Genomic DNA, 263,083 nt, shown 5'->3' on the forward strand with positions numbered 1-263,083 from the left:
GCATTGATATTCAGACCTGAACTATACCCCTTCCAGTGACCTGGGATGAGTCCCTTAATAATTCTGAGGCTCATTTTTTTTTTTACCAGATGACAATGTCACAAGTCCCCTCCACAGGACTTTAATTGTGAGGCTATTCTGACAAGCTAGTTCAAGGACCTTACAATAAGGCACCTTGACTCTTATGCGGAGAGAGTGGGGGGTAGTCTTGAGATCGGTGACACAGGAAAGGGCTTCTGGACAGAACACTAACAGCACAGGCATTAAGATTAACAACTAATAAGTGGGTTTTCATGAACCAAAGTGCTTCTATATAGAAAAAAAGGCACCATTATTCAATAAAAAGATGGCCTGCAAAGTGGAAAAAAATCTTTACCAGGTATCCATCTGACAGAAGGTTGATATCTAGAATATACAAAGAACTCAAAAAATTAAACATCAAGACAACAAACCAGTTTTAAAACGGAGCACAGATCTAAAGCCTTCTCAAACGGTGAGATCCAATGAGTGAGTGACACTTTTACATTCCAGACACCCAAAGCCATAAAATAAAATTAAAAATTAAAAATCTCAACATCTTTGCCCATCACAGAAATTAACATTGAAACTGTTTTGAGGTTCTACCTCAGTCAGAAGAGTCAGGACCAAAGAAACAAATGACAGCAGATGCTGCGTGGATGTGGGAAAGGGGGGCACTTCTCTCCTGCCGGTGAGAACGCAAACTGGAGGAACCACTGTGGAACTCAGTCAGGAGGTTCCTGCAAATGAATCAACCACAAGATCCAGCTATCCCTGGAACATATAACCAAAACTCAGCATCCGGCTACAGAGACACTTGTCCATCCTTGTTCACGTACCCATTGGTACAATAGTGGTACAAACGTAATAGGTAGCCAACCACTTTCTGATTGGGTCTGGCATTGCTAGAAGAGCCAGGAACCTGAGGATAAATGGGTCACCAGCACTAGGGGAGAATCCGGTGTTATTAATCTGCTAAGTGGACACAGTAGTAAAATGACTCCTAATGACTTACTGCTACCCACAGATCACAGCCTCTCTCAACCCTCATCAGTGAAGCTTCTATTTGCAGTAAGTGGCAATTAACACTGAGCCCCTCAACCAGTCAGTGCACAGAGAAGAAAAGACTGTGGAGCGCTCAGCCCTGAATGAGACCTACTTACCGCATCCCTACCCCTCCCCACCCCCAGGTCTCAGGGATCTTCAAGGAAGAGAAGGCAGAAAGACAGTGAGAGCCAAAGATGGCAGGCAACATCAAGGAAATAATGTCTTCTAGACACAACAGGGCAGATGAACATATAAACTCATAAAGACTGTGACATCATGCAAAAGACCTACACAAGCTCTGACCAGTCAAGGTCCCAGCATAAGGGGAAAGGTAGGCATAAAATTCACCCCTAACCAAGGAGCTATGAACCAGGTGGTAGCTACTGGGAGAGGGAGAATCTAAAGACAACTTAAAATATTAAATAAAACTAATGATCTGACACCTAGTAGGTCCACCACACTCCAGGCAAGGCTCCATTCCTAAGACTTGTTGGGCAGTACAAACTAGAGTCAATGTGGAGGAAAGGTGAAAGGAACATGACAAGAGGAGCTGGGTGGGGGGTATGAATATGTTCAAAATACATTGTAGGAAATTCTCAAGGAACTAACCTTTAAAAACCTCTAAAAATTAATCTAAGGAAGTTCTTAAAACAATACCTGCCATATAATAACTGCTCAATAAATGCTAACATCTTATCCTTGTTAGATTGGCTGAGCATCTGGCCATGGAAGGGCCCTGAAGTTAACTCAGTCCTCTTAGACTCCTGGACCACATTCTTGCCCACTCCTCTCTGTCCTTCTTTGATAGAACAGCAAACGTCTCCATAGTGAGGCACCAACAGAACCCAGGACACTCTCGGAGGCCCAGCCACCTCAACCGCTTGTTCACTGGGCAGCCTGTAAGTTGGGCAGTGGGTTTATGCTCTATGTTAAAACACAAACACATGTTCATCTACCTTCCCAGCTACTGAAGTCATCGGTCAGTCACTTGAGTATGAACAAGGTCCGTATCCTTTTGTAAAAGCCATTCTTCACTGGGAAGGTAGTCAAGGGAGCTTGCTGAGCGTCTGAGAGGAAGACAAGGAGAAGCCAAAGGGAACAACAACACTGGGGCATGTAATCTTGAATGTCGTGTGTGGCCCTCTACCAATTCCACTGGGTGACATTTGACATTAACACAGTGACACTCTCTTCTAGCCCAGAGAAGACAGCATCGCTGTGACCTCTATTTCCAGAGGCATAGAGATGCCACGTGACTTCTCTAAGGTGGATCAGGTGCTGAAGATGGTCTCTCCAGCTCTCCCAGGTACCTACCCTCATCCTGCCTGTGGCTCAGACCTGTCTGTCACCAGCCAGGGTACTGTGTGGCCCAGTTCCCTCCCTTCCACAGCCACACAGGTGGAGTTAGGCAGGCCTCATACTCGGCTTCTCTGTCTGAGTCTGTTCACTGAAGCACCCACAGCGGCCCCAGATGTGTCAAAATAGAGAGGGAAAGGAAGAAAGGTCATTGTTCCCAACCATTTGCAAGAATATCTGAGTTAAAAATGGAAGATTTGTCATTTGCACAGTGAAGGGGGTTGTGGGGGGAGGGAGCATTGTTAGGTGTTGGTAATGTAAAAAACGCAAGTATGCTGTTATTTATGTAATTAGTTATTGCTTTCATTATGGGTGCAGTCTTAATGGTTATAGTATTTATGTATAATTACCTTAATATTCACTGAAATTTCCAAGTAGCTCCCTAATTAACTGTCTCAAATATATAATTACATCGCATCTTTACGCAAGACTTGCCTAATTAATGTAGTTACACCACTTCTTTTGTGATGCACATTATCAAATGCTCTTTGCATCCTTCTTCTGACTTCTTGTAATTCACGCTTTACAAAAATTAAGACCTCGAATTAGAAGCCTTCAGAAGCAGCTCGGTCCTGCAGCAGAGCAGAGGCTCAGGCTTTGCAGAGGCCTCATTAGGACCCTCCTTCACAGCCAGCCTACCTGGAGGTGAGAGAAGCTGGGCTGGGTCACATGCTCATTAGAACAGGCAGCTGGAACCTGGCCCTCAGGCTCAACTCTCTTCCCTATTTCTGGCCACTTTCCTCCCAAGGCAAGACCACCCTGTATCCCAGGGGCTCTGTGTGATGGAGGGCTCAATCCTGTATCTTCTTCTACTAAGGACCTCTGAAGCCAGCTCTCGGAGCCTTGGCTTTCTAATACAAAAATAGAGCACAGCTCCTCAAGAAAATTCTACAAGGATTAAAGTTAAGCAAGGCAGAACATGGCTCTCTGGTAAAAGTGCTTACCTTGTAAGTACAAGGACCTGAGTTTGAACCCAAAAATCCACATTTTAAAAAAGGCAGGTTTGACATCACACTTGTAATCCCAGCTCTGGGGGTGCTGGGGGTGGGCGATGCTTCCACGGAGCTCACTGGCTACCCAGCCAAGCCTTCATGATAAACTCCAGGGGTGGTCCTGAGGAGCTGAAGCTGACCTCTGTCCCCCACATGTGTGCACACTCCCTTGCACACGTGGACACAGACTCACATCCATGTAAAATAAGACTTGAAGAGCAAGTAAGCATGAAGAACTCTGAACATGCCAAGTACAGAACTGAGGGTTATTTCTAGAACTTTACTTTGCCTCTCCACCAGAGCAGTCTTAGAGCACATGCCAGCAAGCTCACCACCCCATACCAGGGGCTTAGAACAAGCCTCGTGTCTATGGCCACACCATCCCGAACATTGAAAAGCTAAGTGGATGAGGGCCCAGCTACTGCACACATGGGAAACTATCCCCTTAATGTTAGCTTCTAGCTGTGTGGATTACTAATCGGGCCAGGCTCTGCTGAGCAAACTTTCTGGCTGGAGTCCACTCAACGAGGAATAGTCAAGATTTTTTTCATGAAGCCTCTCAGAATTTTGTACCAGGCTAGCCCTTGTAGGGCTTGTCAATTGGAGGCCTTTCCAGCCTAAGGTCAACAGCTACTAGGCTCCTAGACCAAAATGTGTACAATGTCACTTTCAGAGCCCAGATTCAAGGACCAGGGAACAGACACCATCTTCACAGGAGGAATCTATGCTGTTGTTTATAACTCACCTCAAGGCCTACCTCCAATCTGTTCACATGTAAGTAGTGTGTCTTATTCATGTGTGCCAGTGGGTACATATGTATCCAGGTGCACATGCATGTGCGTTTTACATGTACTCATGTTACAGCTGTGTTTGTGTCTATACACATGCATGGGTACACATGTATGAATGTGCAAGGCATTTATATACATGAATATGGATACAAGTATATCTGGGGGCATGTGTGTGTGTTTATGTATGTATGAGAGAGAGAGAAAGGGACGGAGAGAGGAAAGGAGGGAGAGGGAGAGAGAAAACTCAGGTGTCATTCCTCAGGCACAAATCACTCTTACATTTTTGAGACAAGGTCTCTCATTAACCTACGTTTCAGCAATTTAGGCTGACCCGGCTAGCCAGGGATCCTTAGGGTCCTCCTGCCTCCACCCATTCAGTGCCGATTACAAATGTGCCTCACTGGCTCTTAATCATGGGTCTGAAGATTGAATTTAGATCCTCGTATTTGAAAATGGAGGATTTTACCAACTGAGCCATCTCCTCAGATACTCCAATCTATTCTGTGGAGATGAAAATAACTCTTTGACTAGTCAATGACCAAGAGCTCACTGAGCAACTGCTATGGTCTTGTTACTGTGGGAGAGTCCCACAGAGACTCCAGATGCTGAAGACACAGTGCCAGTTTTGGTGGAGGACACAGCCAGTGCAGATGAATGAGAAATAAGGCCAGCGGAAGCTCTGAGCGCCATGCTCTAAGCATAATGCTAATATCCAGAAGTAAGAGGTCAGTGCGGTAGAAAAGAAAGCTAAAGAAGTAGGCAGGAGTGGAGGGACCAGCAAGGCCAGAATAATATCCTGTGTGGGAAGCTGCAAGCATAGAGGAGACGATCATATGGGCCATGCTGAAAGACTCAGTGAAGACTTGATTCAGGAGACAGCAGAAAGGCAAAGGACTCAGAAGAGACTATGCCCAAGACCCACTCATAATTACTTTTCTACTATTGAGCATAAAGTTCCTTTTCCAAGAGTCTAGGAACTCAGTCCTTCCCTGGACAAAGTTCAGTCTTGTAAATTCATACCTGCTTCTTGGAGAGGCTTTCCCAGCAGCTCCATATGTGTGTGCACACACACGTGTCACACACTCAGACGTGCACACATGCACCTCCACCTCAACCCCTTCCTGTACCTCACTGGTCTCAGAGACATACGTGTCCACTGCCTTGTGTAGCAGAACGTGCTTCACTCTGCATTTCCCCCACAGAGGACTGCAAGCTGCTTAAGGAAGCGCTGGATCCATTTTGTATGGCCATGTGCCATCCCCAATTGCTTGACAATGGCTGACACACAGCAGCCCCTCAGTAAGTACCTGTTGGACTGGGTGACTGAGGAATTAGATGCACATCTCATGCCAGGAACCAATCATTGGGATCTGGTCAACACCAACACAACACTAAACTCGGAAACCAGAATAATCATGAAAGCTGGGAGAAGTGGCGCTGTATTTAATGATAATTCAGCAAGACCACTGCCATGGAGGCCAAATCAGCTCATCCGAGAGCTTGGTCCCTCCCACCTCCCAACCACCCAGAAGCTGATGAGAAGGTGCCCAAGGGCTGTCATCTATCAATCTGCTCTTAGAGGAGTGCTCTGTTTCTTATGGCCAGAGGAGAACGAGGACTTACCTAAGACAAAAGGCTTGCTGATGACAAACACAAGGCTCAAACCTGTGCCTTCCAGCCTCAGATCCAGCCTCAGCTCCCACCACACTCATTGCTATGATACACAGCCTTATTGATAAACTCTTGAGTCCTACTGTGAATTAAGATTTATCTCCTGTCTCTTTCCAAGCCCCGAGGTAGCTGGAGAGACTAAAGGAATACAGATGAAGTTGTCAGAAGACCTGAAAGTCCATGGTCATACAGTGCAGCTTGTGGAACGGCAGCACTTGGGACCCTGTCTGTGAGCTTGAGGTACCGAGAAAAACACCTTCCCCCCAGGACTCCCGGTAAAGGGGCAATCATCACCCACTGTAGCATGCCAAGAAGTCATGCACATGCTAGTTACACATAAAGACCAGACCAGGACTCCACAGAATGCAGTGGGATGGGCCCCCTAGGGTCATGCAACGGAGGCTAAGACTGAGGAACTGTGGGAAGAACTTAGCAAGCCCTGTGATAGCCAAGGACGAAAAGTCTGGATTTGGATCCAGCAAACACGAATTCAAATTCATTTCCGGATCCTCGACTCACTTGTCCCGTGTTCTTGGTATGTCACCCAAGTCCCTGAAACTCAGGTTGCTCATCCACAACACGGGTAAGAGTGGTCTCTGCTCTAATTATCTAAAGTGTTGAGCATTTTTTTTACAACACTTTGTAAATGCAGAGAGAGGGGGTGGGAAGCGAATGGCAGGCAGTGCTATTCCTTCGCACCATGTATGGACTCCATGGTAATCAGGGTGTCTTTCCTGTGTGTCCATGAGTTCCTACAAATGTAAGTGCACCATGTGTGTGCCTGGGGACTGCAGAAGTTAGAAGATAGCATCAAATCTGCCAGAACTGAAGTTACAGGAGGCTGTGAGCCATCACATGGCTGCCGGAAACTAAACCTCCACAAGAGCAGCGAGCATAACCACTGAGCTGTCTCTCCAGCCTCACCTCCGCCTTCATTTGACTCACTCCATCACGAAGCTAAGGCCTTTCTCATCAATAATTTATTTTTTGAGTAGCATCTCTGTGCCCAATGGTCTCCCTGGCAACAGATACAATAATCACTTGGTATCTACCACAACAGTGCAAACAGCCCATACATATTAATCCCCAACCTTGATTTCAGTCTCATTCTGCCACAGTTTATCTTGGGGTGCCGACAAAATCAACATACCGCTTTATGCAGCAAGGATCTTGGTTTGAAGAGGTTCTGAAAACACTGGACTTCTTTATTGAATGTAAACTTCAAGGTGTTTGTCAACCAGTAAAAACACATCCTTAAGTAGACCATACACCAAGTGTAGGCGTATGAGATAGTTTTGATACTTAGCTCTAATTAAGCGAGATGGCGCAGAGGGGAAAGGTGCTTGCTGCTAAGTCTGTCAACCTGAACTCAATCCTTGGAAATCATATGGTGGAAGGAAAAAGCTAAAGTCCTGCAAGTTGTTCTCTGACCTCCACACAGGCACTATGGCACATGTATACACACACACACACACACACACACACACACACACACACAAAACCAATACATACATAAATGAGATAAAAGTACAAATAAATAATTTTTAAATTAGAAAATGAACCTTCAACTTAGGGAGTTGACTTTAATTATACAAATAATTATTATTCAAATAAGTATTCAAATAGTTGAATTTAATTATACATTGTTATATCCTACATATTGAGGTCTCACCAATGAGATTTATTGATAAACTGAATCAGAGCTGAGAATATGTCTCATAAGTTAAGAGTTGTTGTTGCTCTTGCAGAAAAACGAGGTTTATATTCCTAGCACCCACATGGTGGCCCACAACAATCCCTAACTTTAGATCCAAGGGATCTGATGGCTGCCTCTGACCTCTAAGGGCACCAGGCATCTACCTGGTACACATACCACATACCTACTGCAGGCAAAACCCTCATACACATAAAATTTTAAATGCATATTTTTCAAATAAAGTGTATACATTGTTCACCTGAATAATCTCTAGAGTCATCCCACACTGAAACGCCTTCAATTCTGTGTGGACAGAGAACAGAAGGCCTGCTCTCAACGTGACACAAAAGGCATCACGATGAAATCCGCCCAATTATTCTAGCTACCTATTTAATTAGCTCTACTATTTTCTCACAGTGTTCTCTGCACACATGGTTACTCAGATTTAAAACTTCATTTCCCAGCCTCCATTGCAGCTTGTGGTCACATGACCATAGATTGTGGCCCACAGATTAAATATAGAGGTAGAAATTATAAATGTTTGTTTGTGTGTGTGTGTGTGTGTGTGTGTGTGTGTGTGTGTGTGTGTGTGACAGAAAGAGAGGGGGAGAGAGAGAAAGAGAGAGAGCTTTGAATGAGTATACTTTAAAAGAAGCCTGGTTTCCTTCTGTCCTCACCCACCTGATGGCTGGAATACAGTCAGCCACTTTGGGCTGCGAAGTAAAAGTTACAGAACAACGGAGGACCTTAGCCTGAGATAGGCAAATTCTCTTCTGACTTAAATCACTGCTACTTAGGAATTTTTTCAGCTCACAGTCAAAGCTCATCCTAAAACAAGAAGCCACCATCCTGTGCTCTCATTCCCCATGGAGCTGTAAGCATTCGCCACCTCTCCTCTTGAGAACACAGCAAGACCTTCAATTGCATTTTGTCAAGGCCATCAGTAGTTCACAAGTGTGAAATGCCCATCATGGTTGGTTCTTCCTCTGGGCATTTCTCTGGGACTCAGTCATACATGTGCAAAGTAAGAATAATTTAACTCTCACCTGACAGGACCCTTGTAGGTAGCTGCACCACAGGAAGTCATGCCTGTCAATGTCAAGGTCACAGAAGTTTTCCCATTATCTCCTAGGGAATTGTCACACCAATACCCAAGAGGACCGGCACACATACACAATCACCTCCCTTTTGTTTTACTTCCATGGCTGTGATAAAACACCCTGACTGTCTTAGTTAGAGTTTTACTGCTGTGAACAGACACCATGACCAAGGCAATTCTTATAAGAATAACATGTAATTGGGGCTGCTTACAGGTTCAGAGGTTCAGTCCATTATCATCAAGGTGGGAGCATGGCAACATCCAGGCAGGCATGGTGCAGGAGGAGCTGAGAGTTCTACATTTTCATCTGAAGGCTGCTAGCAGAATACTGACTTCCAGGCAGCTAGGATGAGAGTCTTAAAGCCCACACTCACAGTGACACACTAACTACAACAAGGCCATACCTTCTAATAGTGCCACTCCCTGGGCCAAGTATATACAAACCATCACAGTGACTAAAAAGCAACTTGGGGGAAGGGATTTTATCTCAGCTTATGACTCTAGGTCACAGTCCATTGTTGGAGGGAAGTCAAGGCAGGAACTCAAACATCCACAATCAAGATGTACTCTTGGTGGCTGCTGGATACAAACTTTCTGTACTCTTATATACTTCAGGATGCCCTGCCTAGAGAATGGTGTCACCCACAATGGACTGTTCTTCCTATCTCACTACAATCAACACAATTCCCCATAGATGTGTCCATAAGCCAACTTGATCTACATAATTCCTCATTAAGACTCTCATCCTAAGTAATTCTAGGTTATGGCAAGTTAACATTAAAAGTGGTCATCATACCTTTAGATTTCTAGCCTGTTCTCACATAATACATATACATTTCATGTGTGTAATGTGTGTGTGTGTGTGTGTGTGTGTGTGTGTGTGTGTGTGTGTGTGTGTATGTTTTATAACCAGGAACAAACTTGTTATAAATTAATGGGCATAAGCAACAGCTTACAAATAAACTTTCTAAGGTCCTTAGAGACTCTTGAAGTGTTCATGTGTGTGTTTATAAACTACAGAAGCTAGCTCCCTTTATCCTAAGTCCTAAGTGGTTAGGACCTCTGACCTTTCTCCCTGAATATGGAGCAGGAATAAACTGCTGTGGTATTTATGGAATCCTTCTTAGGGAAAGCTGAGTTGTCTATACATGTAGCTCTGTCTGGAGGGCTGTATGTGTGTGGTTTACCATCCCTGGCCTTGATGTCAAGTAGACTCTTGAGTAGAGATGACTACCTGGAGTACTCCTAATATAATCCGTTCAAAGTATTTAAAAACAGCTCGTTTCAGGCTAATGGTGTGTTTCTGTTGGTAGTGTGTGTAGCACATACACAGGCCCTAGGTTCCATCCCCAGCACGGCGTAAACCAGGTGTGGCAGCCTGTAATCCCAGCACTCTGGGGCATGAGAAGTTGAAGATCATCTTCAGCTATATAGTGAGTTTAGGCCAGCCTGGGCTATGCAAGACTCTCTCACAACACAAAAATGAAAATCAACTTAAATAATCGCTAAAACCCAGGAGAGTTATTCCTCAGTGGGGCATAGTGGCACATGTCTGTAGCCTTAGCATTTGGGAGGTTGAGACAGAAAGTCAAAATTTAGGGGCCTATGACCCTGCCTCTAAAAAAAAAGGTTAATAAACTGTTTATCTAAATGTGTAAATATTCAGCTTGCAACTTGTGGTGGAACAGAGAGAAGCTGATCTGAGAGGCAGCTGGGAAGAAGGTTTGGGAAGCTCGCCACAGAGGAAGAGGAGTCTGGTTGCTGAACCGGAAGAGCCCTGAATCCGAGGCACACACCCTGATTCCCAGCCCACTGTTGCACTCTGTGTCAAAGCTCACTCTTCCAGCTTCAGTTTCTGTCTAACTATGTCCCATGTCCTCCATCTCAGCCACAGAGTAAAGACCAGGAGCTTGCCTCTTCTCTGTACATTCTTACATACCAATAGTTAGGTCCTAGCCCTGCCTGCCAGTGCCATCTGAAGCCAGCCTTCAGATAACAGTGTGGCCCACAGTCCAGCAGAGAGAAGGGACTCCCATGGCCCAGCTTTGCCATCACCACAGGTACCCACAGAGTGGCTGACTAAATTATGTCGGAGGGAGCAGTTTACTTATCTGCAGGAGCTGGCCCACACAGCATTGACTAACGAGGCTCTTGCTATAGGCATCACTCAGGCCCAATTCCTGGGCATCATCATCACCTCTGCCAGGGATCTATTAGAGTCCCATCGGAGCAGCATATGTCTTCTGTGGCATCTTTCATTCCTATGTACAGAGGAATATGATCTCTACTGCCACGGCTAGATCGCTGTATTGGTGAGGCATTTTAAAACAAAGACATGTAGCAGAGAAAAGGTAGGTATTAATAATAATGCCCACACCTAAGGATCGCCCACTGCAGGGTCCAGAGCTGAAACCTTTAAGAGCTTGTGCTCTGGAGAAAGAGATCGTAGTTGGGATAGTGGCTGTTGTCCCTAAGATTTTTGTCTGGTGGCATGTGTGTGCACATGTGTTCAAATGTACATTATGTGTTTGCACATGTATATAAAAGCCAGATTATCAGCCCTGGGTGTCGTTTCTCAGGAAACTGTTCACCTTGAGTTTTAAGACAGGGGGCTCCTCACTTTGACCTGGAACTTGCTGATGGGGGATGGCTGGCCAGACACTCTTGCTATCCTCCAGCCGTCTCCTCTCCAGTCCTGGGATGGTAAGAACTCACAGCAAGACCCGTATTTTTATGTGAGTTCTGGGAACCAAACTTGGGTCCTCGTGAGCACTTTTCTGACTGAGCCATCTCCCCAGCCCAAGTTGGGAACATTTTAATTAAAGTTACTATGTCTCACTTGGCTGTCTGAGTCAGTGTGTGACAACATTCAATCCATGTCTCTGGCCCAATATCCAGCCTGGAAAACATATATGGAATTTTCCTTCCCCCAGTATAGGATTTTTCCATTGTCTTCCACCCCCACCCCGACTCCACCTTCCCAGATCTTGTGAGACCCAGATAGTTACCAAAATAACCAATAGCTACAACATCTGGAAACCCAAACAGACACAGGAAAGGTACAGCAGGAGGGAAGAGCCACAAAAACAGGAAACACAGAGAGGAGAATGAAAAAAAAGTCAAAAAACAAGGTGGCCTGGCCCTGCGGCCAGAGAGGAGGTCAGAGCGAGGGGTCACGAGCTCATCACCCCAAGTTCCTCAGAGCCAACAGAGAATCACCAATGACTTGGTCCCGTGATTACACAAAGGAACCACCGCATGTTCACATCTGCTTCACAAAGACAACTTACAGCCTTCCCCCAACCCAGGTAACAGCAGCATCAGCAGGGAATGACAGTCACACTGTATGGTCACCTGCACCCAGCCTGGTCCCAGAGGCCTCCAGATCCCTATCCATCCCCACCGTCTCCATATTCCAAGGCACTGCCAATACCATTGTGCTCGGTTAGGGATGCAGTTAGCAAATGACCAATCTGGACTAAAAATGGTTGGCTGGACGGTTCCATTCATAAGGTCACTTACCACCAAGCCTGACAATCTGAGTTCAATCCCTGGACCCAGATGAAGGTAGAAAACTTACCCCTGTATGATGTCCTCTGACCTCCATATATGCACAGGGATGTACAAACATACATACATACATACATACATACATACATACATACATACATACATGAGAAAAGCTTTAAGAATAACTCTGACCATACCACCCAACACTCATTCCCTGCCCCAGGTTTCCAGCTCAATTCAGGATAAGTACCCACAGCTGAGAGGAGCAGCACCCAGGTGCTCTCCCAAGCAGAGTAAAATCTCAGGTGAGCCAGTGCCCTCAATGGCTGCCGAGGTGTTGGTACTACAGATTTCAGAGGCAGGAAGCATCTCTCTTTTGGAATGCAACGAAGCAGAGAGAATTTATGTCTGAGAAGACTGGGCCTCTAGGACCCCTCTCGCTCTGAACGTTCTGCCTGCCTGGCAGGGAGCCATGCGTTGTGTGGTTCACCACCCTGCACAAGTGGAATATAGGGAGCTCTTTCTGGCTCAAGTGGTCACCAGCTTGGTTTTGCCAACAGCTCCTCTTCCTTTGAGTCCACGATGGGTGAGGCCATTTCCCAGCATCACTGGAAGTGTCCCAGCCCATGGGTCTTTGGGAGAAGGGCCCATTCAAGAGACATCTTCTCCCTGGAATGTCAGGTAGACGCTTCAGAAAGCGACAGAACCTCCAACATCCATCTCACACATACTGAGTTCATGGCTCACGTCTTCCCTCCTTACCAGATGGCACTGGACAGTGGCTCCATTGTCTGACTTTCCCAGGGCTCAGCCATTAAGTGCATGCTTGGGTAAAGAAGCACAAAACCCTAAGATGAACCCAAGAGCCAGTTGGATAAGGCGTTTGCCAGTAAGAGTCTTGAGCGGACTTGGGGGCGAGGGGAGGTGAGGCAAAGCCTCTGAAAGCAGAGTGCGAAAGATTTCTGCTATATCCCATGGGAATCTCTCTCTCTTCGGGCTGTTTGAAGTAAGGTCTAAGGAGCCAGGGTGGACACAATGCCCAGTGTGGGAGGCTTCCCTTCCCGGGGACCCCAGGGAGGCCCTCAGCCAGGCTGGGAAGGAGGTCTGGGGGAGCTTTCGGCACGACGCCACCTCCCTCTTGAACTCTCCTCCCCGCCCCCTCCCAGGTTTCTTTGAGAGGGTGCCAGGGTTTCACATGCGGGCTTAGGAGCAGCTCCTTCCTCATGAAAGGCCAAGCAGGAGGAGTTTTTGTTGCTGGCACTGCTGGGAGGGGCAGGGGCCCAACGGTGAGACCCCCATGGAGGAAGGATCTCAGACAGCTGTCTGCCAAGGCACAGAGGCACGGCTTTCTTATTTTATGAGAAAGAAAACAAACAAACAAACAAAAAGATCTAAGGAACGGGGAAGAAAGGTATCCACGGAGACCATTCTAAGGAGCCCAAGACGGCCAACGCCGCCAGCCGGCAGTGGGACACTCCGCTTTGTTCTAGTGGAAGATCCGAGGCTTACTTGGACCAGAAAAAAACAAAACCACCAACTGAATAATCAGATGGCCCTGGACTGGCTATAGAAGACTCTATCTAGCGCCGCCCATACTGCTTGCTGGCTTCCTACAGAGATGAGAACCTCCCCCAAGACTGCCATTCTCCAAAAGTCGAGTTCTTGGCATGGAGCTCGGACCCTGGCAATAAGGGATTAGAGGGTCTGAGGCCTGCTCTGGTCTTCTTCCTGCCAGTTCTACATGGAACAAAATACCTATTGCTGAATGGCTCACTGGGAACCCCTCCCCCAACCCCACTCTCCACTACCATCATGCCTGTGTGTGCAAGGGTCCCCCCAAAGTTTGAGAATAAGATGGAGCCTATTGGAAGAAGTCGCACTAAGTTTCCTGGGGAAAAAAAAAAAAAAATGTCATTGCAACTGAAAGACCTGGAAAGAATAAACTACCCAAAGGCAGGGCTAACTCAGCAGTACCTCATTTGCCCGGCATATAGAAGGCTCTAGGTCTGAGCCCCAGACACACACACACACACACAAACACACACACACACTCACACACACACACACACACACACACACACACACTTCATCTCAGTTACAATAAATTCCAGGGGGAAAAAAAAGAAAAAACAAACAAACAAACAACCTGTGTCCTGTTGTTTGTTTTGTTTCATTTGGCCCAAGTGACAGTCTGCCTGACAAAAAGGGCCCTGTCACTTTCCCCCCCAAAAAGATGCAATTTTTACCTGTCCTGAATTGGGGCCTGGAGCTGGGACAGGGAACACTCATCTCCTAAAAGCTTCTGCTATGAAATGCACATTAAAAAGGAGAGATCAAAACAGGAAGGGACCTTTTTCTCTGTGACTCTCTTGGCTTACCCTGCTTCTGAAATTAGAAGTTAGGCTAGACTCATGTTTCCTCAGACCAAACTGGTATTTTTCTTCCTTTTCAGTCCATGTGGGAATCCATGTGCAATCTCAACATTTGCAATTGGACAGTAGGTGGCATAGGACAGTACAAGGAAACATAGAAAGGGCATTGAATATACACATGTATACATGTACATACACCAATGTACACATAAATGCATACATGTACACACCTTCATGTACATGCCCATGCAAACATATATATAAGCATGCATGTGCATTTTTACATATGCATGCACACATGTGCATACACATGTACGCATATACATTTATGCATATGCATTTCCATGTATACATGCACACATATGCACACACGTACATTCATATACATCTATGCATGCATGTGCATACCCACATATACATGCCCACATATACACACACATATACATGAACACATGTGTATACACATGCACTCATATATATATATGCATGTGCATACCCACATATACATGCACACATATACACACACATATACACGAACACATGTGTATACACATGCACTCATACATATACGCATGTGCATACCCACATATGCATGCACACATGTGCCTACATATGCACTCATACTGCTTCTAGAATATCTTTCCCCCAATTGAGGGCTTGGGGTTGACTCTAATATCTGTCTCTACGTTTCTCTCCTGACTCCTCCCCATTTCCACACACTGCAGAGCCCAGCTAGCTGTTCCCTGTCATCCTCATTAGAGGATGACACAGAACCACGAGGATGGCAAACACATACTTTAGTAAGTTAATACAACAAAAACGAATAGCTCAAGGAGAAGGAAAGGGCAGCGGTTGCTGGTAGCTCTGGCTGGACAGAGGTTGCTGGTAGCTCTGGCTGGACAGAGGTTGCTGGTAGCTCTGGCTGGAAAGGTGATTGGCAGCTAGGTGATGTAAGTTCCAAAGATAACTTTTTTTTCAAAATCGCAGATGTAACTCAGTCGGTAGAGCATTTGTCCACCATGTGTGAGATTCTGAGTTCAATTCCCAGCACTGCAGAAACCTAGCAAGGTAGGCGTACTCCTGCAACCCCAGTACTTGGTAGAAGGGAGCAAGTGGGTCGGGAGTACAGGGTGAGCTTCAGCCACATAGGCCGGCCTGGGCTACATGAGACCCAATCTTACAAAAATAAGATCAGTCACTGGTTTAAACAAGTATTTATCGCATATAAAGGCCAGTTCTAGGTCTAGACTCGGGGAAATGAGGCTGACAGAGACATTGCCTCTGCCTTGCTGAGAGGGATGACAGACAAGATCTGCTGAGTGAAATAAAACAATACTTAAGATTTAGGTCTCACACAGCGGTTAGGAGCTGCAAAGGAGATAGTGACTCAGTAAAGAGACCAGTGAAGGGGAAGTGTGGTCACTCTCCGGTCTCTGCAGGCAGAGCTGCCTCAATTGAGGGCTTGGGATTGACTCAAGATCCACTAGATGAGGGACACCAAGGCTTCGGAAGAGCCTGGGAGGAGACTGGCAGGCAGGAGCAGCAGAAGGAGCAGAGGCAAATGGAGGAGAGAAGTGTGGGAAAGACCTGGTGAATCAGCTCGGTCAAGCCCTTTCCAGGGCACCAGCAAAGCCCCCGCATCTGAGGAAAGGCGTTCAGATGTAATGCAAGCATAATTCCTTCCCTGCCTGAGCCTCATGTTTTCTTCCAGCCCCTGACTCGATTTCCTCTGCTTCCCAGGAGAGCGTACACACAGGCACACAGCTAAAGGGGCTTCCCAAAGAAAATGAAGTCTTTTCTTCAAGATCTTAGGACCACCCGTAAGCTGGGCACATGACCAAAAACCCTGAGTGGAATGTGAGTCAGAGGCCCAGTGGCTGGGTGGACATGCCACCAAGCCACAGAACAGAGGAGGTGTCTGAGGATGGCTCTGTCTTGCTTTATTCTCTCTCTCCTCATTCTGTATGAACTGTACTGGTTCATAATGTGCTGGGTTGGTTTTTTTTTTTTAAATAGATGAAGAGGTGAGAAACATATCCCAGTAGCTGGCACATAGCATGACTTTTTTCTTTCTTTGCTCTCCGCTGTCAGCAACGCCTTCCTCCTCCTCCTCCATCCAAGCCGCCGCCAACCAGCGCGGTCTTCCTTTTCCTGAATGTTGCTCGAACATTCAAAAGTTGGACAACAAGGCTTTAATTCAACTTGATCATCTTCTCAAAAGGAAAAATTAGAAGGGAATTTTTTGTAAAGAGTAAAAAAGAACGGGGGGGGGCGGTGGAGAACAAAAGTTGGGAGAGGCCAGACTCAATGGATATGATCTGAATGCATATTTGTGTTACAACCAATACAACCGGCATCAGAGAGGGACCAAGATCAAATAAACGGAGGAACCTGACAAAGAGAAGAATAGATGGTATTGCAGCCATCTGTTCTGGAGGACACCCAAATCTGTCTGAATCTGTGAGGCCAAGCTACCAGCTATTCTAAGACGCCCCATTCCAAGAGTGGCCCGATGCGGAGCCACACAATCACTTTCTCCCACCATCACTTTGGCTGCAAGTTTTTTGTGCAATTAAGTAATTTATTCCTTTCTTCAGCCTCCTGATTCTAATGAAGCCGAGCCACAAACAAGCCTCAGTTGTTCCTATTCAAGGAGTCTGATTGCATCTGGCCATGATTGCTGAAAACCCTGAAGAGGAAGCAGAGGAGGGAAGCGTGTTGTTTGGGGGGCATAGGTGAGGACCTGCCTCTCTTGACCTATAATACATTAGTGTCACTGAACATTTGGCAGCCTTCAGATGATTAGCAATGAAGATGAATCAAGCAAAAGAGGGGTAGGAATCTGCCTCATCTGAATCACCAGCACTGCATACATTTGCATGCTGATTAGCTGTTCTTTTGTCTGTGTTCCTAATTATTGTGACACATTATGTCTTCATCATGAGGATTCTGATCTGTCTTGTTCAAAATGCATGTAGAAAAAAGTGCTGTTTATTGATTCAACATGTAACTTTTATTTCTATGTTTGCTTTAATTAAATACATATTTGATTGCCTCTGCCTGCTGTCTTTTTTTTTTCTTTCTATTTTTTTTTTTTTTTGCTCTTATTTATTTCTTCTTGTTGACAAACACGCAGGTAACCTTCCCTTATCAGGCTCTGATCAGTTGGTACGCATCTCCTCTCCTGCTCAGTCTCCCCTTCTCCATCTCAGAGGTGCTAGTTTCCTTGAAAAGAAAGGGAGGAAGGTGAAGAAGCCAATGTCCTGGTGACTTCATGCAGGAGTGTGGAGGAGACTGCCTTCCACAGGCTTGCATCCCCCAGGCTGTCCAACCTTAACAAGAGCAGGCAAACACTCACCACTCCAGAGAAATGATTTCCAGTGAACACATATGGCAGAAGAGGATTAAATATTACAGGGTCCTGTGAAGACAGGAGGTTCTTCGTCTTCCTGGTTTATTGTGTCTTCAGACTTTATTGCAGATGGGGGGGGGGGGTCTGTGAACTAGGGTACCACATGCCTGTGGCTGGGGTCAGGCCTGCTGATCTCTGCTGGAAATCCAGGTAGACAGGGAGGCTGTTTCCCCCGATGCTGGCCTTACACCTACTTAGCCCCTCTTTCTATAAGGGAGGTGGCAGGGGGAACACACCCAACCTCACACATCCCCAAGCAACAAGATCAGAAAATCAGCATCTCTAGAGAATGGGCTAGAGACAAAGAACTCTGAAAGGATGAGCATGGGGGAGCATTACCCCCACTGTCTGCTGGGGCTGGACCCTCCAAAAGATAGGATTCTTCCTTTTCAAGGAAGGGGAAAGGGAAGGACAGAACAGAAAGGTGTTTATTTCTTGTTGCAGCCACTCCTGGTCCTGATGTCCTCCCACCTTCCAGTCTGGAACATGCTACACAGCTGTAAGGAGCACAAAGCTCGTTGGTGAATCCAATCAGGACCCTTAGAGAGGAGAAGAGTCCCACAGAGGAGGAGCGGATGCGAGTGTAATTGAGAGCCAAGGGCCCATGCATGCCCAGAAAGCAGGCCCAGCCCACCAGAATGCAAATGGCTCCTTGCTGAAGAGGCATAATGCCCACGCTCTTCCTCTTAATGGGCGATGATTGGCTAGAAATGTAATCAACGGCTCTGCCCCCAATATCTATCCCTACAGGGAGGGATGATGGGATCCATATTCATGAGAACACGGGCCTGCAATGTGTGCTGGGTGCTGGGGGGCGGGGGGAGGCATGGATGGCCTGGATGAGCTCAAGGCCCTTGGAGAGCAATAATGAGACCCCGAGTGCAGAGCACAGGTGCTGTCAGAGCCCTTGGTCTGCCCAGGCCTTCCCTTCCAAATCAGCACCCTACATGGTCATGCATCCCTGAACCGGGGGCCAAAGAGAACTTGTATGCTGTGAGTCCATTCTCTGTGCATGTCTGTGTGGGTGCCCCTCCTCCCTGAATCCTCCTGGAAGTGCTTGTACCAGCTCTGTCCCATCCACACGTGGCGCAGTCAACAGGAGCAGTCACAGAGAAAACGGTGTCCAAGAGCCCAGGTGTCACAGCGAGCCTTTGAAATTAATCTTAGAACCAAACTGCTCCCTCTTCAAAGGCGGCAGGCTCAACCCTGCTAGGCTGTCACTAGTTTGCTGATGTTGCCAGTCTCACCCCACGCTTGCAGAGGTTGGACATCTAAGATCAAGGATTCTCCTCATTCTAAGATCCTGCCCTCGTTGTAGCTTAAATGCTTAAATGCCCGGGCCTTAAGGAAATGACAGTAGAAGAGAGGGAAAGAGTTTTCCTAGTGTCCATTCTTCACAACGTTGAAAGCCAGAAATCCTCTGGTCTGTTTAACAAACGAAAATCCATGACATGTAAACTTCCTCCATGAGCGTCACCACATGCCCCGCCCCCTTTGCACTGAGTACAGTTCTTCTGTTTGACTTTTCACATGTGATTGTCTTCCAGCTCCTTCCAAACATATGCATGTTCCCAAGGGAAAAGACCACACACACACACACACACACACACACACACACACTATAATTGTATCAAATGTGAGGTTTTAGACATTTTAGGCAGGCAGCCATATTGAACTTGAGTCCTGAGCCCCAGAACTGAGGCTCTTCCATAAGAAGGCAGGTCTATTCAAACCCAAGGTCCCAAAATGCTAAATAAGGGATATAAGAATCATCAGATAAAGTTGACTCAGACTATCTCATGGGGAATTCTCAAAGTGAGAAAAATACTCCTTATGATACTACAGTACTGGGGATGACTTCCATTGGCTCAAACCTATAGAATGTACAATGCCGAGAGCCATCCCCAACATAGACAATTCACCTGGAGGACTCAAAATATGTCCATAGTTCTACTGAAATAAGCCTACCACCCTGGAAGGAAACTGCTTACATGGAGAAGCAATGTACAACGGGGGAGAGGCCATATGGGAAAATCCTTCCTCTCAGTGAACTTAAAACTACCCTTGAAACAAGACAAGTCAAGACAAGACAAAACAAAACATCATTTAAAAACAATGCTAAAGCCAACAAGTTCTTAGGACCCAGAACAAAAAGAGAATCAGAAAGAGGCAGTGGACAGGTAGCTCATGTGGTTCAGGCCCCATCACAGGCAGACGTCTGTGGTTCCTTGTACAGGAAACAGACCCTAAGTCAGCTGAAGTGATTATGGATACCTATCCCATGGTGTGCAAGTAGCCTTGGAAGCTGGGAAGAGTATTGTGGAAATGGATTCAACTCCAGAAGATCTCAACCTGTTGACAGTGTGATTTTTTTAGACTCTGATTGCCAGGACTATAAAATAATAAATTTGTGGGCTTTAAGCCACTAAGTTTGTACCAAATTGTTAAACCAATACCAGAGCTAATTCATCTCTGGCCTAAGGGCCTTTATACAACTGCTCTTACTCTGGGAGGCTCCATCCCTCAGCAGCTCTCTGCCCTCTTACTTTGACAAAAAGCAACCCTGGGAAGAAAGAGGTATATTTGACTTACACTTCTGTCACAGCCCACCACTGAGGGAAGCCAGGAAGGCTCTCAAGCAGAAACTGAAGCAGAGACCATGGAGGAGCATGGCTCGCTGGGTTGCTCTCAGGCTCACATCCTTCTGCCTTCCTTTGCAGCCCAGGCCCACTTGCCGAGGAAAAGCATCACATGTCCAGGGTGGGTTGAACCTTCTTAGATCAACTAGCAGTCAAGAAAATGCCCCATGGCCATTCCCACCAGCCAGTCTGATGGAGGCCAATCTGATGGAGGCAAGTCTTCAACTGAGCTTCCCCTCTTGCCAGGTATCTCAAGTTGACAACCAGCAGCCATGATTCCTACTGCCTTTGTGTCTTTGGCACGTCCTTTGAGTGGCTTTTCTGCAGAATGTGTTTAAAACTGTAATCCAGGACTGAAGAGACGGCTCAGTGGTTAAAGGCATTTTCTGCTTGTGGTGGTTTGAATAGGTATGGCCCCATAGACTCATGTGTTTCAATACTTGGCCACATGGAGTGGCACTATTAGGAGGTGTGGCCTTGTTGGAGGAAGTGTGTCACTGTGGTTGTGGTCTTTGAGGTTATATATGCTCAAGCTATGTCCAGTCTTCCAGTCTCCTTCTGGTGCCTTCAGATCAAGATGTAGAACTCTCAGCTCCTTCTTCAGCACCAAGTCTACCTGGATTCCAGCACGCTTCCCATCAAGATGATAACGGACTAAACCTCTGAAACTGTAAGCCAGCCCCAATAAATGTTTGCCTTTATAAGAGTTGCTGTGGTCCTGGTGTCTGTTCGCAGCAATACAACCCTAAGTAAGACCGCTCTTCCAGAGGATCTGAGTTCAGTTTCCAGCACCCATGTCAGGCTCTGCCTGTGACTCCAGCTCTGGGGGAATCTGACACCTATACCTGCTGCTGGTCTCTGGGGGTACCCACACACTCAATAACATATGGACAAAAAATGCATAATAAATAATCTTTATAGTAAAATAAAGCTGGAATTTTCTTCTGCTGGGTCCTCCTTCCCTGGTCTTCTGGCTTTCAACTTGCCTGGCATGTCCACTTATTTCTGTGTCCTCACTACAACCAAGGCTTGCCTGTTTTACCCAACGCCCCAAGCCCACATCTAGTGCATACAGTGTTCGACAGAGATTTTTCAGGCGGATGACTGCCCCAGCACTCTCCTGCACGGTGACATTGGTGTCTCTCCTATGCAGGACTCACAGCTGCAGTCCCAGGAGTGGGACATGACAGGCGGGAACAGAGACGAAAAGCCTAGCACGGAAGATGTGCTGACTCAGCTGGCCACAGAGGTTCCTCACTCATGTCCCTCCGGGGGACTCTCAGAGGGACAAGGTGAGCGGTGCTGATTTCTTATCAAGGTCACAGCTTATTGAGAACAGGAGGAGAGTATTTACCAGGGATGGCAAGCTGTGACACTTCCAAGAGTGACAGTGACACTTGACCCATCACCCTTGGCAAGTGCCCAAGGCATCAAAAGCAGTAGTCAGGAGTGTGTGTGTGTGTGTGTGTGTGTGTGTGTGTGTGTGTGTTGGGTGGTGTCCATCTTTATAAGCACCTGTGTTATGGGCCTGAGGGAGTCTGTCCCCCTTAGGTATCATTCTTTGGGAGTCATCTACTTTGTTTTTGAGGCAAGCTCTCTTCCCTGGAACCTGAGGTTCATCTATTAGGCTAGGCTGACTGGCCAGTGAGTCCTAGCAATGCTGCTGGTTCGACCTCCCCAGGGCTGGGGTTGCAGGCATGGGACACCATACTCAGCATTTTATGTGGGAACCCAGAGATTAAACTCACTCAGGTCTTCATGTTTGCACAGCTAGCACTTTACAGACAGAGCTGTCTTTTCACAGACACCAGATTTTTAACAACCATAATAACAAACCCACTATAACCAACTTTGAGATGGGCAAAGAGGTCAGGAGTTTGGAAATATGGGAAACTTCATAAAACTCTTAGCCGTCTACTTGGGAGCCCAGCCTCTGGTCTCGCTCTCTTCCTCGTGTTAGAGTCCCAAGCAGCATGGAGCAGGTGGCAAGAATCTGTTTTCACACCTCGCTGGGTCTTCTCCTTCTTCTGCAGGTGGCAGAGCAATGAAGGGGCCACAGGCAAAGGGATTGGTCAGGAGCAACAAAAGGGGGTGTGTCCAACCTCCAGCTCCCTGAAGACCCACTCATGGAGAGCTGAGATGCAGTGGCACTGGCTCTCCAGGAGAAATGCAATCGCTATCATGGATCTCCTAGGAAGGATAGTTTCTAAGACATCCTTTGATTGTCTTGTGGGAGCCTGAAGTCCCTGAGGGGAAGCAAAGGAAGCCCTTGAAGGCGGTGTGACAGGCAGACTTCCTTTGTTTGCAACTGCATTCTCAGTAGTAGAGGTAGTCGATAAACAAACACAGGAGAAGACCCAGCGAGGTGTGAAAACAGATTCGTGCAGGGCAGACAACTGCACATTCCGTTTATTTACCTCTTCTAACAAACCGATACCTGGGGTGACATTTATTAATAAGCGGCGTTACCAGGTGCCTGATATGTGGCTCATGGAAATTAATTACCCAGCCCATGGTAAAACCCTAACAAGCCCACAGCTCTGTAACATTTGTGCTAATTGAAAACGAGATAAGTGCTGTGGGTACGATCTGCATTCAATGCAGAATATTAATTATCTTTACTTCATGATACATACACCTGACTGAATCACTCTCCTTATTTACCTGCTAATCAAGTCGTAAGTGGATTCCCTTGGGTCCCAGGGTTGTGGGCAAGATGGAAACCTCAGCTCTTCCTGGTCCCTCCACCAAGTTAACCCAGGTTCCCCTTTCCTTACAGCATCCCTGGAAAAGTAGAGACAGGATTCCGTCATGTCACTGAACCCCAGCCTCCACAGCAGAATCCTTTCTCTCCTACCAGGCCAATTGTTCTAGAAGCTCAGAGAACATTATGTTAGGAGGGACATATGAGACCATTATATATCTTAACCCAAGCAATAACTCTAGAGTTCACGGAGTCTGATGCCGCTGCCCCGGCACCGCCCCACACTCACTCAATGGAAAGGAGACTGAAGGAGGGGGCAGTCTCCATTTTTAAATCTTAGGGACTCACAACAGATTCATGCCTGAAGAGAGAGGGCTCCACTGACAGCTCCAATATGAGATACAGTCCTAGGGCCCTCAGGACCACCTGGAAGGAAAGGCCTAGATTCAAGATGGAAGGATGGAGACATGGGAGTCACTATGAGCCAGAGTTCCCCAGGCCTGTGGTTCCGGGTTCCTACAACACATCCATCATTCCTTCAGCTTCCTGGAAGTGTGTTCTCCTCAATGTCACACACCAGGCAGCAAAGGCAGTCAGGGAGACATGGTGCTAGTAAGAACAGCCAGGGTTCAACAGACTGAGAATTCAGTTTGCTGTGGCTGTCTGGCTGCAGCTAAGGGGCCTCACCCACAGCCTGCACATTAACTGTCTTCTCAGCTGACTTCCTTGCTCAAGATCCTCTCTGTCTTGGTTTCTGTCACTTGGCCATGACCAAAAGCAGCTTGTGGAGAAAAGGATTGATTTCACGTGCTCTTCCCAACCGTAGTCCATTACTGAAGGAAGTCGGGGCAGGAACCTGAAGGCAGGAATGGATGCAGAGGCCATGGAGGGGTGCTGCTTACTAACTTACTCATCATGGCTTGCTCTGCCTGCTTTCTGATAGAACACAGGCCCACCATCCCAGGGATGGCACCACCCAAATCAAACCACTAATTTAAAACATACCCTATAGGCTTGTCTTACAATCTCACAAAAGCATTTTGTCAATTGAGGCTCCGTCCTCTCTGATGATTCTAACTTGTGTCAAGTTGACATAAAACACCCTCTTTCCCCAGCTCACACAGCCTCTTCCAGACCACGACGGGCCCATGCTTGCGTCTAACCTGACATCGGTCCCAACCCCTGGTCAGCTCTCTTGGCCGTATACTTCAGGAACAGTATGGCTTCCCCCTGGCTGGCAGTAAGCCCGTGAGTGCAGAGACTTGCCTGTCTCTTTTGCCCAGCCATGCTCCTGGGACAGAGTCCCAGACTCAGTATTTGTAAATTGTTACAGTTTGTGACCCCTGGGGAAAGACCATAGACTCAATCCAGTTGTAATTAAAGGATTTATTGATTAACCGCTAGCGGGACTCCAGCCCTTAAGAACAATCTCAGGCATGTGGTGAAGCAGGGGAATGGGGATAAAGGGGGAAGCCACAAGAGGACCTTCAACATCTATTCAAGCAGCTTAGAACTGTTCCCTCTTACAGCCCTTCATAATAAAGTGAACCGCGGTAAAAATCACCTGTGGTGACCCACAGGCTGTGGTCCCTACTCTCAGATTGAACTCTGCTGGAGCATGCCACAGGCTCAGTTCCACCCACACCAGACATCACATGGCCACAACCACCAACTGTACATACCACCAATTCTCCTACCAGGTTATGCTTCCATGTGACAAACGATGGTAATCCCTGCTCTCTCCCTAAGGCTAAAACACGAGTCTGTTCTTTATTCTGGCAAAAAGAACAGAACTTCTAATCTACAACTTCCAACAAAAACTGAGTATTTTGTACACCATCCAAATTCATATGGTAAAGCTCCAGACCCAAAGCTAAACATACTCGGAGACAGAGACTTTAGGGAGTGAATTCAGGTTAAATGAGGTCCTGACCCACCAGAACTGGTGTTCTTAGAAAAGCCATGAGAGAGTGTTTTGCATCCCTCTGTTGTGAAAAGATACTCAAAGGAAGTTGCCAGTGCCAGACAGACAGACAGACAGACAGACAGAGCTCAGAATGATAGGTCATCTTGAGCTTGGCTTTCCAGCTTCCGGATTGTGAGAGGCAAATTTTCATTATTTAAGCTACACAGTCACGGACATTTTGTTACACAGCCTAGGATAACCAAGACTGTCTTTAGCATCATGGCATTTCATTGCCCTGGGAAATGAATTGCTCCAAAAGATGTGTGTATAACAGCTCAGGTGAGTCGGGGCCAGAGGATGGAGACAAAAGATGAGAAACAGGTCGGAACATTGTTGCAGTGCTGGGAGATGCTGGGAGATGCTGGGAGATGCTGGGTGCAGCATCTGCCGGAATGTTAGGGACAGAGCTTAAGGCTCCGTGTTTAGCTCTCATAATAACCATTTAAAGCGCGTGTTATTAACGCCATTTTACAGGTGAGAAGATGGAGGCTCTTAGAACAAGTCATTAGCACAAGACCACAGGGATAGAAAGGTGCAAGGAGGCAGGTCAGGGTTTCAGCCCAGGTCTGTCTCCTTACACATTCATGCTCCTCACTCAAATGCTGACACAGACATGAAAAACAAGAAAACCAAATACACATAAATTAAACAAATGCTTCCTATTCTAAGTGAACTTGCAGAGTGGGGGATGGGAGTGAGTGGGGGTGTAGAATGCTTGCCCCAAATGCCAAGAACCCTAGGGTAAGCTCCTAGCACTGCATAAAACCAGGCATCAAGGAACACGCCTCCTGTAATTCCTCCTATAATTCGGAAGTGAAGGCATAACAATCAGAAGTTCAAGGTCTTCTTCAGCTACATAGCAAGTTCAAGGCCAGTTTAAACTAGATGAGACTGCCTGAGGAAGGCAGTTGTGTGGGGTGGGGGTTTGAGGGTTGGGGGTGATTATATCTTGTAAATCTTTTTTGTTTAATATTTACTTATTTTATGTATATGAGTACACCATTGCTCTCTTCAGACACACCAGAAGAGGGCATCAGATCCCATTACAGATGATTGTGAGCCACCATGTGGTTGCTGAAAATTGACCTCTGGAAGAGCAGTCAGTGTTCTTAACTACTGAGCCGTCTCTCCAGCCCATATCTTGTAAATCTTAACAATAATAATAATATTAATAATAATAGTAATAATAACAATAATGATGATGCCTTTCATATACATATCCCTCTTATGTATCTGTTTCTAAAAACACTTGGCTTTCTGATAATGTGTGTGATATTTTGCTAAGAAACTGACTTTCTGTATAAGTTATTTTCTCATCCATGTGATAAAATACCAGACAGTTAAAACTTAAGGGGAGAGAGGACTAGAGGACACACACACATAGCCCACCACAGTGAGGAGGCACGGGGACTGGAGTGGATCTATCTATGGGGGCAGGAACTTTTGGTGTCTCATCTGGATCTTGGTGGAAGAGGAAGCCGAGACAGTGCTGGGAGCAGGGACAGGCTTTAACTTCAGACTCACCTCCACTGCTTGACCTCATGGCAAACCTCAGGCAGCCATGCCTCCTGTCCCAAAGAAGGCACCAGAAGCTGCTTAAGTGTTCAAAGTTAAGGGATTAAGTGTTCAAAGACATGGCTCTGCAGAGGACACTTCACACTCAAACCAAGGCTCTTCTTAAATGAGAGCTGCTCGTGACAAATAGGCTTTACCTCCCCAAATCAAGCCAGTGGACAAACTCGCCATCAGGAGTCTGCTAAAAAAGCCCACCAAAGATTAAACTTTTACCAGAAAGACACATGGCGATACATGGGGTAAAAATGAAGATTTATTGTTGTTGAAAATTATCATCATTACGTTCTTTGAAAAACAAACAGAAAATCACGTTCTCCCCAGCAGCTCAGCATGTTATCCCGTCATTTAAAATCATTGTGATTGAAAGCAGAGAATAGCGAAAGGGCTCTCCGACTCTGCCGAGGCTCCTGGCTGAATTGCTGGACTCACACAGCAATTACCCACCGTCCATTTTAAGATCCATACTTGTTCCTCACCTCATAAGGGTGGTGGAGGAGGCTGAGCATGGGGCCCTGGGCTGTTCCATCCGGCTCTTGACGAAATTTGAGTATCACTCCTAACCGAGTCTTTAAAAAAAACCCTCTCTATCTCTTGGCACCCATTTTGAGCTATTCAACCCAAAAAGCACAGGGCTGAAGGTCACATTATTTCACTCACTTCATTTGGGGCATTGATATGGCAGGCGCAGCCATCGCTGGGTCTTGCATCCCACCCCCCCACCCCCCAGGCTGTTAATAGAGAAAATCCGGTGTAATACAAAAATGTTTTAAAGTTTCTACAGTCAAAAAAAAAAAATTGGTAAAATACGTTTTGGTGGGTTAGGTAAGATCCCGTTGCTAAAGACGCCACAAACTTTTTAGTTGTAAGATGGAGATGGAGCTCAAACTGAACTAAAATTCCCACCCTGCCCACCCCCACCCAGCCCCATCCCGCCCCACCCCCACTGACAGCCACCAGTCATCAATTTCACGCAGATGGAAAACGCAAGGCAGGGTTCTGGGGGAAAGAGACATCAACCTGAATATGAGTGATGGATCAGCTCAGCGTGGATCCTGCAAGCTATGCTGCTGACCCCCCAGGCAAGGTGTGCCCACTGGTACAATAGTGGCAGGGTGTTACGAAGGTAACCAACTGCTTCATGACTGGATTCCAGGCCTGCCGCACACTAGCAAATCCATACCTGGTCTCACAAACCTGATCAAAAGTCTATGGATCAGGAAGCCATAGGCCCATCAAAGTGCCTTCTATCTAATTATATTTATCTTCATAGAGTTGCGTGGCTGTCAGCTTTAGTCAGAGGAGGTGCCCTTTGCAATGGTCTGCGGCCACTGCGACAGCTCCCAACTGGTCAAAGTGCTGAGTGTCAGTGCTGTTTAATCCTCAGCTCTACATGGAACATCGCCTCCCAGATAAAGGCCAAGGGACCATTGCAGAGAAGGGGGAAAATTAAGAGTCAGGAGAAAGAGCTTTGAATGCTCTCACCCTGGCATGACACTGTAGGATTCACAACTGTGATGCCCACACATGACTAAGTGTTCCAACACTCTGTCATGAACAGAGGATTATGAGGCCCCACCTCTTCCCTGGGGTTTATAGGCAAACTAATGGTTGCTGGGGGAGAGGGGAAGAGACATGTTTAGTGATGCAGTCACTGGTAAGGTGTCTACATTCTAGCAAATGACCCAGCACTCATATTCCTGTAAGCAACCTTAATTAAATGTGTGGCCCTCATTTTATGTCACACCCACACACACATACAGACAAACAGACACACACGCACACACATACACTTTCACACACACATGCACACATACACACAAATAGACACAGATACATACACATACACACTCACACACATGCACACGTACACACAAATATAACATATATACACATATGCACATTTTATGTTCCTACATATCAGTTAAAATATGTTGAGGGTTTTTTGAGACAAGGTTTCACTGTATAGCCCTGGGTGGCCTGCAACTAGTTATATAGACCAGATTGGACTTGACTTCACAGAGATCTCCGTTTCCAAATAGTGGGACCAAAGGTGTGTGCTACCACACCCAGCCTAATTTACCACTTTTTTTAAAAAGAGAGACCCTGGGCTGGAAATATGGCTGAGGGGTTAAAGTGACAAACAAAGGTCATGACGAGAGTTCACCAGAACCCACATAAATGCAGGTCAAAACTCAGAAGGTGGGGATGAAGGATCCCAGAGCAAGCTGGCTAGCCCACTGGTCATACTGCTGACTGAGCTCTGTATTCAACTGAGAGACCATGCCTCAAAGAATAAGGTGGAACAGAAGGAAGACTCCTGATGTCAACCTTGGGTCCTCCATACCCATGCACACACATGTTCAAGTGCACTTGCACACACACACACACACACACACCTTTGTACACAAAACATCCATATATGTACATGTGTGCATACCACATACATATACGTAGAAGAAAGAGAAAGAAACTCATTAGAAGGCATCTTAACTCAGGTCAGGACAGACACCATGCAACATACTCACACACACACACACACACACACACACACACAGAGAGAGAGAGAGAGAGAGAGAGAGAGAGAGAGAGAGAGAGAGAGAGATGGCATCCTGAACAATACAAGCAACATGTCTGATGGGAGGAAGTGGTTAGAAGGAAGTGTCAAAGACAGGCACAGGGCTTGAGAAAAGAGTTCTCTAGTCTCTGAGGTGGCCAGATACAGCTTCGAAAAGGAAGGTGGGGGGTCAGTGAGGCAAAGAGAAAAGACTTTTCCTTGCTGTGATAAAACACTGTGACCAAAAGCAACTTGCAGAAGGGTTTATTTGGGATTATGGTTCCAGAGGGTTAAAGTGCACCATGGCTGGGAGACATGGTAGCAAGCAGCAGGCATGGTGGCCAGAGCAGGATGCTGAGGGCTCTCCTCTTGAAACTGAGCATTGAAGGAGAGCTTTTACTCTCAAAGCCCACCCCTAGTGATGTACTCCTCCATCAAGGCCACGCCTCGTACAACTTATCAAACTGCACCACCAAGTGGGACAAAGTACCAAAAGCCTGAGACCATGAAGGCCATTTCCCATCCCAACTTCCACAAAGAGCACTCTAGACTTGTTAGTCTGCAGTGCACAGAGCTCGGCTGGGCTAGAGGAGATGCATACCTCTGAAACCTTTCTCCCTGTGACATTCAAAAGTTCTCTGCCTTGAAGGACCAGTATGGCCCATGGATCTCTCAACAAATGGCCTAAATCAGCTTTCAAAATACAAGTCTTTTCTATTTCCATGAGTGTCGGGTTCTGGAGCTGCTTGCCCATCAGGAAAACGCCATCTGGACGGGAATAGCTAAACAATTAATAATTTGAAGTCAGGCCATTTACACCCTCTTCCTGGTCCCAGAGAAAATCTAAGGATAGGAAAGATCTCTCTGAAACTTTGGAGTAGGAAATCTCCACTGAACAGAATGGTGGATGGTTTCTGTGGGGGAAGGGCGGGAATCGGGAACACCTTAACTTTTAGTGTGCAATACGCCTGTTAAATAGAGCCACTAATGGTGTTATTGCGGCTAAAAACAGTGACTTGAAAATGTTGTGTACATTATTACTGTCATTATCCGCCAACTGTAAGAATGCTATGTTAAAACTAACTCAAAACACCTCGGGAAAGGTAATTGCTACTAATGGATCTGAAGTGTGCAAAATTGGACGTCATTACCCCCCTCCCATGGAGGGGCTGGGAGCTGCTGGAGATGATGGGGTGGGGGGGCTCACTCTTCTTTCAATCAGGATGTGGCTTGAGCGGAGGAACCCGGCTTTCACACTGCAGAGTCTGAAGCCTCCTTCTCCTCCTAGTTGCTCTGCTGTGGAAGAAGTGCCTGGAGCCGGAATGGAGGGCCCTGCTGGGGAATCTCCTCCAGCTGCCAGTATCTCAGATCAGTTGCTGCCAAATGGTGAAGGCTCACTGACCCTGAAATTCAAGGAAATAACCCAGAATCAGAGGCTTATGAAAGGCAAGTGGGTCACCTCAAGCAATCTGTGAGCAGATATCTACGCCCCTGAGAAGGGGGACTTGGCATCTTCCCTGAGTTTCAGCTGCTTCCAGTAACCCGGCTCCCAGCCTGGCTTGGGATGTAGGGTCAGCACTCATGAAGCTGGCATCGTTTGCCTGGCTACCCTGCCCCTGGCTATATTGAACTTCATCTCTTTGCCTGATAAAACCCAAAGATTCCTCCCCTGATCCCAGCCAATAAGATTTTAAAATCCTTAGTCCTTGATTGTCTTCCAAATTTCAAAGGGAATGCCCTTTTGATGTTGAAGTGTGAACCCTTCAACATCAGAGTGTCGCTCTCCCACCCAACTCTCTAGTAAATCACATGGTCTGCACATTGCATATGTACAATACACACACTGCACCTCTCAGACACTGCACCTCATCACACACACTGCATTCACATCACACACACTACTTACACATCACACATACTGCAGTCACACACACTACATATCACACACTGCACATCACACACACTGCACACCATACACACTACATTCACATCACACACTGCATAAACATCACACACGTGGCACATCATACATACTGCAGTCACACACACTGCATATCACATACATGCCGCATCACATACACTACATATCACACTGCACATCACATGTACTGCACATCACACTCACTGCATGCACATCACACACACGGCACATCACACACAATGCACATCACACACACTGCATATCACACACTCTGCACATCACACTGCACACCACACACACTGCACACCACACACACTGCACACCACACACACTGCACATCACACACACTGCACATCACACTGCACACCACACACACTGCACACCACACACACTGCACACCACACACACTGCACACCACACACACTGCACATCACACACACTGCACATCACATACACTGCACATCACACTGCACACCACATGCACTGTACATCATATGTACTGCACATCACACACACTGCATGCACATCACACATACTGCATGCATATCACACACTCTGCACATCACACACACTGCACATCACACACACTGCATATCACACACTCTGCACATCACACACACTGCACATCACACTGCACACCACACACACTGCACACCACACACACTGCACACCACACACACTGCACATCACACTGCACACCACACTGCACACCACATGCACTGTACATCATATGTACTGCACATCACACACACACTGCATGCATATCACACACACACACACACTTTTACATCATACACATACATCATATCTCATACATATTGCACATCACATACACACTTCATCACATACACACTTCACACATGCACTGCACATCACATGTTCACCACATATCATACGTGCACTGCATCATACATGCACTACACATTACACATACACACACACTTCATCACACATGCATTGTCCATCATGAAAGCTGATTCTGATTGGGAATTTCATTTCCTTTTTGTATTGCAAGTCCAACACTTAGGCAAGTTTTCCTCCTCCTCTGGTCACAAAATAGGAGAGAAAAAAAAAAAAAAAAAAGACATTGAGGCCCAAAGCCCAGGAATAACCTAAGTCGGTTCTGAGAAAGAGCCCAGCCTAAATTCTAAAGATTTAAGAAAGTTTAAATTTTGAGAGTTTAAAAGAGAAAATTCCAAGTCAAGAGTGGTGGCACACCTGGGATTCCAGCATCAGCACCTAAGTAAGGGGGTGGGGGTGGGGGCAGCAGTTCCAGGCTAGCCTGACCTACAAATAGATGTTTCCTCTCCACACAATGGCTTAGGAGGGAGGCACACAGCACTCATGGAGATCTGGGACCCGAAAAGCAGCACTGGCCAGGAGGAGACACTTTTCATGGGGGCCAGAACCCTGGAGATGGACCACCTACAAAATGCCGTACATGGTAATGTAGACCAGACTGATGCAGAACTCCCTACCCAGCCCAGCTGACCTGGAACTTGACCCCCTCCTGCCTCCTCCACTCCTGAGCGCTAAGCTAGAAGGCATGCACTACTCAACCACCTGGGCCTTTAAAGCACACCCTTATAGGAAGCCTCAGTACAGAGCCTGTAATTTATTCCTTTCTTTCTTAATGTCCTTACTTCTTTTTGTGAGTGGGACTCGGGCTTGCAAACAGAAAAAGGTATAGCCGCTGGCAAACAGCAAACGTAGAAACCACCAGGATCGCAGGAAGCCAGATAAACACACAAGTCCACCTAAGATTAAGTAAGTCTGGACCAAAGTTTTTTCATATGAAGAAAAATTAAGTATAAAAAATGATGATAGGGTAGGATGCCCCTTTCAAATAGGTGCTTGGGGATATGGCAAGTGTGAGTTCTCTGGGAAGTCAAGGAGGAAATGCAAAGAGAGGAACAGGGAGCCTTAGGGCTTGAGGGAGGTTTGTAAGGAGGAGAGAATGGATGACCCCCAAGGAGGAGGAACCAGCCAGCCCCCCAGGAGGAGGGACTGAACAGCCCCCAAGCTGAATTAGGCACATGACTCGGTTGGGCCTCCTAACCTCAGTGAGGTCTTGTATGTCTTTGCTTTTTTAATTGTTTTAGACATCCTATTAGCATATATTAATATTAAAACAATGGATTTTATTGTGACATTTCCATACCTCTACATAAGATTCTTTGGTCATGGCCTTGATTACTCTTTTGGCAACCCTCTGTGGTGCTCCCTTTTCTCTTCCACATAGTCCTCTTTTTACTAAAGAAAAATCTGGATTCCACAGGCGAGTGAAAATACCTAGCCCGGTATGTCTGTCTTATTTTGCTTACCACGCAGTCTCCAGGTTCAGCCATTTTTCTGTGAACAGTATTATTTTATTCTTTATGCATATTCCAATGCCCTTACTCGCCCATCTGGACAGGGTAGAATCCTATGACCTGATCGAGCCCATACATAGTGCAACTGTAACAAATATAGTGCAACTGTAACAGATACGTGTGCACAGTTGTCAATGTCTAGTGTGTTGGGATCCCTGGATAGGATCGCAGTAATCAGGACACAGGGGATGCAGAGCAACTACGAACCACTGAATACTTTATTGAATTCTCCAGCATCTTTTATAGGCAAGCAGAATAAAGATTTCTCACAGCTTCTAATTCTCAACAGCTTCTGTTTCTCCAGCAATAGTTTATCTGGGTTCAAGGTGACCCAAACCTCCTTGCAGACTGAGAAATCTGTCAGTAGTCCACCTTTGTCTAAGTGTTGTTTAGTTTAATTAAGACAAAATAAGTTTCTCATGAGAAGATGATCGTGAAGGCCACTTCCTCAGGCATGCAGCTTACTTGGTGAACATCAGGATTCTCTGCTGAGAAAGTATGCTTTTCAGTGTCCCAGTGTGCTGGGATTCACAGATATCCTTAAGATATCTCGCAGCTAGCAGGCTGGGCACAGTCACCTCATGCCATTTCTCTACACAGGCAATCTTATTCTCAGGAATGGAAGACACAGGAGATTCAGAGATGGAAGATGCTTCAGATCTATTTATGAGGGGTATCAGTAACAGCCACATAGAGGGGACTCTGTGGGAGCCTGGCTAGACCATCACTGTGGCAACCCAGGAATGGGATGCAGGAGGAAGGGTGAGACTCAAACAGGATCATAAGGGTTCTCTGAAAGAAGCCCAAGGGATTTGCTGCTGGGTACAGGGTGGGGTTAAGAAGAAGGCAAAGCATGACTCTAAGAGATGGGCGGGCTCTGGTCCTGCCCATCACAGCAACAAGATCCCATGCAAGGCATTTGCCATTTTTCTTTTTGTGCTTCATCCCCAAAGAGACAGTGGGGCTAGAAGACTTAGAATGCTCCCGGGAGCTCTTCTGCCTTTCCCTCCATTTTTGACAAGGGAAAAGTCTGTAGCAAATCACTTTTTAAATATCCAGCTACCACTCCAGAGTTCTTACAGCTCAAATATGACCTTTGGCAGTTTATTGTGTCAACTTGGTGGGATTTAAAATCATCGTGGAAGAAAATCTCTGGGCCTGTCTGTGAACTAGGTGAGTCAAGATGGGAAGACCCACCCTACCCCTGGACTGCAACACACTATGTGCTGGCGCTCCCTGGGCTGAATGAAAAGAGAAAGGAAGCTGAGTAGCAGCATCCCTGCTTACTGTGCAGGCGGTGTGTGCTGTATCTGCCTCAAGCTCCTCCCACCTGACTCACAGGACTCCTGGACTCTGCCTCAAGCTCCTCCCACCTGACTCACAGGACTCCTGGACTCTGCCTCAAGCTCCTCCCATATGGGTACACAGAACTCTTGAACTCTGAGCCAAAATAAAATGTCCACTCTCAAGTTAGGATATTTGCTTTTGTTAGGCAATTCATTAGAGATGGGAAAATGACTAAGACGGAACCCTAAGGGATCGCTGCTCAGGTCCATAGTCCCTCATTCTGCCGTGTAGGTTCTAGGGACGGAACTCAGACCAAGTGTCTTTACCCACTGAGCCATCTTGCCAGCTCCTGTGTCCTCTCTTTGATTTCTTGTTGACTCTAGTCTGCCAGACTTTGGGGGCTCAGTCTTTGTCTGTGACTGGAGTAGTTAGGTCATCATTACGAACAACTTTATGGGAGCTCGGTCTCCTGCAGAATTTTCTTAGATTTTGTAATCCACTCAGATTCTACTTTCCTGAATCCTAACGTTAGCTGAGAGATGGACCAAGAACAAAAGACGCTAAGGATGCTGGCCATGCACGTGGTTCAGACTCCAGCGTGGAGCAAGGAGAAAGAATGGCTTTATAAGCAATCATGCTGTCACTGAATGGTTTCCATCCTTCTGCAACTGGAGACTGGGGTGATGAACACTGAAGAGAAAGAACAGAAGGATCCTCGTGCCATGAGCAGCCAGCTTCATTAAGTCTCCGAGGACAGGCCTGAAATGTCATTTAGCAGGAAAACATGGTTTCCCAGCATCCATTGGTGTATCTGATTATATATATATATAATGATAACACCTGAGGCTCAGTGGGTTCCCTGAGATAAAACATTTTATATAACCTGTCGCTGCATATTTACTAGACAGATGCAGGAAAAACAAGAGGGAAGTGCAGTTATTGTTTTGTTTTTTTTTTAATTTGTTTTTCCTCATTCTTTTTAACTTTAACTACATCCCCACATCTGGTGTGATCCTTCATGTGCTACCCTCTGCAGACCTTGTAAAAGCTCTAAGTCAGGGGTCCTTGGCCTGTGGGGCTTGACCCCTTTGGCAAACCTCTATCTCCAAAAATATTTGCAGTACAATTCATAACAGTAGCGAAATTACAGTTATGAGGAAGCAACAAAAATAATGTTATGGTCAGGGGTCACCACCACATTTGTTTTGTTTTGGTTTTTTTCGAGACAGGGTTTCTCTGTGTAGTCCTGGCTATCCTGGAACTCACTCTGTAGACCAGGCTGGCCTCGAACTCAGAAATCCGCCTGCCTCTGCCTCCCAAGTGCTGGGATTAAAGGCGTGGGCCACCACCGCCCAGCTTGGGTCACCACCACGTGAGGAACTGCATATAAGGGTCCCAGCATCAGGAGGGTTGAGAACACTGGTCTAAGCACATGTTGGACACACAGGAACTAGAGCATCAGGGGAGCCAGGAAGACTAGGAAGACAGAGGTGGCAAGCCAGCAGTGTGCATCCTACAGAGACTCAGTCTGCAACTGCCCGAGCGCACAGGACACATCGTCTATGGAGAAGCCAACCTTGGATTTTGGCTGAGAGTGGGTCAATTTGCAGAGTCTTCCGGTCTTTCCGATATTTCTCCTGAAAGAACTGAAGAACAAAGTTGACCTGAGGTGGGTTTTTTAAAGCAAGCAAGCAAGCAAGCAAGCAAGCAAACAAACAAACAAACAAAACCGTTTTAAACTGGAAAGATCGCTCAGCAGTTAAAGAAGATATTTTGTTCCCAATGCGTACTGAAACTCCAGCCCTGGGGGGAATCTTATCCTCTTACAGCCTCTCTGGGCACCTGGACACATACACATGTGTGCACTCACACACAATCAAAACTAAAGTAAACTCTTCACTGCTGTTTTAAGCATGTTTAGAGAAGCAGAAGAGCACTGCTGCCATCCCTATGGGGAAACACCAGAGGAGACAGGACTTGTCACACCTCCAGCTTTCTGCAGAACGCTACTTTGGAGAGGAAGCAGTTCGTTCCTTAGAAGAAATCCACTGTAATAAAGAAAGCATTTCAAACCCACATCTTTCCCATGGGACTGGCAGCCTGTAGGTGTCCTCAGAGCCTGAGCTAACTGCCACTGCAGGATGTCCTAGGCTCAGGGAGACAAAGGGGGAATGGTCCTCTGCTGTCTTCATCAACCACGCACAGGTCCACATCCTATGGCAGGTGCCAATGACCAATACTGATGCCACCATTTCCACCAAGCCTGGAGCACTAAAATGTAGTGCAGCACCCACTGTTCTGTTCAATGGAGGGACCACTACACTAAATGCGCTGTGGAATGTCTGTCCAGCAGCAAAACTCCTGGCCACCCATTTATCAGGCACAAAAAATTGAAAGCGCTGTGCTACCCTTTCACAGCCAGCTAAAATCCTAACACTCTCCCTTCGAGGGAGGCACTTCACATCTGACAACGAAGATGGATTCCACACATCATCCCGAGCATTCCCAACTCCCTGGCAACAGCAGGTTAATCTCGTGTAGTTGTTTTCATCGTTCAGGGAACGGCTTCCTGTATTTGTAAACAACAAATTCTGTCTGAAACACCCAGCCTGTATAATGGATGCTCCTGACTCACTATTTGCCAATACTGTTTGCACATCGTTAATAATGGTGTTTTTCTCTAATTACTGTGTTTGGAGTATGTTTTAAGACATTTTTTTTTTTTTTTTTTTAAATTCAGGTAGGCACGATTGTCATCAGTATGTCCAGGTCTCCCTCTGGAACACACAAAACATCTACTACCTGACCCTTGGCACTGTGGATGGGGCCACAGACCTAACCTTAAAGGGAAGCTCTAACTGCTGGTCGCCTACAAAAGCACAACTTGGGCTCTATGCACACCACCTACCAAGATGCAATAGCTTAGATCTGGGGTCCAGCCCACGTTAAAGGCTGGGTCCTCAGTTGCTGCCATTGGTTGGTAGAAGTAATGTCACGAGTTACAGCCTCATAGAAAAAAATTAAAGTTGTTGAAAATGTTGCCTTGAAAAAGATATAGGGACCCTGTTCTCTTTTCTTCTCTTCCACATGCAAATCATACTGCTTCATCCTAGTCAATGTGGAATGTACAAACAGAAGGGAAAAACCTCTCTTTTCAGACGGGGTCTCCCTGTGTAGTCCAGGTTACCTAATTCCTAATGTTCCTGCACCAGCCCCAAGTTGGGACAACATTAGTGTGTTCATCTCTATGCTAGGACAAATGTGTCTAAACAGTTGTCCCCAGAATCTCGCATGTTGAAATTGACTGAAAATTTCAACGTCAAAAATCTAGTTCTTTCAGCACCTAATCTCCCAGAAACCTAATCTCTGTAAAGTAGCTGTTGCCAGCTACTTTAGCTACAGGTATTGATCTTTACAGAAGTATACATCTTGGAAGGACATTATCAGGTAACACTGAGTAAAAACACTTCCATGAACTTCTACGTCATCATGTACCTGCATGATACACTTTCATTCTGGCAGAGATCTGTGACTCGGGTTCCCTGGGAGCTTTTCAGAAGCCAAAGCTAAGAACTGAGATGTCTTCCAAAGAACATCAACTCAAACAGCAGGCCTGACCTGACCTGTGTGTCTCTGGCCTCACAGAGACACCCCAGATCACAGAGCCTCTGAGCTCCAGCTTGCACCCCAGATCACAGCAACTCCGAGCTCCAGCTTGCACCCCAGATCACAGTGCTTCCCTAACAGTTGTGCTCATACCCTCAGCTGTCTCCTCATCCTTCATATAATCATCTTTTCCTTTCTGAGGCTTTGTTAATATTCTTAAAAATCCTTACCTCTAATCCCATTCCTCTATAAACCAGAGATTAGAATGTGGTAAATGGAGTGGTTGAGAATGCTTCAGGCAGGCTCACCGCTCGCACGCCTCTCCTTGGGTTGAGGTTGAAATGTGATGACTGACCTCAGGTGTTACCAGCTGTCTTCTGATCATTCTGGTACCCACACCATAGTCATCATCTTGGTTTCTCCAGTCAGGAATGCTTCTGCAGACACTCTCTCAGGAATGATGGAAGTTCTACTACAAAGGCAAAAGTGACTGGCAACTCTGGTAGCCAGTGAATGTTAGCCAGAAACTAAACCATGGGGAGATTTATGTCATTTGGATGAGTGAACAGATCTACAAATGATCAGATGTTGAGACTTGGTATTTCTGGTGACCAAGGGACTGAAAACATGCTGCTGTGCTCCTGTGCGGCTCGCCTTCTCAAGGTTTCTCCCAGACTGCCGGAACAACCCCAGACTCTCTAGCCAGTAATGGTGTTGTGTCACTTTTTCCGGAGAAACATAAAGAAATATTTCTTCCCAATATGGGGCAGAAATAGACCAACCCAGTCTGGTGAACCTGTGAGTTTACTGGAGTGGAGTTACTTACAGCAGCTGCATCTCCAGGTCTCCCTCATCACAATCAGGACATCCCACCACCATCAGGATACCCTCCACCATCAGGACACTCCCTAACATCAGAATACCCACCACCACTATCAGGACACACCCCACCATCAGGATACCCCCTACCAGGACACCCTCCACCATCAGGACACCCCTAACATCAGGATACCCACCACCACTATCAGGATACCCCCCACCATCAGGACACCCCCATCACCAGGACACCCACCACCATCAGGATACCCCCTACCAGGACACCCCCCCACCATCAGGACACCCACCACCATCAGGACATCCCCAACATCAGGATACCCACCACCATTATCAGGACATTCCCCATCATCAAGACACCCTCAACATCAGGATACTCACTACCACTATCAGGACACCCCCCCCAGCATCAGGACACCCCTCACCACCAGGATACCCACCACCACCGTCACACTTGACTCACAGCAGCGACATCACTCAACAGTCTCACTCCCAGTAAATTACCTCAGATATAATCTTAAGGAGAAGAGCCACATGAGGACCCTATGAAGACCTTGTAATTCCTGTGAGCCTTGTGACCTTCTCTTTTCCCTCCAAGCAGCAATGTTATTAGAGCCCTGACTCACTGACGGTCTTCTTAGGGTGAGCATGGTTGTTCTGCCTCTAGAGACCAATGGTCACACAGTCATGGAGGAAACACCTACACTTCCTTGTGATAAGCCAATGACAATGAACTTGTGTCTTCAAGGACTATCTTGGGCCACCTAGAACCAAACCAGCAGAGCCTCCCTGGCTTTTCTTGCTGTAGCATGTAAAAGCATTGCCCTTCCTCAATGCAGACCTCTCTCAGGGCCCGCCTGCATCACCCCACCACTGTGGATGAAACAGAATGCATCACCGCACCACTGTGAATGACATACAGAATGTTTCTTCTTTGGCTTCCTTCTACCCTTGCCGTTGCTCGCTGCTTAGCAACTCTGTGCCCCTTACAGACAAACAGCACAAAGGGAATTATGAAAGTATAAATCCAACATTGCATTCTGGTGGGGAGTTATTGTGGTTAAGCCTTCTATTTCCCCAGTTTTCTCTAAGGTGCTTATATGATCTTGAGGAATCGTTATCTCGTAATGAAAAGCCAGCCATGTCTTTCTTGGTCCAATATGATTATAACTAAATTCTCCTAAGAGAGATTTCTAAGAACATCTTTTTAAAAATCTGCTATTTTCCAAGAAAATACCCAAGTCTTTAAGTCTTCTGGGGTGTGTGCTACTTTAAACTTTTTCTTTAAAAAAAAAAGAAAGAAAGAAAAAGTCTGTTTCTCTAGCAGACATGCATGTGGCTTAGAAATGACCAGGGACTGAAAAGCTTTCGTTTTCTCTTCCAAAATTCTACATAATCGGCATCTGGTCCTACCGAAGTGAGGCTCCCACATCGTGTGTCTTTATAATGGGGGTAGGCAGAGAGCGGGAAGCAGGGGTAATTTTTTCCCAATATGTTTGCCATTATTATAGGTTATATATACAGAAGGAAAGTTAATTAAGCTTTTTTAAAAAAATCCATCACACATCAATGGCTGCATTTTAATGAGTACAAAAAGTTGAGGTGTTTACTACCAATTAAAGTGGTTTTTAAATAAGCATTAATTAACACAGAAATTCAGAAGAAAGTTATACCTTGTCAAAGAAAGGCCAGCGCAGGCTGTGCCCACTTCTGCTCCCTTCCGTATTCAGATGGTAATTACCACCAACCCTATATTTTCCATAATAATGAGGAGATGCTGTCCTGTCCATCAAACAACAACACACACAAAAGTGGTGGAATTAGAAATTCTCAACCTGAGTAAACTTTTCAAATGTTCTCCTTCTGTATCCCCCCTCATCCGTGTCAGAGTTACTCAAAGAAGAGGCTAGCCTGATTCCAAGGGTGAGCGGCTTCTTTTTTTTTTTTTTCTCTGTTTGTAGAGAACATGGCAAGGGAGCCCTCATTGGCTCATTGGTCAGGGGGGAGTTGCTTAAGTCCACATCAGCAAATCAGACTGAGCTCCCATCCACTTGCAGAGGCTGCAGGCCTTTCTTTGTTTCTGTCTAATCCTGTGCTTGGCTTGGATCGGGCTGTCTCTCCTAGGAGGCTAAGGGGGTTGTATTGGTTACTTTCCTCTTTGCTGTGATAAAATAACCAAAACAATTTTAGGGAAGGTTTATCTGGGCTCACAGTTCAAGGGTCCAGACTGTCACAGTGGGAGGCACATGGTGGCTGGAGTGTGACCCGGCCTGCCACGTGGCATCTGCAGTCAGGAAGCAGAGGGCGACAGAAGGTGCTGATGCTCAGCTCACTCTTTCGTTTGTTCAGTCTGGGACCCCAGGCCATGGAATATCAGCAGCTACCTTCATAGTGTGTCTTCTCATCTCAACCAGACCAACCTAGACAAGCCCTCAAGGGCATGCTTAGTGGTTTGTTCCCTAGGTGGTTCTAAATCCTGACAAGCTGACAGGTGACAAGAAGGATCAGAGGATGAAAAATACCAAACCTTTCAAACCAGGTCACTAGTGGGTAGTCTCAGCATGGAAGGTGACAGGGACTATGAAGATGCTGTGGGTGGCAGGACAGAAAAGAGCTTCTGTAGCATCTCAGACAAGCTCCACACTGCCCTCCACCTTCTCAGGCAGAGGCTGAGGGTCTTAATGATGAGCCTTTTCTAACCAAGTTCACAGGAAACTGATAGACACAGTAGCATCATGATGTCCAAGGAAATAATGAAGGCACTTCTCCTTGCGGTCAAATCACTCTGACCCACAAGACTCCAAATTTCCGTCAGATGGGACAACGGAGGTCAAGAGGTCAATATACACTATATTCCAGTATGACACGTTATCACTATTCTAATATAAAATGCCAACAGAATAAAGGGATCTCAATACTCAAGTATTATCCATGTGACCTAAAATGTATATGTTAATTAGCTAGATTTTTGTTGCTCTACAATGTATGGACACTTCAGAACATCTTATCATACACAGTAAATGCACTCAATTTTATCTGCCAATCAAGAGTTCTAAACGTGAGTCACTAAGTAGCTGGACACAGAACAGCCAGGTATGGTGGTAAATACCTACAACCCTAGTACTCAGGAGTCAGAGGCAGGAGGAGGATTGCATATTTGAGACCAATTTTGGTCATCTAGTGAATTGTAGCCAGTTAAGACTACATGCTAAGCCAGCCCTTCCTCCCTAAACTAACAAGTAACCTACATTTGTTATATCTACAAACAAGGCTCCTGGGTATTTGGGTAGTATCGGTAGAGTACTTTGGTCTCTTTGGGCCCCATTTCAGTGTTGATTCCTCTTGACCATGGCTGCCTAATGCAAAGGGATGCTCACTGCACAGGATGGCCCTTCTATTGTAATTTAACTGTTCAAGTTCTCGGCAAGCCAAAGACTCTTTAGAGTCAAAGTTTTCAATCACGGTTGAACACTAAACAAGAAAAGGGCGCTAGGGACCTTCATAAGAAATACTTAAATAATCAAGTTGATGTAGTGATAGTTCCTTGAAGAAACCATCAGCACTTCCCAGAGAGGAGTGGCTTCCCCCTAGGATATGAAGCCAAAAAGATACAGGATGCTTCTAGTCACCCCAGAAGAGTATGCATTGAAGGCAGGAGGAATCTGCTCTTCTCAGCCTGAGTATTAGCTAAACATGAATAACGGAGTTGGTTGAGGGATCAGGTGTGGTAGTTCATACCTGTAACTCTAGCACTTGAGAGGCTGAGGCAGGAAGGTTGGGAGTTCCAAGCCAGCCTAGGCAACATAGCCAGAACTGTCTCAAACCAAACCAAACCAAGACAGCTAGGGATGGAGATATGATTTAGCTACTAGAATATATTTAGGATTCTGGCAACCTTGTGGTAGCTTCCAAAGTCCTATTCAGCGGCTGTCATGGGTGGTCTCCGTGGAAGGGCCTAAAGAGTTTTTTTGGGCCCATCAGATGGCTCATAGGTTAAAGGTGCCTGCCACCAAGCCTAGAGACCTGAATATGACCTCAGGACAAACACGGAGGTAGGGAACAAATGGCTGCAAGTTGTCCTCTGACAACATGGGCTATGGCATACATGCAAAAACACGTAGCCACATAGACTCAATAAATGAATACGTATACATGTACTTTAGTTTAAATAAAAAATTTTCATATGTTAGAAGATTTTGCTCTGGTCAGGATTCATGGCACAGACCTGAACAGAGCTGTAGACTTGTGAGTTCAAGGCAAGGCTTTGTCCTAAAGAAACAGATGACAACAAAGAACTGTTTCTGGAAGCCACATTTGCAAGCAAATCTCCCCCTTTTACTTGCACTAAATGTTTCCTGGAGTATCCTGGGGTCGCTGCTACAGGAGTGGAGGAGGTAAAGCTTGGTCATTTGTTGTGGGATCAGTGGGCAAGGGGGTAGCCTGGGACTCATCTGTCACAGTGTCTAGCAGAGGAATGAGACGCAGGTGTTTAGATGTGAATGACCAATGGGCCTGCTCCCCTGACAACCCAGCAGTCACTTTCCGTCTGTGCCTAGTGACTTCCCTTAATTTGAGCCAACTGACTTGACATTCACCCTGTTACAATGAAACCTAGCAGGAGACTGAGAATGGACCAACCCAAATCTCTCAAAATCAAACAAAAACCTAAGAATATGATCTCATCTAGAAAGCCATGAGCCAGGCTGACAGCAGCAGAGAAAAATCTCTGCACCTATGTGAGAGACACACTTCCCCATGGAGCAGACATGGACGTCCTGCCACCCAGACTGCACACACATTTCACCCAGCCACCCCCACTCACCCTCACCGGAGCCCAGTCTGGATGCGTGGTTGGCTTTAGTTTGTTTTGGAAAAGTGCATTTTCCCTACAGAGTAAGCGTAGGGAACAGGCCACCTTGGTCATGTCTGGCAAAGTGAAAGGTTCTTTTTTTTTTAATCCCTCAGATATGTTACACCCATTGTCTTGCTTTATTAAAATGGAAAGAACTCTGCCTTACGTGTGCCCCATCCTGCCATTTCTCGGGGACGGGGTAGACTGTGCCTTTCCACTCACTTTAGACAATGAAAGGACTTTCATTTTTATTTATGGGCTTCCTAAATCCGTTTCACTTGCTGCCTTTCACGCCCCACTTCCACGCTGTTGTGTTGGGATTTCCCTCCCTGCCAGGCAATTAAACCAAAAACTCATGGAAGAAATTTTTTCTTTACAAAATTCTTCTAAATTCAAAATATACATAAATCATCTCCATTTTGGGTCCCATCCATGTAAGGGATGGGGCTTTGAGGCCTTTTGGGGCTTCCAACTTGCCAGGTTAACTCTGCTGTCAGTAAGCTCACATTTGAGAGCTGAAGGTTTGTTCAGAATTTTAGATGTTTCCAGGCCTGGTTCTAGGACATGAGAAGATGATCAGGTGGCCCTGTGGCCGAGAGGCTCTGAGAGCTGTGAGGGGCTTGCAAAACATCATGGTCTGAGCCCAGAGCAGGGCCAAGAAACCCCAGAGCAGTGACAGCACTGGGCCTATTCTGCCTCTAAAGATAAAGATTAAAGACAGACAACCCAACAACCCAACAGACAGACATACAGACAGACCACACTGGGCAGTCCTCACCAGTGAGGGAGAGGAAGGACTCAGACTCTCTCAGGACTCTGTAACTCTCACAAGAAGTTTCTACGATTTCTCTAAACACAGAAGAGCCTTCCATCTGATAAGGCTAGACCAAGCAGGACTCTGTAGTGCTGGACATAAGCAGTAAAATTCATGGACTAGACTCAGCACAGTTCTGTCTTGTACAACAACTGGGGGTGGGGGGAGAGGAGTCAAACCTTTAGATAATGTGGTGGTTTGAATGAGAAATGTCTCCCATAATCTTGGGCATTTGAACCCTTAATCCCAGTTGGTGGCACTGTTTGGGAAGGTTTAGGAGGCGTGGCCTTGCTGGAGGAATAGGTCAGAGATGGACTTGGAGAGGAAACATTTCTCACCACTTTCATTTCTCATCTGCTTCATGCCCACCGTAAAGGATGCGAGCTTTCAGATTCCTGTGCATGCCATTATGCCTTTTCCCTTTGGGGTTGTCAGGCAAGTGAACTCTTTCTTCTGTAAGTTGCCTTGGTCATGGTGTTTTATCACAGCAACAGAAAAGGCAGGGTCTCATGAGGTCTAACCTCAACCTTGCCATGTAGTCAAGGATGATCCTGACTCACCTCCCTCAGCCTTTTCGGTACTGGGATTACAGGCTCAAGGCAGTACACCTGGTCTGGATTTCCTTTTGATGCTTTCTCTGATTCATTCACATCATCCTTCTTTCCTTGCCACGCCTCCCCCCCCCCCCACACACACACACACTATACTTGGGATTGGACCTGGTACTTACGCATTGTAGTTAAGTATTCTACATTAGGCTACATCTTGCGCCATGTTTAAAACCCACCTGCCTACCAAGCTCCTTCTCCTCTTCTTTGTACTGGAAATTGAGCCTAGTCTCTCTCTCTCTCTCTCTCTCTCTCTCTCTCTCTCTCTCTCAATGAGCCTAATGAACAGCTTGTGGAAAGCACAGGAGACATTCAAATGTGCCCCTGGAGTGTGTTGAGCCCCCCTGGATCAGTCTCCATTTCAGATCCTCCTGGTACCCACTGTGCAGAAGAAGGAGCCCACTGTTGGTCTTATTGCTCTGGGATTCTCTGCATGGGGGGGGGGGGAGCTGCTGCTTCCTCCTGCAAGTCACAAATTACTGGGTTGATCTTGTCTCTCAGGCTTCCTAGAGGAAGTTGCTCCCTTCCTTCTCTTTGTGGAGCCTGGGAACATGAGCAAGTGAGTGAGCAGGCATCTGTAGGTGTGTGTGCCACGTGACATGGTTGACAAGTGCTTTGGTCCAGCTGGCAGGCATCTTCCTGGAGCAGAGATGGGTGGCCCAGAGTCTGGTGAAAATGTCAGAGATGATTAGGACCAGCCACCTCCCTGTCTCACAGTTTCTTGCCGGGTAGAAGGGGTAGAGCTGGTGGTGGTACCCTCTGGGGCATCACTACTTGTGATTCCCATCAAAAACTAGTAGACTTTCATTGTGATTTGAACCTTTACTACCATGGACCTATCCCCTACCCCCTAATCTGAGTTATGGTGATTCAAATTCCAGAGGCCAAGATGAAACCCAGAGCCCAAACTGTGCCAGCCACAGAAGGACACGGTGCCATAGAACTTTCTGCCTCAGCTGCCAGGCAGCCCCTCCATTCCCAACGCTGTGTAACATCTCAGGAAAGTACTTAATTCTACCTCAGGGATGCTGAACACTGCCATGAACGAGAGAAATATTAGGTACCATAGCACTGCCTAGCTCCTGCCAGATCACACAATGCACTGAAGTAAAATTCTTCAAAGAACAAAATCATGTTGGAAAAAGCATCTCTGTCCTTAATAACACTGAATGAAGACAGGCATGGACCAATGTGAAGATGCAAGGCCATTTCATAAAACCATGTGGGTTGTGTCCTGGACAAGAACATCATCAAAGAGGCGCCTTTCACTTCACAGACACTATAGGGTTTTCTGTTCACTGGCCAATGGCAGAAAATGCCTGGAGAAGAGGACGTCTTTTTCTAAATTGCAGATACTCCAATAAAAGACATAGTCCTGTAGAACTGGGAAAGGGACAAGGTAGCAAATATCTACTCTATACACACAGACACACATATGCACAGGCAAGCACACACATATGCACATACATGCATTCATGTACACACATGCACACATTCTTGTACACATAGATACATATGCAGGCACATATGCAACAAGTACATACAAATACACACTTGTGTACACACAGATATACACTAGTCACACATGTATACACACAGGTGCACATACATGAACACCCAGAGATGCACACACTACAAAGGCACATACACTCACCAACACATGAACACATGAACACATACACACATGAGTGCACACAAATACATGCATGCACAGGTCTACACACACATACATACATGCACACATATGTAAGTACCCCAAAAGTTTTTACACATGCTCCTCAATCAACCCCTCTTCCTCCAATGTTAACAATTATTTTGTGACACTGCCTTCCTGGACACTAGTCTCACCTCTCTCAAACATTTTAGGGCCTCTCTGTCCTATCAGTGTAAGCCACAGGCTTCTCTTCACAAAGGACATGCTGAAGAACCAGACTCCTTGCCCTGAGATTCCCTGTGTTGATGCTGTGGACTGCAGACACACAGCAGAGTTCAACCTGTGCCCCTGTGTTATATTCTTTGCAAGCTGGAGCCCTCTTGATTGGCTACAAGTAGTGACTGAAACTCTCTGGGAGGCATGCAGGCCCCTGGCTTTCTTTGGGGATCCTGGAGGCTTTGGTTACTTAATGTCTGGATCCAACACTGGGAACTTTTGGGGTGCTTACACATGTGTGTGCATGTGTGTACATGTACATATGTATAGACAGTGTATGCTCTAACCCCACACTTCTCTTTCATCCTACGGACATTCTGTGTGCACAGTGCCAGTTGATGTGAAAATAAAGATGAGTACCCCTTTTCTTCTCTTTTCTAACTTTCAGGATGATGAATTTGTCCCTGGAATCCTCCTTGGGTGACCAACTCAGCTTTTACCATTTTCAAGTCCTGCATATAAACATATAAAGGTCGGATTGTTTCCTCTTTGGCCAGTAGAAGGTTCTGAGGACTTTTGATAAGACTTGAAATTGTCTAAAGACTAGACTCTAGAAGTTTCTGTTCTGTCTGCTGCAAGATGTTCCCACTCAGCCTGGTCAACCTCCTAGCAAGACTCAGAGGGCAGAGGGCAGGCTGCAGCTCTCTGCTGAGTTGCGATTGCCTCTAGGGCTTTGCACTGGGGCAAACAGGAAATATTGCTGATTAGAAAACTTAGGATTTTCATCTGTATGTTTAAGTATAAAACAAAAATTGAAGCTGGGTGGTGATGGCACACACCTTTAATCTCACCACTCAGGAGGCAGAGGCAGGATCTCTGAGTTTGAAGCCACCCTGGTCTACAGAGTGAGTTCCAGGACAGCCAGGACTACACACAAAAAAATCCTATCTTATAAAAACAAAATAACGAAACAATAAATTTAAACTGAATTTTTTAAAAAAAAGCAATATATGAAAGGCCAGTGTGATGGATAAAGGCTTGCTACCAAGCCAAACAACGTGAAATTGATCCCTAGAATTCACCTGATCTCTACACATATGTCATAACATATATACACATAAATGATAGATAGGTGGATAGATAATAGATAGATAGATAGATAGATAGATAGATAGATAGATAGATAGGCAGACAGACAGATGGCAGATAAAATATTTTGGGGGATATAGATTAAGGAGGGTGAATTCTCAAGGTTACCCTCAGCTACACTGCAAGTTCAAAGCCAGCCTAAGCTACGAGACCCTAGCTTTAAAAAAAAAATACACAAACAGATACATATCAAAGGTAACAACACATCACAAATTTATTTAGAGACTGGCCATAACCAGTTCTCTCCAACCTCAGACCCTCCTTTCTCCCACACTGAGAGCCCTGGTCCCTGAAGCAGAGGGAATGGAGAGCTTGAACCTCCTGTATTAACATCACTGTTTTATCCCACACATCCTGGTCTGTTCCTCCTATTCTATATTGAGTAGTTTACACACAGCAAGCACCGCTTTCAGTTCAGTGGCTGGGACTGAAGGCTTGCCCTTTGCTTCCTCATGTGGCGGGAAAGGTGTATCTCTGTTATAAAGACAACAATCCCCTGAGGCTTGTTCACATCCACAAAGGTCTTTTAACACTATCTCACTGGACATGGAGTGACAACACGGAAATCTTGTAGTCATGTTTGGAGTGCTGGTGTCCCCACACCTTCCGTCCTCCTGTAGTCACAGGTCTACATTCTGAATGTGTGCATGTAGCCGCTGCCTCCCCCTGCACTCTAGCTGTCTATGATGCATCTTCCACTCAGTTCCTTAGGAGGAGGTCATGGGCACTAGCATGGATTGCTTGGTCCTTCCAGAGTTCACGGTGAACCCTAGCTCAGCTTGTGACGGTAGGGATGAGGTCATAAGGATGGGGCCCTCAGGAAGGGGATCAGTGCCTTACAGGGATCACAAGAGAGCATGCTTCCTCTCTCTGACTCTCAGGACAGAAGACAGCATCTGCGAACAAAGAAGAAGGCTCTTGCCAGACCTATCATGGGCCCTGGTCTCATAACTCCTAACCCCCCAAACAGGTAAAACTCAATCTCTGATATCGTGAGCCATCACTGTGTGGGTCCCTGTTTTGGAAGAATGACGAGGAGAGAAGCCCCCCTGAGTCCCCACACATTACTAACTACAGGTGCCTTTTCTACTGAGGTTTTGCTGGACACAGAAGATTCTCCTGTGTTTTCCTCTCCACCAACTGATGCTATTGGTAAGTGGAGTGAGGCAGTCGCCCTGTGTGGAACATCTGCTCCTTTTCCTCCAGGTGCTCAGAGCACCCCTCATGCTTTCCTTGAAGTCACGCTGTTGGCAGTCCCAGTTTGTGATGTGTTCAATCCACAGGGAATTTCATGGCTTACTTTCAAAAGTGTCTTCTTGGGTCTGACTGGGTCAGCTCAGCTCCCTCCTTCCTTCATTCTTGTTTGATCTTATGTGTTATGATTGTATGTGCCATCTTTGATCAGCTCGGTATTTGGTGCTTTCGCTTCCATCCTTATTTTGTTATTGTCAGTATTAATACCACCACCATCACTATCTACTGCTGCTCCTATAAAGATACTGTTTGTTTCTTATTTTTTTTTTTTTTATTCTTTTGGTCATTCTATTTTCATTTCTCTAAATTTTCTTTTTATTCCCAATTCTTTCCTGAATCAGTTTCTCATTCTGGAGCACATCTTTCTAGAATCTGTTCCTTGTGTACCAGGACTTAATTCTAGCTCCATCATTTTTCTTTTATGTGTGTATGTGTAACAGACAGAGACGGGGGGGGGGGGGAAGCACTTAAGACCCAGCGAGCACGTAAGACCCATAGACCATAGAGCCCAGGCTCCTGCCTCAGCTTGCTGGGTGTACACAGTGCAGCACCATACTGCCATCTTCCTCCTCAACTTCTTTCCTGTGGGCTTGCCCTCCTAATCTGTGGGAATAAATCAGGTTGTTCTGGCTCCCTCTTCTGTTGTCTGGGTGAAGTGTTGAAACATGTCTGACACCTCACTCACTGAGACTGCTTGACCCTCTCCTCTGCTGTGAGCCTTTTCCTGCCTCTGTCTTGCTCAAGCTTTCACCTTGGCGTGGGGCCTTGAACTAGTCAGCAGCTCTGAAGGTGAATGTTCCATTCCCAAGCTCTGTGCACTTACAAGTGCTAGAATAGCACTTCTATGCTAGTCTATGTGCAGCTGCTGGCCCCAGGCAGCCCAGAGCCTCATTGGCCCAAAGACTCATGGGAAGACTGGCCCAGAGCCTCATGGGAAGGCTGGCCCAGAGCCTCATGGGAAGGCTGGCCCAGAGCCTCATGGGAAGACTGGTCCAAAGCCTCATGGGAAGATTGGCCTAAAGACTCATGGCAAGACTGGCTGTGCCGTAGGCTGCAGACAGAAACTATTCCATGGATCCTTTACCCTCCAGACAGCATAACCTAATGGCTGCCAGGACTTCCTTTTCAACTGTTGGCATCTAGGGTATGTGGTCAACTCATTGTGGAGTGGAGAATGTTGTCTGTGAGTTCCCCTTTGTTCCTGAGTTGCTCTAGAAGAGGGTGAAGGTAGTTATCTCTGAATTCACGCTAGTCTTTGCCTCCTCTTGGCTCCTTCCTTCAGCTGGTCTTGGCCCTCAGCATTGCAAAGAACCCTTGTTTTACAGTGTGTTGGGAAGGCAGTCCATAGAGAGGGTCCCCACCTGCTGGGGACCAAGCCTTCAACACATGAACCTCGGTGGTACTTCAGACCACTGTGTGTTACTGAATGAGGCAGGTTGGCAACACTGCACAGTCTCCACCCTTAGTTTAGAACTAAGAACCCAACCCCTGAGCACAGGGACTCTAACTGCTGGTTTGAAGAGCCAGCTCCTTTGTGCTTGCCACTCAATGAGACTAGATCCTCTTCCCGGGACTTTCAGGTCTCTACTTGCTAAACAGATCACTCCTCTGGCCACAAAAACATGTGAATGGTACCGTAGACTGTGGGGAGTGAGGCCACAGAAACACCTGATTCCTGGGCACCACAGCCTGCATCCTTGAAGGCAGAGCTCTACATTCCTCAACATGCTTCCCCCCTCCACACCCTGGACAGCAAGTGTCTGACACACTCTGAACCGGAGCCTTCACCTTGAAAGGGGGACTGAGAGCCCTACCATATGATCATTAATTTAAAAGGCCCCCGAGCCTCATCAATGGTGACAAGGGTTAATGTGTCCATGGTTGAGGGCTAGCCTCAAAAAAAGACCCTTCACATAGAAGAAATGGCCTTCACTTCAAACATCAACCACCAGAAGACATGGAGGGGCTGAGTTTTTTAAAAATGCATTTTTTATTATTCAGCCTTCAGCAGAAATGTCACCTTTCTAAGGCAAGCTGTTATCATGCGCTCCCCGTGCCAAAAGGGTGCCTCTGAGGAGCGGGATTTGATCTCAGCATTTTTAGTGATTTGTGTTTCTCTTTCAAGGAGCTCCATGCCTTAAGGCACCTGCGACACTCACAGAGCAAGAAGGTAAGTTTACAGGAGAAGCCAGCTCTGAAGCATAAAGTAGGAGCTCTGCTGAACAGGCCAGGAGCGCCATCAAAGCCAGAGCCCACAGTCCCCCTGCCCAGTAATCCAGGTCCCCTCCATGCAGTGCATTGTTTTCTGGTGGGCACCATAGTTGAAACCATATTCTCAAAGAAACTGTTTTGTCACAAGGCCCCCATCCACAGGCTCAGCCACATGACAGGCCCAGAAGCAGCCAGCACAACTGCCGGCGATGCTTGCCAACAAGCCAGATGCTGCTGCACACTGGCATCTGGGTCCTGGAATAGCAAGCATGTTCTCAGTCTGGCTAGGGATTCTGACCCCAGCTTCGGAAGGAGACAAAAACAGGGAAGAAAGAGTGGGGGATGAGGGGAGGGAGGTCGGCTGGGGAAGACTCTCTTGGTAATTTCCCGATGGTGGATTTAGAGCTAACAAAAGTCTCCTTGGAAAGCTGCTCTAGGAGCCGCAGTGGTAGAAGTCATAGGGATGGGGAGAGCTGTCCTGGCACCTGGGAAGTGGGGGTGGCTGCTTCTAAAGGAGACAGCTGCAGCAGGCAGCTTCTCTCCCTCCTGTCCTCCAGCCATGATGGCCCACGGTGGTGCTAAGCTTTGTGGGACATGGCTGCGATTTGCAGCAGGGGGACAGAGAAACGGTATCCATGGCTGCTGAGCCTGCTCTCCAGGTGCCAAGGCTCACCACTGCCAGCCAGGCCAACTGAGTGGCGAGAGCCAAATCCAGACCCCATTCAGAAGGGATCCTTACGATCAGAAAAGGTGCAGTCAGTGGGTTCTGGCCTCAGATACGGGGTGAGGGAGAAAGGAGGCCTCCAGTACTGTGGGGTCACAGAGACAAGAGGCTGAGCCCAGAGGAGGCCAAAGCTCAGAGTAGGGTGGGAAGTAAAACAGGAAAAGAAAGAGCAAGCAGCAGTTCTTTCCTAAAACAGCAAATTCTATCCAGCATCCCCTTGGTTCCATTTCCATGCCTGAACCCCTAAGAGCATCCTGTGTTCAGAAGGGTCCTGCTCCTGCAGCTGCAGAGCTGTGGGCTGTCCCCTGTGTGACAGAGCATCTGTCTGGGACTGGGTACCACACAGCCTCTACCCAGACTCTTGATGCTCCTCTGGCCATTATGGGTAAAACTGTACAATACTTCCTCCCTATGGTCTTAGGCAACAGTGTCATTTAGAAAGACCAGTGTTACCAGTGCCATAGCCGCGTCAGCACAACATAGACACAGAAGCAACTGCTCACGTGGACATCTCTCCTGGCTGCTGCATATGCAGTTTTTGCTTTCATAAGACACGGTCTCATGTGACACGGGACTGGCCTGGAGCTGCTCATGCTCCTGCCACAGCTTTCCTACTGCAAACACAATTATCTGAACATTTTATAGGTGTTTTCCACATAGTCAAATGAATATGCGCCTTATAGCTAATCTCAGCTAATGTATTCTTAATATTTTATAAAAATATCCTTCTGGTAAAAAAAAATTTCAATTGGATCCTCTATATTCCCCCACTTCCACACTTGCATACATAACCTTGGGGCTAAGGAGATGGCTTATTCATAAAATGCTTCCTGTTCAAGCATGAGAACTTGAGTTTGGACCCCCAGACCTGTGTTAGGCCCAGTATGGTGGCACAGGCCATGTAACTAGAGCCCTGTGAAGCAGGTGCAGGAAATCTCTGAGGCTTGCTGACCTGTCAGCCTAGCCTAAATTCCAGGTTCAGTAAGAGACCCTGTCACAAAAAAAGATGGAGAAGTCTGGTAGGATGGCTCAGTGAGTAGAACACTTGCAAAGCAACTCTGGCAATTTGAATTCCAGCCCAGAACCGACATAAAGGGAAAGAGAGAAAACCAATTCCACAAAGATGACCTCTGACCTCCACACACAGCACAGTCACCCCCCACCCCATGCACAATAACCAATACAATAAAAGGGTAGACGTCACCCAACATTAAATTATGTCCTCTACATGTATGTGCATACAGATACATGTGCATCTGTACACACATCTGTGTATGCATACAGGAACAAGAACACACACACACACACAAATTTAAAAAGCATGAGCCTCACTTTCTTGACGTGAAATTCAATGCCCCTTTCAAAATGTAAAATGAGCTGACCCTGGAAGTTCCCCCAGCTGAGGCTTGCCAGAGAAACCTCACAGCAGCAATGTGACACTCAAATGACTTACTTTGAAGTCTGTGGTGGTCTGAATGACAGTGGTACCCATAGACTTATAGGGAGTGGCATTATTGGAGGTGTGGCTTTTTTGGAGTAGGTGTGGTCTTGTTGATGTCACTGGGGTGGGCTTTGAGCTTTCAGATCCTCAAGCCAGGCCCAGTGTTACTCTCTCTTCCTGCTGCCTGCCGATCCAGATGTAGAACTCTCAGCTCCTTCTCCAGCACCATGTCTGCATGCATGCCACCATGCTTTCCACCTCTAAACTGTAAGCCAGACACAGTTAAATGTTGTTCTTTATAAGAGTTGCTGTGGCCATGGTATCTCTTCACAGCAAAAAGAACCCTAACAAAGACAGAGCTTTTGCATTGTCTTGAACAAGATGGAGAATAGATGCTGAATTTCAACTGTAGATCCCCTAAGAAAGAACATGAAATCTAATCTATCCTAGGAATCAAAACTCGAGACCTCTAATATCTGTACCATGGACTGCAACAGTGACCTGGGGGAACAGGAGCGGTCTGTCAAAAAAAAAAAAAAAAAAAAAAAAAAAAAACTGTAGTGAAGTGGCTGATCTCTTTGGGGACACAGATACTTTCTGGCAAATGCTCCTCTTGAAGACATAAGCCACAGGGCCCTCTCTCTTGTCATCCTTTCCCACGGATATGAAGACTGGGTGACTTCCATGGAAACCTCACGATGTCTTCTAACTTAGAGGATGTTCCCAGGGTGAATAAATGTCTCCCATATCCTAGGCAGGAGGGAGCAGACCATCCTATAAAGGTGCTGCCGTGGACCAGCAGGGTGGGGACCAGAACCTGCTTTCTAGCTATGCCCCATCCTGTTTTCCTAAAGCTTTACATAGGTGTAATTTCAAACTCAAAGCAGAGTTGCAAGAAGATTCACCAAGTCCCTTGACCCAGAATGGAGGCCATTCTTGAGAACCACGGAGTAAACCAAGTTTCATCAAAGGTCTGGGACAAAGAGAGAAGGCATACTGAAAAAAATGTCAGGATACTCCCGAAACAGAAAACAAACCATCTACATAAAAGTAAATGGTGAGGCTGGGTTGGGCCGCGGGGCTTTGGGCTCTGGGCTCTGAGTGGTGGAGCATCATTATTAACTACAAATACACCTGCTTGGTTTTCTCTGAGGACATTCTAGACTTGGGAGGAGCAGGAATGGGATTATAGCTCTCCATATCCTCCCATCACTCAGGAGTCTAGCTCCAGCCCAAATTTCTGTACTGAACCCTAACGACACTCCTGCCTCTAGTCTCTTTCCCTCCAACTACTCTCTACTCTCACCCTAAAATTATCTCTCCAAAGAAGTCATACATACCAGCTACCTGAGAACCTTTACTGGTTGCCCACAATCTAGAGTCCACATGTCATGTTCCAGCATGGCCTTTAACCCAGACCCTCTCAGCCCCATTCACCTGGCCTTCTGCAGTACACGGCAGATTCCCATTCACTCATTCTCATTCATTTGTTCATTCGGTCACTTTTTCTCTCTTTCCTCTCTCTCCTTCTCTTCCTTCTCCACCCCCACCCCCTGCAACCCACTTCCTGTGTGTCTCCTGGAAACTTTCCTCTCCTCAAACAAAATACAAGGGGTTGGGAATACCTGTGTTTAAAAGTCCTGGGTGGGACTGGAGAGATGGCTCAGTGGTTAAGAGCATTTGCTGCTCCTGTAGAGGGCCTGGGTTCAGTTCCCAGAACCCACATGGTGGCTCACAACAATCTGTAGCTCCAATTTCAGTTCTAATGACCTCTTTTGAACTCTGTAAGCATGCAGTGCAAACACACATACAGGCAAAACACCCATACACATAAAAAAAAAAACTTTAAGATCCTTTATAAACTCTACACTGCACAGCACGTGCTCACCACATGCCATCACTCTGAGGATGCATCTTCTTTACCCATTTTTCTTTTTTTTTTTTTTTCTAAGTCCTTGAAGTAGGTGCTCTGTCTCTAGTTCAGAGAGGGACAGATGCCAAGGGGATGAAGACAAACGGAGAAGCAGCAAGAAATCAGAAGGAACACATGGTGGGGTGGGAGGTTTCCATTTCTTCATCATTCAGAATTTTTGTGCAAAAATCATCCAGCTAATAATCTCTTTCTAGACCAAAATGCTAGGGAACTAACATGGTGTTTAATTTCCTTAATGTTCTTCTAACTCTAGACCTACTTTTCTCTGTCAGCAGCTTTTGTGCATATCTCCCTGGTGACCAGGGAAACACAAGTCAGTCCCTGTGCTGCCACTGAAATTGGTTTGTGTCCTTCAGTTTCCCTCTCCTGTTTACCTGTTTCAGTGGGGGATCCAACGTAAGCCCTACAACCTCCCAACCTTACCAAGTAGCCGAGCTCCTGGCAAGCTCTCATCAGCAGGGGTCCCAGGGAGCTGACCTGCTGCTGATTTTCCTCGCTGAGATTTCCAAGAACGGGCTTCAGCAGCTCTAAGTACAGTCAGCTGCTGTTCTTACCATGGCCAGCAAGCTTTCCCTCCTGAAAGAAACCACAGCAGCTCACTGCAGATGCTGGTCTTGCCTTCACACCACGCCAGCTGCTATCAGCAAGGGACAAAGCCAAAGGGAAGCATGGCATTCTGTCCACCAAAGGTGGGCCAGCCATTTACAAGCCAAGGCATGAGGAGCAGTTTTGGTGTTTGCCTAACTCTTCCTAAGGAAGAACAAAGAATTGCTTTCATTTTTTTTTTTATCAGCATCTGTGTGTGTGTGTGTGTGTGTGTGTGTGTGTGTGTGTGTGTGTGTGTGTGTGAATGAATGCCACATGGGTGCAGATGCCCACAGAATCCAAAAAAGAATTCCAGATTCCTGTTAGAGATGGCTGTGAGGTGCTGATACAGAAGGAATCATACTTGGGTTCTCCTCAGGAGCACAAGCAAAGCGGTTTCCACCTGAGCCATCTCTGCAGCCCCTCTTTCATGGTCCTCTTAGCTGGGTGACCACCAATGGATGTGCTAGTGAGTTGGAATATGGCAGCAACCCAAACTTTAGGAATAGCAGGAAAATAATCACAAGAAACCGGCAAGCACCGATTCAAGGTTTTTGTTAACCTTGCCTTCTATAGTGTGAAATTATTATACTAGTTCATGGTAGAAAACAGAACCCCATGGCACTCTTGTACAGTGCAGCGCTTGGTCCCTTCTCACTTTGCAGTAAGAACACACAGCAGTGCCATCTGATTGAGACTAAAGGTCAATTAGTCAGAGGCACAGCCAGGATGCCACTCTAAGATGCTCTACTGTGTGCAATAATCCTCAAGGAAATAACTTGGAATGCCAAGCTCCATCACCCACAGTACTGTGAAGCAGAACCAAGTCCTCAGAAGAAAAAAAAAAAAAGGGTTGTGTGTATGAGTTTAGGCAGAACAGTGAGAGGGGCCCTCAGAAGGCAAGGCACTTCTTGGCACTGCAGTCAGACTGCTTAAGCACTGGCAACTTATGGGGCAAGTGAATCCAACCATGACATGCTGTGGGGGCCTGGTGTACATGGGTGGCATGAGAGAAAATCCATCCTTGGTTCTCACTGACCTAAAGTGCATGCAAACAGGAAAAGGTTGAGGGGAAAACCCGATAGGGTTGCAGCTATTTAAAAAGTTGGTGTAATGCTGGGGGGATGATTCAGTGGGTGAAGGGCTTGCCACACACGAGTAAGGACCTGCATTCAGACCCCCCCAGGACCCACATAAAGCCAGGCCCAGAAGAGAGAGTGCAGCTGCCCCTCAGGCCTCCTGTGGTGAGAAGGAAAGCTCAATCAGAATCCACAGCAGCCTTCAGGCCAGCCTGGTGGACACAGCTACTAAGAGCCCTGTCCCAAATAAGGCGCAGGGTGAGGAACACTCTTACTTCCACAACCCACACATATGCACATATAGTCTGCAAACCAAACAAGGCAGTCTGAACAGATTACCAAGATCCCAGTGAGCCCCTGAAAAGAACAGCAGCCACCAGAGGGAGGTGCTGGCCCAAGGAACCCCACAACGTGATGATGCTCCAGGATAATTCATATTCAAAGCTCCAGAAAAGAGGAGAACGTTCTCATGCAAAGACAACAAAAGTACTTGTGGGAATGTGTGTTCATAAGTTCCACAATATCCACACGTATCCAAACATTACATCATGCCCAATAAATGCACAATTGCCATCCCATTAAAACCTGAAAGAGTTCCACTGTTACTGTTAAGAAGTCAGTTGAAAGTATCTGTCTCAAATAATACAAACTCACCTCACAATGTCTGCAAGATTCTACCATGAGGACGTTCTCAGATGGTGTTCTCTTTGCTTTTAGGGGTGAAGTCCGTGATGTTCATATCACAGTGTGAGCACTGGCCACCTGTCTGAAAAAGCCCTCCAGAAGAGCAGAGAAAACGACTTGGGGATTCCAAGTAAAAATATAAAGTCATAGGGCAAAGAACACTCTGGTACCCACACGTCCAAGTTCAGGATGCCATCACTCACAACAGCTCAGTGGTGAGACCGTGTGAACAGATGCACAGCCCAGCCAGATGTGATAAACTGTCAACACGGCATGATTAGCACAGGGACGGTGGGCCAGCCTGGGCAAGCAGGTCACCTGGATCAGAGCTCAGTCAAGATGGCAGCTTCTCTTTAGGATTGGATTTCACTCACCAGGTGAGTCACTTAAGCAAACGTGATACAAACTCAAAGGAGTACAGTCAGTCTTAACAGGAGACGGGCACTATCTACAGCATGGATTAGCTAGAAATGACACACTAAGGAAATCAGACACACGGAAACACAGTATTCTATTCCGCTTGCATAAAGTACCTACCATAGAGAAACCATGCAGACCAGGAGCTGGGGAGAGGACAGACAGGCAGTAACCATGGAGCAGGGATGGTTTCTTCTCAGGATGATAAATGGTTCTGAAGAGAGTTAGCGGTGATGGCTGCACAAAGGTTAAGCATGTTAAACGCCGCTTCTGCACTGTCTGCTAAAACTGGCTGAAGTGGGGCTAGGACATGGCTCAGTGGGCCAAGGGCCTGCTTTACCAACAGGGAGGTTCCAAGTTCAGGCCACACAGGCAGTGTAGATCTGTGGTCCCAGCACCAGGGAGGAGGCAGGAGCCCAGTGTCTCTGCCAGTCTAGCCAAAACCAGTCTAGGTTCAGTAAGAAATACTGCCTCAAAAGTACAATGGAGAGGAAATGAGGAAGATGCTGTGCTGGTTTATGCCAGCTTGACACAGCTGAAGTCACCTGAGGGAGCCTCAACCAAGAAAATGCCTCCATGAGATCAGGCTGTAGGCAAGCCTCTAAGGCAGTTTTTTTTTTTTTTTTTTTTAAATTAGTGATTGATGGGGAGGGCACAGCTCACTGTGGACAGGGCCGTCCCTGGGAGGGCAGTCCTGGGTTCTATAAGAAAGCAGGCTGAGCAAGCCATGATGAGCAAGCCAGTGAGCAGCACCCCTCCATGGTCTCTGCATCAGCTCCTGCCTCCAGGTCCCTGCCCTGACATCCTTTGATGATGAATGGTGATACGAAGTATAAGCCAAATGAGTCCTTTCCTTCCCAAGTGCCTTTTGGCCATGGTGTTTCATCACAGAAATAGAAACCTCCAGTCAGATACCTAGTATTGACTTCTGACACCCCCCCCACACACACACACGTAGACAAACGAGCACACACACATTCAAAATGCCACTAAAATGGCAAAACTTACTTTTACTCTAGTTTAAAAAAAAAAGATGAGACATTTCTTTTGTGATTTTGACCCATATTCTACTCCTCTACTTGAGCCAATGAGATGTGAGCTATAACAGAAGCCAGTCCCCACCATCAGAGCTTCAACCACGAAGCTGGCCATTATCTCGTTTATTTCTAAAATAATTTGTGTTCAATACGAGTGGTGTGTTTCCACTAAGTACATGCTCCAATCAAACATGTACAAAGAGAAATGACAGCTGTGGGGTTGCTATGGCAACCATTTGTTTATGTTACTGTCCTTTCGAGCAGGGCCTTCACCTTAGCTGTGCTGTCCTGCTTCCATGTCACAGGGCACTTCTGAAAGGAAGTTCTGACTGCTCACAGACTTCCTACCGAAACACGCAGGAAGTGCTTCTGTGTCTCACCTGCATGAGTTCCTGTCCAGGCCAGGGGGTGGTGAGCCAGAGCCAGTTCCATGGACTGACATCATCTGGACTGAGGGCTGATCTTGGTGACCTGCTACATCCCAACCTGGTGTTGTCACAGCCCTTCTCCTGCGTTTCAGGTTATAAGGGGACCAAACAGGGAAAGGGGAGTCAAATGACAGAAGAAGGGGAAAGCCTGCATACTTCCTGTGTTTCAATAAGCATCTCTGTTTCTGCTTATCTTGATGGGAGACTTGGCAGTCCGCAGACAGGTGCTGAGATGCTCTTGGGGCCGGAGTGTCCTCTCACACAGACTCTCAAGCACATAGATTAGAACAGAAAAACTCAGGGGCTGGAGCAAAGCCCAATAGGACAGCACTTGCCTAGCATGCAGGCACAAGGCTCTGAGTCTAATCTCTGATACAACAAACACAAACAAACCCCATGAACAACTGTGAAAGAGCAGAAGTGTCAGGAACTGCTGGTGGCCTCTCACTGATAAGCAGTAACTCTGTAATCTCTCAATGACGTTTGACAAACATACGCTACCATTTGTAAAGCACCTGTAATTTTTGGCAAACAACTTGGTGGCAGCCACCCTACCTCAGCAAGATGAAGAAGTGGCATCAGCAAACACTGGAGACAGGTGAATGCCTGGTTCTTTTCCAGAAGAGCAGGAGTCCAGCTCTGTGGCTCATCAGACAGGACACAGGACATCACTCGGCGTAGATGTTAGAGCATGGCTCTAGGGACACCAGCCCAAAGGAAAACAGAACACACCAAGATGCCACAGGAGAAACTGTTCACTTCTCACAAGAGAAAGAACAGGAAAAAAAAACCCTTCAAAGCAAACCTTCAGATCTTAAGCTAGTAAATGAGGAAGCCATACAAGGTTTAACCACATTTATTTGACACCATGATTTCTTAGTCTTGTTAACCTGGCAGTTTGGGGGAAATAAATACCCCTTCCCTTTCTCACTGCATGTGTGTTGACAGAAGTAGAAAAGGCAGAAGCCAAGAGAAGAAGCAGAGGATGCAGGAAATGAAGTAGGGGAGAGAGGAGCTGGAGGGCAGACTTGTTCCCACAAGCCCCTCAGTTAGCAGCATCGACCAGCAAGTTCAAAGCTGGCAGAGTGTTTTTCTCGGGGATAACTGGCCTGCTCAGCACTGGGCACTCAGTTTTGTTTTGCCAGCCCACTGGTGACACTGTTCACAGACACATTTAGTGTGTAACTCAGCAAACACTGACTGTCGTGTAAACCAATCTTGTTTAGCAGAAGCACCATTAGCTGCCACCAAAGGTCCTTGACTCACATCAATCTTCCTTCTGCACTTCCAGCCTCCTGGCAGAGGCGATACACTGAGTAAGTTACGTCTCAACTTGGGAAGGTGTGTACGTCGCAGCTGCTGGCAAGGCTAGCTAGTCTCGTGTCCAGACAGCAAGTGTAAGTGAATCTGTTAGCCTCCTGCCCCATCACATCCTCTAAGGTCCTTGTCACAAGGCGCTGGTACACTAGCTGCAGGGCACCTGGAGCCCAGCCACTCCTGGAGCTCTGTCACAAGGGCATCTGTCTCGTAAGGACACTCCATGTGGTGTTCATCTTGTCAGTTCTGCCCAATCCACAGGGGTGAAGAACGGGTGAGATTTGATATCTTCAACACCAGCCACTCCGGCACCCAAACGCTCCATAGGGTTGAACTGCAGGAGCTGAAACACAAAATTCTGTGAGTGGCAATGAGAAAAGACGGGGTCTGCAGAAGGGAACCACGTGATAAAGAGGCCATCCACAGCCCACCAGCTGTCTGGCTGTGGGCTGGTGGAGCATCCCAACTGAGTGACAAGCTCTTTCAGGTCTGCAGGCATAGCCATGCGTAGTTCACTAAGTTTCCCTCATCCTCAAACAGGGTAATGGGAGCGAAGGAGACAGCTGCCTTCTTCATGACTCGGAAGTCTGGGAGTCCCACAAAATCCCTCCTTAACTACAACACATTAGGACTGCATGTGCTCAAATCTGAACAAGCAAATCTCTGTCCTCCAGACCACTTTCTCTGCAGTGGGTGATGCGTTTGATGAGGTCATTTGATCCAGTGAATGACATCGTTTCAGAATTAGGAATTATGTATAAAATAAGCAAATAATGTCATAGGCAATCAGACCTTTAGTAATGAAAACCAGAGGCAATTGTGTATGACCATACGAAGGCCCTGGGCATGCCAGAGAGTGTGTCCGAGACACTCCCACATCCTCAAATCATATGTCAGCACTATACTAAGGTACACTTTATATACTATATAAACATCTACTGCAAGTTACAAGGGAACAGTCTGTGATCAATGTAGACTCCTGTCAGATCCAGTCCGGCTCTAGACCCCTCTGAAGAGCCTCGCAGTCTGCTCTGTGACATTAGTGCTACCCTCACTACCTTGGCCCAAGGCAGCCACTGACTATAAATCTGTCCTTTTCAGGCCATTCTGTTGGGTACAGTACTAAGTAAGCGTTTGCACTGAGCACAGTGCCTGGGGATTCAACCATCTGGAAGTAGGCACTGGTCTTCGTTCTGATCAATATTCCATAATGACTCTACTTCATGCTATTAATCTGTTCACTCACTAACAGGCCTTCACGTTTCCAGTTCTGGACCAATGTACTGTTAGGAGTCACACATGTCTTCAGCTGAGTTCAATCCTAGGATCAGAACTGCTGGGCTGCTGGGCCACAGAACAGGTTTGTTTTTAACTTACTGAGAAACCACCAAACTTTCCCTAAGTGGCTATCCCTGTCTACACTCCCATCAGCAGGGAGCAGGGGCTCAGGATTTTCTACCTCAGCTCTGGAGGGTACGTGGCATCCTGTGGTGGTTTAGTCACACTCCCTGGTGACTGACGAGCATGCTTGTATGCCCTGGCAGCCACTCACAGTCTGCTCAAATAGCTCACCCTCCACCTATTTCCAAACTAAGTTGTCGGTCTTGCTGGGTGATGAATGTCTATTCCTTCTGAACACAAGTACAGACAAGCGGTTTGCAAACAGTGTCTTGTTCTCACTTTCTTCCCATCTTTGAAGCACTCACATTTTTAATTTTAATGAAGTCTACTTTATCAATGGCCCTTTTATGGATCACGCTTTTGGTGTCAGATCTAATTGGCTCTGCGTAGCCCAAGGCCATGAGTGTTTTCTCGTGTTTTCTTTTATGGGTTTTACAGTTTTAGCTCTTCCCTAGGGTCTGTGAGCTATTTTGAGTTAATTTTTACATATGGTATGAAGCAAGGGCCTGGCTCACCGTGGCTTGGCAGGTGACTGCTTACTAATTCCCAAACTCTGTAGAAGGCACACTGCTGCCTTGATGATCGAGGCACCAGGTTAGCCAGTGCAGAACTGTGGATGGCTGAGGCACCTCTGCCTCTTCCTGAACATCACAGTGGGAGTTTCCGTTCCTTGGTGACCCCTTTTATGTGCTTTTGTTTTTCCCTCTCTGGTTGCTGCTTTTTCAGTTGACTTTGAGTTTACTTTATTTGGATAGTTCCTTTTTGTATGTATTAATTTTTTTTTTTTTTTTTTTAAGTAAAGACATTCTAGAGCTCTGACTGGCCTTGAACTCCTGGCAATCCTCCTGTCTCAGCTTGCCAAGTGCTGGTATCATGGGTGTGCACCCCATGCCCAGTTCTTTCTGGTGTTTTAGGGTGCAAGCTGAGACTGTGCTAACTGATGCAGTTCACTCTATGAGACCTGGACCCTGCTGTTTCCACTTCTGTTCTGTTACTGCTGTGTTGCAACTTTCCTTAAGATTTCTTCTTTCACCCCAAGTTATACAGAAGTAAGCATGTTGTTTAATCCCCAAATATCTGTGGATTTAGCCTATTGTTTCAGGGCTGTGGGGTGGGCTTTTTGTTTTGCATTGTTTTTTGAGACAGGCTCTCCTGCAGCCCAGCCTGGCCTAGAACTTGCCTGTGAAGCCAAAGATGACCTTCAGGTTTGTCTGAACACAGCACATGGTTACCCAGGAGGAGCTTCCAGTGCCTGAGGTGACCGTGCACACTCCACAGTCATTGTAGAGCCTTCTACCTGTGTCCTCTGTAGCTGTCTGGTTTCTATAACTACCAAGGTATGGAGGACTCCATTTGTTTTGTTGAATTGTTTTTCCCTTCAATTCAGCCTTTTAAGTACTTTGGGGCTATTATTCATTACCCTTTCCTGGGTTGGCCCTTATCCTTCTGAGGAGCATCAGCCCCTGCCACAATGCCCTCCAAGCTGATTCTTCCACTGCTCCAGCCCTTAGGGTCACCGCATGGTTTACCTTTCCCTAACCTTTTTCCTTAACCTACTAGTATCTAAACTCAAAGTTGTCTCAGGGTCTTTTTCCAGGCACTTTAATGACTTTTTGTACGGTGTGTGCAGATATTCACTTAGAATGTTCCCAGGGTTCTTTTTGTAGTTACTGTAGAAACCACACCACTTAATTTATTGCAATCTACTTCAGAATAGTTCTAATGCAGTAATAGGCAAAATTTTTCTCCCACCATGATCCAGTTCTGTCCCTCTACTTTTGCTGGGCAGTCAGCCTTTGGTATCTAAGGGGTCCTGGTTGTAGAGCCTGTGTGAACATCAAGACCCATGGAGGCTCGAGTCCTGAGGATATTTAAGCAAATGTATCAGCATCTCCTCTCATACACTCAGAGCATCTCTGATGTCTTTAACTCACAACACAGTCTAACCAATATGCACAAAGCTCCTGCACGGCACTGTACAAAGAGAGGTGACAGGAAAATCATGCACATCACTTTCCTTTTTTGAAGCAATGTCTCGTACTGTGATTCAGATTGGCCTGAAATGACTCAATATGTAGCCCAGGCTGGCCTTGAATTCATGGTAGTCCTCCTGTCTCGATATTCCACATGCTGGGATGTGGTGTGTGAACTGCCAAGCCCAGACAGCCTAGAATTTAAATATATACATATTTTGTTTGTTGTTTGAATTTGTGGATGAAGAATGGACTTACAACAAAGATATATATGTATATGTGTGTGTGCGTCTGTGCATGTGTGTATGTGCATGTGTGTGTGATAAATCCAACAGTGCTGTCTCATAATTATTACTGCACATTCTGTATCTTTTATAAGAGGTAGGGAAGATGAATGGGAAAAATACACTTAGACTTTCTTATGAACTTGTCTCTTACTGCACTGTTCACAGCATCCTTAGACCCGAGTCCCACCACTCCCTACACCCTGAGAGAGTCCCTAGCTCCTGATGTGCACATCCCTGCCTGGGAGTTACTGAGTCATTCTTTTTCTGGTAGAGTCTTTATTTTACCTTTTATGAAAAAATATTTTTTCTGAATTACTGGCTGACTGCCATTCTCTTCCAAACCACGAACGCTACTCTAGTGCCCTCCACTCTCTGCTGGTTTGATGAGGAACCAAGCATTACTGCACCTCCCGTGGGAGGTGGGAGGAGTTTCTCCCTTCCTGGCTCTACATTTTCCCTGTTTCCGCCTTCCATCTATCTGCAGCGGTGTGCCTGCATGTGGCTCTCATTCTTCTCTGTGGAGTCTGCTAAGTTTCTTCCATTGTTGCCAGGAACGTTTTCTGTCGCTATTCCTTCAAGTACTTCTGTGACTTTTCCCAGCTCCATTTTCTTCTAGAGTCTTGTTTTAAGTACAATCAGCACATTTAAAAGGAAAATATTGCCTCGAAGACTCTCTGGTCCTGTCCACTGCTCTTCACATATCTAGTCTGTCTCAGATTGGGCCACTCCCCCTGACTGATGCTCCTGAGTCTGTCTGGATGTGCATTCCTCGGGGACTTCCTTCACTCAATGAACTTCTCAAACTAAACCCCCAACCTGCTTTCCCTTAAGCTTTCAGTTTGAAACCTACTTAGTTGTGACACTTTCTCTGACAATATTCATAGTAACTTGGGAGTCTTGGTAAGCTCCACATCTGGGGTCACCCAAGACGACACCCATCGTTGGTGCTTTTCTCTGCATCCACTGCTTCAGCTAGGTTTTATATCATATTTCCCTAAAGTTTCTTCTCCCAACAAACTATCATGGCCGCTGGTCTGTTTCTTTGTCTGGTAACCCACTTCAGCCAGCTCTGAAAGTCTGCTGAAAACACAAACACACACACACACACACACACACACACACACACACACACACACACACACTGAACTATCTGCAATGCACTTCTGACATCTATGGTTGTTGGTTCTGATTTTTAAGCTGAGCCTCCATGTCTCTATAGCTTGGCTGTCATCTAGTCAAGCTTCTGCCCACAGGTAGGAGACTGGCTGTATAACACGGTTAACTTAGGGACTGACTGTAACTCTATGGTCAGTTATCCTCCATTCCTTTCATAAAGAGAAAAACAGAGGCTTCAAGAAATTAGTAACTTGCTTAAGATTATACAGGCAGTAAGCTGCCAAGCAAGAATCTTAATTCAAGCACACTGACTCCAGAACCCATACCACACACACAGCATACAGAGCCCCCAATGTGTAATCACGAAGTCTGAGAACCTATGCCTAATCCTCTCACTCAGGCAGAAGAGACAGTAGGACTACTGTAAGTTCAAAGCCAGCCTGGTTATACAGCTTTGGGTCAGCCAGAGCTACATGGTAAGACCCTGTTTCAAAAGTAAATAAATAAACAAGCAAAATACTAATAAATGTTTACCTGAAATTATTTTGCCTAGCATTGTAAATCAATATAGAACTGTTAATTAAAGCTAATTATTCAAAGAACTCTTAGATTAGAAGTGTGTTTTTAGATTGTTTTATTTGATGTGTATGATTAACTATTTTGCATGTTTCCATGTGTACCACATGCGTGCCGGCTGTCCACACAGGTCAGAAAAGGGTGCCAGATCCACTGGAATTGCAGTTATAGGTGGCTGTGAGCTGGCATGTGGCAAAGGGTGGCCAGTGCTCCTAAGCACTGCCACCTCTCCAGCCCACAAAGATGTCCTTTTAAGGCTATTATTATAAACATAATGGGAATATCCTAACTGTATTAAACTCATTTCAGATCAGCTCCTATCTGCTGATTGAAAGACACCAATATTTTAATAAGTTGAGCATCAGAGACTATGGCTGTGGAGCACACACACTACCTCAGGGAGGATCTCCACAGGCAAGTTCTTTCTCTTTAGATGGATTCCTACCCTCTCGGTCTAAAACATAGCTTCAAATGTGAAATTCCTACAGTTTGCACTTAATGTTTGCTGACATCAATTTACTCAGTCTGGAGATTCTTCTGCGGCTCTGCAAGGGTCACTGTCAGCTTGTAACTCCTTTCCTTACTGTCTGCTCACTCTGCCATCTCACGTGCCACCAAAGGGTCAAGAGAGGTCAAAGGTCGCGCTGCTTAGGAGAACATGTCCGCCAGCAGAGGCCACACAAGGAACTCAGCACTGTCCACCAGCTCCTTGACCCGGTGACAGTGTCACTCAGGGAGACGCAGGGACCTTATCTGAAGGACTTTCTCATAGGTGGTACCCCCACTGATGAAGGGCTGAGTCCTCCGGTGCTGAGTCTTTGCAAACACTGGCTCCTGGACTTAGTCAAATGTCAGTACTTACCTCAGTACTGCTCACATTACTAAGACTCAAGCAAGAAGCAGACAGAGCAGAGAGGAGACTACCCAAGGCAGAGTAACCATTCCACATGAACCATGCGTGACTATTCTACAGGTAACCTCGATAACCTGTGGGGTGCTTGCTGAAAGGTCCCTGCCAGGGACTCCTCTCCCTTCTGACAGCAGATGGCTTTTTCTCAGCAGGAGTGGACACTTCCTTGGGCAGAGATAAGATGGTTGCTAATACGAAATAAAACAGACCTTCAGCCTCAACCACTGCACAGGGAACCTGCTAAAGACCGGGGCAGCACGGTGGGTTACCATAGAGATTCTGTATTCATCATTAGGAAATAACAGCTTCTTCAAGGGAAACACACACAAAGCTAATCCCAGACTTTCCCTCTCCCCATCCCGCAAACACTTTCAATTTACCTTTCACCACAATAAAAAAGATGGCTCCTAGAGCAGCTGGAACTGAGCGTCTTATTTGGTCATCTCTGACCCTTACACCAGATGAGGCTCTGTGTCTGCATCTCAGTGTCTCTGTCTCATACTTCTTCCCGTTAGTGTCCTCCTCATCCACCTCTCCCTCCTCCTCCTCCCCATCTTCCTCCCCCACCTTCTCCTCCTATTTTTAAATCTTGTATGTTTGTTTTGAGCCAGGCTCCTGAGTATCCCAGGCTAGCCCTAAATTTACCAGTAGCCAAGAACCTTAACTATAGGTATGTGCAGTCATATTGCTTTCATTTAGTCTGCGAAGGGAACTCTGGGCTCTGTACATGCTAGGCAGGCACACTAGCAACTGAAGCCCACTTCCAGCCCATGACCACCTTTCTTTCACAGAGACGAGCAAATTGCCCCACTCTGATACTTCCACTTTTGTGCACAACAGCAAACCCCACACTGTAGATGAGCTGTGTCTTTCGTGAGAACCCGCCATGTCACTACGACTGTAAGTTCATCCTTCACTCTGACCCTTCCTTGTCACCCTTCAGTCCCCTGTGCTGCTCCTCCCACATCTAACCCCATAACTAAACCACTTCAAAGGCCCAGCAAAAATAACAAGTTCCTAACACATCCTTGGCAACCACAGGGCCCTCCTTATCCTGGCTCGTCAGAGACCTCTGAAGCAGTCTCTGCCTGTCTGGGCTCCTCCTCAGCCCCAGTGGAGAGGGGCTGCTCTCCTTCAGCTTCAGCTCTCTGCCTTAGCACTGCTAAATGGAATCAAAATTACTCTTTAGGAGAACGCACTTAGTGTTTTTCTTCATATAACCCTCCTCTTTTAATTTTTATTTTCCCTGATTTAAAAACATCCATATTCATTGATTAATTTTAGTTCACCATTTTCAAACCACCTTTTTTTTTGTTTATGGCTTTCATGGAAGTGCAAGGACTCCAGGCCTGCCTGGTATGCTGTGATCCCCTCCCCCACAACAGAACAGGACAGCGCAGTGCCTTCATCAGACACCCTGCAAGGACTATAGAGGCAGGAGTCTTCACCTGAACACAAATTCTCAAACATCCTGAAATCTTAAATTTCCTGAGTATACACAGGATTCCCAAAACCTTTCAGATTTCAGAACACTGGGGATGGTGGAATTTTTCATTAGGACTGCCTAACCAGAAAGTCTCCACACACACAACAAAACTCTACAATCTAGAAAGCTCTGGTACTTGGGGCTTGTGTTATTCAGCATGTAAATTAAATGAGAGATCTAGCTTGAACAGGTCATTGGAACCTAAGCCTCTCTGAGTCCACATGTGTACATGTAGCCTACAGATGCCTGCCTAGCATATATAGAACATGTGTTGTGTTCACTCATATAGATGTAACTCTATATGAGTCTTTCCTACCCAAACTAACTCCTACTGGCTTTAGTGCATAGGCCCTACTGACCTGCAAGACTGAGGAGCTTAGGCAGGAGGACGACTCAATTACCTGTTGGATGAGTGAACGAGCCTCTTCAGAAACACAATCTGGCATGTTCAAAGTAGTGTGGGTGTTTATTCCCGCTGGGTGGCATTCCACCAATGTCTGAAAGAGTCAATCAGGTACAGTTCTTATCCCAAATCACAGCTCACCGTGTTCTATCACAGGGCACAGAGGCAGCAAGTACAGAGAGCTGACACCATCTACACAGGGCACAGCCAGCCACAGAGCGTCACTGAGGCAGGTTAGGCTGAATGCTATGAGCCCAGAGAGCACCTCCATAAAGCAGCTGACAGCCAGCATGCTCAAGCCCAGGTCTGTCCCTTCTCCTTCATTACCAGGGACTGGATCCTAACAGGAAAGCTTGACACAAACTCCCAAGAGGGACTAAGAGCTTTGAAATAATGAAGGTTCTTTAAAATCTTACTAGCATAGTTGCTAATCACAGTGTTTCAGCATGTACACAGTTACCCTTTACAGTTCAGCTGCAAGCGCCAGTCACCGTGTACTTCACAGCAATCTTCCATTGCCAACTCACATACTTAACCAAAGTGGGACTGTGTGTCTCCTCCAGTTTCTTCCCAGGAGGCAACAGACACAAAACTCTGTTAGGATCTATTAACCTTATTAATATTAATCATGCTTAAAAGTTACTAATCAGAGAGTATATTCTCTGTCCCCAAGCTAAAACAGATAGGAAAAATGTGCAGTATTGGGGGTAAAGATGTTACCTTTAATGCCAACACTAATTTTTAAAAATCAAATTCCCCCTAGCTTCAGACAAGACCCTTAAAGAATCTGAAGAATTCTAACACATGCCTGTTACACCCCCCACAGAGGTAAATCTGTTAAAGCTGTACCACAGACAGCTCGGATGATACCTGTAGCACAACAGAGGCTTGCCATCCATTTATTCAATGTTACATGATTTTTAAAATCAGAATCTTGATAAGTTTCTCTGCCTGTTTCTGACACTGAAGCTTGGCAAAGGCTCACAGGCTCGACTTGGAGCCTGGTGGCATCTGGGTAAGAGCGCCGGGTGTCCGGGTCACTGCGTACCTTGCCAGTGAGAAGCTCGAAGAGGACAGCACCCAGGCTCCACCAATCACAGGCTTCAGTTTCTTCTGTGACTGCTCCAACCTCTAAACACACCAAAAAAGGTTGATATTAAAATTCCAGAGGTCAATTAAACTTTCAAAATTAACATGTATTAGCAAGGTGACCTTGTTAATGCTGAGAGCGCAAATCCTAACACTCCTGGGCTTTCAAATCCCTGAAAGTCGCTTCTCTCTTTGGTTACCTACTGGGGCTGCATTTTTCCCCGACACAGCCATACATTAAACAGAGACCTTTGTTCTTCAGCTGACGGAGGGACACCTTCAAGACACTGTACTTGAGGCTGCTGGAACTCATAAGGCCAGCACCTGTTTATCTTCCAATTCAAGGAACACAGCTGATGTCCCTTCCAAACCACCTTTTGTTTTAGAAATAAAGACTCCTTGTAACCAGAAGGAACTTCAAAAATTACCTAAGCTGATATTAATGACCCTGCTGGAGACCAGGGAGAATACCTCATCTACTGTCACATAACAGGAGATGATGACCCAGCCTCCCCTTTGTCTCTTAGTCTGTTGTCCTGAAGAAGAAGCCTGGAAAATGCAAGCCCACACATTCTGAAGTTTAGAAGAAATACCATTTAAACTCACAACAAAACCGCTCATTTACAACAGCCAGAAACCACAGTTCTGCCTGTTCCTTCCAGGGGACTTGAGGAGTCAGCTTTCAGTTGCTCCACAATGAACTCGACTCTGAGGCTCCAGTCACTAAATCCTGCCTGAGACCTAGTTCTCTCCTAATGACTGGTGATTAGTCCCAAGGCCTGGCCAGTATCTGCCCCTCTGACATCATTCAAACAAAAGCAGCTGACTATTATTTGACTACAGGGAGCTTACAACTGGAGACTATGTTCAGAAGTTTCTAGAGAGTTAGTGAGATATAGTGAAATGTAGTAAGTTAAGTAGGCACCAGAACACTGGTTTTAACCACACTCTGCAGAGCATGCTTGAGGAATAATTACACAGTGCTCAGACAGGATACTTCAAGTCCTGAGCAAGGGTAAGGATGGCAACGCATTCCTCATGCAAACAGCCAGAGATGGGCCCATTTCAACAGCTTCTTATTGCTTCTTTGGGACTCCAAACAGCCTACAAAGAAGACCTGCAGCTCAGACCTTCCAGCCTGCCCACAGTGTTCTGCCAATCACAACCTCCATTCTCTGACGAGCAGACCTCAGCTATGTAGCAGAAAAGAAACAGACAATAACTCCTGCCAGAGATTGTGCATGGGACTGAAAGACCAGGATCCATCTAGCACTGTGTGTGAACTGTGAAGTGCATGCACACTGCAGCACTGTTTAAACTGTGAAGTGCATGCACACTGCAGCACTGTGTGTAAACTGTGAAGTGCATGCACACTGCAGCACTGTGTGTGAACTGTGAAGTGCATGCACACTGCAGCACTGTGTGTGAACTGTGAAGTGCATGTACACTGCAGCTCTGTGCTGAATGACATCTTTGCATAGGGCCAAATTACAAGTGTAGCTTATTTTCAAACAGGAGACTTCTGATTAAAGAGAATGGGGGGAGAACTGACAAATGTTTTAGAGATCTCCTCTAGGGTGTTACGATTCTCAGTATCTATCAACCACATGCACACTTGGTACAGACCTAAAAGCACAGTGAGATAGATGGTAAGAGAGCAGGCAGGTTTGCTGGGCAGTACTGGGTGTAGGGAAGGACCTATGTGCATCCTCCCACAGTTTCCACAGACTCAACATTCCTTATTGAAGGAGTGAAGGCCTGACATGAGTCTCGTAACTCTTCTGGAACATGTGAGTTATCTGAGACTCTACAGGTTCAATTTTGCTCCCACCCTCTCTCTTGCCCAGCAACCCTTAAGAGACATACTCCTTGGGGGCTGTTTCAAAGCTACAGCACCTCCTCCTCCACACATAGAGCCACTGTCGCCTTCAGAGGAGTGTTCTTAGAAATGTTAGCCAGAAAACTGTCCAGTGGAAAAAGGACAGCATTTTCAACAAATGGTGCAGGTTCAACTGGAGGACAACATGTAGAAGAATGCAAATTGACCCATTCTTATCTCCCTGTACAAAGCTCAAGTCCAAGTGGATAAAGGACCTTCACATAAAACCAGATATACTGAAACTAATAGGAGAGAAGGTGGGGAAGAACCTTGAATACTTGGGCACAGGGGAAAAGTTCCTGAACAGAACACCAATGGTTTATGCTCTAAGATCAAGAATTGACAATTGGGACCTCATAAAATCCACAAAGTTTCTGTAAGGTAAAAGACACTGTCAATAGGACAAATCAGCAACCAACAGATTGGGGAAAGATCTTTACCAATCCCACATCCAATAGAGGGCTAATATCCAATATATATAAAGAACTCAAGAAATTAAGACTCCAGACAACCAAATAACCCTATTAAAAATGGGATACTGAGCTAAACAAAGAATTCTCAACTGAGGAAACTCGAATGGCCGAGAAACACCTAAAGAAATGCTCAACATCCTTAGTCATCAGGGAAATGCAAATCAAAACAACCCTGAGATTCCACCTCACACCAGTCAGAATGGCTAGGATAAAAAACTCAGGTGATAGTAGATGCTGGCGAGGATGTGGAGAAAGAGGAACACTCCTCCATTGTTGGTGGGATTGCAAGATTGTACAACCACTCTGGAAGTCAATCTGGCAGTTCCTCAGAAAATTGGACATAGTATTACCTGAGAACCCAGCTATACCACTCCTGGGCATATACCCAGAAGATGCTCCAACATATAACAAGGATACATGCTCCACTATGTTCATAGCAGCCTTATTTATAATAGCCAGAAGCTTGAAAGAACCCAGATGTCCTTCAACAGAGGAATGGATACAAAAAAATGTGGTACATTTACACAATGGAATATTACTCAGCTATTAAAAACAATGAATTTGAGAAAATCTTAGATAAATGGATGGAACTAGAAAATATCATCTGGAGTGAGGTAACCCAACACAAAAGAACACACATGGTATTCACTCACTAATAAGTAGATATTAGCCCAGAAGCTTGAAATAGCCAAGATTCAACTAACAGACCACATGAAGCTCATGAAGAAGGAAGACCAAGTGTGGGTGCTTCAGTCCTTCTTACAACGAGTAACAAAATACTCAAGGGAGCAAGTATAGAGACAAAGTGTGGGACAGAAACTGAAGGAGGAGTCGTCTAGAGACCATTCCACCTGGGTATCCATCCCATGTGCAGTCACCAAAGACAGACACTGATGTGGATGTCAGGAAGTGCATGCTGACAGGAGCCTGACATAGCTGTCTCCTTAGAGGTCTGCCAGAGTCTGACATATTCAGAGGCAGATGCTCACAGCTAACCATTGAACTGATCAAGGGGTTCCCAATGGAGGAGTGAGGGAGAAGACTGAAGGAGCCGAAAAGGTTTTCGGCCCCATGAGGAGAGCAATAATACCAACCAACCAGAATTCTCAGGGTCTAAACCACCTGCCTGGGAGCACATGGGGAGGGACCCATGACTCCAGCTGTATATGTAGGGGAGGATGGCCTTGTCAGTATAGATGGAAAAGGAGAATCTTGGTCCCATGAAGGCTGGACACCCAGTGGGGGGGGAATTCGAGGGTGGGGAGGTGGGAGTGGGGGAGTAGGTGAGGGGACATCCTCATGGAAGCAGGAGGAGGGGGGACGGGGTAAGGGGTTCCTGGGCTGGGGGTGGGGGGAATGGGGTAAGGAAGAAAGAAAGAAAGAAAGAAAGAGAGAGAGAGAGAGAGAGAGAGAGAGAGAGAGAGAGAGAAAGAAAGAAATAAAGAAAGAAAGAAAGAAAGAAAGAAAGAAAGAAAGAAATAATAGCCAGAATGTGTGTTCCCAGAAGCCTCAGAAAAACAATGAAGAAATGGTCACAGGCTTGCCGTCAAGTACAGCCCTTGGCACATGTCCTTCCAATCTACAGGACAGGTCAAAATCCCCACACAGCATCTCATTGGCCGTTCAATAACATTTAATGTCCTGCTGAGTCAGCCACGCGCACGCACCCAGACCTCCGTGCAGGGCCTCAGCCCACCCCATCACCGGCATGAGCACAGAAGCAGCACAAATGAGGTTCCGTATTAGCCCAAACGTACAGACTGCCACATACTGTTAAATAGTGAAAATCCAAGACAAGTTTCCCCATCAGCACCCTTAGTGAATACACTTTTTTCCTCTATTCCACTTCTTTATGTATAGAGTAGCCAGCCAGCCTTATGTTACTTAGTTAAGATTTTACCTGTTCAGAACTCAAGACCAAAAATAACAGGTCAGTCACCCATTTAGAGTGTGCCTGTGATGTGTAGACACTGTTGTACTAGCTGAGAGCCACGGCGATGGGGACAGCAGCCACACAGCAGCCCACATTGTGGACAGGATAACTAGGTACCTTATGTATGGAACATGTGTCATATGTCAGTCATTCCACACTTCCTAACATCTGACAGAGAACTTATCTGCATGGACTAAGTATGAAGAGAGACACCATCTCTCTCTGTGTGTGAGTAGCAGGGGATGCAGAACAAGCCAGCTCAGAGAATACCCACCTTAGAGGGTACCTTTTAGGAAGGACCTCACAACTTGTCTAAGGAGCTCCAGACTAGAAACATGCTGTCCCCCACAGGGTTCCTTCTAAAGCCCAGCAAAGGCTTGCTGAGGTAGGCCTGTCCCATTGATGCACACAGTTTACACCAACACTTCTAATGCAGCCTAGCTCATCGAGAGCTCACGTTCCGCCTGCCGCCCACCATTACCACTGGGAATCTGCTCCCAGAGGCGATGTGGGAGGTGCGTGGAGTAAGGGTGCCAGACACAGGATAAATCTTCTGAGACTGGAAGAATCTGGAGGGGTGGGAAAGAAGGACTCACTTTGAGACATAAGGTAAAATTGGCATGCACCCGCCAGATAGAAGACTTCAGAGACCCAGAATCCTACTTCACTCATCACCGGAGACACATACCACCTCAGCAGTCAGAAGTCCCTGGGTGGAAATTCCCAGGTACTTTATGAGACAGACCCAGAGGACAGGTCCTTCACCGTGCTGCGGAGTGGCCAGCTCTTTCTCCGAGACTGAGATTCCTCTGCTTTAGTGCTTTGAAATCCCTGGTCACATCACCCAGGTGTTTGACAGGTAGATAATTATTAATACAGCTTCAGCTGTGGACAGCAGGCAGGGTGGGGTGATGGCCCCTTGGGAATAAAGGCAACTTCCTTTCTCACTTCTGTGTGCACTAGCTCCTTGGGACACACCACAGGCACGGACGCTCTGGTGACACTTGCACTGTGCCTGGAGCTGCCACCGCTGCTGCTGCTGCTGCTGCTCCTGTCCTCCTTCACTCCCCTCCTCTTCCTCTCCCCTGGTTCTCCCTCAGACACAACTAGCTCCATACTCTAAAGCCACCTGGGCCTTACAAAGTATCTGACAAAGCAAAGCTCTCACTTCATGGAGACCAGCGGGCTGGGGACAGGGAACACCTTGCCAGCACATGCCTTCAGCCACCCACTTCCTCTGCCAGGAGGCCCACCCACCTGCAGTAATACCATCAAATCAGCACTGCACCAAGTGGTCAGCCTGCTGACAAGATCAGCGCCATCAATCAAGCCACTGTTCTGTGTTGTGCAGGTGGCTTCTGACCTGAAGGGTTATGGATGATGCCCACAGCCTCACTGCTGTGTCACTGACGTCACAGCTGCTGTGCCTGGCTCTCCCAGGTAAGCCTACTCTACAGCTGAGTTAACTGTGTCACAGCCGGGCAGCTGGAGCACTAGGGAACTACGTAATCACTGAGCTGCCTCACACGCTTTCAATCAGGTGTCTCTCCTCTTAGTTGTCAGAATGCATGATGTTGGCTGCCTTCTTAAAGGCCCTGAAAAACAATTCTTTCTTTTAATAAATTATATAAAACTTTTACTATATAAGATGAAATTACACGGCTATAAAGTAACTGAGGTTTTTGTGGCTGTCAAACCTATTGCTCTGAAACTGCTTTACTTGCAAAATCTCAAAAATATTATAACTCCAGCACAGAGCAAGGGTGCTGACTTCCACAAGCAGCTACAAGACAGCTGATCCGGTCACTGCAAGTCCGGCATGTGGCCAGGGAGGTGGCTCAGTGGGCAAAAGTGCCTGTTGCTCACGTGTGGTACTTACGCGGAAGCCGGATGTGGTGACTGACATCATAACCCGGCACCCCCATAGTGAGATGGGGGACACAGACAGGTCAGCCAGAAGCCCACGAATAAAGCAGCACTGGATACAAACCTACACACTGTGTACACACTGTGCACTCTCCCCCACACTGAGACAAAATTAAATCTTTAATGTCGAGAATGTAAGGAAATGCCACACATGGTGGTGGGGCTGTTTCACGCACACTGTGAGGCAGGGAAGCTGGGAATCCTTTTAAAACTAACTCCATTTTGAAAACTCTTTGAAGTGTGTAAAAGGACAATCTACCGATTTCAAATTCGTCTTCTGGTGCACCGCACGTGTTAACTTCCTGTTTGCCCCAGCACCACCACTGTATTGGCAACCTCTGGGCTGGGCAGTGTCCTTGTTTCCACAATACAGGGGTTTCACAGGCACTGAGCAAAGTGACCAGAGAAAACACACTTCCCTCAGAAAACCATTTCTTAGGTCCTTCTCACAAAAACATGATGAGACAGCGACATCCAAGAATGAGAGGTTTTATCTGGGCTCTGGCTGTGCTGCTCTGCATGGGGTCAGCCATTCCTTCCCCTTCGTCTGCCTCCAGTGGCTTTAATTTTATCACCAAAAGTGCTTTCAAAAGCGTTCATGAGCTGTTCTCACGGCTTCTCCCCCACTAAGGTAGGCGCCAAGGAGTGGAGAACACTGAGGTGAACAGGTGTACTGCATCTCCATCTCTGTCCACTGCCACAACCAGCCACCGTGCCACCCTTCCACCCTCCCTTCCTCCCCTCAGCACTCACTCTTGGCCTGTGCAAGGAAGGTGCATCACCGGCTTCTCACAGTGTGAAGACAAGGAAGGTTCATCACCGGCTTCTCACAGTGTGAAGACAAGGAAGGTGCACCACCATCTTCTCACAGTGTGAAGACAAGGAAGGTGCACCACCATCTTCTCACAGTGTGAAGACAAGGAAGGTGCACCACCGTCTTCTCACAGTGTGAAGACAAGGAAGGTGCATCACCGGCTTCTCACAGTGTGAAGACAAGGAAGGTGCACCACCGTCTTCTCACAGTGTGAAGACAAGAAAGGTGCATCACCGGCTTCTCACAGTATGAAGACAAGGAAGGTGTACCACCATCTTCTCACAGTGTGAAGACAAGGAAGGTGCACCACCGTCTTCTCACAGTGTGAAGACAAGGAAGGTTCATCACCGGCTTCTCACAGTGTGAAGACAAGGAAGGTTCATCACCGGCTTCTCACAGTGTGAAGACAAGGAAGGTTCATCACTGGCTTCTCACAGTGTGAAGACATAGAAGATGCCTGAATTATATTCCAGCTCACCCAAAGACTATGAGGCCACACAGCACACGCCAACAGCTAACTAAACTTGACAAAATTACATTATACAATCCACTCCAGTTCCTAACTTCAGAACAGAATCTTAATTCCCACTAAAGATTCAACCGTCATGTTTCTTGGATACAACAGCAAAGACTGCGGTGGCACCTTTGTCTGACTAGGGTTGACTGTCTCACAGAACTTCAACAAGCCACGGGGGTTTCAGAAAAACAATGTGGTCTTATCAATGCTGACCATCCAAGGCTTCCTAAAACATAGAAGGAGAGTTGCTTAGCCTACGACTGCCAGTCTTCTGAGTCTCCTCCTTACAGCCAAAAGTGTAACACAGCGAGCCAGCTCCAGAGTTGGAAGGAAAAAGGGGAAGCATGGACTCACTTCTGAGCCTGTGGTGGTAGCCTATGATCCCGGCACTCGGAGGCTAAGCAGAAAAATCCTGAGTTCAAGGAGCACCTGTTTACAAAAGGAGATCCTTCCCCTATCTGCCCCCACCTCTGAAAATGAAAGAAGCAGTCTCTAACTGTGTGGCAAGTAGCAAGACCCCAAGCCAAGCACACTCACAGGCTTCAGGGAATCTGACAGCCACTGGAGGCAAGAGCATAATTCCAGCACGCAGGGTCAGTGCCTCCTTCACATCCTCAAGAGCAGGTGTGCAGCCCCAGAGCATGCAGCATCAGCGAAGGGTGTGTCCAAGGCTCAAGTGAAAAATAAAACCAAAGACAGAGCTAAAACTCTTCTGGAAGCCACACTTGAAAATTGAGAAAACCAGAAAATGCAGGTTAAACTCACCGAGATTTTGAGTGAAAGCCACCTTCCTACAAAGCCTCATGAAGATGAATCAACTGTGTATTTTAAGTGCAGTAGTCTCCAACATCCCAAATTCAGAATTTATCTTTCCTTTAAAAGACATTAAATGCCTTCTAGGGACAATTCACAACCTCTCCTAATAGCATGCTGCTCTCACTGGCTTTCTCTAAGACTGCAGGAAATCAATAAATTTGAAATTTTTTAAGGAGAATTTTACATGTAGAAAAATTCTGCTTTAATTTAGGATAATTTTTTTTAAGTATTCCTCCTAGATAAAGGCACGGTAGCTCACAACTGTAATTCCAGCCCTTGGGAGTTACTTGGAAGCAGGAGGATTCGTGAGTTGGAAAGGAGTCTAGGCTACATAGTGAGTTCCAGGTCATCTTAGGCTACAGTGTAAGACTCTCAAAAAGCAAACACACACACAACATCACAACATCCAAGGGCAGCCAGAAGGGGCACATATCTATATGTGATATAAAACCTATAAAACCTATAGATTTCTGGATAGGCTATGTTATTCTCCACAGCTAAATTCGTAAACTACATAAGTCTTGGACACTTCTTTTTTGGGTAAAAATAAAACTCAGTGAAAAAGCAGAAATTATAGTAAATAAAGTTTTTAAATAATACCCCATTAAATCAACATCCACACACTCAAGTAATGGCTCATCAGTAAGATAACAAGCATGTGTCAGACACGGACCAGTTTTACAGCCACAGACTCACACACTACACTAAAATGATAGCAGAAGGACTCTTTGTAAAAAGAGGGAGAAATACAGATGATTTATGCTACAGGATCCTGTTTTGCAAATTGTAAAAGTCAAAACCTAAGTGCCTGACTTTGTGTGTGTGCATGCATATGTATATATCAGCACTGGCTACACTAAGTTTCTGACCTTGCCCATGTGCCTGTCAATGCTGATCACACTGTCTAAGTGCCTGACCTGTACACATGCATGTTGGTGATAGCTACACTGTCTGATCTTGTGTGTGCATATGTGTGTTTATATCAGTGTTGCTTACGCTAAGTGTCGTCTGACCTTGTGTACGTGTGTGCATGCGTGTGCATGTTAGTGGTGGTTACAGGTTGCACATCGGGGGTCTTCCTCATATGCTCTCCACTTATTTTCTGAGACGATCATCACTGAACCAGTTTGGCTAGACTGGGTGGCCAGTGTTCTCCAGGGATCCCTCTGTCTACCCTAACCCAGTACTGGGACGAAAGAGATACCACTGCATCCAGCCTTTTATGTGGGTGCTGGGAACCCAAACCCTGGTCCTGTCGGTACAGGGGGAGCAGAAGCAACCAAACTCGTATCTGCAGCCCTGAGTAACGAGCTCTTAGAAATACCAAACTCTCTCTTGGAAAAGCAAACAAAAACATGTCACCTTTTAGGGTCAAAGAGAAACTATATAAAAACAAAGGCAAAATTTCATTAACTTAAAATCAAGCACCATGTACACACTTGTAACTGTGTGTGTGTGTGTGTGTGTGTGTGTGTGTGTGTGTGTGTGTTTGGGGGAGCTTGGCATGTCTAAATTCTTGTAAAATTTTTAAGTATTTAGTAAAATTTAAAATAGTCAAGATTTTGTAAAGTTTTTACAAGAAACCAAACCTCAGTAATGCACACACATAGTAAAGAAAGGTGCTTTAATAAAGCCATCTGTCATTAGTGATACACGTGAGCCAGGGGAAAGAACATCTTTCTCCCGCTCCACGTGTCCCTTAGCTAGCGCTGGGAAGCGTTAGTCCCACGCTCCCACACACACACACAAGCTCTCCCTGCAGCATCTGCTGCTAATTGAAAGGGACTAGAATTACAAAATCCTAGTCAATTTCTCTCCAGCTCTTGCTGTGTGTAAAGATTTTCTATGCGGGGGCTAAGCATTAGTCGTCCACTACAGCTGATGGCTAAAGACCAGAGAGAAGGAAACACACAGGAAAGCATTTTGTGTCCAGCATTCTATGGACTCAACTGTGGGAAGAGGGACAGTCAAGCATGTCTTTTGTTAGCTCAGTGCAATTCCACTCTATAAATACAACTAGCTGCCTATGACGGTCTATTAACATCCTAGTTAGCCAGTTGTATATGTCCTCTGTTGGGGTAGTCTCCTTTGATATAACTTCAAAAGTAACTGTCAATATTATACCAATTATGTCTTTATTTCTGGCTCCCAAGTATAGTTTCTGGGACACAGGAGGCACTTAATAAATGTGTGTTGAATACATAATCCAATTGCATCTTGTAACACTGTTCATTCAAAACACTCAAAGTACCTACAAAGATCCTAGAATATTTGTTTTAAAAGCCACGATCTATCTCAAGTCCTCTGGACTTTTATGTCTTGTAGACTATGAAGTTTAAGTGACATCTGATGTTCTCAGGGTGGCGAGTGGAGCTCAGATTAGAGACAGTGGAGGTGGGAGTCACTCAGTTGCCAACTGCAGCACTGTTAGCAAGTTGACAGTGGCTTCAGCTAGGGAGTGGAGTGACACCTCTCACAGTAGCTGCCCCTGGGTGACATTTGCTGCATGTGGCATGGGTCTCTGAAAAGTGCAAAGGTTGGAAAATGCCAGGCAGAAAGAAAGCTGGGCCAAGAGAGGAGTCCAGGGCTCCTGTCTCTGCTCATCATGAGGAACCCAGCGCCTGATTCAGTACCTGGCTAACAGATTCTGACACCTGCTGAGTTCCCCTGGGACCACTGCTGCCAAATTTAAAAAAAAAAAAAAAAATGTTTTCAAAAACAGAATTATAAACAGACACACTATCTAGCTAAGCCCAGGGCATTACTTTAGATAGAGGAAAAATACTTTCTTTGAGAATTAAGGGTTGAGACAGAGCCTTCTGACCATGTACTCACGACTCTCCCATCTTAGCCCTCCAGATGTGGGCACTGCAGGTGTGCTCTACCAGGTCCAGTTTACTTTAAAACATTTGTTTTGAAGTCCCCACAACTAAGACAAAATGTTACAAATCACAGCAACATCCTGAAACTTACTGGCAATGTCAACGACTATACCTAGGGCTGTCTCTGAGCTTCCCCCTATTCCCCAGTCTTCAAATCTGAGTTTCATTACAGGTTTGGATGGTTCCTCTAATATCTATAAACAAAATTATCAAAGTTTAGCAGCTGAAATTTAAGTCTGAAAATTCACAGTTATTTATAGGGATCCCAGGTGCAAAGGCAGCTCTTCTGAACATGTGACTGTTACCTGCCTAAGTGTTCACAGCATCTCCAAGGCAGCTCTTAATTCACAGACAGACGGACAGACAAGCAGGAACACCCACCTCTCAGCCCATCCCTTTGAACAGTGCCAGCCCAGCTGTCCATTCTGTGTTGCCCATGTCTGTCATTGCTCCATTGCTTGTGCATGTGGCACATTTGTCAAGTGGGACACAAGCACAGTCTAAATGTTCAGATGTCCCCAGAGCCACGTGGCTCTAACCAGCTTGTGTGCTGTCTGAGGACAACCATGGTAGCGCCTCACACTGTCCTTCCAGGGCACAAGTCACAGCCCTGCTTCCTGCTTTGCTCTCCTAATTCAGTGTGTGCTAAGCTGCCCAGGCTGCCATAGGATGGAAAACAGGATAGGACCACTGCCCAAATGGGCTGGCTCAGGTTAGGCCCCTCCCACTTACCTGGCCTGGATTTCTCCTTAGGGTGACCTGGCAACTGTGGTCTAAACTTTCCTGAATTGCCTGCACAACTTGAGCCAAAACACTTTGGTGTCACTTGATTCAGCACTCTGGGGCTGAATTACTTGTTCAAGGAGTTTCTAGGCATCGCCCCATGCTGTTTTCTTGGGAGATGAACTAAGGAGCGGTTAGGTGCCATGTGGCTTCTGGATGGCTGATGATGGTTCCCAATCCTACAGTCTTGCTTCCTCCCACAGCCCATACCTCTAGCAGGAAAGAACCAACAGCATGCTCCATTCTGCACTGATCATCCCACAGCAACTCCGTTCTGAACGGCCATCAGGTGTCATGGTGTTCCCGACCAAAGCCATTACAGTTGATGGATGAGAAAAAGGCTAACTAGAAACTGAGGATGACAGGCACAGCATTCTCCCCGCTGCTCTGCCGGGCTAGGCAGGCCAAGGCAGCATGTTCTGCTGTTTAACAGAGCTTCTGCAGCCCCACCTGCCTTATTATCATTAACGTTTTAAAAACCTTAGTGCTTCCAGACATTATCTGAAGGGAATACTTATGAAGAATTACATAGAAGGAGTAAGCCCTGGATGTGGTATGCCATTGACTTCTTAAAACCTTAGCATTTCCAGACAGCTATGAGGGAAATATTTGTGAAGAATTGCTTAGAAGGAATAAGCCCTCAATGTGGCACGAAACAGACAAGATTTTATAGGAAATGGGGATATGGTTTAAATGAAGGCAGCTCCTCAAAGTCCTAAGAACTTAATGCTTAAGATTCAGCATTCTAGGCCAGCAGGAAAGCTCAGGGTGTATAGTACTTGCTGCATATATATGAGACCCTGAGTTCAAAATTCCAAACTCACTAAAAGTCAGGCATGGTGGAGCAGTAGGGTACAGAACAGGTAGAAACCCATGGGTTCCCTAGCCAGGCAATCTAGCCCGATGGCAAGTTCCACATTCACTGAAAGACTGTCGCAAAGATAACATGGAAAGCAATAGAGAAACACACCAGACTATGGTCTCCACGCGCGCGCACACACACAAGCACAGACACATGCACATACAATCCAAGATTCAGCCTTCTGCCTTCTCTGCTAATCGGAGGTGAACAGAAAGCCACCTGACTTCTTGATGACAGTACAGCACTGCAGTCAGTTGCCTAACTGTCCCAAATCAACTCCAGCATCGAGACAGGAAGCATTACTCTGCAGCTACTGCTTTCTCCCCTGAAGACAATGCATGCATAAGATCAGAAAGGAAGGGGGCTGGTGAAAACACCAGGCTAAATTAACCTCCTCTTCGTGGTCCAAAGTCTGGATGATAAAGTCCCCAAGGGTCTGAGTGCGGAAGGGCTCGGCCCCAGCTTAGCACTACAGGAAGCCAAGGAACATTTAAGAGCTGGGGCCTCATGGGAGGTCTTTAGGTCATTGGGGACACATACTGAGGAAGACCTTAGGGCTCAGGCATGAGGGGATGACCCTACCCATTCCTGTGTGCTATACAGCAACAGCTCCAACTGAGCCTCAACTAGAACCTCCAAAGCTCAGAGCCAAATAAACCTGCTGAGCCTGTCAGTTACAGCCGCTACTGATGCTGCCCTCGCCACTGAGTGCCAGGCTGCATGGAAGAATACAGAGAGCCATGCTGTGCCTCACCTCTCCCGTGTGAGCCTGACTATGGGCCACCCGTACACATTTTCTAATTCTAGGAGCTGACGAGTTTCTTCTCTTGCAGGGCCCAGACATGTACAGCTCTAAGATACTGAATGGCAGGAGCTAAGCTCTTCGGTGTCCACCATCTCGTTCTTCGCTCTCACTCTGTGGCCAGTACAAGAAGTGTGACCTCAAGACACTAGGAACTTAGCTCGGTGTCAGGCCAAGTTAGGGTACGTGTGAGGCTCCAGGGTCCTTCAGAGCTGGGTCTGGGATAGCCCCCAGGGCAACAGACCCTCAAGCCCTTCCACATCCATTCTTCCCTCTCCTTGGCACCAGACAGGCGTCCCTGCCTGACAGGAAAGACTTCCGAAGACTTGCTGCCCTTTTGCTCTGGCATGGGGTGGAGTGCAGTGTGAAACCCCTGCTCTTTTCTGGAAACTGGACAGTTGACTCTCCTTGAAAGAAATAGATTGCATTTACAGGAAGAACTGGAGGCAAAAGATGAAAGACGATGGCTGATTAGTCCAGAAAAACACAGAACCACGTATGTACCCGGGACCTACTGGTCACTTTGCTCAAGGACAAATTCTACCACAGCTCAAATGAAGCTCTTCTCAAATCAGCTCAATTTAGCCTCGCCTTCCATTACTTTCTCCAGGAGGGAAAGCCTGCCCTAAGACCTCAGCCCCGCTTCCTGATTGTGTCCTCACAACTTCTGAATACACGGCTTTATTTATTTTGTTCCTGTTTGCTGAAGTCACTCTACAACTCTTAAATGCTCATATTTAAATAAACCTCGCTTCTTTAAGTAATTCTTAGTATTCCTGTTGAGAATCTTTTGGTGCATTCTAAAGTGTCTGGCTTCTTCCTCTAAATGAATTTTTTTCCCCAATAAATCCCTCATTTCCTACTATATAGTTTTATAAAAACTTATACTTTAAAAGTCTTCTGAATAAACTCGTCCCTGACCTCGATGTCAGGACTGTTAGGTGGACTTAGATAATCTGTGTATAAGAATCACGTTGTATGATTGACATAGGTGATTTCATTTCTCTTTTCTTTTTTTTTTTTTTTTTTTTTCTCCCTTCCCTTCTCCCTCTCACTCTGGCCCTGCTCACTCAGGCCTAAATTATTTATTTATTTATTATATGTGAGCACATTGTAGCTGTCTTCAGATACCCCATAAGAGGGCATCAGATCTGATTACAGATGGTTGTGAGCCACCATCTGATTGCTGGGATTTGAACTCACCACCTCTGGAAGAACAGTCAGTGCTCTTAATTGCTTAGCCATCTCACCAGCCCGGTGATTTTATTTCTATTCAAACAATCTACTTACAAAAAGGAGGCCTGAAAATATTAAATAACTTGTCCAAGATCAATGCAAGTGTTAATGCCATGTCTGGGACAAACCATAAGGGCCTAGCAATTCTCAATGACATTGAAATCTCTAAATAGTAAGTGTCTGATGTCGACACATATTACTCCATCGCTGGGTTGAATCCTACTTTAATATAAATCCTGACATACACTGCTGAGGACCACACTCACCAAGAAAGAAGGAGGGAAGAGTGTTTATGGAGAAGGGCAGGAGAAACTACTCTCCTAAAAGTCCATAAACATGGACTATATGCAACTAGTCAGGCTGAGGGACTGGCTGTGGAGTGCAGGACAGAGCGCTTGAGTGCCCTGCTCTACCCTGAATTCCGCAGACTGAATTTTGTTTCACTTTTCGCCGTCAGCTGTGAGCTGTTTTCAAGTGTGAAATCGCCTAACAGAGGAAGCAAAGCTGCCGTTTGACATCTGGGAGCGTGGAGATGAGGCTGCAGAGAAAAATATGTTGGTCCTCTTTAATTCATGCACACATTCACCTATAAATTCTCCAGTCTGATAACTATTCTGCAAGAAATACCAATGTTCATTTCAAGCACTTAAAATGAAGGGTTCACGATGGGTTGAAAGTGACAGTGGAAAATACACAGGCTCTTATTTAAGGAAGGACAGGCGTGTGAGCGAGGGTAGCAGCTTGATAACTAGGATGTAACCAATTCTGCTCATCTGAGCTAGCCTGTACACTGAATTTTCAGTCAGTCTTTGTATTTCACATGGTTAAGAGTATAAGTTCTATTCCTAGCTGCCTTTGATGGAAAAAGATACTGCTATGAAAACACTAACTACAGCCCCTGACATCGTATTTTATTTTTCTATTATACCAAAAATGTTGTAACAAAATTTATTCTATGCTACTAAGTGAGGAAATATTTCAAATCCTTGGGTCAAAAACTTGGTGAAGCTGTGGTTTCTATAGCATTAGAAATAAAATCCAAGTTGCCACGGAACGAGCAAGTGCTCTAGAGAAAAGTCAGCAGCGCCCTGGCCTCTGACCCAACACTGGTCCCAGTGCTGTTGGCCTACTCAGTGCTGCGGGCCTACTCAGTGCTGCACACCCTCTGCCTACCTGGCACATCACGGCCCTGCTTTTCCTCTTTCTCCTCGACATTCTGTGTGTCTGTGGTATGAAAGGAGGCCATTTACCATGAGCGATATTTATTTAATAAAAAACCTTGCGAGGTAATTGAAAGACACAAAATGAACCTGAACGGTCCGGCTTTGAGAGCAGGGTTAAGTCGGCTCTGTAAATTCGTATTCTCAAGCTCCGCTTCATGGACCCGCAGCTGCGGCCATTTGAAGGCCAGCTCTTCCACAGACACAGACAGACAGAGTTCCATGGGTTTTGTCTTTGTGTTGCTAGATCTCTTTGCTTTAACATAAAAGGCAACTTTCTTTTTTCAAGTTCTTAGTTTTATTGCAGAAACGTGTGAGCCCTAGATGCCTTCGCAGCCATGGCTGGAGGGCCGTGGCTTTAAATCTAAGATCACAAAGTTGGCAGAAGCAATTCTTAGACAACAGAAGGTGAGCATTTGCATTTCAAAATTTATCTATCTTGCTTTTCCCCTCAATTAGACCAAAACATGTTGATTCCCAGGTTTCTGCGAGTGTTTTCTAGTCTAAACTTATTTATAGAACAGAATAATGGCCCCCCTGCTAGTCTGGCATTTGCTCAAGTTTCTGTCCATGTAAATCGAATCTGTTACTGGAAATTTTTCTCAAAATATCAAGGCACATCATCCACAAGATAAAAGAATACAGTGAGAGTATAAAGTACAGGCAGGTGGGTGATGTTTTGTGAACAAACAGATGATAAGGATCCTGGGAGGGGGAGGAAGAGAGGGAGGGAGGGAGGCAGGGTCAGGCCACACTGGACAAACAGAGGGCAAAGCTCTACTCAGCCCCCTCTGGACTTTACTACATTCTAAGCAGACAGCAGAGCCTTGGCTTTAGTGACTGTCTCAGCAGGGCTCAGGTCAGAGTTGGGGGATGGGGCGAATGTGGGAGAGGGAGATTGCTGCCAGGGACTCTATTTACCTTCTGCTGTGTGGTCACCATCCACTGAAATGCTGGCCCATTGCCACTGCTCTCTCCCACTAAGAAGGAAGACTACTTACTCACAGGCAGAGCCTTTCGGTTCTAAGGGATGCTTTGCAGCTTGAGGCTCCGGCCCTTGAGGATTACGATGTGAAGGCTCTGCCTCTCTAGGTTTGAGGTCTTGTTAACAAGAAAGAGGGACCTACTTTTCTGGGTTTCTCCTTGTTGCTAAAGTTGATCTGCCCAGAGGGTTGGAGGAACAACCCCTGTTGCTCATGCACTGAGCAGCTAAGCAGCTGGAAGGTGCAATTCTTTCATGCAAACAATTACAACAAAGCCTCTCTTTAGACTACAGTTTGGCTGGATTTTTTTTCCCCAAACGCTGTGAAGGACAACCTGGAAGGGGACTGCAGAAATCGAAGAATCCATTAATGGTGTACTGCCACCTGCTGGTCAAACGTGAGGAGTGGCATTCCCGGAGAAAAGAAGTCAGGACTTGGAAACTGGTGAACGTGGAAAATTGTTAAACCTGGAATTGTTAACATGGAACAGTAAACTTAGAAACTGATAAACTCAGTATGTGAAACCGAGAGCTAGTGTGGAATAGAATTATCCCATCATGTAGAAACTCTCAGATGCTAAAGGAGAACCGGCCTCGATGTGCTCCGATGGCAAATAGCCCAACAGCCACTGCTCAGGACAGAAGCATGCACCCACAACACGTGGCTCTAATTTACACGGCACACTGGATCCCACCTCAGGACAGAACACACTTTACTCACAGGCTCTTCCAAATTTAAAGTGGACTCTAAAACCTCCAAATTCACTGTAGTTACCAAATATATCCATAGTAGCTGGAGCCTAAAGTGTTAGTTCCTGTCAAATTAGAAAGTGGCACCAGTGACCGCAAGAGAGAGCAAGCGGTTTCTACAGTGTTTCTGTTACTCATTAACTACGTAACAGCGCTGGCTCACAAGTACTTGTCTGGGGGAAAGTCTGGGGATTCGCATTGGGTTGAAAACCTGCTGTTCCTCAGCCCAGCAACTCTTACCAAGGAAAGTTTTCCCTAAAAATAATAAAACCTTTCATTCCTTATTCTCATGGTTTCCTGTGAAGCTGAGCTGAGGAAGGTGAGCAGCAGCACAGTGGTGAGCTAGTACAAACTAAAGACCACGTACCCTGGAGCCTGTCCACCCCATCGGCCTGAGACGCCTGGCAGCCAGTGGGCGAGGGATGAGTAAACTCTGCTCCTTTCTGAGACTTAGTGCTCAGCAAAGGTGAGCGAGCTGCCGGTTTAAACAGCACCCCATGTGCACTGACAAGAGGGCAACGCAAATCCAGAGGATGTGCTTAACCATGGCTACCAACAGAGGCCTGAGCGGCCACAGACATATATCTGTGATGTTAAAAATAAAAAGCAGACCCATATCTTAATAACATTTAAAATCTGCCCATGTGGAGAAGCTTAGGGGACACAAGGCCTTCCTTAAGACACTGCAAAAAACACAATAAGTTTCCAGAGACATATAAATGCTTTTACCAAGAGCAGCGAGTGTGCACAAGTGTGTTTGCACGCCCATACATACATCTTTGGCACCATACAGTTCGAGCCCCTACTTTTCTTCGTTAGGACTGAAGGGGTGAGCAGACCTGATGAGTGTGTGAGCCGCTAGTGAAAACACAACTGGCAGAGAAAAGGAAGAACCACCTTTCAAGTGAAGCGTTTGAGGAGAGTGCTCTAACCTGGGGCACAGTACATTCTCGCGACGGCATCGCTGTCACAGGAATCTTCAACCTCACTCCACCTGCTAAAATACGTTAGCTGAATGTGTCCTAAAAACAAAACGACAGGAGAAATCAAAACATTTTTCTCTTCCATTTTCTGCAGAAGCGAACTGTAATTACTCCTTTTGTAGCTAAAAACAGTATCATTAAGAATAATGGCATCATTAAGCACTAGAAGCTATTACTGGGGGATCTGCCGCACTGATAATGAAGCTCTAGACAGGAAATGAAGATACTAATTACAAGATAAAACGCCTACTCAGTTAATTGGAAGCAACAGCGAATAAAAAGAAATGCATTTGTGAAAGTTCCTGACCTCCGTCATTCAATAAGATGTTGTTTGGGTTCAGATCTCGGCACACAATCCCCTCTCTGTGCAAGGCGTCAAGGGCTACCACCATTTCTGCTGCCCATCTCTGAACGCAGCCCTCTGGGATGAAGAACCTGGAGCTTACTGCTAATCGCTTATCCAGGTCCTCAAAGATCTGATGGATTTCCTTTTCTGCTCCCCTGGCTGCCACACTCCTCTCCTCAGTCTCTGAGTCTCTCTGCAACAGAGAGCTCGGCTCTTCTTTAGTCGGCTCTGTGAACAGCAACACTTCCTCCGACGTGGCAGTGTCTGTGTGTGCGCTGAGTTCTTTAGCACCTGAGCATGGACTAGAAATGTGGAACGGGCTTTCTTGCAAGTCCTGTGCAGTGACAGCTACCTCCACCTGCCCCATCCCGTCAGACTCAGAATGCAAGCTGGAAAAGAGAAACTGGTCTCCTGAGCTACTGTGATCAACTGCAGCTGTGAATAACACCCCAAGATCTGCCTGAGCACTGTGCTCTGGGGTCACACCGCCGGGATGGAATTCGGTGGGATCACTCAGTTGCTCTGGGCCTTCTTTTCCCGGGCTGTGCCACTGTTCAGAATTCAGCCTGAGGCACAGCACGTCCGGGGCTTCCTGCAGTTTACTTTCCAGCCTGCCTGCACTGGCCTTTGAAAACTTAGTAGGGTCCACTGCTGAAGCCTCTTTGGTTGGCTGCAGTTCGCCAGGCAGATTCACAAGAAGGTCGGGCCTTCCTTCCTCAGCACTGCCAACATCCTCAGAAGCAGCCTCTTTAAATGAGATGACTGGGACGGAGTCGGCTGAGCCCCTGCTGATGGAGTCCTGAGCTTCGGTCTTTCCCTTGCTCTGGGAAGGGCTGTCTCCGTCTTCAAGGGTAAAGAGCGCTTTCAAAGGCTCTGCTCTCAGACTGTGTAACTTCTCACCAAAATCCAGTCCCAGGAGCTCACTTGTGCTGTCTTTGCTGTCTATTCTGAAGAATTCCATAGGGCTGTGTTTTGACCTACTGAGGGAATCGGACGTTCGAGGAGAACAAACTGCTTCTAGGTCCTCGTCTCCAGGGAAGAGCTTGAGCTGGGTGCTAGGGCTCGCACTGTCAGCAGTAAGGGATGCTGGGAAACTCCTGACAGCTTGGGTATCAGTATTGTCCCCTTCAGGCTGCAAGACAGACTCCTCATTCAAAGACCCCAGGTCAATCTTTTCTTGCCCATACTCGTTGCATAGTGTCAGGTAGCCAGCTGTGCACTCTTCCTCTGAACTGGAGCCGGAATCCGGCCACTTGGGAGAGCTGTCCTGGCCATCATCTTCCTGGTTGCTATCATCCTGAGAACTCGGGGTGAGACTAGTCTTCAGAGGCAGAACCTTTAACATGCTCCCCGTGTCACTCCCTCTGGACTCGAAGCTGCCGCCGCCCTGCGGACTAGCACTTGGCTGCTGCAGGCACACTTGAGGAGGCATGGATGGTCTTGTTTCCTTAATGTCCAGGCTTTCTCGAGAGCTTCTGTTCAGAAATTTACTGATATATGACCAGAGTTTGCCACCTGTGAACAACAGCAACAAAAAATTAAGATCTCTACATTGGTGGTTACTTGAGCCACTGAAGAAAATGAAGAACTATGATAATTAGCCAAAAAAAGAAGTCAACAAAATTCATTAATATCAAAGACCTAGCATGCTGTATATGTAATAAAGTGTGACCAGCTTCTGTGGACTTCACTAAGTGCAGTGACAATTATTTTAAAAATTATGACCCATTTCTTCCTGTAAAGGAATGACTTGTAATCCCCATATAGATCTTTAAGTCACACACTGTTTAGTCTTCTTCTTAAGTCGTAACTAGTCCACCAGAAATATAGGTGCTGCTTAACGCTGCACCCTGTAGTAGGGAGTCAACAGTACCAGTCCATTCTGGAAATGCCCAGTCTAGACCTGGGGACCAGTGGGTGACCTGGCAGCGGGTGCCTTCAAAAGTGACGTTAACTTTATTCCCATCTTCTGCCTCTGGAACACGGCACATACTTTGTATGAGCAAATATGACTACTAGGGAAGATTAACTGAGCAACTATTAATAAGGTGAGCCATCGAGGGAAGGACAGCCCACGTTCTGACACACCTCTAGACCCAGAACCCACGTATGTCATCTAATGAGCACAAAATAACCCCACACGGCACCCACAATGCCAGCCACAAAGGTGCTCCAGTTTACTATAGAGTCGAGAGGTGTTCTAACAAGAATCCACATGTTTTTTTAAAAATCACAGAAACCATATGGTTAGAAATTTAATTATTAAAGACCATACCAAAAGAATAATTCATTAAATTTGGGGCCAAAGTCTCAAGAAGAGAAAGATGAGTTATGGGCAAGTGAGACAGCTTGACAGGTAAAGACGCTTGCTGCTGAGTCTGACGAAATTCACTTCCAAGGACCTTTACGAGCAGAAGGAGAGAATAAACTTCTGCAGACTGTGCTCTGACCTCTGGGCACATGCCATGATGTGCATGTACACACACACACACACACACACACACCAAGTGAGTGAATGAAATTTTAAGAAAATGAGTTAAAATAAGTCTCCCTACTTAGATGAGGAAGGTGAGTTTTTAGATCAGTTTCCGTTTGCTATTGGGTGTCGGATACCAAGGGAGCTCAACTGAAATACATAGCCATCGTCAGTCAGCCACAGGTGTAAAGAAGCATCTACTTCACAATTCACCCCAAGGAAGTCAGTGAGGCTACAAATCAGCTGACCCTGCCCTCGCCATGAGGAGCAATGCAGTCAGTGCCAGAGCCTCACATCTCTCTCTGTCTCTCTTTGTCTCTGTCTGTCTCTCTGTCTCTCTCTGTCCCCCCCCCCCCAATGTCCCCTTTTGTCCTCTTTATAGAGTATATGTTCAGGGCTTCAGAGTTCCCCCTACAAATGTACTAACATGTGAGGATCCACCCCTGGCTTAATTGTGACTGCCACAGTCTTTTGACACTTCACTGTGTGAAGCTATGAAGGTGAAGCCTGGATTTCACTGGAGACCCCAAGATGTTGGAGATGCCAGAGCTGTGGAGTACCTGCCAAGGAGAACTGCTAACAGGGATCGGAACCAGCCTGAGAGAGAGAAGTGTGCTGCAGTCAACAAAGCTGAAAGGAGTTGGAGCTCTGAAGAGCCCTTTGACATGAGCCACGGAGCTGCAGAGTTTGGAGTTTGCCCGGCTGGTCTCAGGTCTTGCTTTGGCCCCGTATTTCCTCACTGCGCTCCCCTTCCTCCCTCTGGAATGGTGATATACAACCGTGTCATTGTATGTGAGAAGTATATGATTTTTTTTTTCATTTTGATTTTACAGGGGGCTACAGTTAAAAGATTGTTATAAGTTCCAAAAGAGACTTAAACAATATTGAGATTCTGATAGTCTATGGGGACTTTTGAAGTTGGACTGAATGCATTTTTGTATTATGATATGGCTACAAGCCTATGGGGACCAAAAAGTAGTATGTGGTGATTCAAATAAGAATGTTCTCCCTGGAGGCTCAAATAAATATTTGAATACTTAGTCATAAGGTAGTGGAACTGTTTGAGAAGGATCAGAAGGATCAGGAGGTGTGGCCATGTTGGAAAAAGTGCATCACTTAGGGTGGGCTTTGAGGTTTCATAAACCCACACTAGGCTGAGAGAGAGAGAGAGAGAGAGAGAGAGAGAGAGAGAGAGAGTCAGTCTTCCTCTCCCCCCCACCCCAACCTGACACCTGTGGATCAGAATGTAACTCTCAGCTCTTGCTCCAACTTTAACTCACAATTAGCATCCTATCCTAACATTTTCATGAGAAAATGAGTTTAAATGATTGTGCAGCACAGCTGGCCACACAGTAGGTCTAGTTGTGAGCATGTCCTGGGATCCCCAGCATGCACTGGCAGATGGCTGGGGAACATGAACATTTCTAAGGTTCCTGTGCAGCCTGCTAAGTTGCTCTGCCAGAATCCCCTCCACACACAATAGACAATTCAGCTCCTTCCTCAGCAAGCTACCTGTACCAGACATCAGCAATTAGCTGTTTTATTAATCATGGTGACATCCTCTTGAATCCCACTGTTTTCACTATAACAGTTTTAAGTGTGACTGTTGGTGTTTTCTTTGTGGAACCTTCTGGGCTCACGTAAGCCTCCTAACATGAATTATAGAAGCTGGGCTTCCTGGAGGGAAAGAGACTGCCTGAGCCCCTCCACTTTCACTCCTGAGGCCAGATCAGCCTAGCACTCAGTGTGAAGCAGGGCTAGGTGCCCAGCACATCCTCTCCTCCACTGGTAAACCATGAATTCCCAAACCAGAGAACATTATTCCTCCAACACTCCAAATTCCTCCAAAGTGTTTTGCTTTCTTCAAAACCAAGATCAACCCTGACAAACACTTACACATTGATAGCATTATGACATTAACCTAAACAACTGTTGTTCATTAAATCTCAAATAGAAATAGAAAATACTAAAATATTGATCATGCTAACATATCAAGCATAACTGAAATTTTCTAGGCCCCTTTGAAGCACAGGAAATTCTAGTTATTAAGCATCTTAAGCTATAAAATAGTAATTCATAATATTTTAATTAAACCTCTCTGTCTCTTATTTTAATTTATTGGTTTTCTACAAGACTGCACAATGAACAAGTGGATTTGCTTGAACAAACTTAGAACTTGGATTTAACACAGATTATAGCCAAATAAAAATCACCTTTGACCTAGAAATTCCCACTTAAAGATATCTGCCCTACAAATAATTCTTCAAAACAAAATAAAAAATGGACAAAGATACATACATGCAGGTAACAGAACAGTTCATACACCCAGTAACAGAGGAGGAGCTGCATCATGGGAGATGAGCAGAACCACTGCACAGGTCTTCAAGTCAAAAGCAGAGCAGCATCTGCAGACACAGAACACTTAAGGTGCCTGCCACCCTTAGAAACACGCAGTGCCCAGCACACACCTGCAGCTATGTGCTGTACACATGTAGCTGTCTCATCCTCCTTCAGTCCTACTGAGGGCATGGTCACTGCATCTTTACTTGTTGAACAAAAACACAGAAAGGCTAAGAAACGCGCCAAGGCCACAGAACTAGTAATGGCGAGACAGCTCACATTGCCTCATCTACAATCTATACTCCTGGCTAGCTTTGAATTCGCTATAATCTTTCTGTCTTAGCCTTCTAAGCAGTACATCTAGAGAACACTTTCTTCCAAAAAGAAGGAAAGGAATAGAGGGGAGAAGGAGAGGGGTGGGGAGGGGGGAAGCTGACGGAGAGGGGGAGGGGGAGGGAGAGGAGACGGGATGGAAAAGAAGGGGAGGGGAGAGAAAAAAGGGGAGGGGAGGGGAGGGAAAAGAAGGGGAGAGGAGGGAAAGGAAGGGGAGGAAAGGAAAAAGAAGGGGAGGGGAGGGAAAAGAAGGGAAGGGGAGGGAAGGAAAAAGAAGGGGAGGGGAGGGGAGGGAAAAGAAAGGGAGGGAATAGAGGTCTCATTATGCAGTCTACCTAGCCCTGGCTGGCCTGGTACTCACTATGTAGACCAGGCTGACCTTAAACTCATAGGTATCTGCCTGACCCTGCTTCTTGAGTCCTGGGATGAAAGGTGTGTGTCACCACACAGTACAATGTAACCTTTTATAACATAGCTGTAAGCTCAGAAGGTGTCTAATGTGCACTGCTAAGACGACAGGCAGGTGAGAGGCATCATATTAGATCTGTTTGCATTAAAACACAGAAACAGAAGCAATAGGCAGGGTGGCACAGACCTGTTATCTCATCACTATGGAGGCAGAGGCAGGGGGATTACAAGTTCAAAGACAGCCTGGACACAGAAGGATACTGTCTCCACAAGGAAAAAAGAAGCCTCAGCTTCTAGAGCCAGAACGGACGGGAACAGTGGCTGGAACAGGAAGGGCTGCATCACTGCACAGAGCTGGAGCTGCGTGCTAACAATGCTGACACCCTGTGAATGAGAGACTGGTGGAGAAGCTCCCCCATGCCCTGCTCTGCTCTCACAGCCGTGTGCTTCTAACTTCACGGGTCCCTTTTCCCTGACTGCGAACGCGCCACACAGTGGACATTCCACTCGTGGCCAGGCTGAAGAACATTCTATAACCTCTACTCTCTTAACATTAGCACCCACAGCCTTGATTGAAGACTGTTTCCCATCTGCTCCCTCAAACAGAGCTAAGGAAATGGCTAGAGCGAGCAATGGCCATTTGAACCTGTCTTCAGGTTTGTTTTGTGGACACAGGACTGTAAGCACACTAAGACTGTGCCATTAAGCTGTCTTCTGCAGCCCTCCTGAACACATTTCTGTCGTACCTACTTCCATCTGGGTATTAATAAACATCTCCAGGGCTGGGTAAATGGCTCACTCACAAGAGCGCTTGCCAGGCAATCACCAGGGCTTGGAAGAAAGCAGGGTGTGGTGGTGCTATTCTTAGAAGCCCAGATCTCAGAGGATCCCTGGGCCTTGCCAGCTAGCCAGACCAGGCTCCTTGGTAGATCCCAAGCCAAATAAAAAGCCATGTCTCAACACAATATGAACAGCTTCTGAGAGACAACACTTAGAGCTGACTTATGACCTCCGCAAGCATTGCATGCATATGAACATGCATACACATGAACTCTACATGTATGCACACTATCTCTAATTCATGTGTTCAAAACTGAAGCCGCAGACTGTAAGTTTGGCCCCCCTGTGGTGCTGCTGAGGGATGAAGACTTTTGAGAGTGCGCCAGCAAGAGGCTCCTGGAACTCTGTGGCTCACTCTTGAGGAGGGAATTCCTGAAGTTCTCATGGGACCCCAGGCGTGCTCTGGCTTCCCGTCTCACTGTACCACCTGGATCTTGTACACACACCCACGAGTGCTGCCTTCGGTTCTCACGAGGACCAAACAGGTCCCAGCACCATGACCCTGAACATGCTTTCTTGATAAGGTGCCTGAGGCATCTAAGGTGCCCCTGCTCAGAGTTAGAGGATGGCTAATATGGCTGCCCAGCTGCCATCACTCTGCCTAGCTTTCTGCAAACCTCCAAGTTGTTCTTGTGCCTTTCTTCTGATGGGCCACAAGCTTCCATTCCCTACTGAGGAGCCAGGGTGGCCCTTGTGTCACCATGGCTCTGCTGAGCACCCTCATCTTGCTCAGCCAGGTTCTTACAAGCCGTGTAAGTGGCTGTGAGACACCATGGGCCCAGTCTTCCAGCTTCCTGCATCTCTCCTCCAGTCCCCACTCGATTCGGCCAGCATCTGAGCTTGGTGGATAAGACTGCTGCTCACCCACTGAGCTCACTCCTGGCTCTGGTTTGTGTGCTTGCTTTCTCTTGCCAAGGTACTCTTTCCCCACAAATACACACTGTTCCTTCTCTCACATCAAATGCCCCTTTCTCAGTATGGTGATCTGGTGAGAACAGCTCCCTCAGCCCTGGATGGTCCTCTCTCCCGGTTTTCAGCAGCTTTGGATCTTCCCCTGTATGTGGTTACTGTCTGACCCCATCTAAAACACCATGAGGGCTGCATGTGGCAAACTCCGCTGCTTTGCTTTCTGCTGTATCAGAACTACGTCTATGCTCCAGAAAGCAGTCCAGAGGCTTCTAGGTGAGGCAAGTACAAAGAGCAAGAGACTTGCACACATTCTAGCTCTGTGAGCTCTGGGGAGCCGAAGCTGTGAGCCACTAGCACTCAGAGTGCAGCAGAGCTATTTACACTATCAGGCTGCCTTTTTACAACTGTTTCTCTGAGGAGGGGCTTGCCACAGTGCAGGTGGAGGTGGGAGTGCAACTTAGAGGAGTCCATTCTCTTCTTCCACATGTGCATCTGTGACAATGTCTTCACTCTTGGAGGCTCTACAGAAAGGACCACAGTGGATAAAGAACACACACAGCCATCGAACAACTCACTCCACTAGACAAGTCCACCAGACCCAAAGACCACACCGTCATCATTTGCCAGGACTCAAGCTCAGCTTTGCTCTGCTCCGCACTTAGCTCACCGCAGCTCATCGGTGAAGGCTAGTTTTTGTAAAGCTGACATAAACCTAGACATATCAGGGGAAGATCACATGAGTAACTGCCTCCAGAGTGGGCTGTAGGAGCATTTATTTGATTAATGGTAGTGCCACCCTTGGAAGGTGGCCCTGGGTTATATATAAAAGCATGCAGAGCAAGCCAGTAAACAACAGTCTTCCATGGCTTCTGCTGCAGTTCCTGCCTCTAGGTTCCTGCCCCGAGTTCCTGCCCTGACAGCCCTTCATGATGGACTGTAAGTAGAACTATAAACTGAATGAACCCTTTCTTCCCCAAGTTGCTTTTGTCACAGTGTTTATCACAGCAACAGAAAGCAAACTACAACTCCACCTCCACACAACAAGGAGTGACCTCTCTGACTTTGTTTGTTTGAAATCAGATCTCATGTACCCGGGGCTGCCACCAGGAGTGACCCTCTTCTACTTCTGGGATGAGTGTCTCATACCACCATACCTGACTAGTCAGTGAGCTTGTGAGGTGTGAATCAGCTCTTACCCTGCAAGACCATGCTGCTGCCTGCTTCTCCACAACATCACAGCTGTTCTCCACAGCCACACCATAGCCACAGTCTCCTTTCTTGGTCATCAAACACCCTGTTGTCACACCACCCCTGTCCTTGGACCTTACATTCAAATGGTAGGGTTTTGAGACTCAACTCTTCCTAAATGTCACCATTTCAGAGAGGGCTCCTGGAGCACATGATGTGAGGCAGTCCCCTCACTGTCACTCGGGAAGTGACCCTGTGTTAGGCATCAGAGGGAAGCCCGACTTGATTGCTTTTTGTTCTTCCTTGTTTGACTCCACAGCAGCAGTTAAGCTTGGAAGGGGGCATGTTCTCGTCCTTCTTTGTTCACAGGAGATTCAGCTCAGTGTGCAGCACACACTCAGTCAACTGCGAAGAGCAAGTGAGCTGAGGTTCCTACTAGCAATAACTTTCTTAACATCACAAAGATGTCTAGAAAATTAAGCCTCAGACATTTGAAAGGAGAGACACTCCTTCTAGGTTCACAAGTCCATGCCAGTGTACGATTGTGTTTCCATTCGTCCGTGCCTTCGGAGCACTGTAACATTGGTGCACCGCATTAAACCAGTGTAGGCTACAATCTCAGTCCTGAGAGGCAGAAGGGAAGATAGCAGAGGAAAGACAAGTATGACGTGGAGGGCTGAGAAGAGGAGGAAGGCAAGCTCCACACAGCGGAGGTAAGCGAGGGTCGAAGCTTTGCCACAGATAATCTCCAACATGAATAATCCACACCGGGTAATAGAATATTGACCATAATTACATTCATCCTACTGACCTTGTTCTAAATTATTATGGATTATTACTACGCAAGTTATTTTGTTCCACACCAGAGGTGGCCGTATTTTGCTATCAGATGACATGACCTCTAATTCAATAATGTCTGTAATGCACTGGTATCCTCAGATAAAAGCTGTCTATAATGTCTGAACAAAGGTGAATTAGTTATCCAATTCACACACGCAATTAACTCTCTTACTACCTGTGAGCCATGGAGCCCCTCTGGATTCCCTATCAAACACTGCGTGTGGGGTCTTCCCTCCACCTCGTTATCTTGTGCAGACTTCATCATGACAATATTAGTACCTTACTGCCCCCACCAAAAACCTTGCGCTAGTTATCATAAGAGACATCATTCCAGAAGGCAGTGTCTCTTTTTCCTGAGAAAAAGGTATTAAATTCAAATGTTATGTCTATTAGAAAAATAGAGTATTTCATTCTCAATATAAAAGTAAGGGCGCCTTCATGAAGAGTGGAAAATAATTTATATTTTCTTCATTATTTTAAGAACACCTGTTTAAATACCAAAAAGTAATACATGCTATGTGAATTTATATTACCATGCTCTGGTTACCTAAATAAAAGAATATTTATTTAAATTCAGACGTTATCAGGCATCACGGAATCAGTGAGTGCCTTCTGCCACCTGTTCTCCGAAGCGGCTGAAGGCGGAGCCCAGGCCTCTGCTTTGTACTCACACTGATGCCAGTGGCTGTGTTCATGAGACTCACATCAGAAACGAGGCAATGTCAAATGTTAAGCAAACACCCTTGCATTCCCTCTGAAGGAAGCAATTAATTAATTCTGCAGGGGATGCTTTTTTTAGTCATCTAACGTAAGTGTAGCTTTTTAGTGCAGACAAGGGAACAGAATTAAATCTCTAAATAGAACCTCACTCTCTCAGCGCGCACTGAAGCTCTCATCCTGTCAGTAAATCTCCTAACAAAGTGCACACATGAGGCCTGTCCTACAGGTCAGTGAGTGATGCTGGCCAGTCACCTGCATTGTCCTGTTCCCTCAAAACTCAGAGCAGGAGGCCTAGCAGAGTGAGGAGACAGAGGCCCCATGCTCATGAAGTGACAGGCAAAGCAACATCACTAACACTAGCACACGGCCCAGGCGAGGCTAGGCCAACCCACCTTCGGCGTGCTGCAGCACAAGAAACACCGATTCCTCCGAGATGATGTACGTGTACAGACACACCATGTTAGGCACGCAGCGGGGGATGATGGTCTTTCTGTTCCTGCTGCACTCGCTGCTTTTCCTTAGACCCTGACAGAGAACAAAAAGGTCAGTTGTACCCGTGGTTGCCTTTGGAGCCTGCTGTGCTCAGTGTTTATCAACCAAACTAATCTATCCGAGTTACTCGGGGCTCCAGAAACCACTCATCTGCTGCTCTGTGCCCCTCAGTCCCCAGAGGCTCCGCTGATGGCATCTGGCGTGAATCCAGACAACAGAAGATGCCACAAAGCTGCCATTAAAATCAATTACGTGGGTCAGTGTTTTTATTAGCGATGCTCTCAAACTAAGTCATCAGGATGACACACGGTTATTTCTCGGTGACCTCTAAGTTTGATTTTCCTTGTATATATCTTTAAGGCAGCAGCCAGTTCGAGTCACATTCTCCAGACACCAGGCTTGTCCTGCATGAAGCAGCAACTTTTAAATTCCTTTCCAAAACACTAATAACACATCTCCAAAAGCACAAGATTTATGCATTTCCTGGTGTTATACCCATGTTTTTAAAAGCTAGGTAAATACCACTGGGTGTGGGGACATGGGCTGTTCATAGAGAGGCCATCTCTACACATGTCAGTGTGACTCCTGTCGTGCCTGAAAGGGGATGCTCAAGGCAAGCCATCCTTCTGGGGCCACGGCGATGTTTAATCATGATATATTTAGAATACATACTACAGCAAGCCATTCCAAAAACAATATCAAAACTAAAATTATTCACTTATTTATGTACTGTATTTGAATCAGAGAACAGGCCGGGACACAGCTATTCGCTGAGTATCTGCAGAAATCAGGTTTCAGGAGTTGTAATCACAGCTCAGCTGAGGCTCATGTGACCCTCATGAACCAACACAGCATCTCTGAACACACCCTTAGTTCTTAGGTGCATTCAAATTATATATTCTCTAACATAAACCTTCTAAATGGAAGCTACAGTGTTTATCAACTGTGAAAGACAGAAATATCGACGGCCAAAACATAAAACATTCAAGAGCCATGTAAAAATATTCTTCTTTCAAAAGCATGTTTATTTTTGAAAGTCATTTTTTAAATTCACTAAACATACAAATTCTACTTACTTTTAAAATGAATGTCTGCTCTGTCCTTGTATCCATTACAAGTAAGACCTAAATAAAAGATACAATTAATAATTTTAGCAATTATATAATAAAACATTAACTCTTTAATTTGAGAGACTAAGAATCAGGTTCTGGTTATGATTCTTCCCAAAATTCTAATTTCTAGATAGACTTTTTAAAAACCTTAAATCATAGGATCTAAACAGCCTTGTCCAAATAAATTTTATTACAAATTCCTTTTCTAAAACTGCCACAGCATAGAACCATCCCTGTGTTTCCTAGATTTAGTTTTAAAGCATGTTTCTTCAATGTGCAGCACATGGCAAGCATGGTGCACATGCAGCTGGTGCACTGGGAGCTGGTGGCAGCTGGCTGCTGAGAACGAGGCCAGCCTGGCAATTCTTGGCCAGCCTTGCAAATTGGGAAACCCCAGAACAAGGTGTTGGTGGTGGGGAGTGGATGGTGGTAAAGGGGAAGTAATTTTATTAAAATTGATAAAGTTTCAATCTTCTGTGGTCTCTAAGCAGCCCATTTTAACAGGATCTCGATAACTGAGACTCTAGCGCCATCTCAGGCATTCCCTGGGTACTGCTTCTCTACTCTGGACCAGATCTTTCCACCATCAGCATATCCTACTGACTCCATAGTTAACATCTGTCCTGCCCCAATGCCCCAACCTAACCAGAGACCAACTCTGCCCAGCTGACAACCAAGGCATCATGACAGGCCACCAGCTCCCCTGCACACTGCACAGCTGTGGTCGGTTCTTAAAATACCAGGCAAGGCTTCTTTTTGTGTGTGTGCAGATGTGCCACTGTCCCATGTCTCTAAGAAGAAAGCCAACCTCATAAGGACAAGACCTTCATTTCACACACTACTCCCTTGAATGCCCATCCCTGACAGCCTAGGAGAAGGAAACAGGGACAAATCTTATCACATCTGTGGCTTACTTTGCTAAATACTATAGCAGAGATAGGTCACACAGACCAGCTGGCAAGCCCATGAGTGTCTGCCACCACCTTTCTTTTAGCATTACAGAGGGTTGCTGACATCTTCTCTGACAGCCTCTCCTGAGTGTCTCACCTGCATTATTTAAGCCAGCCTGTGTGGTAATACAATGTTACCCACATAGACACCTCGTAGATGTCCTGCAGAGTTCCCAAACCCAAACGCCATGTCTCTCAGTTCTCTAACTACAAAGCCAGCAGCCAAATTAACAAAGGAACTGCACCTCCTGGGCCTTCTTAAGCACCTCTCCTCCCGCTCTGCTCCTTCCTCGTTGTAAGCATTCACCATGTTCGACGTGGGTAATCAGCATTAGCCCCTCAGCCACCACTCCTGTTCCACACATGGCTGACATCATGGCCCTGGGTGCCATGCTATGACCACTCTGAGATGACCTTACAAAGTTCACCCAGGGTCATGACTGCTGTCGCTATTATTGTAGCTTCTCTCTGGAATATTCCCCCAGCCACTTACTCAAACTGCTCGTGTCTCCATATTCAGCTCAAATGTCAATCTCTCTGTCTCTCTTACTAATACTGATGGCTCTTCCTTTGTCCTCGAATTTCTATTGTACTGACTTCTATTATGGCATCTCAAACTCTTCAATTTGGTTGCATTTGCTCATTTGTCATCTCCCAACCAGATGTCAAAATCCACGGAATGTCACAGACAGTGTCATGGTCCCCAGAGATGCTCACACCCCACTCAAGAATCTGTGAGCAGACTGTGCTGTAGTCAAAGGACTTCCCAGGAATAATGAAAATGGAGCTTACAGCTCACCGGGGGTTGTCCAGGTGGGTAATGTTCAATCACATGAATTTCAGAGTGACGTGGGAAAAGGGTCTTCCAAGTATGAGAAGGACCTGGCTAGGATAGAGACCCACCCACATAGGCAAGAACCAAGGGGCACATGTAGCTCAGAGAGAGCCTGAGAGGAGCAGGCAATGTTTAGAAGCAAAGAGCAACCCTCAGCTAAGCACCAGCAAGGAGACAGCTCACTCCTCCAACTGCACAGACAGGGCAGCCTGTTAGCAGTGTGAGTGCACATGGAGGCAGGCCCTCCACACGCACAGCGAGGCCTCTGACCTACACAACTCTAACATAATGTATATGGGGCTTCAGACAGCTAACTCTGCCGTGATCAGCTACGCTGACAATAAGGTAGAAATGGCCTTTCTGTTTTAAGTACACCTCTAACAGGTTCAATAAGAACACAGAAGGTGGATGGCAAGGTGCAAATGGAGTTTGGAAATGAAGTCAGGACTGAGGGTTTATATTTGAGCATTCCCCACAAAGACACACAGCCACAGTACTGGGGTTCAAAGAGTGCAATCATGGAGCACTCTCAACATCCCAAGCTAGTGCATATCTCTAGTCAACCAAGTTCAAAGGTGAGCAAACAACTGTAAAATGCTAACTGACCCTGCTTTAAAAGCTACCAAGCAAAGAAGGGTGAAATGTGTACCTAGACAGCTAGCTCCAGCATGACATCTCTCATTGCTGAACTGCCCTGCACATGTGCAAACAGTATGCTAGTTACACACTTGGCACACTGTAGGTGGGTATGAAAGCAGCCAGAAGACGGGCATAACAAGGAAAGAGTGATTCAGATGTGAGAGACAGGGCACAAGGTGGAGTTGCCATCGCCCACTCAACAGGAGCCCCTCTGAAGGACTGACAGGAAACACTGCAGGCGGCATGAGGATGCAACAGGAGCCAGGCTGCTCCAAGTAAATCAGGGATGAAGAACGCCAGAAAAAAAACTAAGAAAGGATGGTGGACCATCAGTTCAGGAAAGGCGTGGGCTTTGGTTGCTTGTACACAGAGAGACCTATCCACTCCTTAATTGCTGACAGGGCTCCTGACACATTCTTCACGAAATGACCCTCCGAGACATGGAAATGCACTCACAGTCCTTGAGTCCTGAAGGTGACTCAATGGTCTCCTCCACACACAGGCGACAGACAGTGGTGGGCTCTGCGGAGGCGTCTGTGCTCCTAGCACTTCATTGGGTTTTACATCAACACACAACTCTTTGTGTTATTCCCCAGAGGGCCAATCGTGGTTGCAAAGACTTGTCTACACGAGATGGAAAACACCTCTCCAGGTGAAAGTTAAGGCTAGACAACTTCTTTTTCTTACCAGAAGCCTCCTCCTCAGGAATGGGGGGTGGGGGTGGGTAAGAAGTTCCTCTTCTTGCTAGTCTCACTCAACCATGAAGCATGAAGCAGGCTGCATAAAAGGACCAGTGAGAACGGACGAACCTGGCAGAAAGCGCAGGTGGATGCGGGCTTTCTTCTCACACCAAGTTTGCTTGCCACTCAAAACCGTTCACATTGAGGTAATAAACACAAGAACATATGTGATTTTTTTTTTAAATGTGCCCTTTGACTGTCAATTTCTCCCAAACAGGTGTTGCCTAAATGATTATAAATTGGCCTCTGGGTACACCTCTTCAACTGAGCCGTCAGGGCTGGTGATAATGTAATTAGACCTAAAAACATCAGGCTGGCGACTGCTCCCCATCTGTTTGGCAATAATGTTTAGTTAACAATAGTCTTTAAAAGAAGCACCTTCAACTTTCATTCTTAAAGTTATTTATAGTGCCATTCTTAACACGCCAGCACTCCTGCTAACAAGAGCTTTAGCCACTTGGAAATTATTAGCCATACGGCTGTACACAAAGAGAAACGACTGCATTTAACATCTGTATCTCTCCACATTTATACACTGCAGCCTCATTGAAGTGAGTCCTTAATGAACAGTGGTATAGCATCAATATCATAGCTGCATGCACACAGATCATAAGGAGCCAGACATGTTTTTAATGCCAACAGTAGGCAGATCTGTAATGAAGCTGTCAGCATAAAGGACAAAATAACAGCATCTTTAACCCTCAAACTGAATTTGTTCATTTGTAGACTCAAACACAATTTAAAAACTGCTCATGGGTTTGCTCACCTTTATAAAGACAAAAATCTAATTTGTACTAATTTGATACAATTGTCTTCTCAATAAAAGGCTCCTAAACCATCTTTTATTTCATGATAAAACACGTACTATTACTAACACTGTCATGAAATAATTACCTTGGACAGACTATCTTATTGAAAGAACACAATTAACATATTTCTCTCTTTCATTTTTCACACGTACATATCTGCACCATATTAGTGTACGGCCTGACAGAAAGGGCTGTTCCATCTTTGCCCATGGTAATACAGAGCACTGCTTGAGGGAGTGGGGTTGGGGGGACAACTTAGGCTACTGACCAAACTCATCTGTGCTTCACCCCTACCAGAACCATAACCTTGCACACTAAGGAAGGAGGAGAGAACAATACACAAGTGAGAGAAAACTTACAGACCATTTACCTCATAGTTAGGGTGAGAAAAAGATGGCGCTGCATGCCACGGTTAGGCAGATGTTTAAGTGATGTCTGTTGGGAGCAGTGAAACATCACCAATTTGCAGCCACAGCTGTATGCAGCAAACGGCCAGCACCAAACCTCCGCAGCCCCGGTGATGTGCTGGTGAACACACACAGGCTCTCCAGATTCTCTCTAAACCGAGCTTCACATTCTTTTCTCCCAGACCCAATACTCTTTGGGGATTTCTCAGTGTATATCCCCATCACACTTGCTTCCCTGCCCTTCCCCACACCCTTGTTACCTACACACAGCAAGAAAAAAAAAAAAAAAAAAAGAGTCTACTTTGTGTTATCTACATACTCATGTAGTGTGGTCAAACTCCCAGTGGCTTGCCCCCAACATGAGCTGCGTCCCTCCCCACCCACCATCCCTGCTGGATGTCATCTGCTGTGAACTGTGACACCCAGCACCCTTCAACACTTTTCAAGAATTCCTTCCCAACCTCAGAACCTCAGGAGCATGGATTATAGACAGGCTTCCACATGGTTTCTGGCATCAGCACAGATCATGAACACGGTTCCAATGTCTGTGGTTTATGCTGCAGCCCAAACTCTTGTAATCCTAGATGCATCTAGGTCCATGCCCTGTTCATAGTCTGTGTGATGCCAGTTTGCATTCTCACAAAACTCAAACATGTTCCAATGTTTGAGTAGCCCCATGCCTACACTCACAAGCCATCACTTACAAAACTTCACTTAGCAGAAAAAAAAAAGGGGGGGGGGACAGAGGCACTTTGACATCAAGCCTCTCACACAAGCATCACAACATGGTATTACTGGCACACTGTCCAAAAATAGAAAGCAGGAAATGAACAGAAGCCCAGAGCTACATCAGCAAGAGCAGAGGCTGAGACACACCATAAAGACGCTCCTCCTGAAAGACCAGAAGCCAGTCCTCCTTTGGTCTCGCAGAAGTTCTCTGCTCAGAATGTAAGTCTGAAAAGTCATGTCACCTAGATTCTCAACTCCAGTCTAGACAGTCTCACCTCCTACTCCTAAGAAGCTGCTTTGGTAGCAACTGAATCAGGCTTCTAGAATTTATGCACAATATTTTTAAATTTCCTTAGATGGAACCAAATTTTCTCTGTGCTAGAATTTCCAGTTTAATGTGTCACTATGGAATGATTAGGCGACCTGCAGAGTCCTGCCTGTGAAATGGAGTAACATGTTACCTGCTCCATCACACAAAGAAGAGAATCTTGGGACAGGTGGAGTTCTTCGCGCATCAATTTAATCCAGAAATATGTAATACCTTCCAAGGCAGATATCACACACACACATACACACACATACACACACACACACACACACACACACACACGTATTCAAGTTCAAAGCACCCTAATTTAAAGTGTACAAACATCTGTGGCTTCTAAAGGCCCCTATCTCAGTCCTAATCACCTAGCTGCTGCCTCAACTACTGCCAGAATCACATTGGGACAACAGGGGAAGAGCCATTAGGAGGTGCAGCAATGAGAAACTGCACTGATAAATAAATAACTGCATTTCTAAGAAAACAACTAATTTTCATTTTCTTCAAATGCCCAGGCAGCTGCAAAGGTTTTCGTATGCTAATTTTTTAATTAGAAGGTATTTAGGCAGTGAAAGCTTTCATATGCACTTCTGATTCTTCATCAAACGTGAACTCCCCAACTTAGCATCAGTATAGCTGGTGGCGGCCTGAAGGTTTACCATCTGCTGCTACCCAAAGTCACGGTGGCCACCTTCAGAACATATGCATCAAAGCCCAGAGATAAGAGACTGAAGAAATACTGCCTAAGTCAGCATAAGGGCTATGATGAAGCCAGAGGCAAGCAACGGGCAAGCTACCAGAAACACTGAACCCTGGGAGTAAGCAGCCATACACAGAAAAGCACCCAAGGTCACTGCCTTTCTGACAGCTGAGCCAAGGGCAGGAGAAGCAGCACGGCCAAGGGATGTTCTCGAGTCCTATGTGGCGGGTTTTCCTTTAATAGAAGGCTGATCATACTGGAAATCAACCTTATTCAGAATAAGCCTATTCTGAGTAAGTTCAAATATAAGATTTAAGTTGTTTGTTCAGCCCACGAATAATGACAGTAAAGGCATATGGTTTACACAGTCACAGTGTGTGCTAGAAAGGGCTTCTCTCCTGGGCACTTAAAGTCCAACATTTCCCAAGGAAAATACACTCTGAGACAAGTTTAACAAAATCCACAGAACACCAATTAGAAAGCTGACTGATGGCTCAAAGCATCTTTCCAGGCCTGGAGCACATGCTGTAACAATACTGTTCTGGGCACACACACCCCACAAGCCAGTTTGTACCACTGAGTACTTACATGCTTAATCATCACCATGACTTCTTTAGAGAGTAACAATTTTAATTGTAATAAATGGCTAAAAATAAAGCAAATGTTTCCAGAGTAGTTTATCTTCCAAGAAATGCTAACAATCATAATGTTGCAACATTGGAAGAAAAGTATCTTTGTGCTTGGACAATATATTTGCAAACACTTAGGAAGCTAAGGCAGGTTGATTGCAAATTCAAGGCCAATCTAGACTCACAAAAACAAAGGAAGAAAGGGAGGGAGGGAGGGAGGGAGGGAGGAAGGAAGGAGGGAGAGAGTAACCTCCTTAAGGTGGTAGTCACATTCAGCTGCTGTACATAACATGTATCACTGTGGTGTTAGCTCACCTATAACGTTGAATCTCAAAAATAAATTCATCTTAACAATAGTTAGAAAAAAAACAGAAAATTTTCAGAATTTTTAAGGAAATTTTTAGAAAGACTTTTAGCAATAAATAAATAAATAAATAGAATGACAGCAAAACTATCTTCTAAATGGAGTCTCAAAATGTCAACTGGCAACTTGGTTTGTGTTCATTGCAATCTCTTTTTCTAGATTCATACTTATTTCACTTGCACATTTTTTTGCCTGTATGTACATATACGTGTGCAGTGCCCAAGGAGGCCAGAAAACTCACTGCAGTCCTGCCTAGTAGCTGTAAGCAGGCATTGTGTCACCTGAGGCTCCCTCCTCTCCAGGGACTGCAGCTTGTGTCAAGTTGACATAAGACCAGCCAGCACACAAAGTCATAAAAAAAAAAAATGATTGATAAGTGGATGTCATAAAAATTAAAAAGCATCTGCTCTGCCAAAGACAGTGTGAGCACAAGCCACAACCTGCCACCCAACCACATAGACTCCTCAAACTCAGCAGTAAGAAGCAAAAAGCTTGACTTTAGAGTAGGCCAGACAGGAGTGGACTGGGGCCTGCCACCTTGAAGCCAGCAGACACGAAAGATAAATACCATCTATTCTCCCAGCAGGAGCTAAAAGCAAATGACCTTGTAAATTTCACCAGCAGAGCAGGGCTGGAGGCTGGACACGGGGGTGGGTAGGGCTCACAACAAATAGTTGTACCGTTCAGAACAGCTTTTAAAGATTTTGGATGTTCTCAGCAACAGGAACTAAACATTTCAAGTGGGAGCTTACCAACTACCCTGCTGGCTGTACACAGCACACATGCACTGAAATACTACACAGTATTCGATAACTATGTACAATCATTGTATGTCAATTAAAAATTCTCTCTGGGATGGAGCTGGGTGGTAAAGCACCCACTGAACATGCAAAAGCTGGGAGGACACACATCCCGTGACTTTGCTGTACAGCTGGTAGGAACACAAAGGGCCACAGATCCTTTGGAAGACAGCTGGGCAGTTTCTCACAAAACTAAGTCTCCTTCTCTATATGTGATTCAGCAATGGGGCTCCTGCTGTCTGCCAAAGGAACTGAAAATATGCTCACACAGAAAGTGCCCAAGAAAGTGACAGCAGCTTTCTTCATGACCATCAGAAACAGCAAGATGTTATTCAGAGGCCAAGAGGGTAAGCAAACACAGGCCATGAGATGAGGAAGGTTCCATGCATGTTACAAAGTAAAGGACAGACAACCTAAAGGGCTGCACACAGGGAGCCCGATAGTGACCCTCTGGAAAAGACAACACTGTACAAAACAAGAGGGGTTGCCACGGTGCAGGGAGAAGGGCGGAGGGCGGAGGGCGGAGGGCGGAGGGCGGAGGGCGGAGGGCGGAGGGCGGAGGGCGGGCCAGAGGCACAGATTCTGAGGTCAATGAGGACAGCCTGAAGGACAGACAGCACAGTGGTGGCCACAAGTTATCACATCTGTACAAAGACTGTAGACAACAGAAAAGTAAATGTTAACATGAATGAAGAGACATTAAAATTAAATTGTTTAGAGGCTACAGAGATGGCCTAGTACTTGCTACTCTTCAGAAGACCAGAACTGGGTTCCCAGCACCCACAGTACAGCCCATACTCACCTGTGACTCCAGCTCCAGGGGGTCCCACACCCAAGGCTCTACAGGCCCTGCGCTCACACATACAAGGCCCATGCACACCCACACAGACCCACACAGACCCATGCACACATATATTTTTTAAAAATACAGGAACTGGTTTTTTTGGTTTTGTTTTTATTAAAAATTCACTACATTAGCACAGATCTGTATTTCAAGAAGCCTTCAGAGCAGGAACAGGTTCTGAGAATGCCATCAGGTAGCATACATGACAGAACAAAGGGGCAGGACAGAGCAGCTCTCATGGTTACAGCGCAGTGTTTGCCTGTTTGGAACATGGTCTGATCAGCTAGCCGCCTACAGCTGGCTGGAGCTAGGATGCCACGACAGGCTGAGACCCAGTAGGTTTGTTACAAATGTACGTGATGGTTTGGTCTTTGAACACTTCCCAAAGGCACATGTGTTAGAAGCAGCTCAAAGTGCTGTCAGGAGATAGTGGAACTTTTAGTCTGGGAACCCAGGGAAGAACGCAAGGGCACTGTGTAGAAGCCTTTGAAGTGGATGCTGGCCCCTGGCCCCTTAGCTAAGGAGGAGAGACAAAGTCAGTCAGTCTGTCCTGACTAACCGTCCATCTTACCCCTGAGATTCACAGTGCTGGACCTTTCTCCTCTGTTCCTCCCTGTAGCGTGGGTGCAGTGGGGACAAATATTCCGAGATAGTTCTCTGGATGACATCTAGAGCAATCAACTTAGAATGGATATCTCTCTCTCTCTCTCTCTCTCTCTCTCTCTCTCTCTCTCTCTCTCTCTCTGTGTGTGTGTGTGTGTGACATACATGTGTGTATGCGTGTGTCTGTATGACATACATGTGTGTATGCATGTCAGTGTATGTATGCATGTGAGTGTATGCATGCACGTGCGTGTGTGTGCACCCTTCCTACAGTATAAAGCACAAATGTATTCTTAAGATACAGACTATGAAATGCCCCTATCAGAGGCATAAGTCCTATAATCTGGCTGAAGAAAGATGAGATGCAGACAGATCTCTAGGCTGCTGACCTACTGTCTTCTCAGGTTGCCAGCTCTTTAAACAAGCTTAAGTTGAAGATTCTAGTCCTGGTTTCTGTCTGCATGAGTGGCAGCACAGGCCATATACAGCTTCCCAGGCCAAGGGGCAAAGCCAAGAGCACATGGGTGGCGAGCTCTGAATCCATGAGCCAAAGTCCACCGTCGCTTTCACAACTGACCACCTCAGGAGTTCTGTGCCAGCAGTGGAGGCTGCATGCACTGTGACACTATGGCCTTTCAGTTAACTTATGCTCTCAGGCCAAAGTAAGGAGAGCGGCTTCTGTCAGGTTGATACCAGTGAAAGCTATCATGAGCACCGCCATGCAGTGAAGGAAATCTCTCTATCTGCCTCTCAATTTTGCTGTTAACCTAAATATATTCTAAAAATGGTCTTTTTCTATTTTTTCTTTGTTACAAGTCATTTGTCCAAATCCCCAATGCCTCACGCCCTAAAACAAGTCAAAATGTAGGTTATTCTCCAGTAAATAACCCAGAAACTATTTCAACCACAAACAACCATTTAAAAATCTCTCCACTCCCAAACACCAGATGTCAATGACTGTTCCTCAATGGTACCTCTATCGTGGGGCGAGCCCTCAGTGAATAATACTCACATCACAGAAACAGCTTTTGTGTGATTCTTCCAATCCTAGGCCTATGCACCTACTACTTCCTGACACCTGCTTCCACAGGACATGGTGTCATAAGGAAGCTGGATATAAAGACAGCAGAGGCAGAGTACAAAAGACCGCGCACTGGGCTTGACAAAGGACAGCTAAAGAGTGAGGGAAACAACCGCTCAGAGGCTCTTCTCAGATCTGAGCACCTTTCTTTGTCTCCTGGATTTGATTGTGTGTTTTCTGGTTTTGTGAAGAACCTGCCAAGGCCATAAAGACACTGCTAAAGAGACGGTAAACACAGAAGCCCTGGGTCCACGGACCTAAGTTCAGGCCAGGCCATTCAAATCCACCGTGAATTATTTATCCTGTTTCTCAGGTTTGAATCTGAAGTTTCCTTGAGATGGTGCCTTGACTTTGTTAAATTCAGGTGAAAATTAATTCTGCTAAAAATATAGTCTACTATTGTATCTCACCTCAGAGTCCTGTTTGCATCTGCTTAGAAAACACAGTATTTCCTAGGTTGGTGTACAGGCTTTCCCTGCCTGTGCCCTGCACACATACACCTGAATCCGGTATAATGCCGAGAAGCTGGAGTGAGCTACAAAAAAGCAGCAGTCTACCCACACAGCCATGGACCATCCACTGGTGAGAATGGCAAGTGTGGGCCAGTCAGACAGTCACACACAATAACGGACATGGTAGCTACTCCCTGCCTGTCAGTACATGCCCACATCAGCTAGCTGCCTGGGAAGCCTGGATCTCTTTCTAAGAGAAAGGGCCTCAAAAGCAAGACAGTTGTAAAAAACTACTATTTTAATCAGTTTATACTTTTGTAGCAGATGAAGCCAAAGTTTCGTGCTGCTTAAAATGTAGCACTGTGATATAATCCAAGAAGTGTAACCTGAGAATACAACGTATCCATCCCTTTCCAACAGTCTACCTTAGAAAACACAAAAGCAGGACACTCACTGTCAGATCAACCAAGCACCTGGCAGAAATCCACAGGTGTGCTCTGTGGGAGCTGTGACAGTGCAGGGGGCGTGCTGATGGATGCGGCAGGTGTACCAGCCTTCAGATCTTTGAAGTCATCTAGCACGTTTACTGTCTCTTCCTCTTGCCTCCAAAATTATTCAATGAGTATGCTTGGCCATTTGAGGAATCTAAGGCTTGTTGGAAAAAGGCACAGAAAACATCAAAATCTACTCTACAGAGCTGGGCATAGTGGCTCCTGCCTATAACCCCACACTTAAGAGGCTGACGAAGGACTGCCTTGAGTTCCAGGCCAACCTGGGGCTACATCGTGAGTTCCAGCCCAGCTTGAGCTAAGAGTACATCTCTTTATCAAAACTAAAACCTGACAGGTATGTGGTGTGTGCCTTTAATCCCAACACAGGGGAGGCATAAATAGATGTATGTCTGAGTTCAAGGCTGCCTGGCTCTACATAGTGAGTTCCTGGGCAGCTGAGGCTACTGTTTCAAAATGTAAAAGAAAAAGATACATAAATGAAAGTGGTGCACAGGGTGGACCAGTGCTACAGCATGGACTGAGGCACAGAAGAGCACAAGCAAAAGAGATGTAGATAAACTCCAGAGAAAAGCAGGAGAGCTTTACAGAAAGACAGAAATGACTGGTGAGAAGAGGGGGAGCGGGGCAGACAATGGGAAGTGCTGATCGGTGCTCTCTGCCCTGCAGTGCATGCTGCCCTGCACACTCTGTGCTTCCGACCTGCAAGACAGCAGGGCCAGAACCACAGAACACCAAGGTGGCAATGGCTCTGTGGGGGAAGAAGCAATGAACAGCAAGAGAGGAGAGCAGGGGCCAAGTCAAGACAGGCTGGGAAGGCTCAACCAGGAGCCTGAACCTTCACTTAAGGTGTGTGTGGAGGTTATTCGGCAGTTGGTAGCTGTAGGGTTTCATTTTTTCCAAAGCATCATAATAAGTGGTTGCAGAATCAGTATGAATGATGGAGGAGAACCAGACCAAACATAGACAACAGCACATTTTAAAATAGGGAGAGGGAATGGGTACAGACTTCGAATTAGACCCAATTCCATCATCCATATTTCAGTCTCAAACAGGGATAAAGGAAAATTGGACTGATTCCTGGTGCCTAAAGGGAATAGGCTGACATTATTTAACCACTGACTAACATAAAAGACAGTTTAAGAAGTCTACCACAGTGACTGTAGGCAAACAAGAAAAGACCAGTAAGTTTTAGAAGGCAGAAGGCAATACTGAGTGTCTCCAGGCAGAAAAACCAACCGACAGCAAGCTAATCCCTGCTGCATGGCCCTAGAAGTAAGAGGCACCCTGAACAGGAAGATATGAGAAAGTCTACAGGCTCCCTGCCACTGTGCAACCTGCCAGGCAGATGATGCCCTTGTCACCTGTGGGTACACACTAGCATGGGTGCTGAAACCAACTGAAGCAGGACAGAGGACAGGCCCTGAATGGCAGAGCTGGGACAGGCTCGCGTAAGCAAGCCAGGACATTGGTGACTCCTGCCCCAATGGCCCCCTAGAATATTGTTGCGCTTGCACCAACTCCCTGCACCAGAGCCTGGAATGTTCTGTTCTAAGGAGAGCCCTGGCTACATGAGGTCTAACAGTAACTACATGGCTCCCACACTGACAAAGAGCAGTTATGCCTACACTCAGAGATGAAAAAGTCTCACAGCAAAACAAGTCACTGTAACGTTAGTTATTCCCAGAACTCTGGGAACAAAATGAAAATCCTATATACTTCCACAGGAAAAAATGCAAGAGAAAGCTGGTCCCACTCCAAGACTTGATGGCTGGAAAGTGGCAGAGGAAGCCAAGAAAGTCCCTAAGCTATCACAGGTCAGTGTGAGCAAAGCAGGGTCCAGGATGTCAGGGTCAAGAGCTAAAGGTCTGAGGACCAAAGGTTTTGGAAGATCTGGGTGTCTGCACTTCAGGCCTGCTTATAGTCTGTCAGAGGGTCTGGGGATTTACAGTGATAAGAACATTGAAAAATGGGGCAATTTATTTATCCAGAGAGAAAATACACAAGGAGGCACCAAAGGTATTGATTGCAACAGGGTGAAAGTTAGGTCTGTTTAACTTTAATGAGGGCAAACGTTGGAAGGGGCACACATAAAAATAAGGCTAAACAACAGACACCCTAACCGGCTCGAAGAAATCAACTGCAGTCTCGGCAAAGGGCCACAGACATGGCCAGATTAGGTAGGAGACACAAACAGGACTTGGAAGAGTTAACTGTTAGGGAATCATGCACTTCAGCCAGAGCTGTCTCGGCCTTCTCAGACTCCTCCCACGGCACTAGCATCCCATGCCTACCTAGGTCCCTCCATCTAGACAAAATATGTCTGATGGCACCTGTCTCATCACCTAACGGGTGCCTGCCACCTTGCAGCACCCAATGGATGTTTCCTACATAGTTAAGTGAAAGGCCTTGAGTGAGGCTAAGTCCAGTAACGCTGTGTCACATACGGACAACAGGACAGGTCATGTCCCTGGTCCTCCTAGAACAGAGATTATATAACACAGGCCACAGAAGACAACCTGAGGCTCTTCCCCTTACATCACAGTTGTTGGGGTCCTAGGATAAAACTGCCCTTGCAGCCTTATTTCTAAAAACATCTTAAGAAACTGAGTCCTTCAGAACAAAAAGAATACTCTATAAATCCAAAGGATCAAGAATTTTACAAAAGTGTCCTAGATTGATATCTTATACATACTTAACAACAGTCTTAATTATAAATGTGTAAACAATGGAATGTGTCAAAGCACAGAACACTAATATGAACATAACTAAAATGTGTCTCTCAAACATACAGTTGTCCCAATTTCAACATAGCTGTATTACAAGTAGGTTCTTAGAGACAGTACACTTGCATAAAACCATGCTGCTGTGGGTAAGCTCATTCCTCTCAACAGCATTCCTCAAGCATCTGAAACCAACACAACCCACACAACCTGGCACCGAGGAACACTTCCCACAGCCTCTTACAGCCATTCTCCCATTTAAAGGAATGTCCACAGTCCATGTCACAGCACTTCAGGTAGCTTCATGCTCCAGCCTACCCCGACACTCACAACTGACGTTCCCAGGAATGTTTCTGTCTCCCGTGACTTCACCCAGCATGCCGTTCTTCCTACACAAGGTCTCCTATAGCTAGATACTGATGCTTCAGTGCAGAGTGGACCAAACACCAGGGAGCAAACTCTAATAGAACTCTATGCCGTCCTCAAGCCAACAAGCATCTACTTAATGAATTAAGCAAGTACACTGTACAACTATGTGTGAGGCAGGGATCTAAAACCCGGTTTGTGTTTCTGTACCTCAGATCAGAAGCAACTCGAGATTAGGGAAATGTTCATACTACCCAAAATAATCTGGACACTGTTAAAAATTGCATCATTCTGGGGCTGGAAAGATGGCTAAGCCAGCAGAAGCACATACTGCTCTTGAAGAAGACCCTGGTTCAGTTCCCAAAACTGGCACTGGGCACCCCACAACTGACTGTAAGTCTAGGTTCAAAGCACCTACACTCACACATGTATACTGCATAAACATACATAACGAGTTTTTGATTTTTTTTTTATTTTATAGTTGAAGATGTATGTTTATGTACCCCATGCATTCAGGAGCCCACAGAGGTCAAAAGAAGGAATCAGATCCCAGGAGCTGGGGTTACAGGCACTTGTGAGACACCATGGAGGGAAACAAACCCAAGTTCTCTGAAAGAGTAGTATGTGTTTTTAATCCATCTCTCCAATCCAATAATCAAATTTCTAAAGTAACAACTGATAACTATTAACTATTGAGTGGCAAATTATGAAAAACTGTTTTCTTTGCATTTACAACAAAGACATCCAGAACAGCCAACTCAGAGTGTGTGTGTGTGTGTGTGTGTGTGTGTGTGTGTGTGTTTAGTATATTACAACAAGCCTACAACAGGATTACTCAGAAGTGCCAACATAGACAGAAATGCTTTGTCATGCTGTAAAAGCACAAAGGAGCATAGGAGAAAGCTCCTGGTGAGTACAAGGAGAAAACCACACAGCACCAGAAGCAAGTCAAGGAGACAAAAACTGAAGACAGCATCACTGATAGAGCAAGCTGATGTGTGGCCACCAAACCTCTAATTAGATATTAATGTTCAACAAATCAATCCCACATAGATTTGCTGAATGCCACAGGACTAGACACAGAGAGAAAGCAACCCATGGGCTGGTGTTAAAAATACTGGCTGCTTTGCAGAGGTGTAGATTTAATTCCCAGTGCATGCACACACACACAAACACACACAAGCTCAGAACCATCTACAACTCTAGTTCCAGGGGACCTGATGCCTACTTCTGACCACTGTGGGCACCAGGCATGCACATGGTGCACTGGCATACATATCCAGGCAAAACACTCACACATATAAAATAAAAAGTAAGTTTAATTTTTGAAAAATATGGATCAACATCTCAGAAGAAAAGGGACCCAGATCCCAAGACATCCACAGCCTCACCAGCAACCTCAAATGTACATAAAGAAGTTCACATTCTAACCCAGCAAATGGTAGGTGCTGGTGAAGGAGACACGAGGCAACTAGCACCCTCAGGTCACTAACAGGGGCTGAAAATAGGATGGTTGAGAGTTACACTTCCCTACTGGATTGTATAAAATATTTAAGGTTCATACATCAAAAATGGTAATCATGTACATTTCAAATTTCTAATTGTTAATCAATAAATACAATCACAATAATTTTGTCCTTAAAGTGGTATAGTTTGGAGGCACTGGGAGCCTACAAAATTCTCATATGTAAACAGGTATTAAGGATAAATGAGACCCTGACTTAGCTATTCGGTTTGTGATAACTAAGTCCTTTCAGTCACTATGGGAATCTTCTACTTCTGTAGCTTTAAAACTGTTACTCACACACTGGCATGCCGTTAGGCACAACTGCTTCTAGAACCTTTTACTGAGGATGAAATAGAAAAGGATGAGAGGAAACTTGAACATCATGACTACGACAATCCAGGTCTAACAATGATAAGATGCGGTTTTAGAAAGAGACACATCTGGATTCAAACTCATGTTCTGTCTCAATACAAAATGCATCTATGATCTTCTGTGCTCAGATCTAAACAACTTACAGAGACCACAGAACCCAGTACAATATTCAGGTCGTCTGTGATCCAGAGGCTGCCCCTTGACAATCAAAACCACATGTCGAGGTGCAGCAGCTACCCTGCATCTCCAGAGACCCAGCTGCAGGGGACACACACTTCTCCTGTCTCTTAATATTTTCACATGAACTGTGGCATTACAGTTTGGAATGAAGACATTGTTAAAGACACATCTTTATCCAATGAGGTAGTTTTCTCTTTTTAATTTTAGATACTTGATCTTCCAAACAATTTGACAAAACTGTAGTTTCCAAACACATCATGGGCCCGAATACACAACTTTGCTAAACAGAGCAGCCTCCCCCACAGCCGTCCTCTGACGCCACAAGACACCTGGATTCATCACTTTCACCACAAACCACTGCTTACAGCGAGGCATGCTCCTGTGTTACCAGTGAGTTGTAGGAGTCTTTGTATGCTCTGGTTAACAATCTTCGATCAGTTACCTTTTAAAGTATTCTCTCCAGTCTATTGGGCTTGTCAGCTCGCCCCATCATAGGATCTTTCACAGTTACAAAGTACTAATAAAGTCCAGCATATAAGCATCTTGACTGCCACATTTTATGAGACTTGAACGCAAGTGTCAGCCCTCGGGCTTTTACCCTTCCCCTTCAATATTACTCTGCACACCTGGGGTCTTGTCCCTTCATATAAATTCCGGAATCAATTGTTGATGTGCAGAGATTTACCTGCTGAGATTTTAAATCAGACTGTATTAAATGTGCAGTTCAGGCTGAACTTCCCCCTGACAACAGTGTGTTTTCTTATCCACATCATGCCCATCTCCAGACTTCAGTTATGTTTTATTTCATCGGTATTACACTCTTCCTTACACAGATGCTGTGTATATTTTCTTACATTTATACATCAGAATTTAGTTTGGGGCAGTAGTGGAAATTATAGTTTATGTTTGGAGATTTGGGAGAGGGCAGGGACAAATAGGATCTTATTATGTAAACTGGGCTATCCTTAAAACACAGAATCCTCCTGTCTCAAAATCCTGAGTGTTAGAATCCCAGCTGTGCATCACCACAGCTGACTGATGCTTAGGAATCAAACTGTAGATGCCTTCTACCACTGAGTTATTTCATCAGCCGCTTGATACTATTTTTAATATCAGATTCTAATGGATCACATAGGAAAGCAGCTAATTACAGTGTGTTAGGTTTGCATCCTGCAACCTTGATGTAACTGTCTATTGGTTGAAAGAATTTGTCCATTCTTTCAGATTACACAGTCTCGTCACCCACAGACAAACACAGACATCTTCCTTCCCAATCTCTATCTCACTACTTTCCTGTTCTATACTTGGAAGACATTATAGAGTCTAGCTTCATTCTGTAAATGTTAGATGGAATTCAACTCCACTTGGGCCTAGTGCTGCTTTGTGGGACAGTTAGTTAGTACTTACTCAGTTTCCTTGGTGGACAGATAGGCATTCACCCAGATGACCTGTTCCCTCCCTGTGAGTTTAGTAGGCTTTGTCTTTGAGGGGTGTGGCAGCAAACTGTACAGTGACTAGATGCATCATGTCCAAGCTGCTCACTGCACAAGATGCAGTGACATGGATCTGGTTCTGATATAAAGATCTTTCCTCCATAACTGCCCTTTAGTGTGGTAAGTTTTCCCATTGATCTCCCTGTTTTCAATTTTAATGATCACGTTTCTCATCTTTCTTTTCTAGACTCCCACAGTAGAGGCGTGGACTCCTGAGCCGCCTTCTTTCCAAAGCCAGGCAAGCACGTCTACAAAGCCCTCCCAACTGCTTCCTGTGCATCTCTAATCAAGAAAATACCCCAAACACAGGTACATGGGGGTCACCCTACAACTACTGCCACCATCAGATCAACAGTTACAATTTCTAAAAGCTGCCCTGTGCCTGAGCACATCTCCATGGTCTGTTACCCTCCGTATCTCACACTGTGTTTCATCTATGTATGATTCTCCTCCGTAGTCACTCTCATGGATGAGCTGCATGGTGGTCTGTGACCCTCCGTATCTTACACTGTGTTTCATCTATGTATGATTCTCTTCCATAGTCACTCTCATGGATGAGCTGCATGGTGGTCTGTGACCCTCCGTATCTTACACTGTGTTTCATCTATGTATGATTCTCTTCCATAGTCACTCTCATGGATGAGCTGCATGGTGGTCTGTGACCCTCCGTATCTTACACTGTGTTTCATCTATGTATGATTCTCTTCTGTAGTCACTCCCATGGATGGGCTAGATGGTGGTCTGTGACCCTCCGTATCTCACACTGTGTTTTATCTATGTATGATTCTCTTCCGTAGTCACTCCCATGGATGGGCTGCATGGCACAGGACAGGGATGAATGAAACCAGTGACACAGGGAATAAAGGTTCGTCGGCACCGGAGCAGGCATGTCATACCGAAGCTGAGCCAACGTGCCGCTGGTGAGTGTTCTGTTGCAGTCCATGAGTCACTGCTGTAAATACTGCAGTAAACACAGTCTGTGGGACACAGGAAAGCAGTGTGTTCTCTTACTGCACTATCGGCACAGTCTCAGTACGCAGTAAGACAGTCTAGTGTCCTCTCGAACTAGAGCCTCCCAATGCACGACAGCAACAGTCCAGGATGTTACTGCATCGTGAGCAGTACTCTGGTGGACACAAACTTTACATGCATTCCTACCACTGACGAGGATCAGTGTATCTGTGGGGAGTAGGTGGGTGTGAGTGTCCACAGCAGCTGTGTGAGGATAACCTGCAGCACTCAGTTCTCACCTACCAGGGACTGGACTCAGACTTCCGCCTTGGCTGCAAGGGCCTTTTCTCATAAGCATTTTAAAAATGTTTTAATTTTTAACTTTCTAACTCCCTTTGAGACATCTTTAACCCACATACCAGTTATTTGTCAATGTAGCACAAGATGCCGGTGTTCAGAGCTCCTGCTACCTTCCAGCTGCTACAAGTGAATTACAGCTGCAGTTCTTGCTGGCTACTGCAGTTTGTTTTCAGCACTAGAACTGGGAGAAGTGCTGCACATACCCAGGTATATCCTGTTGTTTGGTGAAACCACCGGGTCCGTCTCTGTCCTAGTTATCCTATGACTTACTGAGAACATCACAGGCTCCAATCCTAATTGGGGATTCTGAGATCTGTAAGTGTTAGCCTCACGGGTGTTCGAGACTATGATGCCTGGTGTCTGCATGCTTACAACGTATTCTTCTTAGTGCTCCTTCATTGCTGCCCACTGCTCTATGTCTGTCTCCACAGCCCTTTCATCTGAAGACTCCTGATCTGCAAGTGGAGCCACTCTTGCTGTCTTCTGACGAATGTTTGCATGTGTCTTTCCTGTACTCTCACCCTAAACCTCTTATATCACTGCATCTGAAATGAATTTCTTGTACACACCACAGAGCTGAGTCATATTTTTAATGCACTCCGATAGTGTTTTCTTTAACCAATATAATTAGATTATTTATAGTTAGTGTAATTGACAATGTGTCAGAGCTTATATTTGTATGAGTTTTTAAAACTTGTTCTGGGATTTTGTTGGTTTCTGTTTACTGTTTCTGCTTTGTTATGAATCAATTGAATATTTTTAGAATTCTACATTAAGCTGTATGTGGTGGCACATGCCTGTAACCTCAGCACTCGAGAGGGCAGGGTATGAGAATCAGAGTTCAAGGCCACTCTGGCTACATAGCACGACTCTGCACCCACAATAACTAAATATATATGTATACATGCATTTACTTCAGTTTATCTACAGAGCTTTGAGTGACATCTCCAGTTATTATAAAATATATACACATGTAATATACACACTATCAACCACAGTGGTGGCTCTAGTCATCACTCTATCAAGTTGTATGGAAGCATCCCTCTCTTTATATTCTTTCTATGCTCTCCCTTATTTATAAATTGTCTTTCCAATCATATGTAGCTACAAAGTATAAATTCTAGCATTTTGACATCACAGCAATCCCTAAGTCTGGCTGACTGGCAGCAGGTGAGGCAGGACGACAAGGCACATGGTCTCCTCACAGCAACAGTTTGCAGGCTGTGGGAAGCTCTGGATTCAGGCTTCTTCTCAGTGAATCTAGGTGATCCTGCTTTTTGATCTCCGGTGTTGTGTCTAGCTTTTGGGGGGGTTTGAATTTGTTTTTCTTTAAACCACAGGAAGATGCAGCATATTCCAAAGAGTCCTGTCTGCTCATCACTCAGCTGTCTCTAGGAGGACGTAGGCAGCATCAGCACAAGAGCAAAGGCAGGGATTTGGCAATGGGTTGTAACTACTACAGAGACTGTGATCCTGAAAGCAAGCTGTGTAACAGGGAACATCTTCAGAAACACTCTCAGCTTTTGATCATCTAATGGCCAATGACTAAGTCAGACCTCCAGTGAGTTGTATGTAAGCACTGTGCACTGAACACACCTGTGCACTGAACGCACTCATACTTCACATACTTAACAGCACAAAACATGACACCTGCCCAGGCACCAGACTTCCAAGAAGATGACAGGAGCCCAGCTGGGCACCCACCAGTTTGCCTCTCACTTTTCTTCTGCTACTGCACAAGGGAAACATATACAAATGCATCTGAGAGTGGAAGGTAATCTTCAAAGTTATCTAATACAAAATCCACCAATCACTTAGCTCCCTCCACAGCATCCCTTTGCTGACACCCCCACAGGCTCCTTAGATGCCTTTACTGAGAAGAAGCTCATAAAGTCTCAGGTCTATTCCATCTTTGCTCAAAACACTAATTCTTAAAGGGGATGCCTAGCCAGGCAGTGGTGGCTGGTGCATGCCTTTAATCCCAGCACCCAGAAGGCAGAGGCAGGCAGATCTCTAAGTTCAAGGCCAGCCTAGCTTACAGAATGAGTTTCAGGACAGCCAAAGCTATGTAGAGAAAGCCTGTCGAGGAAGGAAGGAAGAAAGGAAGGAAGGCAGGCAGGGAGGGAGGGAGGGAGGGAGGGAGGGAGGGAGGGAGGGAGGGAGGAAGGAAGGAAGGAAGGAAGGAAGGAAGGAAGGAAGGAAGGAAAGAAGGAAGGAATCTCTAACTATGAGTCCAATTCTTTCTCTCTCTGCAACTTAGGTTTCTGTGGGTCTAGCTATCTCCTGGGAGGAGGGAGAACCTGCAGATCCACTGCATACAACACCAGCTCAGTGAGCCCCAGCACACCATTTGCCAGCTTGCATTCATTGTTCCAGCACAACCAATACTCTCCTGGGTTTAAGCAAGCACGTCAGAGCTGCAGCTCTGAAATCCCAAAGCCTACTTGTTTGATGAGGTGAAATGGCCTCATTCTATCTGGTCTTCCTGTAACAGGACTCTGAAGGCTTCACAGGCCACGTCATTTCTGCAGCAGTGTGGGCACCTGCCTATCCATACTCTAAGAGCCCTGGTACTTACTGATTGTTGCATAAAGGATTTTACAATCCCAACAAAGAAATAGAAGACATTTTCTCCTGTCAGAACACTAAACCAGCCAACAGCCATGGCTCACTAGTGACCTTGTGGAGTGGTTCTAGGGAGCAGTCTCAGATTACACCAGTAGGTGTCACTCTACGATATATTTTAAATTCTTTTCAATTCACTCATTCAACAACTGCATTGAGTGAGGGGCCAGGGTGTGACTGGCACGTGGCATATTTCTAGGTACAAAGAAAATGGTGGGAAGTCAAACAGCACAATACTGTTCTCATGACGTCCACGTTGTAGCTGCTAATAAAGGAGGACCACCTCCTTTGCTTTCTAGACAGAGGTTTATAAAATGTATTTCCTAGTGAACTTTAATACAAGGCTGAACTTGCCAAGTTAATAAATAACTCGAGATAATTCACAAATATCAAAATGAATTGTTAAAATGAAACAGAATCAGAGAGACTGCTGTCCCCAATCTACGAGGTTGCACCCTGGGTGTTTTCTAGACTTTATTCAACCCCAAGTTTCTAAAATCCAAATTTAAGGGGTTCCTTAGTACAACAAAAAGGAATTTTCCTTGAACAACAATCCAAATTTTAAAACCTATCTGCTTGTGTTTTACTAGCAGACATGATATTCTGATCTTCAAGCCTATCTGCCAAGATGACTGATTCCCAGACACAGAACTTCTTACCACTTAAAAAATGGCATCTGAGAAGCACTGGTTAATGGAGACAGATAGCAATGGACTGGGTCTCAACTACAAAAGCAGGGACTCCTCCGCTGCCAGGAGTCTACTTGTCTTAGTCTGTGGAACTCCTAGCATTGCCATAACTGTGCCATGTCTTAAGGGTCACAGCACAAAAATGAACAGTCACGGAGTCATAATATACAAGTCTAAGAGCTAATCCGACAGCACATGTAGGCAGGGGACATGTCTGCACCTGTGTCACTCTGTCCCCATCTGGTTCAGTCTACTCTCAAACAGAATGCTTTCCATAATGCAAAGGCTACCGAAGCAGCCACAGGAGCATTACAGGTTCTGAACAGCATACAGAATGTCCTGCTGCATAGAGTCCTTTACGCTTCATTCGTACCTGTTTGAGACAATGATGCTTACAAGAGTAAAACACCAAGAGCTTCACCCAAGTTCTGACTTGATGTTCTTTTAGAAGGCTTCAGAGTGTGAGCTCTTGCCCAGGCTTCTCAAGCTGCACTGCAGACTGCTCAAGTACAACAGGAACTCACAAGAACACTTCAGCACATGAGTGGCATTTGATATACCAAAATAAACAACTCTCAGGTGTTTTAGGGACAATGTCAAGAGGTCAAGAGATCGGGATTCATTTGTGTCAACTTTAAACACAGCATTTTCTTTGATGTTATAATGGTAGAGCAACTTAGTATTTCCCAAGTATACAAATTGACAGGCTCGGTATTGACAAACATTTGGCATGATTAGCATGTCACTAAGCTTTGTGGGGCCAGGGAATATAAAAGGGGCTCAATACTCTGGGAAAGCAGTTTTGGGGTCAACCAAGTTCAAATTTGTGCTCAGCACTCCTACAAACTGGCCAAGTGACTTCCGGGCAAGTTACTCTGTTTTTGTATCACTTTCCCACTAAGATGAACATAATGGGATTGCAAGAAGGGTTCCATTAACCACTTTATATAAATGTCTACTATGGGGGTGTGGGCACACAGTAGGTGCTCATAAATGACAGCTAACAGGAAGTCCAACTTACTTTCTGACCTTTAAAGTGACTGTATCAGTTAATGTTGGACAGCCACAAATTCACCAATTTAAGTGGTACACTTTAGAAAATTTAAACCCCTTACTCAACTGAATGGCAACAAACACACACCTTCTCCTTGGCACAGATGTATTTTGCATGACCTTATGTGAGTTGCTGAGATAAAAGCCTTTCCTCGGTTGCTTTGTTATTTTAAAGTGCAGATGCATTTGAGTCATTTCCCCCTTTGTTTCATATCCTTAAGATCCAAAGCTTCAAAGACAGAATGTCAGCATGCAGTCGATTTATGACTGAACTCTTGAAGAGACACTGAAGAATTACCTTGTCAATCACCCCAAGGACTCTGAAGGCCTTCAGCTCCTCGGCGGGGCTCCTTAGGTTCCAAGGGGGCCTTGAACTTAGTGATCCTGGAGGCTAATGGAAGATATCAAAGATTACACATCAATCAGGGAGGTACTTGAAGGAAGACTGCCTACTGAAGCAAACGCCAGGCCAAAGGAAACCAAATTTATCATAAATCAGAGAAGAGAGATAAAAGGAGAAAGTTAGTGTTTGTCTGTAATGTAAAATGAAAAAATCAAAATAAAGAAAATCAAAAAGAAAAAGCAAGACAAAAGCACAAGTAAATAAGTCATACCACTGAAAACAGTTTTTTAAAAAAGAAAAATTAATGAGCTGATAATGCTTTTAGGGCTGTCACGAGACTTTCTAACAACCAGCTAAGCAGGCCAGCATCAGTGGCAACCTTGAATTTACCCAAGACACACCAAAAGTAATTTAAGAAGAAAACAAACAAACAAAAAAATTATTTAACAGATTCACTTGAAACAGAAGAGGTATAACCTTGAAATAACAGTCCTTAAGTGTTTCTTTATAAAACAAAATAAGCAGTTGGATATTTTAATCTATACCATATTTTTAAAGAGAATTGACAGATTAAAGTTTACCAGAAAAAGCGCCAACCAATGGTGAGAAAAATAAATGCCCCATCACTATAGCCAGTGAGTATTAGAACAGAGTTCAGAGTAATTCATGAGAAAAAGAGCTTTTCTTCAAACATTTGAGTATCTGTGATTTGGAAACCAGTTTATCACTACAAACAAGACCAGCGAGTATGGAGAAAGCTGCCGGAGCGCCACAGTTGGAAACAATCTTAGCCTTCAAACTCTAGAGCTGGAGTCAGCTAAGTCCTGAGAGGAGCAGCGCTCAGGGCGTGTCCAGAAGATTTATATCCAAGAAGGCCTTCTGAAGTTCCTCCTCACAGGAGGCACAAAGCCTTGTCACACAGGACAGACAGCCTTATCAACAAACTAGATTAGAATACAGAGGAGACAGCACGGTAAGGAACCCACAAAGACCCCTCTCTGGACACTTCAGACTGGCACGGCTAGACAGAGCTCTTAATAAGAACTGCACCCTGGTCACTGTGGAGGGTAGGGTCGGGGAACTTAGCAAGGAGGGGACTGGGTACAAGTTGAAATGGGCAAACTATCACCTAGGAAAGAAAATGTCTAAAGACAGCAATTCTCATTGTCTTCACATAGTTCCCTCATCTCTGGGAGCACCAGGCAAATGCTAAATCCAGACCATCTGGACTGGTGATACTGGAGTTGGGAGGTGTTTGGTTAGGTTTGAATTTTGTAGGCAGAGTCTCCTGAAGCCCAGGCTGGCCTCGAACTTGCTTTGTAGCCAAGGTTGATCTTGAACTAAGGATCTTCATGCCTCTACCTCCCACATACTAGAATTACAGGTGTGTACTACATCTGGGTAAGGCTGTGTGTGTGTGTGTGTGTGTGTGTGTGCATGTGTATATTTACATGTGCTCATGTATGTACATGCACATAGAGACAAGAGGTCAACATTGGATGCTTCTTCAATCATTCTCCATCTTACTGTTTAAGAAAGACCTCTCCCCGAACTGCAGCTCCCTGATTGGCTGGTCAGCTCCATGGATCCTGGGGTCATCATCCTTGCCTCCCTGTGCTAGCATTATAGGCATACAATGCTATGTTCACTTTTTACATGGGTGCTGGGATCCAAGATCCTTATACTTTATCAGCCAAGCCATTCTTAGCCCCGGCTTTTGTTTTAAAGATACTTTAACTTGATAAAATATCTCAATTGTACTAGATAATAATAATTTTTAAATGATATAATTTGATTTCTTAGATATGTCTCAAATGTTATTTAATATTGCATTTCATTAGGAACTAAAGTAGATGTCAGAAAACAGAATTATCGCTGCCTCCTTGAAAGCTGAAAACTAAGGAAGATGTTTAATGCATACGAATGTGTATCAAGGTGTCAGTGAATCCACTGGAACTGTCATAAAAACAGTCTCTTCTACAGGATTTACATTGTCTTCATCTTTACCTTCCCATCCCCACACTGAGTGTAGTACTCACAGGAAGTTACTCTAATAATCTCTGTTTTCCTCCTATGCAAAGAGAAACTCAGAAGAATGGATCACTTCCATCACAGAGAGAATGGGATCCGAGACAGACCTCAGCTCCTGCCCTACTGCTGGCAGTCTTTCTATTAAATGCCACACACACACACACATGCACATACACATGCATGTACACATGCACATATGCAAACATGTACATCTTGCTGTATTGGCAACAAAAAAGAAAAGCTGATTGTTATTATAATAAAAGAGCTACCAGAAGAAAGTACTATTTTATCTGTTACATTTGATATTTAATATACCAAGTGCCACAACACACGGCATTCCCCCCACCCCCCTTCTGTTCATATTTCTCAGTCACTGCTCACTGGTCTCAGATTCCAAAGACAGTTTGCTCTGCTTATCCCACTGCATGCACGGTGAGACACAACAGTGCTATGGTATAGACCATGGGTGCATCGAACACCCTTATGTTGATGGCTCCGTCCCAGCTCGGCAGGATTCAAAAGTGAGGGCCCTGGGAGGTGACTGGGTCTTGAGGGTTCTGACCTCATCAATGATTCTACTTATGGATTCATACATAGCTTACAAGACTTTGGGGTTGTGTGTTAATGACATTTAGGAAGTCGGCCTAAGTGGAGAAAAGTAGGTCGCTGGAGACCTGCCTCCCATTCTTACACTCTACCACAAGCCCTTGGTCTTTAACTAAGCTCTGTCATAGGTCAGAAACAACAGGGCCAAGTGACCAGAGTCACAAAACCGTGAGGCAATGTAAATCCTTCCACCTTTTCCACAGCAATTCAAAACCTAAGATGAGACAGGTCATCAAGAGGTGTGAATGGTCTGCTACAGTGAGGGACATAGTGAAGGACTGGAAACCAAAAGTCCATACTTGGGTCCAGTTTCCACAGCCCTTGAATGCCAAGAAGAACCATGTGCACTGTCCTCTCCTGAGTGGGGAGGGCAGGTGCTCCATGTGGGAAAGGAGCTAGAAAGCACTGAGTAGGTGCTGCTGGGGACGGCAGTGATGTGGGCAGATGGGAATAGCAAAGGCAACAGACACAAGACTTCTTTCTTCTTTAAAGTGCTTTGCAAGCTTCAGATCAGACAGGATACACAAAGATTATGAAATAAAGGTATCACTTTTAAAACCTCATACTGTTGGCTTCTATGAGAGAGAGAGTCAGTTTGCTTTGAGGGTGTGGCCCCTGGTGGTTCTAACACACGCCACTGCATGGTCCACAACCATGAATACATAGACAACACACCTTGGGCTTGTGGGTCAAAAAGGACGACACAGAATCAGAAGGGGGTGGGAGGGACTGTGGGGAGTAGATCTGGGAGAAGTGAGGAATGTGTCTGATCAAATACATTTTATGTGCATAGGAAATACTCAAAAACTAAAATTATTCTTAATAATCTCTTATTTCTTATATGTAGTAGCATTTAAATTATCTATAACTCCACAGATCTGTTTCTGTCTTTAGACAGCAAAAGGAAACCTAAATCTTCAGGATTTAATAACATAAAGAGGTTTCAGACACCAGCCCCAGATCTCAGCTTATTTTGTCTTTCTAACAGAAGGACAATGAGAGGCAAGACAGCTAAGCCGTCTCTGATGAGAAAAGCTGGTGGCAGCAGATAGGACTGACCAATAAGTGTATCCAGGTAGGGTGGTACATGCCTGCAATCCTAGCACTCAGGGCTACTGATGCAGGAGGACTGCCATGATAGCAAGGCCAGCCAGGGCTCCATGAGAGACCCTGTCCCAAAATGAGTTAAATAATAAACTTACTTGTAAAAAGCATCACCAGTGCAGCACACTGTTTCAAAGCAGCAGGAAGTGACTTCCTAGGCAACATAGCTGAGGCCCTTGATATAAAAAGTCAGGGTTTCTCTTGTATGTAAGGGCTACTGTAGCACAGGATGTCAAAAAAGATTGGTTAGGTTCATCTACCCACAAGATCTGATGGCCCAACAGAGATGGCAAAATAACACGGCTCAACTCAAGGCCTAAGCCGGGGACACACAGCTCCATGCGATAATGTCCTCAGCCAGCACCTGTGACCTCAGGTAGCACACAGTTAAAATCTGGTTTCTATATCTGTTCTCTAAAAGGTTAAGTGAAGGCTGCCTGACTTCTCCTTTGAGTCGTCAGTTGACCTACCCACAGTCTATTTGATTTATCCCGTGTTCTCAGTATGCAATCTCCACCTGCCTACAGATGCAGCCTTCCTCAAACTATAGCATATATGCACATTGCTTGAGGACTTATCAAAGTAGAAAATAGTATTCAGGAGGGCTGATGTGGGCCCCAAGAATTTGTGCTCCCAGCAGGCTCCCTGGTGGGGCTGCTGCTGCTGGTTCACCAGCCCCACTCAGAATGGAGTGAGAACACCTCAAAACACCCGAGCAGGAGTCATTTGTTCCTGTTAGAGAAAACACAGAACAGACAAAAGGAGAAAAAAGGTCTCCAGAACCTGACTCTGGGTGAGGACAGTGCTAGATACTGGTTACCTCTGCACTAGGCAGGCCGGAGGCCGGCTGGGGTTATGCAGAAAGACCCTCAAACTCAGAACTTCAATGTCTAGCAGAGTCCCTGAACTCTAGCTCCTCTGACAGGTTCTAGCTTTGCAACTCCTTCCTGGGCAAATGGCTGCTCGAGCACGCTCAGCCACCCCTAGGTGGCTAGCCCACCTGACATTTAACCTCCTGTAACGGAGTCCTGTGCCCTATTACCACGTCTCTCGGTGAATTTCAACATCTTCTAATGATTCTTGTCGAGTTGGCCAACATCAGCAAACAGATGTGCTACCAGTGTGCTCAAAATCTACAGGGCACCCAGAACATTCTGCACGGTGATGTTCAATCACCCCCAGTAACTGTGGGATAGAATGGTATTTACATGTTTTATGTCCCACATTTAGATAATTTACTGTGCCTTTTCTACATTTGATTTAAAATTTTATTTAGACAAAAATGTTATTTTAAGTCTTTTGCAATTTGGATACATACATACATATACATACATACATACATTAATAGATGAAAGCCACTGTCCCTATAGCCCAGAGTCTGCTTAATCAGAGGCCTGCCTCTCCAATGTTCTTGGTGCCTTTCAGGTATGATGTATGAAGGAAAACTGGGATGTATTCTGCTGGTTTCTTTTCCAACATTTGTTTGCAAAGGATATAATTACAAGTAATGGGAAATTCAGGTTTTCTACGTTTACAACCCAAGAGGTTCCAAAGTTCATAAAGCAAAGAAAAGGCCTGGACAGAAGCAGCAGCCACTGTTGAGAGGGGCAGAGGGAGACCAGCAGTGGTAAAGCCCCAAAGGATTCCTTTATCTACTGAAGCAGCTACAAGGAGATGTTTGCACAAGGATTCTTCAGAGAAGCCACGTCTGCTTTGCACAGCAACAGAGAGGAGGAAGGGGCAGAATCACTCACACCAAACCTTACCACGCTGGCTGAAAGTCAGATTCAAAGACTATTAGCAAAGAGAAACAATGAACTCACCAAGCTAATCTCAAGAAAATAACCAAGCCTACTGCAGACCAGTGTGGAGGAGACAGGCTTCACAGAGAACACACAAACGGCAAATGAAAAGCAAATGTTTACCATGAAGAATAATGCCACGTCTACTCTCTCCCCCAGCTGCCCTCACCAGAAACAAACACAAATTACACATCAGATCAGAGTCAGCGAGAACATCCCCCATCCCAGTGTGCCAGCTCGGGCAGTCTCTATAGGCCCTGACTCCTGAGTTCCAGAGCCACAGACGTGCTTGAAGGTTGGAGAAGAGGTGCTGTGTCATACTCTATGTGGCTCCCACGGATCTAGCTGGATGCTATACATCAAGTCTTCACAGGCATTTCATGAGTGAGCAGCCCCATATACTCAGCCTTCCTCTTTAGACCCCAGCTTTATTTTCACGACAAGTGTGCTTAAAGTGAGATTCTGCCTCATCTACGTAGTAGCTGTAGTCTCCAGATCAGGAAGTACCCAGGAGGCCTTGTGTTGATTTGCTATGACTCCAAGTATATCATACCCATGTACAGAATGTTACATTACAGTCAGTATGAACTAATAAAGTAAATCTTACAAAAAGAAATTGACTCTGTGGAAAGCCAGTAGATTACCGATCAGGGATGCATAGCGGGGATACAAGGCAGCTCAGGTAACATTCAAAATGACTACTGGGGCATTCTTAATATACATCAGCCATACCCGATGGATTTGGTAAAGCATGTCTGTTCACAAGAGCTCATGCTATTTGATGCTTTCATTAGTGTCCCCAAAGCAAAATAGAGAGTGAAGACACTTGCTCTGTAAGGGACAGAAACTTCAATCCGTAACTATGAATGGCGTTCTTTAATTTGAATAATCATAGTGACCACCCAGCAGAGGAGCATGAGCACCCTCCTGGTCCAGATCCAGAAACATACTCCCTGGGACTAACAATGGGAGACCCTACTCCCAGTATATGCATGTGTGTGTGCGCACACACACTCACTTAAAAAAATGCAATTTAAAACAAAAATTTTGTCTATTTCATGGCTTAAGTGACAGAATATGATACCAGGCCTGCCTGCCTATGGTAGTTTGTATATGCTTGGCCCGGGGAGTGGCACTATTGGAGGTTCGGCCTTGTGGGAGTAGGTGTGGCCTTGTTGAAGGAAGTGTGTCACTGTGGACATGGGCTTTAAGATCCTCCTCCTAGATACCTGGAAGCCAGTCTTCTCCTGTTTGCCTTCAGAATAAGGCGAAGAACTCTCAACTCCTCCTGCACCATGCCTGCCTAACCATTGCCATGCTCCTACCTTGATGATAATGGACTGAACCTCTGAACCTGTAAGCCAGCCCCAATTAAAAGTTGTCCTTGTAAGAGTTGCCTGGGTCATGGTGTCCGTTCACAGCAGTAAAACCCTGACTAAGACAGAAGTTTGTAATGGACTAGGGTATTGCTGTGATAGGCTTAGCCATGCTTTTGTTTGGAGGAATGTGTATTTGGGGACTACGGAAAACAGTGGAATGCTTTAAGTGGGGTTTAATGGGCTATACTAGTAGGAATAAGAAAGACTGTTGCTAAGCATGATTTGAACTGTGGGAGCCTGGCTATAGAGGTTTTGGAGGAGAAGAATTCTAGTTGTGTCAGAGAGACTATTCTTGCAATATTTTGGTGAAGAATGTGGCTGCTTTTTTGCCCTTGTCTGAAAAGTCTACCTGAGGTTAGGGTGAAAACAGTTAAGCTAATTGCATTAACAAAAGAGGTCTCGTCGAAACAACCCAGCTTAGACTCTGTGCTGTGGTTTAGTCTCAGGAAGAGTGTTTTGATGAAGCATAGGAAGTTTAAAAAGAAAAAATACAAAATACACGGTTCAAAGATTAAAGGGGTACCAGGAGCTGAACCCTATGTTCAAGGAGATAAATAGCCTAAGGGAGTGTTGACCTCAAAGCAAGTTCAGACATGGTAGTACACACCTTTAATTCCAGGAGACGGTGGCAAGCAGCTCTCTGAGTTCAAGGCCAGCCTGAGACAGAGCAAGTTCCAAGCAGAGAAAGCTTAAGTCCAGGGGTGCTGCTGGTACACACCTTTAACCCCAGCATTAAGGAGACAGAGCCATGCAGATCTCTTGAGTTCAAGGTCAATGTACAGAGTGAACAAGTTCTAGGACAGCCAAGCTTAGACAGTGAAGGAGTTGGAAAACAGAAAGCTAGAGATAATGTACTAGAACAAGGGGCCATGCTCCAGCCCCGGCAAGCAGCAGAACTCGGCAGCTTTGGCCACGTGGCTCTGACATAGAGGGGACTACTAGGACAAGTGCTGCTGGTTAACCGGAGCTAAGACGTTAGTGGTGATTAAGAAGAGACCAGCATCACTGAAGTGAAACCTTCTGGGAAGTATTTTCTGAGAGCACAAAGAAGCCGTGTTCCAGAGATAGCCAAGGTTGTACCTCGTGCTGCAGCTGTACTTGGTAATATCTAAGAGTCACCCAGGTGGTACTAGTTTTGAAGGCATGAAGGGGTCATGAAGAACAGCTGAAGCTTGGCACTGTGAGAGGCCAAGGAAGGACACTGGTGAAGATCTAGCCTCAGTTGCAGTTGACACCCCAGGACTGAAGGGGTCATGCAAAGGAGTTGAGGCTTGGCACCATGAAGAGAGCCTATGAGAGGCTATTGGTGAAGCCTAGTTGCAGCAGAACTCAGGCTACTGGAGAGGCCAGCACCATGGGATGACCACCAAGAACAGCAGCAGCAGTGCAGTGGCATCAACCAGAGCTGGAGGAGTGACCCTTCAAGCTCTTCAGAGGAGCCCATAAGATCATGTGGCTCCTAGACACTGAAACAAGCAGCTGTGAAGCTGAAGTTGCCTTGGAGAGCCCATGATGATGAAAATGCCAGAGCTGTGGGATATCTGCCGAGGAAAGCTGCTCACAGGGAGGAAAACCAGGCAAAGGGCATTGTGCTGAAGTCAGCAAAGATGAAAGGAGTGGGAGATCTGAAGACCACTTGGACATCAGCCATGAAGATGCAGAGTTTGGAGTTTGTCCAGCTGGTTTTTGTTTGTTTGTTCCAGTATTTTCTCACTATGACATTTTAGAATGGTAATGTATATCCTGTGATGTTAAAGGTATATGATCTGCTTTTTGATTTTGACTTTATAGGGGATTACAGATCCGTGATTGAATGACTCTCAGAAAGGACTTTGAGCTTTGGATTTTTAACATTGGGAGACGTTTGAACTTGGACTAAATGTATTTTGCATTATGCTATGATTAGGTATGGCTCTCATAGACTCTTATGTTTGATCAATCCTGTGGGGGCCAAGGAGTGGAATGTGGTGGTTTGAATATGCTTGGCCCAGGGAGTGGCACTATTTAGAAGTATAGCCTTGATGGAGTAGGTGTGGCCTTGTTGAAGGAAGTGTGTCACTGTGGACATGGGCTTTAAGATCCTCCTCCTAGATGCCTGGAAGCCAGTCTTCTCCTGTTTGCCTTCAGAACAAGATGTAGAACTCTCAGCTCCTCCTGCACCATGCCTGCCTGGGTACTGCCATGCTCCTTCCCACCTTGATGATTATGGACTGAACCTCTGAACCTGTAAGCCAGCCTCAACTAAATGTTGTCCTTTTAAGACTTGCCTTAGTCATGGTGTCTGTTCGCAGCAGTAAAACCTAACTAAGACACTGCCTCTTGGATCAATTAATAAAGTAAACTAAACATGTTCTCCCATTAAAAAAAAAAAACCTTAGTAAGAATTTAAAACAGAAAAGCTACTTCCAGAAACTGGACAAATCCAGACAGACCTGACATTAAAGCTATAAAAACAATAATGTTTCTAAAGCCTCATGCCATGTAGACAGGGCTGGGGTAGTCCCAGATAACCTAAAACACCAGCACAGCACTGTGCCTCAGCAGCTGCAGGCAGCCACCAGAAAACCCTTGCAGGACTCACTCTACAACAGCTTCAATCGGCAGATTAGGCTACACAGGTATGCACAAGAACTGTGGCTCAAAAGCCCAGGGTGCACAAGAACTGTGGCTCAGAAGCTCAGGGTGCACAAGAAGTGTGACTCAGAAGCCTGGGGTGCACAAGAAGTGTGACTCAGAAGCCCGGGGTGCACAAGAAGTGTGACTCAGAAGCCCAGGGTGCACAAGAACTGTGGCTCAGAAGCTCGGGGTGCACAGAACTGTGGCTCAGAAGCTCGGGGTGCACAGAACTGTGGCTCAGAAGCTCGGGGTGCACAGAACTGTGGCTCAGAAGCTTGAGAGCATCTTGCAGGTAGTGAGGTTAGGATTACAGGAAGCATGTTGGTTTGATCTACATTGTCAACCTGACTTGGAATCACCTAAGAGACACCTCTGGACATGTCTGTGAGGATGTTTCCGGAGAGGTTGAACTGAAGAAGGAAGACCCATCCTATGTGGGCAGCACCACAGCAAGCTATCAGATGCAGAACAGAATAAACAGAGGAAAAAAGATAGAACTCACAGAACACCCACTCGGCCTCTGCTTCTTCTCCACAGAGATAAGAGCAAGCACGAGCTGCTTCCGCCTCTGTGCCCCACCCCACTGTGACCACCAGGATCCAGGATCAGCGTTCCTTCCTTAAATTCTGTCCTTATCTGCCCAGGGCAGAGACAAAGGCATATAGAAGGTGTGAGGAAGGCAATGGGAGGGTCTCTTGTACTCTTCTCTGTGCCTTCCTTTCTGACAATAACTTAAGAAAATTACAGAAAAATTCCAAAGACCAAAATTCTCCAACATTCTAATTATAAATAAAACTGAAAGACAGAACAAAAACAAAACAAAAAGGTTTCGGACAGAGGCGGCTCCCAGCATACCTGTGGTCCTGTGTCGAGCTGAGGCGTTGCCCGGAGGCTACAGATGCTCTCTGCACGCATGAGGTACTCCGCTGTCCTTCTCTTCACAGCCTCCCGGCGCGTGGGACTTGACTCTCCTGAGAGAACAAAACAGAAGTCTGGCCTTGTGAGAGGGAAACAGGCATTTTAACCCCATCGAGCAAGTAATTCCTCTTCACCCAATTCACATCTGTAACTGTGAGGAAGAGGGTGATGGGAAATGGCTTCAACCTTACCCCACAGGTGTTTAGTCTGCCCAAAGCTGACAGGCTGCTCTCTGAATGTGCACTGCAGCTCAGCATGTTAAGGAGTGTCAAGTATATATAAAACTGTAGAAAGTCCTGAGGGTGGGAGCCAGGTCCTGGTTCAGTCAGTATTCCAACTGAAAAACTAGGGTCAGACATAATGTTTATTAGGAAGCAGTGCCCTGGGACTGACAAATGCAGACAGCACAAACATCCAATCCAACCCAAGAACAAAACCACTTAGTAATTCTGAATTAAAATCACACTAAGTGAGTTGTGTATGCTTTGTTGGCAACCGGTTGTCACTCATCTTACACAGGAAAGAAGGAACATACCTAAAATCCTGACAGTATAAATTACATAAGTCTGTTAATAAACCTGGGTCTCTGCCTCCTAAGAACAGCATCCAAATTCTCAAGACTCAAAAGCTTAGCAAGCATCGGCTTCTTGCCTCTTCAGAATGGGATGTTGTGTGTGACTAAGACGCACCATTTCATTCAGATGGATAAAAGACCATGTGTTACTGTGTCGTGTGTGTGTGTGTGTGTGTGTGTGTGTGTGTGTGTGTGTTATTTGGGACTGGATAACTACAGCTTGGAAGATTCTCTGGGGAAGATTCTCCCTCTCTCGGCAGTCATTCATCTAGTGGTAGGGACTTCCCTCATCTACACTAGGATGTCACCTGGTGCTGTCACTGTGTAGTTCTTGTGACCTTAGCTGACCATACTCCTATAGATTTCATAGATGCAGCCTCACTGACATATATAGACGATATTACCTCATAGCAGACTTCCTGGTCCCCTGGGTCAACCTTTCTTCCCCCTGTTTCACAATGTCCCTACACACACACACACACACACACACACACACACGTTGGAGAACCCTGCTAGTAAGGTTGCAGTACCCCATGACCAGATGGCTCTGAGTTTGGTGCAAAATGGAGGACTCCCGTTCTCAGCTGGGCCTCCCTGTCTCTGCCTGTCTGGAGAGTGTCCCTGAACACAGGTGCCTGGCCTTATCAGAAGAATGACCTTATACAGAGACTCAACTCAGCACCCACTATGGCTTCCGGGTCACATGATAATTAGATACTGTACTGTGTCCTAAAAGCCCTTATATACCCTATTCCTGGAACAATAATGTTGACTTGTCTCGATGAAGCTGATCCCAGAACTTAATCAGTTGGCACTCACAGCCAATTAAACCCTGCCACCACCACCCCCACTGATCTTTGTGGACTGGTGGCCAATGGCCCATGAGGAAGCGCACACACACACACACACCCCAAAATCAAAAAAGGAAACCACATAAATAACTGCCTCATGGTTGTGAGATGATGTCACACACAAACAGTGCTGTTCTCCAGTTCTGCACACCCAGGCCTGGGCTGGGCTCACTGTTTTGGGCTGTGGTATCCACCACATTCCAGGTAATATTCAGCAAGTTCTAACTTACACCTCCACTTAGCATTTGTTAAGCTTCAAACTCAGCTCTAAGTAGTAAGCCTGTCCCACGCGCTCACTTGAGATCCGTGCTGAGTTACGGAATACATGGCCACAGCCACATACAGTCCCAATCACAGTTTGTCACCAAATCACTGCTTTTTAAACTTTTGGCTTTTCTGCCAATTTCTAGGCAGTCTCCATAGTAACAGAGAAACGAGGACTATAAGCCAGCACTGAAATGAACTCCTGCTGCTGATGGTGGGCCACTTCCATGGAAACTACAAGCGTAAGAGAAACACTGGGAAGGCTTCAGAATGTACCTTCCATATACAGATGATGTGATGCCTCCACTCGGCCCCTTCAGAGGCCATGGTGACTGACAAACAGCAGCCATGGATGAAGACCAGCCCTTGAGAGAGTTGTCAGTCAATGCCCATGTCCTGGACTAGAACACAAAGATAAAGCTACAGATCTCCAGAATAGCTCCAACTCATATTGTTCACAAAGTGTTTCAAACAGGTTTTAAGTGAGTGAAAATGATCACTTAGCTGAGCAGGCATTGTCACTAGGCTTTGGCATTCCAAGGAGAAAGACTCCCACTATTCAAGATTGATGGTTAATCCTGTCAAACTGACTGGGTTGACTTTTTAAACACCTACATTTCTGGATGTCTGTGAAAGTGTTTCTAGTGATGGCTGCCATGTGGAGCAGGGAGCTGAGGTGGGAAAGAGCCACCCTGCATAGGGTGTTGGGGATTGAGAGCAGAATGGGGCTTTCTTGCACAGCTCCATCCTACCTAAGCAGAGGGAGTTTCCAAACTCCAGATCCTCCAGCCTAGGATGCATTCTCAGCAACTCAACAAGGACCTTCCGGTAACATCCCTGATCTTTCTTGTCCCAAGCCACCTGATTTATTAGACTGCTGTTTTCCTGGGCTCCCCAGCCCATAGACAGCATTGTGTCTACTCAGACTCTGACAGCATAAACCACTGAGCATAGCTGACACTCACATATGCACATAAAAACTGAGTTAAATCTAAAAGGAAAAATTAGAAACTGCATTTCTCTGGACACCAACTCCGATGTTTTACAGAATACATGTTCTCTGTATGCTAGAGTATGGGAATACTAAAATGGGAATACTAAAGTATGCAAAAGTCATGACCACTGGGCACCCCTTCATCGAATTGCACTCTACTTATAAAAAAAAATGTATTTCTTCTCTTTTGTAACTGAAAATAAGAGCCCAGGATGGGAAATGTTTTCTCAGTTACAGAGGTAATTTTAAACTTGACACCTAAGCCAGGTCTGTTCCAATTTGGAGGTGAGGTATGCTCCAGATGCCTAAGTGTTATCCTCAGCTGTTGGGTACAGCCTCTGAGATGGCTCCTCCTGAGGCTCTGCAGACCCACAGGTGGATTCACCTTGTGACTGCACTGCTGAGAGGTGACAAAAAGGCTTGGAAACCAGGTCTAATTGGAGGGAACAGGTCACTGGGCTGGTCTTTTGGGGGGGGGCTCATCTTGTCCCGGGTCCCTCTCTGCTCTTCTTGCTCCCTGGCTGATTGTGAGGTGGGCGGCTCTGCCAATACTCCCAAGTCACTCTTCTTCCAACCTCAAGCAGAGCAATGGACAGCTGACATTGGACTATAGCCTCAGAGAGTCTAAGCCAAACTGTCCCTCTGTGGCATCTGGCACAGAAGGAAAAAAAGAAAGTGAACTTAAAAGTTGATTGTCCTATTTGAGTAGAAAAAAAAAAAAAAAAAGCATGGAGAAGCACAGCAAGCAGGTGACAAAGGAAAATAAAGTTGAGCAGGCGCACACAGCATTGCACGGCAAGGTGCAGTCAGACACCCAGGCTGACAGACAGATGCACAGACATTAGAGCTCACAGCTACATTCTCACCATGAAAGGGGCCTAGAAGAAATATAAGAACCTAGTTTAAAAGCTGCATTATTAGACATACAAAGAAAAAAGAAATCTACATTTTGATGTAATTCTAAAAAAACCAACTGTCATAACAAGGTCAGTATGAGAAAATGGTTCTTGCAGGGGAGAAACATCTCCCACCTGTGTTGGTTACCCCAGAACTGACTTGAGAATCAGAGTCTTTTCTCACTTATCTACCAAGGAGCAAAAGGCACATTCTAAGTCACACAGGGGGCAGAAGCCAGTCCCACCCACACTAGCAGCTCTTCCACTCCAGCCTCTTCCATCTGCCCTCACTGCTCAACAGGAAAGCACTGAATGCAGAACTGGCCAGCCCAGACCTCTGGGGAACCGGCTGTCCATAGGTGCACCTCGCCAGCAATCTCCGGAGCCTTTCAGGGTGTCCTAGCCAAATTTTCAACACATGCACAGAACCTGATCCCCACACAAGCCTCTCCTGAGCACATCCTATCCATGAGCACATGCTTGCACTCTCTCTCTCTTTCTCTTTCTCTCCCTTTCTCTCTCCCTCCCTTCCTCCCTCCCTCTCCATCTTTCTCTCTTTCTCTCTCTCTCCCTCTCTCTCTTTCTCTGCCCACAGGGTGGCCTCAGGCTTCCCTGGGCTTCCTCACTTCAGCAAGGACATCAGGCCAATCGTGCACTGTGGTGAGTTCTGTTTGTTGCTTTTTCTTTGCTTTTTCTTTTGTTTTTGTTTTACATCTGGGTCACATGAAAGAATGCTCCTATTTAAGATGGCCTTGGTGGCTACAGTTTTTAAGTGATGATTGACTATATTTAATGATGCTTTGTTCTTCTCAGGTATAGCCTACCATTTCCACCTTATGTTAAGTGTTCTGAAAACAAAAGGCAACCTTGAAAGAAGGAATGATTTGCCCATCTGCATGTCTTGCAGGAGGTGAAGCCCACAGCACTTCAGTGTGTAACAAGAGCCGGTCAGTCGGGGAATCAGCTTTGTATTGAGCCAACCCCCTATCAATGTTGTTCTCAAAACCAGTTGTTAAGTGACCCCCAGAAGTGAAGAAGTTACCAAAACCAGTTAAAGCAAAAGTCCTAACAGTGCTCTCTGCTTCCTCAGAATGCTACCCTGTCAGTCTCAGCTCAGCAGGCTCCCAGCAGACCCTGTGCTAACTCCAGTCCAAGAGCCAACTATTTCTCTCTGTTCCTTACCTTTACTTTATTTTGTAATTTTAAAAAAAGATAATCAAAAGATTTTCATTTCTTTCAAACTATCATTGCTGGTCATGTGTAGGATCTCACACCCTTAATCCCAGCACTCAAGACACAAAGGCAGGTAGATCTCTGTGAGTTCAAGGCCAGCTGGGTTGGGTCTTTTTGTTTGGTTTTGAAACAGGGTTTCAAAGACCATACTGGCCCATGATCAGCCTCTAAGGATTGGTATTGCATGTGTGCACCACCATGTGCAGCTCTTGTTTTTCTTTGTTTTTAAAATGAGGTCTCACTGTGTGATGTCATACCTCAGTCCCTGAATCCTGGGATACTGCATCAGCCCCACCCGGACTCTCAGCACTAACATCAAGACATGCACCACCACACCTCACTAAAAGCTGGCTTTCTGCCTGGTCCTGATCTGTCCATTAGTTTCAGTGCTAAGACTGAGCCCAGGACCTTGAGTATGTCGCACAATGCTATACAAGACCCCACCACTGAGCTATATCCTCCTCACCTGTGGTAAGAGACTCTCCTGATTCCTAAAGATCTAATATTCTTATGTTCTCAAGTCAAACGGCTTGTAAAGATAGAGAGAAACATTAAAATCCACATTAGAAGGAACTAACTGGCCAGGCACACGGTACTAGGAGGCTGAGGCAGGAGAATTAGGAAAAAGAAACAGAGACAAAAAAAGAGAATGAAGACTCCAGAGAAAGGAGGCCACTGGTAGGAGAGCCTCCCTTCAAGTCTGGTGACCTGAGTTTGACCCCTGAGCCCCACATATATAACTGACTGACTAGCTAAAATGCAAAAGGATTGTTGTGCTTTACAATATGGGCTAAAGATACAAGAAAAGTTGAAATGAAAATCATGCCAATTAATATCTGACTCTCTGGTAACTAGAGAAAAACCCCTAACATCCACAAAGCCTTCTGCTCACCCTTTCATCAGCTATATGAAGGACCACAGTACAAGTGGCGATCCACAAAAGAACCAACCGTGACAGCTGTTTTCTTCCTTTTCTTAAGATTCATCTTCACTTTATGTGTATGGGTACTTGTCTGCATGTATGTATATGTACCATGTGAATGTCTGGTGCCCCAAGGAAGCTAGACAGAGGCATAGATCCCCTGGACCTGTGGTTAAAGAGAATTGACAGCTACCATGTGGGTCCTGGGAACTGAACCTGGGTTCTCTGCAAGTGCTCCTAGCCACTGAGTTGTCTCTCCAGCCCCAACAACTGTTTTCTTAATACCATATTAATCTACCTCATTTTTCCTTTGAAATCAAGTAACATGAAAGGAAGGGGTTGTAAGTACTTTATTATTTAATTTTCTAGAAGATTCACAGGTTCCATAAACACATCCCTTCCTTTAAAAAAAAAAAAAAATGTAACTACACTTATTTATTGTGTGTGCCACGGCACACAAGTAGACATCAGAGTCAACTTGCACAAGTCAAGTTTCTCCTTTCACAATGTGACACCGTACTGCATTCAAGTCATCCAGCTTGTGGGAACGCCTTAATGCACATAGCCCCTCAGCAGCTCCAACAGCCCCCTGGTTAAGCACTAACTGACTTGTATCCATCAGAACCAGAGCACACAGCTCATCTTCCTGGAGTCTCTTTAAAATGAGGCTGCACCTCTCCCACTATAGCAGCTCAGACTGTGCAGCACTCCTGGACTAGACTGCTCGAGCTAACTGCAGGACACACAGGGATCTTCCCAGCAATGACCTCCTTGTTAAGGAAGGAGCTAAGGCCAAAAGCTCTCTCTCGCATTTACTCCTGGCCCTCCCACCCACGCCTGCAGGACAGAGGCCTGGATACTAAACTAGGTTCCAGTGGCACTGTCACCTCAATGCTGTCTCAGGACATCACATACAGAAGACCCTGCAATAAAACTTTGCTAACTGAATAAGCAAATGAGCTACTTTGCACCAGCAGTACAGTGTCAGCCTAAAGACACAGTGGTCTGCTCTCCCCTTATCCACAGGGATTAGTTCTAGACATCCAGTGGACATCCAAAGTCTCCAATAGAGCCAAGTCTACATAAAGCTACTGCTGTGCCATAAACAACCAAGACAAGGTCTAAGTGACTGATGGTCAGGCAGGTACATGACATACAGATGTTAGACAAAAGGATGGCTTGTGTCCCAGGCAAGATGACACAGGACTTCAGGACTTGACTCAGAAGGGCACACATTTATTATACTAACTGTGGCTTTCTCCAAATTTCTAATTATTGTCAAACTGGAGCAGGGAACAGGGGACTATATCTTGACAGCTAGGGGTGCCTCTCTTACCCCTCCCTATCCCTGGGTGCCTTTCTCCCAAAAAGCAACAAATTCATAAGGTGTGTGGTTAGAGACCACAGTCTCTGTCACTGAAATGTACATGAAAGGACCCTAGGAGAATAAGCAACACGGTCACACTAAAAGGGGAAGTGACATTTTGATATAATTTTGCTTGAAATTGTCAAAACAGTATCAACAAGAAACACAGGTATTCTAAGGAACTGTAAACCACAAGTAAGTAGGTCGAAGTTTACCAACTATTTCTCCTACTTGACAGCCACAGTTGTGAAAGACTTTTTAATGGTTTGTAAAAGCACAAGAGGCATGCCCTGTGACCTGAAGTTCTTCAAATAACACTCACTTCTGTGGCCACCCACTGCAGCGTGGTAGCTGCTAAGGAAAGGCAGGTTCACACTCAAACGAGAACCAACCAGAGGCTGAACTGAGCAGTTCACACAGAGCAACGCTTAGTCATGAACCCGTAACAACCTGCGAGTTACACATCACAGCTCTTAATGCAAGGAGTCACAGAACAACCTTAAAACTTTCTCAGAGAGCCTAAGAGCCTGTCAGTGCGAAAACAGTAGTTTCCAAACAGCTAGACAGTCATTTTCCACTTGAGGTTTGGGGTTTATTTTTTATTTAATTTGATTTACATTATTCCTGGATATTTACATTTCTTCCTATCTGAATCAATAATGTCTTTAGTAATCACGGGCTTAACCCAGTCTTTTGAAGTGAACGTTTGTAAACTGTATTGCTGAGGATATGAAATGTGCTAAGGCTGCTGACAGAGGTCGTCTGCTCAGCCCTGGGGAGTTCTCTGTCCCTGGCTTGTGAGGCACAGCAGCTGTGCCTCACACAGACTCACATGAATGAAAATATTTAGATGAGAAGCCACCCACTTAGTTTATTTTCCATATGACTTTCCTGTAATTATTTTGTAAACTGTTCACACAACAATACATAAAAACATCTGCAAAAACAGGTAATTAATGTGTCAAGCCACACTAATGCATTTTTTATGGTGTCCATGCTTCGTCAACTGTAATTATAACTCTTTTTTAAGCAGATGATGATGTGTTTGTTGCAGTGTGCAAGTGGTGATTTCAGATGCTCTGTTTACTGCTCATACAATCTGAATATCAAACTCCATCGCTACTTTACCAGCAGTGCTTTACCTAGCTTTTTGCTGAAGCACGAAAGCACTGCTCTTTTTCCAAGCTATAATTTCCAGTAAAAATTTTTGTCATTAAAATGTGAAACTCTCAGCATAAAAGCTGACATAGAAATAGTGAAAAATTCAAGGAGCATACCCTGGCAAACTGTATCTTGACTTTCTTCCTCTGCCTGGGACCCTCTAGGAACTCCAGCACGGTAGCCCATAGAAAACAGACAGCAAACCTCCCCATGGTCATGGTCAGCAGCTTAGAGACTGTTCGGTTTCTTATCAACCCAAGAGCCCCTCGGACCCACCCAGCGTACAACAAGCTGACAAATGAAGACTAAGCCTTCCCAAACCTATTCTGCTTTGTGTCAGCTGACTCTGCCAGGCTGACCCACAGGGACCGTGGTACCCTCACTGCTGTCACCATAACCAATCTTGCTCCCAATAATAAACCAACTGCAGACAGACAGTCCTGATGGCCCAAGGCATGTGACCTCTCAAGTTCTGTTTCCTAAAATTACAAAATAAGCACAATACTATACAGTTTTTCCCAGCTCCTTCTCCCCATTAGAAACAAAAGGACAATAAAAATATCTAGGTGTGGTGGCTCACCCCTATAATCACAGCCCTACCCTCAGACAAGAGGATAGGGAATTCACTGCTAGCCTGGGCTACATTGCGAGTTCCATGCCAGCCTAAGCTACATCAGACCCAGTCTAAAAAACAAGGGGAGGGCCAGCGAGATGGCTCAGTAGGTAAAGATAGTTGCTGTCAAACCTGACAACCTGAGTTGTCCCTGGGACCCACAAGAGGAGCCAGTTGCCCTCTGATCTCCATATTCATACCATGGCACACAAGTGGACGGTGTGTGTGTGTGTGTGTGTGTGTGTGTGTGCAAGAACACGCAAAAAACAAATATGCATACATATTAAAAAGAAATAAAAACACAAAGGGGAAAAGCAAAAGCATGAGCAGAGCCCAGCAGCTCTGGACCTGAGTGATCAGAACAGTTGCAGACAAGACTCTGTTAGAGACATGGAAATTCGATGTAGGGGCCAGACTTAACTACTTAATATAAACCTTTGACGATGAGCTACTGTGTTCTTCAATGAACTAGTACTGTGACATTGTTTCTCCAGAAGATGAGCGACCACGCTGGACCACAGGAATCTATTAACATCCTGTTTCCATAAAGATCAAAAATATTACAGCCAAGCAAATGACAGCTGCCCAGTTGCCAAGACTTAGCTTATAGCTGGAGGGACTTAGGATGGAGTCTGAATAAAGAAAACAGAATCCAGTTCCAGGGCTGCTAGAACAGGTACACATGACACGGGAGGAAAGGGGACAAGGTACCGTGTGAAAGCCAGAAGACCACAGGCTCCCTAGGACTTCTACCTGACAAGATACACTGTAAATGTAACAACACACATAATTCCAATGGCTGCACTTTGCACACGTTTGCCTGTTGGCTGCCAGCCACAATCATCAAGATTCAACTCAGCGGCTCCCTCTTCAAGAAGCCCTCTTCTCTGGGGGCCATCTTCCTGCACCAAGCATCTACTTCTATGGGAGAAATGAAAACATTTCCAGACGATACCTTCTGTCCCAGGGCTCCATTAGGAGAAAATGATTAACAACATATCACTCGGCTTTAAGGGCCCTGCAGACAAGACAGACAGACGCCTTGGTGACTGACAGCACAGGAGTCCATCCAGCCTAAGGACAAGCAAAGGTGGGAAGTGGCAGGAGGTTGGAAAAGGACTTCTGGTCTGAGCAGAACTGAGACAAGCCGACCAGGAGGAAGAGAACACACCCAAGCACAGCCACATGACAGTCTGTGCAAAGGCCTCGGTCCTTCTGAGGAAATAAAAACATACCTGTGGCTGAAGCTGAATGAGTGACAGGGCCTGACTTCAGATAAGCCTGGGGAGAGAGACAGAAGGTACAGTGCATACCCTGTGGCCACAGTAACTGGATGCGCCCTAAAATCAATATGTCCATCTTTAATAGCTCACTCAGAAGGCCTGAGATAAGGCTCAGAAGATAAACCACTTACTGTACAAACATGGAGACCAGAATACGAATCCCACAGACAATTCAAGTGGGTGTAGTAGATCACCTATAATTCCTGCACTCCAGACTCAAGCCAGAGATCCCCTAGGCAAGCTGGCCAGCTAAACAAGCCAGTCCATGAACTCCAGGTTCAGTACAAGAACCTGCTTCTATAAATAAGGTGGAGAGAGATTAAAGACATCAGCCTCTAGCCTGTGCACACATGCCCCCCCATGCACACATGCAAACACACAAACACATGTATGTGTTCCCACAGGAAGAGAAAGAATGGGTTACATTCAATAAGAACAGATGTTGTAAAAATAATTGTGAAGTTGTTCTCAAAGAGATGGCAGAGGGTTCCAGATTGTTGGGGAGTCAGCTGGCAAAAGCTCTCAGCAAATAAAGCCATATAAAATGATCCAAACTACCAATTCTAGACATTGATGGGGACATACAAGAACTGAGGTAGGAGTGTGACTCTGTGTGTGTGTGTGTGTGTGTGTGTGTGTGTGTGTGTGTGTGTGTGTTAAACTGCAGCAAGAAAAGCAAAGGTCTGTGATTTTTTTTTTTTTTTTTTTTTTTTTTTTGGTCTGTGATATTTTAACATGAAGTTACTTCTATCTGCTCCCAGCCTAATGCAATGGGATGGTAGCTGTGAGGACCCAGCTACATCAAGTCTCCACTGAAATTTCATGGGAGTGAGAGCTGAAATCAACACTGAGAAACAAAGCAACCATGGTGTGCCCATACGCTCTCCAGTTGTCCTGGGATCTTAAAAGCTGCACATATGCACAACAGAGAGCCCAGGATCTACTCATCCTCACAAATGGGTGTTCCTTCACAAGGAAAAAGCAAAAGCCATGGAAGACCTGCAGTGTCTCACCTGTGAATACAGATGCTACCCCCCCACACACACACACACACACCTCAGAGGCCACAGCTGAGCCACAGCTAAGAACAGAAAGTGACACATAACAGAACAAAAGACAGCAGGGACAGCTGCCCCTAGAGGGTGAGAAGGATGTGCAGTTGCTGTAGAATCCAACAGGTCAAGGGTCAAGTTCTGAGCATTGAAGAAAATAGAAGACAAAAAAAAAAAAAAAAAAAAAAAAAAAACATGAAAAAAATTGTGGTTCATACACAGAGGAAGGTGACCAACAGGAACCCCAAGGAGACTCACATGCATTTTAAAGATGCATGTCTTTAAATGTCACATGGTCACATTTTAACAGACAGAGAAGTTCAGGAGCCGCAAGAGAACACGCTGAAGGAATTAAGGGATGAAGTAAAGAGCAGTCTGAGCTAACAACATAAGGAAGAATTCAAGGAACATCACTAAGAGGAAATAGGAAGAAAACAGAACAGAAGTCTAAGCACCTGTGGAAACAATCAAGCACATTAATGTCCACAGAACCCAGCCTACAGAATAGAAAAGAAGAAACAGGCAAAAGTACCCTAGCCCAAGCTTCATAAACACCCATGTGCACAGGAAAAACGCCAGCAGACACCAAAGAGACAAGTGCCAAGAACCCATTCAGAGACTAGGGCCACACAGGAGCACCCAGAGGTCACACATCCACACATAGAAAATCCTCCCACCTCCTCCTTCCCTTTGCTTTTTGTTGTTTTTTGTTTCATTGTTCCTTCGTTTCTTTGTTAGTTTGAAGTAGATTCTTGCTAAGTAGCCCAGACTGGCCTTGAACTTGAAGCAATTCTCCAGCCTCAACCTACTATGTGCTGGGATTACAAATACATTAACTGTAAAATCACACCATAAGGGTCATTTGTCTAAATATGCAGCCTATGTAAGAAGAAAAGCAAAAGAGACCAGCAAGGATAGAGCTACAGGGAAGCAGTGTCTATGTACTGCCGGTCTTCATAGCAGGGGCTATCCTCGGGGAATCTGAGGGGCTCTGGCCTGGCCAGGGTGGCCAAAGAGTTGCAGCTCTACAAGGGGCAGGGGGCGCTGGAGCAAGATGGGCCACCACTGGGAACAAGGGGCTGATGTGGCACAATGGGCAGCTAGGAGCCAAGGTTAGGGCCACTAAGAAGGAAGTTAACTGCAGTGGCTTGAGCAGAAAGCTTCCAGAGAGGATTCTCTTCCCCGAAGTGTTGTGGCTCTAGAAGACATATGCTGTCAGACTGTCTTTGATGAAACAGCTCAGCACCTTATTCCTTGTGGATAGGGTCTTATATATACTTTGGGGTGGGTTGGGGTCTAAAAGTAGACGCTTTCTATTGGCTTGGTCTGAGTGTTAGGGATGCCTCATCTGCATGTGGAGGAGCTTAGGGTATCGCCCCTACATGACTGATTGTCACAGTCCTGTCCATGGGGTGTCGTGGTCACGTGTTCCAAGACAGGAACCTAGCTGGGAGTAGGTTAACTGCCTACAGTTCTCAGATGAGAATTTACTGGGGTTTCTGAATCTACTCGACCTTACCAAATTTTCTGCCTGGCGGCACAGTCCGCTGCCCCATAATGACTGAACTCAGGATAATCTTACCATAAAGTAGATGCTTTAAACTAAAATGTTTATTTCTGTAATCTGCAGAAAAACTTCAGTGAGAACTCAAAAGTAATAACAGCTTTAATGAAATGGCATTCTGGGAAATATCTACTCACTACGAGAGAAGAAGGCTGACATCCACAGGATGACAGACACCAGTACGGCTGACCGAACTCCAGCTACATTCATACAGTAAATGTATAAAGCAGAGATAATTCCAAAACTGAATTAACAACAGATCCAACTGTCCCTGGTTTGCAATCAGGATGCTCTGATTCCAAGCAATAAACAGGCAATGGACAGAAAAGGTTGTGCTACACAGAGACTACTCATAGGCCAAGTAACTGTAGGAACACCTGACAAAATATGTTTCCTAAAAAACAGTTTATAATAGGAAAGGTAAATTAATCAGAAACATAGTAATTACCATCAGGACCCCAAAATAGAGAAAGAAACGGTTACAGAAATGAAGAGACAGACAACTCAGCAATATTAGACACAACTCAACAATAGTTAAAATAAAGACAGAAAACAATGTTCAAGAATTGAGCAATATTTTAGCCAACCTGTACTGCATGGCACCTGCAGAATATTCTACACTATAGTATCAGAATAGATAGAATTTATAAGCCCACACAGAACATTCTCTAGGGCAGAGTATGTGCTGGCCACAGGACAAGGCCTGACAAAGATTTAAATTGCACAAAGACTATTTATTCATCAACCACCACAATTAAACTGAACAGCAATAATTCACAAATATTTTACTTCTTCATGTTTTGTTTTGGAAATTCTATGTTGCTAAGTCCTTTGTTCTTTTGCAATAACACACACACACACACACACACACACACACACTGAGTATTTTCTGTTCTGATAAATGTAACTATCATCTCTGGTTCACTTTTGGTCATCTGTACTTCTGTCTCTGCCTAACTTTCCTCACACAATGACCAGCTGTAACAGGTCACTGTGTGACCATCCCACTGCACAGGTCACGAAAACTGTGTGTTTCATTATTTCTTCACTTAAGACCCCTTCTCCGCGTGCTCTGAGTGAGTGTTGTTTTACTGGCTCTTAACTGCTGTGAACTTTTCCTTGTTGGGTTTTAGATATTTTTCTAATTCCTGAGTTTATTTTAGGATATTTAGTTCACTGAGGTCTTGTTTTTACATTTGCCATACACCTTCAGTCCTTCTCAGCATCCTGCCCAATGTTCACACTGAATTTGTCAGACTGCCTCTTTGCAACAGATACTGTCCTCAGCTCGGCACAACCTTGACAGTGGCTCCCTTCCCCTTCAGTGGCGACTTCCCCATAAGCATTGGTCAGAATGCTCTGAGTGTCTCAGTGGATAGTCTGCCATCACTGCAGCTGCCTGCTCCCCAGACAGGACACACAGGCCCTGCATCTCCAGCTGGCCAGCCCTAACTACAAGCTCAGCTTTCATGTTATTAGTCATTTATAGGCACAGCTCTGTTAACAAAAGACTCATGGCCTCACCTCATTTGGTTGCTTCTCAGAAACCATTGCCCATCACTGCTGTGTGATATTTTTAGTTGCTTCAAGAAAGAGAGAATATATAGTCCTTGTTACCTATGTTACCCAAAAGAAGAAATTGGGGAGAGGGTCAACACACATGTGCTGAGTAGACATTCATGTAAGGACAAGAACATCCATGCCACAATACATGTACAGAGGTCTCAAGACCACCTTCAGAACTGGTCCTCACATCCCTTGTTGGACACAGGTCTCTAGCTGATCACCACTGCATACGACAGGTTAAACAGCCTCTGTACTCCCGAGGACTCTTCTGGGTCTGGTTCTCGCCTCACTATAGGAACAAACAGGTGCTACCCAGCCCAGCTTCCACGGGTTGTGTGCTTCTGTGCTCCTATCCTCATGCTGTCATAACCAAACACTTCATGTACTGAGCCATCTCCCAGCCCTAGAAATCCTATAATTACTAAAGCTGACTATTAAAGAAAACTCCAAGACAACATGTGTCTTAGGTAATGTTGCCACTGTCTAGGACTATTGGAGCTCCTTACTCAAGTCCAGCAGTGGTGACATTAGCTAGGAATCCAAGAAGCATGCAGACAAAGAGAGAACTAGTGTAGCAAATGCAGAGAAGTTGGCCTAAGAATCAGAAAATTAAGTAATTACACTGTCACCAAGGTGACAGAAGAGGCTCTGGAGGCAGAAGATGTGTAAAAGTGCCATGATAGCTGACATAAGGTGACAAATCGATGTTGGGGACTAAAGGCCCTGCTCAAATCAGAAGCACAGAATCCTTGACACCTGTCCTCCAGTCCAGAATGAGTGGTCCCCCATCTACACAGAGAAATGAGTGATCCCCATCTGCACAGAGAAATGAGTGCTCCCCATCTGCATAGAGAAATGAGTGCTCCCTATCTGCACAGAGAAATGAGTGATCCCCATCTGCAGAGAAATAAATGCTCCCCATCTGCATAGAGAAATGAGTGATCCCCATCTGCATAGAGAAATGAGTGATCCCCATCTACACAGAGAAATGAGTGATCCCCATCTGCACAGAGAAATGAGTGATCCCCATCTGCACAGAGAAATAAGTGATCCCCATCTGCACAGAGAAATGAGTGATCCCCATCTGCAGAGAAATAAGTGCTCCCCATCTGCATAGAGAAATAAGTGCTCCCCATCTGCATGAAGAAATGAGTGATCCCCATCTGCACAGAGAAATGAGTGATCCCCATCTGCACAGAGAAATGAGTGCTCCCCATCTGCACAGAGAAATGAGTGATCCCCATCTACACAGAGAAATAAGTGATCCCCATCTGCACAGAGAAATGAGTGATCCCCATCTGCAGAGAAATAAGTGCTCCCCATCTGCATAGAGAAATGAGTGATCCCCATCTGCACAGAGAAATGAGTGCTCCCCATCTGCATAGAGAAATGAGTGCTCCCTATCTGCACAGAGAAATGAGTGCTCCCCATCTGCATAGAGAAATGAGTGCTCCCTATCTGCACAGAGAAATGAGTGATCCCCATCTGCAGAGAAATAAGTGCTCCCCATCTGCATAGAGAAATGAGTGATCCCCATCTACACAGAGAAATGAGTGATCCCCATCTGCACAGAGAAATGAGTGCTCCCCATCTGCATAGAGAAATGAGTGCTCCCTATCTGCACAGAGAAATGAGTGCTCCCCATCTGCATAGAGAAATGAGTGCTCCCTATCTGCACAGAGAAATGAGTGATCCCCATCTGCAGAGAAATAAGTGCTCCCCATCTGCACAGAGAAATGAGTGATCCCCATCTGCACAGAGAAATAAGTGATCCCCATCTGCACAGAGAAATAAGTGCTCCCCATCTGCACAGAGAAATGAGTGATCCCCATCTGCACAGAGAAATAAGTGCTCCCCATCTGCATGAAGAAATGAGTGATCCTCATCTGCACAGAGAAATAAGTGCTCCCCATCTGCATGAAGAAATGAGTGATCCCCATCTGCACAGAGAAATGAGTGATCCCCATCTGCACAGAGAAATGAGTGATCCCCATCTGCATAGAGAAATGAGTGCTCCCCATCTGCACAGAGAAATGAGTGATCTCCATCTGCACAGAGAAATAAGTGCTCCACATCTGCATGAAGAAATGAGTGATCCCCATCTGCACAGAGAAATGAGTGATCCCCATCTGCACAGAGAAATAAGTGATCCCCATCTGCACAGAGAAATAAGTGCTCCCCATCTACACAGAGAAATGAGTGATCCCCATCTGCACAGAGAAATGAGTGCTCCCCATCTGCATAGAGAAATGAGTGCTCCCTATCTGCACAGAGAAATGAGTGCTCCCCATCTGCATAGAGAAATGAGTGCTCCCTATCTGCACAGAGAAATGAGTGATCCCCATCTGCAGAGAAATAAGTGCTCCCCATCTGCACAGAGAAATGAGTGATCCCCATCTGCACAGAGAAATAAGTGATCCCCATCTGCACAGAGAAATAAGTGCTCCCCATCTGCACAGAGAAATGAGTGATCCCCATCTGCACAGAGAAATAAGTGCTCCCCATCTGCATGAAGAAATGAGTGATCCTCATCTGCACAGAGAAATAAGTGCTCCCCATCTGCATGAAGAAATGAGTGATCCCCATCTGCACAGAGAAATGAGTGATCCCCATCTGCACAGAGAAATGAGTGATCCCCATCTGCATAGAGAAATGAGTGATCCCCATCTGCACAGAGAAATGAGTGATCTCCATCTGCACAGAGAAATAAGTGCTCCACATCTGCATGAAGAAATGAGTGATCCCCATCTGCACAGAGAAATGAGTGATCCCCATCTGCACAGAGAAATAAGTGATCCCCATCTGCACAGAGAAATAAGTGCTCCCCATCTGCACAGAGAAATGAGTGATCTCCATCTGCACAGAGAAATGAGTGATCCCCATCTACACAGAGAAATGACTGATCCCCATCTGCACAGAGAAATGACTGATCCCCATCTGCACAGAGAAATGAGTGCTCCCCATCTGCATGAAGAAATGAGTGATCTCCATCTGCACAGAGAAATAAGTGCTCCCCATCTGCATGAAGAAATGAGTGATCCCCATCTGCACAGAGAAATGAGTGCTCCCCATCTGCACAGAGAAATGAGTGATCCCCATCTGCATAAAGAAATGAGTGATCCCCATCTGCATGAAGAAATGAGTGATCCCCATCTGCACAGAGAAATGAGTGATCCACATCTGTACAGAGAAATGAGTGATCCACATCTGTACAGAGAAATGAGTGATCCCCATCTGCATGAAGAAATGAGTGATCCCCATCTGCACAGAGAAATGAGTGATCTCCATCTGCACAGAGAAATGAGTGATCCCCATCTGCATGAAGAAATGAGTGATCCCCATCTGCATAAAAAAATGAGTGATCCCCATCTGCACAGAGAAATGAGTGATCTCCATCTGCATAAAGAAATGAGTGATCCCCATCTGCACAGAGAAATGAGTGATCTCCATCTGCACAGAGAAATGAGTGATCCCCATCTGCACAGAGAAATGAGTGATCCCCATCTGCATAAAGAAATGAGTGATCCCCGTCTGCACAGAGAAATGAGTGATCCCCATTTGCATAAAGAAATGAGTGATCCCCGTCTGCACAGAGAAATGAGTGATCCCCATCTACACGGAGAAATGACTGATCCCCATCTGCACAGAGAAATGAGTGATCCCCATCTGCACAGAGAAATGAGTGCTCCCCATCTGCACAGAGAAATGAGTGCTCCCCATCTGCATAAAGAAATGAGTGATCCCCATCTGCACAGAGAAATGAGTGCTCCCCATCTGCACAGAGAAATGAGTGCTCCCCATCTGCATAAAGAAATGAGTGATCCCCGTCTGCATGAAGAAATGAGTGATCCCCATCTGCACAGAGAAATGAGTGATCCACATCTGTACAGAGAAATGAGTGATCCACATCTGCACAGAGAAATGAGTGATCCCCATCTGCATGAAGAAATGAGTGATCCCCATCTGCATGAAGAAATGAGTGATCCCCATCTGCACAGAGAAATGAGTGATCCCCATCTGCACAGAGAAATGAGTGATCCCCATCTGCATGAAGAAATGAGTGATCCCCATCTGCACAGAGAAATGAGTGATCCACATCTGTACAGAGAAATGAGTGATCTCCATCTGCACAGAGAAATAAGTGCTCCCCATCTGCATGAAGAAATGAGTGATTCCCATCTGCACAGAGAAATGAGTGATCCCCGTCTGCACAGAGAAATGAGTGATCTCCATCTGCACAGAGAAATAAGTGCTCCCCATCTGCACAGAGAAATGAGTGATCCCCATCTACACAGAGAAATGAGTGATCCACATCTGTACAGAGAAATGAGTGATCCCCATCTGCATGAAGAAATGAGTGATCCCCATCTGCATGAAGAAATGAGTGATCCCCATCTGCACAGAGAAATGAGTGATCCCCATCTGCACAGAGAAATGAGTGATCCACATCTGTACAGAGAAATGAGTGATCTCCATCTGCACAGAGAAATAAGTGATCCCCATCTGCACAGAGAAATGAGTGATCCCCATCTGCACAGAGAAATGAGTGATCCCCATCTACACAGAGAAATGAGTGATCCCCATCTGCTCAGAGAAATGAGTGCTCCCCATCTGCACAGAGAAATGAGTGATCCCCATCTGCTCAGAGAAATAAGTGCTCCCCATCTGCACAGAGAAATGAGTGATCCCCATCTGCACAGAGAAATGAGTGATCCCCATCTGCATGGAGAGAGCTGGGCACAGAGCTGACTAACCTCACTTGCTGGATTATACCGCACTCTGTCTCTTCTCTCATGAGCTCAGTTGAGCACTCGTGGCCTGGTCCGTCTACAGACTCCTCATCACCCATTCCTTCTAATCTCACTTCCTGATGCTGCAGTAAGAAGAGCCTATACCCACTACCAGGCCAGGCACTGCCTCCCCAGATTATCAACGGACTCAACAGGAAATCCGACTTAGGGATCTCTGTTTCTCTATTCCCTCTCCTGGCTCTTCCTCTGGGGGAGAGCTGTTGCTGCTCTGGGCTTTTTCAAGGCAACTTTTATGCTAGCATTCTACTTTTCCAACAATATAACTCTTAATCACCACAGAATAATTTTATCATATCCCATTATACTAAAAAAGGAATGTGGTGTGATATAACTTGGTGGTAGACAACTTGCACACCTAATGTGTAATGCCTGGAATTCAATCTTAGACAAGAAAATACATTTAACTTCAACAAACATGACCATTTGTGTGAAATAGCAAATTGCTTGACAAAAACCCACAAAGTTGACAGAAAGGGTAATACAGACCTTCCTTAGTGGCTATGTCATTTTAGCAGCTATCAAGTTGAATCCACCATTAAACGCTTCCCTATAAAGCAGTCTCAGATCTTAAGTATTCCAACTGTACTGTGAATATTTAGAATGGTCCTGTTTTCTGGTCATGAAAGTCACAGGATAAAGGCCATAATGTTGATAATTTATTTTGAAATTCATCAGAGATGCACATATAAAAAATAAAAATATGCACAGACAAACCATGGGTAAATAATAGTGACCAAATCCAACATATACAACAAATTCCAACTGGTAAAGTTGAACATTCAAAAAACCATCCATGTAGACTTCAGGCTTGGAGGACACTGGCAGCCATCCAATTCCCATCTCCCCATAGAACCTCTCAAAATACAAAAAACAGAGAGAGAAATAAATCCATATATGACCCAGATATTCAGAATGTCTGTAAATAGAGAAATAAGCCAAATTCAAGAGAGCTTCCAGGGTCCCTGCCCTAGTCGTATAAACGTACGACATAGGGCTTAAGTGATCCTTGAATAAACACAAAGGGGCACTGGGACTTAGGAAAACAACTTCGTTCAACTGAGGCCAGCATGGCTGAACATGGGCAGTCTACAGAGAAGGGCTTCAAGGTGCGCAGAACCACAGTGGGGCTTAATAAAGCTTTGTCCCCAGGGAAGCAGCAGACAGAGAAGGTATCTTCATGTTTTCTATATCTGTGGGGAACACCCTGACCACAGCACCTTGGGGAGGAAAGGGTTTATTTAGCTCATACTTCAGTGTCTGAGTCTATCATCAGTAAAACCAGTGCAGGAGCTAGAGGCGGGCACTGAGCAGAGCCCCTGTTGGAGCACTGCCTGGCTGCTGGAGCTCCTCAGATGGGCCTGGCCGCTTGCACCATTGAGGGTTTATAAAATGTACAACTCAGTACAACTCAGTGCTAGAACAATAGCTCAGAGCCACAGACAAAATAGATAAAAACTTACATGAACTAAAATAGCAAGTGTCTGAGAGTAGGTTGGATAACTCACACTAGTAACCCCTTTAGGAGGTAGAGGCAGGACAATCAAGGTTCAGAGTCATTTTCAACTGTGTATCAAGTCTGAGGCCAGCCTGAACAACTTGAAAATCTGTCAGAAAAAAAAAAAAAACTTTTTGTTATGGCTATATAATGAAAATTGTACTTTAGAATGAATTAATTGGATGTAATAACCCTAACCCTAAGCCATGGTGTGATGTTCTGAGCACCAAGGGCAGAATAAGCAACTCAAAGGTTAGAGTGAGATTTCCCATTTCCAAGATCCAATTAACACCTGATGCCTTGGTTCCCTCCACTAAACCCACACTTTGATGCCTGTCCTGTCTGTCTGTTTAAAGCAAGCAGGACGATCTACAGTGCTTCCAAATATGTGAGCAACTCTTGCTCATTCAAGGGATGATTGGATCCCAGCCACTTTGTACAGCATCTATGCAGGGATGACTATGGGCAGAGTGCAGCCCCACCTGCAAGGCCCAGGCAGGTTCTAATGCCAGCCTTTGGACACACTGCTGGATTTAGAGTCTGGATTTAGTGACTCAGCAGTTACTTAGGAGTACATATGAGTTCATGGCTCCTTCCAAGAAGGACCAGAACGGCAAGGTGCTGAGCGCAGTCATAGTCTGACTGAACTAGTGAAGAGCTGACCCGGCACACATCTCCTGGGGTGCTGTGCACTGTAGGAAAGGCTGGGTATTGTATTAGATCTTTGCCAGAATTAAAATGGCAGAAAGTGAGTTGTGTCTCTAAGCCAAGTCATAACATTAGAAGCAGCTGCATTAGTGACAAACATCAGCAGAGTTTCCAAAGATAAAATACATATCAACAATAATCCTTTTCATTATAAACCTCTTTTATAATATGTACTGGAGCTACCAAAGGAAAGGAAAATAAAGGGAAGAGGAGGAGGGGAAGAGAGGAAAGGGGGGGGAGGGGGAAAGAGAATAGGCGGAAAAGGAGTAGGGAACGCAGGAAATGGGGAAGACGGGACAAAGGTGGCATTACCACCAAGTCCCTGAAACACAGGTGTGGCTGGCAAATTTACCAAATCCTCCATGAGATGTTTGTCACATCATCATGTCATACCACAGACACACAGCAGGGTTGCCACTCGGCAGAGACATCACAAACATGACCTAATGTTCTATCTCCATACGTGGTACATACATGTATACAGTGCTACAGAATGATCTCCTAGATGGACAGAAGCCTGAAGGAACAAGGACAGGAGCCTGAAAAGGAGTGGGTGTGCAAAATTAAGTGCAGTGTGCAACACACAACCCTGCTGTATCTCCTCATCACAAAGCTTGTGTGGTCAGGGGACAAGCAGCTGAGAGACACCACAGCCGGAACACAGGGTCTGAATGAGGAAACACCTAGGCTGAATCACAGCTCAACCTCCCTGGCCCTGACCACCAGCAGCTGACTGACCAACCCCACCTGGATCTCAGTCCCCTCAGCTGAAAGTGAGGGCCTGAGCTCACCTCAGGAGGAGTAATCCTGCCACTCTGACAACCAAAACACACCAGGCGAAGGCAGCAAGATCAGCTCTGTGACTCTCCAAGGGCCACTGGTGGGTACAGGAATGTTTGTCGTCTGGAAGATCCCTGTTTTAAATAATCATTCTTGCTAAGTAAGTGCCATGCTTTTAGGGTCATTGTATCAAATATCTGCATCCTCTAAATTTCAGTGCCACTAAACAATGCCCAGTATGACTAGCTAGAATTCAGCTTTGGCTTTCCTGAAAATTAAAAATATCTCAAGAAAATAACTGGTGCTGTGACAGGCATTTAACACTTGACAGGCTGCTGCCGCAGCTCCATTGGCACCTTTCCCATCTATCTGCCATGCTGTTTTGCCCTAAGTCCCCCACAAGCCCACCCTGAGGACACAGTAGGCCATGGAAGGATGGTATGGAACAGACTGCCCACTCTTCACAAAGGTTCAAGTTGTTCCTGCAACCTTGACTTTTGGGCTTTCTCCTTTTAAATTCATAGCAACCTTAAAGTCTAGAAAAAAGGTACCTCCTTCCTTCTGAGAACCATCTCCAGTAAAGTCCGGTTCGCAGAGGGCAAAGGCCTCTGACAGGACTCACCTGTTGCTAATGGACAGAAGTTCGTCCCCACTGTGCTTGCATCTGGTCTCTGCTCTTCTTTATAAGAAAAGCGCCAGCAGCTCCACCAGCTCCACCACGACAAGCTCCAGTTTACAATGTGCAGCTCAGTAGAGAAGCAAGCTCGCCCAGCCACAGACAAGGCTCACTGGCTCCTCTCTGAAAGACTTCTCCCTGGACTGCCAGAGGCTCACACACAACCCCCATGCAGCATGTAAACCCCAAGCACAGTCATGAGAACTGCCGCAGGAAGAGCTCAGCTGTGCTCCTTTATTTGTAGGTGTCACCAGCTCCAAAGACATTTCAGTGACACTTGTGTCATTCCACAATAAACTTGCCTCAAGGAGGCATCTTTTCAGAGCATGAATGTCAAACAAAGCACAACTTGGAGACCTATTCTGCTAATTTAGGGACACAGGTGTGCAGGGTGGTGAGCACTCTAGTTCTGCAGGGTCCTTGGACTGCGCACTGCTCTGATGTCACACTTTACAGAACATCACGTGCAAAACTGCATGGAGTGAAACACTCGGTCTTCATAAAGAAACAGAATAGATGGAAGCTGAGTGAAAAACCTGCAAGTCAGAAACTGCGGTTCCCATGGCTGATCTGAACAATGCCACTGCATGTGAGCAAACAATAAAACACTACAAGCAGGAAGTCAATCCTCGATTTGTGAACGGCAAATTATCAGTGAGACCCTATCAGGAGCAAGCAGGACACTGTGGCTTCAGACAGACATGCATACAGACAGAAACAGCTCAGACAGCTAACTAACTTTAGACAGCTGCTCAGGGGGCTTTCTAGCGAGCTTCCAGGAGAACAACTCTGCTTTCATCAGCCAAGTAAGAACTGACTGAAGGAGTCTTTGTTACTTGCTCAGCTGCATTTATGTTTCCCATTCACTGTCAAGCAATGATTTTCGTTTTTCTGGTGCCATCAAGTGGCAACATTATGAAGTGTCCTGGTTAAGTACAAATAACCTTTAGACAGAAAGGTGTCAATGATATGGCTCGCCTATGCTAATTAAGGACCAATAATGTTTTAGCAAGCTAGTAAATTGTGTCTGGGAAAAAAGGAGGAACACAAGAGCAGATCTGCAACTCATCTCACTGCAACCCCAACCAAGATGACAGGGAAAAGAACAGAAATGAAAAGGCCTTTACACAGAATATTCCACACACACCCAACAGACTATAAGTGTCTGAAAAACAAAATTAGCTAAAATGTCACCTACCAATCTAAAGATGAGAAGCGAAGTTTCACAGATTGACTAAGACTATCAGCTACTTGAACGTGCATGTCATGGTTAAATGAATTACCCAGCAACATCAGCAAGATAACAATTGCTGGCCAGAAAAGAAGTAGGCCCCACTCCTTTCATTTCTGCACATACAAACGGACACAGCTTCGGGCCCCCAGCCTCTGAAACAGACAGTGACAGTGCAACCTGAAGTTCCAGCTAAAGATAACAATGGAACACATTCATTTCGGCACTGCTCCTGAGACTCCCTTAGCACGACAGTGAAGAATTTACTTAAGACAAAATCCTACAGGACAGAGATTCGAGAGAGGAAAAAAAAAGAACAACTAAACCTTAAAAACTAGGAAGTTGGTGAGAAATTAGTATTGTCATGACCCCTTTGTAAAAGAGGAAAATCAATCAAAACGTTAGTAAGAAGCAGTTAGAACATACACGTGAAAGTGCAGAGGGAGAGGTGGCTGCCCAGCTAACAGCACACGCTGCTCTCCAGGGGACCCAAGTTGTCAGGCTGCGCACAGCTAACTCTAATCTTAGCTCCAGAGGGTTCTCCTGCGTCCACAGGCAAAGCACACTCACATGCACATGGCTGCTCTCCTCCAATGACTAAAACTAAAATTAAAAAGCAATCTTCTTAAATGAACAAAGTTAGAAGGGGTCATGTGGGAGACTTGGGGCACTAAGTAGCCGACAGGTGGAAATGAAGGCTAAAAAGGAGACTCCGGTGCTGGAAAGACGGCTCAGAAGTTAAAAGCACTTTTTACTCTTCTAGAGGATCCTGGTTCGGTTCCCAGCACCCATATGGCAGCTCACAACTGTCTGTAATTTCAATTCCAATTCCAGGAGAGCCAGTGGCTTCTTTTGGCCTCCTCAGACATTAGGCTCTCACATGAGAGACACTACACAAACATACACACACAAAATAAATAAATAAATAAATAAATAAATTAATTAATTAATTTTTTGAGAAGAAATTCCGTCAAAATGCTTGATGAGAAACAGTTTAGAAACACATATACATACACAGAACAGGAGAAGGTTCTAGACTAACATGATAACAGGTGTACTGGGAAGAAACACTGAAGGAAAGTGTCAGTAGATAAGAAGTAGCATCAGGCACAGAATGGCAGAAGAATGACTCTCTAGACAGTCCACTGAAGAAAATCACATCAGCCTGTGATTATCTCATCCTGTCCAAGAAGTTACATCACTAAGTACAGGGTACTTTATTCTCTTCTTGTGATAAAAAGGAAAGCACAAAAACGAAGCCTGGTATACACATACACACACACACACACACACACACACACACACACACACACACAGAGTTCTACTTGGAGACACTACACTATGCTAAGCTCAGCAGGTTCCTGTCACTTGCATTAACTAGGTGAAGGTTGATAGTCACTTGGCTAATGGAAAGGCGAGTGGTGGAGAAACCAAGAGCCTGCCCTTCTCTCCTGTCAAAGTTCACTGATAGTAAACTCATGGGCCGTCCCCAGGAGTGCTCTTGGTGAACACTGGTCAAGTCAGAAGAAAGACTGCCATTCCTGCAGCACTTGTGGGGACCTTGCTTTTGGAGATAATCCACTGTAACAGGTGGCTCAGTGTCGAGCACCTGCAACAACGTCGTCACTCATGTGGGCTTTTCGTTTCCCCTCCTGAACTCAGGAGCACACAGAGCTTCAGGCACAGGACAGACATTTATTTCCTTGCACCACATAAGCTGTGCCAGGACACATGACTGGACAAAACCATACCTTGTACACCTTCTAGGAGCAGATCGACGCCCTTCCTGTAAAAGTCAGAAGCTGCTTCATAGTCATCTTCCTCCTCCTTCTTTAAGGCCAGTTTGATAAGTTCCCCTGCCTTCTCCAGGTAATCTCTCCTGCCAAGCCTTGGCTTTAAGCTGCTGGGGAAGAGGCTGCGGCTTTCCCTGTCTTCTGCTTTGCTTAGTTCGCTGTCAGAAGCAACAGCCCCTACTGTCGAAGAATCCACAGACACACTCAGACCAAAACTTCTGCTGGGCGAACCCTGATGGGAAGCCATTCCATCGTCCACCTCGGCAAGAGAGTCTGCATCAACAGTGAGGGACAGGAGGTCACTGTCACTGGAGAAGCCTGAAATGAGGAGCACAGGAGTCAGCATGAGACTAGCGGTAGCCACAGGGGCACAGGGGCACAGGGCACACATACTGCCATCCTCCATAACTAACTCAGCAAGGCAGCTGTGGCCTGCTGGTGACTGGCAGCATCTAGCAGATTGTTTCAGTTTACTTCATCTGATGTTGATGGTCTGTAACTCATGGTCATCTGTCTGTAACTCATGACTGACTGTCTGTAACTCATGGCTAACCATCTGTAACCCATGGTCACACATCTGTAACCCATGGCCATCTGTCTATAACTTATGACTATCTATCTGTAACCCATGGCTAACCATCTATAACTCATGATTATCTATCTGTAACTCATGGTCATCTTTCTGTAACTCATGGCTGTCTGTCAGTAACTCATGGTCACCTGTCCATAACTCATGGTCACCTGTCTGTAATTCATGACCATCTACAGCCCCAGTTCCAAGGGACACAACACCTTCTTCTGGCCTCTGAGTATACCAAGCACACATTAACAGATGCAGGCAAACACTCATACATATAAGATAAAAATAAATCTTTTACAGACTGATGCCACAGGGACAGGCAGGGAACAAGCCTGATATATCACAGTCTGCCACCACGGGACCCAGGTGGGCAGACCATGCCTAAGACAACCCCTGCCCAGTGCAGCACCACACAGCCTGGGCAGGGAGCATGTGGGGAGCCGACAGAAAGTGGCTATCATCCTTGCAGCCATCTTGAGCCATATACCCTGACCAGAGACTTGATTGCATTAGCCTACAACAGCTGAGCACATCTTGCTTTAGATACCCAGGATTTTCCCTTGGGTGTGTGAGACTTAAAGGTGTGTGACTTAAGGGCGTGACTTAGAGATCAGATTTAGAGACAAGACCTAAGGGCATGATTAAAGGTGTGACTTAGAGGCGTGGCTTAGAAGTGAGACATATAAAAGGTGAGAGGCAGACAGAACAATTTGGAGTATCAGAGAATCAGACACTTCAGAGAGACACTAGGAACAGAGAATCAGACAACAGATTATTAGGCACTTGGGAGTACAACTTGGAACTAGGAACTAGGTTAGAGAGTACAACTTGGAGTAGGAATTAGGCATTGAGGAAGAAGGATTATTAGGTATTAGGCACTTCACACTTGGAGGAAGAACTTGGAATTAGACATTAGGCACTTAGCACTTGGAAGAAGTAACTTGGAACTTGGAGGCATTAGGGACTAGGAACTTGGGACTAGGAACTCAAGACTTGGGACATGGACTAGGAGGAGAGATTGAAGAATAAATGGGATTGAATCACACTCTGTCTGATCTCCATTCTTCGAGTCCGTCCTCACTCTCTCTCTTGCTGAACCCTGACCCGCAGACTGGAGCAGCTTGGGCAGTGCAGGCTAAAAAGTTAGTCCCCAAGGCTTTTGGCAGCCTTGCAGGTTCCAACGTCGACAGAACGGTCTGAGACATTTTAGCCCCCAAACATGGGGCAGCTCGTGCCGCAACATTTTTTGGCACCCAATGTGGGGCAGGAAGAACGAGAGACCCAGCAAGAACGAGAGATCCAGTGAGGGACATTACTGGAATAAGGATCTGCTGAAAATTCAGAAATGAAATGAAGGTGATCACCACGGGAATCTGCAGCTTCAAGAAAGGTAAGTCATGTTAATGAAAATGGGGCAAGAAATAAGTCAATCTGAACTCAACTCTCTGTTTTTGTTTTGCTGTTTGCTGCTTACGTGTTAATTGTCTGCTTTTGTTTCATTGTTTGAATGCTATCTTTCATGTTCAAAGTAAAAAGAAATGTATTTATCCGAAATTAGGATCTAAAATACAACCAAAGGTTGATGATGATTTGTCAGAGCCAGCTTGTGCTGACCTAGAGGAAGCTGAACATTATGACCCTGAATGGCCCTCTTCCCAAAGCCCCTCTCCCAGTGCACCTCCGCCTCCAAGTGCTCCCACAATGGAGATGGTGGTTATAGATCCCAGATGGGAGTTCCAGGAAAAAAATATCTGTTCTTAAACAACAAATAGAGTTAGAAAAAGAGTATCAGGACTTAATTAATCAGCTACAAAAATTAAAGACAGGAAAGATGTCTCGAGAGGTAAACTACAAAAAAATAAGGACAGGGAAGAGGTCTCGAGAGGCCAACTGTGAAAATCCCCCAATTCCTTGTGTTTCTCAACCCGGAGTCCAAAGGCAGTCCCTATCCTCTAGCTTTAGTTCAGCTACAGATCAGCCAGAGGAGGGAGAGGCTGAGGCTTTTCCTGTATCAGAGACCAGAGACGCTCAAGGTGTTGCTTGGAGACATCACACAGTGTTTAATTTTCAAATTATTAAGGAATTTAAAAATGCAGTATCACAATACGGTGCCACTGCTCCCTTTACTTTTGCAATTTTAGAGTTTGCCACAGAGGAGTGGCTGACTCCTAGTGATTGGAATACGTTAATGAGAGCAGTTCTTAGCAGTGGTGACTATCTTATTTGAAAATCAGAGTATCATGAGAATTGTAAAGAGACAGCTAGGAGAAACATTCAGGAAGGCAATGGTTGGTCTTTTGATGCCTTAGTAGGAGAAGGGCAATTTGCTTCTAGTGATAACCAGATGCAATATGACCCAGGTTTATTTGCTCAAATTCAAAATGCAGCCATGAAGGCTTGGCATAAACTCCCGGTAAAGGGAGACCCTGGTGCATCTTTAACAGCAGTCAGACGAGGACCTGATGAACGATTTTCTGATTTTGTTCATAGACTAATGACAACAGCAGGGAGGATTTTTGGTAATGCAGAGGCAGGTGTAGATTATGTGAAACAACTTGCATATGAAAATGCCAATCCTGCCTGCCAAGCGGCCATTAGACCCTACAGGAAAAAGACAGACCTTACAGGGTATATCAGACTCTGTTCTGACATAGGTCCCTCTTACCAACAGGGCTAGCTATGGCAGCTGCCATGCAAGGACAATCTGTAAGAGATTTTTTGGCAAATAGAGACAGAAAGGCATGTTTTAAATGTGCCAAGCCTGGACACTTTGCAAGAGATTGCAAGGCAGAAAATGAGTTAACCCAGAGACAGTCCAGAAAACAGTCTGGGCTCTGCCCACTTTGCAAACGTGGAAGGCATTGGGCTAGTGAATGTAGGTCTAAAAGAGATGTACAAGGTAGCACCCTTTCCCATAATCAGGGAAACGGGAACAGGGGCCAGCTCCAGGCCCCGAACCAACACAAGCCAAAACAGGCTTATGGAGCAGTCAGTGTCATACCAGCAAACACCAATCCCTTTCTGAACTCAGTCAAGCAACACCAGGAAGTGCAGGACTGGACCTCAGTTCTGCCACCCACATAGTATTAACCCCAGAAATGGGACCTCAGGCATTACCCACTGGAGTGTTTGGACCACTGTATCCAAATGTGTTTGGCCTGACAGTGGGAAGAAGCAGTACTACTATGCAGGGACTACAAATTTTTCCTGGAGTTATAGATTATGATTATCAGGGTGAGATTAAGGTAATGACCCAGGCAATTCAGAATATAGTCACCATTCCTACAGGAATGAGGATAGCTCAACTATTGTTACTTCCATTGTACCCTACTAATCACAAATATAAGAGTCCTCAAAGAGGAGATCATGGTTTTGGTTCCTCTGATGCATACTGGGTACAGCCTATAGTTAAACAAAAACCTATAATGACACTATGGCTGGATGGAAAGGCATTCCAAGGCTTGGTTGACACAGGAGCTGATGTGACTATCCTAAAACAAAGCAATTGGCCTGCCACCTGGCCTCTGACCCCAACCATAACAAACTTAAGGGGTACTGGCCAAAGTCAAAACCCACAGCAAAGCTCTAAGGTGCTGACGTGGAAAGATAAAGAAGGAAATACAGGGAATATACAACCCTATGTCATCCCAGGCCTCCCCATTAATTTCTGGGGCCAAGATCTGTTATCCCAGTTGGGATTGATTATGTGCAGCCCTAATGAAGTAATCATGGCTCAAATGGTAAACTCTGAGCTTTCCCCAGGCAAAGGATTAGGAAAAGGTGAAATGGAATTACTCATCCTATTGAGGTCCATGGTAACACTGGAAGAAGAGGCTTGGGGTATTTTTGATGGAGGCTACTGATTCAGCTGCACCCCTAGGGTGTTGTACAGATCCCATCACCTGGAAGGGGGGACTTGCCCATCTGGGTGGATCAGTGGTCCCTAACCACTGAAAAATTACAAGCTGCTCAGTTGCTAGTGAAAAATCAATTTGAAAAAATTAAAAAAGGGGAATGTACCCTACTAAGGGATCCCCCAGAAATTTTAAATTTTTTAACTTTGGATTCTGAAGGAAAATCTGCTGCAGATAGATTCTGGCATCCTGATACCAAAAAGAATTTTGCAACAGTCCTCTGGAAAGACCCATTAACTGGAACCTGGAATGGGCCAGATCCAGTGCTTATCTGGGGAAGAAGTTCTGTTTGCATATATTCCCAAACTGCAGATGCTGCACACTGGCTGCCAGAGAGAGTGATTAAACAAATAGACAACAATAACAAATCCAGGGAGGAGAAACCCCCTGAGAAGCATATTTTTTTCTTTGCAGGAAATATGAAGGAAACCTGAAGATGCTTCACAATTGCCTTCAAACTGGAACAGATCAACGAGCAAACCTGACTTGGGAAGTTCTCAGTGCTGAAGGAAACAACACCACCCGCATCTCCAGGGTGGCTCTATTGGACTCTTGATTCCCTGACTTATGATTTAATGGGGTATATTGTTTAAACCCACTACCACAGTTATTATAGTTGTTTTTTGGGTTTGAGATTGGTTGAGCAGGGACAGGGATTTCCTTACTTGTTTTGTTAAGATCAAAGCTATGATCAGTTCTGTATTTCTGTGTGTTGTCCTTTAAAAAGAGTATTGCTTTTATACCAACTATTTAGGCATTGTTAAGTCTCTTGTCTCTCAGGTTCATGTTGTTCAACAAACTGATGGCTTTTGTATGACAACAGATAGATGCTATTCAAATGAAAGCCATACAGGTCTGCTATTACAGGCTGGAAGTAGGGGACTCTGAAACCTCTGTCATCAAGACTGACGAGTATTAACCCCTAACTTACGCGCTAAGCCGGATAGTCAATGATGGGTAAGAGAACATATTGAGACCCTTGCCCCTAAAAAAGGGAGGCCTCACCATCCTAAGACAGGAGCTCAACCAATGGTTGTTGAGTATCCAAGGACGGGAAAGGGAGGCTGGGGTCCTTTGTTCCAACCTAGAACAGGCACAGTTTCCATAAGTTTTCCCAGCCTTCCCTTTTGAAAAAAAATTAAAAAGGGGGACCTGTTGGGAGCCAACTTTTAGCAGAAAGCGGCTAGAAAGCAGCTATCATCTTTGCAGCCATCTGGAACCATATACTCTGATAGAGACTTGTTTTTCAACAGCCTACAACAGCTGAACACACTCTGACAAACATCTTGTTTATCCCACATAGCTTGTTTTGCTGTTTAGTGACCCCAGCTGCATGGTGCACGTGGTAAAATGTCTTCACCTGTGTTCTCCTGCTTGTGCTTATAAATACCCAGGATTTCCTTGTACATAGAGTATATAGGAGGTCAATAGGAGGTGTGAATATAGTCTATGGGAGATAGTAAACAAGACTTGACTACAGACCCTCTGGCTTGTCTCTATTCTTCGTGTCTCTTCCCCTTCTTCCCCCCACTCTCTCTCTTGCTAGACCCTGACCTGCGGAACAGAGTGGGCCGTTACAATGCCACATGGCACAGGTGGGGCATAGCACTCCTGAGACTACTCCAGAGATGACCCCAGACACCCATGGGCTCTGGGCACCACTAAGATAAGCAACTTAAATGGTGGAGAGATAAAAGAGATAGAGAAGCAGAAGGATTGTGCACAATGAAGAGAGGCAGAACTGGAGACTTGAGGGTAGTGAGAAACAGCCAGCAACGCCACCTACAGCCATGTCTGGGTCCATGGCCCTGCAACAGTAGGGGTCTATTACCACCAAAGGCCAGCAGGACCTCCTGGACTTGACTGCTGCCTGGGACCATGTTGATGTCTGAGAGCTGTACAGAGCTGCCCCTACCCCTCGCCAGATGCAGAATCTGCACCTCACCCAGGAAGGACATTAGAACTGGCCCTGGTGGCAGGAGTGTGGGGAAGCTGGCCCCGAGTGTGTAAGCATGGGAGAGCCTGTAGCAGCATATTTTCCCTGCAAGGTGGGAGGAGTAAGGAGAGGAAGAAGAGGAATAAGGAGAGAAAGAGGAGGAGCTAGGAGAGAGCGGATGAGAGAGAGAGAAAGAGAGGAGGGGAGGAACATAGAAGCAGATGAGTGCCTATCTCTAGCAGTCAAAGGTAGTTGATATATCTAGGTTGGGTATTGGGTTACACCTCTAATTGTGTGAGCATCTTGTTATTGAGCATTACCAAATATATAAAGCCTTTGGATAATCTAAGCATTAGAGTCTCATTCCTACTGGGATGGCGGGATGGTCTGGGCACAGCCCAGCCTTGTGAAGACATCGTGGAAGATTGGCAAGGCCATCTCCCATGCTGGCATCTCTTGGGTGCCAGGACCAGTGTTTCTGGCTGGCCGATGCTAGCTGTGGCGCTTGGCTTCAGGCAGGCGCATTGCAACCTGAGCTAAGCAGAGCCTCCGCCACATAGCTATTCGGCCCAAGAATACACCTATTTAAATTATTACTTCAACAAGAGCCAACCCACACCTCCCCTGGGCAGCACAGTAGGGCTGGCCTTGTAGAGGCCTGCTGGCTAGGAAATGGGTTAAATGGGACCCAGAGTTGGATGAAAGCCCAAAGACTGATCATCTCTGGTCTTTAACTCTCTCTAACTACACTGGGACTGGAAGCTGACAGCTTCTGGAAACTTAACACTTACTTTCTTGCTTATGCTGTAGTTTAAAACCACCCACCTCTATCAATTAACATCTGCTGTTAAATGGGGGAGGTATGTAAAAAAGTGATTATTCTTGCTTCTTGCTCTTTGTTCTTTTTCTATAGGTCATTTGCTCAGAGTTCTTAACTCCTTGTCATCCAGGGAAAAAAAAGTCATGCTCACAGAAAGAAAAATGTCTACATAAGCAAATATGTACAGACACACACACACACTCATACACATACACATTCTGGTCAGGCCCAACCACCTGTCTCATCAACTCCACAAGTATTCATGCATATTTACACACACACATATATTCATGCACATTCATGCACAATACATATATATAGTGCATGTGTGTGTGTATATATATATATATATATATATATATATATATATATATATATATATGGTGGATGAAGCAAAAGATCCCACAAACAAGCTCCACTGAGCAAGCACCAATGCAGAAAACACTCACTCATTCTGGAAAAAAACTAAGCCTCAACGTTTATCGCTCAGAAAAAGAAAAGGCTTCTACCTTTTTATTGCTGAAAACCCTAAGTAAGAAAAAAACTTCATCTTTTTTATTGAAAAAAAAAAAAAAGACAAAAAACCCTCATCTTTCTATTGGTAAAAGAAAAACCCTTTTCCTTTTCATTGCTGAGTGAAAGAAGCCTTGTCCTTGTCAGTAGGAAGAAGCTGCTTGCTTATTGTTGTCATTCTTAGTTCTTAAACTTTCTCAGGAGAATAGATCACATGGTCTTCCAAACACCTTTAAATTCCAAAGTTCATCATGAACCAAATACGGAGTTTCAACAGGAATGTTTCAACAGGAATGTTTACAAGGTTCTAACTAAACACTCTTGATCCTTCACTAGCTCCACAAGCTCATTAAAAGTTTAAAACAATAATTCTTATGTCATAAGTTAGCATGGTTTTACCAAAAGGCAAATCATCTGCCTTGTCTCTCATTAGTTTTGAAGTTTTGTATAGAGAAATCCAGTCAATATTTTATTTTCTGTCCTTGCACGTACAATAAATTGTCCATTCCCAGTTTATGTCTTTTAGCTATCAGATAAAAGTTTTGAAGCTAGCCTAGAAACAATGTTTTCCCTGATCGTACATTTGTTCCAAGCCTGCTTTCTGTCTTAGTTCAATTAGCCTGTGACACATGTAGGTTTACAGAACCCTAATTGCAGCTTTCATACTATACAGAGGGCTCAAAAATGCTTGTATAAATTTAGGAATTCCATAGAAACATTATTAGGAATTATGAAATCATTAATTTGTCTACATAGCATTACTACAAGAGAATACATCTTTGTTGAGCTGCAGAAAATCTACCCAGTAGGGTGGGCTAGTGCACAGAAATTATTAGACTAATTTAATAATGACAGGAAAGGCATATCAGCTATAAGAAGCAAGTCTTTACCTGAGATGAAGTCTCTTTAGGCCTTGCCTCTCAGATCATACAAAACAATGGGCCACCTCCAGAAATGTCATGTGTATGTCTTCAGCCTATCCTAGATGGCTCCCGACACTAGTCCTGCTTCGGGGATTGCAGGTAAGCCAGCCCTAAGAGTATGAGAGCAGGGGAGCTGGCTCTGCCCCAAGCCAACTGAAGCACTGGATGAGCTAGCCAGGCAGTACTAGAGAGCCTACCCTGGTGGTGTGGGTGTGGGAGACATAGAAGATGGTAGGCTGTCCAGGGACCACCCAGGCCCAGATGGGTTTTGAGTTGACCCACCCCAACATCTACTCCATCTATAAATAAACTTCTAGAACACGTGAAGAGGCCAGTCCTACAGATTTCTAAAGCTGCAGGATCTCCCTGACAAATGGAGGGCAGCAACAGGATGTCCCAGAAGGGTCCCAGTGAGGATCCAGTATTGATGGTGTAGCAGAAGCCAGAGGCCTCAAACCAGACCAATGATCCACTGCAATGGACATTTGCCAATAAAGAAGTGTGGACAGAGAGTATATTGTGGGACACATAGTGACACACTACAGCTTCCACAGTGAGATTTTTTTTTTCTCATGGGGGAGGTTACAAGGATGGGAGCGGGTATAAAGGAATGGAAAGATGAGTGGGATTGGAGTGCATAATGTGAAATTCACAGAGAATCAAGAAAAAGTTAAATAATAAATAAATCTTTTGAAATAAAACATTAAAACTATTATGCATTAACATTTTTATAAAAAGTAACTACATTCATCAAAACAAAAGATATTTACTGTAAGAAATGGCAATCTTTGATATTCTGCAAGTCTTGATGTCTGGCTGGACAGAACAAGGTGTTCTGACGCATGATTCTGGGACCTAGTTGCTGTCACAGCCTTGTGGCCGGAAGAAGTTAACCAAGGGAAAGTGCTGGATAACTGTGGCCGCTGCGGGCTCTACTGTGTTCCCTATCTATTGTTACTCTGGGGCGCTCGAACCCACAGCACTTACGTGAGGTCAGAGGACAACTGTGTGGAGTCAGTTCTTCCCTTCTGCCATGTGGGACCCGGGAACTGAACTCTAACTGTCAGCCTTGGCAGCAGACTCCTCTACCTGCTGGGCCATCTGATCAAACTTCTGGTTTTCTACATGACTCCAAAACTCCACGGTGCGACTTCATAAAACTGGCTGCAATGCATACTACATAAAATCCAAACAATGAAATTTGTAGGGTTCACTACATGTAAATCTATTGGTCTGTCTTGAATTGTCTTTATCCATGCTGTTTATAGCCTAACAAATCAATTATTTATAAAATGCCAGTTCCCTGACAACCACAGATCTTCTACATATCAACCTCCTATTTCATTATTATGGAATAAAAATTGCACTGAGAAACTGTCAAATTCAGAGACACAAAGGCCCTAACTTGGGGAGGAAAGGTCTTTCACTCGCAACAAACACCATGAGCAGCTTCCTTGAAGAGTCAGCTCATTTCATTTCAAGAAAAAACACATGCACCAAACACACAAGCGTGATGACAACTATCTGTCTGCTACTGATTCAAGCAAAATGGCCTCCCATGAGCAAGCAGCTCCTTGGCTCAGCTCCACCACTCAGCTCCACCTTCCCTAGTGCAGCATGGCGGCTTCGCAGGGAGGGCACTGTGTGCTTCCTAGCATGCCAGGCTGTGATGAGAAGCCTTTCTTACTGTTTCTTGGTGTTGTCTCAGAGCGCTCTGACAGCGCGGCTTTTACCAGCAGCATACCCGATAACCAGTCTTAGTTTGGTATCCCATCCCCATCAGTTTGAGCCTCATGGCTTTCCTATGTGACATTCAGTACAATGGTCAGCACAGAAAAATGTCTTAGGTGACTGTTTTACTAAAATGGTTTCCACACTGCGGTTCCTTGGAGGCCTCAGGAACACATACAGCTCTCGAATCCATTCATCAAGCTGCTGATTCCGAGACAAAACTGGAAATCCCATCCCTGAGACAGCTCAGGCCCCACCTGGAGGTCTGCACGCTGTCTCTGCTTGCTTTGACTTGGTGGGGTTTGGGTTGTTTCTTGTTTTGTTTCTTTGATGATGTCAGGGGTCAGACCCAGGGCAGCTCACACAGGCCCCATCTCCAGGCCAGAGCCACCACTGAGTACTTAGTGCCAAGGTTCTCAGCGAAGGGCCCATAAAAGAGTTATGTATTTCCACAGGAAACAACACCAAGGATGAAAACTGCAGTGGATCAGACAACATGATTCTGAGATCAGGGCTCAGCAAGCTCCGTGAAGAGCCAGAGAGTAAATACTTCAGGCCCTGCACCTCCCGACCCGTTGTAGCTACGCGACTCCATGCTGACCGCCGTGGACAGCGGAGCTCGCTGGACTTCAGTAAGACTGTGCTGTAGACACTGAAACTTTAATTGCATGTTATGTCACATCAAAAACTGGTCGATTCTTTGGATTTTTTGACCATTTAAAAATGTAAAAACTGTTCTTAGCTCATTGACCACAGGTTAGCTGGGAGCAGACATGGCCCACCAACCACAGCCTGTCAGCCTGTGGTGGTCTCCAGTTGCTCACTTCCCACCAAAGGAGTAAGACCGTGTGAGCATCAGCCTGGCCTAACACCCAAATCAGCTCTACACACAACCTAACGCCCAAATCAACTGTACACACGACTGCGGCGTCTCACCATACAGTCTTGTTGTCGTCTGTTCTTTTTTTTTTCTTTGTTTCAAATTTTAGGATCTCTATAAAGGACTATCCTATTCCCCAAAAGGAGTGATTTCACTAAACCCACAGCTTCAAATGGATGTCACTAGACCATGGGGAACATCAGGTCAGTTCGTGACATTCCAACATAGTCAAAATCTTTCTAGAGCATGCAAAAGTTACTCACACACTATTCTAAAAACTATATAAATGTTTTAGAGGTTGTCCTCTGACCCACACACACATGCACATGTGTGCACACTCCCACAAATACCCAGCCACCAACAGTTAATCACAGATAACTGACATACTGATCATCAAGGTCCTATCCTTTGTTTCAACTACTACAAACACTGTAGAAAGAGGCTGTCCAAAAACAGCAGACTAGGAAAATGTAACTCAACTGAGACCAATAGAGGGAAACAAAAAGACTTGTAAACTCTAGGGACACCCTGGGAATCATGAATACCAGAGGTATTCTCTTACAGAGAAACAAGCAGAGCCATGTACAGAGAGGAAGGCCTGTAGCCCTGTGGTGAGTGAAGAGGAAGCCAACACCTAAGCACAGCGTGCACAGCAAACCCTGGAGGGTGAGCTGCTCCCAAGTCACTGAGGATCCAGTCACAGGGACAACCAGTGCTGTTGTTCTGACATATACACACCATGAACCACAAAACAAGTGGACAGTACAAATCACTTTGAAAATCAGAAGGGGCTGAAAAGGTGCGTAGGCGCTGGCAGCTTGTCCTCTGTGGACGGGACACAGCTTCAGCATGTGCTTTGCACGGAAAGCCCCTTAGAACTGGTGTCTCAAAGACTCCAGAGGAGATGCTGCCGTCATTCAAATGCACATCTGCTTGAAAATATAGCTAAAGATGTCATTTAGAGAATAGAACCCTGAATGGCTCATCCAGCAGCTCAGCCAGGGGATTCTTAGCTTACACAGAACTTAAACAGAACTGTGGGTGGGTGAGACCCACACCCCTTTGCCTCAGTTCTGTGGAAACTGCACACTGCCATGTCTGAGAAGCCTGGCCCATCAAGGGCTCGCTGGCTTCCACAGACACTGGCCTCCCTCTTTTCCTTAATGAAGTGATTTCTCAACTCCCTTCTCAAAGAAGTTCTCACCAACAAGCTGTTCAAAAAGAAAAGCTTTTTCAGTCCAGGACTGGGGATCAAATGGGCCTCACACACGCCAAGCACGACCACTGAGCCTCTGCCATCATGCTTGTCTGCCTTGCCACAGGCCCAAAAGCAGCCAACCATGGGCTGAAACCTCTGAAGGTGCACTCCAAAAGTAACCTTTCCTCCTTGTAAGTTGTTAGCCTAGAGCACTTTGTCACAGTGATTGAAAGATGATAACACATACTTTAAAAAATCTTCCACCACTAAAATAAAAAGTTCTCTTCCCCTTCTATCATTAGGGAGATCAAACCTAGAGCCTCATGCATTGTAGGTAAGTTCTCAACCACTGAGCCAAAACCCTAGTCTTCACTCGTGTGTGTGTGTGTGTGTGTGTGTGTGTGTGTGTGTGTATATATATATATATATATATGTGTGTGTGTGTGTGTGTATATATACATATATATATGTGCGTATATAGAGAGAGATATACAAATAGATGGGTAAACACACATGTATATATGCACACACATGTAACTATATAAACATGGCATGTAAATACACAAGTGCATATCACATACATACAGATGTATAGATAGACATGACATGTAAATACACAAGTATACATGTGTACACATGTATGTATATAGACATGATGTGTAAACACACAAGTGTATATGTGCATACACAGGCAGATATAAAATTAGACAAGACATGTAATTTGTCAATACCTACTCCATTCATCTGTTTCATGTAGTCTTGCTCACCAACTCAAAATAGTCCTACAACTCACCTTGTTTTATATAAAACTACATCTAAGCATCACAAGAAGTAGAGCCTACAACCCAGAAAGAGTGAGTGAGTACACCACACCACAGGGAGCTACAAGCACGTTGCAGGCTGTGGGCCTCACTGAGGAGGAAGAGGGGTGGGTGGGCAGCACAGCCATAGGTACAATATACAGACACCTTGTCAAAGTCAACCCATCCTCACAGGGATGCTTCTAGGACATCAGCAGAGTAGCAAGCGCACCCTCCACCGACACCATCGTACAGAGCCCTATGCCTCTTTTGGAAGTGATACAGGGGAAGTCAAAGGTTCCATGAGTCGCCTGCCTCTGGGTGTGGATCACAGAGATTCCAGTCTCCGTGCTATTCGAGGGCCTCAGGTGACTTGTTAAAAAGCAGCGACAGACACGAGGGGTTTATTTAGCATCCCAGTCCACCTACCTGCTCTCACCTCGGCTTTGAACTGTTCCAAGTCAGGCAGTAGAGCAGAATCTGCCTAGGACACCACCTCTGAAAGACAGGCCTGGGGGAAAGGTTGAGCTGCCACACAGACGCTTTACAGTGCGAGCCATCAGAGCCCCGCATTTGAAGACCAGCTGCACAAAGACATCGGTCTCCTTTGACAACAGGTGGCCTCTCGTGGGGGACTATATATAAAACACATGGCCTCGTTACTATTAGTTCATCACCTTCACTCAACTCTGCAGGTCGAACATTGCCACACTCAACCAAAGAGCCTTTCTACTGTCCCAGTAGCAATCACTCCTGCCTCATGCACAAAAAAAGCACCTAGCCCAGAACCCAGATGACCCAGAGGTGGATGACATGCAGATCCAATGCAATCTGACATGACCCCACCAAGAAACAAGCCCTTCATGGAGGAGGGGCTCCTGCAGCCCCATTTCTCGCTGGGAGCACACAGCACCAACTGGATGCCAGGAGAGCAGTCACTTTTCTTCAGTAGTGTAGCCGTGGAAAGAAGCCTGCGCTTCAGCTATCAGCCCCACACTCCGGCAACAGCCCAGATGCTCGGCAGGTGACTGGATTTAAATCAGAAAAGCAGGGGAAATTTGCTGGGAGAAGGGGTCCTGAGAGAGTGGGGAAGGAAGAGAGGGGATGTTGTATATCACCTGCATAGATGAAACTGTCAAAGATACTTTCTGTCATGACAGGGCTTCACGTGCAGCCCTGGCTGTCTTGGAACTCACCAGGTAGATCAGGCTCACCTCCAACTCAGAGATTCACCTGTCTCTGCCGCCCAAGTGTTAGGACTAAAGGCATGTGCCACCATGCACTGTGAAGAATACAATTTTTAAAGAAAGAAAAGAAATGGGTCCTTCTAAATATGCCTGTGAGAATATCCCTAAATCTAGAGCTGTGTGCTAGTCACAATTCTGGTACTTTACCGCTCACTAGTGAGCTAGCAACAGCTACATGCCAAGAAGAACCAGCCTTTGACAGTTCCTAGGTTAACAATCTGCCTTTGCTTCACCCTTGAGAAACCTCAAAGAGACCTACAGACCCTACTGTGTATCTACTAGAAACAGAACAGGCTTCAAAAGCCAGCGCAGATGCCAAATACAGGCCAGCAGAAACACAATGAGGTGCTCACCCAGCAGAAACATGGTGAGGTGCTCACCCAGCAAGAACATGGTGAGGTGCTCGCCCAGCTCCTTTTTACTCAGGGTCTGTTGCTCCACTGCCCATCTTGTTCTGTGGGTGACAGGTTTCAACTGTTACACTACACACATGTCCCTCTGAAGCCAGAGTAGGGCATGGAGTATCCCTAGAGCCAGAGTTGGGAGAGGCTGTGAAGCCATCCAATGTGGATTCTGGGAACTCAGCAGCTGCTGAGCCACCTTTCCAGACTGGCCCTGCCCTTCCTACACCAGAATGTGCTCACCATTCACAGCAAGTCAGAGTTCAGGACTTAGCAAATACCTAGTAGTGCACATGTGACCACAGCCACACCCCATGTTTAGCTGAAAAGGAAAGCACTCTGTAACTTCTAATGTCCCTTCTAATCTGAAACCCAAGCGACCAAAACGAATTATGACCTTTTAATTTGGCCCACACTGCCACTAAATTCTAAATATCCAGTGTTACCCACAACAGCCCTGGGGTTTCAAGAGTCCATGAAAACTCTCTGTGCCTTCTCTTCTAGAGCAACACATATACACTGGCACAATCACAAGTGTGTCTGCCTTTATTGTGTATTTGTTAGGTTTTCCTTGGTTTTGTTTTTAAGAAAGAAACTCTGCAGCCCAGGCTAATCTTAAACTCACTATGTAGTTGAGTTTGTCCTTCAGTTCCCGATTCTCCTGTCTCCATCTTCCAAGTACTGGGACTACGGGAATACAGTACCAACCCTGGTTCATTTGCGCTTAAATTAAATTTACATAAAATTAAATTCCCTATTTACCACTGAAGAAAATGTAACTAGTCAGAGGCTGTGAACAACACAGTGTAAATAAGTACTTACTAGCAAAATATAACTCCTTCAAACTGAGTGACAGGGACCCACTCCAGTAAGCCACAGGACTGAGGACAAGCCCAGGCTTAAGATTTTAGTTCCCACAGCACCACCTTGTGGACATTTGTAGAATAAAATCCTACTGCAAGTGTAAACTGCTTTAGTTGGAGTTTGTATTTTGACATAATTTACAGCACTCCACACCACACAGATATGTCACTAATTAAACAGCCAACTTAAGGATGTCCACATTTAAAGTGGCTCTGCCTTGAAGCACAAACTTTAAATTCACTAAATAAAAACAACATAAAGAAAAAAAACACAAAGGTTTTTTTCTCTTTTTATCCTCCATGTATGTGTATGTGTGTGTGCATGCACAGACACAGATGGCACAGCACCCCTGTGGTCAGAGGACAGCCTTGGATGTCAGTCCTGGCTTCCACCTTGTTTGTAGCACACCTGGCTAGCTGACCCACAAGCTTCCTGGGGACTCTCCTGCCTCCACCTCCCATCTCCCTGCAGGAACGGTGGGACTGTACCTGAGCACTGGGGATCTGAACTCAGATGCTCCTGATGCAAGCACTTTACCCACAGAGGCCTGAGCTTAGCCGTATACAAGAGGTTGTTTTAATCAAACTGAAATAACTAAACACCTTTCCATTTAATCCTCCAATGGTTTAACTAGGCAACGCTTTCAAAGTCTAACAGCTTAGCAGCAAGGCCACCTGTATCTCAAAAGCAGGCTAGCAGAGAGAGGTGCTCCCACGCGCACCACCAGCTCAGTCATTCACATCAAGCACACAGTTCCCAATGGAAATAAGATGCTCATGAACAAGTGGGTGTGGTCTCATCTTCCAGAGAATGGCGGGCCTCTAACTGCTCTCGACAAAGGAGATAGCAAGGAAGCAGTGTCTCGTGGAGGACTGGACGATGGCCAGCTGTGAAGAGCATGTGCTCCTGCAGGTTCAGGTCCCAGCTCACACTGTTCAGACCTCCAGCTCCAGGGGGTCTGACGCGCTCTTCTGACCAATGGCATCATGCACACATGCGGGTACATGGACACATACGCAGTTAAAACAGTCATATTCGTAAAAGAAAAAATTTCTTTTTTAAAATAATTTTAAAGAAAAAAGTTACATTTTGTCTGAAAACCTAATTTCGTTTCACACTACAATACATTCCTTTTGAAGTAAACTAGAATTTGTCAGTTATATATTCAAGGTGCAAACAACAACAGAAATAATGATCCCTTGGCACCCAGATCTGTCTCTGGAAAGTGAATGTCCCTAAAAAAAAGCTTGTGTGCTCAGTCCCCAGAATCACCGAGATGAGATCCAAACAACAAGAGAAGGGCCCAAGAGATGCCGTGTGATGTCACCTTAGAAGACAGAAATGTCCTGCCATGGGAGCTGATGACTTAGCCAGGCCTTCCTCAGTCTGAATTTCTACCTTGGCAAATGATGTGTTTTGAACACAAAATGTTCCCCCACAAGCTCATGCGTCTGGTCAGCGGTGCTAGGTTTTTTGTTTTGTTTTGTTTTGTTTTGTTTTGTTTTGTTTTTCTAGATTTTATTTATTTTGTGTGAGTACACATTGTCTTCAGACACACCTGAAGAGGGCATTAGATCCCTGTCGTGGTCGTGGGCCACCAAGTGGTTGCTGAGAATTGAACTCAGAACCTCTGGTAGAGCAGTCAGTTCTCTGAACCACTGAGCCACCTCTCCAGCCCAGCAGTGCTAGTTTTGAAGGTTACAGAGCCTTTAGGGACTAGGATGTATCTGGAAAAAGCAGACCAATGGAGGGTTTCAAAGGCAGTATCTTTCAGCAGGACTAACTAGCCAGGCTTAGAGGATTCTGAGGGAGGGGGACATCTGTCACCTGTTCACCTTCAATACCTCTCACTATTTTAAAATACCATTCTGAAAAAAGTCATTCCTGAAAATAATACTCCTTTGCTTCCCCCTGGACCATCACAAAGTTCACAGGCCTCTTAACAGCTCCCACCAATGACAGTGGTCATGCGAAACAGACTCTGGCCAGCTCTCCCTCCTCACACGGAGCCCCACACACAATAGAGAATTACCATGGACACCAGACTCTTACTCCCCATCTCAGCCTGAGATTCCCAAATCAAAGCTAAATGGAGGGAAGAGGCACTGTCCAGCCCAGTCGAGGCACCGTCCACACCCAGTTGCCTGCTCAAGGTGCCCTTAGAAATCCTCCCCATCCCCCTTGGTTCTCGCTGGATGTCATGGGACTAGCACATTGCACAGAATCCCTTTCTCAGGAACAAGAAGTTGGAAGCAATGGACGGATCATGTTAACCCAGAAAAGTCACCCACAAAACCCAACGTTAGAGTGAGAAGCCAGTGGCTCCCCAAGGCAGAGGCAACACATTTCCAAACCTATGCAAGAAGCTTTGATTAAAACAGGTCCTGGAAAAGACAGATTACAAAGTAAGATAAGTCTCAGCAGAATGAGGATGAGGTCAAAGATGCGAGAGCATCATTCCATGAAGACCCTGGGAGCATGGCCTGCATACACTGCATGGAGCACAGCTTTAAGGTGGGAGGTAAAAGGAAAAAAAGAAGAGCTCCCAGACCTGTAGGCTCAAGGAGGAACTGCCAAAGGAAAAAGGCAGAAAGTGTGTGTGTGTGTGTGTGTGTGTGTGTGTGTTTGTGTTTGAGTGTGAGAGTGTGTGAGTGCATGTGAGTGTGTATATGTGTGTGAGTGCATGTGACTGTGTGTTTGAGTGTGTGTATATGTATGTCTGAGTATGTGAGTGTGTGTGTATGTGTGGGTGTGTGTGTGTACATGTGTGTACTTGTTATATCAGTGTCTGTGTTCATGCTTTTGTATATACACATCACCCACACAACAGACAGGAACATGCTAGTTTTACCACACCAGAATGAGAACATTCTATAGCACATCTAAGACAGTGTGGCTGCAGATGTCTAAATGGATGCACCTCTTAACTGAGTACCAACGAGACACCAAATTCCTAGGAGACTGTCAGGAATTTCATCCTCCAGTGTCAACTACCAGAACAGAGATCAAAGTGTGCTATTTCATCTATGAATTACCTCTGACAAGCTTAACCTAGGCTATTTCAGAAAAATCTGATTGTTTTATTTATAAAGATCCACCCCATCCCATATCATAATCTTTTTATATTCTATAACCTGCCCTAAAAGAACAGTAGTTAGGAAATCCAAAAGCTGATAGGCATGAATTAAAATCTGCATGTAAGTTCAAGTGTAGCTAAACAAAAACAGAGAGGATATTACACCCTCTTGAAGTAAAGAGATTAAAAGCAAAGCTAGGCCCTGGGCTTCTGCTTGCCGGGTGACCGGCTGCTTTTAAACTGGTCTTCTACTGGGCTGGCTCAGGAGCTGCCAGGTGGACTCCAACAGGCACTCACCACGGCACGGCCCATGGGCTGTTTGTGAGCTGTCTTGCTGAGGTCTGACTTCCTGGCTGTATTATCAGTGCAGAATTGCCTTGCGCTACAAAGCTAGCAGTTACATGTGAGGTGTCCCCAAGCCAGCCCAGTGCTGACATACAGACCAAAGGAAAGGGATTTAGACCAAGGAAGGACCTTACACCTCTTGTACACGGGCTCTTGCTACAATGTAATGTGACTGTGACTCATATCTTCTGCCACTGAAACCTTTGAAACACAAGAAAAACAAAGTCTCTTACCTTCAGTACCACACTCAGAAAAGGTGTTGGCCAGGGAGTCAGGGTAAGCTTCAGCAGGGCCAATTAACTCGGAGCCATCATTAACTATCCCACCCTGAGAATGAGAGAGCAACCATGTTTTAGTAAGAGCACAAAAAGATCAGTAATAAACATTCCTTTTCTCAACCAAGCATCGCAAGGCTTGAGGTAGTTACTACACAGATTCAACTCTTTACAGCACATCGGTCAATTACATCTGTCATGGCTCAGTAGTAAAGATGTGCCACACATGCTAAGTGTGTGGCACAAGGAGTGCAGAGTAAATTACTTCCACATGATCTCTGCAAATCTAAGTTGCTGCCCTGAAACTCATTATGTAGCCCAGGCTGGACTAGAACTCAGAGGTGATGCCTCTGACCCTTGAATGCTGGAATCAAAGGTGTGTGCTGCCATGCCCAGACACAAGGTGAAGAGTGCAGTGTGTCAACTTTCAGCATCCTTAGGGCCTGATCATTTTAACTAGTAGGGACTCATCAGCAAGCCATTGAACTATATGCAATCACAACAATATCATATCAACATCACATCATGTGATCTGAGGAGACATTCACATGAGAAAGCCACCCATGTATACCATAAGAAATTTAAGATGTCTTTAGTAAAGAAACATTTTATTCTGTGTTATGTATAGATCTGTGTACCTGGATGTATGTGTGTGCACCGCAGGTGTGGAGTGACTATAGAGCTGGAAGAGGGTGAAAGATCTGGAGCTACAGGCTGCTGTGCACCTCCTAGTGTGAGTGCCAAGGACCAAACCCTGGTCCTCTTCAAGAACGCTTAGCTGCTGAGAGCAAATATTTACATATGTAGGTACCAAACTATGATACCCATACCTACAAACCTAGCACTTAAGTGGCTACAGCTGGTGGGTTGGTAGACGTTGAAATGAGTCTGGGCTACAGTGTGGAACTGTTACAAAGTCACTTAAGAAAATTAAATGTTCATGTGACCACTTCTTTAATCATGTGTCCACGCTTACCAAGTCAGGCCTCAAAGCTATTGCTTCCTTGTCCACACTCAGCTAGATGGCAGTCACCAGAGGGAGTCAGTCAGGCTCCTGTGCTGGGACCTTATGGACCCAACACTCCAATCAGAGACAAGCAGGCTTATACACCTTAAGCAATTACATCATTGAGACACTAACTCCTTTGCTCGTTAACGTCTGTTTTTCTTTCTTCTATCAACAGTTTTTACGACAATGCTACAATCAAGACATCAAATCTCAAGAGAAAAACACCTGACAAGACTCACCAGTGTGAGCTCATCCTAGAATGTCCACCTGACAGAAGAGTAGGTACTCCTCTTAGGTACACAGGGAACAGTCTCTAGGATACAGCATGTGCTAGGGGATAAGTCAATTTAAAGGGATTAAAATCATACACTATGTGCTCTGATCACAAGAAAACAGATCATTAGGTGGGCATGCCTTTTCTGTACACAGGAGGCCCTGGGGGATCTAGGCACCAAAGGCTCAGAGGGAGACCCTGCCTCAGAAGGAGAAAACGGAGAGCATGAAAACAAGACGAAGAGAACTATGTCACAGATGCAGAGGGAGACAAGGAAGATGAAGACAAAGGTGAAGATGAAGATGACAAAGAAAATAAAGAAAAGCACAAAATTAGAAAAAAAGCAACAGAAGAGACTCGAAAATCCAGAAATATTTAGAAGTTACCACAGTTCTAGATAGCCAATGGGTCAACAGAGAAATTACAAATAAATCAGAAATAGTGAACTGAATAAAAATGGAAATACAAACATAACACTATATGGAAGAAGCTGGGTGTTCAGGGCAACTGTATTGGAAATGTTATTGGAAATGCTATTGCAGTAAGTGCCTGTGTTAGACAAGAATAGTGTCAATCGGTACATTGTCACATGGAGTGGAGCACAGGACAGCACCATGCCACCTGCTACCAAGTCTGAGTCTGCTTGAAAAAGATCAGACATCAGCTTAATGTCTCTTAAGCTGTCCAGTCTTCACACACCGTAAGTGTGCAAGCACATCTATTTCCATGTCTAGACAAAGTCGGCAACAGCTCCCATCAGGGACCCCACCCACATCAAAGACGAAAGAGCAGGCACCGCCATTTCAACTGTTTCAAGCCCATCCTCTAACTTTCATTAACATGCAACCAATTTCTGAGCCCTGTGGCATACACTTGGTTTGCACCACTGTCTTTCACACTTCAATAGGGTGAAACTTCCCAGATTTCACTCCCGGAGAGAGGAAGAAAACACTGGGTAGACAGCCTCGCCCTCACTTGGCCTTTTCCCCTGAAGCCCTACACTAGGTTTACACAAGCAGCAGAGTTGTGTTCTGAGCATGGTATGCAGAATAATGACACCAGAAGCAAGGAAACCATCAAGAACAACATTGTCACCATGGAAGTCAGTACAAATCTTATTTCTACTTGTGGCTCTGCAATGTCCTTCAAAAGACTACCCTTCTTCAGTCTACTAAGTAAAGTCAAACAATTAATCTTTGCCTAGAGCCACTAGCATTAGGGGAACTCAGTATCCCAGCACCCATGTGTCTTTGAAATTAAAATTATACAAGTATGTGTTTTCTGCTAAAGAAATGAGCAAACAAGCATGACACAGTCATTCAGCTCTTTATGAAAGCTAATTAAATGCACTGGGGAATGCTCTTAAGGACAGTGATACCCAGCAACAATGACAGTGACATTCAAACAAGTAAGGAATTAATGTTAACAATGATGGAGACGCCTGTTCACCAGCACCTGAGAGGCAAAGGCAGCAGGATCAAAAGGGGGGCCCTGCTGCCGACATCTGAGGCCCGTCTCCAATCCAAAGCAACGAAAAGGGTCAGAGCCACAGTGCCACATGGCAAGAAACATAAACCACATAGTGACCTAGAAATACAGTCTGCACTGACCCTTTGCAAAACTGCAGTGACCTCTTCCGCTAGACCCTTACAGAAAGAAAGAGTGTAGGTGGCAGTGTTTGGAAAGCCTGCCACTCAGGAATCCTCTAGAAGGAATCCTGGAGCCCAGGAAACCGCATCCGAGCAGTGACTTCTACTGCCTAGTAAATAACACAACTCAAAAGTGACAGAGCTACCTGGATTTTACACACCAAAGGGAACAGCATGCAATAAAACACTCTTTCAGAAAGACGACGACCGACCTTGAAGAAGTCCTGGAGCTGCTTGCTGTTGTACAGGGCGGGGATGTTGGCGGAGAACTGCAGCAGGTCCTCAGCACACTGCCGTCGCTCCTCAATCACAGTTTTGTCAAAACGCCCTAGAAGTCAACCAGAGTCAATACTTGGGGACAGAATAACACAGCTTGGTTTTGTGACAGTTTAGGCCCTGGGAGGGAAGCCACCGCAGGCCACACTGTCCATCTGCAATGCTTATCATGTAAACGTCACATCACATCAAAGCCTCACAATGTTTCTGATGAAATGGAGCAGCAATGTCACCTGATAAACAGACTGTGTCCAAACCCGGTCATGTCCATGTAAGAGACTCACTAGTAAGCGATTCAAAACTAAAGTTAAAAAGAGAATTTTTAAAGAATTCAAATGGCTTCTCTAGTAATATAATACTATAATTACTCAGGTAATTTTCTCTTTTATACTCTTTTTTTACTTAAAAAGGGGGATGAAGAGGGAATTATGAGAACATCTGTATTAGCAGTGGGGTCAAGAATCTGAGCTTGAAGCAGAAAGCTTTTATGCTAAATTCCCTATGTGCTGCTGGTAGTGGCCCATGGCAGCCTGCTGGTGAGAAGAGGCGCCCAGAACAGGCACGCTCTGCTCCACACAAGCTCTAATGAGATGTACAGGTCGAGTGCTGTTAGGAGATTTTCCAACATGAAATTGTATACAGCTCTCCCAGTTGATCACTGGCTAGCATCTACCATGTGTCCTGCTTGCACATTTTAAAAATACCAATTCAAAAGAGTAGTGTCTTCACAGCCTGAAAGCATTCACAGTATAAACAAAGCACTAAGACAAAAGGCATAGGTACCACACTAAAATCCCCTCCCTCCTGTCCCCTGCCTTTGAAAAGTTGTGCTGCAGGGAGAAGGAGATGGAGCTAGACCTGGGTTCAAATCCAGCCCCTGCACTCCCTGCTCCAGTGAGACACTGAAGGGCACTAGCACGGCTAGCCACAGCAAGCCTGTAATAACACTACACAGATCAGCGTGGGATCTGAATCCTCAGAAAGTCCCCACAGTGACTAGCACACAGCATGCTAGCAAACCTGTGTGAGCTATTGCCAACTAACAAAGGCAGAAACCTCCATTAAAACCGTCTTACGGTGGAACATCCTTATAGAAGAGCTTAACTGAATACATTGAGAGAAAGACAGACAGACAGAAGCCACCACCCACACACTATAGTCAGCTATGCTATAGGACTCCACACGTTCTTTCATGCCCTCAAGTTACTAGACATTATGCAAATAAAATATTTTCTAGGCCCTGACTGGCCTAGAACTCACTAGGTAGAACAGGCTAGCTTTGCACTAAAAAGCTCTGCCTGCCTCTGCCTCCAGAGTGCTGAGACTCAAGGCCACAGCGCCCAGCCTTTCCTTTTCTTCCTTATGACTTTCCCCTATATGTGCCATGCATGCATCCTTCCCTGCTGGCCTAGCCATAGGTCCGACAAGAGACTAGCAATGAAAGGCACTCTGCTGCTTCTTTGAAATCCTACCAAAAAGCAGCTGCACTCTCTCCCTGCTTCCCTCCCGGGCCCCATCCTCCTACCAGGAGAGGCGGTGGTGATGTGGAAGGCAGAGGGGACAAAGTAAGAGCTATAACTTCTGGGCACTGTGACACTTCCATCCCTGGCTGCACCCAGACTTCCAAACATACAAAACAAAGCAGCTTCTCCTACTGTGTGAAACTGTGGCACAAGAGTCTGTGCTGAGGACAACCATGCAACTAGCGAAACCAACTTCCTGCAGACACTACACACCCCTCTCCTGCTGCTTCCCGCCCATCACCTCACCTGGAAGTCAAATGCTCTGACCCCATAACCATGTTTGTGCATGTTAACACAGCACAAACCCCAGATCTGGGTAAGGGTATCCTGGGAGGCCGCTGGTCAGACAGTCTAGATGAACCAGCAAGCTCCAGGTTCTATGTGAGACCCTATCTCAAAAACTAAGGTGGAGAGTGACTAAAGAAGACAACAGACATGCACTGTGTACGTGCACACACACACACATACACACACACACTCATACACATTTGTGCATACAAATGCACACATACACATGAACATGTACATAAAAATAGTTAATATTGAATATTACTTTAAGCATCTATGGTTTTGGAATAGAAGCAAAAACAATGCTTTTTTTATGTTTTAACCCACACCACCACTACACATCCTCTTCAAATATATGACACACAGGCTGATAAGTCAATAGAGGACGTCTTAGTGAACTGATGGGCCCTGTAAAAATCTCATTTCTATCTGAACCAAGTATATAAAGACGGGGGAAGGCTGGAGGGACAGCTCAGTGGTTTAGAGCACTTGTTCCACAGGACCCAGGTCTGTTTCCCAACACAGATGTGGCAGCTTACAACCATTTACCACATCTGTAACTACAATTCCAGGCCATACAGTCCCTTTTTCTGCCCTCACTAGCACCAGCCGCACAGGCAGTACAGATTCACATGTGATCATATACACAAAATAAAATACATATACAGGGTTGGGGGTGAGGGGTGAAGGGTGTCTTTAATGCCAATGACACAGCTAACCTTTCTCTGTCAGGCAAGATCAGACTGTAAATAACAGGACATATCTGTTCAAGGTTTGCCTTTTGTGTACTTCTACTGACCTAGATTCATTTCTAGTCCACTAAATCTGGATTAGAAAAGAAAACGTTTTCAGAGTATCACAAAAAAATAACAACATATGTGATAAAAGATTTAATTACATTAACCCATATTGTCAGGGTAAGATGAAAAAACACACTTGATATCTTGGAATTTAAAAAAAAAAAAAAAAAAAAAAAAAAAAAAAAACTTGTGTTGGAAGTTGAGCAGACTTCTCAGTAAATGATGTGCTTGTTACACAGCATAAAGACCTAAGTTTAAATCCCCAGAAGCCATATAAAAAAGCAAGACGAGGCAGCACCCTCTGTAGTCCTAGGGCTGGGGAGGCACAGACAGGAAGATCCCTGAAGGCTCACTGGCCAGTCAGTCTAAGCACTCAGTGAGCTCCAGGAAAGTTAGTGTGTGTGTGTGTGTGTGTGTGTGTGTGTGTGTGTGTGTGTGTGAGAGAGAGAGAGAGAGAGAGAGAGAGAGAGAGAGAGAGAGAACAAGAACTCCTGATGTCCACCTCTAGCCTCAACACACACAGGTACAGGCACATACACCCATACATTCATGAAAATACCACACATATAACAAACATATATAACAAATACATACATATATGCATAAATATATATATAACATAAACACAAAGATACAGAAGAATGTTATTACAATAACATTTGCAGAGACAGCAAAATGTCTCCCTTTTTTTGAGACAAGAGTTTCATACAGCAGTCCTGGCTGCCCTGAAACTTGCTATGTAGCCCAGGCTGGCCTAGAACTCACAGAGATCCGCATGCCCTTGCCTTCCAAGTGCCAGGATTACAGGTATGTGCCACCACACCCAGCTTTTTAATACTTTTATATAGCAACACTCAAGTGTAGAAATGCAGCAGCACGAGGAAGCCCCAGGCACTCCCCTCACAGGCACTCTGGGCCTCTGTGCACAGGACCGGTGGGAGCTTGCACCCGAGGGGAGAACAGAAAGGTTGCCAGCAGAGTCAGAAATGCAAGCAATCCCAGAGGCAGGTGGATTTCTGAGTTCAAGGCCAGCCTGGTCTACAGAGTGAGTTCCTGAACAGCCAAGCTTACACAGAGAAACTCTGTCTCAAAAAACCAAAAAAAAAAAAAAAAAAAGAAATGCAAGCAAGCTTTTCCTAGGAAGACTCATCACTTCACAATACTACAGATCACATAGGCTCTGTACACTCCAGTCAAGCTACTCTCCACGCTGGGCAGGAGCTAACGGTGTAAGCAAGCTGGGTGGCTCAGGACACGGAGCTGCTGCCTATCATTTACAACCCTTTGGGATTTCATCTTTCCCATTTTTTGAAATGGGGTCTACTTCTAACCTAGGCTGGACTAGAACTCATGGCAATCCTCCTGCTTCACCCTCCCAAGTGCTGATTAGAAGTGTAGGCCACCATGCCCATCTCATTTTTTTAAAACTATAACTTAGAACAAGTCAAAGCACCATTCATAATTTTATATTTTATTTATCTATTTACTTATTTATTTATTTTATGTATTTGGACACCAGAAGGAAGGCGTCAGTTCTGGAAGGTTGTAAGCTACCTTGTAGGTATGGGGAATTGAACACAGATCTCAGGAAGAATAGCCAGTGCTCCTAACCACTGAGGCATCTCTCTAGACCATATAATTTTTGAAAATGCAATCTTGAACCAGGCAGCTCACTCCTTACTTAGCTCAGTAAACACTCAGAGGCTAGACAAGAGGATTTCCACAAGTATGAAGTCCGTCTGGGCTACATCCTGAGTTCCATGATAGATGAAGCTAGAGAAACAGAGTGTGGGGAGGGGGCAGGGGGTGGAGAGAGAAACAGAGAAAGAGACAGAGAGACAGAGGCAGAGACAGATACAGAGTGACAGAGAGAGACAGAATTAATTAATTAATCACAAAATTTAAATATTCACACCAAATCCCACAACCTAAACAACTGACACTCATCCAGTGTGAGCCAACAGATGCTTGTAATGGTGATTCTTCTGGTAGCCAAACTCCATCCACAGGTCAGACAGAGAACAAGGATGGCAGGGGTCTCAGGCGGGAACCATCACCAGCCAACTGGCACCAGGAGCACCAGGACAAACAATTGGTCCCTGAGTCCCAGCAACGTGGTCGAGCATGCACTGTGCCTGGTCTGTGCCTAACAACTGGGCAGAGCACACACACCGGTGATGCCTAGGACTATACCCACTGACTCTGAGCTTTTATCAGGAGCTTTGAGAAAAGCCCAAGAAAGGTAAGCTCACCCTGAACACCATGCTGTGAGGGACGGGGACGAGGGACACTCTGACTCTATGAAATCTTCCTAACTCTGAAGGTGTTGTTCTTAACAAACCTCGCTGTGAGACAGGAGGCATGTGACCTGCAAGGAGGCGGTGGCACTCAGGGTCACCAGGATCCGTTTTCCTCTCTTTCCTTTTGGCTTTGCAGCGCTGGAGTCAGAAGCCAGGGACTCACTAGGCAAGTGCTGCCTCAAGCCACATGCCAGCCTGAGCTTTGTCACTTCTGTGGTTTGAACAATGTCCACGGTTTCAGGCTTTGTCCCAGAACTCAGAAGTCTGAGGCAGGAAGAATGTGAGTTCAAGGCTAGCCTGGGACGAATACCAAGTTTCATGATAACCTAACCCACAGTGTAAGCCCTTGTCTCAATAATTAATTAATTAATTAATTCCTAAAATTACGTGACAGGGAAAAGGGTGTAGCTCAGTGGCAAAGCTACTGAATTATGGGTCAGAGAGAACACATGAAGGACAGATGGGGAAGTCTGCACAGGAATGGCTCACTTACAACACTGTACCAATGTTTCATGGCTGTGATATGGGACTGTGGCCATCAGGGAAATACAGGAAACTACGTTAAAATGTGACAATATTTGCAACTTATTCCAAAATAATGGGATGGGGAGAATACCTGTGCACAGAGAAAACAGCCAGGGCTACGAATAAGCAACCCTGGAAAATGGTACCCAGGTGACTGCTGCCCCATTCTCTCATGTTCTCTTCTCTAAAGCTGAAAATTTTGTAAATAAAAAAAAATGGAAAAAGATAAAGTGAGTGCTACATCGATGTCATTGAACATAATATTCATTAAAAATATGAATTAAAATACTTACGAAAGGTTCCAGTTAATTAAGACGTGCTATATTGGTGCTCTGTGGAACCAGGAAGAGAAAGCGGCCCAGCTAGCAGAAAACATAGTCTGAAAGTCTAAGGGCTGCTTGTAAGCAAAGACTCGAGTGCAGAGTGCAATGCCGGAGGAGACGCAGCGGGTGAGACTGAACTGAGCCTCAGCAACGCTAATGTCTCAATAGCTGAACACGTGACAGAAAACAGTCAGAAAGTTACACTCGGCAGAACTCTGTAAGAGCACACAGGAAAGCCAGACATGGCTATCCCCCTAACCCTGGGGAGGAGGAGGCAGAAGATCAGGCATTCAAGGACATCCCCAGCTACACAGCCACTTCAAGGCCATCCTGAACTAGATGGGATCCTAAGACTGCATGGGCAGCAGATGCTGGCAGCAGACATGGCCTAGTGCTATCTGACTGCCAAGGAGTACTTTATTTCCTTCACTATGGCCCTAGCACACCGCGTCGCTGACACTGCGGACTGCAGTAATAGTCTGACGGCTGAGGTTTACATACTGGAATGAGAGGAGCTAAAAGACGATGGCTAACCAACAATTCTCTCCACAAAACCACAGCTGTGGCCTGCAGGGTTCACTGCAGTTACCAAGTGTCACTAATGAGCTGTACCACTGACTAAAAGGATAAAGTATTCACTTATTAGGATTAATAAGAAAGCGTGGAGACAAAGATAACCCATTAAGAGCAAGCACTAAGCTGAGAGCATCTGTTAGAAGTCACTCCCACACACTGCTAACCCCATGACTTAAAAAGCCAAGCTGTATCTGCAGCATCAGAGCTAACACTGTGCGTTGTTACAGGGCTGGAGAGCTGGCTCAGTGGTTAAGAGCATGCAGAGGATGGGGAGGCTCGGAAGTGCCGTAACTCCAGCTCCAGGGGACCGTGGGCACTGCACCCATGTCCCACACACAAACACATGTACATACACATAACTTAAAATAACAGGTCCAAAAAATGTTTAAAAATTCACAGCATAGAAAGTACAAGGTAAGGATAAAAATATCCCTTGTGCCTGCCTCTCAGAAGCTGCACACGCTTTCACGGTGATTGGGCGCTCTTCACACAGCTCTCCACAGGTGAGCTCTCACTAAACACAGCACTGTTCAATATTTGCTTTAACTCAAAACGTAGCTCCTGCGAGCCATGGTACACACCTTCACTCCTAGCACTCGGAAGCAGAAGCAGAAAGATCTCTGTGAGTCGAAGGCCAGCCAGATCAACAAAGCAAGCAGCAGATGATACCTTGCCTCAATAAATTAACTTTAGATGAGGGAAACTAAATACATATACATGTCTATGTACATGCATGTCACATGTACACACGTACATCTCAGGCACCCTTTTAATCCCAGCATGTTTCCAACAGCTTCAGACTGGGGCACATCCAGGACGTGTATAGAGGTTTGAATGAGAACAGCCCCCATAGGCTCACAGAATTGAAACTTGGTCACCAGGGGTGGCATTATTTGAAAAGATTGGTAGGTGTGGCCTTCTTGGAAGAAGTGTGCCCCTGGGAGTGGGCTTTGAAGTTTCAAAACCTGATGCCAAGCCCGGGGTCTCTCTGTCTGTCTCTCTCTCTCTCTCTCTCTCTCTCTCTCTCTCTCTCTCTCTCTCTCCCTCCCTCCCTCCCTCCCTCCCTCCCTCCCTCCCTCCCCCCCTCTTTCTTTCTTTCTTTCTCTGCTGCCTGTGGAGTGTAACTCTCAGCTACTTCTCCAATATGTCTGCCTAAGTTCCACCATGCTTCTGCCAAGATAATAAACCTCTGAAACTGTAAGCCAGCCCCACTTAGTTTTTTCTTGCAAGAACTGCTGTGGTCAGTGGTGTCCCATCACAGCAGAATACTGACCGAGACAACACGCTCCATACTCACTGTCAAGTGTCCCGTGGGCCAACCAGCAGGCTTCATCATATCTGTGCTATGGCATTTGCCGCTTCTTCCTTGTGCTGACATCTGTACTAACCGTCTATAAGGTGGCAGTAAGACTGCAGCAGGATGCCAGGCCACAGTGCCACGCACACCGGTGACTATTTTACTCCTTTCTGACACTTACTCATAGTTTTAAAAGCTTTCATGACAGTTGACTAAAATGAAAAAAAAAATCCTCTTATGAAACAGTAACAGTTATTAAACTTACTGAATCCTGGCCATTGGACAACTCTCCATTTTAAAATTCTGTGAAACAGAACAAACTGTAATTATTGATACTTGAATGTGAGACAGACATTTTCTCAAAAAAGAAAAGTGAGCCTAACGCATCCAGGAAAAGCCATCAACAGACCTGCTGCTGGTGAGAAGGTCTAACCCTGCAGGTGACTGGAGCTTGCCAGCTTCCTGGGACTTAAAAGCTTCTCTTTAGAGAGCTCTGACCATAGAAACGTTTGTTGGCATCATCTAACCAAACCAGGAACCATTTGCAAGATCAGCAAAACATCAGGCATCAAAATATTCTCTTAAGATTTATTTTTACTTATGAGCGTTTGCCTGCATGCAATCCTGTGCACCTCATGAGTGCCTGAGGAGCTCGGCAAGTACGTTTCAAATGGGAAAGCATAATGCTAAAGTCAAACAGAGGTGAGAGATGCATTCGAAAGACGAGCCTAGAGTTTACCTGAGCATTCTGATGGGGCATTCCTCCCTTCACAGAGCTTCTAAGAATGTGCTCAGTTAAAAGTCCCTCCCTTCTGACAGCATCACCTGTGACCCAGGTTTCCTCGAGAACTCTGATCCACAGACAGCACATCACAGTGTAGACCTCAAATCTGGCTCAAATCCAGCTGTCTTCTTTTTTCTTTTGTTCCCTTCCTTCCTTTTTTGTTTTTGGCTGCCACTGTGGTAAATGCTAACAGCTGTAATCCGCATGGCAGCTGTCTTCTCTGGTTCTCAATCGTCTTTACAGAGATAAAAAAGAATTTCTAGGACCCAATGCCTGCCCACTAGTATACACTTCCTATGCAGACAGAACATGCTAATACAAAAATTCACTGAAAGATTGCAATTTACCTTCTTCCTCTGGGTATCTATTTCTCCATACGAGGCAGACCTAGAACTGACTCTCAATTTATCATTTATTAAGCAGCAAAAAAGGAGAGTTCTTATTCTAGAATGTAAAACCTACGGTGTGGTTTAAAGATGGCACCTAAGATCCTCAGGCTGTGGACTACACTTTTGTTTTTTTTCTCTAGTTTTTGAGACAAAGGCTTGATATGTAGCTCAGGGTGGCTTTATACCCGTGATCCTCCTGCCTCAGCATCCTGGGTGCTGGGATTATCAGTGTGCACTGCCATATTCAGTCTAGTGGCTTCATAAAGTTATCTGCACCTTCAATTACACAGAGTGGCCCAGTATATGGCCTGTGCTCCCCTGACAGATCCCCCTGCACCTCTGCACTGTCTGCCCTCAGGTCTTCCACAGCAACACACTGAGTTTCTTCAGACAGACCTTGTTTGGGCCCTCATTCCCAACACTTGTTTTTTTTTATTTTTAATGTGTCTTGAATTAAGGGTGACACACAAGTTTCAGAGAAGTTACCATTGGACTGGAATTCGTCAGGCATGGAGCCATGCTTGTTGGGCACAGTGGCAGCATAGGGGTTGCTACAAAGGTCAGAGCAGCAGTGGCCAAGAGTCACCCACTGTGAACAGAGAGGTCTGAAGGGAACAGGTGAGGGCCTAACTGAATGTGGAGCCAGAGCTGGATGCAAACAACTGAAAAGGAAAGACACTCAACTCAGCACACCATCTAAGCCCTAGCCCTCAGGAGGAAGGAACTGAAGCCTGTCCAAACCAACGGTTCAGATGCTACTGACCTAACGCCCAGGTCTCTGAACTTTCATTTTGGTCCCCAGCAATGCTTCCTCTCCAGGCATGGCCCTGGACTGTTACTTTTCTCACTGTGATAAAACACTAAAGAAAGCAATTCAAAGGCAGACTTATTTAGCTCATGGTTTGAGGAGACACCGTCCAAAATGGCAGAGATGGCATGGTAGTGAAAGTTTATTCACTGGGAAAGATTCAGAAACAGAGAAAGGGCAGGAAGCAGGGCAGGGGTTCTAAACCTACTAAGACCCACTTCCTCCAGCCAGGCTCTGTCTCCAAAGGCTCCAGAACACAGCATCACCAGCTGAAGAGTGAGTATTTAAACCCTTGAGCTCCTCGGCCAGCATTCACATTTAAACCACAATGGCACCCAAGGAATTCTATGACTGATTTCAGGATGTTGTACAAACTCTCGGGCTGCTGAGTATTTCTTAATTAATATGGCAACTCTTTAAATGCCCTCTCTCAGAAAAATGCTCGGATGCTGTTAGACCATCCCTTCCAGGGTCCTATGCATCTGACTCCCAACCTTAGGCTATAAAACGTACATAATGTCATGAGGAAACAGGTGTGAAGACAGTGAGTGCTGCAGTCCACAGCTGCCTGAAGCTGCTATCTACAGCTGCCTAAAGAAATCCCTATTCTGTGGCGATTCCACTCAGCAGGGGCCAATAATCACAGCCATTCAGAGTTTTCCCAAGGCCAAGAAGGGTGCTGGAAAGGTTCAACCATGTCAGATCCATCAGTCCCTTCTCTGAAAGCAGAGTCCACATGTGTACCTTTGGTTAATAGCAACCCCACTTCCCAGCAACAGAATCTATTAATAGTTACTACTTTGTGACAAATTGCAGTTACTATCTCATCACACAGGCCTTGTCATAGGCCACCAGGTTCTTATAAGAAAGCTTGTATCTCTCAGAACAAGGGAAGGGATTGGGGGTAGGGAAGATGAAGGGAGGAGAAAGGAGAGAGGCTTAGGAAAGAGGAAGGGAGCAGAAAGTACAGAAAGAGGGAGGAAGACATAAGGAAGAAAGCGGGGAGAGGTAGAAAGAGGGAGAAAGAGGTAAGAAGGGAGAGGGAGGGAGGGACAGAGGAAGGGAAGAAAGAGGGAGAGAAGGAGGGAGGGAGGGAAGGAGGGAAGGAAGGAGGGAAGGAGAAACGAAGAAAGGGAGGGTATCAAGGGAGATGCCATAGGCTTCTATTGCCAAATCTCACAAACAAGGACTCATCACTTTTTCTACAGGTCACAACAAACAGCCCTGATATAGTGTCAGATAGGATGATACAAACGCCTTGTTGATTTGGATGTAAAATGTCCCCATAGGCTCATATATTTGAACACTGGTCTCTAGTTAGCAGTACTTTCATGGATGGCTGTGGAACATTTAAGAAGCAGGTCTTATCGAGCAGACATAGGCCACTAGGGACAGGCCTTGAAGGTCACACTTGACTGATGTTCCTTACAGTACCCCCTCTGTGCTCCCTCATCAAGACATGAGAGGCCCGCTACAAGCTCCTGCTCACACAGACCCACTGCAGACAACATGGTGGACTGTATCCTGAACTACACAAGCTCCTGCTCACACAGACCCACTGCAGACAACGTAGAGGACTGCATCCTTGAACTGTGAGCTAAAATGAGTTCTTCCCCCATAAGCTGTTTCTATCATGTATTTTATCACAGCAAAGAGAAAACGAATTCAGAAAACTGGAACTGGGAATGGGGCTGTGTGTTGCATGGCTCACAGGCCATGGAAACTGGGGAATATGGAGTTGTGAACCAAGGAAGCCCTATGATGCTGTAAGCGAAACTCAGTGGCCATAACAGCAGGACTCAGAAGACCAGAATACTTGGAAAAATGCAGGCATGGAAGAGCCAGTTCAAGAGGTTCAGAGAGAACAAAAACTATGGAGAATCAGCTGCAAGCCATTTGTGTTCCATTCTGGCAAAAACTCAGGCCTCATTCTGACTATTCCTGAAAACTAAATGAAGCAAAATGTAAAAATAACAGAGCAATTTACTTGGTGGAGCTCTCAAAGCAGCCCAGCAAGCAGTGTGACACAGTCTCATCATACCACAGCTAGCCAGGTTGATAGCAGGAGGGGAGAGAGGGTGGGGGTGGGGGGTGGGGGTTTAAGGGAAGGAAGATGAGAAAGACATGAAACACATTGGGTGCACTTAGAGCATTGTAGGGCGAACAGGGCTGACGTGGGTGAAGCACCTGTCCTTACAGACACCAGTACAATCACAGAGGTATTATACCAGGGGCTGGGACACAGGAAAGGTACTGGGAGGGCAAGAGCCAACCAACCAAGTCACATGCGTAAGAAATACATCTCTCTTAGGTTCTTAAGTCTGTCTGGCCAGAACTGCAGCTACCTCATGGCTGAGAAGAGGACAAGTATTTTGTATGAACTAGACTGAGGGCACTGTGAGCATGTCAAGTGCTTGCTAAACCGGACAGACAGATTATCCCAGCAGAGGAAAGGGCTCCGCAAAGACCATCACTAGCTCATCACAGTCACCACTGTAGGGCTGAGCCCCAGCTCAGTGACAGAGAACCTGCCTGGCAAGTGTGTAGTTTACTTCAGTGCCCAGCCTGGCGTGGGGGTGGGGGTGGGGGGAGCTTCAGAATGGCACTTACCAAACACTGTCCCTTTAGCAAACGGGGGAAAGAGCTCGGAGTGTCGAAACGCATTCCTGTGAATTTGCCATAATTCTCTGTGCAGCTTCTTGAAGTCACTGTATCTCCTCCACACGATTATCTGAAATGAAAACAAAGCTAAATGCATATCTCAAAGCATAACCATTCTGTCTCTGTGCTACAAATAGTGTTTTCTTTAAATATTCCAAATGACCATGCAAAGCAAACACGTATGTACTCCAGCCTGTGGAGCCAACAGTCTGATGTGACCATTCCCTGTAGGAGCTAATGCGGCACTGCTTCCTAAGGCTGTAGCCTTGAGGCTCCTAAGGCCTGCTTTCTGAAAGCCTTTTTATTTACTGTGGAAAAGTATTCAACCTGGTACAAAAATGGTCTGTGCTACATTAAATATACTCTCTTCTGAAACCGTTTACTACTGGCCTAGAAACTAATTACATGACTAACGCTTTCTCAAATATCACACTTAGAGGCACAAAACAACTTGGACAGTTTATCTTTCAGTCCTTCAGATTTACTCATTTATGTCACACACAGGTTTAGGAGCCAGCATGAATTTATGTACTACATGCATGCATGAGACCTCAGAGGCAGAGACAGGTACTGGCTCCCCTGGACCAGGGCTTACAGGGAGCTGTGAGGCATGTGGACGCTAGGACCAAACCCAGGTCCTCAGCAAGAGCAGAAAATGATTTAGCTACCCACTCATCTCTCCAGGCCCCAACTTGAGCAAACTTTAAACAAAAAGGACAGAACAGTTGCCCCTCCCAAAAACAGACTAACAGTGAAGGAGAAAAGATTGTGTGGAAAGAAAAACAGGAGTTTGTATATTCTATAATTTTTTTTTTATAAATCTTAATTTAAACTAACCATAAGATTTCAGGGTACAAAGTAAACATAGACCAGAATATAATTAAGACCTGCATATCTCAAAAATGAAAGTAACAGCCGGGTGGTGGTGGCGCACGCCTTTAATCCCAGCACTTGGGAGGCAGAGACAGGCGGATTTCTGAGTTCGAGGCCAGCCTGGTCTACAGAGTGAGTTCCAGGACAGCCAGGACTAAACAGAGAAACCCTGTCTCAAAAAACCAAAAAAAAAAAAAAAAAAAAAAAAAAAAAAAAAGAAAGTAACAGTCCTGTAGATTAGACAACATGGAGAAGCACTTTCTGTCACTAGCTTAAATTATTTGACCTTACTTAGATTAAATCAGAAAAGCATACTCTATAAACAGGAAATATCTGATGCATGGCTTTGATGTCACTGTCAACTCTGAGTTCCATAAAGTAAAGAAAGCCTTAACTGTAAGTTCCTTTCCTCCCAAACGCCTGGTTATCTCACTTCTAATACAGGCTATGTGTTCCCATGTACATGCAGGTAATGCTGACAATGATCAAACACTAGGCCAGGAAGGTCACTAGACATGATTTTCAAGTTATCTGAAAGTTATCCTTGAAGGCTTTGCCTCTTGCAGTTCCTAAGTACAATTCCTGAAGCAGCCTGTAGACTATAACACAAGGTAGACAAGTTGCTTCTGCCCAGTGTGTCACTTTTATTCATTTACCCAACAAAAATGGTCACCCAAACCAGAGTCCCAACTGCTGCACACTGTATTATCCCAAAGTGTGAGACTGGAAGCACAGGCCCCTCCTTCAGGGCGCCCCATCAAGGCAAGGAGAACAAGCCAGCTGGAATGCACATCACAAAGGAGCTGGCAAGTGCTGAGGAATTGCAGCACAGTGGTACAGAGGGCCATCTGCCCAGCCTGAGCACTTCACACACGACAATGCCTGCTGTCAGGAGGAGAAGCCATCAGAGCAAAGAACATGGAGAGGTAGGAGGCTGTGGGTGATGTTTCTAAAGAGAAAAAGATGCCAACGACAGAAATCTTGGTTTCTGTGACTGACCAGTGGTAATGCTGTCTTCTGAAGTGGGGAGCAAGGAAGAATTGGTACTTGAGGCCCATCAGAAGCCAGCTGTGCACATCTGGCACGTGTGCTTGTGTGGGTCTAGACAACAGGGGCTGCAGCTATCACGGCTCTTGATTCTCTGCAGCTTCCAATCTTGATACAGAGACATAATTTTGTCATGAGAAAAAGTGTTAACTTTTAAATTTCAAAATATATAAAATTGAGCTGGACATGATGGCTGGTAGCTAAAATCTCAGCACTCAAGAAGGCTAGGCAGTAAGATCAGGAGCTCAAGGTGCACCTGGGCTACACAGTGAGTCTGAGGCCAGTCTGAACCAGAGAGCAAGATCCTGTCTCAAAACATCAAAATCAGATCCATCAATACTTGAGTAACTCAAGCTATCTTGTCCATGCTGCTGAGAGCACAGGAAGGACTGGGTGACGAGCTCCTGAATGCAGAGTCTTCTGCAGGGCCCATGCCCAAACCAATGGAAAATTACCCATGGTGAAACCACACTACAAGACAGAGCATGAGAGAGATTCAGGAGACTGAGATTAAGAAGCAACCACATTTGCAGATGAACCGCCCTTGTTAAGATCATTTGCAAATAAAGGAATGGTAACTTGAAAGTTTTTCACAACTTAATCACAATACAGATTAAAATACCAGATTATATGAAGCCATATAAATCTGTCAGATCCAGAGCTAGGACAGCGCCAGGAGGGTCTGCCTCTCACCAGGGCATCACTTACCCTCACACAGTCCCAGTGTATACCGGGGCTGCAGAACCAAATTCCTCAGACTGAAAGAGAACAAGAGCTCACTTCCAACAGAGGCAGGACTGCTGTCTGCGTCTGCGCAGGACAGCGCCTGGCACAGACTGCTCTGGTTTTCTCCATAAGGCCTGATGGGTTCCTGCTGGAACAACCAGAAGCCTGCAAGCGCAGGCCCCTCATATGTTCATTGACATCACTCTGAGGGAACTTTACCAATGAAGCATTCAATGACCGTATGTAGATTTAAAAAATTAATAAAAGCTACATTTTCACTGTAGCCTTCTCTTTAGCATTTCAACGTAAGATAAACCTTTCCTTTTTAGATGATTGAACTTAATGACACCAAAAAACCGTGTTTCCCTACATCTTATAACATCACCTAACTTAATGTTTTTGTTCTCACTCTCGTTCAATACCAACACTTGCTGGGTCATCCTGGCTTACAACAAACATGACTATAAGACTATTTGCTTACACATTTTCTTTCCCTCTTTTTTGCATATTTGTTATATATTTGTGTGTGATGTATGTGTGTATGCATAATTTATAAATGTATCCATACATGTGGAAGGAAGCCAGAGGTGAGCATTAAGTGTCATCCTCACTCTCCACTTTATTTTTTAAGACAGAGTCTCTCATATTCTGGAGCTTACTGATACAGTTAGACTGGCAGGCCAGCCAGCCCCAAGAATCTGCCTGTCTCTGCCGAGATCCAGGGCTTTGAGTTTTTCCACCCCAACATCTACCCCATGTATAAACTGCAGAGCACGTGAGAGCCAGTCCTGCAGAAGCAAAGCTACAGGATCTCCATGACACAGGGCAACCACAGGATGTCTCAGAGGAGTCCTGTGAGGATGCAGCAGTGAGCAGAAGCCAGGGGCCTCGGTCCAGATCATTACTCACTGCACATAGGCCTGGGTCTGGATCACCGACGACTCACTGCAATGAACATTTGCAAGTAAAGCTTTTTGAGTAAAAATGTTCACTAAGTGGGACACCGTGACACACCACAGCTTCCACTGAGAGTTTTATTTTATTTTATTTTATTTTTGTTTTTTTGGTTGTTTTCTTTTGGTGGCAGGAAGTTGCAAGGGTAGACGGCAGATTGGAGGGACAAGAAGATAAACAGAATTGGGGTGCATGATGTGAAATTTACAAAGAATCAATAAAAAGCTAAAAAAAAAAAAAAAAAAAAACCAAGCATGAGTCACTGTACCAGGAAAAACATGAGATCTTACGATCACTCAGGCCTCCTGCCTACACACTCACACTCAGGCCTACTGCCTGCACACTCACACTCAGTTCCTCCTGCCTGCACACTCACACTCAGGCCTCCTGCCTGCACACTCACACTCAGGCCTACTGCCTGCACACTCACACTCAGTTCCTCCTGCCTGCACACTCACACTCAGGCCTACTGCCTGCACACTCACACTCAGTTCCTCCTGCCTGCACACTCACACTCAGGCCTACTGCCTGCACACTCACACTCAGGCCTACTGCCTGCACACTCACACTCAGTTCCTCCTGCCTGCACACTCACACTCAGGCCTCCTGCCTGCACACTCACACTCAGGCCTACTGCCTGCACACTCACACTCAGTTCCTCCTGCCTGCACACTCACACTCAGGCCTCCTGCCTGCACACTCACACTCAGGCCTACTGCCTGCACACTCACACTCAGTTCCTCCTGCCTGCACACTCACACTCAGGCCTACTGCCTGCACACTCACACTCAGTTCCTCCTGCCTGCACACTCACACTCAGGCCTACTGCCTGCACACTCACACTCAGGCCTACTGCCTGCACACTCACACTGTTCCTCCTGCCTGCACACTCACACTCAGGCCTCCTGCCTGCACAGCAAGCACTTCATGAACTGAACCATCTTCCCAACCCACTCAACTTTTTCTTAAAAATGTACAGAAATCTGGGAAATGGAAGCTGCCCTACATAGTATCAAATGATTCATTCACTGTTAATATTCTTTTAGCATTCTTAGGAAGACAAGGGCTCTGAAGGGGTCAGACAAGCTCTACAAAAGGACAGAAACATATCTCCATTAATGAAGACCGTAAAGACATCATTTGTGTGAACCAGCCCTGTGCTTACTAATTTCCAGGAGCTTTGGGGAAGCCTGAGCACACTGTAGAGCAGAAACTAAACCTGTGAATGCAGAGCTTTGAGAAGGTGAAGGGAGAGGACCTGGACACCTGAAGGATAAACTCTTCTCAAGGTGAATGCCAGGGTCTGAGCTGACATTTGAGAACCTGAAAGCACTGTTAGAATGTCAGGGTTGCTCCACTGTTTAAGGTGTGTCATTTCTAAGAGAAGAACATGCAACTGTGTAACTGAAGGACACTTACAAGCCTGCTGATGACCGGGTCACCAGCAGCTGCTGTTCTAAAAGAGTGTCCCCCGAAAAGGACTAAGGAATGTCAGAGAGCTCAGTCATGGACAAGCTGGTTCAGGATTCTCCTGGAAAAGGACATCAAGGTACAACCACAACATGGCAGTCAGACGACACAGTCAAAGGAGATGCACCCCACTCCCAAGTCTAACAGAGCTGTAAACTTCAAAAGCCAAATCAACCCAAAGCGGCAATACTTAAACAGAAGTGGAATTCTAAAGAATGATTCCTGCCATTAACTGGCACATAAGGAGAACAACTGTGAGAAATACATATGTCGTTCTCCTCTGAAATAAGAGCATTCTAATAGTCTCCCTATTAGGGAAGCAAAGATGTCTCAAAACCCACACAGGAAATATTATCAAATCTTTTTAAGGTGTCTTTCACTGTGGTTTTGAGTTACAAAACAAATACCTAGTCAGACGCATAAAGACTCTAAAGAACTTGGGTCAAGAGTATGAAACAATCGATGCGAATACATGAATCAAGCCAGGTACTCCTGACCAGAGTGGCACCTGCAGCTAATCAGACAGCCATACCCCATCTAAAGACACTGAGCTGGGGACAGCCAACACCACTGTAGAATCAAGACTGTTAAATTTACAGCATCTGTTTAAACACTTGGATGGGAAGGGGGAACCAACATAGTGCCTCTAGTCTCAAAAATGAGTGGGGACCAAACAGAGTAAATCGACATGCAGTGAGGGAAGCAGACTTCATGACAAGCATCTCTCAGTGGAGCAGCAAGCACAGACAAGCACGAGTGAGACGCCTACCATTCTAAGTAACACATGCCAGGCCAGCATCAGCATGGAGACGGTGGCAGAGCGCAGACAACTCTGCAAAAGAACTGGTCAAAAACTTCAAAACTAAGCAGGGATACTGCAGCAGCTCCCGAAGGCAGCATGACAGGCCAGCACAGTGTGCAGTGTGCAGAGCCCTAATCTATTGATACAGCTGTAATGCTTGGGCCTTAGTGAGCTTAGAGAAGCCTTGACTATACAGCTGAGGCAGGCGAGGGCTGGAGAAGAAGCACTGGGCCCCTCAGAGCCTCACTCACACCACGCTGCACCTCCTCGCAGAATGAAGTGTAACTGCAGCTACTGTCACGTAGCTGAAGAAATGGTCATACAAGTACAAACATTCATACAAGTAACCCAGGCAGTTTCTTCAACAGGGGTAAATGGAATGTCCACAGGGATAAGCAGGCTACCTCCTGGACGTCCTCTGGATTTCTTCGTGAAACAACCTAAAACCAAACACAGACAGAAATACTCGTTATCAAATAAGACTTCACAGCTCTGCAATTACTTTCAATAGAATGTGCATAAAATTTCACTGTGGAAAAGACAATGAACAATGTACCAGTTACTAAACTCAGTCAGTGTGGTAATTTCACCCTGCAATATTAAACCTCAGGAGAAGAACAGTGCACCTTCAGTCCACATGTATCACATTCTCAAGGAAACACCTCGGCCTCGATCCTTGCAGGCTGTCTACCATCTCTCAGACCCCACACAAATCCAAGCACGTGTATTTTTCCCTTTTGGTGCATTTTTCCCTTTGTAGTGCAAGGGACTGAACCCACTCAGCCTCATGCTCACTAGACAAGCATTACCAGGTCCTCTCACGGCTATTCCACCAACAAGCCTAGAAAGTAAAGTAACAAAGTACTATATGTAAATACATCAGGAAATGTGAAGATAATGAAATAGAACAGAGAGGACATGCCCTTTTCACTTTTCAGAGACACAAATCTCTAAGAGCGGTAACAGGATGACAGGCTACAAAAAAAAGGCAATGTGACACTGAACGTGACTCCCTGTAGTGATCTGGTACGCCAAATGGCACATTCATCAATGTAACACATGGGACCTTGGCTTTCCAACATTAACTTTCATATGGATATATTGCCGTCTTTAAACTGCATCTCGCACACACAAAACCAGGACTCTGGCAGGATGATTAAGCACTCACTCCAAAGTGTTCAGCTCATATGTATAATTGTCTTCTTAGTGGATCCAACCTCTATCTCACTGTGACACCTGCATCCCAGCTCCTCTCTCCCTGGCCACCCTGCAGAGACACAGGTGTTACTAGCTGGCAAGAGGACATGGGCCAGTTATCACCGGCCAGCCAGGTAGTCTGGACCCCAGAGACAGCACCTGCACAAACTATCCACAGATGTTTTACATTTTCTGGCTCTCTGCAGCCAATGGGCTCCTAGATAAGACAGACAAGTCTACCGGACAAAGTCTAGAACTCTGCTTTCTCATAAGTTTTCATGGAAGGTTCAAGTACTATATAGACTGAATGTCTGTGTCCACCTCAAACTCCCGTGATGCCGCTTTAATCCTCAAGTCTACAACATATGGAAATAAAGCCTTTAGGAAATAATTAGGGACCAGTATCCTCACAAGAAAAAGTTAAATGACCTCTCAGTCATGAAAAGGGGACAAGGAGGCAGTTATCCGCAAACAAGAATCAGGCTCTCCACAGACACTGAACCAGCTGGCACCTCAACCATTGACTATGCAGCTTTCAGAACTATGATTTTTTTTTTTTAATGTCTTGTTGTTTAAGCCACTCAGCCAGTAGTGTTTTGTTATAAAACCTGGTGAACACAGGAGCTGGAGAAATGGCTCAGCAATTAAGAGTACTGACTGCTCTTCCAGAGGTCCCGAGTTCAATTCTTAGCCACCACATGGTGACTCACAACCATCTATAATGGCATCTGATGGCCTCTTCTGGTGTGTCTGAAGATTGTGACAGTGTACTCACATACATAAAATAAATAAATCTTTTAAAAAAAAAAAAAAAAACTGGTGAACACAACTGAGTGAGACATGAACTGAAGGATGGTGAGATGGCTCAGTGGTAAAGGTGCTTGTTGTCAAACTTGACCACCTGAGTTCAAATCCCGAGACTCACATGGTAGAAGGAAAGAACACACAAATAAGTAAGCAAACAGACAGACAGACGTAATTGAAATACATTTTACAAAAGATAGGAATAGCAGTTTTCTACATTATTAAAATAAAACCCAAATCTCAAGAGAAAACAAAGCCTAGCAGTCACTCAAATGTCATGTAATCAAGTGTTTGCCCAAGTTGTTCCCCCCATCAACTGTACCAATTACAGCACCGGCCTACAACAGACTATCCCCAGCCAGGATCCAAAAAAATCAAATCCTGAATGCTATGAAAACTTGCAGTTTATAACAAACCCAAGCATCTAAGATGTCAAAAAACAAGTTTACATTTTTAAAAACCCATTTACTAAAATTTTGGTATATATGAGTTTTATGCTAAACAATACTAATAGTCAAAAAAGGATCGATTAAAACAAGATATTGAAGAGAACAGAAAAATTTGTGAGCCATGAGTTTTCAAAGATTTAAGTGCCCGGCACATATAACAGACAGAGGGCCCAGGTAGGACACCCCAGTATCTAATGAGATGCTTTATGGCACGGACCTTCGCAACATGCCTTGTTGCTTAAGCATGTCTCGTCGGCCTATTACCAGCCTACTTTCATTCAAACGCAAGGCCCACTCCCTGCCAGCTCATGATCCTGAAAGAGTCACTTAACTCTAGGCCTCAAGTGGAAATAACAGCAGTACTCACTCACTGGGCAACTGTGACAAGAGTGTTTGTTTGTATGAGAGGTTGACTCACAGTAAACACCATCCAAGGATCGGCTATCATCATTCAATAAACGCTAGCTACATGAATGAGGACATACGTAGGCTCGGTCTCAAACCCCACATTACACGCGGGACACATTACACCTCACAGCTCTGCTCAAAACGAAGAGCTAAACACGTGAGAGGTCTATATGGACATAACACCACAAGAGTTGTTATTTTTAAGTCAACATTTCTTCTAAAATTAATCTTCATTTTCAAGGCAATCCTACATCAAAAAATGTAAGCAGACTTTTTGAAAGAATTTGAAAAAATCCAAATAACAAATTTTGAAATAAAGAGTACCTACACATCCTGATTTCAAGATACAGTACACAGATACAGTAAACAACAACAACAACTGTTAAAGGCAGTGTGGTAGCAAGAGAGACAAAGCCACAGGTGCCAATAACTTACAGGAGTGTTCACAGGAGTTGCCCTCAAAACAGCCCCAACCTGAAGAAACCCAAATGTCCATCACCAGGCAAACAGGGAAAGCATACTGCAACCACACACAATGCAAGCCACCCAGAACCAGCTAAGCAGTCCTTTAGAACGTAATCCTACATAAGCCTAACAGTGGGTCACAAAAGCTTCTGACCATTGTGCGTGACTGCTCTGGAAACTTCTGTAAGTCTTATGTTCAAGTAAAAACACTTTTGGTTACTCTAAAAACAAAAATTAAAAAGCAGTAAATCTGTTGGCTTGCTTGTAAATAACCATGAAGTTATCTCTCTCTCTTTTTTTTTTTGGTTTTTCAAGACAGGGTTTCTCTGTGTAGCCCTGGCTGTCCTGGAACTCACTTGGTAGACCAGGCTGGCCTCGAACTCAGAAATCCGCCTGCCTCTGCCTCCCTCCCAAGTGCTGGGATTAAAGGCGTGCGCCACCACCGCCGGGCTCCATGAAGTTATCTCAAGTCTACCAAGTTCTTAAAAAAAAAAAAGAAGAAGAAGAAAAGGGAAAGTTAAGAGATTTAAGATAAAAGAGTTTCTTTGTTGTCCAATATGTAATGGTTCTAATTCTACTAGTGACAATCATAAAGAAATTGTTCCTTGGGCTGGAGAGATGGCTCAGCGGTTAAGAGCACTGCCTGCTCTTCCAGAGGTCCTGAGTTCGATTCCCAGCAACCATATGGTGGCTCACAACCATCTGTAATGGGATCTGATGCCCTTCTCTGGTGTGTATGAAGACAGCTACAGTGTACTCATATACATAAAAATAAATAAATCTTTAAAAAAAGAAAAATACAAATAAAAATAGCATCATCCTTTAAAAAAAAAAAAAAGTAAGAAAGAAAAATAAATAAATTGTTCCTCAAAGCTCAAAATGAAGAACTAAGCAGGAAGCACACAAAGATGTCTGTAACCTTTCTCCTGTGTTCTCAGGGGAATGCAGTTGCCTGATTAATTCTCCTGAGGAAAGATGTTTTTCTTCTTAAGTTCCAGAAAAACAATAAGCATTTTACTTGATTTATAATGTTATGCATAATTATTTTTAAAATGAACCTCCACATTGACCCTTAATTTAAAAAACAAAATGTGTAAGCGTGTCAAACTCAAGCTGTGGGCCCACTGAGTGAGTGGCTGGCTCAGTGAGTCAGCCTGCCCTCCTAGGTTCAATCTGTAGAGCTCACGTGGTGGCAGGACAAAACCAATTCCCCCAAGCTGTCCTCTGACCTCCACATGCATACCAGGGGCCCTCACTCACAAACACACACACACACACACAAAAAAAAAAAAAAAAAAAAATTAAATGAAGAATGTTAAAAAAAAAAAAAAAAATCCTCAGGCTGTGCGCACAGCTCAGCAGCACAAGCTGGCACTTCGATGAGACCCCAGGTTTGACGCCTAGCTTTGACAACAACCGGAACAAAACAAAACAAAAAGACCCGCATACCCTGTAAAGCCCACAGTGTGTGGCATGCGTAACGGATGAGGGCAAACACTTAGAGAAGAAAGTCAGCAGCCGCAGTGTGGGTCAGTCTCAGCAATGTGTCACCTCCCAGGTTATACTCTAACTAGTTTTAAATCTGCATCCAAGCAACCTTCCTTTGCGAAAAGTAAGAATACAATCCTCATGCTCAGGGCTTTCAGTAAGTGCCACAGACATTCATACCACCAGGCCTTTGTGGGTTCCATCCCTTGCTCCCACCTCAAACACCCTCGTTCTTGACTGTTAGCATCTTGTACCACCTGAGCCGTAGCAATCTGTCTTCTGACACCCACAGCTCTTTCCCGAGGTGCCTGTGGAACTAAACTGTACTACTACATTCCTAGACTGTACCTATTTAAGCCCAATAAACTCCATTCTACTCTAAGTACAAAGAGGAAGCCCAGAACTCTCCCTTGCATACCTTATAGTGCCAAGTGCCTGAACCTTATAGTGCCAATCACCCACTACACACAGTGATTAAAACAAAGAGAACATTCTGGAGAGATGGCTCAGTGTCCAAGAGCACTGGCTGCTCTTGCAGAGGGTCCAGCTTCAGGTCCCAGCACCCAAAGCTCACTATGGTCTGTAGCTTCAGTTCCAGGGGATTCAACTACCTCTTCTGGCCTCTGCCTGAACCAAGCACATGTGTAGTACACATACCTACATGCAGGTAAAGCACTCATACATGTAAAACAAAAGTAAATAAATCTTGGGAAAGAAAAAGAGAACCTCTATCAATGTGGGGGTCTGCACCAGCCACTGCCTTAGTTGAAATGAAGAAGCCAGGACCAGTGCTAAACAGAAACCTGCTCGGTCTAGCAAGAGGCAAAAACAGACTGATGCAATGCTGGTGTGAGAGTGAGCAGTCTCAGTATCCTGGTATGACAGGCACCTCGTGTCTCTTAAATAGTTCTGATTCTATAAGCTGTGTATCAGGAAACCAAAGATTGCAAATGACCAAAGAGGTCTCAAGAGTGGCATAGAAAGAATCTCCTCATTTCCTTATACTTCTTTGAAAAAACTGCTACTCACACCCCACGTACACAACACTCTGACTTACAAACAGGGAAGGCAAACTTCTCCCTACTCTTCATGAACTTGGTCTTCTTGCTGTCTTAAGAGACTTGCCCAACCCATCGACTCACTCTCATCTGTCTGACTCTGCATCATCTCCAAATGCCACCAGCCCCTTGCATGTCCCAAGCTCAGCTTACCCCATCTCTTCTCTCAGGTTTCTCGGAGCCAGCTTCCTGAGTGCTTTCTGAATAGTCTCTGCACTATTATTACTCCTCCATCTATACCTCTCTTCTTCAAAACTTAACACTAGCAATTGAGTTAGTTTGTGACACTTTCTTCATCTTGGTTTAAGCAGAACTGATCCCAAAACCCAAAGCTGCTACTGCTTTGCAACAGAAACTTTAGCAAACTTCTAAACTTCCTTTAATCTGCTTCCTCGTCGTGAATTTGTACGAAATGCCCAACACACAAACATGCTCTGCAAACAAGCACTACACATAAACACATATTTCATGTTATTATTCTCATTTCCCAGGAAAACAAGTTCTCAAAACTCAAGCTGAGGCAACAAAATTTAAGAAAAGCAGTACTAAATTTGGAACAGTGAACTTACGTAAACAGCCTCACCAAAAAAAAAAAAAAAAAAAAAAAAATTATCACTTATTTGGGGGGACTACACCTTTGGTGGTCAGAAGACAATTTGCAGGGGTCAGTTCTCTCCTTTCACCATGTAGGTCCCAGGAATTGAAAACAGTTCTTCCAGCAAGCACCTTTACCTATTAAAACCATCTTGCCAGCCCAACCACCCTCAAGTCAACTCAAGTAAGATCACTTAAGTACACATGCCTCTTATGAAAAGACACAGAAAAACTCCGAAGCAAAGGCCAGAGATCCGAGAAGAGTCACTTAATAGGAAACCTTCCCAACAGCCTACCTGCCTCACAGCAAGCCAGTCACTGAATGAGAAGAGACATCCCTTCCGTTACATAAGCCCCACAACACACCCACTAACAGTTTTATGTGTGTGTTTTCCCTCTGGAACAAGTCAACCCAATTCTGCAAATTTCATTCTGAGTGAAAGTCCAAATGGGACAGCGACTAGGACATCCATTTAAAGTCGTCCACCAGTATTCCTCCTCAGAATGGCTGGTGGATCCTGGCATCCCTTATGGAGACAGCACCCCAGTCCATTCTCATGCTTAGAGTTCCCATCCTTTCCATCTGGGGTCCCTCTCTCCTGCCTGAGGTACCCAGCATCTCCATCCTGGAGTCCCGTCTCCTGACAAAGGTCTCCAGCATCTCCATTCTGAAATCCTATCTCCTGCCAGGGGTCCACAACATCTCCATCCTAGACTCTCATCTCTTGCCAGGGGTTCCCAGCATCTCCATCCTAGAGTCTCGTCTCTGCCTGGAGTTCCTGTGTACTGCCTAGGGTCTCCTGTCTGAGTCTCCATCCCTCCCTACTTACCTACCTACCACTGCCGCACCCAGCCGCAGCCTGGAGCCCGTGCCCCGCCCAGTGTCCCTATCCAGGCACTCACCCGTGCGGTAACCTTATAGACGGTGTAGCCCCTGGGGTGTCGCTGGGGCTCGGTGACAGTGTAGAAGCGGGCCAGGTCGGCACTGTGACCCCAAGGAGAGGTCATCCTCCCTCCGCCCGTGCTTCCGCCAGCTGGGGACCATCGGGCAGCCCCAGCCGCAGAGGACTCGCAGCACCGAGCACGGGCACCGCGATGAGGGGGCGGTGGCTCCAAGGGGCTGCCGCGTGGATCTGCTTCCGGATCACCACACACACTTCCGGGTCATTCCCGTCAACGTTCGGGATAGGAGTGGCGCCGCTTTGGATTCTCTCGGGGCTGTAGCCTCGGCTGCTGTTTATGAGCGCCAGGCTCAGTTGCTTGTGGAGACCTGAGCAGTCCCTACTAAGTCTCCTCGTGCACTAGCTTCGACGTCAGTAAAATTTGCGACCTGGGGAGAGGTTTGCCTCCTGCCCTGTGCTCCTGTCGAGTCCTGGGTGATGGACACGGAGGTACTCGAGCCAAGCATCTCCTTTCCTTCCCTACTCAGTTTGTGCCTTGCCCACAGCAACATCGCAGCGCTCTGACAGACACGTCCCCATTTTCCCGTGGACGAACCCTCTCGCCTGAAGCCTGTTTTGACATTCCACAGCTGCACAGCAAGCCCCAACCCTACATAGAGGTACACCCCTGCAACACGCACTCTCAGGAAGATTGCTGAAAGTTTGACACCAGCGTGGGTCAAGTAGTGAGTTCCAAGTTAACCTAAGCTACTACATGGGGAGAACCTGTCTCACAACAAAGTCTGCTCGGTCACAGCATCCAGGGCTGTCTGCTATACATAGCAAGACTTTCCAAAAAAGTTTGTTGTTTTTTTTTTTTTAACAGTTCCTAGATTCTTAAATGTGCATCTGTTGTGGGGGTTCGTGGAAGGAAACTCTCAAAGTCACTACAGAGTCTCCAGTTTCTATTGCTTGCCATCCCCTACCTGGAAATTTTGTTTAATTTTTAATTTAATTTTTTTTTTAACTTTTTCTTGATCAGAGCTCTCGTTCCCAAAATATTCGTCGCAAGGTTTTGTCATTGTTAGTTCTATGTCTCTTGCTTCCTTCCTTCCCTGCCTTCTAACCCCTAGAAGCATAATTAAGAAAGGAAGGAAGGAAAGAAACAAAGAGGAGAAACAGAGAGGGTGAGAAGAATTAGAGACATAGTTGAGTGGTTAGGATCACTGGTTATTTTTCCAGGGGACTGAGTGAGGTTCAATTCCCAGCATGCAAGTGGCAGCTCACAGCTGTCTGTAACTCCGGGGATCTGATGCCCTCTTCTGACCTCCTCCAGCACACAGGCAGTACACATACCTAAGAGCAGAAAAACACCCATACACATAAAGATTCTCTTACAAAAGAAAAGAGTGACTCTAGCACTGTTCCTTCATCTGCTCATGACTCCATCCAAGCCTGACAGTCTTGCTCATTTGAACACTGCTTGTTCCACTCATGTGCTGGATCCCACTCTCCTTGGCAGAAGGAAAAACACTGCTCTAAAAATATCTCCACCCTGTATGTTTAGTCTTCCACTATCAACCTCTTCTGAGCCATGAGAGTCTTCTTTTTTTTATTATTTCTTTTATGTGTGTGAGTCTTTTGCCTGCCTGCATGTATGTGCACCACATGTATACCTGTTACCCACAGAGATTAAAACAAAAAACAAAAAAACAAATCATCACCTCAGATCCTCTGGTACTGGAGTTAAGGATGGTTCATGGGGGTTCAGGGAACCAAACCCAGGGAGGTCCCCTGCAAGATCACCAAGTGGTTTTGTTTGTTTAAGATTTATTTTATTTATATGAGGACACTGTAGCTGTCTTCAGACACACTAGAAGAGGGCATCGGATCCCATTACAGATGGTTGTGAGTCACCATGTGGTTGTGGTTGCTGGGAACTGAACTCAGGACCTCTGGAAGAACAGTCAGTGTGCTCTTAACCACTGAGCCATCTCTCCAGCCACACCAAGTGTTCTTAACTGCTAAGTTATCTCTCCAGCTCAAGCCTGTCATTCTTAAATCTAGCCATCATTTCTTCATTAACCCTGAATTCACTACCTACTATGTGCCAGGCATTATACTAATGAGGCGTTGGAGTCACAAAGATTGCTCCTCTCGACATACCTTCACTGGTATGTAACAAAGTATATAAATATTATGACCAGCACATACCAAGGCATGCCCTGCCTCACTAGTGATAGGGGTTAAAGGCATGCACCACCACACCTGGTTTGGGTATGAAGTTTGGTTTTTTTTTAATCTATTATTTCTCTTCTTGGCTCTCCCAATGTCACCATGGTTATCAGCAAGAAAGGAGCCAAGAAGAATGGTTATCAGCAAGAAACGAGCCAAGAAGAGAGTGGTTGGTTCCACTTTTAAAGCGAAATTGGTATGACATGAGAAGTTCCAGCTGTGTTCAATATTAGATTAGAAAATGAATTGCATAATTGCACCTGACAGCCTCAAGGACCGTGTGTTTGAAGTAAGCCTTGCTCATCTACATAGTGGCGAAGCTGCATTTACCAGAATCAAGCTAATTACCTACCGAGGCTGTTCAGGACAAAAGCTAACTTCAATGGCATAGATCTTATGTGGGACACACTGTGTTCCATGATACGATGGCTTAGTAGGTAAAGGTGCTTGCTGCCAGCACTCAGGAAGCAGAGACAGGAGGATCTCTGAGTTCAAGGGCAGCCTCGTCTACAGAGCAAATTCCAGGACAGCCAAGGCTACACAAAGAAACCCTGTCTCAAAATAACAACAAAAAAACCCTAACTCAGAAACCCTACCCCACCCATAAAACTTTATGTTCTAGGAGAGTGTCTCAGTCGCTTTACTGCTGTGAAGAGATACCATAACTAAGGTAAACTCCAGAAGAGTTTAGTGGAGCTCACAGTTCAGCGAGTTAGAGACCATAACTATTGTGGCAGGGAGTACGGCAGCAAGCAGGCATGGCGTGGTGCTGAAGGAGTAACTGAGAGCTCACATCCGGAGCCACAGACACAAGCAGAGAGAGAGCTAACTGGGAATAGCATGAACTTTTGAAACTTCAAAGACAACTCCAGTGACACACCTTCTCTAATAAAGCCACACCTCCAAACCCTTTCCAAATAGCTTCACTAGCTGGGGACCAAATATTCAAATATATGAGCCTATGGGAACCATTCTTATTCAAACCAGTCAGAGGTACATTGTAAGACCCTATCTTAAGAAAGAAAGAAAGAAAGAAAGAAAGAAAGAAAGAAAGAAAGAAAGAGAAAGAAAGAATAAAAACAAATAATAAAATTAACATGCACACACACACAATAAAAACAATGTCTATAAGAAAGCAGAGACATTACTTTTATTAGACAAAGATTTTAAACAAGCACAGCCAATGGAAACCATATCGAAATTAACCAAAACTAAAATTGAAACTCTCGGGGCACGAGAGATGGTTCATTGTATAAAGGCACTTGCCACCAAATCTGATCACCTCAGTTCAATATCAGGGACCAAAGTGATGGGAGAGAAGAGACTTTTATGTGTTATCCTCTGCCCCATGCACCAACACTTGTTGGTCTTGCTGAGGACCCAGATTTAGTTCTTAGTACCTATGTGATGGCTCATGACCATCCTTAATTCCAGTTCCAATAAATCTGACATCCTCTTCCAACCTCTGCAGTTATAAGGCACACGTGACAAACACACACACATGCGATCTAGGTGAATCTAAAATTTAAATCATTTTAAAAATAAAAACTTCCTAGTGATCCTTTAGAAGACAGCAGAGAGGAAATAAAAACAAAAGTTATGCATAAAAAATAACATCGGCCAGGCAGCGGTAGTGAACACCTTTAGTCCAGGCACTCAAGAAGCAGAGGAGGGCAAATCTCAGTGAGTTCGAAGGCAGCTATAGTGGTTTGAATATGCTTGGCCTAGGGAGTGGCATTATTAGGAGGTGTGACCTTTTTAGAGTGGGTGTGGCCTTGTTGGAGGAAGTGTGTCACGGTGGAGGTGGGCTTTGAGACCCTCCTCCTAGATGCCTGTAAACAGTCTGCTCCTGGTTTCCTTTGGGTGAAGATGTAGAACTCTCAGCTCCTCCAGCACCATGCCTGTCTGGATGCTACCATGCTTCCTCCCATGATAATAATGGACTGAACCTCTGAACCTTCAAGCCAGTCCCAGTTCAATGTTGATCTTTATAAGAGCTGCCCTTGTCATGGTGTCTCTTCACAGCAGTAAAACCCTAACTAAAACGAGACCTAGGGCTAGAGAGATGGCTCAGCTATCAAGAGCACTGACTGTTCTTCCTAGAGGCCCTGAGTTCAATTCCTAGCACTCACATAGTGGCTCACAACCATCTGTAATGGGACCTTCTTCTGGTGTGGCTAAAGACAGCTACAGTGTGCTGACATACATAAAATAAATCAATAAATCTTTTAAAAAAGAGACAACAGCCTAGTCTGCAGAGCAGGTTTCAGAACAGCCAGGACTACATAGAGAAACCCTGTCTCAAACAACAACAAAGTAACATAGTTTCAATGATAAACAAAGTCACAGTTTCGATGCACATAGAGTTGTGAAGTTTTCATATTTTTTTTAATACCTAAGAATGGATATTGTCCTGTTATACCATAATCTATTTTGAATCATTAATGCAAAGTTCTCTTGTTCTTCAATTTGTTAAGTAAAATTTCCCATATTCACAGTTACAGAATCATATAAACTCCTTTTCAGTGTTCATATGTTATTACAGCATGTAAAATTATCTTTGTCTTTTTGTTCTCATGAAAACAATTTGGGTGATGTGTAGACTGCAATGAGAAGCTAAAATACCAGGATGCAGAAGAATTTAAGGTGTCGTTCAACTCACCTTACTCAGCCATACAGACTCTGCATGCACTTTCCACCTCCAAATCCTGAGAAGTATTTCAAGATAGCCTAACATCTCTCAGTAAAAATAGCCAAGGTTGTCATGGTGATGTAGTTCTTTTTTTTTCTCCCCTCACAGAGTCTTACAGTCTGGCCCAGTAGCTTCCCATTTCTGTTAAAGGCAGGGTCTCACTGTATTGCCAGATTGTCCTGAATTACCTGCAACTCCCAGGCTGGTCCAAATTTGAAACCTCCTGCCTCTAAGTGTGCCATTGTGACCTTGAACTCACTCTGCAGCTGAAAGTGACCTTGAACTCTGGACTCTACTACTGCCACCTCTCAGTGTGTGTAAACACACCCAGCTTCAAAGTTGATCTTTCCAGTCACTACTGTGATTTAGAATAAGAAGTGTATATATTTGGTCCTTGTATCTGTTTCCCAGTACACAGTATGATTTATGATGAGAAAATTACATATGGTTTCAGTGCTTTTTTTCTGGTACACAGATGCTGAAACATATGGAATCTCTTACATGCTAAATATCTTTCTTCTGTGATAACATAATTTATGTCTGGAGTCTTGTAGGGGGTCAGGGGGACCTAAGTAGCCAGGCAAAACAACCACATGATGAGAGGGGTAGCACTTTTGGGCCATAATCAAGCCCTATGATGAAATCAATCATGTGATATATAATATATAACATAAGGAAGTCTTCCTTCTTAAGAATTATCTCTGGGCAAAGCCTAGGCAAAATCTAACCCTTTCCTAAGGTCCCAATGGTAAACTTAATTTTGATTCTGCCCAGAGTTCTCCCTAGGGAACCAATGACTCCATTGAGCTTATTTACAGGGCCACTGACCCCAGCAAGAGTTATCATGTCACCTAGCATGGATGAGAGCTTCCTGGTGACCTCAGTGATGCAACTGTCTTCCCTAGTCTCTCTGGCCCACATACTCTAGCCTTACCCTGGAGCAGACTTGCATACAACTGGTTTGGAGCAGCGGCTGCATGCTTTCTTAGGTCAGGGTCTCGTGTCATCTTCTTCCTTCTGTGATGATCTTTTATAAGCAGGCTCAGCAGAACTCACAAAGATGGTGGCTATTTGGTTCAGAGGATAGTGATGTACAGCATTCCCATTAACACAAACAAAAAAGGGAGGATTGGTTAAAAGAGCTTCTAAATTGCTGAGGACAGAAGGGTCACTGGAAAAGGACAGCGCCTATAGAAGTCAGTATCCCCATATTGATAAGAAAATAATCTTAGAACAAAATCCCAGAGTTCTGATCAGAAATGTAATTTCTGTGAATGTAATTTCATATGTACAATTGCCCCCCCCCCCACCTTATTCTGAGACAGGACCTCACTATGTAGACAAGACTGTCCTTGAATTCATAGAGATCTGCCTGCTTCTGCCTCTTGAGGGAAGGGATCAAAGGCATGCACCACTATGCCCAGCCTAGACTCTATGCCTGGAGCCAGCCCCAGCATGGGGGGGGGTGATCTTTCTTATCGGTTCTTCTTGAAGATAAGACTGCCTTAGGAGATATTTAGGGTTGCTGTATAATGAAAGTTTACTTATGCTACTGTAGCTGACCTACCTTCTGTGATCCTCTGAGTTCACAGAAGTTTCTGGCACTTAGCACCTCTTCCTAAAAAGAGCAAAGGATTAAATAAATAGCCTTTGTACTATCTCAACAGGAACTGCTCTAACTTTCAGCCTGCTAGTCAGGAGCAATTAACTGGTGACACTTGAGAGATTGGCAGAATTCTCATCACAGTTTTGACTATCAGAAAAGGACCTAACAGCAGTCCCACTATAAAAGAGCTTAAGAATCACTGATATAATTTTAGGAATTCTTATAGGATCGTCATTAAGACTTAAGTCATCTACTTGTCTATATAGCATCACTACAAGACAGTACATCTTCGTGGATCTGCGGAGATCTGCTCCAAAGGGGTGTGCTATTACTTAGTGATTGTTATGTATGTTTAATTAATAATAGGAAAAGCATATTAATAGCAGGAATCTTCCCTAAAATGAATCCCTTACAGCCTTGCTGAATAAGGACGCACCTGTCTCAGATTATATAATAATCCAAGGCAGGCCATTTCAGGATGAAAACCTGCTAGTTATTAGCTTGTCCTATTATGGCTCCTGACAACCCTACATATTTTTATATTTATATGTGTATGTGTACATATATGCACATACACATAGAGATCTGTTGCAAACCGCACTACCCCACCTTTGGGGGCCAAAATGTCAGGGGCCACTCTATCAATGTTGGAACCCACACTGCCATGGGGGCTAGATTGTTAGAGCCCGCACTGCCCCAAGCTGCTCCAGTCCGTGGGTCAGGGTTCTGCAAAACAGAGAGTGAGGACAGACACGAAGAATGGAGATCAGACAGAGTGTGATTCAGTCCCGTTTATTCTCCAGTCTCTCTTCTTCTCTCCAAGTCCCTAGTTCCAAGTCCTTAGTTCCTAGCACCAAGTCTCAAGTCCTAATCCTAGTTCCAGCTGTAATAAGTCTCAAGTCCTAATCCTAGTTCCAGCTGTAATAAGTCTCAAGTCCTAATCCTAGTTCCAGCTGTAATAAGTCTCAAGTCATAATCCTAGTTCCAGCTATAATAAGTCTCAAGTCCTAATCCTAGTTCCAGCTGTAATAAGTCTCAAGTCATAATCCTAGTTCCAGCTGTAATAAGTCTCAAGTCATAATCCTAGTTCCAAATTGCTAGTCTCTTTCCCAGTTCCAAGTTCTTTTTCCAGGTTCCAAGTTACCCTTCCGAGTGCCTTCTTCTGTCTGCCTCTCAACTTTTATGTCTCACTTCTAAGTCACCCCTTTAAGTCACACCCTTAAGTCACGCCTTTAAGTCTTGTCTCTAAATCACACCTTTAAGTCTCACACACCCAAGGGAAGATCCTGGGTATCTAAAACAAGATGTTATCAGAGTGTGCGCAGCTGTAATCGGCTGTTGTAAACAAGCCTCTTGTCAGGGTATATGGCTCAAGATGGCTGCAAGGATGATAGCCGCCTTCTGTCGGCTCCCCACAGGGATCCACATAGATACACACATACACACACATGTATATACATATTATGGCTGTAGGGTATCTATGTTAAAAGCTAAGTGTAGAGGCACAACCTGTAATCCTCGCACTAGAAAGATAGGCAAGATATGGAATAGCAAGTTCAAGGCCAGCTTAGGCCCCACAGTGAGTTCTGAACTGAAGACAAACCTTTTTCTAGATTGTCACAGAGATGCTTCCCACACCTCCTTCCAGCTATCTCTCTGAGTACTCTCTCCTTTGTCTTCCTCACACCTGATCCCTCCGACTCCCATTCCCATCCCCTCTTCACCCAGGATGTCTATTCTATTTCTCCTTCTCAGTGAGATTCATGTATACAAACCCCTCCTTGAGGTCCCCTTATTACTGAGCATCTTTGAGTCTGTTTGTTGTAGGATGGTTATCCTTTACTCTAAGGTTAACATCTACTTAAGAGTGAATACATACCATGTTTGTCTTTCCGGGTCTGGTTACCTCATTCAGGATGATCTTTTCTTGTTCTACCCATTTGCCTGCCTGCAATATTCATGATGTCATTGTATTTAATACTTGAGTAATACACCATTGCCTAAATATACATTTTACTTTATCCACTCTTCGGTTGAGGGATATCAAGGTTGTTTCTAGCTTCTGGCTATTATGAATAAAGCTGAAGAAATTGGTTGAGCAGGGGCTATCCCAAAAGCTGTTGCCTGTCCCTGGGATATGTTCTTCTAGCTAGGCTGCCTTGTCTGGTTTCAATGGGAGAGGATGAGCCTAGCCTCTCACAGAGACTTGATGTGCCAGGATGGAAGGGGAGGCCTATGGGGAAAAGGACTGTGGGAGGGAGTGACCAGGAGGAGACCAGTGAGCAGGATGTAAAGTGAATAAATAAAAAATAAATAAATGACTCTAAGGCATCAACCTTAACCTTTTACTGGAGAAAAAAAAGAAATTCCTTTGCACATAATCCACTGAACAGCTACTCCAGCAGGATGGAACTAAGGCAAAGGTTAGGAAGAAGGGGAAGGAATGTTAGTAAGACTCCAAGGACTTTTATGGCAGATTTAAGGAGTTCTGCAGCTTGTACCTCATTGATGAAGCACTGTTTTCCCATCCTAAAGCCACAGGATTCTCCTGACCTTGAACTTAGGAACCAGCTAAAGTAGTCAGTTACTGAGGACACCAGACAGCACTCCTCCAGGTCTCATTACTCCCTTACAGCTACCATGCTGGAGAAATACTCCTCAGCCCTTCCCAAGGCTATCTTTACAGTTTATAATTGTCTCTGAGTCCTAATCATGTAGGAACACATAATAGTTTCTCTGACTCCATAGATACCTGTTCCTCCCCCTGTCCCATTGTTTTCCATGTGGACCTCAGTCCCTGTGATCTGAATGCACTACACACATTTGTCTCCAGAACCTTGAGCGATATATAAAGCCGTGGGCTGTGGGTCCCATTGATGAGACCCTTTCCCGGGATGCAAGGAACTAGGCAGCTCTGAGATTGACCTAATTATGGTGATAAGGAGTGAAGAAAACCAGACACAGCTGCAGAGAGGCTGGGAAAGAGTGGGCTGTGTGCTCTTATGAAGATACACCAGCAACTTAGAAATTCATCACATTTCTTGTATGCAATTGACAGAGGGGGACAATCTAATCGTGGAAACAAGGTGCATCAATCTCAAACTGCAAGAATCCTAGATAGGGAAAGAGTGGTTGATGCTTTCTGCACAGGGGCAACATCCGTTCACCAGAGCAGGGGAAGACCTTGCCTTTCCAGTGTATCTCAGGATGTCTTCATTGCCCAACACTATGCTTCCATTTCTCAGTTCAGCCTCAACCTTACCCTACTTAGTGCCGGAAAAGGGCATCTTTGTATCTCCAGATTGTAGACAAGAGACCCAGAACAGTTACAGAATTGGCTTCTATTAAAACAGACTCTCTTAGGCTGCCTTTTGGCCCTGAGTATATCCAGGAACTCAGGACATGTTGGGTTAAATCTGTCAATTAGTATTTTACCCATGTTATGGAAACACTCCAGAGGGGCAGGTACCGGTCCTGTGTCAGCTGGTTCAGTTTTGCTGTGTGCCCCAGAAGTTGCTTCAGGACAGGCAGGGAAAGTATATTACCAAAGAAATTCATGTTGGTGAGCTGGGTATTGGGAGCCAACTTTAAGCAGAAAGCGGCTATCAACTTTGCAGCCATCTGGAACCATATACCCTGATAGAGACTTGTTTTTCAACAGCCTGCAACAGCTGAGCATACTCTGACAAACATCTTGTTTATCCCACATAGCTTGTTTTGCTGTTTAGTGACCCCAGCTGCATGGTGCACGTGGTAAAATGTCTTCACCTGTGTTCTCCTGCTTGTGCTTATAAATACCCAGGATTTCCTTATAATAGAGTCAATAAGAGGTGTGAATATAGTCTATGGGAGACAGTAAACGAGACCTGACCACACACCCTGTCTTGTCTCCATTCTTCGAGTCTCTTGCCCCTCCATCCCCACTCTCTCTCTTGACCAAAGCGTGGGGCAGTGTAGACAGCAAATTAGTAGCCCCAAAGTGTGGGGTAGTGCAGTCCTCAACACTGGGAGCATTGGCTCAGGGCAGGCAGGAGAGCAGTGAGCTGAGAGTTCCCCATCCTACATTACTCCAATTCCAGAGTTTACAGGGTATCTCTAACTTGAGGCTCAAGAGGCTCAAGGAATAAATATGTAAATATATATAGCACTCAGGCTCAGATATTTGAGCTCACAAATACTCAGGCAACAGGCAGGCAATTCAAGTCCGACTGTGAAAGATCACATCAAGTGAAGCACAGTGTCTCCAAGGGCTTCTTCTGGTACCTAGGGAGAAGACAGGTGATTGGTTTCTGGCAAATGGCATTGAAGAGGGTTTATGGGGTTGACAGGGAAGCAGATGACATTTCTCCGAAACTCATTCTGACTACAAAATGGAGTCAACCTCCCCCCCCACACACACACACACCCAGGACATGGCCTTCTGTTGTCTGCTCACACAGCTAGCTCATGGCATTATAGTCTGAGGCCCGTGGGTATCAGCATTGGCATGATCCAGGGCATGGCAGGAAACCATAGCAATGGCCGTATCAGGCCAACGTGGTGCCTGTGAGGAGGACTACTTACCTCAAACAAGATTCTACAGCATCCTAGAGGTGTCCCTAAGAGTTCTCTGACCCATGTTCCTTACAAAGGCCACATTCCTGTCTTCATGTTGAACCCCAGTAGTGCACATTTCTCATCTACTCACCCCTTTCACACATGAGCAATTAGAGGAATACCTGTGCCTGCTCACACGTATCTTAGCCCAGAGCTCATCTGCTCAGATATGCTATGTCTCTCTAACACCAGTAAGTTTACAGTGGAACACCGATAAGTTTACATCGGGAACCCACTAACATGCAGGGGGAAAGATGTGTTCTCTATGTTCTTGTAGACTTCTTTCATCCTTCCTAACCTGAGACACTGTCAGGTAGCCTCCTAGAAAAAAATAACTTATTTCAATAGAGATTCTGGCAAGGGAGCAGTTTGGGCAACTGAGAAATCAATGTGCTTATTCGCTCTTCAACACCATCCACATTGCTGTTATGTCTGATGTCATCTAGCAGGAGTGTGTGAGGATTTTTTATCAGCCCCAGGTAAGGTTCAAGAGGAGCCAAGTATTGTACAAACAACTTGGCTCCAGCTCCTGCACACTGTGTGCATCTACAATTTTGAACATTTCTATGAGAGTTGGGTTGGGCAAGTCCCAAATCTGCAGCTTTCTACAATGTATGTGAATGGAACATTTTTTTTTTTCGCTGGTGGGCTCAGGGCAACAAGTACATGGTCCATTCAACATTGTTCCAACCACTTAACAGCACTGACAGCTGGAGCCCAAGATGGTCACCAGCATGGCAGTGAGACTTGGAGAACCAGGCAGTGTACACGAGCTCCTCATCTGCTGTTCTCCAAGCCTCCATTCCTCTGTAGGGTCATGGTGTGAGTCTTGCTATGGAACTTGTGGAGGCATTGCAGCCTGGCTTGCCTACTCTAGCTGCCATTCCAAGACATGCATAAAAAATTATTATAGATTTGGAGGATTGTTTTTATACTGTTCCTTTACATTCTGGTGACTGTGGGAGGTTTGCGTTTAGTGAGTTTGCTTGTAATTTTGGAGAATCCATGAAGTGATATCACTGGAAAGTTTTGCCTCAAAAAATGGCTAATAGCCTTACATTATGTTAAAAAAAAATGTTGCTGCTTCAATACAAGAAGCTAGGAGTTTGAATCTTTCAGTGTATATTATTCATTATATGGATATTTTATTAGCTGATCCCTCTGAAGGGGTTTTACTACAAGCCTTTGCTCTTATACAGCAAGCTTTAAAATCTTGGGAATTAGTTGTTGCTCCAGAAAAGAGTCAAAGGCAATATGCTTTTCAATATTTGGGACCTCAGTTATATCCTAAGCAGATTGTGGCACAAAAAATTTCAATAAGGAAAGATAGCTAGGGCTGGAGAGACGGCTCAGCAGTTAAAAGCACTGCCTGCTGTTTTGGAGATCCTAAGTTCAATTCCCAGCAACCACATGGTGGCTCACAACCATCTGTAATGGGATCTAGTGCCCTCTTCTGGCTTGCAGGTATACATGCAAAAAAAAAAAAAAAAAAAAAAAAGAGTTTGCTTTTAATGATTTTCAAAAGTTGTTAGGAGATATTAATTGGCTGAGACCTCATCTTAAGCTTACTACAGGAGAACTTAAAACTCTGTTTGATACCCTCAAGGGGGATACAAATCGTAATTCCCCTCGACAATTAACTGATGAGAGACAGATAGCTTTGCAGAAAGTGGAGGAAGCTATTAGCCAACAGCAGATACATTGTATAGACTATAATTGAGAAAAGGTTCAAAGACACTTGCAGTGTATTTGGCATGATTCTAACAACTCTCTGGATGTTTTGACTTTGCACACTGAGATTATGAATTTAAAGAATGCTGCTCCACTGAGTTTTGATCCAACAGATACTACTGATAAAATTATTCATGGCCTGATGTCAGTATTTTCACCTTGGTCAAGCTTCAAGAATGGCATATATAGCTTGATCATGCTAGACCTTTTGGTCATGAGAATATGACCATGCCCATCATGTTAAAGCTTGTCTTTAACAACATCAACATGTTGGCAGCCAAAGTACATAGCTTGAAACTAAAAATGGACCCCCAGATTTAACAACCTGGCAAGCCAAGGATGGGCAACCTTCTGCAGTGCCTTACCAACCTAAGGCAGAAGTGCATTGCTTTTGATAATGCATGTTCCATGACGGGTAAGGAGGGTGTTCTTATCAGAATGACCTAAGACAGGCTGAGTCTTGTTAAATAAAATAAAGGTGGGAAATGTGGAGAGTTTTGGGGGCTGCTTGGCAGGAATCTGACATTGGCCAAGGACAAGGAAATGGGCTTTAGGCAGGAATCTGACTTTGGGCCATGACAAGGAAGTAAGTTCAGGCAGGAATCTAATTTTAGGCTAAAACAGAGAAGTAATTTCAGTCAGGAATCTAAGTCTTAGGTTAGAACAAAGAAGTAGGCTTCAGGCATGAATATGACTTTAGGCTAGGACAGGGAAGTAGGCTCAGATATTTTGGTCATCCTGATAGCCCTTAGAAACAGTGATCACGAGACTTTGCTTATTGCTTGTTCCTTGACTATTTGCATTTATTATTGTATTGCTAGTTCCTCAATGTTGCAGTAAATCTCTTGCCCATAGGGAGTCCATAGAATAACGACACAAGTCAATAAGTATCAAATGAATGCTGCATGCCTAGATTGGGCAGATTTACCATTAAACTACACTATTCCCCGGCTAAGAGAGCTCTTAACAACTTGCGGTTTCCTAGGTCAAGGCCTTCTTCGTCTTCTCTCTCTCTCCACCAACTGCCCTCTAGCTTCGACCAACTGCCAACTCCGCCGCTTCCCTCTCTCCTCTTCGGCTCTCCTCGTCTTCTCCCCTTTTCCTGCCTCTGGCTCCTCCCACTCCTCTTCTACTGCCCAATCACTGGCTGTAGCCTTTATTTAACAAATTTGATTGGGCAGAAGGTTTACAAGATTCACTCCTCCTTTGCAGTCCCTCCCAGGAGTGGAGTTACCATGACAACAAGAGGCTAGGGCTATCCACCACATTTCCCCCTTTTTTGTCCAATAATAAAAATTTTTTTTTTCTTTTCACATATTAATTGGACACTAGCTATATTACCATGTTGTTTGTTAAAGTACAAGATAAACCTAACACCCAGTCCATCATTTTTGTTAACTAAATAGAACCTTTGCCATCTCTCTCAATTAAAAAACTTAGTTCTGAACCTGGCTTATGTCCTGTCTTCAAAATGAATAGCATCTGAAAATCATCTTCTCAAAGTAAATAGCCTGGGTTGGCTGTGAGATTATAAATCTTCAACCCCATCAGAAATCCAGGATGACTAGTTAATTAAAGATATGGGAAGCATAAAGCGTGGCTTCTAAAACTCAGCCAATTTAAATAGACCACTGAACATCTAGACAGTTCCTTATTTCAAAATGTTGGAGCATCTGGTCTTCAGCCTTCTGGCCCAGGAATCATCTGACAGACCTAGTAATGCAGAATTACTAAGGGCTGATTACTCTGTCTTGGCAGATATAATCAGTCGACTATTCTGCAAGTGTGTTTCTTTTTTTCACACTATTTTGTCTGTAGATTAAAAGAGGCAATTCTTGCCTAGTGGCTGTCATACCACAACTGGTGTAACTCCAAAGATGCTCAATTTCTTCTTAGAATCCAAGACTGGGAAGCTGTCAGGATCAGATAGGTCTCCAATAAAATAAATGTTTATATCAGAATGTTTGTAATGTCAATTCTATGGATTTCTGACGTTTTTGAAAATCAACTATGTAAGGCAATCTGAACAGTTGTCTGTTAATTCCTTTCCACTAATGGTTTTTTTTTTTTTTTTTTTTGATTAAAAAGGACTGGGTCTAAGCCTTGTATTTCTAAATAAGATATATAGGTACAATGCCTACATGAGAGTAATATATTAATCTCACTTTTGTATTAATAAGAAACTTATGCCAGTGAAAATCCTAAATTTGTATAAAATAAATTCCATATCAATGTAAGAGATTATAATTTCAACCTTGTAACTATCATAAAGATTTCTTACCAATGTAAGATATACCTTTTTTTTTTTTTAAACTGGGTCTAAGCTTTGTATTTCTGTATGAGTTATACAGGCACAATGCCTATATAAGAGTAAAATATTAATCCCACTTAATTCCTGAGATTTAGCTCTCTAATTCCCTTCCTGTCTGAAGCTACATTTGTAAAGTATTCCTTAAATTACAACACATGTATAATTTACAAAGTAACCAGAACCATCCACCCCAACATAAGGAACTGGGGCGATGATCTCCTTTTGTCTGCTTCCAGCTGAATTGGGGCGAAGAATTCCCATCTGGGGGCCCAAAGGGAAACAGGAAAATTGGCTTAGTCAAAGGAGAGCTAGCTGGCATCATTTGCCTTGAAGTCACTGTGTACTGAGAAAGTTTATAGCAAAGCTGACACCATAACTGTTACAGTCAGAAAGGTTGGACAGGCAAGCTAGATGTTCTGGAAAAGTTCTGGAAGCAAGTCCTTAAAAGAAGCGGTTTCGATGCAGTTGCAGTAGAATCAAGCACGAAGCTGGAATAGGAGGTCCTAGAGACTCAGAATCCCCGAGTATAAATCATGCTAGGGCTGAGTTTCTCTTCTTTCATCCTGTAACATATAAAACTTAAAAGCAACAGGTAGTTTTATAAAAACATTCACGTGGAACATGTAGGGCACACAGCTTTGTCAATGAAGATCAATAAAGAAAGGCCACTGCCCTCTGCAGGTTAGTTTGATTACTTAATCAAACTATATATAACTTATATACATGCCCTCATAAAGGATGGCATGTATTAGGTCATGAGAAATTATTACCCAATTAAATGTTCTTGGCTTTGTATTGACATTTTAGTCCCAGCCAGTTAAGTCCATATAAGAGACATAACACCATATATACATCACCCATTTGGTTGGTTGAGTTAGTCTCCCTTTTCTTCTGTGTCGACTAGTGCTTCAGGGGATCTCCCTTTGTCATTTCTGATCTTTATCATTTTGGAAGGAACCCACAGCTTTTCTTTTCCTGTGGAAATATAAACATAACCTCTCCCCCAGCGTAATACATTTCCCACTTTCCATTCTGACGTCATAATATCCTTAATATAAACAGGTTGATTTAGTTCAGAAGTTTTTTCCACAGTCCAATGTCTCTCAGCAGCTGTGGAGTTTTGTTCATTAGCATTTAAAAATTTAGAGTTAATAAAGCACTATGTAATCTATCTTTGGGGGTTCTTATTGATCCCTTTTGCCTATTAAGCATCTCCTTTAGAGTTCGATTGGATCTCTCCACAACTGCTTGTCCCGTAGGATTATGTGATATGCCTGTAACATGTTTTATATTATAATATGTAAAAAACTTCTCCATTTTATTAGAGGTATATGCTGGACCATTGTCTGTTTTAATTTGTATGGGTATTCCCATAATGGCCATGACTTCTAACAAATGTGTAATTACAGAATCAACCTTTTCTGATGCTAATGCAGTTGCCCATTGAAATCCTGAATATGTGTCTATAGTATGGTGCACATATTTCAGTTTGCCAAACTCTGTAAAATGAAAGACATTCATTTGCCAAATGTCATTTCTTTGAGTACCGTTAGGGTTAGTTCCTGTAGGCAAAGGAGTTTGGTTATATAATGAGCAAGTAGGGCACTGCCTCACAATTTCCTTGGCTTGTTGCCAAGTAATAGAGAACCCTTTCTTTAAACCTTTGCTATTAACATGATGTTTTTTATGAAATTCTGAAGCCTCTAGCACGCTTCCTATCAATAGCTGGTCGATATCATTATTACCTTGTGCTAGAGGGCCTGGCAGACCTGTATGGGATCTTATGTGTGTTATATATATGGGGTTACTTCTATTTCTAATAATTTGTTGTAGTTGAAAAAATAATGAGGTCAATTCAGAATTATCTTGAATAAGTTCAGCAGTCTCTATGTGTAAAACAACCCTTTCGGCATATTGAGAGTCAGTTACTATATTAAGGGATTCTTGAAAATCTGACAATACCATGATAATTGCGTATAATTCAGATTTTTGAACTGACTTATAAGGACTCTCAGCCACCTTACTTATGTCTTCTGATTTATATCCTGCCTTTCCTGATTTACTAGCACCAGTGTAAAATGTAGGGGCTCCAGATATCGGAGTTCCTTTTAAAATACTAGGGATAATCCAATTAGTTCTTTTTATGAACTGAAGCCGCTTGCTTTTAGGATATTTGTTGGTAATCTCTCCCAAAAAGTTACTACATGCTCTTTGCCAATGTTCATCTTGTGCCCATAACGAGGTAATTTCTGCATTAGTAAAAGGTACAACAATTTCAGCCGGGTCCATTCCAACTAATTGTCTAAGTCTCATTTTTCCTTTCAGTATTAATTCAGAAACCTTCTCAACGTAGGTTTTTAATTTTTTACTCTGTTTATGGGCTAAAAATATCCACTCTAGAATATAATCTTCTCTCTGCATAAGAATTCCAGTAGGAGAGTGAGTAGAAGGTAAAATAACTAAGATGCAGGCCATTTTTGGATCAATACGATCTAGATGTGTATCCTGCAGTTTTCTTTCTACCAAGGCTAACTCCTTCTCAGCATCAGGAGTCAATTTCCTAGGACTATTTAAATCTTTATCACCTTGTAAGGTTTGAAATAAATTACTTAGTTCTTGAGTGGTCAAGCCAATTGCTGGTCGCAGCCAGTTTATATCTCCAAGTAGCTTCTGAAAATCATTTAGGGTTCTTAATTGGTTTCTTCTAATTTGTACCTTTTGTGGCTTAACCGTTTGTAGACTTATCTTATACCCTAGATAATTAATAGAATCTCCTCTTTGTATTTTTTCGGGGACTATTTGCAATCCCCAGCAAGGCAAAATTTTCTTTACTTCATCAAACATTTTTTCCAAGATATTAATATCTGAATCAGCCAACAAAATATCATCCATATAATGATAAATAATTGATTTGGGAAACCTTTTTCGAATTATCTCCAATGGCTGTTGTACAAAGTATTGACACAAGGTAGGACTATTTACCATTCCTTGTGGTAAGACTTTCCAATGATATCTCTTTACTGGGCAACCTTTATTAAAGGTAGGTACTGAGAAAGCAAACCTTTCCCTATCACATTCATGTAGAGGAATTGTGAAGAAACAATCTTTCAGATCAATCACTATAATGGGCCAATCCTTAGGCAACAAGGAAGGCAATGGGATACCAGGCTGCAAAGAACCCATAGGCTGAATAATCTTATTAATTGCTCTGAGATCTGTCAACATCCTCCATTTGCCAGATTTCTTTTTAATGACAAATACTGGAGAATTCCAAGGACTGGTAGACTCTTCAATATGCTGAGCCTCCAGTTGTTCCTGGACCAGCTGTTCTAATACCTGTAATTTTTCTTTTGTCCTTTTGTCTCAAGTTAGTTGAGTTCTAAATAATAGGTTGGGCGCCAATTTTGTGGCGGTAAATCTCTTGCCCATAGGGAATCCATAGAATAACGACACAAGTCAATAAGTATCAAATGAATGCTGCATGCCTAGATTGGGCAGATTTACCATTAAACTACACTATTTCCCGGCTATGAGAGCTCTTAACAACTTGCGGTTTCCTAGGTCAAGGCCTTCTTCGTCTTCTCTCTCTCCACCAACTGCCCTCTAGCTTTGACCAACTGCCCACTCCGCTCTGCGCCGCCTTCCCCCCTCCTCGGCTCTCCTCGTCTTCTCCCCTTTTCCTGCCTCTGGCTCCTCCCACTCCTCTTCTACTGCCCAACCACTGGCTGTAGCCTTTATTTAACAAATTTGATTGGACAGAAGGTTTACAAGATTCACTCCTCCTTCGCAGCCCCTCCCAGGAGTGGAGTTACCATGACAACAAGAGGCTAGGGCTATCCACCACACCTCAACCTAGAACTGACCTAAATACTTGCATGTAATTAAGATGATTTAAAAGCAAATTGGGAAAAAATAAACCTGCATCAGCCTTCAGTCTTGGAACTGGCTGGGGTCATGCTACAATATTGTCTAATCATCTTTTTTTTCTTTTAATCCTCACTCCTGCGCTGAAGAACCTGTTAACTGACTGAGCTGGCTTTGTCAAGAGACTCCATCCTTTAATTTCCTAATAAAGCAAACTCAATAGCCCAACATGAACCAGCCAGGGATTTTTGTGTTTTACTGAGATTAGAGTTCTTGTAGCCTAGAATGGTCTGGAATTCCCTTTGGAGTCAAGGATAAATAGCCTTGATCTCCCTCTGCTGAGATCACAAGTGTGCTCTGCTAAGCCTGGCTCACTACGGTGGGGCAGCCAAGGCCTCCAGCATCCTAGGTAAGCATTCCATCCTTATCCCAGCACCCACACAATGATTCCTATTTCTGCTCCTGCATGCTCCCGTGCTTCATGGAGAATGAGATTGAAAGGAGCCCAGGGGGTAGTTCTTACTGTCCTGTCCTGTGTGGCTTTCCAAACATTTGGTTTTGTTTCATTGTTTTGCTTTCTGACACTGGGTCTTGCCACATAGCCCAGACCTGTCTTGAAGTTTAGAACTTCCTGTCTTAGTGACAAAAGAATTGGTGCTCTAGTAACCACAGTGACACACACACACACACACACACACACAGAGAGAGAGAGAGAGAGAGAGAGAGAGAGAGAGAGAGAGAGAGAGAGAGAGAGAGAGATTTTGATTCTGTGGTTTTGGTTAACTGGGGCTGAAGAATAATCAGCTGTGAATAATTAGATACCAGAACTACTAAAGCAAAGTTTTTGCATTACTGGGACTATTGATGCTGGTTAGCTGGAGCTAAGGAATTAGTGGTGATTAAGAAGAGACCAGCATTACTGAGGTGAAATCTTCTGGGAAGTGGTTTCTGAGAGTACAAAGAGGCTTTGTTCCAGAAATAGCCAAGGTTGTACCTCCTGCTGTGACTGGACTTGGATATATGTAAAAGTCACCCAGGTGGTACTGGTTTTGAAGGCATGAAGGGGTCATGAAGAGCAGCTGAGGCTCAGCACTGTGAGAGGCCACAAAAGGCTATTGGTAAAGGTGTAGCCTCAGTTGCAATTGATGGCCCAGGACTGAAGGGGTCATGCAAAGGAGTTGAGGCTTGGCACCATGAAGAGAACCTATGAGAAGCTACTGGTAAAGGTAGTTGCAGTGGAAGACAGCAGTGTTTTGGAGACGCCAGTACCACAAAATGACCACTAAGAACAGCAACAGCAGTGGAGTACAGGCAACTGGAGCCTAGAAGACAAGGTGTGTGCGACATAGGGCAGAGCTGAAGAAGTGACCCAAGCCATTGGAGGAGCCCAGAAGATTGTGAGTGAATCACAAACATTGAACAGTTAGAGTTGGATTTTGCTTGTGACTGTGTCCTCATATTTTTCCCTCTTGAAGTAAGAAAGTATCTTAGTGGAGCCTACAGTTAAGAGACCTTGAACTGTAAAAAAAAGACTCTGAATTTCCAAAGATATTGGATATTTTAAAGGGGTTGAAATTTTAGTATGTAAGCCTATAAGAGGCTATTGGTGAAGCCTAGTTGCAGTAGAAGACAATTTCCCCAAGATCTAAATAACTTTAAAATCTCACACTATTTACAAATTCACAGAGAAAGGAGCCTCTCTTGAAGAAATGCCTCCATGAGATCCAGCTGTAAGGCATTTTCTCAATTAGTGATCAAAGTGGGGAGGACCCATTGTGGGTGGTGCCATCCCTGGGCTGGTTAGTCCTGGGTTCTATAAGAAAGCAAGCTGAGCAAGTCAGGGAAAGCAAGCTGGTAAGTAACATCCCTCCATGACCTCTGCAGCAGCTCCTGCTTCCTGACCTGCATGAGTTCCAGTCCTGACTTCCTTTGGTGAACAGCAATGTGGAAGTGTAAGCTGAATAAACCCTTTCCTCCCCAACATGCTTCTTGGTTATGGTGTTTTGTGCAAGAATAGAAACTCTGGCTAAGACAGATACTCTGGCTAAGACAGTCCTTGAACTCAGAGATCCACCTGAACCTGCCTCCCAAGTGCTGGCATTTAAAAAGTGGGTCACCACTGCCCTGCTGTAGTTCTCTTAAACATTGGAAAATGTAACCTTTAAACGTATGCTCATCATCACAGAGAGCACTTTCTTTCTCCAAAGCAGCTCTGCCTTCATCCCAATTTTGTTGTTGTTAAGTTATATTTCTGTTTTCTTCAGACAGGAGTTTCCTCTGTTGTCTAGGTTGACCCTGTACTGGACATTTGGCTCAGGTTGCTAGAATTCGAAATCCTTTTGCTTCTGTCTCCTGAATCTTGGCATGACAAGACTGTGCCATAAAGCCCTGTCCCAGCCTCCTAATTTCTTGCTGAGGTAACCAAACTTGAGCATATTTTTTCATGGCTCACTTCTGATTAGTATTTCTGGCTTTTGAAGATAATTTTTAAGGTTTTATTTTACTTGGTTGTGGTGGCACAATTCTTCGAACCTATAGAGGCAGGTGAATCTCTGTGAATTGAAGTGCAGCCTGGTCTACCTAGTAAGTTTCAGGCCAGGCAGGGTTGCATAGGGACAGATTTTTTCAAAACCAACACAAACAACAAACAATTATTTCATTTTATTTCATGTGTGTGAGTATTTTACCTGCATTTGTGTATTTGTACCACGTGTGTCTGATGCATTAGGAAGTCAGAATAATTGGGATCCATGAAACTGGAAATAAGGTTGATGTGTAACACTGTGTGGGTGTTCTGAGTGGGGACTTAGGAATCAGATCAAAACCAAAAGCCAGTTGTAGATAAAGTTGTGCTGGACTCCAAAGGTTTTAGACACATACACACAGATGAGTCATGGTGGTACATACTTAACAATTTCTGTATTTGGGAAAGCAAGGCAGGAAGATCCTGAAATACAAGGTTACCCTCAGCTACAGGGCCTTTTAAAGGCTAGCCTGGGGCACTTGATAGCCTGTCTCATAACAAACTAAACATAAAAAAATTATTGAAGCAAGCAAGCAAGCAAGCAAAAATGACTTAGAATCAGGAAAACTTAGAATCCAGAGGCTAGAGTCACTGCCTGACCTCTGGAGGTTGGTCACTCCATATTGACACCATTGAGTCTACTGAGAGGCCACCTATGGGTAGCTTAAAGTCACACATACACACACACACCCCCCTGCTTGTCTTGTCCAATGCAAATACTTCAGTTCTTGGTTGTGAGCCAAACATAGACAATATGAAGGTAAGAGTATATTATCACTGGTTGGAAGCCAGCATCATTCACAGTGTGAGTACAGGGTAGCTTTGGATACATGTACACTTCCTACTCATAAAACTAGGAACAATCTGCTATAGGCTCATGCCTTAATTCAGCACTCCGTATGCTGAGTCAGGCAAGCAGGTTTCCATGTATTTGCAAGTGTCTTAGACTCCCAGGACAGCCTGCTTTACACAGTGAAATCTTGCCTCAAACAACAAGAGTACATGAATGAATATCCAAACTAATTTAGATTTTAAAAAGGCCTGAGAGCTGGCTCAGCAGGGAAAGTCCTTTCCCATATTATGTGTATAGTGTCATAAGAGAATATCAAAGGTTTTGTAAATGAGGGTCTGGAGAGATGAATATACAAAGTAATTAAAAGCTTAAGCCTTTAATCCTGGCACTTGGGAGGCAGATGCAGGCAAATCTTTGAGTTTGACGGCAGCCTGGTTGACACAGTGTATTCCAGGACAGCCAGAGCCACACAGAGAAACCCTGTGTTGAAAAACCAAGTAGACAGAGAAGGAGGAAGAGAGGTGGAGGAAGGAGGAAGAGGAGGAAGAGGAGGAAAAGAAGGAGGAAGAGAAGGAATAATGAAGGAGGAAGAGGAAGCAGCAGCAGAAGCAGCAGCAGAATTCCCAAGATCCCCATGGTGGCTCACAACCCTATGTCACTCCAGGTCCTGGGAATCCATAACCCTCTTCTGGCCTCTGGCGTCACCTACACCAGTCATGCTAGCAGACAAAATGCTCATAAAATAGACACACCTCATCAACTACTTCCAGTCATGCACTGGTGGTATATGCCTTTGATCCTACCCCTCCAGCTCTTGGGAGGCAGAGGTAGATCTCCGAATCCAGGCCAGCCTTTCCAATATATGAGTGCCCTTGGGGACCATAGGCATTGGGTTCCCTGGAGCTGGGATTACAGGCAGTTGTAAGCTGCCTGAAATGAATGCTGAGAACTGGACTCGGGTGCTCTTGAAGAACAGAGAGCATTCTTAACTGTTGAGTCATCTCACTAGCCCCTTATTTTATTTTGCTTTTTGAAGTGCTGGGGGTTGAGCATACTAGGGTTAGCATACTAACCCTACCACTGACCTACATCCCTCACTCTACTGTGGCTAAATCTTAACATACAGTGTTGAGAGTGCAAAGTAAGTCGTAGAAAGATACAGCAGGTGACACCAGTTTTATAGCTTTAAACTGTGTAGTGTAGCCGCCCGCGGCCACAAGTCAACTGGGTTCACCTGAAAGGGGGGCTGGGAATGAAAGGGGCTGGAGGGCGAGAAGAGATGAGGCCAAGACAAAGTTCTCTGATCAAGGCCCCAAGCTTTAATGTTTAGCTCTCAATTTAAAGGGGAAGACCCAACCCACAACCCCTCCTGGTTCCAGATGGGTGGGATAGTCCATAGTCCATTCCAGGTCACGGCCGGAGATGCCTCAAGGCAAGCCCAGGGGCAGTTCTGCTGTGTTCCGGGAAACCAAGGTGGGTAACTCCACCTAGATCCCGTCACTTGACCTTGTTGTGGTAACCAAGGTCTCTTCAGGCTTGCTCATGGGGGGAGAGTACAGTTTCCCCCGTTTTAGTTAACTTAAAAAGAAAAGAGAGAGGTGAAACAGGAATAGGGTCGTCGTCGTGATATCTGGCTACTTCCTGCTGACATTGGGGGCGACGTGTCTCTAGGGGGAACCTAGAAGAATGGGTATGTAGGAGAGTCGGCTGTGTCCTGCTGTCCAGGGTTTATGGAGCCCATCTGAGGATAGGTCAGGAGGAACAGGTCCAGTAGAAGCAGCTGTGTGGGGTACACGACTTCATCCCATCTGAGGTGCGGAGTAGCTGGGCTTGTTGGGAGAGATCTTTATGTGAAGGCAACTTATCTGCTTGAGACACAAGGTTCAAACGTTAACAGCAATATGATTATCCAAGCCAAGTAGGAAATAAGGTTGAAAATGGAACTGTTTTAGTATCTAATCCAACTGCTGGTTGACAGGGGTCAGATACAAAGTCTATGACTACTCAGGCTGGTAGATTTCAACAAAAGCTGTCTGTTTACAATAATTCATAGCCCTCTGTTTCAGTGTTTTTCCATGGAGACCTAAGACTCTGAGTGGGCAAATAAGCCAGGCCTATTGCTGAATTTTAGGCTTATAGCTGATTTTAGGCCTTCAGAGTTAAGCAGGGCTGTCCCTGAAGTCTCCTCTCTTTTCCAAGTAAAGAAGGACCGTGGCAATTCTAATCTTACCCAGGCGGGGATAGAGGCCTGACCTCCAATAATTAAAGGGAACCTTGTAATAGCTCCAGTCCTCCTGTCGTTGTCCAGTAAGGCCTGAAGGTCATACCCGTCCTGATGTCTTTTTCCTGGAGAGGGGATACTTTTGACATCAACCCCTATGCAGTCAGGCTTGTCCCTCAGGGAACCCAGAAACATATTTTTAATTTTTATTTATATTCCCTTGCAGTGCTTAGCCTCGCAGCCTTAGCAAGAATTCAGATTGCCAGACAGAGGGGGTTCTGGGTGGTCCCTCTCTGCTTGGTCTAGGGGCGGAAGTCCCCTCTTTTAGGTTGGGTGGAGATGAGACTTGGGAACACCCTGGATAGAGTAACAACCTTATCTAGAGTCTTGGGTCCTCCATGGCTAACACTGACTAGATTTGTTATCAGATTCTTCATTATCAGAATCATAATTATTAGGCTCAAGATCTGTGTCTACTTGACGGACCAATCTTTCAGGCAGCCATCGGGCTCCATTTTCTTTTTCTGAAAAAATACAGACTGATCCACGACCCCAAATTAAGACAGGGTCAGGACCATTCCAAGAATTAGTTAGGGGGTCTCTCCATTTGACCCTGGCAAATGACCTGGAAGTGACTGGATGCCAGTGGCGATCTGCCGCAGACTGACCTTTAACATCAGTTTGCAGAAAATTTAAAACAAATAACACAAAAGCAAGATGTGCTTTTGGTGACCTTGGAGGGTATAACTCTCCCCCTTTAGTTTTAATAAGCCAATTTTTTAGAGTGCGATGTGCACGTTCAACGATTCCCTGTCCCATTGGGTTATAAGGAATTCCAGTTTTATGTTCAATACCAAATTCTTTACAAAAGGAAGTAAAGTTGTTACCAGTATAAGCTGGCCCATTGTCTGTTTTGAGAACTTTAGGCAATCCCATAGAATTAAAGGCTTGTAGGCAATGATCAATTACATTTCTAGAGGCTTCTCCTGTATGTAGAGAAGCAAAAAGGAATCCTGAGCAAGTGTCAATACAGACATGTATATATTTCAATTTTCCAAATTCTGCATAATGGGTTACATCCATTTGCCAAATATGATTGGGCTTAAGGCCTCTTGGATTAACGCCTAAATGGGGAGCCGGGGATAAGGTAAGACAGTTAGGACACTGTTTTACAATCATTCTAGCTTGCTCCTTAGTAATCTTATGTCTGAGCCTTAAAGTGTGACTAGAGAGATGAAACTTTTCATGATCTCGCTTAGCCAGAGCAACAGGATCCAAAATTAATGCTTCTCCTATTAAAGCTCTGTCAACACAATCATTGCCAGCAGCTAAAGGCCCAGGAAGACCAGAATGAGCTCTTATATGGCCAATATAAAAGGGATTTTTTCTGGTAAGAATGAGGTTTTGTAGTCGAGAAAACAAAGATCCGGCTCGAGTATTGAACTGCAATACTCCACAAGTTTCTAACAAAGGGACAGACTGAGCTACATATAGGCTATCAGTAAAGAGGTTAAAAGCATCACTTACCGACTGAAAAACATTTAGAACTGCTGTCAGTTCTGCTAGTTGAGCAGAGAGTCCAGGCGTCTCTATGACTACCTGTTGATTATTTAAGAGGTACCCTGCTCGTCCTTTAGAGGATCCATCAGTAAATATTAAAAGAGCATTATGTAAAGGCTGCAAAGAAGTCATGTTAGGAAATATAACCTCGTGTACATTTAAAAACTGTATCAATTTATCTGGAGGATAATGATTGTCTATAATGCCATTAAATCCTATTTGAGCAAGCAACCAATCTGTACTATGTTGCTTTAACCAAGTATTTTGATCTGCACTAAAAGGCTGAATAATGGTGTCTGGCTCTTTGCCAAAATAAGTCACTGCCTGTTTCCTTCCAAGTACAATCATATGGCCTACTGCCTCATAATACGGTAGGATGTTACGTTTAGGGGATAACTTTGAATGTATCCACATGAGGGGAGCCTTTTGCCACAACAATCCTGTAGGTGTGTAAGTTGTATTAAAAATTAACAAATGCAAAGGTGAGGAATAATCTATGTAAGTAACAAATTGTTCCTCAATGGCTCTTTCTACTTGTTGTAAGGCCAACAATCCTTCTGGGTTTAAGGATCGAGGGGAGGTAGGATCAGCACTCCCCTTGAGAATATCAAATAAAGGTTTCAATTCTCCTGTTGTAAGCTTTAAGTAGGGACGAAGCCAATTGATATCACCTAACAGCTTTTGAAAATCATTTAGAGTTTTTAGACAGTCCCTGCGGATGATTATCTTCTGGGGACAAATGGCTTGATTTGTAAGCCTAAAGCCTAAATAATCATAAGGCTCCTGAGTTTGTACCTTTTCAGGAGCTATTTGTAAACCTTTATCAGCTAATGCTTGCTGTAAATCTCTATAGCATAGAAGCAACTCCTGAGGATCCTTCCCACCTAAAAGAATGTCATCTGTGTAATGGCTGATGTACATCATTGGCCATTGCCGTCTTACAGGCTCAATGGCTTGTGCCACAAATTTTTGACATAATGTAGGGCTATTAGCCATGCCCTGAGGAAGAACTACCCATTGATACCTTTTCATTGGCTCCTTGAAATTAACAGAAGGAACACTGAAAGCAAATCTCTTGCAATCCCGAGGATGCAAGGGAATAGTGAAAAAACAATCTTTCAAATCTACTATAATTTTATGAAACCCTTTGGGAATGGCCACTGGAGATGGCAGCCCAGATTGTAGAGCTCCCATAGGTACCATGGTTTCATTAACCTTTCTTAGATCTTGCAACAATCGCCATTTCCCAGATTTTTTCTTGATAACAAATATTGGAGTGTTCCAAGGTGACTGAGATTCTACTATATGCCCTGCCTCTAATTGCTCCTGCACAAGCAATGAAGCAGCTTCTACTTTTTCTTTAGACAATGACCACTGATCAACCCACACTGGGACGTTATTAAGCCATTGAATTTTATCTGCATGGGATGCAGGCAAGACAGTGGCCATTATGGAAAATACCCTAAGCCTCTAGAGTTAGTATGAGGCTCGGACGCTTTAAAGGTTTTAATACCTTGCCCTTCTCTTCCTAGTCCTTGGCCAGGCAAAAATCCTTGTCTTAGCATTTGTCTAGTCACTGTTTCATTAGGGCTGCACATCATAAGACCCATCTGTGACAAAAGATCTCTTCCCCAGAGGGTGACAGGCAATTTCGGCATCACATAGGGCTGAATTTGTCCTGAATTCCCCTCTTCATCTCTCCAAGTTAGGAGTTTAGAACTCCGTTTTGGATTGTTAGCATAGCCAATTCCCTGAAGGTTCGTGAGCGTATCAGACAAAGGCCAAGCTGAAGGCCAGTCCTGTCTTCTCACGATCGTGATGTCAGCTCCTGTATCCATGAGACCCTCAAAACTTTTTCCCTCAATTGTTAACTTAAGAGTAGGTCTCTCATTAGTAATAGATTGAACCCAATACACATCAGAAGAACCAAAACAATCCTGTCCTCTCTCATTCTTAACAAACTTGGAAGGGAGTGGATGCAGAGGAACCAAAACAAGTTGAGCAATTCTCTTATCAGCAGGCACAGTTATCACGCCCTGGGGGGAAGCAGCCATGATCTTAATCTCTCCCTCATAATCACTATCTATAACACCTGGATAAATTTGCAATCCCTTTACAATACTACTGCTTCGGCCTATATAAGTAATCCCCAAGTCCCTGGAGGCAAGGGCCCAAAAACTCCTGTAGGCAACGTCTGAACTCCCATTTCTGGTGTCAGTACAGCATGGGTAGTGGAACTAAGGTCTAATCCTGCACTTCCTGGGGTTGCTCTAATAAGTTCTGAAATAGATTTCCCTGACTTGGCAACAGCTTCATGGCCCCATAAGCTGTTGGCTGTGGATTCCTGGGGGCCTAGGGCTGGCCCCACCACTCGTTTCCCGACAAGGGACGGCCCTGATTATCTGTTTTAGCATTACATTTGTTAGCCCAATGACGACCCTTCTTGCACCGAGGACAAATTCCTGACATGCGACCTGGTTGATAGTCCACGCCCTTTCTCCTGGGACAGTCACCTTTAAAATGACCTGTATCTCCACATTTATAACATCTTCTATCTTTACAGTTCTGTGCAAGCATTGCATGTATAGTGGTCCCCTGAAAAGCAGCGGCCATGGCCAGACCCTGATTGTAAGAGGGCCCAATTTCAGCACAAAGACGAATGTATCCATGTAAATCTGTCTTTGCCTTGTAAGGCCTGATAGCCGAGCGGCAAGCTGCATTAGCGTTCTCATAGGCCAGCTGTGTAACAAAAGGAATTCCTGACTGAGGATCTCCAAAAATTCTACCAGCTGTCTTTTGCAGCCTGTCCACGAAGTCCTGGAATAATTCATCAGGACCCTGCTTGATGCTGGATAAACTCCCATTAACATCCCCTTTAGTAGGTAACTGATTCCAAGCACGGCGAGCAGCCATTGCAATCTGTGCGTACACACCTGGAGGCAGCTCGACCTGATTAGCATTCCCTTCATATTGACCTTCTCCTAAAAGCATGTTCAAGTCCCAAATAGGATTACCTGCCTGAGCATTCATCGCGGCAGTTTTCTTACTAGCCTCACGCCATTCTGAGCTCCAAAGCAAGTAATCTCCTCCTGACAAAGTAGCCTTACACAAAGTTTTCCAATCTTGGGGTGTTAAATTTGATTCTACCACAGTATCCAATAAAGCTTGTGTGAAGGGCGCCGTAGGCCCATATTGAGAAACCGAAGTTTTCAACTCTTTTATCACTTTAAACTCCAATGCCTGATATTGTCTAGTTCTTTGGTTCTGTTGATCAACTACTTCCAATACAGGAAACGCTAACACGTCAGATGTATCCTGCCCATCCCTGCGGGCCTGACTCACGGCTCTTTCTAATGGCGATTGACGTATCCCAGAATCATCGATCCTTTTTGCACCTGACTGACACTTTAACTCCTGTAGCTCGTTAGTCAATCTCTGCAGTTTAATTTCCATCTCTAATTTATATGCCTTCATGTCCATCTGGGCAGCTTCTGCTGCATCAAGGACCCTAGGTGGAGCAGAAGGTGCATAGGGAGGGGGCCATTCCTCGTGGCATTTGGAACCCCCTATTTTCAAATCAGCTCCTTTCTCTAGCTCTGATTTATCACCAGAGTTTCCGAATTCTTTTATCTGAGCTGGAGAAGGTGTACTAGGTCTACATTTCCCTGATGTAGGGTTGAGAGTGCCCCTTTTTGTACAAGGGCTTTCTGATGGGTGTTCTTGGAACTCTTCAAGCTGTGCCTGGGCAATAGCTAACACCTGCGAGGTCTCTTTATCTGTTTTATTATCAATAGCATCTTTTACCAGTTTCCAAAGACAGAGGGTGTTATAATCTGCCCTGGTGGTTTTCAAAACCTCTCCGACCGTCTCCCAGGTCTTTTTGTTCAACGTTCCTTCTCGAGGGAACCATGGGCAGCATGAATCTACCTCTGCCAAAAAATCTTCCAACACACTATCTGACAACCCAGCTCCTCCCGTCTGAAGCAGCTCTCGAAGGCTGCAGGCAAACGCCCTTTTAGAATTCTCCTGGCCCATAATTCGCTGTCACCCCCTAGGCAGAATAGGCGTCGGGTCAACACCTATCTGACCTAGACCTATCCCCCAAAACACACTTCCTGCAAACACGGCCTTCAAAATTTAACTAGCGCTAGCTTCAATACCGTTTGCTACTTCCTAAGTGTGTGGGATACCTTTTTAGTCCTGTTTACCGTGGAGCTCCACCTAAGACAGCTTTCCTCAGCTCGGTCCCCCGTTTTCAAGTCCCACGTTGTGCGCGCCACTCTGTAGCCGCCCGCGGCCACAAGTCAACTGGGTTCACCTGAAAGGGGGGCTGGGAATGAAAGGGGCTGGAGGGCGAGAAGAGATGAGGCCAAGACAAAGTTCTCTGATCAAGGCCCCAAGCTTTAATGTTTAGCTCTCAATTTAAAGGGGAAGACCCAACCCACAACCCCTCCTGGTTCCAGATGGGTGGGATAGTCCATAGTCCATTCCAGGTCACGGCCGGAGATGCCTCAAGGCAAGCCCAGGGGCAGTTCTGCTGTGTTCCGGGAAACCAAGGTGGGTAACTCCACCTAGATCCCGTCACTTGACCTTGTTGTGGTAACCAAGGTCTCTTCAGGCTTGCTCATGGGGGGAGAGTACAGTGTAGAACGATTATGCATTGTTTAAAATACACATATAAAACATGCCCTGATATTGGGGGATGGGGGAGCACTAGGATGGTGATTGTAGCTAAAGAATTGGCTTGTTCATGAGAATGCCAAGTGCTTCAATTATAGTTGTAATATTTCCTTCCTTTTTCTTTTCCTTTACTCATTTAACGTATTCTGCTGCTGCGCATGTGCACCCTTCTGTCAGAAGAGGGCAGTTTGTGCATAAGGGTAGGGCCACATACTGGAGTTTGAGGGATGCATCCCTGAATAAAACTCACTTTTCTCTCTTCTGACAGCCATCAGTGGCTCCTCACCCAGGGGTGAGACTTCGTGACATCCCTTCCATCCATATTAGGCTTTTATGTGCAATTGCCCTGCTATATGTGGAAAATACTGTTTCCCTGTAGTCGCCACCACCTCTGCCTCTTAAGCTTTGTGCTCTCTCTCGAAATAATAACCCATGAACCTTGGGAAGATGGGGTGATAAAAATAACCGCCTTATGGCTAAGCACTTTGCACTTAACTTTTTCTCTGTGTTTTGTTTTATTTGAGGGTGTCTTGCCTGCATGTATGTATGTCTGTGCTCTATCCATGCCTGGTGTCTGCAGAGGCCAGAGGAGAGCATGAGATCTGCAGACACCAGATCTGGAATCTGGAATCACAGATGGTTGTGAGCTACCGTGTAGGTGCCGGGAACTGAACCGATGTCTTCTGGATTGCTCTTAACAGCTGAGCAATCTGTCCAGACTCTCCGACAACCCCTCTTTAAGACAGGTTCTTGGTGCGGCCCAAGCTGGTCTCAAACGCTACAGTTTCCTGCCTCAGCTGTGTCAGAATGTCGAGATGACAGCATATGTGAATAGACTCAACTCATTGAGTGACTAAAGCCGGATCCATTGAAGGGGACAGAAATAATGTCTGTGAGCGGAGAACTTCCAACTGGAACATGAATCCAAATTTGTTTTTTTGTTTTTTTTTTTGCAGAGACAAGAGTTCTCCCACCTTTACGATTAACACTGTGTTGCCATCAGTTTCTGTAAGGTAACTGATCTCTCCAGGGTTCTACAGCAGACAGCTCCCGAGGTATCTTTCATGCTCAGTGACACTCCAACTCATCGAAAGAATGCATGTAGACAGGTGATGGCACTCCCCTTTGATCCCAGCACTCTGGAGGCAGAGGCAGGCGGATCTCTGAGTTCCAGGTCAGCCTGGTCTACAGAATGAGTTCCAGAACAGCCAGGGCTACACAGAGAACCCTGTCTCAAACAAAGGAAAGAAGAAAGAGAGAGAGAGAGAGAGAGAGAGAGAGAGGAAGAGGAAGGAAAGAGCAAGCACCTTAATGCCGCTTGCTTATTTCAAAGTGGGACATTTTTCTTCATCCAGCAAGCAGAGGAGCTAAGGTATACTTGGAGGAGAGACACTCTGGTGATTGGCATGTCTTCCTTAAATCTGGTCCAGTTAGTAATCCTATCAATGATGTTTGTCTGCCTATGTTGTAGAGTCAGTAGAGTACTAGGCTGAATAAATTTGAACAGAAGGAGGCATGGGCACTGTTCACAAGTTACTTACAATGTCATTATGGAACACGGCATATAGGAAACTACTGGTCAGATACAACTAACTACAAAATTGTGATCACCCTTAAAAAATAGGACAGTATAAAACAGAAGCAATCAGCCCTCATGTGTGGATTCTGCATTTGTAAACTGCCTACTCCCTAAAACCTACCTAAAATGTCCAAATCAATCCTTACAGTGTTTTTTGTTCTTCTCCAACAAGGAGAAAGGCAAATTTTAGTTGCCTAGTGTGCTTGTTCCTGAAGCTAAACAAGGCATTCTGCCCTCTTGAGTTTTCAGACTGTAACTTTCTACCAACTATATAGTGTCACTTTCCCACACTTTTACTGATTTTGCTATTGAAAATGGTCCCCAAGTATACTGCTATAAGAGTCTGAAATGACAAAAGCTAATGGCGTAATATAGAGAAAGTATGTATACTAAATTATCTTCAGTTAGGTATGTATTGGAATGCTGTTGGACCTGAGTTTAATGTTAATGAAGTGACAATATAAATAAGGAACATATATAAAACAAGATTCCATACTGGTTGATGAAAATGTGATCCGAAGCCAAGTGTGGCAGTATACGATGGTAAAAGCAGCGCTCAGACATACCTGTGAGATGAGTTTGCGGCATGCCTGCACTACACAAGACTTTTAAGAACACTCCAGAGTGCGCGCATGCGTGAGACGGAAGGAGAGAGAGATCCGAGACTAGCTTTCCTCAGAACTCACTAATTCAGTATCCCTGTCATGTTTACACAGTATAACTACTGCAGATAAAGAGAGCCAAGTATACACCGAGGATAAAGTATCTCGAAATTAACACAAGGAACAAAACTTCCCAAGAAACTACTACACACAGCTACACAGCTCTACCAAAGAACCTAGACAAGCAGCGACTCTGGCTCCCGGTACCCTCTGCCTTTCTAGTCTTCCTGTCTCCATTTGTTTTCCAAGAACACTACGCTAGATCTGACAGACACAGATAATCAACACACTAGTGTACAAGTGGGTTCTCTGAGATGTCCACAAAGTCAATTATAAAGTTCTACGCTTACCCACAGAATAGTATTTCCTCAACGTGGTTTTCTGCTTTTTTTTTTTTTTTTTTTAATCTACCAAGCGCGTAAAAACACTTTAGATCTCCTGCAGCTCCTGCTTCTAGGTCTTAAGTGTCCTGAGATACCCTTCGGCTTCTTTAAGAGGAGGTCGGAAGCTCCGCCCTACCCGGAAATGGGGTCTGCACATGCTCTGCGCATGCCCGGAGTCACACTACTTAAGGAATTGCCCCAGAAGGCAAGATGGCGATCGGGCCTGCGGCTAGACGCTCCTCCCAGCATGCCTAGCGACCGGCCCGGAGCGGAGTAATGGGGATCCGGTAGGGCACAGCGAGTGGCCGGGGCTGAGGCGCAGCCGCGGGCCCGAGCGTTCGGTGCTCACAGAGAGCCAAGATGGAGACGTGGCGATGTGTGAGGAGGGGCTACGGCCGCTGTGTGGCGGGGCGAGGCCGGTCAGTTGCGAGCCGCCGGTGGGAAGGAGGGAGGGACCTGGAGGGGCGGGCGGGGCTGCGGGGCGGAGCAGAGGGGCACGGGAGGAAGGCGGAGGAAGAGGGTCCGCGGCGGGAACGCGCCCGGCGGCGCCGAGGGAGAGGTAACGCGCGGGCGGGCGGCGGCGGCGGCCTTCGGTGGCCTCCGGGGTCCTGCCGGCCTCGCGCGGCCTCGCCGCCCGCGCGCGGGGCCCTGCCCGGAGGGAGGCTACGCGCCCCGGGGTGGCTGGGCAGCGTCCGCGGCTCGCACACGTCGGTCACGCGGAGGCTAACTTTCACCGCCACTCAAGTTGTTGCTCCGTCCCGGGTATTTTTCTTTAAACCCATTCATTGAGAGCCGGGCGTGATGGCTCACGCCTGGAATCTCCACACTCCGGAGGCTGAGGCGGGAGGATAACCGTGAATTTGAGGCTGGCTTGGATCAGCGTGACACTCCGCCTACAAAAATAAAAAATAACTCACTTGAAATTTTAAAGTGCCATAGTATATGCAGCATGCACTAATGTCACCCCAAGAAGTATCCACCAAGTCTTAGGTTTGATGTACTGATTATATTTTTCTCCTATAAACTTTTGAGGACTTAGATACTAAGACCCCCCAAAGATTTGTATAACCTTTGAAACTGTGTAGCGAACCACTCATGGGAAATATCACACTATTACATAAGCCCTCGGGACCTGCCTACTCCATTCCTGGTTCCTATGCTATGGCATTTTCTGAGTGGCAGCTGTATGCTTTGCCCTTGGTTAGAGATTGGGCTTACAGAGAATACAGAGGTTCTAGCCCTCAAAAGCTCACTATCTGACAAGAAAAAGCTGTGGTATAAATAACTGCCAATCCAAAGAATAAGTGTCAAAGTGCAGGTTGCAGTCTAGAAACATTTCAAGACAGAAAACAGCTCTAGCGCTGGGTGGCGGGGTGGGGGGGGTGGGGGGTGGAGGCGAGAGGATTAAGAGACCAACACTAGCCTGTGCTGAATGGTCTTGGACTTTTTTTTTTTTTTTTTTTTTTGAGACAGACGGGGGTGGGGGTTGGGTGGGTGGATGTTTCTCCATGTATTTCTGGCTGTCCTGGAACCCATCCTATAGACTAGGCTAGCCTTGAACTTAGATCTGCCCACTTCTACCTCCTGAGTGCTGGGATCAAAGGTATGGGCCACCACAAAAAAAATTTAATTAAAAAAAAAAAAAAAGTGCTGAGATCCTTTTGAATGACTTTTAGAGTCAATTGCAAGATAAAGTGCCCATGTTGTGCCCTTAAGGATTTACAGTCCGGTTGATTTAGGGGGTAGTTTGAAAGTACTTAAGTTTCAAATATATAATACAAGATACAACTTTTCTAATAAAAATAGTATAATAAAGAAATTCGACATAACAAAATCTTAATGCCACGTAAGCAGAACTTAGTGATAGTAGATGTTGAGACACTAACCCCAGGAAAGAGCCCTCTGAAACCTAACCCTTTGCCAGATAATGCAGTAAGGAGTCAGTGATTTTTGAGAACTTGAGAGCAACATGTCTATTAATTATAAGCTTGGGGACCTAGGAGGATAGCTCAGTTGGTCACATGCTTGTTGTACAAGGCCTTGGAATCCCCAGCACCCATAGACAGGAGTCATCCATGCTGGGGAGACAGGGCAGGGCCGTCCCAAGGTCAGACAGAGACCTTGTCTCCAAATATAAGATCAAGACCAGTAGACACCTTGTGTGAACCTCAGGGCTGTACACAGAGCACATGCACCTGCAAATACACGAAATAACAATCTTAGTTTAGTGTACTTGGCTTCAATTGATAGCAATGGTATCAGTTTGGAGTATAGGCAGATTTTTATAACTAATCCGTATGATTTTTAGTTTCCCCCAGGAGGCTGTATGCTTAGCAAGAGAAAAGAACAGAAAAGCATGTTGTCCACATGTTAGTAAGGGAAGTAGCTTTGAAAAGCCAAACCCTTTGACAGATTTTTGTTTTAGCTTTACCAATGTTTAGGAGGAATTTAACTTTGTTATAAAAAAAGCTATTCCAAAGCATGTTTTTACACTAAACTCTCGCTGGAAGGAGACAAACTTTTTCTTAATCCTGCTATTTAACTGTTATGTTTGCTCTGGGTCTTATTTTTGTTGAATTATTGGTGCTTGAAGTCTATTCTGCATGCTAGTGTGTTAGTGGGTTAACCTCTTGGTTGGGTTATGGGCTGACTTTGGGAGCAGGGTTACATGGTACCTTGGTGGACTAACTGCTATTTTCTTGTTGAGAATTTAGAAAACTATCTATTACCGTTGGGGGGGAGGGGAACATTGAAGTATTGATGCTGATAGTTAAAGATGGGTGTTTTTCCCTTGATCCTTCCCAGAGTTAGAAGTAAAGTTAAACATGAGGTGATATCTCACCTAGAGAAAATAGGCTTGGATTTTGTGTACTATAGCTGAACAAAAAGTGCCACCTCAAGGAGTGTCCTTTTCTCTTTTAGGTTCTCCATGTTTCCCTATCCTCTGAAGAGTTTGGGTCGAGACTGGACCACACCGTGGGAGGATCTGCAGAAATACTGCTGGCGCAGACACATTTCCAGTTGTCTGAGGTGGCCGGGGCATTACTCACGTGCGCCTTACCCATACCTCAGTAGCAGGCATTTCTCACTGAACTGCAGACCGCCTTTTCTGTTTGAGTCTGGAACTCAGTTTCAGTACTATAATTGGAGACCTGACCAACTGAACAACACATCCTTCATCCATCTGTCTCCTTACGTCATGAACTCTGACAGAGATGAGCCCTCGTCTAAAAGAATGAAACACCAAGGTAAAGAAGATGCTTGCTGTGTAGGGATAGACGTAGATGATAGGCCACGTTGAAGCCGTCCTTTCTAATCCTGAAGCCGCTCTCCAGGTTTTAGAGGTGTAGGTACTAGCAAGTACTTGCTCTGTGCTAGGGATGGTATCTTTATTTTCAACTAATCATGTCTTTCTATCAGAGTAGAAAACACTGTAAGTAAAAAGACTTTTATACAGTCTATGTAAGTACTTAGATAAGTAGACTATATGAGTATAAAATTAGAAAATGACTGATTAAGACTGTAGAAAACAGAAGTAGGTAACACAAAGCTCAAGAATAGTTCTTATGGCATTTTTTGAAAAAAGACTTTGGCAAAGATTTGGTAGAGATTGGCAGTGGAGATCACTGATCTAAATGTTAATTTTGTACTCTCATTTTAATAATAATTTTAAAATATAAAAGAATTTTTATTAGAAACAATCATGAATAAAATATTACAGGATAAGATTTTAGCTTGTTAAATCTCTATTTCCCAAATTAGCATATGTAAATCTATATATTTAGCATATACTTAAGCTATATATAGCACACTTAATATATAGCATCTTAAGTATATATTTTTCTTCTTTTTTCAGTGCTAGGGATTGAACCCCACCTTGTGTTGTTGGTACTGAGCTCCACACGCAGTCCCAGAGTTGCAGCCCTGGACAGACTCTGAGAGGCAGAGTGGTTACTTTTTAGAAAGGCAGCCATATCTTAGCTAACTTTGTGGAACTTTAAAAAACTCTATTGATTCTGTCAACTTCTCTCATGCTGTTTTTACTTGTAGACAACTCTTGTACTCCTACCCCACTGTAATCCCAGTGTATAATGAGGTATGTAAGACGGAAGACTGTCTTCCTTACTGACTCCAGTTTTCATGAGGATGCTTTAGAGAGGCTGCATGGCAGTTGCTGTGTAGGGGGCTGAGGTAGAGCTGGAAGAACTGAGCCTGAGCTCCTGAGGCCTCACTGTTCAGGCTTCTTGTTCTTTGTTGCCAGAAAGTTCTCTGGAAGATTCACCTGGGTCCCAAGGCAGAAATTATTAATTGCTACAGTTACAAGGTGCTAGTTGGAATAAACAAAGACATGTAAATAGAAACTAAGCTCATAGCCATGGACATCTGTGTGTGTAGAATGTGACTATAACATATGGAGATAGAATCCTATGAGACGTTGAAATCTGGGTCCTCAGAAGGACCCCGTTGTTTTTGATTATGTGTCTGCTGTCGATCAAGCCAACTCACATTCCTCTCTTGCCAACCTTTTGATAATTCTGTGCTCTCTCAGATAGAATTTTGACAGGCTACACAAGCATTGTAAAGTTTAGGAAGTAGTCCTGCCTTCATGTGCACTCTGCCGCTGTGGCATGAGCTTGGAGACATCACTGAACCTATGTTCCTTGGTTTTCTTATGTAATAAGTAACACCTACTTTGAATATCTGTTAAAGATAAAGCAAGCTATGTGTACATGCCTAACTTACTATTGGCTTCATAGTGGCTACTCAGAAGTTTTCCCAGAAATGATAGGGGATTACAGCTACATACTGACGATTTCTGACTGCTGCCTGACTCTCTATCTGTCCGTTCCTCCTAGGTGTTGAGAATAAGGAAAAGGCTCTTCGTTAAGCCACATATGTGACTTCCGATATTTCACTAATACTTTCCAATCAAGAGAACAGCATTACTAATTTGCCTGTCACTTTAAAGTGGTATTTGAAGGATTTGTATGATACAATTATGACTTTGTAATTAGGCACCCCAAATACCTGCTCAGGCCTATTGCTCACTTTCTTTGACTCATCTCTCTTCTCTGCTGTGACCACCTTGTTCCTCCTGACATGGAAGGTATATAAGATTTTGCAGTGTGAATTTATGTTGTATAAAGTATGTGATGGCCAGAGACTGTTCACTGTGTCAGTGATTTTGAGATTGTCCTCCATGGAACCTGTGAACACACTTGCGCCTATTCAGTATAAACAACTGTGGTCGGGATGGACTGTGTGTGTTTTCCTTCAGCAGAGATTTGGTGTCTTTGTGAAATGAAAAGCAATGCCAAAGGGCTCCACACGCTGTACAAGTTTGAAAGCCACCATGTTAACCAGGTAATCCACTGGCCCTGGTTATTTAAGGACATAGTAATCTCTTGTATTTACATGCCACTCTGTGTACATATCGTCTAAGGGGCTGTGATGAGTGTCCTTGACCTTCACTTTTTATGTCACTATGGCAGTGACAGAGGACAGTTCTGCGTGGATGAAAGCTCGCACACAGCATGATGGAGCCCTTCCATCTTGCTTATACATGAAGACCGTAGTGTATGACTAACCATCATGGGACACCCCAGTTGGTGAATGGGGTCTGTCAGTGTAGCTCTGTGGAGCTAGTACTGTTATTCTTAATTGTAAGCCTTTGGGATGAGATTCTCCATGTTCAGTGCAGGAGAAGGAAGGGTTAATTATTTCACTTACCTGGGTATGGGGCTGCTCGGGTTGTCAGAAGACTTTTCTTTGATTTTGTTTCCTTCTACCTTTTCCTCTTGCCCTTCCCTTAACACCTTCACACCACCAGCTCCTTCATCCCCTTCAGCCTCACTGATTATCTTCTGTCTGGTCAAATGTCTCTGCCCTGCATGTAGCAGGGAGATGCTTAGATACTGAGGAAAGTAACCTGGTGTAACTAATTACCATAATATGTTTTATTGGCAGCTGTATATAGTGTATGTATATTTTGATTATGAGTATGAATGTAGAAGACTTTTTAATGGTAGCATATTTCCTTTTCACTGTACATATAAGTGTACCATTTCAATCCATTTCCTTTTTGGTTTGTTTTGGTTTTGTTTTGGAGACAGGGACTCACATTGTAGCCTAGGCTGGCCTCAAACTCTTGGGAATCCTGCCTCAGCCTCCTGAGTTCTGGGATTGCAGATATACACCCCATATCCAGACTTTATTCAATAGAATTTTATGCATTATAGGCTAGTGAAATGAAAACCTGCATGCAGGCTAGAGGAAGATAGTCTGTGGCCAAAAGCTGCGCTGTACCCTCAGTATGCTTGGCTGGCCATCACCACGTCTGTTCTCAGGAATGTTAGGTTTTCTTTATTGTTGAGTTTCTGGGTAACTAAATGTTCCTTCTTGTTCTCCTGGCTTCCATGCCATTAAGCATGTCCTCACTAGTGTAGCATAGTAAGTAAGACCCAAGATCAAAGGTGAACATAGGCAGGAGGCATTGAACCTGCTTTCCAGATAAGTGCTCAACCTTGGGTTTTTTTTTTGTTTTGTTTTGTTTTGTTTTATTGTTGTTATTGTTTTGTTTTGTTTTGTTTTGTTTTAATCTCACTACATGTAGGCCAGGCTAATCCTGAACTTCAGCTTTCCGAGTGCTGAACTATAGACATGTGTCACTAAGCCTGGCTGTGACTATGTATGTATGTGTGTGTGTGTATACATACATACATACACACACATATATATGCATGCACACATGCAACTTAGAAGATGATAATTTCTCAATGGAGGGGAAATTACATTTTTAATTACATCTTTAATTACAGAATCTCATCTTTTTCTATCCACTTTTATTGCTTTTTCAAAGAATTGTATGTCTTTGCATAGTATGATCTGTGGTGCATTCCTGGGGTTGTATGCAAGGCTCAGTCAGAAGCCTCTGCTGTTTGTCTGGAACATTCTATAATGCCAACACTAACTGTTGTTTTGGTGTACCTACATTACATTACAAGGCTCATCCTGTAATGTCACAGGATCTGTGACAGTTGATTGTCATTCTTTCTGCACTTCCCGCTTGTAACATTTTAGACACTAACTACTGTTCCCACATATTGTCATTTTTACCACCCTCCATCCATGTGTAAACCAGGTTTCAGAGCTAAGGTAACTGACGATCTTAATAAGGAATGAAATGTGGTGGGAAGTCATCCCTGGAAAGCCAACTTAGGCAGAGTCTCTCTCTCTCCTCTTTCTCTCTCTCTCTCTCTCTCTCTCTCTCTCTCTCTCTCTTTCTCTCTCTCTCTCTCTCCCTCTCCCTCGCTCCCTCTCTCCCTCTCCTTGCATTAAAGAATGCTAAGCATGACCAATGGAAGTCTTAACCAGAGACAGATGGGAAGATGCAGCCACACATAGTGTTAGGTTTTTAGCCTTCAGAAAGATTTGGTAGCCCTCAATCAGCATATGGATTTGCTACCTTGTCAGTCCACCTAATGACAACTTGCAGTGTCATGTAGCTGTCTCCTAGGCAAACATTTGACTCTGTGGCTGTGGGCATTTCTTTAAGTAAGAAAGTATCTGTATACAGGAAAGTATCTGGTCTCATTTGATTGATTGTTATATTTTGTCTAATATATTTTAACAGGGATAATAAAAAGGAATTGGGAGTATTTATGTAGCCATAATAAAGAGAATGTGAAGAACCTAGAAGACAGAAATGTTGACTCCACGCGTGAGGACCATGAAGATAAGTTTGACTTCTCAGTGATGTCTTATAACATCCTCTCCCAGGATTTACTGGAGGATAACTCACACCTCTACAGACATTGCCGACGCCCAGTGTTACACTGGAGTTTTCGGTTTCCCAATATTTTGAAAGAAATCAAACATTTTGATGCAGATGTAAGTGTGTAAAGCAGTATTAGAGCTTTTCATCTAAGGAAAAATATGGTCGATGAGTGTGCAGTTGTGAGCAGTGTTTTATTTACTTCATGCTCTTGGGGAAGGAGCCATTGTTAGCTAGGTATGGCTTTCTTGCTGTTGGTCACTGATAGAAATAATCACCCAACTTTTCAGAGTTGAAAGTTTTAAAGTATTGGTCAACTTTGAGACTCAGACTGGAAGCATTTAAATAAACATACTGGGCTTGAAATTTCAGTAATTTGTGAAAAAAAAATGTATCTACATAATAAGATGATAGCATTTAAAGAATGCCAATTGGTTTTGTTTGTTTGTTTTGAGACAGGATCTCTGATACCTCACACTGGCCTCAAATTTACCTAGGATGACCTTGAACTCCTGGTTTTCCTGTCTCTACCTATGAAATGCTGAGATTGCAGGCATGTGTCACCATGCCCAGCTAAAGAAACAGTGGGGGTTGGGGGCGGGGGGGGGCCCGGGGGAGTAAAGGGGTGAGCTGGGAATGCTGGGATGAAACCAACCTCGTTGGAAAGGATGCACACATAGGGTTGGGTGAGATGCCTCAGTGATTAAGAGCACTGACTACTCTTCTAGAGGACTTGGGTTCAATTCCCAGCAACCATATGGTAGCTCACAACCATCTGTATCTCTAGTTCCAAGGGATCTGACATCCTTCTCTGGCCTCTGTGGTCATTACATGAACATGGTGCACAGAAATTCAGGCACAGCATTTGTATACATAAAATAAAATCTCAAAAAAAATTATTTTAAAGGAAAGAATCCTGAGCCAAGTATGACGCTGTGTCTATAATACTTGGCTGAGGCAGAAGGGCTCTTTGAGTTCAATACTGTTCTGGGTTATATAGTGACATTCTGGTTTTGTTTTGTTTTATTTTAAAAAGAACCCAAAAATTTACTCATGATGAACATGGAAATTCATGCAAGATAGCCTCACATATAAAAAATACAAAAAGTTCTTTCAAGAACTAGACCATTTTGAATGGTAAGATGCTATTCCATATGAGTGTGGGCCATGGTTTTGAGGTGTATTATAAGATATTTAGAAACATATTTCTTGTGATATAGAATATTTGAGAGCAGTATTTTTTTTCAAAAAATAAGAAAAAGACAGGCAGGCAAGCTGGGTGGGGGTGGTACACACCTTTAATCCTAGCACTTAGGAGGCAGAGGCTGTGGATCTCTGAGTTCAAGGCCAGCAGTTCCAGAATAGCCAAGGATACACAGAGAAACCCTGTCTTAAAAAAAAAAAAACAAAAAATAATAAATAGCATTAATTCTAAAAGTAAGAAAAAGTATATATGCAACTTTGATGTCTACTATGTCAGAGTTAAGTAGAATTCATATTTGCATCTGTTTTAATTCATGCCACTATATTTTCTTCAAGGTGCTTTGTCTACAGGAAGTTCAAGAAGATCATTATGGGAAAGAGATCAGGCCAAGTCTGGAATCACTGGGTACAATGTAACCTTTGTTTACTTTAGCCAAATTTATTCTTGCAGAATTGTTTGTTATTTAAACATACGTTTTTTTTTTGTTTTTTTTTAATGTATGATACATTAAAAAAAAAAAAAACAAAATTCTTTAAGATTCATTTTTATGTGTTAGAGTTTTGCCTGCATTTTTGATGCCCTTGGGGATGAGAAAGGGTCAGCTGTCTGTCCTGGAACTAGAGTTGAAGATGGTTGTGAGCCATCATGTGGGTGTTAGGAACTAAACCTGGGTCCTCTGCAAGAGCACGTGCTCTTAATCATTGAGCCAGCTCTCCAGCCCTGGGAGTAACCTTTAATTTTTATTTATTATTTTATGGGTATGAGTGTTTTGTCTGCTTGTATGTCTGTGTACCATGTGTGAGCCTTAAGCCTGTGGAGACCAGAAAAGGTAGATCCCATGGTATTATAGTTAATAGGCAGTTATAAGCCACAATGTCGGTGCTAGAACTAAACACAGGTCATCTTCAAGAGCAGCCAGTGCTCTTAATCACTGAGCCATAACTCTTAATTTTGAAGATGTGACACTATTTCAAAATGTCAAGCAAATCCTGCAACATTTCTGCTGGAAATTCCATGCTGATCTTTAAAGGGAAAGGTCTCCAGGAGTCATTCAGCTACTGTACCACTGTGGGTCACTGCAGATGAGGGACTGGGCCACCTACCTCATCACCAGGAGGCTTTACCATGGCTTATTTGATGAAGCAGCTGTAAGAATCATCTCATCTCCAGGCATGAAGCAAGCATAAAACGTGCCCTCGCGGCATTCATTCATTCATCAGGTGCCTTCTGAGTACCTGCTGACCTTCAAACTGTTCTAGAAGTGAGAACAGCTTTGGTCTCCACAGCTGGCCTCCTCCTCTGTGGGATGTGTGTAAGTGAACAGCAGGCAAGGAAAACAGACGGGGAAGATTTAGGTTTTCAGCAAAATGAGTGGACAAGGTGAAGTTTGGACACAGATTTGGAGGAGAAAGTGGAGCCATACCTAGAGCATTCTTGTCAGCAGAGCCATCAGGGGAAGGCTCCGACGGTAACATGGATTCAGGCAGTGTGGGCACAGAGAGTGAGGTGGGGAGAAGAACACAAAGACCAGAGTAGTTACTGTGAGGCCTTACTGTTCTCGTTGTGACTGAGTTGGAGGAATAAACCTGCCCTAAAAAAAACCTAGGCATGCTGTTTTTGAGACAAGGTCTTGCTGTGTGACCCAGGTTGGTGCAAACTCATAATTCACCTCCTTACAAGTGCTTGTATTACAAGTGTATAAGACTGTTCCCGCCTGGTGTTATAAGGTGTGTAGTGTAGTGAGCCTCATTGGGATCCCAGCACTTGGGATGCAGAAGCATTATTATGAGGAGTTTAAGGCCACTTGGAATTGTATAACAAGTTCAGGGATGGCCTGAGAACCATAGTGAGTCTTTGTCTCAGAAGAGCCTAGGGCTGGGAATGTAGCTCCACCATGATCCGTAGCACCGTTACCACTGCCAAAGAGAGAAAAAGATAAGGCTTTTCAGAATTTATTTTCCTCAGTGCTGAAGGTGAAACACTCTTAGGCCCAATTCTAGCCTCCACTTTGGTTTTAACATGCCCTCGCATCCTGTCTTACAGAATATGCTTTGTCAGACACTGCTTTAAAGTCTTAAGAGAAATGTGTTTGACATAGTCTCTCTTAAAATTTATTCCTCGTAGGTTATCATTGTGAATATAAGATGAAGACAGGAAGGAAGCCTGATGGCTGTGCCATCTGCTTCAAACATTCCAAGTTCTCGCTCCTATCAGTGAACCCCGTGGAGTTCTGCCGCCGGGATATTCCTCTGCTGGACAGAGACAACATTGGATTAGTGTTACTCCTGCAGCCCAAGATCCCACATGCTGCCTCCCCATCCATCTGCATAGCTAACACACATCTGCTGTACAACCCACGGCGTGGGGACATTAAACTGACCCAGCTGGCAATGCTGCTCGCAGAGATCTCCAGTGTGGCCCATCGGGAAGATGGCAGCTTCTGTCCCGTTGTCATGTGCGGTGACTTCAATTCTGTCCCTGGCTCTCCACTCTATAGCTTCATAAAGGAAGGAAAATTAAATTATGAAGGTCTTGCCATTGGAAAGGTAAGTGCTCATTTCATGTGTTGGGAAGCGGCTCTGGCTGCTCTGGCCATCAGAATGAGGGGTGGTCATCAACAGAGTGAAGATGGTCATTGCATGGCTGGGTGAAAACACTGGACGTCTAAAACCTCTCCACACGGAAATAGGATGATTCCCATAATTATGGGCTGGTGGCTTTATTCGCTAGGTTTCATTTTGTCTTTTCCACTTAGGAAAGCTTTCTATCTAAAGGAGTTAGTGGGTAGAAAGAGAAGTTTGGAGACAGGGTAACTTGAAAGCCCCCTTCACAGGAGTAGAGAAGGAGTTCTGACTGCTGGACGGGGACAGTACAGTAATTAGTATTCATTACATAAATTATCCTTTATATAACACTACGTTTTCCTTTTATTCTTCAGCTTAGAATTATTTTTATTAGGCTTTGACTGATATCTCCATGCTTCCCTCTGCCTGTTTTAGATCATTTGGTTTTCAGTATGTTTAACCAAAATAAGTCCTCCACCAATAGAATTTTCAATGATAGTTTGAAATTTGATTTTAGAGCTTAGCATCTGACCCAGTAGAAACTATGTTACAGATAGCAGAAAGAGTAAGACAGTATTAGTGGGAAGCCATAGACATTTAGATGTACACATAAGGAAACACACATGTGAAAAGCCTGCATTTCCATGTAGTGCTTTCTGAACTGTATCTGGATGGGACTGAAGGGCCTGCTTATCATTTCTGATTACCTCCCATGAAAAACATAAACATTACAGCACGTAAATAGTTAAATCTGTTCACTTAAGATGCCTGTTGAAATTCTGTGCAGGTATCTGGCCAGGAACAGTCTTCACGGGGACAAAGAATTTTATCTATTCCAATTTGGCCCCCAAACCTAGGCATCTCTCAGAACTGTGTTTATGAGGCACAGCAGGTTCCCAGAGTAGACAAGACAGGTGAGTGTGGGGGACATTTTGGCAGTCTGCTGGGTAATGGTCTTCCCTTTGAAATCTTAAAGCTAAAATGACAAACTTTGAGTATCTCTGGCATGAATGTTCGTGTATACAAATATAAATAGCTTTTGCTCATCCTTTTTTTTTGATGTACTCCAAATTTCCTTTTTAAGAGTTAAATTCTGGGACTAGAGACATGGCTCAGTGATTAAGAGCACTGACTGCTCTTCCAGAGGTCCTGAGTTTAATTCCTAGCAAAGACATGGTGACTCACAACCATCTGTAATGGGATCTGATGCCCTCTTCTGGTGTGCCTGAAGAGAGCAACAGTGTACGCACATAAAATAAATCTTTTAAGAAAAAGGTTAAATTCCAACATTATTTGTGCATGAGTAACTTGCATGTTGCCTTAGAGTTGTTTGCACTTCCCCCCTGATTTCGTAGACCATCAAAATATAGGCTAAAGGATCAAACATTTAACCAAACATCTAAACTAGAGATATAAGTCCGACTCTAGAGAAAGCTATGCTCTGGCAAACTAGAACAGAACTGTATGCACATTGGGTTGATACAATTCCCTCTGCTCTTTCAGACAGTGATCTGACTCAAGCACAGCAGGAGAAAGCGGAGGTCCCGGTGTCAGCTGACAAGTGAGTTCCGGAAGGCAGCAGTGCACAATCCCTGACTTTAACTGAATAATGCAAAAAATTCTCTCTCAGAAAACACTTGGATCCAAAATGGAGTCGGTGCTATTCCACGCTGCAAAGGCTGCTGGGTTTAAGACAGATACACATGAATTCCAGGTCTGACTGCTGCTTTTTAGCTGTGAGACTCAAACATCTCTAGGGTTCCATTTCCTTATCTGGGTTGTGAGGATTCATGTAGCCTAAGTGTGTAAAGCAGCATTTCATGTTTGACAGTGTTCTGGAAAACAGCATGTGGGCCTGCTGGCCCAGGTCCCTGAGATGTATGTCATCATGTATTTAAAGAGCCCAGATGACAGGAAAGTCTCTTCCCCTTTTATAGGACCCCTAGTCTTATTTGATCACTAGATCCCAGGCTATGAGCAACGTGATCCAGACACCAAGCAATAGAGAGCAGCATTGTCATTTTCTCTTGTACTGAAGGAAGAGCATCAGAAGCAGAATGACAAGCCTGTGTCACTTTCAAGGAAACCGGAATGCTTGGGCTGTGGCTGCCCAGTGGGTGTATGGTAATGCAGCAAGACAGACCTAGATAGTGTCTCTTTAAGATGCTTGAGATGTTTATATTGCAACTCAGATTTTTTTTCAGTATTTAAATGTAGGGCCCACGTTATCGTCATTCTTTTCAGTTTTAGTTTGAATGTGTTGTTTTGACAAAAAAATTTTTTTATAAATAACGTAGTAAGGAAAGAAGCATTTTTTAGTGAATAAACATTTTAAATATAGCAAAGATTCCCCTATAATTGATCGAATAAAGATGGTGTAACGATGATGGTTTTGAGAAGTTAGATTACAGGGTTTAGCTGTGTAGCCCATGCTAGCTTGAGCTTTTGCCCTTCTTAGCCTCCTAAAAACCACAGTTACACTATGTGCTGCCATGCCCTTCCCTAACCCTGCCATTGTTTACGATGTGTGACAAATGTGTGTATGCATAGCATTTGTCTATAACTGAGACACCGACAGTAACATAACAGCTTGAAGGAGATTTAACTTGCTTTTGTGTCTCAATGTGCAGCTCAGGCTAGCTCCAGCTTCCCACATGTGAAATTATAGACATGCACCACCTCTTACATTTAGTAATGCTATAAATATGTCTAGATGTGTTAAGGAGTTACCTGTGTTTATTGACTTAGCTTACAAAAAGCAAGGGCCATATTTTTTTTTTAATTTAGTGTTATGTCGTGTGTATTGATAGTTTGCCTGTATGTGTGTCTATGAAAGGCTATTGGATCCCCTGGAACCAGAGTCACAGTTGAGCTGCTGTGTGGGTTCTGGGAATTGAACTTTGGTTCTTTGGAAGAGCATCCAGTGCTCTTAACTACTGAGCCATCTCTCCAGTCCAAAGGACCAAATTTTTGTTATGTCCCTCAGCACCTGCAATGGCGTATAGAATTTTTCCATTATAGCATAAATGGCTCTTAAAATTCATGACATATTAAAAATGAATTTTTAACCCTTTGTCAGTAACATGCCACGTATTTGCAGTGGTGAATGGAGCTACTCTGGAGCTGTCCTGAGAGGCAGCACAGCATGGCAGGCCTGTGGCTTCTTTGCTAGCAGAAGTCCAGATGGTCCCAAGTAGCCCTGCACACACTGACTACTGAGAGCATCCTTCAAAACACAGCCAAAGTCAGGCAGTGGTGGAGCACACCTTTAATCCCAGCAGCACTCAGGATGCTGAGGCAGGTGGATCTCCCAAGTTTGAGGCCAGCCTGGTCTACAGAGTTCCAGGACAGCCAGGGTTACATGGAGAAACCCTGTCTCAAAAACTAAAAAAAGAAATAGAACCAAGAAGTGCAGGCTGTTGCTCATTATGTAAATGAAGGCTCTCACATGTATAGGTTTAAGATCTGATTAGCATAGTGATACTTTTTACCCCTTTGCTGGGTTTTAGATGCCATATGTTTGCATTCACTGCATCAGTAAAGGAGCCCTCACTTGGAATATGGTTTATTTAAGTGAAATTCATGTAGCTGGATGTGGGACTTAGACTTGTGATCATAACATTCTGGTCATTGAGGCAGAAGTATCATGAAAAGGGGGCCAGCCTATGTAATGATATTGAGGCTAGCCTGATCTATGTAAATTCTCAAAAAAACACAGGCATGGTGGCTTATACTTTTACCAGTACTTAAGCAACTGAGACAAGAATTGCCACAGATTTGAGGCTGGCCTAAGCTATAAAGTAAGTTCCAGTCCAGCCAGACTATAATGTAAGACTATCTGAAAAAGACAATCAGGAGTATAATCCTAGTCTTTGTCTGAGAATGGAGTAAAAAGCAATTTTTCTGTGAAATCTTGACAGATACTAAGCCCTTTTCTTTTTGCTTTAGAGTGTCCTCACATCTACAGCATGGTTTTAGCTTGTCATCTGTCTATTCTCATTATGTTCCTGACACTGGAGTTCCAGAGGTGACCACCTGCCATTCCCGAAGTGCCATAACTGTCGATTATATTTTCTACTCTGCAGAGAAGGAGGACACTGCTCAGGGTCCAGGTAAGGAGTGTGTGTGGAAACACAATGCTAGAACGTACAGGGCCTGGGCTGAGCACAGCAGCAAGGCAGAGGGCTAGCTAGCTATAGGGGTTGATGGATGGATTGCTCACGTGACTGACTGTACAGATCTTAACTGCCTACAGAGAACAAGGCAGTAACAAGCCCCAACACAAACCCTCACAACTGCAGCCTCAGTTGGCTCTTCAGTGCCAGTCAGAGTAGAGTCTAAGTCCTCGGCTGCCATCCGCTCTTCAGCATACATCCTGCCTCCCCATGGCAGCCACTGAGTAAGATGGCGAAGAACCACAGCTCTGTGATGACTTTCAGGAGGTCAGAGTGCTGCCCACAGTAGACAGTGGGTGTGCAGACCTGAGGGAGAGCACCCTAGGGATGCTTTCAGAAACAGAAGTGGGCGGCACATTCCTGTTACAACTCAAGAAATCAGGTTGTATAAGCCAACTAAAGGATTTAAAACAGAAAGCATTGAGATAACTGGAAACCTAGTGTCTGGAATCCAAAGTATCAGGTTGTTTCACTAAACCACCCAGTATGTCCTGCTCTCAGTAAGGTCTGGAAGTTGTTATGTCTACAGAGTTCACTAGGTGGCAGGAGAGTGCCAGGGATCAGCAGCTCCAGTCTCCCTAAAGCTTGTCACCTTTCACTTGGGTGGAGAATGAGCCCCTGCCAGGCTTTGATCTGTGCATCAGACTGGGCTGGTTGTCAGTCTCAGATTACTAACAATTTTATGTTACATTGTGTAACTGTATTAATTGAAATAGAAAAAATATGACATAAATAACATAAAGCTACTGTTTAAGGATTATTAGTAATAACTTTATAAAACTATACTCTAAAAACTTTCATATTAGTTTTCTGGCGGGCTTCAGGTTCTGTTTCAGTGTTTTGTTTTTTAAAAGACTTGTTTGTTTAATGACACTTTCACTAAATGTGTGCTTCTTTAACTAGGAGCTGAAGTTGCTTTGGTTGGTGGTTTGAAACTTCTAGCTAGACTGTCACTTCTAACAGAACAAGACTTGTGGACTGTGAATGGCCTTCCCAATGAGCACAACTCCTCAGATCACCTACCTTTGCTGGCCAAATTCAGGCTTGAGCTCTGACCAGTGCTCATTCACAGAACTTCCTGTCTATATACTTTTCAAAAGCTGTAAAAATTTTAAGTATTTGCATGCTGTTCATTTTTGTGATACGGGGTTCTGAATTTCTGTTATATGCTTGAAACAGATTGGAAGAGAAAAATTTACAACTGGTTTTTTTAAATGAAATATTTTCCTGATAACTGATGTCTAAAGAACTTTACTGTAAATGACTTCTAAGTCCTGGTAAAGTTGGCAGCATTTTAAAAATGTAGTTCATCTCCTTGGCCCTGGAGACAGGAAGTCAGTGCGTTTAGTACATCCGGCGGCGGTCCTCGGACCTGCAAAGCTAAGCTTGCTGCCTTTTCTGAAGACCTAATTTCATTGGGAGAAGTCGGTCTTTGTTCTTAGAAATCACTGGGTCGTTCCTCCACAGGGGTCCACACTTCTGAAGAGGCTTGGCAATGTGTTTGCTATAGAGAACACTTGACCCACATCACTTCCATCCTGAGCTGCGGGATATGCCTACATTTTGTAGTGGAAATAGTTGAGAAGTGTAGGTCACTCTAAGAGCAAAGCTCCTAGGGAGATAAGGTGGTGCATATCTATAATCCTATTAGCATTTGGAAGGTGGCAGCAAGAGGATTAGCTGTTTAAAGCCAGCTCTAGCAACATAGCAAGTTTGAGGCCAGCCTGGGCTATGTGAAACCCTGTCTTAAGACAAAAATATAGGCAAAGTCCTTTATGTATGTCCACTCCTGTCCTGGAGAAAGGTTGCCCCAAGGAAAGCAGATGGGCCAGATGCATCCACAAGCATCCTTAATCCCAGCAACTGGGAGATAGAAGCAGGAAGACTGCCATGTGTCCCAGGCTGACTAGGGCTACACAAGGTCCTGTGTCTCAAAGACAGACAAAAGGCAGCAGACCCCATGTTGTACCTCTGTCTCCCGCACTTCCCTGTTTAATGATGGTGAAGACCCTTGGGTCAGGAGTGACATTTTGTTGAGCTTATTTTGTATAAATTGATTAGAGAAGTGGTCTTTGGGAGGAGGAAGCAGGAGCTTCACAGCTGTGTGTCATTTGTCTCCAACATGCAGGAGTCAGCATGGGGAGGTGTTGCTTAGACCAAGGGCCTCACTAACTGTTGGCTGTAGCATTGAGCTTTCCGGTACCATGGTGCAGCAGTGTGCCATGGTGTTCACACTGCTCGTGCCGCCTCACAGCAGCCTGACCAGCCAGTAGCTTGCCCTGTACAAGTGTCGAATAGAAGAATTCTAAATGTAAGTAGAAAATTCTCTGCTTTTTAAAATAGTAGACTCAGATTGCAGGCATTTTTACTAAGTCATTACTGTGCAGTAATAAATGTTTTCTACAGTGTTTTATTAATAGAATGTTTTAGACAATAAATCTTTGCAATTTAAAATTTTAACTCATGTATTCCAGTTATTTTCTGTGTACTAGACAAGTGCCTCAGAGGTGTGCAGACTAAGAAGTATCCAGTGAGTACCGAGCAAGCCGACTGCCTCACTTTGCTTTTCATGTAGAGTATTAATATACTGCTGAGATGGTCCACAGTTTTCAGAAGTAGTTTGTGGGGTGCTAAGGGTCCTGGTTAGAGACATGATCATTATCAAATTACAGTGGTAATTGTCTCTTTTTAATATGGAGGGTGTGTTGAGTGAATTTGTATAGACATCACTGTAGGCAAACTAACATTCATAAAAACCTTTGTAAAGTGTTTATAGCCTGAAGAATATAATGTGAATTTAGGCCTATTTCATGTACAGCACTTTGATACAATTAATTTACAAATTGATGTTAGCTTATTATTGTTAATCTATGACCACACAATACTTCTCACAAGCTTTTAAAACTCCAATAGAAATTACCTATTTTCTCTATTGTTGTGGACAGAGAGGGACCAGCAACTCCTCTAGGCCTTGTGTTTACCTACCAAGCACAGTTTGATCTGACTGGCTGCAGAAGTCAGATCTCTCATATGAACTATCCATATGCCTGGTGTGTGTGTGTGATTGCTTGCACGTTTGTGTCTAGAAGCCAGAGGTGAGCCCTCTGGAGCCATCTACCTTTTATTTTTAAGATAGATTCTCTCGCTGTCCTGGAACATGCCAAAGCAGGGTAAGCTGGCAGGCCAACAAGGATCAGAGATCATCCTGTCTGCCTTCCTCATGTGAGACTACATGTGGGTACCTGGCTTTTCACTTTAGGTCCTGGGGATCACACTCAGGCCCCCTAACTGAGCCATCTCCCCAGCCTTGTGCTGGCCAGGTTGTAAGTGCAAAGGGAAAGTGTGATGACATCTTAGTTTTTACTGCACCTTTCGCCATCGAGACAACAGGCACTTGGAGTCTTGTCTTTCAGGATTGAGCATCTGCTAGTTTTTT

General features: G+C 45.0%; 2 protein-coding genes across 18 annotated transcripts; one reads left to right on the plus strand and one right to left on the minus strand.

Moving 5' to 3' along the window:
• Nucleotides 1–61,348: 61,348 nt before the first annotated feature.
• On the minus strand, nucleotides 61,349–210,756 carry Rps6kc1 (ribosomal protein S6 kinase C1). Of its 9 annotated transcripts, none has more exons than XM_076941605.1 (15): nucleotides 210,516–210,755; nucleotides 203,491–203,589; nucleotides 197,227–197,347; nucleotides 184,940–185,055; nucleotides 181,754–181,847; nucleotides 162,251–162,610; nucleotides 136,397–136,512; nucleotides 125,959–126,051; nucleotides 101,893–101,940; nucleotides 100,717–100,849; nucleotides 90,232–91,785; nucleotides 89,874–89,963; nucleotides 71,026–71,108; nucleotides 69,976–70,071; nucleotides 61,349–62,168 (listed from the first exon to the last, which is right to left on the minus strand). In XM_076941605.1, the coding sequence occupies exons 1-15, from the start codon at nucleotides 210,618–210,620 to the stop codon at nucleotides 62,058–62,060; spliced, it is 3,219 nt and encodes a 1,072-aa protein (XP_076797720.1). In that variant the 5' UTR covers nucleotides 210,621–210,755; the 3' UTR covers nucleotides 61,349–62,057. The 9 variants fall into 9 exon arrangements, with proteins under 9 accessions (XP_076797720.1, XP_034369253.1, XP_076797725.1 ...); XM_034513362.2 differs by having other exon boundaries at nucleotides 203,554–203,589; nucleotides 210,516–210,754; XM_076941610.1 differs by lacking the exon at nucleotides 210,516–210,755 and adding an exon at nucleotides 206,829–206,914 and having other exon boundaries at nucleotides 203,554–203,589.
• Nucleotides 210,757–244,105: 33,349 nt separating this feature from the next.
• Angel2 (angel homolog 2) lies at nucleotides 244,106–262,107 on the plus strand. 9 transcript variants are annotated; one of them, XM_034512844.2, is made up of 10 exons: nucleotides 244,106–244,349; nucleotides 246,853–247,178; nucleotides 248,787–249,294; nucleotides 251,564–251,820; nucleotides 253,244–253,313; nucleotides 255,033–255,454; nucleotides 256,260–256,386; nucleotides 256,976–257,033; nucleotides 259,421–259,584; nucleotides 260,551–262,107. In XM_034512844.2, exons 4-10 carry the CDS (start codon nucleotides 251,686–251,688, stop codon nucleotides 260,700–260,702), a joined length of 1,128 nt encoding a protein of 375 aa, XP_034368735.1. In that variant the 5' UTR covers nucleotides 244,106–244,349; nucleotides 246,853–247,178; nucleotides 248,787–249,294; nucleotides 251,564–251,685; the 3' UTR covers nucleotides 260,703–262,107. The 9 variants fall into 9 exon arrangements, with proteins under 9 accessions (XP_034368735.1, XP_034368733.1, XP_034368728.1 ...); XM_034512842.2 differs by having other exon boundaries at nucleotides 248,787–249,037; XM_034512845.1 differs by lacking the exon at nucleotides 244,106–244,349 and adding an exon at nucleotides 244,407–244,489.
• Nucleotides 262,108–263,083: the final 976 nt, after the last annotated feature.

This window comes from Arvicanthis niloticus, chromosome 10 (assembly GCF_011762505.2).
Source record: "Arvicanthis niloticus isolate mArvNil1 chromosome 10, mArvNil1.pat.X, whole genome shotgun sequence".
In the NCBI taxonomy this organism is placed as follows: Eukaryota; Metazoa; Chordata; class Mammalia; order Rodentia; family Muridae; genus Arvicanthis; species Arvicanthis niloticus.

Coding starts and splice junctions, on each gene's coding strand:
- Rps6kc1 (XM_076941605.1), bottom strand. CDS start 210,620: ATGACCTCTCCTTGGGGTCACAGTGCCGACCTGGCCCGCTTCTACACT. Junction 162,611..181,753: donor TTCTGAGTGTGGTACTGAAG/GTAAGAGACTTT, acceptor TCCTCATTTCAG/GCTTCTCCAGTGACAGTGAC. Junction 136,513..162,250: donor GCTCCTAGAAGGTGTACAAG/GTATGGTTTTGT, acceptor TTGTTCTCTCAG/GAGAGTCAAGTCCCACGCGC.
- Angel2 (XM_034512837.2), top strand. CDS start 244,291: ATGGAGACGTGGCGATGTGTGAGGAGGGGCTACGGCCGCTGTGTGGCG. Junction 247,179..251,563: donor TAAAAGAATGAAACACCAAG/GTAAAGAAGATG, acceptor ATATTTTAACAG/GGATAATAAAAAGGAATTGG. Junction 255,455..256,259: donor AAGGTCTTGCCATTGGAAAG/GTAAGTGCTCAT, acceptor AATTCTGTGCAG/GTATCTGGCCAGGAACAGTC.